The sequence below is a fragment of the Malaclemys terrapin genome, chromosome 9 (assembly GCF_027887155.1).
Source record: "Malaclemys terrapin pileata isolate rMalTer1 chromosome 9, rMalTer1.hap1, whole genome shotgun sequence".
Classification (NCBI taxonomy): Eukaryota; Metazoa; Chordata; order Testudines; family Emydidae; genus Malaclemys; species Malaclemys terrapin.
This window is the reverse complement of record NC_071513.1, coordinates 23,129,396-23,417,753: the sequence shown is the minus strand read 5'-3', so window position 1 is coordinate 23,417,753 and position 288,358 is coordinate 23,129,396. Positions and strand designations below refer to the sequence as shown.

Sequence of the window (288,358 nt, the reverse complement as noted above, 5' to 3'; positions counted from 1 at the left end):
GGACACCAGTCAAATCAAAACAACCCAACAAAGGTGTGGAAAAAGAATGTCATCACCTCAGACCAATGATAAGCTTGAATGGATGCGCTGCTGGAAGGTGCTCGGATATTACACTGATGAGCAGGGCAAAAAAACAATGAGAAAGAAATTCCCCACAAAGGAAGTGTTTCCGTCCTCAAAGGAAGTTTAGTGCTAGGCAGTTTAAGTGGGTAATTGTCATTTATTCTATCTTTCTACCTACCTACCTAAAGTATTTCTAAAATATCCATATTATCACTGTGAAATCTAAAAGCTGAAGAAAATTACAAAGCAGAAGAATCCAGATCAGAAGTTGTTTTCTCTCCCTTTTCCCCTGTGTTATAGGGGTGAGTGAAGTTAGATAACAAAGGAATTATTTTTCACTGGCATTACTGTTGGCCCTGTGCCATTATTTATATGCAACACCTGCCAGGAGTACCATCACTTAAATATGATCCATTTGCTCTCAGGTACTCACTATAAAAATGATTTTAGAGGTCAGAATCTAATCCATGGAAAAACAGCCATTTCTTCACCATCCACCAAAATCAAGAGTGAAAAGGATGTGGATTACTGAGATAGGTGGATTACTTTTGACTGAGTCAAAAGACAAATGATTCTAATCTATTTGCATGCACATTTCATTCACTGAAAGGCACAGTGCAAAGGCTCTGGACAAACTGAGTGGCAGACTGGACCTCACACTGTACATAAAATCCTGAGAGTGGTTGGGTGAAGTTGGGGATGGATCATACATCCACAGGGAGGTGGTTTTCCTGCTGACTAAAATAAAATGGTGTCTGTCTTGCTGGGATGTTTCATTCTGAAGTTGCTAGGTGCTGATGTGATCTGATAACACACAGACACTATCTGTTATCTAACTTAAATAAGCTATCTCAGTAGCAGAAGTAACATTGTTATGGGGGGAGGAGAAACCTGTGTTTAAAGATGGTTTAAAGATCCTTACTGGCGTAAATCACCATAACTCGATTGATATCAATGGAGCTATGCCTGCTGAGGAGCTGGCCCAGAATGTGAACCAGTAAAAGAGTCTCGTTTTAACTGATATTTTTTTCTTATGTTTCTAAAGGTCTCAATCCCGAGTTCACTGACACTGGTGTAAAACAGGAATAAGTCCACGGAATCAATGGAAATATACCAGTGTGAAATCACAATCAGGCCCCATGTTAGTAATGAGCCTTCTGGGAGAGAGAGATGGCAGCAGCTTTTCTGTAGGTGTCTTCTTCAAGCAGAACTATTCATTCACTCAATGGTTTCTGATAGCTTGATGGTAGATACCTGTCCTCTGGCCACACTGGTTTCCCTGCCTCTTCTCAATTCCCTTAGGAAGAAACAACTGCAAAGTACCTATTATCAGAGGGGTAGCCGTGTTAGTCTGAATCTGTAAAAAGCAATAGAGGGTCCTGTGGCACCTTTGAGTCTAACAGAAGTATTGGGAGCATAAGCTTTCGTGGGTAAGAACCTCACTTCTTCCGATGCAAGTAATGGAAATCTCCAGAGGCAGGTATAAATCAGTGTGGAGATAACGAGATTAGTTCAATCAGGGAGGGTGAGGTGCTCTGCTAGCAGTTGAGGTGTGAACACCAAGGGAGGAGAAACTGCTTCTGTAGTTGGATAGCCATTCACAGTCTTTGTTTAATCCTGATCTGATGGTGTCAAATTTGTAAATGAACTGGAGCTCAGCAGTTTCTCTTTGGAGTCTGGTCCTGAAGTTTTTTTGCTGTAAGATGGCTACCTTTACATCTGCTATTGTGTGGCCAGGGAGGTTGAAGTGTTCTCCTACAGGTTTTTGTATATTGCCATTCCTGATATCTGACTTGTGTCCATTTATCCTCTTGCGTAGTGACTGTCCAGTTTGGCCAATGTACATAGCAGAGGGGCATTGCTGGCATATGATGGCGTATATAACATTGGTGGACGTGCAGGTGAATGAGCCGGTGATGTTGTAGCTGATCTGGTTAGATCCTGTGATGGTGTTGCTGGTGTAGATATGTGGGCAGAGTTGGCATCGAGGTTTGTTGCATGGGTTGGTTCCTGAGTTAGAGTTGTTATGGTGCGGTGCGTGGTTGCTGATGAGAATATGCTTAAGGTTGGCAGGTTGTCTGTGGGCGAGGACTGGCCTGCCTCCCCACTGATGATGCATTGGAGAGGTTTAAGCTGAGGACTGTAGATGATGGCCAGTGGAGTTCTGTTGGTTTCTCTTCTGGGCCTGTCTTGTAGCAGGAGGCTTCTGGGTACACGTCTGGCTCTGTTGATTTGTTTCTTTATTTCCTTGTGTGGATATCATAGTTTTGAGAATGCTTGGTGGAGATCTTGTAGGTGTTGGTCTCTGTCTGAGGGGTTGGAGCAGATGCGATTGTACCTCAGTGCTTGGCTGTAGACGATGGATCGTGTGGTGTGACCGGGGTGGAAGCTGGAGGCATGAAGGTAGGCGTAGCGGTCGGTGGATTTTCAGTATAGGGTGGTGTTAATGTGGCCATCGCTTATTTGTATGGTGGTGTCTAGGAAGTGGACCTCCCGTGTAGATTGGTCCAGGCTGAGGTTGATGGTGGGGTGGAAGCTGTTGAAATCATGGTGGAATTCTTCCAGGGTCTCCTTCCCATGGGTCCAGATGATGAAGATGTCATCAGTTTAGCGTAGGTAGAGAAGGGGCATGAGTGGACGAGAGCTGAGGAAGCGTTGTTCTAGGTCAGCCATAAAAATGTTGGCATATTGTGGGGCCATGCGGGTGCCCATAGCGGTGCCACTGGTCTGGAGGTATATATTGTCACCAAATTTGAAATAATTGTGCGTGAGGATAAAGTCACAGAGTTCAGCAATAAGTTGTGCTGTGTCATCATCAGGGATACTGTTCCTGACAGCTTGTATTCCATCTGTATGTGGGATGTTTGTGTACAGAGCCTCTACATCCATGGTGGCTAGGATGGTGTTTTCTGGGAGGTCACCAATGCATTGTAGTTTTCTCAGGAAATCTGTGGTGTCACGGAGATAGCTGGGAGTGCTGGTGGCGTAGGGTCTGAGTAGGGAGTCCACATATCCAGACAGTCCTTCAGTGAGAGTGCCAATGCCCGAGATGATGGGGCGTCCAGGATTTCCAGATTTGTGGATCTTAGGTAGTAGATGGAATAACCCCGGTCGGGGCTCTAAGGGTATGTTGATTTGTTCCTGTGTTAGTGTAGGGAGTACACAAAAGTACCTATTGTTTCTTTGCATAAAGGTATGTAAACTTGAGCTACTTCTCATTACTGCAGCTGTTAAACACTAAATGACTGATCTTTTTAGGTTCTCCAAGAAGGGAAGAATAATTTAGAAAATAACAAGTTGCTGTATATGAGACTCCCATTCCCAGTGGGTATCATCTGATTTTAGAAATCTTTTTACAGTGGAGTGGAAGGCTCTGAGGATTGGTACAATATGACATGGAGATCTTTATATCTGAGTCATTCATTTCACATGTGATCCGGGGTCGGTAGTGGCCAAAAGTCTGCTACTTGGTGCCCTGTTTAGAAGCTAAAATCTAGGTCTCTTAAACCGTAAGGTCGTTGGGATTTAGACCATCTTTTCATTATATGTATGTACAACACATGGGGCCCGGATCCCTGATTTGGGCCCTCTAGGCCAGGGGTAGGCAACCTATGGCACCCGTGCCGAAGGCGGCACGCAAGCTGATTTTCAGTGGCACTCACACTGCCCAGGTCCTGGCCACCAATCCAGGGGGGCTCTACATTTTAATTTAATTTTAAATGAAGCTTCTTAAACATTTTAAAAACCTTATTTACTTTACATACAACAATAGTTTAGTTATATATTATAGACTTCTAGAAAGAGACCTTTTAAAAACATTAAAATGTATTACTGGCACGCCAAACCTTAAAATAGAGGGAATAAATGAAGACTCGGCACATCACTTCTGAAAGGTTGCTGACCCCTGCTCTAGGCACTTCCACGGTATAAACAGAAAATAATAGTATTGGTAATAGGAAGATGTTTACATTACAAACTACATCACAAAGATAATTGGCTACCCTAGAGCCTGGCAGCCTCAGAACTCAGCCACAGCCAAGGGCTTCACGGCCAGTGGGGATTCCAGTCTTATCACAATAAGACTCTCCAGGTCAGAGGTGAGGTGAATGTTACTGAAGTGCCATAGGGAAGTTTGCACTGCCCTTGCTCATACTGTGGACCTGCTCTATGGAAAGATACTGGGCTTCAGTCTTTAGTTCCTTCAAGGGATTTTTGTCATACATGTGCATTTACCTATATTTTCTATCAAGCATAGTTCATTATTGGGAAAATTTAGCAAAATAGAACTTAAGCATGAATGCACAACACAGACCGTTTTGATAAGTGCTTTATAACAAAGATGTGTACGGTGGTCAGCATGCTGTGCAGTTCCGAATTGCTCTGTCAAAGGACCAAGCACATTAGCAGCAAACTGTTGTTCTGCAACAATCATCCAATTATAAAAATTCCAAATGACTCACTAATGGTCTCTCAATTTACATCAAGTATCATAACCGAACAGTGGTGCTGCCTGTTTCCTATACACAGCAGAGCAGAGCAAGCATAAGTACATTTGTTGGTACTGCACACAGGCATGAAAGTCCCCATATATATTGTTCAATATCACCAAGATTTACTTACCATTATAATTGCAATCTGAGAGAATGGGGGAAAGTTTTATTTCAATTGAAAATGTCAACGTGTTTCATTTTGACATTTCTGATTTTAAATTTTTTTGGCACTTTTCATTGCATGAAAATGTTCAATATTTTTGTCCTGTTTCTGGACAAAAACAAATGCCAAAATATTGGAATTTCCCAGGCAATGGATATTCCTCTTTCTGAACAGCTTAGCTAAAGACTAGTGAAGGATGAATCCCAAAGCGTTCTTCAGAGCAGCCCTGCAAAAGTTCTGATACTACTTGGGGTCAACAGAGAGTCCAAAGTAAAGAATAGGCCTTTGTTTTAAAATGACAAGATACCATTTGTTTGAAGTTTGACAGAAAGTGCAGATCTGTTCTTATTTCATCGGCTAAGTCCTCATTTTCCATTGCAGTGCACAGGGAAGTAGTCATATGATTCCCTTTTATATTAGCAGAGGTTACATGACAGTGTCTGTCATTAGCTTTGAAAATCTACCTTGGAATGCAAAAGGGTATGCTTTAAAATATAAACTCACTTTTGACTGGACAGGTCAAAGTATTTGTTATGAATGTAGCCGTTTCTTGGCTAGCAAATTGTTCATGATCTCAACTTGCCGTTCTTCAAATGTCTGTGTTATTTGTAGATATTTACTAAAGCTCGTTGAAATGTTCGGACTTTTCCATTTTCAGTGAATTTCTTTTTTGTCAAAAATGAAATTTTGGATGAACCCCTTGTCGTCAGATGTTTCGGCTGCGTGTGTGTGTTCTTTGTGTGCTGTCCCAGCTCTGCGCAGATGGTTGGCATAGGAGACCTCAATCGAACTGCCCAGTGACCACAAGACTTGGTTTAGTAGCAAAGGCGCCCGGCCAGGTTTATTGTCGACGAAGCACAGTAGTAGCACTTGGCAGACTCTACAAGGATACTAAGACATATATGCCCGTGACAATGGACGCATCTCAGCCAGTGGCAGGGCTTTCCTCTGCCCCTAGGCTGCACGAAGGGTTAAGGCGAGGTATTCCAACATTTATAGACTGGGACAAACAATCTAGGATAAACAGCTTACGTATCACCTTACGCGTTTCATGATATGCTTGTTACTTCCCCTGATACTTTCCTCCTGATGTTTCAGACAAAACATTCCTATTCACCCCATCTTTGTACTTTCACTCCTGATGTTTCAGACAGAATATTACTATTCATCACTTTTATCAAACCATTTTATTGTGTGCTAAGCTGGGGTGTTCTTGTGCTGGCCTGCTGGAATGTGTTTACATATTCAGTGTGTTTTAGCAATGCTAGCAATACTGGTGCTGAGTTCATGTACCGGACACTGACTGGCAGGCAAGCATCTGCTTTTGACATGCTGTGAGCAACAGTCAGGTCCTCACTTTCACTGACTTTGGTTCAGACCTCAGACCTTGCACCAGGGCCATGCTTCAGGCTCTTTCTTTCTACTCCATTCCCCAACTTTTTGTCCTTTTATGGGGAGGATGTTTATCTATCATCCCAGAAAAGCACAATGCATGGACTGAAGTTGACCCAGTGGGCTAAACACTGTTATCTGGTCACCTTACTTTACCATCCATACATTCATACCACATAGGCTGTACGTTTCCTCGTATGACTGACGGACAGATTTTATTTTCCAAAGCTTTGGGGGCACTCCCAAATAATTAACGTATATGGATAATATGGATATGGTATTTGTATTTGTAGTATATACAGGTATATAAGGAATATATGTATAGTATGTACATGTACATATGACACCACCTCATAGCCAAGCATAACAATCCTTTTCCAATCTGGTGTTGTAGTCTGGCCCTTTTACTTTGGTACTGCAGATAGCAACACGCTCCTATTAGGGCAGTTACAATTATCACCTATATCATCATTTGTAGTAGGCTGAGTCTTTTGAAATACTGGGATAGGTATTATTAACAGTGTATCCCACAGTGCTATGTATATCAGAAGTAAAATAGAAATTTGAAGTAGTGACATTACAAATGAGGCCTTTATATATAATTTCTTGTCATTAGTTACAGTACTGTTCATCCATGTTATAGGTTACCCTTACTGCTTGCTGTCACACTCTGGGATAAGTTTTGCTGGGCAAGAAATAGGAATGCCTAGCTTCTCTGTTCCAGTGGTTGCATTGCTTTGTGATACACCAGTAGCTGACATAGATCCAGATGTTTCTTATAGCTGCTGTCTGTCAGATAACCTAGGGAATGGACAGTAACCAATTTATCAAATATTGCTGTGTCAGGATTTAGTATTGGCACCCAGACACTGAACAAGATTGTTTTGAATAACAAGTACCTCAGTTAATATGCAGTGTCACTGACCCCAAATTGTGACTAGTACTAACAGGGAATTTGTTTACCCAATTTGCAGTTACTGTGTAACTTAATTTCTTTACCAATTTGTTTTTTCCTTGCCTTCATTTGTTTGCTGCCATTCGTTTATATTCAGTATGTTGTAGCAATGCTAGCAATACTGGTGTCGAGTTCGTGTACCGGACACTGGCTTGCAGGCAAGCATCTGTTTCTTGCAATTTTCTAAATCAAACTAATTGGATTTTTATTTTTACCAAGTTGGGTGTTTAGAGAGAACCAGATTGTTTGTCCTGCTTTGTATAGCTGCAAGAGGCAGTGTGTGTGTGTGGTGGGGGGGGGGGTACTTCATGTCCCTTCCACCAGCTGCTCAGGTCATGGAGAAGAGAGCAGCTTTCATGGGGTTGTGGCATCCCCCCTGCCCTGCACAAGTGGATGGGACTGGGTAGGATGGGGTGGCAAGTAGGCAGAGCCTTGGCTCCACCCTCTATAATACTCCATCTAGTAGACCTCTGCCAGTGCACAGGGGGAGTCCAGCGTACCAGATCTGTTCCCATCTGGACAGGAAGCTTCCCCCTTAAGAAAAAGGAAGAATTCAGAGGGGTTGTGACTCAGAGGCTATGTCTACACTTGTGAGCTGGGGCGTGCTTCCCAGCTTGTGTAGACATATTCACCCTAGCTTTTATCAAGCTAGCTCACTAAAAATAGTAGTGTGGCCAGGATAGCATGGGTTGTGGCAAGCAGTGGCACAGGCTAGCTATGCTGGCTACATATCCATGGGGTTCAGGTGCAATTGTACTCATCATGGGTAGCCCATGCTGCCACTGTCTGTGCTACCCCAGCTACCCTACAATGTTCAGCCCATTCGTTCGATTAGAACTAGTGTATGTTTATGTGAGCTGGAAATCACACCCCCAGATCCAAGTGTAGAAATACCCTTAGTCACACTCTGCCTTCTGGCCTACTCCAGGCCAGCACAACATGCTGCATCTGGCTTAGCGCCTGAGGCAAAGCCACGGTTAAGCCCTAAATAATTTGGATGAGAAGTTTTCAGCCCATGGATTACACAGGAACTTGTTCACTTCATTCATCCACTATCTATGTTGTATGGCTGTTCATCTAAGTCACGTGTCATTTTTTCTGCTCCCTGACTGGATGTCTGAGTCATTTTAAACAAAAGACTAAAGAGACAGGTAAATAATAAATAATGTACTTTCCAGTATGATTTTTATGATAATTAATCTTGCAAATTCATTAACTTTTCATGAATCAATATTTCCCCCAAAACCCAGCACTTGTTCAAATAGTTGCAAATAACAAATCCTATAGCTTCAGAAATCACAGCGACTTGAAATCAGTTCTTTCATTCATGAATATATTCACAAACTGATGCTGCTGGCATTTTAAAAATAGTAATGGGCCAGCTCTTCCCCCATCCCTCTCAGTATTTGATTAGCAAACTGGAGCAGCACACTCTTTTGGACAGACTCTAGATTGGTCTGAACCGTTTTCACACTGAGAGAAGATGTGTGTGTTCTATGCTGACTGAGTCATTGGACATCTTCCTTTCATGAAGAAGAATGCCTCTTGCGTACTTTAACACTGAGGGTGTTTTGCTGCTTTTCAAAGACAAGTCAGATACCTCAGCCATTGATTTTGCTATACATGGGGTGTTATTTAATGGCATCTGTGTTGAAGGCTGCCTGCTCCTGTGCTTTAATTTAAATTGACTTGAAGTGAATAATTTCTAAAGATGTGATTCATCTTCATTACGTGATAGTGTTTAAGCACAAGCCAAATCACTATGATTAAGCAGTCCATCATCTGTGGTTGTGTAACCACAGTCCGGGCATGTATACATTTTGAAAGTAGCGGTAACATCTTTTAACTGTTTACTAACTTCAGGAATTAAAGAGATGGTGTCAAGATGATTTTAGTGATTTGTTTAATGTTAATCTGTTTATGTTTTGAAACCTGAGCTTGAAATATGAATCTGTTTCTTAACTGAATTTTGCACCTCTTCTCTTCTTTCTTACGGTGGTATAAATCAGGAATAACTCTCCTGAAGTCAGTGGATTAACACTGGTGTAAAAGAGATCAGTATCAGACTCACAGCATTGCTTCGTTGTGTATCCACTCTGTTTTTTTATTCTAGGGTTGATCTTGAGGGCTGAGCGGTGTGCTTTTTTTTTTTTTCTTTTTGCTATTATGTTGCTCATGAGTGATGGGTTCCTCGAACTTTTCCCCTCCTCATTCTCCCTGCCCCCTAAGCAGCCACACAATAGGGAGGTAGGGGCGATATCTTTTTTCCCCACTCACATGTTTCTGTGGGATCAGTCAGCAGTCCTGTCTATATGGTGAATTGGATACGGATGAAAGGCCAATGGCTGAGTCTTTTCTTAGAATGAACTAGCATAGGGTACCACTAACCTTCACTCTACTAGCAGAGCACGAATCAGTGCCATGGTCCAATGTTAATAATGAAGAATGATAATAATGTAGCTCTTACACAGAGCTTTTCATCTGTAACTCTCAAGGTACTTCACAAAGGAAGTATCATTATCCTCCATTCTGCAGGTGGGGGAAACTGAAGTACAGAGAGGTAAAGTAACTTGCTCCGGGTCACCCAGGAGTGGAGTGGCAGAGTCAGAAATAAAATCCAGGTTTCCGGAGTCACCATCTAGAGCCCTATCCATGAACCACACTGCCTTTCTAATTAAGAACAGTCCTGCAAATGGGACTCTAATCAGCCAGGGGTTCCAAATCAGGCTCTGCATTCTGGTATGCTATTCTTGGGCTGACCATGTGTGCGGTGTCATTTTTTCTCCCTCTGTAACTAAGGGGGGAAAAGACAACAAGAGGGATCTTTTTGGATACAATACACTCTGATTGTCTCTGCTAAACTGAGACCTGGAACAGGTTCAGCAGGGATGTCAGAACTGAGAAGCGTTTAGACAGTTGTGAGGAGCTAGTATTGGCATTGCAAGGGTTGCTGTAGGCCATACGTGGTAGAGTTGTGTGCAGACCATAGACTGGAATAGCAGTAGTACTGCAAATTAGGACTGACAGTTTTGTATAGAAGAGCAGATAGCATTGAACTATACCTCTTCCTGGCTAAAGCCAATGATAATAGTCACTTCACTCCATCACTTTGATGGAGACAGCACCAATTCTGGGCCCTGGGAGGATACAGGATGGCGTAAGGGGGACTATAAGGGAAAATAGGAATGGACAAGGGGTGGAACTAGAGGGAACAGGGGATAGATTAGTAGATCGCACTGTCACCAGGCAAAGGCAGGTTTACGTGATTGGGGACTCCTTACTGAGGAGGTTGGACAGGCCTGTGACCAGGGCAGACCCAGAGAACAGAAGGGTGTGCTGTCTACCGGGCGCTAAGATACGGGATGTGGACCTGCGGCTGAAAAGGATCCTAAAAGGAGCAGGTAAGAACCCCTTGATCATCCTTCACATAGGAACGAATGACACAGCTAGGTTCTCGCTAGAGAGAATCAAGGGAGATTATGCCAGGCTGGGGAAGTCACTTAAGGAATTCGAGGCTCAGATCATCTTCAGTGGGATTCTGCCTGTTCCTAGAGAAGGGCAGCAAAGGGGTGACAGGATTGTGATGATAAATAGTTGGCTAAGGGAGTGGTGCTATAAAGAGGGCTTTGGGATGTATGGCCACTGGGAGGCTTTCGGGGACAGAAAACTGTTCTCACGGGACGGACTTCACCTGAGTAGGGAAGGAAATAGACTTCTGGGAGGGAGGCTGGCTCATCTCATCAAAAGAGCTTTAAACTAGGAATTTGGGGGAGACTGTTGGGAGATGTCCAGTTAATCTCCACACCAGATTATAACATTGAGAGGGAGGACAATGAGATAAGGACTGATACAGCCGGGGGGAAGAGATTGGACATAAAGAGGAGGGGGGAGATGGATACCAGACTAATAGGTCATACCAGCAGTACAGTGTCCACATCAAATGGGAGAATGAATGTGAGAGAGGCCAAAAGGCATAAATTAAGATGTTTATACACCAATGTGAGAAGCCTAGGTAACAAAATGGAGGAATTGGAGCTCCTGATCTGAGAAATGAAACCGGATATCGTAGGAATAACTGAAACGTGGTGGAACGGTAGTCATGACTGGAGTACAGGTATGGAAGGGTATGTGCTGTTTAGGAAAGACCGGATCAAAGGTAAAGGTGGGGGAGTAGCATTGTATGTCAATAATGAGGTAAACTGTAAAGAATTAATAAGTGATGGAATGGATAAGACGGAGTCTGTCTGGGCAATACTCACACTGGGTAAAAGAACTACTAGAGCCTCCTCTGGGATAGTGCTTTGGATGTGCTATAGACCGCCGTAATCTAGCCTGGATATGGACAGAGAACTCTTTAACATTTTTAGGGAAGTAAATACTAATAGAAACTGTGTAATCATGGGAGACTTTAACTTCCTGGATATAGATTGGGGAACAAATGCTAGTAACAATAATAGGGCTCAGATTTTCCTAGACGTGATAGCTGATGAATTCCTTCATCAAGTAGTTGCTGAACCAACGAGGGGGGATGCCATTTTAGATTTGGTGCTGGTGAGTAGTGAGGACCTAGTTGAGGAAATGGTTATAGGGGACAACCTTGGCTTGAGTGATCATGAGCTAATTCAGTTTAAACTAAATGGAAAGATTAACAGAATTAAATCAGAGACTAAGGTTTACGATTTCAAAAGAGCTAATTTTAATAAATTAAGGGGACTGGTTAGGGAAGTGGATTGGACTAACATGTTTAGGGATCTAAAGGCGGAAGGCGCCTGGGATTATTTCAAGTTGAAGTTGCAGGAGCTGTCGGAGGCGTGTATCCCGAGAAAGGGAAAACGGTTCGTAGGCAGGAGATTTAGACCTAGCTGGATGAACAAGCATCTCAGGGGGTCATTAAAAAAAAAACAGAAAGCGTACAGGGAGTGGAAGAGGGGAGGGATCAGCAAAGAAACCTACCTTATTGAGGTCAGAGCATGTAGAGATGGAGTGAGAAAAGCCAAAAGCTGAGTAGAGTTGGACCTTGCGAGGGGAATTAAAACTAATAGTAAGAGCTTTTATAGCCATATAAATAGGAAGAAAACAAAGAAAGAAGAAGTGGGACTGCTTAAGACTGTAGATGGAGTGGAGATTAAGGATAACCTAGGCATGGCACAATATCTAAATGAATATTTTGCATCGGTATTTAATGAGGCTAATGAAAGGCCGAGGAATAGTAGAAGCGAGACAGATGGGAATAAAGGAGTGGGGATTGACATTACCGTATCCGAGGTAGAAGCCAAACTTAAACAGCTTAACGGGACTAAATCAGGCGGACCGGATGATCTTCATCTGAGAATATTAAAAGAGCTGGCGCGGGAAATTGCAAGCCCGTTAGCGATAATTTTTAATGAATCCATAAACTCGGGGGTGGTACCGTTTGACTGGAGAATAGCTAATGTGGTTCCTATTTTCAAGAAGGGGAATAAAAGTGACCCGGGTAACTACAGGCCTGTTAGTCTAACATCTGTAATCTGCAAGGTCTTGGAAAAAATTTTGAAGGAGAAAGTAGTTAAGGACCTTGAGGTCAACGCCAGTTGGGACAAATTACAACACGGTTTTACGAAAGGTAGATCGTGCCAAACCAACCTGATCTCCTTCTTTGAGAAAGTAACAGATTTCTTAGATAAAGGAAATGCGGTGGATCTAATATACCTCAATTTCAGTAAAGCGTTTGATACAGTACCGCATGAGAAATTATTGGTTAAATTGGAAAAGATGGGGATCGATATGAAAATCCAGAGGTGGATAAGGAACTGGTTAAAGGGGAGACTGCAGCGGGTCGTACTAAAAGGTGAACTGTAAGGCTGGAGGGAGGTTACCAGTGGAGTTCCTCAAGGTTCGCTTTTGGGTCCGATTTTATTTAATCTATTCATTACTGACCTCGGAACCAAATGTAGGAGTGGGCTGATAAAGTTTGCGGATGACACAAAGTTGGGAGGTATTGCTAATTCGGAGAAGGATCGGGATATCCTGCAGGGAGATTTAGATGGCCTTGTAAACTGGAGTAATAGTAATAAGATGAAATTTAATAGTGAGAAGTGTAAGGTTATGCATTTAGGGATAACTAACAAGAATTTTAATTATAAGCTGGGGACGCATCGGTTGGAAGTAACGGAAGAGGAGAAGGACCTCGGAGTCCTGGTTGATCGCAGGATGACTGTGAGTTGGCAATGTGACGTGACCGCGAAAAAAGCTAATGCGGTCTTGGGATGCATTAGGCGAGGTATTTCTAGTAGGGATAGGGAGGTGCTGGTTCCGTTATACAAGGCACTGGTGAGACCTCATTTGGAGTACTGTGTGCAGTTCTGGTCTCCCATGTTTAAAAAGGATGAAATCAAACTGGAACAGGTACAAAGAAGGGCCACTAGGATGATCCGAGGAATGGAAAATCTGTCATATGAAAGGAGACTCGAGGAGCTCGGTTTGTTTACCTTAACCAAAAGAAGGCTGAGGGGGGATATGATTGCTCTTTATAAATATATCAGAGGGATAAATATCAGGGAGGGAGAGGAACTATTTCAGCTCAGTTCTAATGTGGACACTAGAACGAATGGATATAAACTGGCTGTCGGGAAGTTTAGGCTAGAAATTAGATGAAGGTTTCTAACCATCAGAGGGGTGAAGTTTTGGAACAGCCTTCCGAGGGAAACAGTGGGGGGCGAAAGACCTCTCTGGCTTTAAGATCAAGCTTGATAAGTTTATGGAGGGGATGGTTTGATGGGATACAGTGATTTTAGTCAATAGGTCGATAACAATGGTCAATGATGGGATATTAAAAGTTACTACAGAGAACTTTTCCAGAAGGTCTGGCTAGAGAATCTTGCCCGCATGCTCGGGGTTCAGCTGATCGCCATATTTGGGGTCGGGAAGGAATTTTCCTCCAGGGTAGATTGGCAGAGGCCCTGGAGGTTTTTTGCTTTCCTCCGCAGCATGGGGCAGGGGTCGCTTGCTGGAGGATTCTGAGCGACTAGAAGTCTTTAAATAATGATTTGGGGAGTTCAACAGCTGAGTCAAGGGAGAGAATTCTTCCAGGAGTGGGTGGGTCAGGTTTTGTGGCCCGCATCATGCGGGAGGTCAGACTAGATGATCATAATGGTCCCTTCTGACCTCAGAGTCTGAGTCTATGAGCATGAGAGACGCTTTCACAATGTAAAAGATGTGCAGCATAAGTAACAAAAGTGCTGATATTTCAGTCCATTATTCAACAACGAGCAAGAATATTTTAGGATATAATGCACCAGTAATTTTTTACCAGACAGTGCGAGTCAGTTCAGCCGATGAGCACTGTAAATTAAAGAGAGATGCTAAAAATCAAAATCACTTTGTAAGATCATTACAGTTAGCATTTTCCTTATCAGAAAGTCCTTAGCACATTTAAAAGACTTATTTTTCTCACACACAGCTCTTCTTTTTCTCTTCAATTCTCTTTTTTTCCTCCTTTGTGCTCTGTCTGTGGTGCTGAAAGCTGATCAACGGGACTCGGCTTGTAGCAGTCTCTTTTCAAATAATTTCTTTGAGGAAAAAGCACGTATTTTGGAGATGTCCACATTAGCCCAAGCAGGATGTTTGAGCCATTTATCTGTCTGATGCAGAACACGTTGTGCAAAACAACAAAGCATCCTAGAATGCTATTGCCTTCTATCTGAAATTCCCTTTAGAGAATGCATCATAGAAAAGGAGTGGCAACTGCAGCTGTCAGAAAGGCCAAACTTCTGGATGTGAGCACAAGGTACAATAGCAGGTCAAAGCAGGATCTCCTGGCAATACAGTGAGAGGTCTGATTTAAAAGTGATAACGTCCTAACTATGTCAGTTAACAGGACAGATGGGAGGGGTGGAGAGGCAATATTTTCCCACTGTTTGAGTAGAGCCACTATAAAGGAAATCCACAGTCTAGAAGTGTTGAGTCTAATGGAGAAATGTCCCTCAAGCCTCCCAGCTTATCAGCCAGCTCCATGAAATATTTCTGATCCCCAGAGATTAGTGATGATCAAACAAGAACTTTGCTGTATTGTTGTTGGTTTAAATTCTTCTTTGTTGTGTTTATTTTTCACTGTTTTTGTTCGACATTTTTCATGTCTAAATTGATAAATAACAGAAGCAAGAAAAGCATATGTCAAATTGCTCCTTTTACAAAAGTTTGGAATGTCCTTTAAATTCAAGATCTGAGAAATGTTCATTTGCCTCTGTTGTATCTTATACACTGAGGGAACCATCCTGCACTCCACTCCACTTGTAGATAGCAGTGCTACCTGTGTGATTCAGAACACAGGGGTGAATTGAGGCAGAAATCCTACAGGGCCCTTGATAAAATTCACATTCAGATGGAACAAATCCACCAGATTTACTGAGATCCCTAATGCCATGGGGATTAATTATGGAAAATGTCTCTAAAATACCAAAAGATGCTTTTATTTCAGAATCACAAATTTTTATCTATCTATCTATCTATCTATCTATCTGTTAATCTATCTATCTATCTAGATTTTGCTATAATATGTAGGTCAGGTTGATCTCATTTAAAAAGCCAGCCTAACCCAGATTGTGTTTTAAAAGGGTCCCACACAGAAAGTAGGAAAACCGAGAAAAGGCTTCATGGTTATTTGCCAAGTGACTATAATTGGGACATGATCATTTCCAGATGAGCAGTGGGGCTGCTGGCTCTCAGTTGGCCGAGTGTGTGGATTCCTGCTGCACTACTAATTACCTATGGGAAGGTTGAGATAAGGCCCTTAAAGTGCTAGGGACCAAACTCATCTCACCTGTACCAATACAAATCCAGAGTAACTCCATTGACATTACTGCAGTTACTCCAGATTTACATGGGTACAGAATGTGCCGCAAAGTGCATGGATTACAAGAAGTGTTGAGGACACACAGCATGGTACAGTATCACAAGATTAGTGCTGGAAAATAATGATGTGTTTCTGTGCATTGCATTCAGCCAAGCCCTTTGGGGCATAATTTGTTCTTGGTTGTACCAGTATGAAACTGGAGTCACTGCAGTGACTTCAGTGGGATTACTCTGGGTTTATGCTGGTATAAGTGAGAGGAGAGTTTGGCACCATAAGGGTGTTATCCCAATTTTTGCACAGGTAATTAGCAGTGCAGCAGGAATCCAACACTCTCAGCCAGCTGGGAGTAAGCAGCCCCTGTGGTCATCTGTAAATGCTCAGATCCCCCCTAAAGTCATTCCGCAAATCACCACAGGCCTTGTCTCACTTGTCCCACTTCCTATGTGGGACCCTCTTAGACACAAGCTAGTTTTCATTTTTTTTATTTTATTGTTTGAGAGCAGCTTGGCCTATATTTTAACGCAACATCACACCAAAAAAAAAAAAAGGTTTGCCCTTCTGAAAGAGTAGCACGTGTTGGCATTTAAATCGGACACTTTCCCGTAAGTAATCCCTTTGGTAGTTATTATCATACCAATAAACATGGGAGGTTTGTTCAGTCCAAATATGAATTTCATAAAGAACTCTGTAAAGCTTCTGCTCCCGTTCAGCTTTCACAGTCTGAACCCTTAAATGAATTACAAAAGCCTGGAAATAGAAGCCTTTACTTGGGGAGGAATAGCTCAATGGTTTGAGCATTGACTTGCTAAACCCAGGGTTGTGAGTTCAATCCTTGAGGGGGCCATTTAGGGATCTAGAGCAAAAATGTGTCTGGGGATTGGTCCTGCTTTGAGTAGGGGGTTGGACTAGATGACCTCCTTAAGGGTCCCTTCCAACCCTGTGACATTCTGTGATTTGTAAGTAGCAATGTGATATAACTCTGACAAAGTGCTTCAATTCAGCCCTAGGCAGGACCATGCTAGTGTAGTCACCATGACTGATTAGATCTCTCTGAGGCTGTCATCAAAGGGGCCAAAGAATGTTACATTTGATGCTGTGTTTTGGTTTTATGCTTTGTGATGTTGACACTGAGCTAAGACCCACCAACTCGTTTTAGATAGGACACTGGACAGCTGGTATTGTGTGTGTCTTCCATGACTCACCAGGGCCAGATTTGACCTAACAAGCTAGAAGTGGAGGGCTGCATTCCAGACCCTTGCACCATCTGGCCTTACTCTCCAGAAATGTATACTGTTTGCACTGTAATTCAAGAAGAACCACCTGGCAAGCAATGTCAGAAAAATCTATTGGGCAGGTGCTCTCTGAAAGAATAATGGAGTTGAACACAGAAAAGTGGAAGACTCAACAATATTTAACTCAAGTTCCTGCAGTAACATCCCATTATCTCAACACCGATGTTGACACAGAGAATCTTGACCTCTATATCCAGCTGTGTGCAGGATCTACTGAGATTCAAATATGTGTCACAGCACAAGTCCAACCTGTTTTCAGGATCCCAGATATCTATAGTGCAATATTCTCTGTGGAATTCAGTGCATTTAGTTTGCAAAGGGGGTTGTCCAGTTTTATACTGGGTTCATGTGGACTCTCAGTCCCTGAATTTTGATGCACAATGTCAGCTGAAACAAACCCAAAATCTCAAAATGAAATAAATTTTAATCATTATTTTTATCCTTTATTATTTCGTTCAATTACTTTAAAGACAAAAAGTAAAGTTCTATCGGCCTGGTTCTCCTTTCACATGGGAACTCCACAAATTTCAGTGTGAAACTGGAATTCAATGAGTGAAGATTTGCTCACAAGGTTGAAAGGTGGTGGTTGTAAAATAGAGAGGCTATTTAAGGAAAGTGACTAGGACCATGAAGTCCCTTGGCCAGATACCTTGAAGGAGTCAGTAAGTGTTAAGGGCTGAATTCCCTTATAGTCATCTGCTTTTCATATAACTAGTTACTTAAACTTTTGAAATCAAATCATACCTCAGCTGTATGTGCCCTGAGCAAGTCTCTTCTTGCAGTCTTCATGTACCTCCCACTCCTGCTGGAAAATCCTCTGGGCAAGGACTCATTAGCCTTTGAGCTTAGGAGTTGTTAAAGAACATTGCTATCAAATGGCTTGGATGTAGTCAAGGCAAAGCCAGTTGTCTGCCTGGCAGAGCTGATGCTGGAGCAGCATATACATACCAAAAAGAGCCAGCAAGTACAGTGGATATGCAACTCACAGTGAAAACAAATTAATAAGGTGCTGTTAAAGTATGTGGATAATTTATTTGGTTTCTCTTATTACTAACTCATTTTTATAATTTTGCTAGGAAAAATAATTCATTATTCGAAAATAAATTCGAACAACATTCAGAAAAGGAACGAGTGTTGCCGCCAATGACCTGTGAATAATGGCTTAGTTATTACATATCTCATACACACTCAGACGATCTGCTGCAGTATATTGGGTAGTTCATCTTCTGAAAACAAGAAGCAAAATTCAGCCCTGGTGTAAGACCACTGTCTCCAGTAACTTAAATGGAGTCACACCAGGGCTGAATTTGGCCCCATGTCTAGTACTTTCAGAAGAGTGAGCAGCACCATAATTTTCATAAGTACGTGCTAAAATTGTTAGAATTATACTTACACCAACACCTGCCTGTTTCCATTCTGGGAGCCTCTGATCTCCGAATCTTTATTCAGACGTGAGCTGTGAAGCACCTTCTAATGATTCAGATCAATGCACTTAGGATTCCAGATGAAGTGTCTTGAGCAAGATGACCAAGAGACGCACTTGTCTTTCCCCTGCCATGAAATACATTAAATGGCAGCATTCATTTTAAAATAAAAGAATGAAATTAATAGGAAACGGCACCATACAATTGCTTTGTTCCCCTGTCATTGGAACTGGTGATGGGTGAAGCTTCAAAAGTTTGGGAGTTATTTCTTGTCACAGGGTGGCTGGTCCCTTGTCACTGAAATAGGTCCAGCTGCCCTGTGCCAGAGCAAGTGGTCCCATCTGAGCCAGTTAAGGGGGAGGGGAGCTGCAACTGAGCTATAAAGGGTCAGTGGGAACTCAGTGGGGACAGAGAAGGACTGCTACAATGATCCCTGAGGAAGGGCCCGTACTTGAGGGAGGAGGAACTATACCCAGCTTAAGCCTGGATATCAGATTTCTTTTGTGGAACGTTGTTAATTGAATTAAGAACCCAGACCCCCAAGAAGGGCTGTGATTGAAAGAGAGACTGGGTGGAGTTTGTTTAAGGAGTCCTGAAGAAGGGGTCACTGGAGGTAGACCAGTGCATTGGCACCTCTGGTCCCAGGGGGCCCCTCAGGCAGAGGCTACTGTATTACATGCCTGTGACGGTGCACTCCATAAGGCTTCATGGAAATATGCTTATTAATGTATATATATGACCTAACTGAAATATATTTTATGCTACATATGCCATGTAACAGATCTCTGTAAAGGTTATGATCTACTGAATCTATTCAGCCCTTGTATGCATGTGTCATTGTTGTATTTGAAGTTATGAATATTGGCTGTGTACTTGCTTGATTTCTAAGTAGCCTTAGTAAAGCATTGGGTCAGCTTCTTGAGAAAGGAATGTGCAAATTAAGTGCCTAGTCAAGAAACACTTAAAGGACAATGAATCTTGGAAGGCGCCAATCCACATAAGAAGTCTATCTGAGGACGTTCAGGGTAGCATGTAAACAATGGCTGCTGCCTGTAAAAACTGAATCATGCATGGACATGTGACTTGCCCGTTTGACACCAAAACTCCATCTTGAAGCTGGACTTTGCATAGGAGGGAGAAGGGGGTCTCCACCCACAAGAGAAAGTCTATTTAAACCCCTGGGAGACCCCTCCATTTTGTCTTCAGCTGGCTCAAGAGAGAATCTCTCCACCCCCAGGGATACCTGAAAGAAACTGGAACAAAGGACAGTAACTACTGGGGATTTGAGTGATTGCTGGACCCAGACTAGAAGGAGACAAGTCTGTAAAAGGAAGCTTACTGGAACACCTCTGAGGGTGAGGTTTTATCTGTATTCAGTTTTATTACTGTATTAGACATAGACTTGCGTGGGCTTGGTAATTCATCTTGTTCTGTCTGTTACTACTTGGAACCACTTAAATCCTACTTTCTGTATTTAATAAAATCACTTTTTACTTATTAACCCAGAGTACGTATTAATACCTGGGGGGGGGGGGTGGAACAGCTGTGCATACCTCTCTATCAGTGTTATAGAGCGCAAACAATTTATGAGTTTACCCGGTATAAGTTTTATACAGGGTAAAACGGATTTATTTGGGGTTTGGACCCCATTGGGAGTTGGGCATCTGAGTGTTAAAGACAGGAACACTTCTTAAGCTGCTTTCAGTTTAAGCCTGCAGCTGTTAGGGGACGTGGTTCAGACCTGGGTCTGGGTTTGCAGCAGGCTAGTGGGTCTGGCTCAAACCAGGCAGGGCACTGAAGTCCCAAGCTGGGAGGGCAGGGAAAGCAGGGGCAGAAGTAGTCTTGGCACATCAATTGGCAGCCCCAAGGGGGTTTCTGTGATCTAACCCATCACAATGCCCAAAGTTGAATTTCAGGCTGGGAATTGCCTGTTCTTTGGTGAAACTGTTGTGCTCCCTAGCTTTGGCTGGAATGGAAGTGCTATGAGAATAGTCCACTTTGCAGACAGAAAGGCTGGTCCAGAGGTTAGGGTGCCAGCCTGGGACTGGGTGGAGCTGAGTACAGTGTTCTGTTCGGCCACAGACTACTGTGTGAGTTTGGGAGAGTTATTTAGTCTCCCTGTGCCTAAGTTCCCCACTTGTAAAATGGTGATAACAGCACTTCCTTACCTCCTGCAGGTGCTGTGAGGATAAATGCATTTAAAACGGTGAGATGCTCAGATACAATAATAGAGGTCATATAATTACCTAAGATAGATAGTACTTTTGGGCCTGCTTGACACACAGAGCTTCTCCTGGCTGTGGTGAGGAGTTTCTAGTTTCTATGGTTTACTCATCTGTGCATAGCCAGATGGTTTGAGTAATAAATCACAAGAAGTGCCTGAATTGGTCAGATGCCTATATCATACTTTTCAGATGCCTAAATTCTACCCTCCCATTTGCATGTGCATCTGTTGCACACACAGATCATGCATTTGCCACCAATTAATATTTGTGCATCCAGGTACCTGATTTGCATGCGCACACGCATGAATTGTGGCCATATTTTATAGGCCCTACTAAAGTGCCCAAATTTGAGTTTATACATAATAGTATCTGTTTGAACTCAGAGCATTTAATTTGACTGTTATGTTTTATTTTCATTTGCTGTAGGTTCTATAGCAACACTTCATGAATAAATTCTAAAGGGGCACGGGCTCATGTTTATCAGCGGATGAACTCCGACTTAGAAATAGGAGGTTGGCAACCCCAATAACTGGGAACTGGGTTCTAATGCTATACATAGTCTAGTAAACCTGAAATCCTCCTTATATGAGGAAGATGGACTCTTCTAGGCTGAATTACTCGGTGATAGTGACACTTGCTGTATAGTAATTGTACATGTCGGCATCACTGGCAATGGAAGGAAGGAATCTGAGGGTCAGTTTGATTTTTGTTGTTGTTGAACCTCACTAGTTTTCACATTTGCTCAGAATACATGCAGTTTGCTCAGTCCATCAACTTCTGTTCACGCGTGTAAATGCAGCCTTTCTGTTTCCTTGCACTGTATGTCTCAAGTGGGTAACTAGAAACAGAAACATATTATTTTAAAAAAATTGAATACCTAAGCAAATCAGAAAAGAAGAGGAAATGAGAGGAGAGTCACACGAGTAGGGAGACTGCTATTATCACCAGGGACATAGAACTAAATGAGTCACGTTCCACTTGTACCTGTTCCCCTGACCTCTCAATAAAGGTGATGTGAGTTACCCAGTGAAAGGACATTAATCTGGGAGCTGGGTCAAGAGGGCAGTGATCACATGGTAGACACACTTACTGGCAATTATTACTAGTAGAATGATCAAGATGAACTGTGACAGAAGACAAAGAGGGTCGGTTAGCATTGCTTTGGATGGTGACAATACTGCCTGCTGGTAAGTGTATTACCATTTAGGAAGGTGATTATCAAGCAAGGGAAGCAAAACCACTCAAATGATCATGTGTAGTCAGGACAAAGGGAACATGTAGGAAGCTGTCATTACTGGAATGAGATGTCAGCAAAAGGAACACACTTTAGAAATTGTTTTTATATACAATATTATACCTTGTGTTTCTATAATCCTTGCATCTCGCAATCTCAGAGCACTGTTTTTACAAATACATCTAGAAGGCACACTTTTATGCAGAAAATCAGTACCCAAAAAAGTAGCAATTTATCTGTTTATTTCTTTTTAAAAAGTGGAGTAAGAAAACAAAGGAGTGAATCACACAACTGGAAAATGTTCAGCAATACAGGGAGTGGGTGAAACACAGTGAGCTTGTTGTGTAAGAGAGCAAGAGAGTAAGAGAGCTTTGCTCTCAGAAACAAATGCTACAAATCTCAGATCTCCAAGATTCTCCTCTTAGGGCTTGTCTACACTACCCACCAGATTGGCGGGCAGCGATCGATCCAGCGGGGGTCGATTTATCGTGTCTCTAGTATAGTCGTGATAAATCGACCGCTGAGTGCTCTCCCGTCAACTCCAGTACTCCACCGGAACAAGAAGCGTAAGCGGAGTCGACGGGAGAGCATCAGCTGTTGATTTACCACAGTGAAGACACCGCGGTAAGTAGATCTAAGTAAAAGTTGACTTCGGCTACACTATTCATGTAGCTGAATTGCGTATCTTAGATCGACCCCACGCGGTAGTGTAGACAAGCCCTTAGTGCTTGTGCTTTGCTTTCTGTTGTAGCGTGATGTCTTAGGTGAACTGTAGGTTATGGATACAGTGTAGCCTTATTGGGAGAAAGAGCCAAAAGCACAATGGTAATGCTTTGTCCTCTCTTAAAATCCCCCAAGCTCCCCTTGGGGAAGATAATGCTGTATCATGGATGTCACTGTTCAGGGCTGCCTGCACCCTTTCCTCTCTCAATTTTAAGTGCCCCTTCTCCAGGTGACAGGCCTCTTGCCTTCACCTTTTGGGTGGAATCCCATGATTCTTCCACTCTTTAGACTGGATTCTCAGGATGCAGCAGTGTTTACTAACCGTGACTGAACAGCAGCCCTGACTGGACTTGACTGACCTGCAAGTAAAAGACTTGGCCTTCACGAGCTGTGACCAGTGCATGAATACAGTGAGCCAAAACAAACTTTTCAAAACAAGGTATTGTTTAATCTCAACCACAGGAGCAAAGCATAACAAGAAAAGGGTTTCCAACACAACAGTCTACATGTATCTGCCTTACCAAAAGCTTAGGTAGGCCTACCTTCTCCCAGGAACCCTCATCTCTGGGCGTGGGGGAACAGTTTGATTTCCTTCAATCTCTGCTTCTCTCTCTCTCTCTCTCTCTCCTGAGCTTTAGAGATTCCAGTTTTTATCCACTCCAAAGTTCTATGTTTCAGCTTCCTCCTCTGTGCCAAGCTGGGGTGTTGAAGACAGCATGGTAACCTTCACAGGGAGTGACCCCTGCTTTGTCCTTTTAATGGCTGGCTAACAGAAGAACTTGTCAGTTTTCCTAACATGCAGCCTAAGCCATGCCTACATTAACCCTCAGTAATCCAATAGCAAACAAGACAATAATAATGAAACCCACAAATGTACATATAATATTCATAAAATATTTCAGACATCTTTCACATCCTTCACAATGGTCATCATTAAAAAGTTCACAGCGGTGCTTTAGATACAACAGTTTCCACCTATACTTACAATAAGAAATAACTAGAGCTGGTCAAAAAATGGGATGAACTTTTTGCTATATTTTTTGTGAAATTACCATCCCTTTTCCTCCAAATTTCTATGAAAAAAATGGTAGAAATTTTTAAACAGCTCTTAAATAAAGGGGGTATCTCAGATACCCTTTGGCAGAGTTGTTGATTTTCTTAGGTCTTAGGTCATGGGCCAGATTTTTCCAAAGTAACTCAGAGGAGCCATGAGATAGGATCTAGAGATTTCCAACAATGAGGCAGAACTGAAGCAGAATGTTTAAACTGCTCACTAGCTTCTTAGGAATTTTCAGGCTGAATATGAAACACCTGAAGTTCCCAGATCCAGTGCTTGGGACCAGCCAAAATTCCTTCTATAATATGGCTTGAGAATTATTGTAATTTGTTTGTTGCTGGCTCACAAAAGTGTCACTCCTGTTCATCTCAACCTTTTGTCATTTAAAAAGGAGCAAAATACCAAGTTTGTTTATTCAGCTAGTGCCAATTTCTTTTTAGGCACAAAAATAGCAACTTGGGAGAAACACAAAGAAACATCAACAGGAAACAGAGAAATGAGGAGAGGCAGCGCGGGAGAGATCATATTAGTATGGGCATAGCTCCAAGAAATGATTAAAGGAAGAAAATAACAAAACATAAAAGGGAAGAGAGAAAGTAGTGAATTGTCTCATATTTAATGAGTGTGTGGGACTATATAAATAAAGACTTTATTCATAGGCCCATTCCACTCCTCGATAATATTTTAATATTATAATATTTAATATTTAAATCTTTGCTATTTAATTCCTTCCTAAATAAAGTTTGTGTAATAGTCATTGACTGGTTGAGCCGTCAACACATTATTTCTTACTTCAAATTATTTGATGAATAGGTATATGAGCTGGCTTAACAATGTTCATCAAATTGTTTATCCAGTGATTTGTCTGTGTATGTATCAATTGTCAAATAAATTATTTACAACTTATTATTATTTGCATTGTTGGATAGCAAGCAGTTGCCTCATCAGTATTGGAGCTTAGCCTCGGGTTAGATGCTTAACCAAAGCTTTTCTGTAATATCCTGGACAAACCTTACTGAATGAAGTTTAATATCTTTGGAGTCCATTGTATTAAAAATGCAATTGTTTATGTGTTATTGTGAGATTGTATGTAACAGCTCTAAGAGGAGAGGGTATGCTAATATACTTCCTCCAGTTATCAGCCCTTTGAAGCTTCATCCTGGGGAGGGGACCCATTGTCTGGTTGATTACCTGTTCACACTCTCTTCAAATGCTCAGACTGGATTGTCTGGAGACCAGCAGACAAAGAAAGGATGGTGGGATAAATAATCTGGTGGTTAACTGACTCAGGGCCAGTCTACACTAGAAGCACTACAGCGGCACAGCTCTCCCGTTGGCATAATAAAACCACCTCCCCAGGAGGCCATAGCTCTGTTGGCGGGAGTCCCACCAGCATAGCGCTGTCCATGCCGGTGCTTAGGTCAGTATAATTTACATTGCTCAGGGGCGTGGCTTATTAACACCCTTGAGCGACAGACATGATATAATCTGTAGTGTAGACAAGCCCTCACGGTTTTGGGTTTTGACCCAGCAAATCGACCACCCCAATCCTTAGTGAAGGGTTGGAAGGACTGATGCTGAACAGAGCCCTCGTAGAGATGGGGAGGGGGGAGATGAGCTCTAGTAAGATTGTAGTACGCGTGTAGGTCCTTTTTATTGCTTTTAATATGATTTCTCAGTAATTTTTTACCCTAAGAGTAAATACGCTTGTAGGAAGAGAGCTGTGTGGGAGCTTAACTGTGGGAAGTTACACTGTTATTAGTCTCTGAAGAGAAAGCAAGCAGATCTGCTTAGGCTATTTGATGTTTGCTGGGAATAACACAGTGAAGGCGGGGAATGCTTCAACCTGGAAATACCCTGGTCAGATGGGGGTCTCCACCCCAGAAAGGCAACAACTATGGCTGGAAGCCTGGGATGGGTGCCTTTGCCGAGCCACTAAGAGGATATACAGGTGCAGTTGCCCTGAACTGTGACACTCCATATTATTGATCTTCATAACCAAAGAGAAATCCCCCCCATTGACAGATTTCCAGTACTTCTTGTGTGAGGTCAGGCAGACAGTACATAGGAGCAGCCCCTTTTGTGTTAGTTTGGTACCTTGTGCCAGCATAAGAACAAAAAAAATTGCCAGACAATATGAACCACGTTATTTAGACTAATGATGACACATGTTGCGTGAAGGATTCTGGTTCTCCCATTCTTGTAATCAGAGGTTCTGATTGTCAGGACAGAACCTGAGTGTGTGTTGAGGGCAGGCCACTTCAGCCCCGTGGGCAGATAACAGCAGTATTAGTGTTGCTCTAAATTCTGCTTGGAAGCTCACAGGACCAAGAATAGCACCAAGTGACAACCAAGAAGAGCTGGCCATGCCCGGAGCTTTCCCCTGGCCATGCCCTGAGCTGGGGGCTGGAAGTAAGGGGTAGCATAGAGCTATTATGCCATCTCTCTGCCACCCAACGACTCCACATTGCACAAGACATAATCTGTGAGGGCCAAATTTGGCCAGGTTATGACCCCTTTACTCTCCCAGAGCAGCATAAGGGGAATGTGTCAGACCCAGGAACTGCCCCCAAGTTTTTGGCACATGCACCATTGCAACCACCTAGCTCTCTTATTTAGTCTCAACAAGAAGGCTAAGACTAGAAGGAAAAGCTTGGCAGTTGAATGTCTTCATAGAGATCCCTGAGTTGGCTTGAACCAGCCCTGTTACTTTGGGATCTTTGGAGAATATGAGCAGTTATTACATTTATGGTTGAATTAACAAACACTTTTGATCTCAGTACCTGACACCATTCCTGCAATGGCACTTGGTTTCAAGGGCCTTGTAGAAGTCCATGCTGGTTGAGCTCATTTCCCTTTAAGCCAATACCCATAACAGTGCAGTGATTCCCATATGGTTGCTCCTGTACCTTTCCGATGGAAGGAAGATTTAACCTGACTTGTATCACTAGCCTTGAGGAGAGGAAAAAGATTTTCCCAAACCTTGGCTGTAGAACTGGGCAATAGAGATTGGAAGCCAGCTATCATCATCCCCATTTGTGAGATGGAAACTCCTGGCAGCGTTATGATGGCTATTCAGATGTATTTGCAATGATTTCTAATGCAGTGTGCCAGACACTGCAAGGAGAAAGTGTGATGTGTAGAGATCAGCCACACCAATTGTTAAGCAGATGACAGACACAAATTGTTCCTAGTGGTATAGAAAGAGAATAAGATTCTAAAATCTCAAATGCATTTCATATTCCTCATAACTGCCAATGGGCTTTTCAGTAATAATGAAATGAGGCGTGTTCTATTAGGTATATACTATCATTTTGAGAAAATTAAACTTGCCATGTGCTAATACTTGAGATCAGCTGTGAATAAAGGAGGCTTAACAGATCAATTTGACTTATACTTCAATTTATCATCCAATATGCTAGCTACTGATCAGATGGAAGTGACCTCAGCTGCACTGACAGGCTCATAATAGTCTGGTGGTTTTTTTTCTCTTAAGAGAATTCAGTATTAGGCTTTGTCTCCACTGACAAGTGAAAGGTGTTAAAAAACACCCCCCACCCCCACCCCCGAAAGACAAAAGTTTTGTTGGTAGGAGTGCTCTCAGCTGTGTCGCTAAAAGCTGTGTCGTGTAGACATAGCCTTAGTTAAAGTTTCCAGCTTGATGCCCTGGAGACAGAAGCCCTGTCTCCCATGCACAGAGCTGGTCAAGTAGCAGAGGAGACTTTCGACATGCTGATCCTAGCAGAGTTTACCTCTAGAAGGGAGTGGAACTCGATCAGCAAAGCCCATGAAATCCTGGGCCTCTCTGTTAAGGCTACACGTGAGCATGCTATTTGAGACATGGATGTCGGTTTGCTAGGACTCAGTTGACACTTGACAGTTCACTTGACAGAAACCACTGTACAGGTCCTTGCTGGTAATGGTAACAATTTTCTTTCTATACTGACCTGGGGGCATAATGGTGAAAGGTTCCATAGCCTATTCCCATTCCTCTGAGTTATCCAGTCTTCTGGTATGTTATTTCAAGTGATGTTTTTTTCTTGCTTGGTGTTTGACTCTGTCTTCATGTTCACTTCCTTTTTGATATGTAGCTGCTTTCAATTCTGCTACCCTAAATTATTCTGGGTTGTCACTGAACTGTGCAGTAGTGAGGGGACTAAACCTTCACATTGGGAAAATATTTTGCTCTATTTTCTTTAGTGGTTTGCTCCATTTTCTTCTGTGGAAAGAAAGCAGACATAGGGACCCTGAGTAATGTGTGTTTCTGCATAGTTTCCTAGATTAGCTCATTTTAGTACAGCACACAAGTTATTATCCAATCCCATTTCATGTCGAAGGTGGAGCCACATTTGTAGATGTGAAGTGGTCTGAGCTTCAGCAGCAGCAAACATAGAGCTATGCTCCTCTGGCACACTAACAGGAGGTGTGCACATCTTGCTCACATGTCAAATTCACCATCTGTGTAAGCAGATGCAATTCCACTGAGTTGTATCTGCTTCTGCCTGTTGTGAATTTGGCTACAGGTCTTGATTTTATGCTTGCTACAAAGGAAAGGTATTTTTCAGGTGTAGGGAGGGGAAGTCAGGGCCTCTTTTCTCTCCTATCTCCTCCCCCAGGCTCTCTGTCTTTCATTGATCATATTTTCAACATTTTATAACTAAGATCTAAAGAGGTGTGACAATTTGGGGTATCTGTCTATGTACAATGTATGAATTCCAGTTTGATTCTGTGAACTGTCAGAATCATAAGACTTTAAGTCTTATGTCATTTACTGTATGGGGGTGGTGCTGGGCACCTGTCTATGAATAGGAAAGACTATCAGCATCTGAATAGATCTTGCCCAGGCAGAGGAAAGGAGTAACTGCATCCTAGAGAAAACCACTGTTCTCCAGCTTCCCTGACGAGAGCAATGGCAAGGGTTTGAAGAAATGGAATTTCCCCAGGAGAAGGAACAAAGAGGTGAGGTGTTGTACAGCCTTTTAATGACAAACACTGAGTGGGTCAGCAAAAACCAGGAGGAGTCCTTGTGGCACCTTAGAGACTAACACATTTATTCGGGCATAAGCTTTTGTGGGCTATAACCCACTACATCAGATGCATGGAGTGAAAAATACAGTAAGCAGGTATAAATATACAGCACATGAACTCCCATCTTTTCATGTGCTGTATATTTATACCTAGGGTTACCATATTTCAGCAAGCAAAAAAGAGGACGGGAGGAGCCCCGCCCTAGCCCCGCCCCTGCCCCTCCCACTTCCCGCCCCCCCAGAACCCCCAACCCTCCCCCCGTTCCTTGTCCCCTGACTGCCCCCTCCTGGGACCCCTGCCCCTAACTGCCCCCCAGGACTCCACTCCCTATCTAAGCCTCCCTGCCTCTTGTCCCCTGACTGCCCCAACCCTTATCCACACCCCCACCCCCAGACAGACCCCTGGGACTCCCACTCCCCACCCCCTAACAGCCCCCCCCCCAGAACTCCCAACCCATCTAAACCCCTCTGCTCCCTGTCCCCTGACTGCTCCGATCCCTCTCCCCACTCCTGCCCCCTGACAGCCCCCCCGAGAACTCCCAACCCATCTAAACCCCTCTGCTCCCTGTCCCCTGACTGCTCCGATCCCTCTCCGCACTCCTGCCCCCTGACAGCCCCCCCGAGAACTCCCAACCCATCTAAACCCCTCTGCTCCCTGTCCCCTGACTGCTCCGATCCCTCTCCCCACTCCTGCCCCCTGACAGCCACCCCCAGAACTCCCAGCTCCCCACCCCCCCGCTCCTTGTCCCCTGACTGCCCCCTCCTGGGACCCCTGCTCCTAACTGCCCTCCAGAACCCCACCCCCTACCTAAGACTCCCTGTTCCTTGTCCCCTAACTGCCCCCTCCTAAGACCCCCCCAACTGCCCCCCAGGACCCTACCCCCTACCTGTACCCTGACTGCCCAAAACTTTCTCCACTCTCCCCAAAAAGCCCCCCCCCGTTTCTTGACTGCCCCCTCCAGAACCTCCCTGGCCCCCTTACCCTGCTGCTCAGAACAGGGTGTTGGGCTCTGTGCGAGCCGAGCCGGACACATGGCTGCGCTCCCCAGCACAACAAAACCCGGTCCCTGGCCCTGCACAGTGCTGCCGGACTGGGCTGCAAGGGAGCTGCCGGCTCAGAATGCAGGGCGGATCCAGCTCCTCTACAGCTGCTCCAGAGTCCAGCCCGGGACTTTCCTGCAGCCCTCCCAGCTGCTCGCTCTGCTCTGCCGGGGGAGGGGGGGAATCCCGGACATTTTGAGTGTTTTACAAATTCCCCCCGGACGCTATTTTTAGAACAAAAAGGAGGACATGTCCGGGTAAATCCGGATGAATGGTAACCTTATTATACCTGCCTATTTTTTTTCACTCCAGGCATCTAATGAAGTGGGTTATAGCCCACGAAAGCTTATGCCCAAATACATTTGTTAGTCTCTAAGGTGCCACAAAGACTCCTCATTGTTTTTGCTGATACAGACTAACACGACTACCCCTCTGAAACCTGAGTGGGTCAGAGAGACAAAAGAAACAGGGGACAGCAGAGGGGAACAACGGGGCAGGCTTTTGGAAAGTGAGGGGACTTTTTGACTGTGGGACCAGCCAGTGCTGGAGGAAGTTGGCTGCAGAAGAGAGAGACTCCATACGTTTGAGGAGAAGCCATGAACTGCAGGAGGGGAATTCTGGGTACCTAGAAGACTCTGATCAAATCCCAAAGAATGCTCAAGAGTGGTGAGGATACTGAGGCTGGGAATGGCATAGAGGCATTTTATTGTTTTTATCTAGATTTGCACAGCTCATATGTGCTCTCCAAAGCAAAGAGTCGTTTTTAGAAATCCTATTTTGCAAAGCATGTGTCTGTTTGCTTCAACTATCCCGGGTCTGAAAAGGTAAACTGCAAACCAGAGTGCCCACAAGCTTGGAGCTCTTGGAAAGGGTGTGATTAAGCACCTGGGGATCCAGCCCTGGTCTCAGGGTCCAGGCAGTGGGACTGCAACTTCTCTGTGCTTGGAAGGGGGTGCTAGAAAGAAACTCTGCACACACCCCAAGAGTGTGCCTAGAGACCCAGAGCATGGACTCAGACTCAGCAAGGCTGAAAGGCGCCTGGGTCCAGCATTGAGCTCCAGCACAGCAGTTTGCTGAGTGTCCAGCAAGGAGAGCTTGACAAGGACTGTGACAAGGGGTTTTCCTGCTCCTCCTGACTCAGTTTTCAGTGGTCAATGTTGTTTGCCAGAGTATGAGAAAGACAAGGTGGGTCAGATAATGTCTTTTACTGGATCAAGTTCTGCTCATGAAAGCCACAAACTTTTGAGCTACGCTGAGCTTTTCTGGTGGCCAGCGTGGCAGAAATAGTCAGATGAAAAGGTGCGTGGTGACAGTGCAATTCACAGACCCACATTCACATAAAGCTGTGCTTCTGTCTGTGCAGCTATTGGAGATACCAACTCAAAACCAAGCTGAATTTGCAGACAATATTTGCTGTTAATTAAACTGAAGGAGTTTGGGAGTGTTTCCCTAATGCCCTTTTCAAATGTGTACATTGATCTGTGGAGTACGTGAATTAGAGCAGGCACTCTGTGTGCTCTGTTTAATCTATGCAGAATAATGAATTAGCTTTGCTCTAGATAAACAGAGCCTTCCAAGACCTTGAGATTGCATTGCTCAAATTACTTGTTAAACTGTCTTTTAAACTGTGGTTAGTCAATGTCATGCACACAGGGTTCCTTTTATATTAGGAATGTTTGGGACTTTAGGACTTCAAGTGGGTTCAAAGTAAAGCAAAACAAAGTAACTATAAAGGTTTGATGGATTGACTTGAATTTGAATGTTATTAGGTTCATATTCTGGTTGGGCAAGACTGGGGGAAATGTCACAGATGTAGGAAGAATGAAAAAAATCCAGTGAAGAAGTGAGAAGGAAAATGGAACAGAGATAGGGCAGGGGGAAAACAAGAGGAGAGAGAAGAATAGACAAAAAATTCCAGTAAAAATATAGAATAAATGAAATATATATATAGGGCACCCCCTTTGCACCACTCCAGGTTTTGGGGTGTTTGTTCATCCCTATCAGAGAGAACATGGTGCCCTGTAGCTATAAAAACATTTACTGTTTACATTGAATTGGCTTTGAAAAAAATGTGTTTAGTTACAGGAAAAAAGGTTCTCAAGCTTAAAAACTAGTTTTGAAAAGAACTTTATAGATTCACGAATCTTCAGACTCCATGAGATTTCCTCATTCCTGTTAACAAACTTTCCTGTTCTGAGAACAAGTCAGTTATATGCTGACGGAGAGTTACTTTTCAGCTCTAGGCCACTTCCTGTTGAAGCTTCCATTAAGTGCAGAAGGGAAAAAAATGCTTCCCACCCTAGTATTTAGCAATGTGCAAAGTTTGCTGACAATAATCATGACTAATGTAATGGTGTAACAGAAATTTAAAAGGGCTTTCATTGCCCCCAACAGGTCTTTGTAGCTGTTGTGTTAAAGAAATGGAGAGGGGACTCTGCCAAGATGACAATCTTGGATTGCATCATGGCAACTTGCTCTTGTGTTTCGTTTAATTAAAATGTTAGTTTACCATTTGGCTGTCAGAACAATGTCCAACAACATGCAGCTGAGAGTAAACAGTCCATACTAATAGAGGCAATGCATGCCAAAGGCCTACAAGGCACCAGGTCTTTCAGCTACCTCAGTGCTAGCCGAAAGAGGCCTGACATTTGAAAGATTTAGTCCAGGGGTTCTCAAACTTCATTGCACTGCAACCCCCTTCTGACAACAAAAATTACTACACGACCCCAGGAGGGGGGACCAAAGCCTGAGCCTGCCCGAGTCCCACTGCCCCAGGTGAGGTGGCCAAAGCCAAAGACTGATCCCCACCGCCTTGGTGGGGAAGGGGTCAAACGCAAAGCTCAATGGCTTCAGACCCAGCCAGGGAGCCTGTAAAGGTGAGCCCCGCCGCCCAGGGCTGAATCCCTCGGGCTTTGGCTTGGGTTCTGAGCCCCAGCAAGTCTAAGTCACCCCTGGGACCCCATTAAAATGGGCTCCGGACTCACTTTAGGGTCCCGACCCACAGTTTGAGAACTGCTGATCCAATCAACAGAAAGTGGCATGACAGGGGCCAGCATGTAGGGGTTTGGGGGAATGTGATTGAGATGTAGCAGATATTTATGTTGTGAATGATAACCACAGTGTAACTCAGCTGGGGACTATACATCAGATGTGGAGCCTTTTGGCTGTGAGGCATCAGTTTGAATTCCAGCCCAGCTCGGTAGGGACAGAAAGTTGTTGTCATGCAACAGCTTTATTACCTGGTCTCCTTGAAATGAGTTCTGGGGTCTCAGTCCCTTTCCTGGTGGATACAAGCACCCGAATCACAAAAGCAGCATCAAACTGGAACTGATCAGCCCCCTTGTTGGCAAAGACTAAATGGGAAATGGAGACTTAATCGCCCTCCCACCCTTATAAAGCTCTTTGATGGGGCACTGTATGTGCAGAGTTTGCACTTGTGCTGTATTTCTTCTGTGGCTCACTAAAGACCTCACCCTCACTGGACTGTAGTTTAATTTTGGGGGGCAGTGGGAGGGGACGGCAGAAGTGTTCATAGATGGGATGGAATCTTAGGATGTTTCCATTTTCTTACACAGACTTTGTAAGAAATACATTAACAATGTCTAGATGCTTTTATCTGCAGGGAATTATTACGGGAATTTCAATATTCTGGGAGAGAAAGAATAAATGATATGTTCTTTGTGAAGCCTGTTGCTTTGCAAATCAGCCTGCGAGCCAGTGGGTTGTCATGCCAGCATAAGACACTGTTAAACACTGACAGGCAGCATAATACAGAAGCTCTCCTGCGGGGGGGATCAGAATTGTATAGATACCCACTTGGGGAATAAAAGGTGGCAGGGAATTTAGACTTCTCTTCAGGAAGAGGGTCGCGATTACTCTAGGGGTCTGGTTTCTTCCAACCCATGGAGTCATTGACTCCTGTGCGCAGTGCGTGTAAAACATTTCTGCAGGTGTGAATGGAGAATTCTGATTTGATCATATTTTGCACACCCTTTGCACAGGTGTAAACGACAACCCAAGGTGCCTAAATGGTGGCCCTGAGGCTCAATGCTTGTTATTTGCTCACCTATTATACAGAGGCATATATGCTTACTGAGCCGATGGAAAGGCCTCCCTCTTTCCTCATGATTTGATAAATAGCTTCCCAATAGAGGTGCTCTAGGTTGATTATCTATATAGGAACTCAGGGTATGTCTACACTGCATTGTAAACCTGCGTCTGTAGGATCCAGGCTTGTGGACTTGGTGTTTCCAAGTCCAGGCTTTGAGCAGCCACATTGCATTGCAAATTGGAATTACAATTGCTTGACCCAGGTCTCTCAGCCATGCTAACATGTCGTGCTGCACTATGAAGACCTTCTGACTTGTGTCTGTGGCTTGAGCTGCTTCCACACTATACAATGACAGGGCTTGGATCTGAGTCACAGCAGGACTCAGGCTTTGATTCTTCTCCCCAGCAGAGGCCTAAGATCCGGGTCCTGAGTGCTTGCTGAACCAAGTCAGGCTGATTTGTGAGTGGACAGAAGAGGGGCTCAAACCTGAGTCAGAACCTGAGCTTAGCGTGCAGTTTAGACATATCCTGAGGGCAGGGCCGGCTCCAGGCACCAGCCCAGCAAGCAGGTGCTTGGGGTGGGCAACGGAGAGGGGGCGGCATGTCCGGCTCTTCAGCGGCAATTCGGCGGCGGATCCCTCACTTCGGAGCAAAGGACCAGCCACTGAATTGCCACCAAAGACTGAAGTGGCGGCGTTAGAGCTGATCGCGATCGTGGCTTTTTTTTTTGCTCTGCTTGGGGCGGCAAAAACCCTGGAGCCAGCCCTGCCTGAGGGAACTCTGCTTTCAGGAAATGTTTGCGAGAGAGAATATGTGGAGGGAAGGAATGAAGCCTATATGTTGTTTTGTCTTAACTCTCTCTATGCTGGAAAACTGAGCCCATATCACCGCTCTTCTAGTAGCAGCCTTTTCTTTTCATAAATCTCTTTATGGCCTGTTATGTATCGTGGTGGTAATTCATGAGCCAAATACTCTGCTGCTGTTGTCAATGGAGTATCATGTCAGCAGAGAATTTGGTCTCATATAGTCAGTACCAAAGATTCCGACCAGAAAACAATAGGACTTCCACTAAGTGGCCCAATTAAAAAGAAAGAAAGGGGGCGGAAAGACAAATGAGTCAGATGTCATCTTTGTCTTGAGCTATCCAGAATTCTGTGGGGAAGCAGCCTTGGTTATCCATTAGCCACAATTTCCATGGAATGATTCTCCTGTATTGCCTATCCATTTTTCCCCATTGTCTTTCTTGCTCCACACACCCTGTTCTGTTATCCTTCATTCTAGATGATTGCAAATTTCTTCATACATGTCCAGATTAAAACATCCACTCTAATAAAGGCTAATTTACACAAACGCAATTTATTCAACTAAGTAAGAATAGTGGGTTTCACATTATACTGGCACTAGAAAAGGTTCAGAAAAGGGCAACTAAAATGATTAGGGGTTTGGAACGGGTCCCATATGAGGCGAGATTAAAGAGGCTAGGACTCTTCAGCTTGGAAAAGAGTAGACTGGGGGGGGGGGGATATGATAGAGGTATATAAAATCATGAGTGATGTGGAGAAAGTGGATACGGAAAAGTTATTTACTTATTCCCATAATACAAGAACTAGGGGTCACCAAATGAAATTAAGAAGCAGCAGGTTTAAAACAAATACAAGGAAGTTCTTCTTCATGCAGCGCACAGTCAACTTGTGGAACTCCTTTCCTGAGGAGGTTGTGAAGGCTAGGACTATAACAGAGTTTAAAAGAGAACTGGATAAATTCACGGTGGTTAAGTCCATTAATGGCTATTAGCCAGGATGGGTAAGGAATGGTGTGCCTAGCCTCTGTTTGTCAGAGGATGAAGATGGATGGCAGGAGAGAGATCACTTGATCATTGCCTGCTAGGTTCACTCCCTCTGGGGCACCTGGCATTGGCCACTGTTGGTAGACAGGATGGGCTAGATGGACCTTTGGTCTGACCGGTATAGCCGTTCTTATGTAACATTGTAGATCGGGGTGGGCAAACTTTTTGGCCTGAGGGCCGCATCAGGTTTTGGAAATTATATGGAGGGCTGGTTAGGGGAGGGGGGCAAGATGTGGCCCGCAGTCCATAGTTTGCCCATCTCTGTTGTAGATCCTTTCCCCCACATCTAATTTAGTATGCTGTGGTCAGCTGTAACCAACATCTTATCCTCTAGAAGCAAATCCATCTCCCAGGATGAATCTAGATGTAAATTGGTAGGATGGTGTCAGGAATTACTAATCCCTACAGGTGATCAATTTTATACTCCATAGCACAAGATTAAATTTACCTTTATTAGGATTTCAGTCTCATGTTGTTTGTGACTATGACATTATCCTATCACAGTATTTAAAATGCATGATGTCATTTGGCAGTGAGTTCCACAGGTTAGTCATATTCTGTGCAGCACATCAGCAAGAGTGCAGAAATGGAATAGACAAACCTATTAGGTTTTCTTATACTGTAGGATTTTTTTCCAAGTCCCACATTGACCTTAGTCTCGTTCTGAATGTGCTATGTATAGAGACACAAGATGGGTGAGATAATAGCTTTTATTGGACCAACTTCTGTTGGTGAGAGAGACCAAAAGAAGTTGGTTCAAAAAAAGATATTACCTCACCCACCTTGTCTCTGTAATATCCTAAAACAAACACGGCTACAACACTGCCTACAACTGTATAGAGAAGTATTTTATTGGTTCTAAATTTGTGCACCATTAGTTTCAGTGAACACTTCTTTGTTCACATGTCGTGGAAGATAATAAAGAGGAGGGCTGATCAGCTCAGGTTGCACCCTTCATAATTTTGGGTTAATCAGGAACCCTCTAATTTCCTCTTCCCAGTCTAAATAATGGAGAGGTCCAAAACCCCATCGTTCCAGAAACAAAAAGGTACTCGTGCTGTTCTGAAAAACACCAGCCCTTTTTGTTACCAATAAGCTTTTGAATTTACTGTCAGATGAAAACTTGGCTAGGGAGACTACTAATAAGTGAAACCCCAGAAGAGAAGGGGATTGTGAGACAGTAGGAAATCTGTGTTATGTCCCCCACTTCCGATAGTGTTCTGCAGCAAGGAACCTCTGCAAGGCAGCCAAGAGCTTCTTCTCCATCTGTTCTTCCAAGCTGCTCTCCATAAACCCTTTGAAGATTCATCTTTACATATATACAAGTTCCTAAGTATGTATTTGGTTGTTGGCCTGGAATATGCCAGCTGTACATTCAAGAGCAGCTCGTAGGTGAAACAGATGCAGCTGCCATTTTTAAAAGTGTTTTCTGCCTGTATTTTAACATTCTAGAATTAAAGACTGTATTATGCAGATTAAGGCAGGCAAGTGGAAGCTACACCCCTCTCCACCAGAGGATCTGATCCAAGTCCTGTAGAAGTCAATGCATAGCCTCCCATTGGCTTCAGTGAGAGCTGGTTAAAGTCTAGAGTGTCACTCCCGTAAAAGTGCTGACAGCAAAGGAAGAAGATGGCCAGCTGCCAGGGAATCTTCCCTTTAAAAATGTAAGTTGAGATTTACAGTCACAAAAGGAACTTGAGAATTCTAGGGCAGAAACAGCTGTCTTATTGAAAGAACTCAACCCACAGGTTGGAGTGATGAAAACCCACATAGAGCACTTGAATTCTACAGTAGAAAGGATGGTTTGGCTCAAGCAGATGACAGGCCTGTGTTACAGGCACATTATTACATGTGCGTGAGGCTGCATGTGGTATCCTACAATCTCTCCTCTGCCTGGGCCAGACCACATAAGAGACCCACTTCCTGGACACTACTGTGCAAATAAGCGATGGTCACATAAACACCACCCTATACCAGAAACCTACTAATTGCTATACTTACCTACATGCCTCCAGCTTTCATCCAGACCACATCACACGATCCATTGTCTAAAGCCAAGCCCTACAATACAACCGCATTTGCTCCAATCCCTCAGACAGAGACAAACACCTACAAGATCTCTATCAAGCATTCTTAAAACTACAATACCCACCTGGGGAAGTGAAGAAACAGATTGACAGAGCCAGAAGGGTACCCAGAAGTCACCTACTACAGGACAGGCCCAAAAAAGAAAGTAACAGAATGCCACTAGCCGTCACGTTCAGCCCTCAACTAAAACCTCTCCAGCACATCATCAAGGATCTATAACCTATCCTGAAGGACAATCCCTCACTCTTACAGACCTTGGGAGACAGACCAGTCCTCACTTACATGCAGCCCCCCAACCTGAAGCAAATACTCACCAGCAATTACACACCACACAACAGAAACACTAACCCAGGAACCAATCCCTGCAACAAACTGCATTGCCAACTCTGTCCGCATATCTATTCATGGGACACCATCATAGGACCTAACCACATCAGCCACACCATCAGGGACTCGTTCACCTGCACAGCTACCAATGTGATATATGCCATCATGGGCCAGCAATGCCTCTCTGCCATGTACATTGGCCAAACCGGACAGTCTCTACGCAAACGAATAAATGGACACAAATCAGACATCAAGAACTGTAACATTCAAAAACCAGTAGGAGAGCACTTTAATCTCCCTGGACACTCAATAACAGACTTAAAAGTGGCAATTCTTCAACAAAAACACTTCAAAAACAGACTTCAATAAGAAACTGCAGAACTGGAATTAATTTGCAAACTTGACACCATCAAATTAGGCCTGGAATAAAGATTTGGGAGTGGCAGGGTCATTACAAAAAGTAATTTTCCCTCTGTTGATATTCACCCCTACTTGTCAACTGTTGGGAATGGGCCATATCCATCCTAATTGAATTGGCCTTGTTAGCACTGACCCCCCATTCGTAAGGCAACTCCCATCTTTTCATGTGCTGTGTATTTATATCTGCCTACTGTATTTGCACTCCATGCATGTGATGAAGTGGGTTATAGCCCACGAAAGCTTATGCCCAAATAAATTTGATAGTCTCTAAGGTGCCACAACGACTCCTCATTGTTTTTTCTTCTAAATGTGACTGCTATTTTCAGACAAGTTTCAGATGACTTTTTGCTTGCAATGTTATTTTCTGATTTCTTAATATTATACAAACAGGAATGTAACCACTACACCCACTCCCTCTCAAACACACCTAAGGTGAAATCCTGCACCCATTGTCATCAGTGGCAAAACTCTTGGGAACAGGTTGTCTCTTTAGATTTCCAGTACTTATTACTTCTGGATGCAGAAGGAATTCAGTACTAGGAGAACAGCTTTTCTTATAGGATTTTGATGGTGCTAGTACCAGCTACGATCAGGGAGGACAGAAGCAGCGTGAGAATGAAATATACATTGTGAGCATGCACATGCATACATACATATAAATTATAAAGTTAACCAAACTTTTAATATTCTAAAGTTCATAAATTCATGTTTGAATCAAATCTTGTGTGAAGGTTTTTGAGATTAGACCAGGATCTATATCTGGGTTTCAGTGCTCCCAAATGTGGGGGTGTTGAATCAGGGGTTTGTTTTGGGTGTTATATGGGGAAGGAACAGTTGCAAAATTCTGATCTGGATTAAGTTTCAAATTATGAATTTCCCCTAAACTTGGAACTGTTCAAACCTGAGGTGTGTACATATCTCCAATTTATCTGAACCATTTGTCCATTTAATATCTATAGCAAGTCGAGTACAGCTAACAGCCAGTCCCTAATTATGCTCTGTCTTGCATAGTGGGTTTGTCTAGCCCTAGTTAGACACTTTTCTTTGCCAGTAGTGAAGATGACATCTTAATCCCTGTTACTTGTGTCTGTGATGTTCTATAGTGTGACAAGATTCTTGCACCTTTGGGCATTATGCTCTCATTAATTGGAAATAACTCTGATTTTTCCACAAATGGCCTGCACTTTATGACTACATTAACAAGGCCAACCGACAATCCTCTGACACCATCTTCTATAAAGAACTCAGAGAAGACTCCACCACACCACAGTTTACCAAGGAATTTAAGAATATCATTAAATCTTTCCCCAAACAACTCCAAGAGAAACTCTATATCCTCATTCCCCACAAACCCACCTGAGGGACCTTTACATGCATCACAAGATACACAAACAAGGGAACCCAGGCAGACCCATTATATCTAGCTTGGCTCTCTTACTGCTGGAATATAGGGACTCATAGAAACCACCCTCAACTACTCAACACAAAGGGCCAGTTTTCTCCAGAACATAATCGACTTCCTTCAAAAACTCTTCAACATTAACAACCTCCCTCAGAACACCATGCTTGCCACCATGGATGTCATCTCCCTATACACCAACATCCCTCACAGTGATGGCATAACTGTCTGCCTCAAATATCTACAAGACAATGAACGACACTCAGGAATCCACCCTAAGCACATTGCCAAACTCATCCATTTCATCCTCACCCATAACTGTTTTAGGACTGTCATAACTATAAAGGGAAGGGTAATAGCTGTCCTGTGTACAGTACTATAAATCCCTCCTGGCCAGAGACTCCAAAATCCTTTTCCCTGTAAAGGGTTAAGAAGCTCAGGTAACCTGGCTGGCATCTGACCTAAAGGACCAATAAGGGGACAAGATACTTTCAAATCTTGGGGGGGGAAGGCTTTTGTTTGTGTTCTTTGTTTGGGAGTGTGTTCCTTCTCCGGGAATGAGAGGGACCAGACATCAATCCAGGTTCTCCACATCTTTCTAAACAAGCCTCTCCTATTTCAAACTTGTAAGTAAATAGCCAGGCAAGGCGTGTTAGTTTTCCTTTGTTTTTCTCAACTTGTAAATGTACCTTTTACTAGAGTGTTTATCTTTGTTTGCTGTACTTTGAACCTGAGACTAGAGGGGAGTCCTCTGAGCTCTTTAAGTTTGATTACCCTGTAAGGTTAATTTCCATACTGATTTTACAGAGATGATTTTTACCCTTTTCTTTAATTAAAAACCTTCTTTTTAAGAACCTGATTGATTTTTCCTTGTTTTAGATCCAAAGGGGTTTTGGATCTTGATTCACCAGGAGTTGGTGGGAGGAAGGAGGGGGGATGGTTAATTTCTCCCTGTTGTAGATCCCAGGGGGGGGTTGGAACTGATTCACCAGGAGTTGGTGGGAGGAAGGAGGGGAATGGTTAATTTCTCCTTGTTTTAAGATCCAAGGGGTTTTGGATTTGTTTTCACCAGGGATTTGGTGAGGGTTTTTCAAGGCTTCCCAGGGAGGGAATCCATTGATGGTGGCAGCCGAACCAGAGCTAAGCTGGTAGTTAAGCTTAGAAGTTTTTCACGCAGGCCCCTACATTTGTACCTAAAGTTCAAAGTGGGGATCTCAGTCCTGACAAGGACGGAAGAATCCCATGCACTGCTACGGACTAGGGACCGAATGGCTAGGTAGCAGTTCTGCAGAAAAGGACCTAGGGGTCACAGTGGATGAGAAGCTGGATATGGGTCAACAGTGTGCTCTTGTTGCCAAGAAGGCTAACGGCATTTTGGGCTGTATAAGTAGGGGCACTGCCAGCAGATCGAGGAACGTGATCGTTCCCCTTTATTCGACATTGGTGAGGCCTCATCTGGAATACTGTGTCCAGTTTTGGGCCCCACACTACAAGAAGGATGTGGAAAAATTGGAAAGAGTCCAACGGAGGGCAACAAAAATGATTAGGGGTCTGGATCACATGACTTATGAGGAGAGGCTGAGGGAACTGGGATTGTTTAGTTTTTAGAAGAGAAGAATGAGGGGGAATTTGATAGCAGCCTTCAACTACCTGAAGGGGGGTTCCAAAGAGGATGGAGCTCGGCTGTTCTCAGTGGTGGCAGATGACAGAACAAGGAGCAATGGTCTCAGGTTGCAGTGGGGGAGGTCTAGGTTGTTGGATATTAGGAAACACTATTTCACTAGGAGGGTGGTGAAGCACTGGAATGCGTTACATAGGGAGGTGGTGGAGTCTCCTTCCTTGGAGATTTTTAAGGCCCGACTTGACAAAGCCCTGGCTGGGATGATTTAGTTGGGAATTGGTCCTGCTTTGATCAGGGGGTTGGACTAGATGACCTCTTGAGGTCCCTTCCAACCCTGATATTCTATGATTCTGTGATTCTATGATTCAATAACAAACACTTTGTCCAAACCATGGGAACAGCCATGGGTACTAGGATGGCTTCCCAATTCGCCAACTTTTCATTTGCCACCTTAAGGAAAAATTTCTGGACAAATGCACCACAAAACCAATGATCTACTTGAGATACGTGGATGATATTTTCATCCCCTGGAGAGCTGACTTAAACTTCCTCAGATTTCCACCACAACTTCAACAACCATCACCCATCCAGTAAACTTTCTCTGGAACACTCCCAGACAGGCATTGACTTCCTGGACACCACAATCAGCTTCAGCAATGGAACTCCACAGACAACTATATACAAGTGTAAGCAGAGTCAGGATGAGCTCTACCCTGACATCTGGTGGTGAATTATGGCGAGTGTGGAAAAGAACTCCAGGGGCTGATCTTGTTTGCATAGGCACACCCACTCGCCTGGCAGGAAACAACAGCAACTCAAAGTGGTTACTTTGGCTGGTGTGGGATCCCCAGTTTCTCTGTTATTGGGGCAGGAAGAATAAAGTTTTGTTACCCTGATTCTGTGAATCAAGGCCAGTGGAACTGGTGTATGACAGAAGGACTGAGTGAGTCATTCACCATTACCTAAGTAGCATTTGCTTGTCAAGGGGCATGGGTTACAAAACCCAGTGAATTGAGAGAGGATGGGGACAGGTATTTGTACCTGATGGTGTGGCCCCCTCCCTGAGGGGGTTAAAACACCAATTGCACTACCTCCTCTCTCCACTGTTGAATGTCAGAGCTAACTTTGATTCCATTAGGAGTCTAGTTACAGACTGCTGAGCTGAGTTCACTTTGGGCCAATAGTGCACCCAGCACTGGGGCTCCCCTACAACTAGCTGAAATCACTAAGAGCTGAAATCACAAAAGAGCTAAAGCTATTTAAGAGCTGAGATCACTGAGGCTGTGTTAACTAGTGGGGGAGCCTGAAGCTATATTGCTAAGCTAGCTTAGCGGGGGTGAGCGGAGCGGAGCAGCTCACAGGTCGGTGAGTGGAGCAGCTGGAGGAGCAGCTAGCAGAGCAGAGCCTTGTGGGAGCGGCCCAAGGGACGGCTGGAGTGGAGCGAAGCGGAGCGGCTCACAGGTCGGTGAGCGGAGCGGCGCAGCTCACAGGTCGGTGAGCGGAGCGGCGCAGCTCACAGGTCGGTGAGCGGAGCGGCGCAGCTCACAGGTCGGTGAGCGGAGCGGAGCAGCTCACAGGTCGGTGAGCGGAGCGGCGCGGCTCACAGGTCGGTGAGCGGAGCGGAGTGGAGCGGCTCACAGGTCGGTGAGCGGAGCAGAGCAGCTGCCAGAGCAGTTTGTGGGACTGCGGGTGGAGTGGGGCAGTTCGTGGTGAAGGCTGCAGTGGAACCCCACGGAGAAGCAGCCGGTTGGCCTCGGATCACGTAAGGTGCCCCTTAACACCCTGATCACCCCCCCCTTTGAACTCTGGGGCTGCACTGATCATGGACAGAGACTTTGGGGGGTTGTCGGACTTTTGGGACTTTTGTGATTCTTGGGTTGCTGGACCCAAGAGACTTTGGGATTGGTGGACTTTTGGGACTTTGGTGATTCTTGGGTCGCTGCTTTCAAGAACCAACGGGAGAGGACACGGCCCAATTTGCTGGGGAGGGTCTTCGCTCATGGTTTGGTCTAAAAACTCTAGTTGTGGTGTTTTTCCATTTAATGCTGATGTTGTTTACCTCATGTTATTAAACACTTTCTGTTACACTCAGACTCCGTGCTTGCGAGAGGGGAAGTATTGCCTCTTAGAGGTGCCCAGGGGGTGGTATGTAATTGTCCCAGGTCACTGTGTGGGGGCTCGAGCCGGTTTTGCATTGCGTTATTGAAACGGAACCCCTAGATACAGAACCCGGCCCTTGTTGCTGCGGCCCTTGTTGCTGCCAACTTAGATGGGCAGAAGGGTTACACAAGAAAACCACAGAGCACCACACCTATCTTCATAGATCCAGTAACCACCCCAAACACACCAAGAAATCTGTTATCTACAGCCAGGCATTCAGATACCACAGAATATGCTCCAAGTAGAAAGTCCGGGATATACACCTTAACACACTTAAAACTACCTTCACCAAACAAGGACACTCCACCAGAGAAGTAAATCACATCATGGAACAGGCCACACAAATATCCCAATACAACCTGCTTTAGTATGGGAATAAAACCCCCTCCAACCACACACCCTATTTGTCACCTACCACGTCACACGAGAACTCATATGGGGTATCATTAAACAATTACAACGCATATTCAGTGGAGACCCCCTCCTGAAAGAAATCTTTCCCAGATCCCTTCTGCTGGCACCTCTCTGGTATAGATCTCTGCACTGAGCTAGCCAAGCTCATAGGTAACCTGTGAGGAGTTGGTGGAGACAGCCAAGCTGATGCTGGCACCTCCTTGTGGCAGATGCAGGAATGCACTGATTTAGGCTCCAGATCTAAAAAGGTAACACAGTGGGCATCCTGAGGGCATCTCCTTTCGAGATGAAGACATTGTGTCTAACCACCTGGGGCCAAATGCAAATCAGGGGCTGTGGCACTACCTGGGGGCCCGCCCTGCCAATGCTGTGTAGGGGGTGAGGTTCCCTTTTGAATCAACCCCCCAAAGAGGGAGGGATGATAGCAGGTGCGTATAGCTGCCCAGAGACCCTCCTAGTGTAATGATTGGCTCCCCTGAGGTGGGAGCCTTCAAGAACTGGCAAAGGATCAATGGGGTGTGGGTAGTGTGACCAGACAGCAAATGTGAAAAATCGGGACAGAGGGTGGGGGGTAATAGGAGCCTATATAAGAAGAAGACCCAAAAATCGGGACTGTCCCTATAAAATCGGGACATCTGGTCACTCTAGGTGTGGGTGATTGCACTGGGCTGTCCCCTGACCGGAACCTTGGATGTAATTTGACTGATAAAGTTTCATCTTGATTAAAACTCATATCACAAGTCCTTGCCTTCTTCCGTGCCATGAGCTCACCAAAGACTGCCAGTGGGATCCTGGGATTTGCTGATGCACATCTATGTCTGCTCTGGTTTTAATTTCTTCCCGTTTCCACACCTTGGAACATAGGGCTTGCATCATTTAAAAGCTGCATTCTTTTATCTTCCTTCATCTTGCTACTTACTGACCTACAACAGAAACTGTATCTCCACTCATTGACGTACTGTTTTCTATAGTATCTTCCTGCCGAAGGGCAGGGAGGGATTCTTCTAGCCCAGCAGTGACTCAGTCAGTGCACAGAAGGAGGTAATTCACAGAGTCAGGATGTGCTGCTGCCAGGATACATGAGGCTACAGAATACTACTTTTTCAACTACAGCATTGTTATACTTCACCATAGGTACCTAAAAAACCACTAATATTGCATGATTATTTAGTTTATTATTCAGTGGAGCTGATCAAGAATTCTTGGGCAAAATGGTTTTTTTTATAGGAAAATGCTGATTCATTGAAACCGATTTTTGTGTGTGCGCGTGTGGGAAAAGAGCTGGTTTGCTGAATTTCTTGACTTGAAAATGTTTTGAAAACAAACATTTCAGAATTGTTTCACTGTTTCATTTTGACATTTTCCAAAAGAGAAATTCCGGTTTTCCAGTTTGAAGGGACGTTTTGTTTAGAAATTTAAGCTAATTATCCATAAAATAAACAAACAAATAAATAAATTATGGTGAAAAACAATAAATGTTTTCAATTGATGCAAACCACAAGTGCCCTCTGTTTTTTGGCTGAAAATTTATATTGCAGGTATGCCTGCAACCCATATCTACAAACCGAGCCTTCATTCTAGGTTTATAATGAAACCCGATGTTTGCGTGGCTTGGACAACACGCAGACACCGGAGTGACTCTCAAAGGATTGGGAGAGGGCTCCCTGGGGTCTCACAACTCTGCCTTGCTGAAGACAAAATCCTCAGACAGTGACTGGGTGGCTTTCTTGCCAACCAAGTTGAAAAGCACAGAGTAAGTACCCTTCTCAGACTGCTGGTGGGGAGCTCTTCCACTGCAAGAAGTTTCCTTTCTAAAAAATAATTACTGTAGTGTCTGGGAAAAAGGTTAAGCTGGATCTGCTGTGCTGTGACCGATGTAAAAGTGTGGACCAATGAAACTTTGAGTCAAGAAATGGTCCAATCATAGTTTACTTCGGTGGGGTCATACTGCAGCCGATATTGGCTTAATTTCCTGAATCCTATTTTACTGTCTTCTCATTCAAACCCAGAGTAATCACATGAGTATTTTAAAAGAAGCTACCAATTATAATCACGTGCTGTTGAGCTTTCCCATATCCTGTCATATAGAGGGGGTTGCTTTTATATCTAACCATCACTTATCAAAGAGAATCCTAACTGGAGTGCGGGAACCTTGGATGCATTGAAGAATCACAAATCTCCCACATGGTTTTCTTTGACAAAACAGTTTACTTTTATTAAACATAGAAAATAGATTCCAAAGAGTGAGAAATCCAGATAGCAATCTAACCAGTTTATAAGCTACATTTATCAGTAGTGACTCTCCTATTGCTTGTTCTGTGAAAACAGTATCAACTAATTAATTGAACACAGTTGAATATTAGAACATTAGTTGCAACACATTTGTTCCAAGCCAATAGTGATGCGGGAGGGATGTGCAATAGACAGACACAATTAGGGCTTTAACAACTGAAACAAAAGATAACCATGTTCAGAGCATATATATATAAAATAGTTAAGACCTTGGTTTTTCATCACATATGATAGCTGATATCTGTAGTAGCACAATGTTCCTTAGTACCATACTGCAGCCTTGGTTGAGTATTGACTCACAGACGCACTCCTTCCACCCGGGTGTTCCTTACAATTCTCCCAGGCAAGTCCTGTTCAGGACAGACCCTGCATGGCTGATATGATGAAATCACAGCCCAAGGCTCTGACTGTCTTTTCAAGAAAACACTTATGAGCCTACACATCAGGATGAGAAGACTGCAGGCAATTCAGAACATGTGTTTTAGCCATCTGTAAACTTACTTGATAAGAAACAGAATGTGGGTAAGTTACGGTTTAAGTGGTTTTGTAAATGATAGACAGGAATGAGGCATTGTTAAAGAGCTAACCATTCAAGTTCACGTTGGGAAGCTGATTTCCGCGACAGACTGAGTGCCAAATGAAACCTGCATAAACGTGCGTTGAACTCCTGCCTTAGAACACACGTGAAAATGAACTCAGTGGCCTCAGTCTCCTCATCGCTGGCACACATTGAAAGAAAAATGCAAATCCACATAACAGTTATCATCAATCTCAGTTTCCACTCAAGGACTAGAATGGTGGGTTAGGACTGAAATGCCTTGACACAGCTATATGGGAGTATAGCTCAAGGGTTGCTTTAGCTCAGGAAAGAGGAGCGCCGGCAGAGCCATATGTGAGAGAAGCTTGGACAGTGCTTGCCGTCAGCCAGAGCTGCTGAACTCACCCACAAACACTTTAAAACAGTCACTCACACTTGATTTCCGTCAAACAGTTTGCAATGTCTCTTTATAATGTGCAAATAGAGAGAGGCTCAGATAGAAACGTCACTGATAAATCCATCGTCTGTTCTAAAATTGGTTGGATTAAATGTGGCAGCTTTTTAAATAATGCTGTCCTTGTGTCTGTTGACATGGAGACATCTACTAATATTGAGTCCTTCCTTTTCCAATAGCTTTCAGCATCCAGCATATTGTAAACAACAAGACTGCATATTCCACATGGTAATTGGAAGCACTGTATGCCTTAGTCGAGTGACAGTTTATCTGATTTGCTAGGATATCTATTTACTGGATAGTACTTGATAGCGTAATAGAAAAACAACAAAGTCTTTTCTCTCATCAGTTTCCCTGAAGAGTCTTGTGTTTGTTTTGTTATGTCTTTCTATCTCTGTCCTCAAGTTGCATATTGTTCATAACTTCAAGGGTCAGTTCCTTCTGTGTTGTGATCTTTGCCTTTGTATCTAAGGGCATGTCTATGCTGGCAGAGTTACATCGCCGGCAGTTACAGTGTCGCACAGAGAGCACTAAAGGGAAACTGCTGTTGTGTGTTCACACTGTCAGTTGCCTGTGCAATAGGGTGTTCACACTTGCAGCATTTGCAACGGTATTTGGAGCATTGCACTCTGGGCAGCTATCCCACAGAGCATCTCTTCCTCTTCTGCCGCTAAGAGTTGTGGGAAGACGGAGAAGGTCGCAGGGCATCCTGGGTCCTGCCCCAATGCCCTGTGATGCATTGCTTCGCATCCCAGCAATCCCTGTACTTCCGTCTGCCTTTGGCGCCATCTTTCAATGGTTTGTGTACTGTGTGCTCTGCCTCTTCGGTCTGCAGGAATGGATCCTGAACAGTTGACCAGTATGCTGCTCGCTCTGACCAACACATCACGAGTGGCAGCGGAGTTATTCCTTAAACTACAAAGACAAGAGGAGTGCGACATTGATCTCGCCACACATAGTAGCTATGACACAAGATTGCTTGTGGCATTCACAAAGGTGCTGAACACAGTGGAACGCCGCTTTTGGGCTCGAGAAACAAGCACTGAGTGGTGGGATCACATTGTGATGCATGTCTGGGATGGCGAGCAGTGGCTGCAGAAATTTTGGATGAGGAAAGCCACATTCATGAGCTCGCCCCAGCCCTGTGGCGCAAGGACATGAGAATGAGAGCAGCCCTGTTGCTGGCGAAGCATATGGCAATTGCACTGTGGAAGCTGGCTACTCCAGACTGCTACTGATCGGTCGCTAACCAGTTCGGAGTGGGAAAGTTGACGGTTGGACTCGTGTTGACGGAAGTGTGCAGGGCCATTAATCGCATCCTGCGCCGAAAGACCGTGACTCTGGGCAACGTGCGTAACATTGTGGATGGCTTTGCACAAATGGGCTTCCCTAACTGCAGTGGGGCACTAGATGGCACGCACATTCCAATTCTGGCACCAGACCACCTAGCCACTGAGTACATTAATCGCAAGGGGTATGTCTCAATGGTTCTCCAGGTGCTTGTGGATCGCCGTGGGCATTTCCCAGACATTAACGCAGGCTGATCCAGAAAGGTGCATGACACACGCATCTGTCAGAACACTGGTCTGTTAAGGAAGCTGCAAGCAGGGACTTCCTTCCTGGACCAGAAGATCACCGTAGGGGAAGTCGAAATGCCCATTGTGATCCTGGGAGACCCTGCCTACTCCTTAATGCCATGGCTTATGAAACCATACACAGGGAAACTTGAGAGCAGCAAGGAGAGGTTCAACAAAAGACTGAGCAAGTGCAGAATGACTGTTGAGTGTGCTTTTGGCCGTTTAAAGCCCATTGGCATTGCCTCTATGGGAAGTTGGACCTGGCCGATGACAATATTCCTATGCTTACAGCCGCGTGCTGTATGCTCCATAATATTTGTGAAGGGAAGAGTGATAGCTTCACTCATGGCTTGACTGGAGAGGCTCAGCGCCTGGAGTCTGAGTTTGAACAGCCAGATTCCAGGGCTATTAGAGGGGCACAGCGCGGGGCCATAAGGATCAGGGATGCCTTGAGGCAGGAATTTGAAGCTTAGAGCCACTTTTATTTGTTGCTATGCTCAGGATTGCAGTGCTTGTAATGCCTGGAGGTGATTGTGATTGGTGCAGACGATGCAATATGAAGGTTTAACATAATTGTCTGTTGCTTTGCAGGGCTCTGTTTGCTTTCAATTAATAGAATAAAGATTTTAAACCAACACAATTCTTTTATTAAAAAACAACAACCAGAGGAGAGAGTCAAACCAAAAACACCATCAGCAGTGAGGGGGGTGGGGGAAGGGAAGGTCCCAGGAGGACGTGGGGTCCTGGGATGGCTAAAGATTTGTGTATGTCCAGGGATCATATCCAACCTTCTCCTTTGGAGTACAATGCAGCGGGTACTGTACTTCAACAGGACCAAACTGCAGAGGGATAGGTGTTGAGTGCAGTGGGTAGTGGGAGTCTGCAGTGGTGGACTGTGAGGGAGGGGAGTGGAATAGACTGGAGCCAGGAGGTTAATAAGAGTGTGTTGACAGTGTCTGGGGGGAGCATGGAAAAGAGTTTTGCGACAGCAGCTGAAACGGAGGGTGGGTGCGAAGCTGCTCGGTTTGTAGTGCTAGTATCGCCTGGAGCGTGTCCGCTTGGCACTCCATAACGTTTAAGAGCTGCTCCAGGGCTTCATTCTGGCGTACCACGTTCTCCTTTTGGTCCCTCTTCTCACTGTCCTGCCACTCCTTCAATTCCTGTTTCTCGGCCACTGAGTGCATCATAACATCACACAGAAAGTCCTCCTTAGTTCTTCTTGGCCACTTTCTAATTCTGTGCAGCCGTTCAGCCGCCGATAACAAAGAGGGAGGCTGGGCTCTCAAAGTCATCTCTGTGAAGTTTAAACGCAACATTTTACAGAAGCAGTATTGTGTGCAACACACAGACCACTAAAAGAAGAACAGGAGTACTTGTGGCACCTTAGAGACTAACAAATTTATTAGAGCATAAGCTTTCGTGGACTACAGCCCACTTCTTCGGATGCATATAGAATGGAACATATATTGAGGAGATATATATACACACATACAGAGAGCATAAACAGGTGGGAGTTGTCTTACCAACTCTGAGAGGCCAATTAATTAAGAGAAAAAAAACTTTTGAAGTGATAATCAAGTTAGCCCAGTACAGACAGTTTGATAATAGGTGTGAGAGTACTTACAAGGGGAGATAGAGTCAATGTTTGTAATGGCTCAGCCATTCCCAGTCCTTATTCAAACCGGAGTTGATTGTGTCTAGTTTGCATATCAATTCTAGTTCAGCAGTCTCTCTTTGGAGTCTGTTTTTGAAGTTTTTCTGTTGTAATATAGCCACCCGCAGGTCTGTCACTGAATGACCAGACAGGTTAAAGTGTTCTCCCACTGGTTTTTGAGTATTTTGATTCCTGATGTCAGATTTGTGTCCATTAATTCTTTTGCGTAGAGACTGTCCGGTTTGGCCAATGTACATGGCAGAGGGGCCACTGATTCAGTGATTTAAAACACAGCCACTATTCACATACCTGTCACTAACTGGCTGACCCCAGGCAAGCACACACGAGCCACAAGATCTCCAAAATGGTGAGTAGCCGCAGGGGCAGGGTAAATCACTCTTCCCGGACCCGGTTGTACACCGAGCACGGGGTTCTTGGGGACAGCCAGCACTGTGTGTGTGTGGGGGGGCAGATAATCATTCCTGTCCCCACACTTTCCACACGATGTGATCATTATGGAAAATATTCTCACTGCTGAGGGTGAACAGGAAATCAAGGGAGGGTCTTCTCCAAGTCTGTGGCTTCTGCCCTGGCCCTCATGTGTGCAGCAATGGTTTCCCCGCCCGCGATGATAAGAGTGGTGCGGGAAAGTTACCGTTAATGGGGCAAGAAACAAAGCAGCTCTGCCAAAGAACCTGTGGCAGCGGATTGCCCAGTATCTCCATGAGAGTTTCCTTGAGATCTCTGAGGCAGATTCCCGTAAAGTGAGGGAGTCAATCAACAATCAATCAATCCGCCGCTCAGCCTAGGTGGTACGTGCATCATACAGACACAAGCCTGCTTTCTGCAGCCCTCCTGCCCCCAACAACGTGCTTCAGCGATTCCCAAAATCAAATCCACTTACCAGGGGCCTCCTCTTCTGTTTGCGCTTCACCAAGATCCAACAGCTGTGACTGGCTAGGCTCCTCCGGGGTAGAAAAGAGCTCCTGGCTGCATGCAACTCTGACCTCTGAGTCATCCTCTGCCTCTGGATCCCCCTCCACATCCTTGTCCAATATTTCCTCCTCCTGACTCGGTCCACTCTCGACTGACATGCAAGCCACCAAAGTATCCACAGTGGTCTTCACAGTGGAGGTGGGGTCGCCGCCGAGTATTGCGTCCTGCTCTTTGTAGAACCAGCAGCTCATGGGCACAGCACCGGAGCGGCAGTTGCCTCCCGTGCCTTGTGGTAGGCATTCCACAGTTCCTTCACTTTGACCCTGCACTGCAGTGTGTCCCGGTCATGGCCCCTTTCTGTCATGCATCATGAAAGCTGTCTGTAGGAATCATAATTCCTACGACTGGAGCGCAGCTGGGACTCTCGCCAAATGCTGATGAGGACCAGCAGCTCAGCATTGCTCCAAGCGGGGAATTGCCTGGTGCGTGGAGCAGGCATTAGGGTGACCAGACGTCCCGATTTTATCGGGACTGTCCCAATATTTGCTTGTTTATCAGTCGGGACACTGGACAAACAAGCAATTTTGCCCTGCACTCCGGCGCACAGGCGGAGCCCGGAGGGGCTCTCGCCCCCCCCCCAACTCCGCCCCCTCCTTCCCCCATTGGATCCCTCCCCAAATCCCTGCCCTGGCCCCACCCCCAGCCCCGCCCCCTCACTGCCCCATTGGATCCCTCCCCAAATCCCCGCCCTGGCCCTGCCTCTTCCCCAAGCACACGGCATTCCTCCTCCCTCCCAGGTTTGCACACGGGCCATGGCCGGGGCAGGGAGCGCCGCGCGGAGGCTGCTCCTGCCCTGCAGCCCCCGGGGCAGCACGGTGGGTCTGGGGGCAGCACGGAGTGGGCAGGGCCCGGGTGGGCGGAGACCCGCATGGGGCGGACACGCTCCTGCTGGGAGGGGCCGGGCCTAGCTGCCTGGTTCACCCCCTGCCCGGGTGGGTCCCCGAGCTCCCCGCAGCCGGAGAGGGGCTGCCCGGGGCTGCGGGGGTGAGTGTCCCAGGTGGGGCGGAGCGGAGCAGCCTCTGCTCCGGGGCCGAGGCGATGGAGCCCAGGAGCAGCTGAACCAGGAGCTGCAGGAGGGGCCTGGAGCACGGCTCGGCTGCACAGCTCAGAGCCCAGGCTGGGCCCGGGAGCGAGGGGGTGGGGGAGCTGGGGGTGTATTGGGGGTCTGAGCCGAGAGTTGGGTGGAGACGGGGCTGTGCCACTGCTGCCTGGTGGCGGGGAGAGGCGCTCCGGCTTTTTTTTTTTTGCTCCCGCCCTGCATCCCGATATTTCATCTTTGTCATCTGGTCATCCTAGCAGGCATGATCACCTGGAAAGATGCACTGAGACCACTGCACAAGTCACCGAGCAAACAGGCAGGGGACTTTCAAAATTCCAAAGGAATTTACAGGTTGGGGCTGATAGTTGGTCACCCGAGGGCAGGGCAGTAGAGTTGAAACTGATGACCAGAGAGGTGAGAACAGGCATTGTGAGACACCTCCCAGATGCTAATCGCAGCGCTGTAATCGACCAGGGTATCTACACTGGCACCGCAGCGCCATAGCCCCACCGCAGAAAGCTCTATGCCTCTTGTTGGGGTGGTTTTTTTACAGTGCTGCAACTGTGCAGTTTCTGCACACTAAGTGGCTTGGCAGTGTGTGCACCTCGGGAGTTACAACGCAGAAAGCTGCTTTGCTGCGCAGAAACTTGCCAGTATAGACAGGGCCTATTATTCTTTACATCCAGAAAATAACTAAATCGTTTTGTAGGCAAGTCACTGAAATGTTCCACAACTTGAGCATGCTGACTGTAATGTTATGATGGTACCTACCAACTTTTGAAGTCTATATTCTCTCTTTGTATGTAAGTGCTTTGAGTGATATTTTCAAATTACAGTAGAACCTCAGAGTTACGAACAGCTATGTTACAAACTGACCAATCAACCACACTCCTCATTTGGAACCAGAAGTATGCAATCCGGCAACAGCAAAGACAAAAAAAAAAAAAGCAAATACAGTACAGTACTGTGTTAAACATAAACTACTAAAAAAAGGGAAAGCAGCATTTTTCTTCTGCATAGTAAAGTTTCAAAGCTGTATTAAGTCAGTAGACAGCTGTAAACTTTTGAAAGAACAACCATAAAGTTTTGTTCAGAGTTACAAACGTTTCACAGTTAGAAACAACCTCTACTTCCGAGGTGTTCGTAACTCTGAGGTTCTACTGTAAAAGATAATTAGCATCCGTTAGCTAGTTCTACTAAAACAATCAATAGAAATGCGTCCGGAAAAGACATGGTTTACATGAGTTTATGCTGCATAGCACACTCAAGCATTTTGTGGTCATTGGAGGGCTACTCATATGAAAGAGCAACATAAAAGGCTAAGGGTTTACAGAATCAGGATGCTACTTTGTTCGCCTATCATTGGTTAGCAGGAGCCGTAGAAAGTGAGTTGGAGAACAAAATGCTGGAGAATAAACTCTAGGGAAAAATTGTGCCTTAATAGGAAGTGCTTTTGGGAGGTAATGACTAGAAATGACCAAAAGGATCTTTTCCATCTCTGTTTTTTCATGGTCCCATAGAAATTAATCTGTATCTAATGCGTACTCCCCAAATGTGCTTCTTTATTCTGGTACATTGAGTAAGCACTTTTAGGGTATGTCTACACTATGGGATTAATCTGAATTTATATAATTCGAATTTTGGAAACAGATTGTATAAAGTCGAATGTATGCGGCCACACTAAACACATTAATTCGGCGGTGTGCGTCCATGTACCGGGGCTAGCGTCGATTTCTGGAGCACTGCACTGTGGGTAGCTATCCCATAGCTATCCCATAGTTCCCACAGTCTCCTCCACCCATTGGACTTCTGGGTTGAGATCCCAATGACTGATAGGGCCAAAAACATTGTCGCGGGTGGTTCTGGGTATATCCTCCTCCCTCTCCAGGGAAGCAACGGCAGACAACCGTTTCACGCCTTTTTCCTGGGTGAACAGTGCAGACGCCATACCACGGCAAGCATGGAGCCCGCTCAGCTCAAGACAGCAGTCATGAATATTGTAAACACCTCGCGCGTTATCGTGCAGTTTATGCTGAACCAGAACCTGCAAAACCAGGCGGCGAGGAGTAGGCTACGGCAGCGAGAGTGATGAGGATATGGACATGGAATTCTATCAAACCGCAGGACCCGGTGCTTTGGAGATCATGCTGTTAATGGAGTAGGTTATAGCCGTGGAATGCTGATTCTGGGCCCGGGAAACAAGCACAGACTGGTGGGACCGCATAGTGTTGCAGGTGTGGGACGATTCCCAGTGGCTGCGAAACTTTCGCATGCGTAAGGGCACTTTCTTGGAACTTTGTGACTTGCTTTCCCCTGCCCTGAAGCGCCAGAATACCAAGATGAGAGCAGCCCTCACAGTTGAGAAGCGAGTGGCGATAGCCCTGTGGAAGCTTGCAACGCCAGACAGCTACCAGTCAGTCGGGAATCAATTTGGAGTGGGCAAATCTACTGTGGGGGCTGTTGTGATGCAAGTAGCCAAAGCAATCACTGAGGTGCTGCTACGAAAGGTAGTGACTCTGGGAAATGTGCAGGTCATAGTGGATGGCTTTGCTGCAATGGGATTCCCTAACTGTGGCAATAGATGGAACCCATATCCCTATCTTGGCACCGGAGCACCAGGGTACCCAGTAAACCCATAAACCGCAAGGGGTACTTTTCAATGGTGCTGCAAGCACTTGTGGATCACAAGGGACGTTTCACCAACATCAACATGGGCTGGCCGGGAAGGGTTCATGACGCTCGCGTCTTCAGGAACACTAATCTGTTTAAACGGCTGCAGCAAGGGACTTACTTCCCGGACCAGAAAAGAACCGTTGGGGATGTTGAAATGCCAATAGTTATTCTTGGGGACCCAGCCTACCCCTTAATGCCATGGCTCATGAAGCCATACACAGGCAGCCTGGACAGGACTACAGGCTGAGCAAGTGCAGAATGGTGGTAGAATGTGCATTTGGCAGTTTAAAAAGTTGCTGACCATCGTTACTGACTCGCTCAGACCTCAGCCAAACTAATATCCCCATTGTTATTGCTGTTTGCTGTGTGCTCCACAATCTCTGTGAAAGTAAGGGGGAGACCTTTATGGCGGGGTGGGAGGCTGAGGCAAATCGGCTGGCTGCTGATTACGCGCAGCCAGACACCAGGGCGATTAGAAGAGCACACCAGGAAGCGCTGTGCATCAGAGAAGCTTTGAAAACCAGTTTCATGACTGGCCAGGCTACAGTGTGAAATTTCTGTTTGTTTCTCCTTCATGAAAACCCGCCCCCTTTATTGACTCATTCTCTGTAAGGAACCCACCCTCCCCCTTCCCCCAGCTTGCTTTCAAAGAAAATAAAGTCACTATCATTTAAAACTCATGTATTCTTTATTAATTGATTATAAACATAGGGAGAGAACCAACAAGGTAATCTGGGTGAGGTTTGGGAGGAGGATAGGAGGGAAGTAAAAGGCCACTGAAAAAATTCAATATAATGACAGCCTTTTGGTTGGGCTGTCCACTGGGGTGGAGTGGGAGGGTGCACGGAGCCTCCCTCCGCGCGTTCTTACACGTCTGGGTGAGGAGGGCGGGAGGTTATACAGCGGCTACAGTGGCACTCTGTTATCCTGCTGCCATTCCTGAAGCTCCACCAGATGCCGGAGCATGTCCATTTGATCACGCAGCAGCCCCAGCATTGCAGCCTGCCACCTCTCATCTTGAGCGTCCCTCATGACCTCACGTTCACTGGCATCTTTCCTAAATTTAGATACTGTGTCCTTCCACTCATTCAAATGAGCTCTTTCATTGCAGGTGCATTCCATTATTTCCGTGAACATCTCGTCTCGCGTCCTCTTTCTCCATCGCCTTATCTGAGATAGCCTTTGGGACGGAGGAGGGAGGCTTGAAAAATTTGCAGCTGCTGGAGGGAGGATTGAAAAAAAGGAGAGAAGTTTTTAAAATGATACATTTTACAGAACAATGCTTATACTCTTTCATGGTGAACAACACTATTCACATTACATAGCACATGTGATTTCAGTACAAGGTCGCATTTTCCATCTTAATATTGAGTGCCTGTGGCTTTGGTGTTAGAGATCACAGACGCAGATCCGGGCAACAGAATTCAGCTTGCATGCGGCCATGGTAAGCCATTGTCTTTCGGCTTCTGCGCCCTCCTTTCCCACATACCAAGCAAAGCCCGTTGAGTGCTGCGGTTTTCCTGTTAACATTCAGCAGCAGAAAACAAACTAACCACCCCCCCACATCCAATTCTCTGGATGATCGCTTTATCCCTCCCCCCACCACGTGGCTGGTATCAGGGAAGATCCCGGCAAAAACCTAACTAACCCCCCTGCCCTCCCCTACCGCCATGAATTATCTGGGATGATCGCTGTACCCCTCCCCGCACTGCGTGGCTGGTAACAGGGAAGATCCCTGCTAGCCAAACGCGAAAAGCTCAGGGGCAATTCCCCCCTCCACCCCCCCGCGCTTGGCTAACTGCAGGGAAGGATTTATTTTCAGCCACAGGCAAACAGCCCAGTAAGAATGGCCACCTCTGTCCCCTTAATTAAATTCCTGTATTTCAACCAGGTTACCATGAGCAATATCACTCTCCTGAGGATTACACAGCGAGATAAAGAACGGATGTTGCTTGAATGCCAGCAAACACCGGGACCATACACTGCCAGGCTTTGTCATGCAATGGTACCAGATTACTTGCTGCAAGCATCGCATGGTCAAGTGTCCTACCATGGAGGACGGAATAAGGCTGCACTGCCCAGAAACCTTGTGGCAAGGCTTTTGGAGTACCTCCAGGAGAGCTTCATGGAGATGTCCCTGGAGGATTTCCGCTCCATCCCCAGACGCGTTAACAGACTTTTCCAGTAGCTGTACTGGCCGCGAATGCATCCCAAGTCCTCAGGGCAAAGTAATCATTAAAAAACGCTTGCTTTTAAAACAAGTTTTATATTTTCAAAGGTAAACTCACCTGAGGTCCCTTCCATGGGGTCATGGTCTTGGATACTGGCTTGGGAGGGTACTTCAGTCAGGCTGAGAAAAAGATCCTGGCTGTTGGGGAGAACGGAGTGCTGGGTGCTCTCCGCAACCTCCTCCTCCTCCTCCTCGTCCCCGTCCGCAGAATCCTCAGGTGTAGCTGATGAGATTATCCCCGCCTCGGAATCCACGGTCTGAGGTGGGGTAGTGGTGGCGGCCCCCCCTAGAACTGCATGCAGCTTGGCGTAGAAGCGGCATGTCCGCGACTCTGACTTGGAGCGACTGTTTGCCTCCTTTGTTTTTTGATAGGCTTGTCTGAGCTCCTTGACTTTCATGCGGCACTGATCTGAGTCCCTATTGTGGCCTCTCTCCATCATGTCCTTGGAGATTTTTTCAAAAGTTTTGGCATTTCGTCTTTTTGAACGAAGTTCTGCTAGCACTGAATCCTCTCCCCATATAGCGATCAGATCCAGTACCTCCCATACGGTCCATGCTGGTGCTCTTTTTCGATTATCGGCCTGCATGGTTACCTGTGCTGATGAGCTATCTGTGGTCACCTGTGCTCTCCACGCTGGGCAAACAGGAAATGAAATTCAAATGTTCGCGGGGCTTTTCCTGTCTACCTGGCCAGTGCATCCGAGTTCAGATTGCTGTCCAGAGCGGCCACAATGGTGCACTGTGGGACAGCTCCCGGAGGCCAACACCATCGAATTGCGGCCACACTAACCCTAATTCGAAATGACAATATCGATTTTGGCGCTACTCCGCTCGTCGGGGTGGAGTACAGAAATCGATTTTAAGAGCCCTTTATTTCGAAATAAATGGCTTTGTTTTGTGGACGGGTGCAGGGTTAATTCAATTTAATGCTGCTAAATCCGAATTAAAGTCATAGTGTAGATCAGGCCTTAGACTTACCTCCATGGTCAGTCATTTAGTCCCCTGTCTTGTGAATCAGTTAGCACAGCTAATGAAATGAATGTTCACTGGTCACGAGAACTGTAGGTGAATGATGGAAATTTATTTCCCCCTAATTGATTTAATCAGTCTGTTGCTCATGACGCAATGCCATGGTCTTCAAAACCCACAAACATCCTTAATTATTGACTGTGTTAGAATAAAAGGAGGCAGATATTTTCAACCAGAAAATAGAAACAGGGCTGTGACTTTACCGCTGGTTACAAGGGTTCAAACTGGAATCTGAAGAGCATGTTAATAAGGAACAGTTGCTTCCATGTCTGACACAAAAGAGTTGAAAAGTGCTTCGGGGGGAAAAATATCCACAAGTACATCTTTTGCAGGAGGAGATATTCTGAGTCATGAAATCACATTGTTGCAAAAGGAGCCTCTCTATTACCCAGATCTGGTTGGAAAATAGGAATTTTTCTTCTGGAAATTTTGACTTTTTATCAAAAGTCGGAAAGCCCCCAAGCTGAAATGCTTTCAATCAAAAACTATCGGTTTTTGGCCAAAAATTTTCAGGTTTTTGACAAGATGAAATTTTCTTCAGAAAGGAAGCACATGCCACAGAAAATTGCATTTAGTCAAAATCCCAATTTTTCCATCAAAAAGCAGTTTCTACAGAAATTTTTTGACCATTCCTACTCTTACCATCTGATGGTTGCAGCCTCTGAGAAGTAATCTGAGGGTCTCAGTCCAATTCCCTGGGAATAGGTTCCTGTGTTACAAAAATCTCCCTCCCGCCGCAGCAGTAGCTGAGCCTCTTGGTAACAATCTCCACAGAGAGGCCCAGAGCTGAGGCTAGGACTACGCTATAAACTCGCATTGGTATAACTTACAGTGAAAAAATCCACATCCCTGAGAGACGCATTTATACCAACTTAACCCCTGCTGAAGACAGCGCTATGTTGACGGGAGGGCTTCTCTTGTCAACATAGCTTCCGCCTCTCGCGAAGATGGATTAACTGTGCCGATGGAGAAGCTGCACTGGACTCTTTCGGGAGCTGTGAGCCTAGTACTTTCCAGAAACACTAAACTTCACTTCAGTAATGTGCCCTGAGATCTCATAACGTGTTTGTTCGGGCTCTTAACAACTCGTCCTGCATCTATGTCTTGGGTTCTCTATTCCTGTTGCAGGGCATGTTGACTGCTGTCACACAGCCAGGGCCTATACCCAGGGGTGCTGGAATAATTTGTATAGTGGGGATGCTGAGAGACATTGTAGACTCATAGACTTTAAGGTCAGAAGGGACCATTATGATCATCTGGTCTGACCCCCTGCATGCTGCAGGCCACAAGACCCTTCCCTGGACTCTGCCGTTGACGTCCCCAATCCTGTGTTTTAGTGACTTCAATCGGCAGAGACCCTCCTGCTAGTGATCCCTGCCCCATGCTGCGGAGGAAGGCGAAAAACCTCCAGAGGCTCAGCCAATCTACCCTGGAGGAAAATTCCTTCCCGACCCCAAATATGGCGATCAGTAATACCCCGAGCATGTAGGCAAGAGTCTCTAGCCTGACCCTTGTTGGCCATTATGCTATTTACGTACCATTGCTTGGTTTTCCTTGGCTACTATGTTTTACCATTAAACCATTCCCTCCATAAACTTATCTAACTTAATCTTAAAACCAGACAGGTCCGTCGCCTGTAACTGGAAACCCTGTATATGATGGAAACCACTTCAAGCTGTGGGATGCAGCAGCACCCCAGCACCCCTAGTTCCAGCACCTATGCCTATAAAGTCAAAATAGGTTTCAATCTGTTACTTGAATGATCTTTGTAGTATCACAGAACAGTCTGAACTATTCAGTCTTCAGAAGCGTGAACAAGTGAATAGGCTGCAATCAGACACCATAGAAACTTACCTGTTCAGAGAGAGTGAATCAGGAGGCTGAAATGTCTATTGCATAATGTAGTTTACACATGCTATGGCTCACCATGTATTTTTGTTAATATAACTGTGGTTGTAGTGTCCAGATTGTGTCAGGATTGGGGCCCTCTTGTACTATGTCCTGTATAAAGATATAGGTAGGCACAATGCCGTCTCTGAAGAGAAATTAAGGCAAGAGATCTCCAAAGGTAGGCAAGAAAAATTTGATCAAATAGACGCCACTTTAATATACATGTCTGCATGTATTGTTTTTCTTTAGTTTTATAATTACATCAATGAATAAATGTCAGGCTGAGGGGCAGTTGCAAAAAACTTATCTGTTAAGTCTTGCCATTAGTGATGGCCAAAGCTCAAAACACTCTGGAGTTTTGATTCCATGATTATCTTGAATTGCTGTGGTTTTGAAATCCAGTTCAGAAATCTCACAGGGACAGATTTTCTCATCTTTCCTGAGACAAAAAGGTCACATTGTGGTATTTCATTATCAGAGCTTCTGCTAAAACCAGGAAGTGCAAAGGGGCCTGGATTTTCTTTAGGAAGTGAATCAAAACCTTTCAACTCTTTGAGCAAAGGGATTAGCTCGCTCTGACATTTATCCAAGCCACTTCCCTCCACCCATAACACATATTATACAAACAAAGCAGAAGCAGTATGAGCTCAGGACTCTTGGTATCCAAAACACAGGTTTCTAGCTAAGCAGTTTCACAAGCTCTGTAGAAAAAAACTATTATCCATGAGCAGATCCATCTTATTCCAGTAGAGCTCCCACACAGACAAGTTCAGTTTTGCACAATAGGCTTCACGCAAGTCTCCTTATCTAGGCTGTTTTGACAGGACTAAGCTTTAACTAATTTATCTGCCAGTAACCCATGATGTTGCTGTCATAGAGCTAGTATCTGAAGCAGAAAATATCCATGGACAAGAGACATTTCAGTCACAGGGCCAAATTCAGACCTAATGTAAGCAGGCGCAATTCCGAGAGAACCAGTGGAGCTATAACTGCTTATATCAGGACAGAATTTGACCTAGGGAGGTGCAGGGTGTCATATTGGGTGCTGTGGTTAGGTATGACGGTTACTGAAAGGGCTGTGCAGGGAATAGACTACTCTGGTGGACCATTGCTTACCTCCATCAAAGCAGTTTTGAGCTGCAATCCAACATCCTTTTCACATCTGCAACAGCATAGATCTCTTCAGTCAGGGGGATTTTGTTCTCACTATATAGGTCTCTTGCTGTGTATGCAATTCTGTTTTATTCTCCTGGGGGAATATTTTTGAAGTTCTTCAACTATTTCAGTGCTCCTGTAGGTTCAAAACCCCACTGCTAATTTTAAAATATTGCATATTCCAATTTGGATTACTTTGCACCCATATTTTTTAAGTATGTCTGCCATGTCACACGCCTTCATTCCTTGCACTAGCACCTGATCCATATGTTCTCCAATAATATGAAAAGCAATGTGAAAATAGTGGTGTGTGCCTAATTTCCTCCCCTGCCCTCCACCCCACTGACAAATATGCAAGGTTTTCAAAACAAGTGAAAAGAATACAATCTTCTGTGTACAATCTTCTCTCTTGCATCTCAAGGGATCAGGTGCCTTATTCATATTTCTCAAAGAAAAACATCTCCCAGTCATCTTGTCTAGGCAAAAAAGTATGAGGGGCAGAGCCGCACACTCCGGAAAGCAACGAGTCTCTTTTCTGTGGACTGATGTCTCATGAGAGGCATATAATTAACAGAAACTTAATCTGAGATGATTTTATGCTAGACGATATGATTATTATAAACTGTGTGGCAAACTACCCTTCTTACATCAGGGAAGTTGATTTTAGTGCTCAAAAAGGGAGGGGCTAACAGCAGTAGCTAAGAACCAGGCATAACATCTGTGTAACCCTCCCCCACCATATATACTCCACATCAGCTGGAGAATTTCTCACTCCCAGCTCAGACAGAGTCCTGAGTGTGATATCATTCCTGCTTCTCTGAACATGGTGTCACTCTGTCAGTTGCCCGGAAAGGCTGAGCTGGGTGTGATACCAAGGCTGGATATCTTGCAATATTTGATGTATTTCTTAAGGCTCCAGCTGCTGGAATCAAGAGATTGCATGAAAACCTCAGCTTTCTTTTATTTAAATTCTAGCTCTCATGATTGGGGAGAAAAGCTTGAAAACCCGATTCAAGTGCACTGTAAACTGGAAAACAACCCTCCCCTTTTTAAAATCTAATTATTTTAAAGCAATCTCAGGACTTTGGGGGGCCTGACTCATGATTTTTGAACACTTGGGGTTGTCAATATTGGGAATGTGACCAGGAATGTGATACCATGTTCAGGGAGGCAGGAATGATGTCCTACTGAAGACTCCTCTGTCTGAGATGGTGGTGAGAAATTCCCCAGGTGACATGTATACGTATGATAAGGGGATGGAGTTTACACGGACCCTATGCCTGGTTCTTTCTACTACTCTTAGCCCCTCACTTTTTGAGCACTACAATGGATTTCCCTGACGTAACAGCGCAGTGTGCCATACGGCTCATATGAATCATATAGTAGAGCATCATAATAGTGAATATAGCAATGAAACATATTTCAGGACCAAAGGTCAGGACTAGAGCTGAGCGAATTTTTTTCCCCAGCAATAGTATATATGCTGAAAAAAATGCAGCCTCAAGTCAAATTCAGCAAATTGTTTTGGCCAAAGGCAAAATTTAGAAACTGTCAAAACAAAACATTTTAATATTTTTGAAATGACATGTTTTGCCTTCTTGTTTTGAAACTTTCTTTTTGAAATTTAGCTAAATTTAGCTAAAAAAAAAAGAAGGAAAAATAACCAAAAATGTTTAGTTTCAAGTCAAATGTTTAGTTCAGCCCAAAACAAACTTTTTTTTTAGTTCTTTGTTTTGGAAAGAAACAAAAATTGTTCCTTTGGGTTGACCTGAAATAAATTCTGGGGGGGATTTTTGTGGTTCAGCCACCAACCCCCAAAATTAATTATTGATAACAAAAAAAAACATTGATTGACCCCGATGAGCTCCAGGCAGGCTCAAAGAGGAGGACAGTGAAGCAAAACAAAGATTGCAGCCCTTAAAGCTAGAACAGGCCTCATGTGGCCAATCCAGAAGCAAGGTCTGAAGGTTAACAGGCTTTCAAACAATCAGTTGTTTGAAATAAAAGGATGTTTAAAGCGGGAGTATTTGCAAAGCTTATTGATTGACTAAAAGCAATGAAGTACCCTGCCTAGTAATCCAGTGCTCTGACTCACTAAACTAAATTGGTTTCAGACCAGCAAGCAGCACTGCCTCGCTGATCGCTCTTGGTCCAGAGAGTGTGTGTGTTGCAATCTCCACTTTTTAACAGACTCCCAAACCATGTACTTTAGCCAGCTGCTGCTCTCCCATTCCTACCCAGCTCAATCCAAAATCCTGCTAGGGTCAACGTGAGTGAGCAAAGGGAGTAAGGGCAAGGCCAGCTCTAGGTTTTTTGCCGCCCCAAGCAAAAAAAATTTTGGCTGCCCCCCGTCCCAGCCCTGGGCTCCTCACTGGACCCCTCTGCTGCCCCAGCCCTAGGCTCTTCCCCCACACCCACACCTCCTGCTGCCCCAGCTCTGGGCTCCCTCATTCCCCCCCCCCCCCCCACCATTGCCCCCCACACACACCTCCTGCCTCCCCAGCCCTGGGTCACTGGTAACTCACTCCCATGGCAGGTCATTCAGCAGGAATTTTAGATGTGCACAGAACACAGACAGGACTGGTTCCCATATTGTTACAGAACTGCAGTAAAGTGGAACAATTTTCAGCTTGTGTGATTGGAGGGTATCTGGATGCCTATTATAAGACTGTCCTACACAAATGAAGAAAAGTTGAGGTGCCTTTATTATTCTTTTGTTCCTCTCTTTCTTTCTATGGGGAATTTGCCAATGCAATATCACTGTCTTCCTTTTATACAATCAAACAAACAAAAAAGGCAATGGCTGTTGAAAATAGCAATTCCAGTCCTAATAACCACTGGGAAGCATTTCTTGCTCAATTTTATCCTACTTTTTCTACAGCAAGTTACAGTGGATCGGTATATTTGATTTGGGAGAAATGAAGTAACAGCTGCCCAAACTGAGCTTGAGCACTCCTGAATTTTGAGGTGTTCAAATCTGGAAGGCAGGTGCTGGGGGGAGGAGGGGGCGGCTGTGGCTCTGCGGGGGAGCATGGCAGCATGTATGCAGCAGTGTGTCTGAATGGCACGGTAAGGGGGCAGGAGGGTTGGATGGGGCGGAGGTTCAGGGGGACAGTCAGGGACAGGGAGAAGGGGGGTTAGATGGGTCAGGGATTGGGGGGGCAGTCAGGGGACAGGCAGCAGTTAGATAGGCATGGGAGTCCCGGGAGTTTGTCAGGGGACAGGTAGGAGGTGGGATCCTGGGAGGAAGTTGGGGACAAGGAGAAGGGAAGCTTAGATAGGGGGTGGAGTTCTGGGGGGCAGTTAGGGGCAGGGGTCCCAGGTGGGGGTGATCAGGGGACAGGGAGCAGGAGGGGTTGGATGGGTTGGGTTTTCTGTGGGGGGCAGTCAGAGGAAGTGGGTGGGGGCAGGGTGGGGCTACCCTCCCTCCCCATAGAGTGTCCTATTTTTTGAATGTTAAAATATGGTATCCCTACTCACAGGGCAGCTCTTCATTCACTGCAGCATGAGGTCTCAGCTACCTCACTCCCTCCCCCTCTTTCCTGTTGGTAGTGGCCAAGGGAATGCTGGGAAATATAGTTCTTTCCCTTCTCCAGGGCTGGCTGTATAGGCAGGGAGCTAACCAAGGAACTACAGCTCCCAGGGCCCCGTGTTGGTTCTCAGCTCGCAGGCTGGATCCCTGCTGCCCCTGCAAATGGGCTGCCCCAAGCACGTGCTTGCTTTGCTGGTGCCTAGAGCCGCCCCTGAGTAAGGGAATTGGCTGCAGGAGACTGAAGCCTGGAGCAGGCTTGCTAAAATGAGCAAACCACAAACACCTGGTATGGGGAGGGAACCTCAAGTAGGGAGCTGAAGTAGTTCTTGAGTAGAGCTGACTCTGGGAAGTCAGTAAGGGAATCAGTTCTGAGCAGGTTAGCTGTCAGATGAGTCCCAGAGTGGCTCATCTCCTAAGACTGATAAAAGGACTGTGATGGAACCCTCTTGCTTGTCCAGGCTCAGAGATAAGAGCCATGCCCTAGGACACACTTCTGGGCCTTTGAGTTTTACTTTTGAGTTTGTTTTGTCTGAATAAACCCTGATCCAATAAGAGTGGGGATAGGATGAGCAAGCATGGAGTCTGTGTAAAAGGGCCTGGAAGAGGAAGGATAAAGAGCAGGCCCTTATTGAATTCTGGGAGGTGGGCTGGCATAAGCCCCAGTGCCTCTAAAGGCCCCTCTCCTAACCTTAGGGGAGGACCTACTGAACCTGGGGTTCAAATGAGCATGGGGGCAACTAAGGAATAACAGGGTAAGGAGTGGGGGTCATTGGTTGAAAATTAGGGATCCAGAGGGATAAAGAGCAGCGCACTGCAGAGACACTTTGGCCATAAGCAGGTGCTGGGGGTGGCCAAATCACTTACAGTGGGGAACAGAGGTCTCCGTGTTAGGGGGCTATAGGGGCACCTTAGGGCATATGTGCTGGCTTCCTCTGGGCCCAGGGTGCTCTCAACCCCAGGCCCTGCCTCCACCTCATCCCATCTACCAAGCCCCTGCCCTGCCTCTCCCTGCCCCCAGTTCCACCCCCTCCCCCCAGCATGCCCCACCCCCAGTCTTCCCTCTCCCTCCCAGAGCCTCCTGCATGCTGTGAAACAGCTGATTCTGGCAGGCAGTAGGGGCTGGGAGCGGGAGGGGCTGATCAGCAGGTGGGCAAGAGGCAGGGAGCTGGCTGCTAGTGGGTGCTAAGCACCCATTAATTTTTTTCCATGGGTGTTCCAGGGCTGGAGTACCCATGGAGTCGGCACTTATGTCTTAGTGTCAGAGAGGGATTCTGCAGAGGGAGAGGTGAAGTTAAAAAAACAAAGCACTGACTCTCCCTCTCACCTCTCTCCCTGCTGTTTCCTCAGGCTCATCCACCAGCCATAGCCTGGCCCTTCTCTTGTTTAAACAAAAAAACACAAAGTTGAATTAGCTGGGCTGTGTTGATTTCATTATGTTCTTTAATAAACTCAATTAAATGTTAAATGGAACTTTATTGACTAAATAGTCAAATCACTTTCTGTGCATTTAATGTTGATTACTTAGTTTGATTAGATGAAATCTGGATGCTAAAAATATAAACATACGGGTCTGATGCTGCCCCCATTGAAGTCAATGGAAGTTTTGCCATTGAACTCAGTGGGAATAGGAGGAGGCGAAGAGCTTAATGTGAAGTGCCTCATTAGTGAGGGGCTGTGAGTCTGCCTAGCATTATTAACGATGAGAAGGATGAACATTACATGAACACCCTGTAACTTACTACCATGTATTCCCCATTATCTGAATAGCCTGGGGGTCATGGAATTTATTTGGATGGTCGGGAGTTTGAATAATCGAGAAGGAAGGAGCCATGTGGTAGTGTGGTGGCCATCCCTGTGGCTAGAGTCTCCTCCTCTCAGTCCTAGCCGGGGATCTCTGCTCTGTCACTCACTCCCGTTTTGCAGGTCTGCAGAGAGCTCCCTGTACTGCTGCAGGGTTGGTGACAACCAATCCCTACAGGTGCAAGGGGTGCTCTGGTCCTGCTCTGGACACTGCTCTGCCCCCAGCAGGCCTGTATCCTTCCTCGCACCCGCAGGGATCTACTGTCACCGGCCCAGTGACAGCACAGGGAGCCCTCTGCTTCCCCATTGGCAAGGCCCTGCTCGCTCACTCCTATGATGGTGGAGCTGCAAAGGGCTCCCTGCACTGCTGCAGCTACCATTCATCATCAGAGTGGCCTCTCCTGTTGCCAGGGTCGTCTCCTCCTCCTCCTCCTCGCAGTCCTGGCTGAGTGTTATTGCTCTATTATCCAAACCTCACCATTATCCAAATGCGGAAGAGGGTGCACATCTCATGCTGGGGGACAAGGAAAGGACTTGGATAATGCAGAGATTTAGATAAGAGGGCTCTGGAGGAATGAGAGTAAATGTACTGTAAATGTTCCACTGGTGTGGGAAAATATGTCACTCATTCCAATACATTACACAAATCAGACAGAAATATGCAGTTCTAAAAGCCAGATACATCACAGGTATTGCGTATCTAATGTACCTTCGGGGCCAAGGGATAATCCTATTTAGCTAGTTAATTCTCCCTCTGCAGTGATGCAGCACTCATTTAGGACATAGAGTAATATCTGAAACATCATGTACAGGTAGGGATGGGACCAAGCTGCAAACTTCATGTACTGACCTGTGGCTGCTGAACTACGGGTGGTAGAATCAAACCTGTGACTGTCAATACCAAAAGTGCACCTCCCTACTACTTGAGCTAAAGGAGAAGCTATTATCTGTGAGTAAGTAGCATCTGTAACTTTCACTCTATGCATCCGAAGAAGTGAGGTTTTTACTCACGAAAGCTTATGCCCAAATAAATCTGTTAGTCTTTAAGGTGCCACCAGACTCCTTGTTGTTTTAGCAGGTCATTAGTCACTGCGACTAGCAACAAGAGGCTGGCATGATTACAAGTACTGAGTCCTAATGTATTACATATTTCTTCTGTTCGAGTTAGTGCAGAGTGATGTCTGCAGGTGTTCAAGTCTCATCTAATGTAGCATTTTGTACCAAACTGGGGCTGTGCATACAGACAGGCATCCTGGTTCTCAACAGCAATCAAACACTGGAGCATCGGCACGGACACATTACTACTGTACTGAAGCCCACAGGCTTGATTCCTGCTGATGACTGGGGTATCTGTACAAGCAGCCACAGTTCATTATACTGGGAGCCAGAACTGGATCTGAAGTTGGACTGCCTCAAACTTGGGGGAAGTCTGAAGACGGGGTTCAGGTTTGTCTCATTTTAAAGAGCGGCCCAAGTTGGAGAGATCAGAACTCAAGTGCAGAGGGATTCAGATCCATGGTACCACTCTGGACCCATCTCAGTTTAGAAGTGGCTAATTGAAACCCCCGACTCCCAGTGATGTGCATTTACTCACATGAGTAGACTCAATGACTTCATTGGCACTACTTATGTGAGTAACCGGGAGTGAGGGATTCCCAAACTGACCCAAGACATAGACAAAACAGATATGAGTTACATGTCACAGCATGCTCTGAAGGAAACTAATCTCCAGTGAAGACAAACCCTAAGAGTAAATCATAGGGTTTTGCAGAGATTAGCTAAATAAAGGGGAGAAAGATTCTAAATTTGCCACCAAAGTTTACTGCCCCCATTATCTACTTCACAACCGAGCAAATTCTTTTTTAAAAATTACTTGTTGAGGAATATTTAAAAAATCTTGGGCCTGATCCTCCTCTCACTTGTGCCAGTTTTGCACTGGTGTAATTCCATTAACCTCCCTGGAATTACTCTTGATCTGAGTGGAGTTCCAGTGCTTGGGCCTCCTCCCCAAGCCCCTAACTTTGGAAAATTGCCCCCTTATAGTGAGAGATGGGGAGCCGTTTTCATCCAGTTTATCAGCTGGAGTGTTACAGTTAATTTAACTAATTGATGCTGTTGGGAAAATAAATTCTTTCCTTTGTGTTTGTACGTAATTTGGTTGCAGGTGAGTTTATTATTCCAGATAGAGCTGTACTATATTTAGTAACAAAGACTGAGTACATAAGTATTTACATTTTATTTCTGATTTATCAGGCCCAGCATCTACCAAGTGCCTGGAAAGCCAAGAAGGGATTTGGAGACTAGGGAACGTGCATTGTGATGAATATACTTAGAGGGTAGCATAGACTACTGCCAAGCTAATCTCTAGCTATAGACCGGGGTGGCCAAACTGGCTCGCGAGCTACATGTGGCTCTTTTACCATTAAAGTGTGGCTTGCTGCTCCCCATCCTTCTCCATTTACCAGACTTGGGGGGGGGGAGAGAGGGAGAGCTCAGGTCCTCTGACTTGCAGCGGGGTGGTGGGGCTTCTGTGCAGCAGGGGGGGGAGGTCTCAGGGCTTCAGCCCCGTAGGGTGCACCTGCTGGGGCTCGAGCCTTCTGCAAGAACAGGGCTGAAGCCCGAGCCCCATCACGTGCCTCCGATGGGGCTGAAGCTCCAAGCCCCGGCAGGTGTGCCCCTACTCTTGAACTTCTGAAGATTGTCGTATGTGGCTTGGAGGGTCAGTAAGTTTGGCACCCCTGCTATAGACCGTGATACAGCACTCCCTCGCCCCCCCCCCCCCCTCTGCTGGCTTCCTAGGTATCTCTCAGCCATACCCCTGCTTTTCAAAGCATGCTGCGGACTGGCCCCACTCCACCCATTAACTTACCCACACATACACAGTAGCACCTTGCATGCAACACCTCTCCCTCTAGCTGCTTATTTCAGGTATTTACATGGCTCTCATCAATATAGTATCTGAGCAATTCAGTCTTTAAAGTATTTATCCTCACAACACCCCTGTGAGGTAGGAAAATGCTATTATCCCCATTTTACAGAGAGGGATGGGGACTTGGACAGTAGGAAACTTAGTGATTTACCCAAGGTCACAGAGAAAGCAGAGCAGGGAACAGAAAGTTGGTCTCATGAGCCCAAGTATACCACTGTGACCCAGACCCCTTGGCAAGGGGTCTCCAGTTCTTTGCAAACAGCTCTCACATTCAGACCTGATATAAACTCACTCTACCAAACACATGTCTTATTCTGTATGGATAAATATCCAGTAACGTGTAAGGGATCTACAGAAAGCTCGTCACTTGTCAAGTCCCATAATCCTTGTGAGATGTCTGTACGGGTAACATTTAAGGAATAATGTTTTTATATTGAAAGCATGCTTTATGGACTTGAAGTAGAATTAGTCAATTAGAGGCAACGTGTCTCAAATTAGATGACCCATTCAAGCAAGAAGGAATTGTCACCCCTACCTGGTCAGCCAGCAAGATAACGCACAGTTCTGTAGTCTATCATGGCCACATCCCAGAATGGTCAATGGAAAACTGTCGGAGACAAGGACGAACAATCAAAACCACTTAAAGGTAGAAAAGCAACTCTACAAGGTGGGATTCATCCTGCCTATGAATAGAAACAAAAGACTTTTCCATATAACTGAGTGTAGGGAAAGGCACTCTGGAACCAGTCACTGAAGAAAACCCTTGTTGGCGGGGAAAGAGGGATGCTTGGATGGATGTTTGGATCCTGGTTCCTGAGAAACTAGCCAGCTGTGCAACAGACTGAACGTTGAGAGTAGGGGGAAATCCGTTACTAGGGAAGCTAACTATTGATAAGTTGAGACCCAGGTTTGTGTTTTATGATTTTGTATTCTACACTAACTGCTTGTTTTTACCGCTCCCTCTTGTTTCTAATTAATCTTTATTCTTTCTTAAATCTCATTCTGTTGTATTAGAAGTTCTCACAAATGCTATGTTGTTTACGGGAGCAGTGGTTTAAAACTGGACCTTTCTGCGAGTCGTCAGTTTCAAGGGCTGGATATCACAGGGGAACAATTCAAAGGGGCTTGGTGTGCACCGGTTGTTAACTTGTGAAGGGGAAGTAAAGGCTGACAGAGCCTAGGGCCGCCCCTAGTGGGGTGCTGGGCCTAGGGCAGAAGTGACAAATCCGTCATTTCCAGGACCAACTTGTCACTTCCGGGACCGACTGCGTCCGCCACTGGCCAATCACACCAGCGGCCCGCAGGGCCCAGAGCAGTCGCCCTGATTCGCTGTACCCAAGGGATGGCTCTGCAGAGCCCAGAGGAGAGTATTTGAGTGGCTGAAGGGCTGGTGGTGCCAAGGAGCTGACACCCAGCTACCACAAGCACAACTCCCTCTTGCTGGAGGGAGGGGATAATAAGGCAACTCACGGTTCTGGGTACCCTGAGAACCATCCCATCTACCCTATCCAATGGACTGTGTCCATGTTGCCTGCTACTACCAGGATGGCTCTTGTATCACGCATGTCTCTGGCACTATTCTGCTCCTACCTAGCCTTCAAGTGTAATCCATGCTACCACAATGTGGCACTTTATCCATTCGAACAGCGCCTCCATTTCTCTGTCTTAGCGTCCATCTATCTTGAAATCCTCCCCAGTAAATCACTTTCCATCTCAAACCCCCTTGTTCTTTTTCCTTTTCTTCTTCTTGTTAGTTTTTGAGTAACTCATGCTGTTAAGTCCTTGGTAATACTTTGTGTGAGAGAGACGTTGCAGAACTGAAGTTGTTTGGTCTTCTCTTTTCTAGTCTGTATCCGCAAAAAGAACAGGAGTACTTGTGGCACCTTAGAGACTAACAAATTTATTAGAGCATAAGCTTTCGTGGACTACAGCCCACTTCATCGGATGCATATATAGAAGTGGGCTGTAGTCCACGAAAGCTTATGCTCTAATAAATTTGTTAGTCTCTAAGGTGCCACAAGTACTCCTGTTCTTTTTCCAAACAATTAAGCATGTTAAATCCATGTTCTAAGGATGGTTGTTAGGAATTGAGTGACAAAGCACCAGTTAAGAAACTCTGCTTACTGATTTCTCTGCACAACTACCTACAGGAGCTCAAGTGCATAAAAATCTGGACCTGTCTTCAAATCAAATCCATCCAGAATAGGCCGGTGACTATAAATCGTTTCTGTGCAATGCTCCCTGTGCATCACCAGGAAAATGGCTCTGAAGTAATAAATAAATACATGGACCTGGCTGCAGTTAATATAGTGATAAAGGGGAAAATAGTGTGTAAGTTAACTACAGTCATTTATTTCCTTTGTTGTGCTCTTTGGGATGTTCTGAGGGGCCAAAGGCTGAGTCAATGGAATCATTAACTCACCAACGCAGAGAAATGTGTATTGGCTACTGTGGGATCCCATGGCGGCCCATACTGAGGTTACTCAGTTAGGGCAAACCCCAAAGAATGGGGTAAACAATCCCCAAAGCCGGTGGATAGTCCAATACTTGGATTTATCAAGCCAGCATAAAATAGCTTCTACAATACCTTAATGGTGACACAGAAGTCAAAACACAATTCCCTTATAGCAACCCAGCCTTGGGCTTCCACCCAGACACCCAAGTCAAATATGAAGAGGATTACTGAAAATCTTATTAATCATATAAGAAAATTCTACTGAATCGGACACATTACCTCCCAGGTTAATGAATGTTTCAGATCGTACCCAAAAACACGCTACAGCCAATTCTTATTGACTAAACTAAAATTTATTTAGAAAGGAAAGAGAGAGAGAGTATGGGTTAAAAGATCAGTATACATACAGACATGAGTACAGTTATAAGATCAGTTTCATCATAGAGATGGTGAACTTTGGAGTTGAAAAGAGTTCTTAAAATTAGTCCATGGATTCAGTCCAATGTTCATATCCAGGGTGATCCAGGTGAGACCGGAGATCTCAGTCTTACAACTTAAGCTTCCCCTGCATAAATGTTAAGCAGATTTGAGATTAAAAGGATCAGGACCCAAGGGCTTTTTATATGGTTCCAGGCCTTCTCTTGACAGCTGCAAGTTGTTAGGCGAACAGTAGGCAATCACTGAGACTTTGAAGTAGACCTATTTCCTAAGCATCACTGGGAATTAGCTACACAGATTAACATAAGGCAATTGCCTGTTTTCCACCATTTGCGGGTGATTTGCTATATACTTCACTGTGTTAATCTTTTTTTGATATCACTACATTTACAGTTCATTTAAATGTTAAGATCTCCTTTTGATCTCTGAATTAACAGAATACAGCCTAGACAGGAACTGTTTGATTACATATATATATATATTGTTAGAGGCTGACGACAATGTAGACACACACAAACATCATCTACCAATATGTCCCTAATGGTTGAACTTGGGTCTGTGATGGGATAGACTAGGCTCAAAGGCCCCCTGCTGGAGGCCTCAGGGTTCTGCCACATCCATCCCAGGGAAGGAACAGTGGAGAGGTCCTCCAAGCAGGCTAGAGTGGCTGCAGGGGAAGCAGCCAATCAGGGCCCAGGAGGGCCATATAAAAGGAGCTGCAGAGCAGTAGTCAGTTGCTGCTAGGAGCAGGAGCAGAAAGGACTGCAGGCCTGGCTGCCTGGGGGAGCATTGAGGGAACTCCTGGCTGGTTGCTAGGACTGAGTAGGGACTGAGCCTGGGAAGGCTGATTAACAGGCAGACAGTGTGACTCAGCTGGAGTGCTGTGTCACTGACAAACCGACTTGAGAACCACCAAAAGGGGTCACCAGAACTAAAGAACACAGACCTGCCCAACCAGAAGGGGGCACTCATGAGAGGTGGGTGCCAACCCAGTTACAAGGTCATTTATCCTGCAGGATGCTTAACCCTTTCTGGCCATGTGTCACTGCTACTAAGGATGCAAATAAGGTTGCATGCCTATCACAACATCCATTGCACTAAATGCCCCAGTAACAACTATGTGGGTGAAATGAGACAATAGCTATGCTCTTGAATGAACTTTCAGAAAAATAAGACAAAAACACCATATTACCCATGGGCGAACACTTTTCACAAAACAATCACTCCACAACTGGATTTATGGCTCATTACAACAATTTATAACCTATGAACCCTCTTTTGTCCTATGATTGCAGAAGTGTTAGCTGCCTGCTTCATCTTAAAGGGTCTCTTGAAATGTGTTAACTCTTTATGCTTAACAATCTGTTCCACCTTTGTATTTAGCTGTGACACTCTGAGGGTATGTCTACACTACAGCAGCTGCATACCAGTGCAGCTGAGCCACTGACGTGCTTCTGGTGAAGATGCTCTAAGTTGACAGGAGAAAGCTCTCCTGTTGGCTAACTCCTGCCTCCGTGAGAGGCAGTAGCTATATTAGCAGGAGAAGCTCTCCTGCCGATATAGTGCTCTCTACTCCAGTGCTTAGGTTGGTATAACTTACGTCGCTCGTGGGTGTGAGTTACTCACACCCCTGAGCAACTTACGTGATACAGAAGTAATATGTAGTGTAGTCAAAGCCTCAATTCCGTTCCCAGATCTGAAGAAGAGTTCTGTGTAAGCTCAAAAGCTTTCTCTTTCACCAACAGAAGTTTGTCCAATAAAAGATATTACCTCACCCATGATCAGGCTCCAAGTAAATAATGAGGGATTTTTTTCTTTTTACTGTTCTATGTTTCATTCGTTTAATAGCAGATCATACAACAGTTACAGCTATTGCTGGGAAATGGTCAAAACCCTTTTGGTATTCAATCTTTTTCCTTGTAACTGTTCTTATTAGTTTTCTTTTACTGAAATAATGGTGCTTTGCATTTCCATGACAACTTCCACGGAAGACCTCAGAGAACTATAGACATTAATGGACTAAGCCACTTGACATGGCTGAGGCAGGCAGAATATTAACCAATCTATCTGTAAAAAGGAAATAAGAGACACACAGATTACCAGGCCTAGATACGTCTATGGCCACTCTCACCACAATAGCTGAGCACCTCACAATCTTTAATGTATTTATCATCACAACATCCCTGTGAGGAAGGGAAGTGCTATTATCCCCATTCATAGGCGCCGACTTCCCCTCTGCCCCATGGGTGCTCGGACCCGCCCTGCCCCAATTCCACCCCCTTCCCCCAAGTCCCTGCCTCTTTATCACCTCCTCCCCTCCCTCTTTGAAAATCCTAAATGCTGCCAAACAGCTGTTAGGCAGTGGGCGGGAAGAGCTAGGAGTGGGGACATGGCACACTTGGGGAAGGAGGAGGCAAGGATGGGGAGCTTGGCTGCTGGTGGATGGAGAGCACCTGCTAATTTTTCCCTGTGGGTGCTCCAGCCCCGCAGCACCCACGGAGTCTGCGCCTATGTCTCCATTTTACAGATGGAGAACTGAGGCTCAGAGAGACTAAGTGACTTGCCTAAATCACACAGAAGTCTGTGGCAGAGCAGGGAATTTAACTTATGTCTCCCAAGTCCTAGGCTAGTGCCCAGCCACAAGACAATCCTTCCTATTACCTTGCCATCTTTCTCACCATTTGGAGATGAAAGGTAACCACATAGCAAGTTAGTGAGAGAACTGAGATTAGAACACAGAGATCTGTATGTTGAATCTTCTGTTCTAATCAGCAGTGAACACCGCCTCTCATTGTACCCGTTACAGGCACATAAAGCAACAGAACAAAAGATATTTGTGTCATAAGAAAAGATTAATAGATTTAAGGCTAAAGGGGATCACTATGATCATCTTGTCTCATCTCCTGCATAACACAGCCATAATATTTCACTCAGTAATTCCTGCATCAGGCTTATAAGAAAAGGTCATCTAGCCCAACACATTGCCCCATCTTGTCTGATTTCTGTGAGTAGAGAACAGACAAAGGAGATGACTATGCTCTCAGGGGAGTCTACATGAGATTTCCTGGATGAGGGAATTAAGAACTAGGGACGAGGGCTTTTCCCTTGTATTTTAGCCCATGTATGGAGCTCCTGTTCCCCTCCCCAGGGACCAGTGCCCTGGACGTGGGTGGACAGAGGCTCCTTCCTAGCAGGATTTAGGATACCTTAGGAAACCCCCACAGACAGCAGAACTGATGGGAGGTGGAATGAGACACTTTTAAATTGTCTTTCCTTAGGGAAAAATGTCAAGTTCACGAGGAAAAACTGGGAACTGAGAGATATTGTTGGAGGAAATCACTTCTCCATTGTCTCCTAGCAGGAAAAGACTTTTTCTGTCTTGGGTAGTCCATATCACCTGGAGAAGCTCTGAAACGCTAGCAGGGGTCTTGCAATAAGGTGGTCTCTGGTTGACTCACTCCTCCATTTTCAGATTTCTCTTCCAGAGCTTCCCTTAGAAGCTAGCTGGCTTTAAAAGCCTGCTTCCAAAGGTAAGCAGCAGGAGCACGCTTGCTGGGCGGAGGGGAGGGGAGTCGGTAACTCAACCATAGTACCACCAATTTGTTTGTTTTTACTGTTTCTCTTTACAAATTGTCTCTGTTGATGTGGAGGGAAAGCTGAAAATGTGGAGAGTTAAGGGGCAAATCCCTAATTTAGAGGGTGCGCCCCACACTCACACAGCTGCAAAGCATTATAGGACTGGGAGGGGTATAAAGCCTGGCTCCAAGAGGAGCCAAAGAGGTTGTTGCTCTCATATATAAGGGGGGGGGGGTTCTACTTTGAGTTGTTCTCTTGCTTAGATGCCTTTGTTTTTTAGGCTTGTAATTGTAAACAAGTTATTCAGCCAGAGCTCAGGCTTCCAGGGTTTTCTTCTGCAAAGCTCTAACTCCACCCTTAGTCTTTTTTCAAAAACACATTTTGTTCCCTTCTTGAAGAAGCCCAGGTGTCTCTTGAGCTTATTTCTATATTTTTATTTCCTCCATGGACCTGGGAATGGGGAGGGGCATCTTTCCTACCCTGCCCAACCCCAAATCCTAGGGCTGGCCAGGAGCCAACTTGGCATCAGATGCAAGTTAAAACAACGTCATAATCCCCTCTGTCTCTAGCATGCCCCTCATGATCAGGAGCAGGTGGCATAGAGCCAGATATGATGGTACTATGCCAATGATGATTTCTCTATCCAAATGGACATTCCTAGACAGCCTGTTAGGGTAGCTAGCAGCTGCCACAGATCTGGCCCTCTAAGGGTATGTCTACACTACGAAATTAGTTCGAATTTATAGAAGCCGGTTTTATTGAAATCGGTTGTATACAGCCGATTGTGTGTGTCCACACAATAAAATGCTCTAGGTGCTCTAGTCAGCGGACCGCGTCCACAGTACGAGGCTAGCGTCGACTTCCGGAGCATTGCACTATGGGTAGCTATCCCACAGCTATCCCACAGTTCCCGCAGTCTCTGCCGCCCCTTGGAATTCTGGGTTGAGATCCCAATGCCCGGATGATGCAAAACAGTGTCGCGGGCGGTTCTGGGTACATGTCGTCAGGCCCCTCCCTCCCCCGTCACAGCAACGGCAGACAATAGATTCGTGCCTTTTTACCTGGGTTACCTGGGTTACCTGTGCAGACAACATGGAGCCCGCTCAGCTGAGCTCACCGTCACCATATGTCCTCTGGGTGCTGGCAGACGTGGGACTGCATTGCTACACAGCAGCAGCTGCTAACTGCCTTTTGGCGGTAGACGGTGCAGTAGACTGGTAGCCTTCATCGGCGATCTGGGTGCTGGCAGCCGTGGGGCTTGCCTTTTGGCAGTAAATGGTGTATTACGACTGTTAGCCATCCTATTACAAGTCGGGTCATCGTACGTTAGCAGAGTCTTCCCTGAGCAGCCGATTGTGCAATAGGCCTGAAGACCATCGTCATACACCGCCCCGTATTTGCTGCCAAGCACCCAGAAAGATGCCGAGGGCTATCAGTCACGCTGCACCGTCGTCTTAAGATGTAAAAAAATAGATTTGCTCTGTATTCATTTGCTTCCCCCTCCCTCCGTCAAATCAACGGCCTGCTAAACCCAGGGTTTTCAGTTTAATCTTTGGGGGGGGACCAGTCTGTGACAGTTGTTTGTGTCTCTCCCTGATGCACAGCCACCGTTCTTTATTTTAATTCCCTGTGCCTGTACGCCATGTCGTCACTCGGCCCCCCTCCCTCCTTCCGCTAGGCCGTCAGATACTACGTTTGCGCCACAGCTCAGAGAGCCGAGAAGCGGTTCGCGCCTTTTCTTTGAATTCTGGGTTGAGATCCCAATGCCCGGATGATGCAAAACAGTGTCGCGGGCGGTTCTGGGTACATGTCGTCAGGCCCCTCCCCCCTCGTCACAGCAACGGCAGACAATAGATTCGCGCCTTTTTACCTGGGTTACCTGTGCAGACAACATACCACGGCAAGCATGGAGCCCGCTCAGCTCAGCTGAGCTCACCGTCACCATATGTCCTCTGGGTGCCGGCAGACGTGGGACTGCATTGCTACACAGCAGCAGCTGCTAACTGCCTTTTGGCGGTAGACGGTGTAGCATGAGTGATAGCCGTGGGGCTGGCAGCCGTAGGGCTGCATTGCACCAGCCCCTTGCAGGCGATGGTATATTATGACTGGTACCCGTCGTCGTCATACTGGTATGGCTGTCAATCATGGCCACCTGGGCAGACATGCTACTGTTTTGATGATGACGGTTACCAGTCGTAATATACTATTTTCTGCCAATTGCCTAATATTGTCTGCTAAGCACCCAGAAGAGGGCGATGCTGGGTGCTGGCGGACGTGGGGCTGGCAGACGTGGGGCTGCATTGTTACGCGGCAGACGTGGGGCTGCATTGCTACGCAGCAGCCCCTTGCCTTTTGGCAGATGATGGTATATTATGATTGGTACCCATCGTCGTCATACTGGTATGGCTGTCACTCATGCTGCACCGTCGGCTGCCACCTTAAGATGTAAAAAAATAGATTTGTTCTGTGTTCATTTGCTTCCCCTTCCTCCGTGAAACCAACGGCCTGCTAAGCCCAGGGTTTCCAGTTTAATCTTTGGGGGGACCATTCTGTGTGACAGTTGTTTGTGTTTCTCCCTGTTCCTGTACCTGTACGCCATGTCGTCACTCGGCCCTCCCTCCCTCCCTCCGTCCCGCCCTCCTTCTCCTGGTCCATCAGATACTACTTTCGCGCCTTTTTTCTGACCAGGCGCCATAGCTAGCACTGGGATCATGGAGCCCGCTCAGATCACCGCGGCAATTATGAGCACTATGAACACCACGCGCATTGTCCTGGAGTATATGCAGAGCCAGAACATGCCAAGGCGAAACCCGGACCAGCCGAGGAGGCGATTGCAGCGCGGCGACGAGAGTGATGAGGAAATTGACATGGACATAGACCTCTCACAAGGCACAGGCCCCAGCAATGTGGAAATCATGGTGTCACTGGGGCAGGTTGATGCCGTGGAACGCCGATTCTGGGCCCGGGAAACAAGCACAGACTGGTGGGATCGCATCGTGCTGCAGGTATGGGACGATTCCCAGTGGCTGCGAAACTTTCGCATGTGTAAGGCCACTTTCATGGAACTTTGTGACTTGCTTTCCCCTGCCCTGAAACGCCAGGATACCAAGATGAGAGCAGCCCTCACAGTTGAGAAGCGAGTGGCGATAGCCCTGTGGAAGCTTGCAACGCCAGACAGCTACCGGTCAGTCGGGAATCAATTTGGAGTGGGCAAATCTACGGTGGGGGCTGCTGTGATCCAATTTGCCAGGGCAATGAAAGACCTGGTGATAGCAAGGCTAGTGACTCTGGGCAACGTGCAGTCAATAGTGGATGGTTTTGCTGAAATGGGATTCCCAAACTGTGGCGGGGCCATAGACAGAACCCATATCCCTATCTTGTCACCGGAGCACCAAGCCACCGACTACGTAAACCGCAAGGGGTACTTTTCAATGCTGCTGCAAGCCCTGGTGGATCACAAGGGACGTTTCACCAACATCAACGTGGGATGGCCGGGAAAGGTACATGATGCTCGCGTCTTCAGGAACTCTGCTCTGCTCTGTTTCGAAAGCTGGAGGAAGGGACTTTCTTCCCGGACCAGAAAGTGACCATTGGGGATGTTGAAATGCCTATCGTGATCCTTGGGGACCCAGCCTACCCCTTAATGCCATGGCTCATGAAGCCGTACACAGGCAGCCTGGACAGGAGTCAGGACCTGTTTAACTATAGGCTAAGCAAGTGCCGAATGGTGGTGGAATGTGCATTTGGACGTTTAAAAGCGCGCTGGCGCAGCTTACTGACTTGCTCAGACCTCAGCGAAAAGAATATCCCCATTGTTATTGCTGCTTGCTGTGCGCTCCACAATATCTGTGAGAGTAAGGGGGAGACATTTATGGCGGGGTGGGAGGTTGAGGCAACTCGCCTGGCCGCTGATTACGCGCAGCCAGACACCAGGGCGGTTAGAGGAGCACAGCAGGGCGCGGTGCGCATCAGAGAAGCTTTGAAAACGAGTTTTGTGACTGGCCAGGCTACTGTGTGAAACTTCTGTTTGTTTCTCCTTGATGAACCCTCCAACCCCCCCACCCGACCCGGTTCACTCTACTTCCCTGTAAACCAACCACCCCACCCCACCCTCCCCTCCCCTCCCGCTTGCAGAGGCAATAAAGTCAGTTTTTTCACATTCATGCATTCTTTATTAGTTCCTTACAGAGGTAGGGGGATAATTGCCAAGGTAGCCTGGGATGGGTGGGGGAGGAGGGATGGAAAAGGACACACTGCATTTTAAAACTTTAACTCTTATTGAAGGCCAGCCTTCTGATGCTTGGGCGATCATCTGGGGTGGAGTGACTGGGTGGACGGAGGCCCCCCCACCGTGTTCTTGGGCGTCTTGGTGAGGAGGCTATGGAACTTGGGGAGGAGGGCTGTTGGTTACACAGGGGCTGTAGCGGCGGTCTCTGCTCCTGCTGCCTTTCCTGCAACTCAACCATACGCTCGAGCATATCACTTTGATGCTCCAGCAGACGGAGCATTGCCTCTTGCCGTCTGTCTGCAAGCTGACGCCACCTATCGTCTTCAGCCCGCCACTTGCTCTGTTCTTCCCGCGATTCAGCCCGCCACCTCTCCTCTCGTTCATATTGGGCTTTTCTCATCTCCGACATTGACTGCCTCCACGCATTCTGCTGTGCTCTATCAGCCTGGGCGGACATCTGCAGCTCCGTGAACATCTCGTCCCTCGTCTTACGTTTTCTCTTTCTAATGTTCACGAGCCTCTGCGAAGGAGAAACATTTGCAGCTGGCGGAGGAGAAGGGAGAGGTGGTTAAAAAAGACACATTTTAGGGAACAATGGGTACACTCTTTCATTACAAGGTCGCATATTTCGGCTTGCAGGCAGCCATCGTAGGCCACTTTGTTTTGGCTTTTTTAACCTTCTTAACATGCGGGAAAGGTTGCAAACAGCAGCGCATTTCCCATATCAAGGATGAATTGGGTTGTCCATTTAAAATGGGGTTTCAATGTAAAAGGAGGGGGCTGCGGTTTCCCGGTTAACATGCGGCACAAACACAAGTAAACCACCACCCCCCCCCCACACACACACACACGATTCTCTGGGATGATCACTTCACCCCTCCCCCCACCGCGTGGTTAACAGCGGGGAACATTTCTGGTCAGAAGAGCAGGAACGGGAGCCTCTGAATGTCCCCCTTAATAAAATCACCCCATTTCAACCAGGAGAGCTTTCTGGAGATGTCCCTGGAGGATTTCCGCTCCATCCCCATACACGTTAACAGACTTGCTTGCTTTTTTTTTGTAATGTTTACAAATATTTACAAAGTTACACTCACCAGAGGTCTCCTGTGTGCCCTGAGGGTCTTGGGTGAGTTCGGGGGTTACTGGTTCCAGGTCCAGGGTCACAAACATATCCTGGCTGTTGGGGAAACCGGTTTCTTCGCTTCCTTGCTGCTGTGAGCTACCTACAGTACCTCCATCGTCATCTTCCTCGTTCCCCGAACCGTCTTCCCTGTGTGTTTCTCCAGTGAGAGAGTCATAGCACACGGTTGGGGTAGTGGTGGCTGCACCGCCTAGGATCGCATGCAGCTCCGCGTAGTAGCGGCAAGTTTGCGGCTCTGCCCCGGACCTTCTGTTTGCTTCTCTGGCTTTGTGGTAGGCTTGCCGTAGCTCCTTAATTTTCACGCGGCACTGCTGTGTGTCCCTGTTATGGCCTCGGTCCTTCATGGCCTTGGAGATCTTTTCTAATACTTTTCCATTTCTTTTACTGCTACGGAGTTCAGCTATCACTGCTTCATCTCCCCATATGGCGAGCAGATCTCGTACCTCCCGTTCGGTCCATGCTGGAGCTCTTTTGCGATCCTGGGAGGACTCCATCACGGTTACCTGTGCTGATGAGCTCTGCGTGGTCACCTGTGCTCTCCACGCTGGGCAAACAGGAAATGAAATTCAAACCTTCGCGGGTCTTTTCCTGTCTACCTGGTCAGTGCATCTGAGTTGAGAGCGCTGTCCAGAGCGGTCACAATGAAGCACTGTGGGATAGCTCCCGGAGGCCAATAACATCGAATTCCGTCCACACTACCCCAATTCCGACCCGCAAAGGCCGGTTTTATCGCTAATCCCCTCGTCGGAGGTGGTGTAAAGAAACCGGTTTAAAGGGCCCTTTAAGTCGAAAGAAAGGGCCTCGTTGTGTGGACGTGTCCAGGCTTAATTCGGTTTAACGCTGCTAAAGTCGACCTAAACCCGTAGTGTAGACCAGGCCTAAGTTTATTCCTCTTCACATGATGGTGTTTTGCCAGGGTCCCAATTTCTTCCTACTTTCCTAATATTTAAATTACACTGCAATTTGGTTTGAATCTTCAGCTGCTGGGAACATTTTATCTCCATGTTTATTCATCTAGCTTCTAGGTCTTAGAGACACAATTACTTTTCATATTTTAACCCCTTCCATAGCACTAACTTGCCAATGGCGGAATAGTGTGGCCTGCCCGTTGCTAGTCAGTAATTGTCTGTGTTATGCATTCAAGGATGAGTACTTCAAACAAACTGCGCCGTAGAAATCAACAAGCCCAGTTTAATCCTTTAGAAACTATTCAGATTCCTTGCAGTATTACACAACAGACATCAGTTGTATTTACCACCCTTCAGACTTAACATTGCCCAGCCTTGGTAGGCCTTGGCTACACTCAGGACTTCCCAGCGGTGCTGCGGCAGCGCTGTGAAGCACGAGTGTAGTCGCGCTGCCAGTGCTGCGAGAGCTCTCTCGCAGCGCTGCAAGTACTCCACCCCTCCGAGGGGAATAGCTCGCAGTGCTGCAAGTACTCCACCCCTCCGAGGGGAATAGCGTGCAGCGCTGCAGGCTCTGATTACACTGGCGCTGTACTTGCTGCGCTCACCCCTGAGCGCAGCAAGTTGCAGTGCTGTACAGCGCCAGTGTAGCCAAGGCCTTAGAGTGGGGGGAATTTATTTTAGTGCAGATAGTGGCTGTGTAGGGCCTTCATAATAACTCCCACACACTCTAGAGCAGGGGTCGGCAACCTTTCAGAAGTGGTGTGCCGAGTCTTCATTTATTCACTCTAATTTAAGGTTTCGCATGCCAGTAATACATTTTAACGTTTTTAGAAAGTCTCTTTCTATAAGTCTATAATATATAACTAAACTATTGTTGTATGTAAAGTAAATAATGTTTTTAAAATGTTTAAGAAGCTTCATTTAAATTAAAATGCAGAGCCACCTGGACCGGTGGCCAGGACCCGGGCAGTGTGAGTGCCACTGAAAATCAGCTCGTGTACCGCCTTTGGAACACATGCCATAGGTTGCCTACCCCTGCTCTAGACTATTCAGACTGGCTTCGCTGAGAGAGGGACTCTTGATCATATAGTGGGGTAGCTTTTATAAAAGCACCAGAGGATCATTAAGTCCCATCAGACCTGAGCAGCTGGGCTATTGCTACGGTAACAGCAGTGTAGCTTAGGGTTGCCAACTTTTTAATTGCACCAAAGCAAACACCCTAGCCCCGCCCCTTCCATGAGGCCCTGTCCCCTGCTCACTACATTGCCCCTCCCTTGGCGGCTTGCTTTCCTCCACCCTCACTCACTTTCACTGGGCTGGAGCAGGGGGTTGGGGTGTGGGAGGGGGTCAGGGCTCTAACTTGGGGTGTGGACTCTGGGGTGGGACCAGAAAGGAGGGGTTTAGGGTGTGCGAGGGGGCTCTGGGCTGGTGCAGGGGGTTGGGGTGCAGGGGGGTGAGGGCTCCATCTGGGGGTACAGGCTCTGGGGTGGGGCCAGGGATGAGAGGTTTGGGGTGCAGGAGGGGACTTTGGGTTTTGGGGGGGCTCAGGGCTGGGGCAGGGGCTTACCTCAGGTGGCTCCCAGTCAGTGGCACAGTGGGTGGGCTAAGGCAGGCTTCCTGACTCCACGCTGCACCCCAGAAGCGGCCAGCAGGTCTAGGTCCTAGGCGGAGGCGCAGCAGATGGCTCTGCGTGCTGCTCTCGCCCGCAGCCATTGCCCCCAAAGCTCCCATTGGCCGGGAACCGCAGTGCTTAGGGTGGGGGCAGCGAGCAGAGACCTTGTCCCTTTGTTCTTATAGCAAATCCTGAATATCTGAAACTGCTGCAATAGAAGGAAATGATAGTATGCTAAACAGACAGAGAAATGTCTGGAGGACTTAGAAAAAGATTTGTGTGGGTGAAAAGCTTTCTGAATAATGAGGGATTTTTAAAATTTGATTTTTGTTGTGAAAGTTGGATCACATTTCAAAAAAAATTGGTAGGAGCATATTTCTAGTTCCTGGCCTGGTTTAGCTGTTGTTAACCATTTCAAACTCTTTGTCTGCTACCTGTGCTATCAGTTTGTCAAGCTGTGCAGAAATACAGAAAAGCTAGTAAGTATCCTCCTCTCCCTCTTCCCCTTGCCCTGCCACCCCAAAAGCAGTAACAGAATGAAAAATGTCACTCTGGGATTGTTACGTCATTGGCTGAGAAAATAACCAGGACCTCCTGTTAAGATCTGGCACCGTTCTGCAGTGTTCTGCTAAGTGAAAACTTTGCATTACAATATCGCAAATTCACAACTTGTGCTCATCCATTGGGACTCACTACCACAGGAGATCATAGGATCTAATACAATGGCTGGATTTTTAAAGGGGCTGAATGATTTCATGCCCAGTAACAGCATTTATAGGTATCTATACTTTGTCGAGTTATTTACAAGAAAATATCCACTGTGAAGTCTCTGGCAAGGTATACACATTTATTAACCCAGTATAGAGGCTCTCATTATTTATTTCTCAGTTATCTCTGCCCGCAGAACTGCTTGGCTTTGCCCCTTGTCTTTGGAATTCTTTACCACTCACACAGAGGAGAGGATGCTTAGTAATTGCTTTTAAATGGATGGTACCTCTACTTTCTGCAAATTGCTTTGAGATGAGTTCAGATATAATCTCTTTCAAAGAGTTCCAGTGCCTTGGGATGTTTCTGATATGGTACAATGCTTTCTAAGTATCTGTTGTAATGCAAGTGTTCCCTAGAACTGAACCCCAAACTACTGAGTTTGACTAACTGATTTGTTTCTTTTTATGGTTGTCAATTTCTCAGTCAAAACTGAAGCAGAAATTCTGTACAAGAGGCAGTTGTTATTCTAAGGCAATGTTATTATTTCCAAGCAGGTTGGAACCAGACAGGCAGCAGATATCTCTTGAGAGTATGTGACCTCAAGAGACTTTCAGCAGTAGATCAGAAATGGATGGGCAATGAAGGTCCAGGACTGGAATAGCAGTTAGAGCTGTAGATCAAGAATGAGATGTACTTGCAAAAGTAGGTGATGGGACACAAGACTAACAGCAGGGAGGCTGCAGGTCAAGACTAAGGCCCATTTGGCCAAGGAGTGTGGGGTGCAGAGCCTGTAATAATGGGGGATGCTGCAAGTCAGGCATGTGGTGCATTGTCAGAGCTGTGTGGTCCGGCCAGAGTACCTGATTTTTCTATTTCAATCTTGTTTGGATGAAATTCCATAAATCTTGTCTTGGGGCTTCTAATACTTTTAAAAGTCACATTTCCTTGCTCTGCAACTGTGATGAGATCAATCTTTTTTTCCCCTGTTGGCATATCTGTGATATTAATCTTAATACATATTACACACACAAAACCTTAGATAAGGTTGCCAACATTGCCTGTGCAACCTCAATTTGGCCTCCTGGTGTGTATGTAGTAAGATGAAGTCTTTGATTACATGATCACATATTGTTTTTGCCACAGTGACCCACCATGTCAGGTCTGTCTCCCTTCTGCCCCCTCCCCTTTTGCCCCTCCTACTTACTAAAACCTAGCCCCTGTGTCCTTCTCCAGACAGTATCAGTCTTCCCTGATCCCAGCACCTCCTCATTGATCTCCGTGTTCCCCCTAGCCAACTGGCACCAAGTTCCCTTCCATTCCCCTCATCAGCTCCCAGTCCTAATCTTTCCCCCTGCTTCGGTTCCCAGGCCCCCTACCCAACTAATCCCAGATTCCCTTCCCCACAGACTCCCAGTCCCAGCCTCCTTACCAAGCCAGCCCCAATCTCCATGCCCAATTAGTCCAAGTCCCAGTTTCTCTTCCACTCCAGTCCCAATCTCATCACACTCCTTGTCCCAATCTACTCCTTTCCCTCCCCCGGTCTAGTGTATGTCCCCTCTGCACTGAAATCAGATGGCTTCCTCCTCCATACTACCCGGATGCCAGCACAGGGGTCATGGAAAGCACAGGAAAGACAGGCTGCCTTTTCTCAGGTGTAATGCCCAACCCTTCCCTGGCCCAGAGCAGACCTTACAGAGAATGTCTGGCTTTGCTTCTGCAGCCCAGGGCTGGGGCATGCTCAGTCGCTCTGTGGGGATGGGTGATGCACAGTCTGGCTGGCATTAGGAGCTGTGAGAGGCTCGAGGGTGCTCCGTGAGGGCCGCATCTTCTGAGATTTTACCTACGAAAATTGTGGATGTTTCTACAGAGCACATACAGACTGAAATTTTTCAGTTTGTAACTTGGACAGATTTAGGTGGATTTTCACAGAGATGGCAAACTGTCTATCCCTGTCACAAAAGCCAACCCCTGCCAATTTTTAAGTCCTTGAGCTTTTCAAAGAAAAAGACCCTAGAATTTTTTAATATGGACAATATTATGCACATTTCTTAGTCTTTTTCTTGGAAATAGCTCAACGATTTTCAATGATTTTTTTTCCAACAATTTCAGCCTAAAACAGGCACCTCACATGGAAAGTTTCAGCCCAAATGGTTAAAGTTTGGCAAAGTTCTAAGCAACTGAAAACAAATTCTTCTAATGGCAAGTATTAGGCCACCTGAATAATAGGCAGTACTATCAGCTCCATCTATAATGTATTTGGCAGGGGCAAGAAGAATCTCCAAACGCTACCTAGCTATTAACATTATTTCAAATGTCCATGAGTGCCTATGAACTGAATGACATCTCCTAACATGAATGACATGCATCCGACGAAGTGGACATTCACCCACGAAAGCTTATGCTCCAATACATCTGTTAGTCTTAAAGGTGCCACAGGACTCTCTGTTGCTTATCATCTCCTAAGACTCATTATAAGATATGTCCTTGCTTCTAGCGGCGGCTCCAGGCACCAGCACTCCAAGCGCGTGCCTGGGGTGGCAAGCCACGGGGGGCGCCCTGCCTGTCCCTGCGAGGGCAGCAGTCAGGCAGCCTTCGGCGGCTTGCCTGCAGGAGGTCTGCCGGTCCTGTGGATTCAGTGGCAATTCGGCGGTGGGTACGCTGAAGCCGGCAGACTGGCGGACCTCCTGCAGGCATGCCACCAAATCCGCAGGACTGGGGACCTCCCGCAGGCATGCCGCCGAAGGCAGGCTGCCTGCCTGCCGTACTTGGGACAGCAAAAACGCTAGAGCCGCTCCTGCTTGCTTCTTTATGTCATCAGAGCCCTTGAGTGAATTAGTCTTTACTACTTTTTGTGAGACCATCTGTTATCCTATATTTATATCCTATGCTTGATAAACATCCATATCAGGGAGGTACTTGCAGTTTATTAATTCAGGATGAATTGGATATGGGCCTCCCCTCTCCATACAGCTCACTTGATCTTTGCCTGTTTTGCCTTTTAATAAAACGTCAAACAAGGAGGAAATATGGGGGCTGCCTATTTGAAGAGGAAGCCTGCAAGGCAATGTGACATCACAAGGAACCTGTGGGAGAAATCAGTAGCCATGTTCTCATCCCCTTACTCACTCTGAGTTGTACCTTACTCTATGAATATTCCTACTTTGAGTCATGTAGAGTAGCATTGACTTAATTATCAGCATCTGGCCCTCAATCTGACTACATCATAACCAAAGGAATGAGAGGTAGAAATTTCTAATCTCATATTTTATATCTACTCTACCACCACCTTCCAGCCCAGATGAGCCAGTGAAGGTTATAATAATAATAATAATAATGGAGATATTCCATCTCCTAGAACTGGAAGGGACCTTGAAAGGTCATCGAGTCCAGCCCCCTGCCTTCACTAGCAGGACCAAGTACTGATTTTGTCCCAGATTCCCAAGTGGCCCCCTCAAGGATTGAACTCACAACCCTGGGTTTAGCAGGCCAATGTTCAAACCACTGAGCTATCCCTCCCCCCTATATATAGGCTCCATATAGTATACTGAATATTTCTGCTGGTGTGATATATTTTTAAATGATGCTGAATTTCATCCTGTGCCTTCTGGTTATACCTGTCCTCCGACTAATCTAAACGAGTGTTTCTCAACGACTGGTCCATGGACCAGTGCCGGTCCCTGAAATCTCCCTGACATAGTTTAGGAAGGCAGCAAGCCGGTCCCTGGTATAAAAAAGGTTGAGAAACACTGCCCTAAATGATCCCTGACTGTAAACTGGTGGATTGATTCAATGGGAAAAGATACTCGCTGTCAGCAAGTTCTTTGCCTCAAGGGATCATCTTAATAAACCAGAAGAAATGGAAATTCACATAAGAATGGGGCGGGTGGGAAACAGAAAGCTCTTCAGCTTGGTTTCAACCCAGACCTATGACCTTCAGTGTGGAGCCTGACCTTACCAAAGGCTTTCATTCCCCAGACTCCTAAGCAGTCACTCTTAGAGCTCTGTGCCTGTATAAGAGGAGGCTGCTTGGCTCTGTCCATTCTTGGATTTTACATGCTTCAAATACTTTATAGATGGTTGGCTACTAGATCTCAACAAGGATTGTATGTTGTTAGAAAAGCATCAGGGGCAGGGGATGCGGTTAAATCATCTGTTGCAAGATGTTTACTGGAAGACTCTTGGCTGAGCTGTAAAATCAAGCCCCTGACAACTTTCATGAGCCGGTCAGTGGTGGTGGTTCTCTTCCCCCCACCCCGCTGTGATTGAGGGTGTGAATTCCAAAGTCTTTACAACATTAAAATTCCACTTCTGGTAATTGCATTCTGCCTCCCTAAATCTTGCCCTGCAGGTTTAGTTGGACGTGGTATTCTTCATGTTTTGTCATGACCTGCTTTGAAGTGTTGCTGTGCACTGTTAAAGGATTGTGTTTCACCCTGGAGGTGGCTGCATTTCAACAGTGGGTAAAGCAAATGATTTCTGTGTTTGTAAATCACATTGGGAATGTTTGGGGGAAGGATTTTTTTTTTTTTTTTTTTTAAGACAAGAAATGTTAAATACAACTGATGGCTGAGCTATTGAAAATGTTCTTTCCAGTGACGCAACAGATGAGTCATATTGATACCTAACGCATTTCTGAATCTTATGCAGGTATTCTCCTCTAATATCCTATGGCAGTGAATTCCACCTGTTAATTACACATCTGAAATGTGTTGCATTTAAACTTCACCAAGATCTGCCCTATTGTTCTAGTGTTAGGGGATGGCATAGAGAGAGATGTCACATGACTCTTTTCCATACAGATCAATAGTTTATGTACCTCTCTCAGGTGGAGAAGTCGGCAGCCTCTTCCATTCTGTGCTCCAGGAATAGTGCATGAGGGGCTCATGGGGTGACCAGATGTCCTGATAGGGACAGTCCCAATATTTGGGGCTTTTTCTTATATAGGCTTCTATTACCCCCCCACCCTCTGTCCCAGTTTTTCACACTTGCTGTCTGGTTAGCCTAGGTGCTGATCAATCTCTCTTGAAATCTTCGGGTTGGATTCAGCAAACTTGAATGTGACTGCTTCACTTTCCCATCTGAACCACTCACTCAGGGCAGGTCTGTGCTACAAATTTACATGGGTGTTGGTGCAGCTGCAGCCATCTGGTGAAGACATTCTAAGCTGATAGGAGAGAGCTCTCCCATGGGTTTAATAACTCCACCTCCATGAGAGGATCTCCTGATGACATAGCACTGTCTACACAGAGGGTGAAGGTCGGTATAGCTACGTCGCTCAGGGGTATGGATTTTTCACGTAGTTATACCAAAGTAAGTATGTAGTGTAGAGCAAGCCATAGCCTTACTTTAAAATACGACCTGCCAAGTGGAGTCTTCAGCTAAATTCAGTGGGCCGTAAAATGCTTCAGATGTGCATATGTCGCTCTCATTTATTTCAGTGGGAGTTGGATGCTTGCATGCACAGCTAGAGTATATCCCAACAGATGTTAACGGTTGGGTTGTTTTTAGTGCGATGAAATGAGAAATTATAACTCTGTGGTTACTGTCTTGGTAATAACAAAAATATTGTACAGTTCCAACTGTGTTAACAAGCACCCTGAAATCTTAACAAACTTCCAGCACCAGAAGTCTAAGTAATACTTCTTATGACACGTCCTTTGCTATTACAGTTCAATTATGGAGTAACACTATCAGAACTCCTAGGGACAACTGGATATGAGTGGATAGGACAGGAGCTCAGAAACAGTTGCCATATGTCTGCGCTATTAAAATGACAGAAAATGCAGAACTCGGGGGGGCTTGTCACATAATTCTTGGCAGGAAATCATTTGTGACATGATCATTTGCAGAGTCACATTTGGGCTGAAATATCTGAAAAGAAACTGCAGGTCTCTATGGATATATGCAAATCACACTGGTTTCTATGTAAGATGAAATTCATATAAAAGCTAATGCCAGAATAAATGTGCCAGATTTCAAGGCAAGGATGGTGGCCTGTTGTTATGTTTGGAAAGCAAGAAGAACACTGTGGGCACTATCCAAGAAAAACAAATGTATTATTATTACTAGGCGAAAGCCCATGCTGTCACACTGGTGTCATTCGAAAAGCTGTGTGTATTAAAAAAAGCAAAAAAAGTCCGAGAACTTAAAAAGTGGATTGTAACAGACCACAGATCCAGGGATTCTTGAACCTGGTGATATTCTAAACAAAAGGAGTGCTCAACCATGCTTGTAGCTGTTTCCATCATTTCACATTGACTCAACAGACATTCTAGGCGTCAGAGAGTCCTGGAAATGTATTCTATAGATTGCCGGCCTTGTAGGGGGGACGGGGCTAAGTGATCGAGTGGGTGAGTGCATTAGCCTCTTGCCTCTTGGGAGCTTTCAATTTAGACTAAACCCACGTCTCCAGTTTAGATAGTAAGTTCTTCTAGGCAAGGACCATGGACTCAGTCCTCAAGTGATCTGAGCTTACACTCTGCGCAGCTGAGGAATAGGACATGCTTCTGCTCCCTCCAATCCTGCTTAGATTCCCAGTTTAAATCCACTTTTCCATGTCCCCCCTCCCAGGCTGTTGGGGAGGCAAAATAGCTCCTGGTGTAACTTACAGCAGCCAAAGGACCATTTTTAAATTATACCAGCTCTAGTGGTCCCATAGACCATGACCCGTATATCCAGGGCTGTCCTTAAGGGGGTGCAGGGCCTGGGACATAGGCGCTGAGTTTCTAATCTGCTGGAGGGTGCTTCCCCCCAGCTCTGCCCAGGCCCTGCCCCACTCCACTCTTTCCCCCAAGGGCCCACCCTCCCGCCTCTTCCCATCCCCATCCCACCTCTTCCCTGCTCAGTTCCATCCCCTCCCCCGAGCGCGCTGCGTCCTCTCACTCCTCTCCCTCCCCCCCAGCGCCTCTTGGTGCCGCAAAACATCTGATCCGCAGCAGGTGGTGGGCGCTGAGCAGGACAGGGAGGCGCTGATCTGCAAGGCCCGCTGGTAGACAGGAGACGCTGAGGGGAGGGGGAGATTCTGGTAGGGCGGCTCCTCCTTGCCACCTGCCTGCCACTTGCCTCTTCACCCTGCTCACCCTCCCCTTCCTGCCCGCCTCCTCACGATTTTATCGAAGTGGGGGCCTGGGGCAGTCACCCCGATTCGCTGTACCCGAGGGACGGCTCTACCTATACCCTCCCACCCCTGACCTGCCACCAACACATGCCCTATGTAAATCAGAAGACTCCCCTGTATCAGAGGAAGTCTTTGGCTGCCCCTTTATGGCTCATAATTTGGCATTATGCCATCACTTTTTCTGTAAAGAACTACACTTGCTTATGTTACTATATACAAAAGTTTATTAGTAATAACAAATCCCAGATTATGTCAGAAATTAACTTGCTGGTTGTAGTCAGATCCCCTGTGTGCATATTACAAAACTACCACAGAGCCCCCGGTATGATTAGCAGTCTCCCTGTTCTTAGGTGGCTTAGGGCTTGTTGCAGGTTAGGAATGAAGTATGTTGACAGGACTACATGGTAGAAGCTGGCCCTGCTCCTGTTTCTACCCAGAGCTATTGGTTCCTCCCCACTATATGGACAGCTGGCATAGCAGGACTTGATAGCTGAGTCACAGTTTAATCACACAACACTCTGGGCATTTGCAATCTCCTCTCATCCATCAGCTTCTCTGATCCAGACCTCTCCATTGTTCTCTCTTTCTGACCATATCAGACATCATTCCTCTATTCACCCTCTCCATCTGAAATCTCTCCCTACCAACCCAAGCAGTTTTCACTGTCTTCACCTAAAATACCAAGCTTGGCCAAATATTTCTCAGGTAGAGGCCAAAATTTATTGACTTGTTTCATCTGTAGAGTGTCTGACACTATTGCTGCCCTCATTTTAGAGGAAGGTTGAGAGATTGTTTTCAGTCCCATGAGCCAGTTGGAAATGGAGACATGTTCTAAAAATACAAACGTGCATTTTTAGGTCAGTTACAATTTGAACCTATCCCTTGTGATGGTACCTCTTTAAAACATCAAAGAGAACTTTGCCTGTAGCAACTTGTTTTGATTTTCAGGGTTTAGCATTTAACGGTGAGCTAAGTCTTGTCCAGGTTTTCATCTTGATTAGTGCAACATCCTTTTCTCTGACCTGGACAAATGCTTGCTGTCTTTACTGACATCCATTCAGAGTGCTGCTGCAAAGCATAGGTGCTGACTCCCTGGGTTCTCTGGGGCTGGAGCACCCACGAGGAAAAATTATCGGGTGCTCTGCACCCACTGACAGCCAAGCGCCCCTCTCCTCACCTTCTTCTCTTCCCCCTCCCCCCCAGTGTGACACGTCCCTGCTCCTCCCCCTCTCTTCCAGTGCTTCCTGCCCCCCTGCCGCCTAACAGCTGTTTGGCAGCGCTTAGGACTTTCTGAGAGGGAGCGGGGATGCGGCGTGCTCAGGGGAGGAGGCGGAGAAGAGGTAGGGCAGGGGCAGGGACTTGGGGGAAGGGGGTGGAATGTAAAGGTCGACTCCCACCTCAGATCAATCCGTGATGCCATCGCCCACATGTTAAATTTTCAAACGAGCACCTCTGCGCTTTCTCTCATGCCCCTTACTTGAGAAGAGCTCCCCATAAACATCTGCAAAACTAACTCACCTTCAAATCCCTCCTTAAAATTTCTCTTTTTAAAAAACAACAACTTAGCAATAGTTAAGCTGCTGGTGTGCAGAGACCACTGCCTATCATGCTGACCAATATTGTGTCATTGTTTCCATGTACTCCCTCATCATTCTGTCAGTGTCCATCTGTTGTCTCTTGTCTTACAATCTAAGTGTAAATTCTTTGGGTCAGGGACCGACTTTTCGTTCTGTGGTTTTACAGCACCTAGCACAGTGGGGTCTAGGTCCATGACTAGGCATTATGAAAATACAAATTAATAATAAATTCACAGAAATAATCACATCTGCATTCAGAGGAGGGACAGATGCCTCAGATTCCATATTAATAGACTTCAAGACAAGGTGAGTGAGGTAATATCATTTATTGGACCAGCTTCTGTTGGTGAGAGACAAACTTTTGAGCTTACGCAGAGCTGCTGCTTGTTTTGATCAGCTACTGTACTGTGGATGAACATGTTATATTTGCATCCCAAGGTACTCTGAAAGGTTCAGAATAACTGTCATTTAATCTCACCACAGAGATCAGAGGAGGTAAACACCACACTCATTCACTTGAATGAAGTGTTCCGAGACTGAAAAACACAATTATAACCTGCTCAAGCATTGGGTTTGCGTTTCTACAATTCAGAAGAGGCAGTAAACAAATCAAAAGGATTGTACTGTTTGTGAATAAGGCTCTGTCCTGAGAGCATAAAGGGAAATGGCTTGGATTTGTTCCTGAAGTAGTTTGCCCATCTTCACTGGCATTGTGTGCTGTTGCTGAGTCTATGCTCCTGTGGGGAAAAGACAACTAGGACAGTCATGTTCCTCTATGATTGACCAATATCCTCCTTGCCATGGCCTGGGGGACATTGTTCCTTCCCTTTCTATTTATATATTCACTGATAAGACTGCAAGGAAGCATACCTGTAACTTAACCCTTCCTATTCATGGTGCTGTTGCCCTTAGCTATTTTGAATATCCATTTCTTCATTAATTCCTGCTGCGCTCTTTGATTATTAGCTAAAAGGGCAATTATTTTTCTTCAGTACTTGATTTTGTGGGGTCATTACTTTAGCACTCGGGAACCTGATGGTATAATAGAATGTGGACTGGTGCTGGTAGGGTGACCAGATGTCCCGATTTTATAGGGACAGTCCCAATTTTTGGGTCTTTTTCTTATTAGGCTCCTATTACTCCCCACCCCTGTCCCAATTTTTCACATATGTTGTCTGGTCACCCTAGGTGCTGGGCAGACGTCTTGTGTTTCAGGATAAGAGGCCCTGGGACTTTTAACGAAGATAAAAACATTCTTCTTTTTGATGGAAACATTTGGGGTATGAAATAGCAGGGCAGCCAGGAGCTACTGTTACACTTGATAAATGTAAATGCTAATGCAAAGTGAACAGGGAGAAACACAACACTGCCGCCTAGCAACTCCACCCTACATCAAAAGGGTTCAAAGAAAAAAGCCCCTTGACTCTGTTTTCTTTCCTCATGTAATTAACCTTCAGTGTTTGTGCTTGGTTGAGCATAGTAGCTAACAGGAAGCTTGTTTGTGGACTGCTCCTTGTAAATCTAGAGTTTGCAACCTGCAAAACCATTAATCCTGATGCAAGCTTTAATTCCTCTTACACTAGCTCCTGCTCTTTTCCACTCACTCCTTGCTCCATAGCCCTGAACAGCATCCGCTCATGTTAGTGGGCCCTGGTGGACAAGGATTCCCTAGGATTGACCCCAGCGGCTTCATTGTTAGATGGCATGTCATAGCTCTGGTTCATTCATTTCTGCTGCTGGCATCATTTAGGCCCCAGTCCTGCAAACACTCATGCACATGCTTATCTTTACTACTGTGAATGTCTTACTGCCAGAGAGGGTTTCTTGCAGTCCCCACCCCCCTTTTGCTACCTTTTTCTCTCTTAGCCTCACTCAACCATTCCATATAAGATTTTTCAAAAACACTCACCCTTAGCCTTAGGGTTGCCAGGCATCCGGTTTTCGACTAGAACACCTGGTTGAAAAGGGACCCTGGAGGCTCCGGTCGGCACTGCCAACCAGGCCATTAAAAGTCCGGTCGGCGGCGCAGTGGGGGCCCAGGGCTAAGGCAGGCTCCCTGCATGCCATAGCTCCGCATGGATCCCAGAAGTGGCCTCCAGATCCTTGCAGCCCCATGGCACATGGGTGTCCAGGGAGGCTCCACACTCTGCCCCTGCCCCAGTGTTGGCTCTGCAGCTCCCGTTGGCCAGGAACTGCAGTCAATGGGAGTTGCAGGGGCAGCACCTGCGGGCGGGAGGGCAGCGCACGGAGCCTCCCTGGCCACCCATGCGCCTAAGGGCTGTAAGGCCCTGATGGCCACTTCCTGGGAGCTGCGATAAGCACGTCCGGGACCCCGCACTCCAACCCCCTGCCCCAGCCCGGAGTCCCCTCCCACACCCAAACTTCCTCCTGGAGCCTGAGCCCCCTCCTGCATCCCAAACCCCTCATCCCCGACCCCACCTCAGAGCTTGCACCCTGAGCCCGCTCCTGCACGCCAAACCCCTCAGCCCCTGACCGGACCTCCCCCTGCATCCCCACTCCCAGCCCAGAGCCCAATCCCCTACCCCAGCCTGGAGCCCTCTCCCGCACTCCAACCCCTTCATCCCCGGTGCCACCCCAGAGCCCACACCCCCAGTCGGATCCCTCACCCCATTCATGCACCCCAAACCCCCTGCCCCAGCCTGGTGAAAGTGAGTTAGGGTGGGAGAGAGCGAGGGAGGGTGGATGGAGTGAACAGGGGCAGGGCTGCAGGGTGTTCAGTTTTGTGCCATTAGAAAGTTGGCAACCCTACTTGGCCTATTCTGCCATGAAGTCCATTTCTAAAAGCGCACAGAACTGTCCTGACTCTGCTCCCATTGGAGTTAACAGGAGTTTTATCCTTGTTTGCAATGGAAGTAGAGTCAGACCAATACTGAATGTTTTGAAAATCCTATCCTTTAAGAACTTTAAGGTTCTTTGCAAAATTATCCATTAAAATATTATAAATATAATAGTACTCGTACACAAAAATTCAGTTATGGGTCTGCATGAACATCATTAACGGATAGTTTATTTTATAATTTAATACTTAAAAAACTAACTCTTAAAAACTGAACTTTGGCTCATCAAACCTGTCTATCTACGACACTTGCCACAACGATGAGATCGTTGATGATGAGATCACGTAGCCAAGGCCAGCTCTGCGTTTGGAATGCTGTGTCACTGCCTATGGAACGATAGACATTTAGCTTAGTGCTTATTTTGATAGCCTATCGGGCAGGCTTCTATATATTTGTGAGACATGGACCATGTATCACTGCCACATTAGGACAGTTGATCAGTTCCATATGCTCTCTTTGGTTTGTTTGCAGGGTCATATGGTGGGACAAGATTTCCACTGTCAAAATCCTTCATTGTTGTTGGCTTTCTGACATTCAAAGCATGCTCATAAAATCTCAGCTGCATTGGTCTGGGCATCATATTTGTGTGTTCAACTTAAAAATACCCAGTGCCATATTTTATGATCAGGCACCTGTTCTCATGGTGACCAGTACAAATGATACAAAGACCACAAGTCAGACTTGAAGGCATGTCAGCTTGACACCAGCAACTGGGAAGCAATAGCTCTTGACAGAGCAAGGTGGCAGCAGATTTGTCATGTAGCCGTTAACCGCTTTGAAACACGGCACATTAACACCTTATGTGAAAGATGAAACAGTGCAAAGTAAGGATACAACAACCTGCAATGCCATGGGCAATCTTATCTGTCCCACATGTAATCGTGTTTGCAGTTCTTGCTTTGGTCTGACCTCACATACATGTTCACCTGTAGTGTTTGCTGTATCCTCATATGTTAACATCAACAAAAGAGTGCGTCTATCATCGTTTATGACGTTTATAACCAACATATCACTGTAATAGCTCTGGCCCCAATCCATCAAAGCACTTAAGCATGTGAGTAGTCCCACTGACTAAAACTCCTTTTCCCGCTTTGAACTGGGTCTCTGCAGAGGAGAATTGATATAAATATAGGTAGGGGGATTGGCTGTCCCTTTAGTGGGACTCCTCATATACTGAAAATTAAGCGCATGCTGAAGTGCTTTGCTGGATCAGTTCCTGTGTGTATGAATGCAGAACTAGTAGTTCTCTTGCTGTGGAGGTATGCTTGGATGTAGTCATATTTATGTGCTATTTAGTAATTAAATACAAAACAATAAAGGGGTGATAATCAGAGGGTTTTTTTTTTTTTTTTTTTTTTTTTTTTTTTTGAGATTTTGATTTGGTGAATTTGTACAGAGGATTGCTCTGAATGGCCCCAATGTTGCAGTGTTTCATCCAGCAATGCTCATCTTGCCTTTACTAGAAATTTTGCCTTGGCAAGGTTGCAGAACTGGGTTTGTGGTTTAGAAATGAACGAATTAGTTTGCAGGAGACAATGTTACTGAATATTTTCAAAAAAACCTCAATCATCTGCCGTCAAGCAACACATAATATAGAAGTGTCAATGATACATCTGGGGAAAGGGTGAATACCACATGGCAGAGAGAAACTAGGGACAATTTGTTTTCCAAACAGCAGAGATTAAGAGATGGATGTAAGGTTAATGGTGGGAAGCAAAGCTGATATGAGTTCACAGGGTAATTCTGTAGCCAAACCAATTCACTTCTGGGATTGTCTATATAGAGCTGTCTCTCTTGCAGGTTAACAGAGGTTTTATTGCCAGTTTAGATTGCTTTGGAGACACCACACCTGGAACGCTAGTTTTAGTTTTAATAATACAAATATGAAAAGACAGAAATAGCTTAAGAAATAGTCACTAAAGTGATGTAAGCAAACTCTGGGTATATACTTTACGAGGAGAGACTTAATTATTATAGCCTAGAAAAACTACAAGTACAAGGTTAGGATGTAATACTGGTCCCTGGGTCCAGTTCTCCTCACACTAGCCTTAAGTGGTGTAACTTCATTGATTACTCACATCTGATTTTACACCAGTGTAACTGTGAGAAGATAATCCAGCCCTGTCATTACTTTAGAACAATTGTTCTCAACCAGGGGGCCGCGAGCAGGTTTCAAGGGGGCTGCCAAGCAAGGCCAGCATTAGACTTGCTGGGGCCAAGGGCAGAAAGCCAAAGCCCCATCACATGGGGCTGACGCCCAGGGCCCTGAGCCCCACCACCCAGGTCTGAAGTTGAAGCCTTCACAGGAACCCCTGTCTAAGCTCCCTCGACGCTGCACGGCCGCGCAGCCACAGGGGCCTGGACTGGAGAGGAGAGAGGTAGTGGGGATGCAGGGCTGCGGTGGGGAGAGGGGCCTCTCCCCCGGTCCCAGCCCCAGAGCTGCTGTGGTAGGGAGAGGGCTGGGGAGAGTCCTCTCTCTCCCTGCCACAGCTCCGGGATAGCCTGCACCCCAAACCGCTCATTCCCAGCCCCACGTAGGATTCCAGGCATCTGATTTTTAACCGGAATGGCAAGTCGAAAAGGGACCCTGGTGGCTCCGGTCAGCACCAGGCTGTTAAAAGTCTGGTCTGCGGTGCAGAAGGGGCCCAGGGCTAAGGCAGGTTCCCTGCCTGTCCTGGCTCCGCATGGCTCCCGGAAGCGGCCGTCAGGTCCCTGCAGCCCCAAGGCACATGGGCGGCCAGGGAGGCTGCGTGCGCTGCCCCCGTCTCGAGTGCTGGCTCTGCTGCTCTCATTGGCCAAGAAATGCAACCAATAGGAGTGGTGGGGGCAGTGTCTGCAGGCACGAGGACAGCACGCAGAGCCTCCCTGGCCGCCCATGCACCTAGGGGCCACAGGGATCTGGGGGCCGCTTCCTGCGAGCTGCGGTAAGCGCTGCTGGGACCCCACGCCCCCTCCCGCACTCCAGCCCCCTGCTCCAGCCCAGAGTCCCCCTCCTATATCCAAACTCCCTCCTAGAGCCCCCCCCACACACACACACCACAGCCTCCTGCCCCGGCCCCACTCCAGAGCCCATACCCCCATCCGGAGCCCTCACTCCCCGCACCCCAACCCTCCTGCCCCAGCCCTGAGCCCCCTCCTGCACCCCAAACTCCTCATCCCAGAGCCCACACCCCCCAGCTGGAGCCTTCACCCTCTCCCACACTCCGAACCAATGGGCCCCGGCCTGGAGCCCCCTCCTGCACCCCAAACCTCTCATCCTCGAGCCCACACCCCCAGCTGGAGCCCTCACACCCTGAACCCATCGCCCACAACTCCAGCCCAGAGCCTATTACCCGCCCCTGCACCCAACCCCCTGCCCCAGCCTGGCCCTCACTCCCCCCCTTGCACACCCCAACTCCCTGGCCCAGCCCGGTGAAAGTGAGTGAGGGTGGGGGAGAGCAAGCAATGAAGGGAGGGGAGAATGGAGCGAGCGGGGGGCATGGCCTTGAAGAAGGGGTGGGGCAGGGGTGTTCAATTGTGTGCGATTAGGAAGTTGGCAACCCCGCGCCCCCAACCACAGCCCTCACTCCCTTGCACCTCAACCCTCTGCCCCAGCCTTGAGCCCCCTCCCACACTCCCAACCCCTCAGCTCCACCCCCGCCACACACAACCTCCATATTGGTGCACATAGCAAAATTCATTCCACACATGGATGTAAAAAACTAGAGGGAACACTGCCCCCTGTGGCAAGGGGCCTGGGCGATTGCCCTGCTTGCTACCCCCTAACGCTGGGGTTATATGCAGATAAACAGTTGTGGCACAGGTGGGTCGTGGAGTTTTTATAGCATGTTGGAAAGGCCTTGAGATCCCCTGCCCTAGAGTACTTAGAAGAGTTGGCCTTTATCCAGAAAGTGCTGCTCTCCTTTAAATATAGCCGTTTAATACAGGTGCGTACACGGAGCCAGATGTGTTGTGAGTCTGAATTAATGAATGTTGGTAAAATGTTTGTTTGCAAATCCTCAGATGGAAGTTAAATAATTAAAGATTATTATTATAAAAATTGCCACACCTGCTGCCACAGTTATCTCCTGAAATTGGAAGATTGAAGTAAAGTTTAATATTAGGTGAAGGTTCCATGTGACAGCCCTGGAGCCTGACATCCTCCTCTTCTTCACAGGCAAGGGTCACCTTCCTCAATCAGAAAAAGGGCAGTTCAATGTCCATGCAGATTATTCAGCTTCTGCTGGATCTGCTAACGAGGGCCAGTTGGGGGCGAACATAATTGTGCCTTTCACTAAGAGGGCAACAGAATGGAGCTGTGGCCATCAAATCATTTCCCATCCTCCAGACAAATGTGTTGTTTTCAATTATATTCGTAAATTTGGGCTACAACATAAAAAAGAGGGTCCATCAGGTCTGGAGCACAGTGAGGGTAATTGTGTGTGTGTGCATACAGGCTTCCTTTGCACAGGGAATGTGGCCTGAACACACCCTACTCCTTTGGAGAGCTGGCCACACAAGCTGGCAAATACTTTCAGCTAGTGATTTGGGCAGCTTCTTCATTTCTGGCCACTCCACTCCCAGCACACCAGCCACAGTGAAGAATCTGGCTCTTAATGTGCAGTTAAATGCATTTAGAAATTAGACCAAGGAATCTTGCATTATAGTGCAGCCATGCACTCTAGGGTTTCTGCTCCATAATGGTGTGCATGCAAGGTGGTATGCCATAATAAATCAGCTGTTTTTAACCACTCAAGTGTCAGGTATATTTTTATTCATCACCATAAGTATGCATGGTACCATAGAGAACAAATAAAATGTGGACTAGCGTATCTAATCTAATCATTTCAAACAAGAATAGGAAGCAGATTAGGATTTAGTGTTTCATTTGTCGTAGATTGCTTGGCAGCTATTGTGGGGAATTGTTTGATTTTTTTTTTTTTTTTTTTAAAAATATTCATTCCGAAAGTACTCCAAGTGGTGATCAAGCTGCTTTCAGTGCTGTGTTTCCAATGCACTCCATTTATCACTCAAGAAACGCTCTATAATAGACCCAGGAGGACTGAAAATTAAATAACCTGTTGTCTCCAAGATGAGTAGTAGTAATTTCTCTCTTGACATATTGTCATCTGAAGATGAGATGATGACAAAGCCATTTTGAGCTGCTGTCCATTTCTTATGGCAGAGATTAGTAAAACACAGCAGCTGTGTTGGACCTAGTCTCACTTGGCCGAATCTAACAGGAAAATTAAGTTCTTCTAAATTTCTCAGATAAGTGTCTCGGATGATCCACACCTGTTCTGTACCAATTTCATTATTATTTTGCACCTGAAGAGACGTTCCCATCATCTAAGGGTACGTCTATACTTACTTCCAGGTTCGGCGGTAAGCAATCGATCTTCTGGGATCGATTTATCACGTCTTGTCTAGACACAATAAATGGATCCCGGAAGTGCTCGCCGTCGATGCCAGTACTCCTGCTCTGTGAGAGGAGTACACACAGTTGATGGGGGAGCCTGCCTGCCGCGTGTGGACCCGCGGTAAGTACCTTGTATTTCGAACTAAGGTACTTCGTTATTCACGTAGCTGAAGTTGCGTATCTTAGTTCGAACTGGGGGGTTAGTGTGGACCAGCCCTCAGATTCTTGCTATCTGTCTCTGGTAAATATCCCCAGAACTCTCAGCAAAAACAGACTTTAGGATAATAGCTGGTGTCCTGGTCCAACATTCTTCTCCCTCAATAATGTTGTTTCTAAAGCCCAAGGTTCTGTGTGAGCCATTGTTGATAACAAAATAGCTCTGCCATTTGTCTATCCAAGCAATGCGTTTCAGGACTGTAACTCATTGCTTTATGAAGGGCACTGGCATCCCTAAAATATGCAAGGTCCTATAGGAAACCCACTTCTCTTCGATACCAGTAGAGCGTGACAAAGGATTTACTTTGAGAAGGCAGGTTATATTAAAAAATAACCTCAGGACATTTTTGACATAAATAGTTTTGCAAGATTCATAAAAAGCAATTATAGGAATCTGGATAGCATCTGCTGTGACTGGACTCACACTAGGTTTTGGGGGACCTCATGTGAAATAGCATGTGTGGGCCCCCAACCAATTCCCACCTCATATCCATATACCCCACTCTCCTCCTGCCTTTGACACATCCCTAGGCCATGACAGAACCGGATATACCTATTTGTGCAGCTCCTCGGCCACTGATGACCTTTCTTCACAGACTGGCAAATCAGGGAGTGGGGGTACGGCCCAACTTTCTGAGGCAGTAGATAGAGGGGAAGGCTAGTTAAGAAACATAATTTCTATTGGTTTTACAGTTATATGGGGTTGTGGATGGGATGGAGCTTTGGCTGCGTGTGTGTAACTTGAGAACATTGGAAAAGCATCACCCTATGCGCTCATGTAGCGATAAGTCTGCAGAAGCTTTTGAGGTCGGAAGATCTTATTGTATGATAAAAGCCCAGAAACTGAGGGAGAATGTCTGTTATAATCAACATGTATGTTGGCTTTATACTTCATAGTTTGTTACATGTGCCAATACAACGTAATTGTGTGCCTCAGTACATACCAACTAAATTTTTCTATGCCACCGGGCTGGTTACATTAGGCCTGTGTAATGATGACTTAGCTGGCCCAAGAATATAAACAATGTATTTCAACATGCCACACTCCCAAATGAAGAATTTAAATCAAAACAAAACATGGAGGTCTGTCCATCTTGGTGCAATTCCCTTGTTTGTAGTTGAAATTGTCTACAAGCACCATTCAGATAACTTGTGAATTGAGCCCTTGGCAGTTACTTTCTGCACTGAGTTTAAAGTCAGGTTGATCTATGCTCACAGCAGGAAGTATGTTCACCTGATCGATTAATGTGCTTCTACTTTATAGACTATGGACTAGATTCTGCTCTCAGTTACACCATTAAAATCCAGAGCAATTCTCCTGAATTCACTGGAGTTACCCCAGATTTATATTGGTGTGTGAGAACAGCATATGGTCCATTTATTGTTGAACAATAATTGCTCCATTTCTTTGAGCTACTCAGAATGAGAGGGGCTGCAATCAAACGGATAAGCTGCATCACTAAGAGTATTTATCATGTAAAGAAAAATAATGCTGATAATCAGTTACATATCTGCCTTAAAAGAAAATTTCCCTATTTTGCATTTTTGGAGTATATTTTAACTTATGACTGTGTGAGCTTTTTACCACCTTCAAACTGGATAAACAAAAATGTTAATTGGTTGCACCAGGACCTTAAAATTACATAAATGTAGAACGCGTTAGACCAGTACAATTAGAATAACTGGCCCCTGTGGTTTGGGTACAGCTTCAGGTGGCTTGTCTATCTCACTTCAGCAGTACAAGAAACTGACTAGAATGGAATGGAAAAATCCTTTCAGGCCAGAAGTCTTAATTAATCATTCAGCTGACATAAAAGCAAATAAGTTTGAACATGCGGCTTTAATGAATCCTTCTGGTGTGCTCTGAAATATCCATAAACAATTGTGCAAATTGTTTGTTTTATACATTTAACTTATAAATGTATCGTAATGAGCTATAAACTTTGACCCCAATTCTAACCTCCCTTACACCTTTGTAATCCATTTACTTCATTGGGGTCGCATGGGTGTCAGAGCAGAATTTGGCCCTTTAAATCTAGGAAAAATCATTACCAAATCATCAGAAAACTAATTAACCTGCCTAACTCCCTTAGGCTCTTTTGAAAATCTTAGACCACAGCTCTAGATTAGAGTGGAAAAAGTGGCGTATGAGAGAAAGAAAGAAAGAGAGCCAGAAATCTCTGAGTTTTAATCCTGTCTCTGGAACTGATTTGCTCCTGTAGCCTTGAGTCAGTTAACCTCTGTGCCTCAATTTCCACTCCTTCTATAAATCAAGGTAATTACATTTATTTCCCTGCCTCCCAACCTAGTGCTAAATCCACTTGCCTACAGCTGCTCCGTTGGTTGACAGGTGTGTGTTTCTGGGATATGGGAGGAAACAATACGGAGTATGACAGGAATTTTATATTCTATTTTGTTTCTTTTGCCCAGACACAGCAGACCTGGAGAAAGTGTCTGAGTGCGGAAAATATATGTCAAGAATAAAAACACAATCTGTTTTACAAACCCCATCTACAATGCACCTAGAGCTCTGAAAAGATGATGGGGGGGGGGGGGGGGAGGAAATTAAATAGGGATTTGATGATCGAGGAAAAGAGTTTGTCAGCAACATCCCCCTGAGCAGCTTTTATTTCAGCACCGAGAAGTAGATCAAATGATTGATAAATGGTGGGTGGCTGCAGGTGTTGCAAAGCAAATGATGCTGAGGTGTGAAAAGTCAATGTCCATCTGTGGTAAGCACATTGCGGCTGCCCCTTGAAGCCCAAAACCAAATCAAACACCCAGCTGAGGAGGCTGGAGAGAGAAGCAAGTTTATGAGAGGATTATTTGTTTTGACACTCAGAGCAATTAAGACAGTTCTGGACAGTAGCTTCAAGAGATGCCAGTTTGTGACCTAAAAGCTGCATGAGTGTGCCCAAATGATGGGCCGGATGACTGAGTGCTGTGCAATTATTCACATCCCTTTCAGTCCTTCATAGAGTTCAGTTTATCATCATTCAAGGCATCAAATGCATGGCACACCTCTGCTTTCTTGGAATGTGCGTATGTTGACAGTTTATCAGGCAGGACATTCGACATTATGGGAAGATGTGAATTCTGAGGGGTTCATCACCTGATTCTGATGACTCTAAACCGTTTCTATTGGATGAGGAAGGCCAGTTATGATTATTCACTTCATAAGTAACTGGGGCAAGCCTCGTTTTCTTCTGAGACCAATATTCCAAGATTCACTGAATCTTTGAAAGACCCAAATGTGCTGTTGTCAAGGCAACTCACTTTTAAAACAAATATGCTGTAATTTTACATGGCTCACAACTTAGTAAAACCAGGCAATAAAGTTTGAGATCATAGATCATTTTAAGACAAATGGGATCAGGTCACATAAGGCAGCAGGGTTCATGGCAGATGCATTCTGTCTGACAAATTTTGGTGGGGGTACAGGGATTGAGGCAATAACATAGCAGTGAGGGTGACTCAGTGCCAACATATAGGCATTTCAGAAAAGCATTCAAATACTGCAATGCAGAGTACTCTAACACATAGACGCTAACAAGAATGTCTCATAAGGCACTATCCTTTAATAAACAAGGAGCTGGCTAGGAGATGAAGGACCAATTGCAATGGTAAAATGGGTCAGGGAGGAAGAAGGTGATGGATGTCGTACCAAACCCTGCAGTGCTGAGTAAAGAGAGGCAAATTAGGGAAGGCTTTTGGCTTGATCAGGTTTGGTTTGGCCAAACCAAAACCAAGAGAGGTTTCGATCTGGGTTCCTTTTCATCTGAACATGCAAAGTTCAGGGATTTCAGATAATGATTTGGTACCATCTAGATTAATGGGAAGAGCATCCGCATCACTTAAATCATAAGGTTACGAGAACTGGGTTAGAAATAGTCTGAGGGAAGAGAGCTTAAACATGCGCAATGAGGCCCTAGAAGTGAGGCAAGACAAAGACATCATGTTTAAGGCTAAGATTTAGTTATGGGCATTTTTAGTAAAAGTCATGGACAGGTCACAGGCAATAAAAAAAAAAAAAAATCACAGCCCTGTGGCCGGTCCATGACTTGTACTATATACAGGCAAGTCTCCTCTTATGCTGGGGTTACGTTCCACTGTCAGCGCATAAAGCGAAAATCGCGTATAGTCAAAATTACGTTGAGTGTAATGGCGGGCAGAATCGCCCACACTACAGGTACAGTATTTAAATTGTTGTTGTTGTTCTCTGTTTTTGTTTTTTGTTTTGTTTTTGCCGACCGCGCAAAGCTGAATTCGTGCATGTTAAATGTGCGTAAGATGAGACTCGCCTGTACCTCTGACTAAATTTTTGGTGTTCTGGGGGACTCCGGGGGCGTAGCTGCTGCTCTGGAGAAGGGCGTCTGGGGTACCCGCTAGTGCTGGAGAGGAGCCTCTGGGGCACCCGCTAGTGCTGGTGGGGGATAGCCCGGGACCGCCGCTGCTGGTGGTGGGGGGGACTGTGGCTTGGGACTGCCATTGTTCTGGGGAGTCCCAAGACTCTGGGAGTCCCCACATCTGGCTGATGCGGTTGGACCCAGGGCCACCTGAGCAGCTCGGGCGGCCCTAGGATCTGTCGCACCTGCTGGCTGCAGAAGTCACAGAGGCCCCAGAAAGTCACGGAATCTGTGACAGACTCGCAGCCTTAATCATGTTTAATGACTTGCATGAAGAACAAGAACAGGGATGAGATGCTCTTTGTAAAGTTCCTTGGATGAGAACAGGCCCCAAGTGGGCTGTGTTTGCTGATCTCTCAACATCATGGGGTTTCAATGATAAAAATGGGGTTCTTCAGGAGAGGACAAACAGCTCTCTCCCCATTCCAAGGAAAATTATTCTCAGCCCTCAGAGGATAAAGGTGGACGAGTTGCATTCCAAGCATGTTCATTTCATGAGCTTGCGGCACTGGTATGGCCTAACACCTGTTAGAACTGGCACTCTGCATCTGTCTCTCACTGAAAGATGGCTTTTCAAGGGACACACCCTGAAGGGAAGGAACAGATTTTTTTTGAGGGGGTGTCTCTATGTTTGCATTTTAAAGGTTGATCAGAAGTGATTCTGCAGAAATCGATACCAAGATCTGACAATGTCTCCAAACACTTGCTGCTCAAGATCAGCTGAGTCAGAGAGAACAACCTCTGTGAAATCAGCCTGTGCACTGCATTCATCACCACGGAGTGATTCAGACAAGTGAGGAAGGATCAATATGCAGACCTAACAGGAAGGATTGCTTCAATTTTACTTTGCAGAATACTTAATTTTTCCTTTGACTAGAATAGTCACAGAGTTCTTTTAATGTGCCTGTGCCCCCAGCTCCCTGGGAGGCGGGGTGCCCCCAGGTGGCCAGTGCATGTGACCCGTCAAGATGCCTCATTAACATCTCTTCATACTTAGGCATCAGCAATTTTATCTAAACTGGTTCACCCAGGCATTTCTGGCTATTACCTTGTCTCACTCAAGGTGCCTTTCCCCATTGGCTTGCTCCAGTCCCCATCAAAACCTTGTATCCTACCTCTGTGGATTGAGTTCTGCTAGGACCACTTGTTACATATTCAGAGTGATTTATTCAGGTCTTGAGGAGGGGGAAGACGTTATTCTTGTCACATGATGGCCATCATTATTGACTATCGTTGCATCGATGCTGTGACAGACGATGAGCCCTCTAGGGTATGCTGACTAATGAAGCATTGCAATCAGTTTTACCGGAGCTCTTTCATATGGCACAGCACGGGGGAAATCAGCCACCTCATCTCTGGCACCAGCAGCAGATTTCCCAGAAGGCTCCTTACTAAACAATGACAAAATTTAGACTTTTTTTTCCCCGTGTTCTTTAAAATTCCAATGACTCTGGTTTTGGTTTGAGAGAAAAATAAACTTTTGTTACCTACAAAGAAGGCATTTCCTAGTGTACTGAAATGGGATATCGTTAAAAGAATAAACAGCATGCAAATGAGTGCCGCAGATGGTACGGTTTACATAGCAATTCCTGCAGTGGGGACTTTATCTTGGCAGGGAGATCCTGCTCTCTCTCCCAGCATTGCTTCATGGAAACTAGAGTTGGAAAATACCTCTAAGCCAAGGATGGCTTGACCTCTAGGTTGTAAATCCAACTCCAGCAATATTATTCCTTCCGTTACGTTCTGCAGTGCTTTGTCCACTTTAGTTGTAACTGACTTGGGACATAGTGTTTCCACTACTTCCTACGAGAGCTTTCCACAGTCTAGTAGACCACTGGAAAGTTTTTCTTGTGTAAAATTTCCTTTGCTGAATTTCAGGCCATTCATTTCTCCTAATTATACCCCCTTGGAACTAAACAATTCCTTCTCCTTCAACTATCTAGACTGAGATGGTTCAGCTAACCCTAGTTGTTTACCCAAATTCTACATATTAAGCCAGTTTGATCTTTTTCCATAAGCCAGTCCCTCTGGCTCTTCATCATTTGTACAGCTCTTCTCTGAATTCCTTTCATTTTGTTTTTCCAGTTGGTGTGTTGGACTTATTCTGCCTTGCACTTCAACACAAGAAAATGAGGAAGATTAGAAGGGGGGGAGGAGGAGGAAGGACATTTAAAATTCAAGTGTATAACGAGAGAGAGAGAGATTGAACTGCATGTTTGTGACTCGCTGGGGGAGGGGGGCACACTGAGATTGCTCAATCAGGGCAAACTGCAGAGAATGGGGCAGACAAGCCCCCAAACTGATGATTATTCTAATGATTAGATTCACCAAGCCAGCAACAAAACAGCTTCTACAATAGCTTACTGGTTACCCAGAAGCCAAAATCACTGCTTCCTTAAAGCAATCCAGCCCACCCAGACAGCCACATCAAATATGGTGAGGGAAAGGAATGGTTCCAGACACTTTTTAGCTCCCTAAAGACCAGCATATTTCTGAACTAACAGAGGAGCAAAAAGAAGCCATCAGATAATAGCTCCAGCAAGGGAGCCCAGACAGTAGGTGGTGGGTAGCCTGCATTCTCTCCCACTCATTCCGTCCGTGCAAGAGTTGTTAAAGTGTTGTTTACAGACTACCGAAAAATGTGCTCTCAGTGCTGCGGAGAGCAAATGAAGACCTGGCGTGGTCCCTCTTCCAAAGAGTTTGCAACCCCATTTTAGATTAAATGTAGCTTGTGAAGATAAGTCAGTAGAAGGTAGGGTGGAGGTTGGATGGGGGTTATAGTGCTAAAGTTGCAGTGTTACTTAGGTCTGACATGGGCACATGTAGATGGCTCAGAAATCCATCAGCTCTTTTTGGAAAAATAGGGTAACTCACTTCTTAGTGGAGGCCTGACATGTGAGGTTGTAGGAGGGATTGGAATGAGGAGAAGGTGGCAACTTGGTGAGCTGTGATCAGGAAGCCCTTCTACCCCTAGCAAGGCAGTATGGAAAGAGGCACCAGGATAGAATTGTTTCCAGGGAGATTTTGATACATATGGATAATGCCCTATCACCTGTTACTGGCGATGACAGTTAATAGGAAGAATATGCTTCTCTTTACAGTACAACCTGCATGTATCTGATGGTCAGAAGAAAGATATTGAAGCCAGCGACTGAATTGGGCTGTGTAGATTTCTCTCTGCGTTGCTGGGAGGAGGACTGCAAGAGAAAAACTAGGAGAGTCCATGATTTTACTGAGGAAAGTACTTTGGCCTTCTCTGTTGTACCTTTTATCTGAGGACCTCAGTTGATTAGTAGTGTAACAACATTTCCAGCATTGCAACCGTTGACTGGGGGTTTCATCTGGGATATAGTAGGCTACTCTGAGGTTTAACTGCCCCTTTTAATGCTTTGAGTCATTATTTGTTTCGTTACTAGCTGGAGAGTAATGTACTAGGAGCAAAGAGGAGTTTCTGGTTGAACAGCAGAGCTCAAAGTGAAAGTGCTCACTGTTAAAATAATCTAGTTAGGGCTACATCCTGTACCTTCCTGTTAGGGTTGCCAGGCGTCCATTTTTCAGCCAGAACGCACGGTTGAAAAGGGGCCCTGGTGGCTCCGGTTGGCACTGCCAGCTGGGCCGTTAAAAGTCTGGTCAGCGGCGCAGCAGGGGCCCAGGGCTAAGGCAGGCTCCCTGTATGCCCTAGCTCTGTGCGGCTCCCGGAAGCAGCCCTAGGCTCATACGCAGCCAGGGAAGCTCTGCATGCTGTCCCTGCCCTGAGTACCAGCTCTGCTGCTTTCTTTGGCCGGGAACCATGACCAATGGGAGCTGTGGAGATGGCGCCTCCCTGGCTGTCCATGCACTTAGGGGCTGCACTGCAGGGACCTGTTGGTCGCTTCCTGGGAACCACGGTAAGCGCCGCCGGGACCCCACACCCCAACACCCTGCCCGGAGCCTGCAACCCCCCTGCCCCAGCCCTAGCCCCCTCCTGCATCCCAAACCCTTCATCCCCAGCCCCACACCAGAGCCCAAACCCCCAGCCAGAGCCCGCACCCCCTCTTGGAAAGAGAGGAAGGATGGTATAGTGGTTAAGGCAGTGGAACCTAGGAGATCTAGGTTCAATTTCTGGTTTTACCAGTTTCCCTTTGTGATATGGGGCAAGTCATGTGATCGCTGTGCCTCCGTTCCCCCTTTATAACATGTCTGTTGTCTGTTTAGACTGTGAGCACTTCAGGGCCAGGACTACTCTTACTATTTGTACAGCTCACTATCGGGTTGATCTCGGCTCTGTAACACAAATAATAGTCATCGTGACAGCATGGCAGGGTTGAATTTAGGAACCTCTTGCAGGGAGTCGGAACTGCCTTCATGCCTCAAAGCGCTGCATGGGAGTGGATTCCTCCAACCCCACCTCCAGGAGGGTTAGGGGCAGCACAGCGAGAGGAAGTGGGAGGCCCTGTGACTGTTCTGACCAGATATTATGCACGTGTGAATGCACTTTTCCAGGGACGGTGCAACCCATTAGGTGACCTAGGAGGTCGCCTACGGTGCTAGCATTTGGGGGGCGGCATTTCGGGTCCTTCGGCGGTGACCACGGCGGCTGGATCTTCGGCCGCCCCGGTCGTCATTGGCATTTAGGTGGAGGGAGCTGGGGCAGGGGGGCGCGGGGATGGGCCACCTGCAACAAGTAAGGGGGGGCGGCACGCAGGGGAACTGCTCCCCACGCCAGCTCACCTCTGCTCCGCCTCCTCCCCGAGCACGCCGCCCCACTCTGCTTCTCTCCCTCTCAGGCTTGCGGCGCCAAACAGCTGATTGGAGCCGCAAGCCTGGGGGGGTGGGAGAAGTGGAGCGGCGACGGCGTGCTTGGGAGGAGGCGGAGCAGAGGTGAGCTGGGGCGGGGAGCTGGTGCACGGCTCTCCGGGCCAGGGGGGAGCTGCCGCGGGGGGGGGACACCTCAGGGCGGAGGGGGGGCGGAGAGCTGCCAGAGGGGGCGTAAGGTGGAAGTTTCGCCTAGGGCATGAAACATCCTTGCCACCCGCCCTGCACTTTTCTGTGCATACTGTTGAACATTTGGGCCAAACTGAAGAGCAAGTGACAATAAAAGAAGCTAAATCTTGGCTCCGTGCAAAGGATAAGCAAACAGAAGGAAATGTTTCCTGCACAGCATGCTCATTCTAGTCTCTTTATTGTGACTAGTCAGCTAAGTATTGAAGACAGAAGGTAGAGAACATGAGGAGTTCAATAGGCCACTAATGAGGTCCTCTAAACATTGCACTGGTTCCAATTAAACATAATCCAATTAGCAATTCAGCTGCTTTGAAAGTCATATTCTCATTATAAACATATTTTATTTACTTTTTAAACAAATCTAGAGACCATAATTTGGATGGGTCACAGTTCTTACTTTTAGCCACATTCTATGCCATTTCTTTGAAAGAAAAGAAAAACAATACAATTTAAATCTGCGTCATTTATTCAATTATCTCCCCGTACTTGGCAAAGGAAGAGTTCCCAAAAATATCCTCCTTTTAAGCAGCAGGGTTTGGTTTCAGCCATGACTCAGTAGTACATGTTACCAGTGGACTTATCGGGTGGTTTGTTTCCATTATGACTATTATGAAATGTTTTTGGTATATTGCACCTCTAAGTAGAGAGGAGACTCTCCTCCCTTTTGCACTTTGTGCTCAGTGGCAGCCTGTTATGCACAGGAAACGCACACTGTGCTCTGTCTTGTGGAGTATTTTTTTCGTCTGTTTTGTTGTTTAATATAAATCCGAGGTGAGCCTGACTGAAAGTCTGTGGCTGCTCTTTGTGCACAGGAAGACCGTGTCAGTGCCTGCAGAATTTAAGCTTTCGCAAAGAAAATTAAATTTGAAATTGTACACAAAGGTTTTAGATGGAAAGTGCCTAGGGGCAGGCACCAGGTTTGAGTTCTGGACAGGGGTGAGCAGACTGATCTCAAGGCCTCATGTTGCAGTCGCCAGGGCTGCCCAGAGGATTCAGGGGGCCTGGGGCAAAGCGGGGGAGCTGCGGCACTTGTACTCACCAGGTCTTCGGCGGCGGGGGGCCCTTCAGTCACTCCACATCTTTGGCAGCACTGAAGGGCCCCCCGCCGCCGAAATGCCGCCGAAGACCTGGACTGCTGCCGGGCCAGGGCTCGTGGGGCCCCTGTGGGGCCCAGGGCCTGGCGCAAATTGCCCCACTCTGGGCGGCCCTGGCAATCGCTATCTTTCCTCAGCAGGGAAAGGCTGGATGGGGTTCTCTCACAGACCACCGTTGCTGATCTTTTCACTGCTACTGAGAGCAGCACAGGGCATGGAAATGAGCCTCCCAGCCTGGGTAGACAGACTCTCACTAGCGGGGCTTGAGTTAGCGTGCTAAAAAATAGCAAGTATGGACGTTGTGGTTCAGGCCTACCTGACCCCACCCCGGGCCTGGGCTCGAGTGGCTAGCCTGAGTCTCCATTGGAGAGGCAATGTCCACACTCCTCTTTTTAGCACACTAGCTTGAGCCCTGCTAGGGTGAGTCTGTCTACCTGGGCTGGGAAGCCCCCTCCTGGCTGCAGTGGAGACATCATTTCCCTCCATCGTACCCCCAGCTCTGGCGCTGAGCATGCGGAGTCCACCATGCTTGCCACTGTAGTTCCATTTAACTATTGATTACACACAGTGCTCCCTATGCTAGTATCAATGCTGATAATCTACCTTCTTCCCTTACTCAGCATCTAGGGCTCCTGGCGTATATTTGCTCTTTCTTTCTGGTGCAAACGAAAACAGAATCTGGCCTTCTCTGACTTAGCAAGTAAAGTGGAGGGTGGGAGGTGTTTAGAGGATACATGCTGGGGAATAGATTTGCTTGTCCGAAAAAAGAAAAACAGCAGACAAATTGTTCTGAGACATTCTGCAATTGTGAGTAACTGAACCTGAACACCATAAACCCTAATTTCCAATAGAGGCTGCTCGGTCGATCCGCTGTGCCGTCTTGCTGTTCTTGCATCACCCCAATAGTCTGTGGCTTTGTTAATCAATGATTGTTGAGTTGTTTATGGAGGGTTGATGTATTATTTCTATATATTCCTCCTGCTCTGCCCCCGCCCTGTAGCTTGTAATTGTATAGCAACAACATTGCCCAGATGCGTCTGTGGCCAGTGAGCAACAACACAAACTGGGCAACAGCGCTGCTCTATGCAATTTATTTCTATATTTGAGCCTCCACTGAGTTCCTTCAAATGTAGTTTCTTTGTTAGTGCTGAGAGTTGAATGAAAAGCTAAAAGGATTTATTCAGATTAAGAATAATTTAACAATAATAATCTAGGACAAAGCAGATCAGGTAGACTAAAGAAAAGGGCTAATTTATGAATTTACTGTCACTGATCCAGAGGGCGTGCTATGATAACCTTTATACAGGTTTTCTGGAGTGTATTCATCTTCGTGACAAGGCCTGGGCCTCCAGATAGCTCATGAGAGGTGGAGGGGGGAGCTGTGACTCTGTCCCTGAGACTCGGTCCCTGGCATCAGCACCTGTTTCTCTCTCTGGGGCTCCTTTAGTAGGTCCAAATGAGCTGGACCCAGCTTGAGAGTTACTTTGCTGGTTACAGGGTTTCCAAGAGATGTTTGCAGCAACACTGGATGGGCCTTTCTATTTAATAGTCACCTGGAATCAGAGGTTGCTCAAGACGCTCTGCCTAAGGCAGCAGACTGTCATCAGGCCAGCCCCCTTCTGCTACATGGCATGCACCCTGAGCGCATTAACAGTTCCTTAACATAGGCTCTGGGTTTGTAAAACGTTTGTTGTGGCTTGGGTTTGGGGGGAAGCCCAGTGGAGTGCAAGGAAGAGCCCCCTATACTGATAGGTCGGAGGGGGGGAAGTGAAGTCCCCCAGGTAGGAGAAAAAATTGAAAGTAGGGGTGCAAGGGGAAGTCTGGTACACACAGACTGAATAGAAGTGTGGTGCTAACCTAGCTATTGCCCTGGCCTGGGTGGGTAAATGACCCCACCCCACCCCGACCAAGTTCTGGTATAAAATGTATATGGGACCTAAGTGACTCCTTTAAAACAGCACCCACATTTCAAAGGGGTGCCCCATGCAGACAAGATTGACCCTCTGCAGCTCCCTGACCAAGTTAAGTTCAGCTTCCCTATCAGAGTGGCAAATATAACAGTATACCCCTCCTATAAACAGTCTTCCCTGGAAGCACCCTACTTGGGTCCCTTACCCCGAGCAGCCCTGCCCAGCCCTGCATTAGGGATCTATACCTAAGAGCACCATGTGTTGGGACTCATGGCATGGAGCTCCATCTCCTGTGAGTCCCGCATCTAGCCCTGGCCACCCATCCTGAGCAATCTGAGTGTCAATGTGAAGGCATTGTAAGGTGTGGGGGAAGCTGCAGCAGGCGGGGGGAGGGGGGGGTTCCCGATAGGCTGCGGGAAGGATGGGGACCAAGCAATATATGTGGGGAACAAAGGGGGAGATAATACAGGGGGGCTGAGACTGAACATGGGGGGCCATATAGGGTGGGTTTGGGATGCTTTGGGGGACAAATGGGGGTGGTGGGGACAAGGATATGGGGGGCAGATGGGTGGGGTAGTTGGGAAAACAGAGGGTAGATGAGGTAGGGGAATACACAGGGGACATATCCGGCAGGATGCTAGAGAAGGGGGACAGGAGATGGTGGGGCAGGAGAACTGAGGAAGGGGACAGATCCCGGGTGGTCTGGGGTGGATAAGATGGTGAGAGATAGATGGAGGGTAGGAGCCAGGGTGGGAGATGGGCTAGGACATGGGAGGGGGATTTGGGGCAGGAAGGCTAGGCCAGAGGAAATGGGGAGCAGGGACAGATGGACAGGGTAGGACACAGGGGTAGAGGGGGTAGGAGGTCTAGAGCAGTGGGCCAGCGGGGTCAGGAAGTGCTACTTACCTGGTCACTGCCCATTCCCAGATGCCTTTGTCCTCGGGCTCATCCAGGGAGAAGTCACCAGGGGCTGGGCTGTGGGCTCACCCAGGCTGCCCTCATCAGGTGAGGCCCTCCAGTGACATGGTCTGTGCCAAGGCCTCTGCGTGTGTTGGGCACCCTCCTGATGCGCAGGAACAGTCTGTTAACAGGGCCAGTGTTGGGGTAGCAAGCAGGGGGCCTCATGAAGCTAAGTTACAGAGGGCAGGGCTCGGGCCCGAGTGGCAGGGTTGGGGCTCACTCCTTAGTTTCTGCCTTGGCCCACAGTGAGTCTAACGCTAGCCCTGTCTGTTAATGTGCTTTGATCTAGTCCTGTTTCAAAGAAGACTAAATCAAAGCAGGTTAAGGAATGACTAATGTGCAGCAGGGTGCAGACAGTCTGCAATGCAGCAGGTATCACACCCCAGGCTGCTGTGTTCCTTCTGCCCTAGGCAGCTGCCCAGCTCGACTATGCCTAGAGTGGCCTTTGCCAGGAATACAGTATTTAGGGACAGTAGGTTAAAATGATAAAGCAAAGCCTAAATGCACATCTCTCACCTAACTTGTCAGCTTCTTGCCCAGTGAGGTGAGCCTCTCTGCGTCCTGGCCTGGTGGGAAGGCAGCAAACCGCCCTGGTCTTGCTGAACTAACCTGGATTCAAGTACCCCTCAGCTGGGACAGCAGGATTCTGATCCCACTCCCCTAACACTTTAGTGACTTAGTCCTTTGTTTCAAGTTCTACTCTCTTTGTCTGCATGTGTCCTGCCCCCTGCCCACCCACTCCCCCCACCATGTTCAGGTAGAGGAGGGGTTGTGGTCAGACTTGTAGTTGCCCATCTGGTCTCCTTGGCCAGCAGTAATTAAAAATTAATAGCCTAGTTGCTGGTTTCCATTTTATCTCCAAGATATCGTCATTCACATGCTGATAGTCTTGATAGTCCGTTCACACGTGTGTGTGTGTGTGTGAGAGAGAGAGACCTACACCCAGTCTATCCCACTTATTCCCCTGTCTCTGAAAATAAATTAACCCCTTAATATGGGGTGGTTAGCAAAACAAAAGTGAGTGGGGAAACTGAGTCACACATACATTCCCTACTTTTAGAAAAGAGGATATGTCTCCGGCTGAATTATTAGATTTGGAGGTCTCCGCTTCAACTCCCAGTAGACTGTGATCCCTCCCATCCTCTTGGTTTTGCTATCCATTGTGCTAAAAGTCCTTTCCCCATGCAAATTACAAATACCAATGTACTTCTGGAGTTACTGTCAGCAGCTATTCTGATGTGCCTGAGCCGCTCCAACCACTGCACACAGTACCAAAGAGCTAATTACTCATCAAACATGCAACACAAATTCCCTTCACTGGCAGAAGAGGCCATTACCTTGATATTTTTATTCCATGCTTTAGGTTATTTGGCACTAGTGTTTGTGATTTTTAAAAAAAGGCGAAGTATAATGCACATCGCTGTTAAATAGCACAAAAACAAAACAGGTATTTTGGCTGACTACATGTCAAAGCCATTAAGAACAATATAAAAGAACTCCATTATTAGGAGCATAGACCATGGTTAATAAGGTGGAAAGTAGATGTCAGCCTACTTGGAGAAATGTGTTGTTTGATTATGGACATTAGGAAGTAATTTGACAGAGCACTAATAAAGTAAAAAGAGAGCTTTTCATTTCAGACCCGCAGTAAATGTTAGGTGGTGCTGCTTAGACAGAATAGTTTAGTTTTCTTTACAGATTATGGCCTTGTTCCAGGAAAGCACTTGCAGAACTTCCCACAAATCAGTGGGACTACTCACAATTACACCTGTGCTTTGCTGATTCAGGGCAACATCGAAACTGCAAGCACAACGCAGTATCCTAAGTAAGAGGAACCTCTGCTACTAGTTTTGTTTTATGTTTTGTGCCTAAGATGGTGGTATATGCCAAAAGAAATGTAATGAGCCAAGGCAAATTCTCTTCTCATTGGCACTGAAGTCAATAGAGTTACTCAGGGTTTATACTGATGTAAACGAAAGGAGAATGTGGCAAATATCTCTACCTACTTTTTGCAAGTTTCTCATTGCAGTAAGTCAACTACTAGGATTCCTCTGAGGTATGAACACCGTTATCTAGGCATCACAGTACTGCTCTGAGTGCCAATGCACCCTCCACACTCACTGCCATCATAGAAAGCACTCATATAGCCATTTCTATTTTTCGAGTGCAGTACGAACATTAAGGATTAGGTTGAGTCTGAGCCATGTAGGTGTGCAGAGAGGTGAGGGAAGGCAATTAAGAAGTTTTCCCTCCCCATATCCCCCTGTGCAGGAGCTGGGTACCATTGTAGTCCCTATCCCCCTAAACAAATTGCCCCCACAAATACCTTTAGAAAATGTATCCCTTAACGCTCATGTGTGTAGTGGGGACACAAAGGTACCTACCTGCCTAAATCCTTAATGTTTGTAGAGTGCTTTAAAATCGTCAGATATAAGACCATCACCAAAGCATTAGAGAAAAGCAGGATTCCACATGAGCTGAACGTGATTGTGTTATAATTATTGCTCTGAATAAAACAGAACTGATGTGCTTACATAACATAAATAACCTTGCATTAGGTCCATTTAGCTGTTTCTGCCTCTGACAGCCACTCATTAGAAAGGATTCCCCTCCCCTCCCCATTCCCCACCCTTTAAACATGTGTTGTCAATGAGATCTTCTCTGGATGCAGTTTCCCTGCCAGATCTGTGTGTGATATAACAAGAGACACTTGGAGTCTGAGTGCTCAGAGCATTGGGAATGGAAGAGAGATTAGTAGATTCATAGATTCTAGGACTGGAAGGGACCTCGAGAGGTCATAGAGTCCAGTCCCCTGCCCTCATGGCAGGACCAAATACTGTCTAGACCATCCCTGATAGACATTTATCTAACCTACTCTTAAATATCTCCAGAGATGGAGATTCCACAACCTTCCTAGGCAGTTTATTCCAGTGTTTAACCACCCTGACAGGAACTTTTTCCTAATGTCCAACCTAAACCTCCCTTGCTGCAGTTTAAGCCCATTGCTTCTTGTTCTATCCTTAAAGGCTAAGGTGAACGAGTTTTCTCTCCTCCTTATGACACCCTTTTAGATACCTGAAAACTGCTATCATGTCCCCTCTCAGTCTTCTCTTTTCCAAACTAAACAAACCCACTTCTTTCAGCCTTCCTTCATAGGTCATGTTCTCAAGACCTTTAATCATTCTTGTAGCTCTTCTCTGGACCCTCTCCAATTTCTCCACATCTTTCTTGAAATGCCGTGCCCAGAACTGGACACAATACTTCAGTTGAGGCCTAACCAGCGCAGAGTAGAGTGGAAGAATGACTTCTCGTGTCTTGCTCACAACACACCTGTTAATACATCCCAGAATCATGTTTGCTTTTTTTACAACAGCATCACACTGTTGACTCATATTTAGCTTGTGGTCAACTATAACTCCTAGATCCCTTTCTGCCGTACTCCTTCCTAGACAGTCTCTTCCCATTCTGTATGTGTGAAACTGATTTTTGTCTTCCTAAGTGGAGCACTTTGCATTTGTCTTTGTTAAACTTCATCCTGTTTACCTCAGACCATTTCTCCAATTTGTCCAGATCATTTTGAATTATGACCCTGTACTCCAAAGCAGTTGCAATCCCTCCCAGTTTAGTATCATCCACAAACTTAATAAGCGTACTTTCTATGCCAATATCTAAGTCGTTAATGAAGATATTGAACAGAGCCGGTCCCAAAACAGACCCCTGCTGAACCCCACTTGTTATGCCTTTCCAGCAAGATTGGGAACCATTAATAACAACTCTCTGAGTACGGATATCCAGCCAGTTATGCACCCACCTTATAGTAGCCCCATCTAAATTGTATTTGCCTAGTTTATCGATAAGAAGATCATGCGAGACTGTATCAAATGCCTTACTAAAGTCTAGGTATATCACATCCACAGCTTCTCCCTTATCCACAAGGCTCGTTATCCTATCAAAGAAAGCTATCAGATTGGTTTGACATGATATGTTCTTTACAAATCCATGCTGGCTATTCCCCATCACTTACCACCTTCCAAGTGTTTGCAGATGATTTCCTTAATTACTTGCTCCATTATCTTCCCTGGCACAGAAGTTAAAAACAACTCAGGAAACTACAGACCAGTTAGTTTATTTCCCTTTTTATAGATGGGCACTATATTTGCCCTTTTCCAGTCTTCTGGAATCTCTCCCATCTCCCATGATTTTCCAAAGATAATAGCTAGAGTCTCAGATGCCTCCTCTATTAGCTCCTTGAGTATTCTAGGATGCATTTCATCAGGCCCTGGTGACTTGCAGGCATCTAACTTTTCTAAGTGATTTTTAACTTGTTCTTTTTTATTTTATCTGCTAAACCTACCCCCTTCCCATTAGCATTCACTAGGTTAGGCATTCCTTCAGACTTCTCGGTGAAGACCGAAACAAAGAAGTCATTAAGCATCTCTGCCATTTCCAAGTTTCCTGTTACTGTTTCTCCCTCTTCACTGAGCAATGGGCCTACCCTGTGTAAAAACAAACAAAAAAAAACTAACAAAAAAGAACTGCAATGCATAACAGTTCGTTAGCAAAAGTCAAGCTAACTGTAACCCTACTAACGCAAAATTTGTAAAAGCAAAAATTATGTAAAACAAGTAAAAAAGAACTGTGTACAAAGTTGTTGCGACCTTGTATAAATAAAGTGTAAAAAATATTGTATATAAACTAAAGTCAAAACAAGTAAAAAAAATAATATATCAAAATAGCCTATGTATAAACAAAATGCAGCTATTGCTTGTTATTGTCTATAATAAAAAGTATAAAAGTTTGCTGTAATTGTTTACCTGTAAAAAAACCTGCTTAGCTCTCTCCCTCTGCGCAATTGTAAAAGTTAATAAAGCATCTGACTTGCTGTACCTAAACAAAAAATGAGAACTCTGTTTTTCTCCGACAATTTGGGGGCTCGTCCAGGATGGCAATGCCCACAAAAGCACCGGCAGCTGCTACAGATCGTTCCCCTTCAAACCCCATGGCGCCACAATAGAGGTAAGAGACCTTTTGAAATCTCTATTAAGGTGTCTGAGAAGGACTGTCCGTGGGGCCGTCCGTCCTTGTTGGGCTCACGCCATCCGAACTTATTGACTGTGCAGCAAAGTCAGATGCTGAGCGGCGTAAAAAAATTGTTTGCCGCCTCCTGAATGCATATGCAAGGTGCATATGTATGCACTAGTGTTGAAAGGTTGTTACCGCCTCAGGAGGGGTTGTTACCACCTCAAGTAATGCATCAAAGTACTTAAAAATAGTACCTAAAATAAGACGTGTGTGTGTGTGTACACCAGTGTGAATTAAGTGTTACCAAAAGATGCCCAGAGTACTCTGCGAAGTCTTTTGGCTCGTGACCAGAACTACTCTAACGCAAGCCCAGTAACTAGAGGATCTTTTAAGAGATCCGACCCATGATGGGCTAACTCGGCCTGGCATCGTCTGGCAAGGAGGCTACCTGAGTCTAAAAGCGTGTGAACCCATCTTCCCTCCCCTTTTCCCTCTCCGTGTGAGCCACTGACAGTCTGATCATCTCACTAAATGCAACAGAGTAAGCGGCGCCGTCTCTCTGAGACTAGCCGATGCTCTTTGCTGAAAGAAAGTGTAAGAGGTCGTGGCCATCCTCGTTAGTCTCTCCTGTAAAAAAAAGATCCTTAGTTTATAAGCCGCTAGCGCAGACAGGGCATCCTCCTCCCTGTGTGTGTGATTAAAAAATGAGTGAGGGACAGTCTAAGCATTCCCTTTCACCCCCTAAAAGTACCCCAGCATATTTCATGTACGTACATTATAGTCCGACAACCTGCAAGTATTTAGATAGTTAAGATCTTTACACGCGTGCAAATCCATCTAAACAATGCTCACTAAAAAGTATCTTTATTTAAATCAAACTTATATATCTCAGAGAAACCCTGGCTTCGCCAAAAGCCTCTAATACGCAGTAAAAGCAATTTGTCTGTTAGTAAAAAAAAAAAAAAAAAAAAAAAAGCAACAAAGAGACTCCATGAGTCTCGAGTGCAGAGTCTAAGGGACTCCGCAAAAAAATTAAAAGCCCAAATACACCATTTACAACTTAAATGTAAGGCATCCAGCTGTCTTCCTGCTCAAGCAATTCCTTCTGCTCCTCTTTATCCCCAATTAGCTAGGGCTAAAAGTAAAAAAAAACCTGCTAAAAACATTGTACATTTTTTCAGCAACATTCAGCAGCAGCAGCCCGTGCCACCTCCTCCCACTCCGCTGCCTGAGTCTGCTAACGAACCTCACCCAGCAGTGCCAGCTTCACCACCGCATGTATCGGCTGCACAAATTGTTCTTTCTTCTCCTATAAAAAAACCCTCCTCTTCACCACAAAGAGATGATTCTGATCTTCCCAGTAGCTCTCCCGACTCTAGTCCATCTAAGAAGGGTACCCGTTATTTTACTAAAAGCGTAACACAGACACTCCAGGCTCCTTTAAGAGAACTGCCTAAAACTGCAAGACAGTTAGTTACAGTGCATGCCCCTTAGTGACCAAATACTCTAAAAAACTTAGTAAAAAAATTTCCTAATGTTAAAAAAAAGCCAAAAAAATTTAAAGACGAGCTCCGAACAGTAGTTCAGTGTTATAATCCATCTTAGGCAGACATTAATCAACTCTTACAAATAATTATGCCAGCCAAAGTTCGACAACGGCTTACCAGACAGGCAGCTTAGCCAGGGGCCGACCCTAAAATTAACCGTGATTTAAGAGAGGCTAGGGACCGTCTCTTAAATTCTATTACAAAAGTCTGCCCTAAAAAGACAAATTAAACAAAAATTACCTACTGTAAACAGAATAAAGAAAAGTCCCCTGCTAATTATCTAAATAAACTAACTAAAGTTTTTGAGGTCTTGAATCTCCCCTGCTTCAACCTAGTACCTTATTACCCATCCCTCAACCCACAGAAACCACTGAGTTGTGATAACAGCAGAATGTCCAGTACAGGATAAGTCTCCATGTGCATGGGAAGGGATTCACTGACCTAGAGAGCCCTTTCCATCTCTAATACCTTTGACTCCGTGTAGTTTATGAGTGAGATGTACAGGAGGGAAGGTAAACCCAGCCCACTTTACTTACAATTGCCACTTTCTTTGCTTCAGGAGTTCCCTTAATCTCAAGGCTCAGGCAGTCTCATTAACCGTAGGGAGCATGAAGGATAAACTTGCATTGATGTTCTCAACAAACTCTGCTACTGGCACTTTAGCATGTGAAAACCTGTTTCTCCCTTCATGGTGTTTAGGCTTCACTTGTGCTTCAAAACAACTTCAGGGCACAGGATGAGATCCCTGATCCGTGTCTTTGTTTGACAACCCCAATTGAGCTAAAACGTAAACCCCACTTCAAGCATGCTCCTGCAGCTTCTCCTCAGAGCTGGGAGCATATTGGCCTTTCCCACGCCTGGCTCACAGCGATAACTCTGAAACAGTCAAAAATGCTAGGGTAGCTTAAATAAAACCATGTGTATTTTGATATGAAGAGTGGAAAGAGAGAGCATCAATGGACACGAAAATAAATCACAAAGCTTCGTAGCATATCAGCTCCCCACTCTACTAGGAACTGTACAAACACTTAAATATTGCACCTTAATTTACACTTACAGATTAACAGAGTTTTAATGTCGGGAACTGTCAAGGCATTTTGCAGCATGTATAAAAGCTCCACCCCCAACCATTTATAGCAAACCCTTAAAAGCCTGATACTCAAATGTGTTCATAGTGCATATGCATGCTACAGAGATGTGTCAGCAGTGCCAAAGGCTGAAGCACAGCTCCTGTTATGTTCTTGATGGATCTCCTTAGACACTGGGACACAGTGCATTGTATGTGTTCTTCCAACTTCTCATAAAAAGCAGAGAAATCAGATATTTATATCTGTGCTTTCTCCTGTGTATTCTCATCTTTCTTTATTCACAAACACCAACGATTATCTTTTTCCTCAGATTACTTGGGTTCAGTGTAAGATCATGATTCATGGTCATTTGGGGAGACAATGTCCAGCCCAACTCTGGCAGCTGGGCAAAGATGGAACTCAGCCTGAGAGCTCTTGTCTCCTCATTCTCTCCTTCATTAGAAAGAGAAGACCCGACCAAGTGAGGCTGCTTCAGTGGAGAGAGAATTTGCTGTGAGAAAACAGTCTCCATAATTGCTTCTCTCCCTTTGGGAAAAGGAAGGCACTTGGAGATCCTTTTCACTCCCACAGCTTCTCTTCAGCTAGCTGAAAGGACCCTGAGGAACGCTCGTGGGAGGAATTTTTGTTGACAAAGTGCTGAGGGCTCCTTGCTTGGCTTTATGAAGTGGCTTGTGCTTTGTGCTTGTGGGTAAAAGGCCTTACACAGCTCCTAAATTACTTGATTGTTTTTAGACATGAGTTTGAATCCGTCATCCAGTATGGACCTCCTGTTGCGTCTTAACCTCCTTTGCCTCTCGAGGTGGATGATCATACCCAGCAGGAAGCCGGCAACGAGGAACAGCACAATCCCTACAACAGCCAGAACGATGACCATGACCTCCACTTGCTCCTGAGACATCTTGGCTCCAAACATAACGACCTTATGGGATTCATCCTCAGGAGAGGGCTCTGAGAGCAAATGAAAGGAGAAGGTGACCGTTGAGGGGTGGGAATGAGATGATTTAAGGCATCTGAGAAACATGGAGATGGGAGTAGAGGGGAAGGAGAGATTCAATATATGGGAGGGGCCTATCAATTGTTGCTCAATCCCACAGGTCCCTCATCCTTCAGGCTGTGAAGGAATTTGCGAGTGAGCAACAATTTCCCCTTCTGTAAACCCTTCCATCCAAAGATCTCAATGTATTTCACAAACATTCACGCATTAAAACTCACACATCCCTATTAGCAAGTATCATTATCCCCCTTTTTACAAATAAAGAAACTGAGGCACTGAGGCAAAGTGATTTGCCCAAGGTGTTACAGCAAGTCAGTAGCAGAGATGGGAATAAAACCCAGGTGTTCTGTCCCTTGGTCACTATGCAGTAAGCATTAGAAAACACTTCACAGCTATTGCTGCTGCCAGCTCGCTAATCCCACCTCTAGTGCTGATATCATTGGGGTACACGAGATTCATCCTGCATCATTTTTGCTGCTGTTCCAAGGCACTGGCCCTGGCAGCTAAATGACCCTGGTGAGCCATTAAAAATCTTACGCTTTCCAATATTTTTTGGGGGGGTGGGGGGGTCAGTAACCAACTCGGAGTGGGGTTCCAGCTCCTCTAGCTGCACTAGGGGATCGGGGATATAACAGCATGGGGGGTGCAGTGAAACAGGGGCAAACTCAAACAGGGGAGGGGCACAAGCGCATGGGAGGGGGCATGGGTGCACAACGGGAAGGACTTATCAGAGTGAGCGGGGGCTGCAGGGGGAGGGGAACAACAAGGTTGGGAGTGGGGCAGAGGAACCAAGGACTAGCTTCAGGGCTGGGGCGGGACAAACAAAGCTGCAGAGGGAAATGGGCGGGGCAGACAAACAAGCCAAAGCTAGCGAGGGGGCTGGGGCAAAGGGGAGGGGCAAAAGGCTGCACGGGGCAAAGCTGGGGGCTTACTGCAGGGGGGAGGGGGGCCAAAGGATGTGAAAAGCTTTTGAGAAGCAAGACTTGCTTGGCTAAGTGCGTGAAGAACTGTACACCAGGGCGTTTGATTAACATGTAGCTGCTTGAGACTGGTATAAAATTAACTGCTTACTCCTATAACTCCTGACAGGTTTTCTATTTCTCCTCCTCTTAGTACTCATTTTGAGCAAGGAAAATATTCTTTGTAAATTGATAGCTCTGAAATGATGGCGGGGACAGGAGGGAGAAATTGGAAATATAGGGCCAGATCCTCAGCTGGTCTAAATTGCCTCTGAAGACAATGGAGCTCCTCTGTCCATTCATTCCAGCTATAGATCTGGCCCATATATTTTGGGTGTAGTAATTCTGATGCAGTATGAAAAGGGACGAGGGAGAGCAGCCCAGAGTCATTTTTCAATGAACTCCCTGTGGCAGGCAATTTTAAAAGACGCTCATACATGAGATGATTCTGAACCTTTAAATACTTCTTTCTGCTATTCGTTCTATTGAATCACTTCAGAAAACATTGGTTCAAGCAATTAATTTCCCTGAGATAATGTTAGAAATTGTGATGGTGGATGTTTAGGCTCCTTTTTGGAAGAAAGGAAAATACATACTGTACATTTAACGGGGAAATAAAGCTAATGTTTGACACTGACAGTGTCCCTCAGTTAGAGGGCTCTTGTGGTCATTTATAAGAGTGAGACTTTTACAAACAAAAGCTGTTGGGTTTGGTTGGCGGAACAAGGGAAGTTCTCCTCACCCCAACTTCCTATTTTTACTCTATACTAGTTCGAAGCTTGAAATCCCTGTGCAGATGAATAAGTACGTGATAAATGCAATATAGTGGGAGATCCTTCTGTTCTCTGTTCAGTGGGTTAGCCTCAGAGGAAAATTTATCTGAGGTGCAACCTCATTGAAGACAACCCTATGCTAGGCATGAATTTGACCTTTGTTTAGCCTAACCAAAGGAAGGTTGAGGGGAGATGATTGTGCTCCATAAAAACATCAAAGGAATAAACACCAGGAAGGGAGAGGAGTTATTTAAGTTAAGCACCAGTGTGGATCCAAGAATAAATGAATATAAACTGGCCATCAACAAGTTTAGGCTTGAAATTAGATGACAATTTCTAACTATCAGAAGAGTGAATTTTGGAACAGCCTTCCAAGGGGAGCAGTGGGGGTAAAAAACCTAACTGGCTTCAAGACTGAGCTTGATAAGTTTATGGAGGGGATGATATGATGGGACTGCCTAGAATGGTGTGTAAACCGATTTGCAACTGCTAGCAGCAAACATCCCCCAAGGCTGGTGATGGGACACTAGATGGGGCGGGATCTGAGTTACTACAGATAATTCTTTCCCAGGTGTCTTGCTAGTGGGTCTTGCCCACATGTTCAGGTCTAACTGATCACCACATTTGGGGTTGGGAAGGAATTTTCCCCCAAGTCAGATTGGGAGAGACCCTGGGAGTTTTTCACCTTCTTCTGCAGCATGGGGCACAGGTCAATTGCAGGATGTAAACCGTGTAAACAGTGGATTCTCTGTAACTTGAAGTCTTCCATAACTCAGCCACAGGTTATAGGTCTATTACATGAGTCGGTGGGCAAGATTTTGTGATCTGTGATGTGCAGGAAATCAGACAAGATGATCATGATGGTCCCTTCTGGCCTTAAAGTATATGAGACCTGAGGGCTTGAAATGCCCTTTCCAACTCTGTGATTGATCTGTAATTCTGTAAAGCAAGTGGGTTCATTGGTGGGGGAGGAGCACACACGGTGAGATTCTGAAAAAGCCACTTTTACTAGTCCTGATGTACAGAAAATGCAAAGCAAAAATGAAAACAGGTGCTAAAGCACCTCTGATATTTTTTAAAAAAAGAAGAACAGGAGTACTTGTGGCACCTTAGAGACTAACAAATTTATTAGAGCATAAGCTTTCGTGGACTACAGCCCACTTCTTCGGATGCATCCGAAGAAGTGGGCTGTAGTCCACGAAAGCTTATGCTCTAATAAATTTGTTAGTCTCTAAGGTGCCACAAGTACTCCTGTTCTTCTTTTTGCGGATACAGACTAACACGGCTGTTACTCTGAAATCTGATATTTTTTAAATCATCTCACTCTGCTCCTTTGTCGTTTCAAGCACTGGGCAGCACAGCCAAGATAATTCACACCTTCCTAGTGCAAGAGCATCTTACACAATGCAAGAACTGCAAAACAGTAACTTCCAGCTGGAAGTTATTATATGCCTGTGGTGCAGAGGCCTGTGAAACCACAGGAAAGAGTACGCAAGAAGAGGAGCTGACCCTTTCTGAAGTGAAAGGCAATTCACTCTAATAACTGCATAGAGCAGATATATTTGGAGCTATTATAAACCAATACCTCCCCAAACACAAGCGAGAAACTCAGACACTCCAGCAAGATGATTCAGGTGAGTCAAAAATTTCCATTTAGAATATACTCAAAACACCTCATAATCAAAGGTGGCCTGCAGAGCATTGGGCTTCTGCCCTCCTTGTTTTTTTATGATACCTGAAGGGATATTTAAGTGTTTTTCTGTTTTGGGTTTTACTTGTGAAATATCGAGTCTCTTATCCCCTGGGTTGTTGGAAAAGCGGTTTTAGGAGCGTGTGTGTTGTGAGTTTTCACACCTTGACTGAGGGTGCTGAATTTTCAACAAGGGCTATTTTTCTCCAAGCTGTTTATTTGTCATTTGAGTTAATTAGGTGTTACTGAAAACAAACAAAAGAAACCCAAGGAGGTTTAGACAATCAGACTGAACTCTTCTTCCCCCTTGTTATTTGGTCTCTTCGCTCTTGTGAGTGTACAATTTCACTAGCTCTCAAGTTGCTACACAGTCTACCAGGTAGATAAAGTAAGAAGTTCTAACGTATAACAGAACAGGAAAAACACCCTTTTAAAAAACAAAGAAATCTTTCAAGCCTTCTTTTTAAGTGGTCATAAAGAAGCAAAAAGGGTACAAGCCCTTTTTTTTGCAGGTCACTTTTACCTGTTGGATTGTCTTAACTAAGCACAGACATGCTGAGGATAGAGAGGTTATGGAGGAGGGGCAATTCTACTGATGAAACACACAAGCAGGCAGAGCCCACCCACCACCATTCACGTTGCTTATAGTCATACCCCACACTAGGGTGACCAGATGTCCCGATTTCATAGGGACAGTCCCAATTTTTGGGTCTTTTTCTTATATAGGCTCCTATTACCCCTCACCCCCGTCCCGATTTTTCACACTTGCTGTCTGGTCACCCTACCTCACACTAACACAACTCCTCCCATATTTATACTTGGGGAACACAGAGACTGGGATGTGGATACACCCCAGCCCAGAGGCACATGGAAATGGGATAAGATATTGTTTCTTGTGCCTTCCCCCACCCCACCCTGCCCCACACACAGATCCAACCACAACCTGATCCAAATCTTCTGTCTGTAGGGTAAGTTCAACCAGCACCATCCCCTACACACAATGCAAGAGGCTTTTTCAGCAATGTAATGCAAATCATACCTCCTTTTGTCTTTAAGATCATGGGCACTGTTTCTGAAAGAGAATGACAAAGTAGTGATAAATTGTTATGCTGCATAGGAAAAAAGCAATCAGTGTAGACTTTATGGGAAGGCTATTGTTATCTATTCTGGGTACAATTTTCAAAAACACCTAGTGACTAAGTCTCAATGATTTTCAATGACAGTTTCCGAAGTCAATTAGGTGCTTTTGAAGACGTTAGCCTCTCTATATACTCTGTTGTAAATGCCTGTAGAAGGCCATGCACGCTAATAGGTGATGCCATTTCCAACCCCTACAGCACAAGGCTAGTAGAAGGGAGTGGAAACCAGCTTCAGCACCAGTTGGACAGTTAGAGCAAGAACCTAGATAGCAAGAACAAATATTAATTATAAGAACATAAGAATGGCCATACTGAGTCAGACCAATGGTCCATCTAGCCCAGTATCCCTGTCTTCCAACAGTGGTCAATGCCAGATGCTTCAGAATGAATAAACAGAACAGGGCAACTATCGAGTGATCCATCCCCTGTTGTCCAGTCCCAATATCTGGCAGTCAGAGACTTAGGGACAGTCAAAGCAAGGGCTTATATCCCTGGCCATCTTGCCTAAGAGCACTGATGGATCTATTCTTCATAAACCTATCTAATTCTTTTCTGAACCCAGTTATACTTTGGGCATTCACAACATCCCCTAGCAACGAGTTCCACAGGTTGACTGTGCGGTGTGTGAAGAAATACTTCCTTTTGTTTGTTTTAAACCTGCTGTCTGTTACCTTCATTGGGTGACCTCTGATTCTTGTGTTATGTGAAGGGATTATTATAACACTTAACAATGGCTTCCATTTTTACAGATGTAATTGTATGTCCACAGTTCAGGGCGGGCATAAAATTGTTCCTCCAAAAGAAAAGAGGCCAAGCAGAATGTCCTTGCAAAATCTGCCTCTAAAGATCTGTTTCCTAATCCTTTTTTGTATTATGTCTCTGTGATGAATGTCACGTACTATGTCAGACTGTTTCCTGGGTTCCAGCTCAGACACTGACTTTATTAAAATATGTATTTTTCAGCACTTGCTAGATTTTCTTTCTTTCTTTTTCTTCTTCTGACTTTCCTTCCATTCAGGAGAGCACCTTTGCACTCCCAAGTCTCAGTTAATTTCAGGCACCAGGCTAGCCAACTAGGGCTCCTGAGACGCCAATGAGGTACACGATCCTTCGATAACTTGTGGAAGGGAAGGGCATGACAAGATGTCCTTAAACTGTTCATCACAAAATAGCTTCTAATGTTTTGTGATTAGATCAGAACACTTTCAGTGCGCATCTGTAATGTAGCTAGCACTTTTACTAATAACAATAGCTGGAGGATCACTGGGCAGTGCTTCCAGAGTAGACAACAACATAAACCTAATAATAATATCTAGGGCTATGTAAACTCTGGATCTGAAGTGTTTATTAGCCCCAAATACTGTTTAAATGGTGTTAACAAGGAGCAGCTTAAGTTAATAACACTTTAGTTAGTTAGTGAATTACTGTGTGTGTAGAGCACTTTGATGCACTATAAGTACTAAGTATTATCATTAGCTAGAAGTACACTTAAGTTAATTAGGAAGATGACTGCATAGAGATGGCTGCTGCTCTCTCCATACCTTGTCTGGGTAAGACTCTGTAGAGTGCCTCCATGCCACCATGAATATGATCTGATACATGGCAATGAAGCAACCACGTCCCAGGGTTCCCAACCATCATCTCCACCATTTCGAAGGTCCCAGGGAACAGATCCACAACATCTGCCCTGTAGCTCTTGCCGTTCTGTCAAAAGGGGAAGGGGGATGTTAGCATGCAATGGTTCATGTATCTTTAGAGAACTCTGGTCTAGCGTAACAAGGATCTGGGGGGCAGGATCCTTCGGCCTGGAAACCTTGTTGATGCTACAGTAGTTCATAAGAGTTGTAACAAAAAGTTACCAAAAGCAACTCCAGGGTCCTAAGTGGAAAAGGAGTGTAACCTGCTAAAGCCTAAACTTGAGATTGGTTAGTTAGAGAGATCAACGCAATACTGGGATCCCCTGGGTCTGCTTTGGGCATGTAAAATCATCTCCTCTTGCTGGTTACATGACAATGCCGCAAACACATCCAACTGCCTGAAGTTAGTTAAGGGGTCAAATTAATGTAATGGTATCCCAGCCCCAATCTTCCCTTGCTGCTGGGCTCCACAATCAGCAGGAGATTCTCACCCTGTATGTGAAGGTCTCGGCATGAAAATGGACTGTATGCACATCGATCTCCTGGCCCATTCCCAGCAGGTACCAGTTCACCCAGTCTCCTTGGTGCATGGTCAGTCCAGGCAAGTTTGCGTAGAGCTTCCCATTGATGGCTGTGGGGTAGACAACACATTGAGAAAGCAGAATGATGTGGATTATAAGGACCTCACATCATGTCAGTGCAAAAACAGTTTCCCTCAAGGCAGGTTAAACCTTTCAAAGCTCAACTAGGGTCAAGTAAATCAGACATTTGTCTCTTCAGTTGTGAGATTCCCACACAGCATGATTTCCTGATGTTTTGTCAGTCACCTCCCAACTCAGCTACTGCACCTGCTTTTCAGCTGGGTTGACTGAGTCATAAAAAGGTCAAGTGACTTGTCCCAAGCGGCCACTATGTCAGTGACGTAGCTTGGCTAAATCTCAGAACTCTCCTCCTTCCTGCTCTTTTGTGTTTACTACTGAAGAACATTCCATCTCCAAGAGCTGAAGGCAGCAGGAGCAGCTGGGTGCTTTTGAAGATCAGGGCATGTAAATATGCTCTTCGTAGCCTAACTGCAGTTACACATGTTTAAAGTCCACTGCCCATGCACTTATGTAGCAGTGGAAACATTACAGGTCCCCGTCAACAGGCAAATTCCAGCATACTACACCTCTACCCCGATATAATGCGACCCGATATAACACAAATTCGGATATAACGCGGTAAAGCAGTTCCCCAGGGGGTGGGGCTGCGCACTCCGGCGGATCAAAGCAAGTTCACTTTAACGCGGTTTCACCTATAACACGGTAAGGTGTTTTGGCTCCCGAGGACAGCGTTCTATCGGGGTAGAGGTGTATATGTCGTCGTACATTACTCTGAGGTGCTGGTCATTTGTAAATTGCTATTCGGTAGGATTTCATTTCACAATTAGCACAGCAACAATGAGAGCTGCACCTTGTCTGCAAATGAAATAAGGATCGAAAACAATGAAAGAGCAGCATAATAAAGCGGCACATAGGGAAATCTCCACTGAGGGCAATGGGAGAGGGTATGTGCTGGAGAGACATGTTGTGAGGCCAGGAACTTCTGGCACCTGTACTTTTCTGTTCCATCGCTGTTGCTTGGATAATAGTAATGACTAGTTGTCACCTATATACATCTGTGATTGGGGCCTTATAAATGCCACAGTAATAACAGCACCACAGGCCCTGATTCTGTGTGGTGCTGAGCACTACTAAAGCCAAAGGAAGCACTCAGCAGGAATCAGGCCCTTGTGTATTAGACATCTGTCAGCCAATGCACAATGTACCTTACACAATTAGCAATCTAAATAACACCTACAAATCCAAAAGGAGATGGCTCCTGGGTGGACTTCTAATTCTGGGGCCAGAAGGAGATGCAGGTTGAGAACTGACTTTCCCTATCTCTGCACCTTTGTCGATTAGGCCCATGCAAATGGCGCAGGCAGCTCTGAATGGGGCCCAGTAAAAGAAGTGAAGTGAAGGCCACGCACCATGCATTTTGTTGCTTTCCACAAATTCTTCATCCTGCAGGTTGATTTTGCTCTGATTCCCATGTGCATACGTTTTCACATTTTCCTCCAGGTACCATGACTGATTTTCATCAAAAACCAGAAAGAGGAGTGCAAACTCCCTGTTGATGCCCTTCCTCTTCCCATCAGAGCCCAGCACCCCTTTACGGCAGACCTTTAGGGGGCCTATCAGGCCACTGTACATATCCTAATAGGAAAGAGAAGAAAGTCTGAGGTGTTCAGAGATGGGGATTTTCCTCCCATCCCTCCTGCACACAGCTCCGCTACCATTCAGCACCCTGGCTTGCTGCTCCCTGCAGTACTCTCCATAAAATACATTGCAAACCACTGAATAATCAATCGTGTGTGTGAAATACGGTCTATTGGAAATAGTTAACAGAAACTACAAGTGCAGGGCCAGATGTTAGCAGTTAATTACTGCTGTGCATTGGGTGCAACATGGAGCTGTGACTCTCCTACTGACGGTACATGGGGACATTAAGCCACCCCATAAAAGGTACATGCATCTGCTCCATAGCTGGCCAGCATTATATGGCAGTGCAGAATCGCCTTACCTCCTCCCTGCCCTGTTATTTGTCCTGGGGAGGGAAAATAGCAAAATGTGAAACTGCAGCTGATCCCTGTGCAGATGATGCCAGGTATTGGGGGAGGGCTTCTTGAACCCCCAAACAGAGCCAAGGATAGGTGCTTTAAGGTATGCAAATCAATAGACATAATATTAATAAATAAATATTAAAATATTTTCCATTTAATGCACTGACTGCACAAATACCTGGGTTTGGGGATAAAACACAAATGGTTTCTGTGGCTAAATGAGACACTCTACAGGCAGGATTCTCAGTTAATTAAAGTATTTTGAAGTTTAGGGGGGCTTTGCTTTTTTTTGGTTAAATAAATCCATATACTGTAAAATGCTATAAATGTTCAAAGCTCCCTGAATTATCTAGGTTGACTAATTCTGGATGATTTCTGCCTTTCCAAATTTAGCTCTGAGCTGTCTAGCTAGGCAAAGCCATAACTAAGTGGGGGGTGGGGGAGGGGCAGATGTGATAACACCGTATAAATATTTGAAGGGTGTTAACGCCAAGGAGCAGGAGGAATTATTTTATGAGGGACTATATTAAGAAAGGGAGAATTTAGGCTTAATGTCAAGATCAACAATGAGATCTATTCACCTGTCAAATTGTCTCCCTAAGGGAAATGGTGAAAGCTCCATCACATGGGACACTGCATTCTAAACTGGACCAAACTAAAATATATCCTACAGGGAACAACCCCAGATTGTTTCCTAGGAGACTGTCTAGATGATTGCTAAGGCTTTTCCATCTCTAACTTGTTTTATTCTAAGATTCCAACCCCATTTTACCTTTACAGGATCCACCATAGAGTAGTAAACCCAAGAAACACAGACAGAATCATTTGGTCCTGGACCGGATCTTTCAGGAACATCCCAGCGGTAAGTTACAATGTCACCTGAGAGACAAAAAGGAGTGACAGTAGTAGTAGTTGCTATTTGTACTACAGCAGCAACTAGCAGCCCCAGCCCAGCCCAGGGCCAGGATCCCTATATGCTATACAGACACAGAACAAAAACATGGTGCCTGCCCCAAAGAGCAACATTATGGCAGTCTTGTGGATATTACGGATTCTTTCCCTGGTTGTGAACAATAGACTAGAGACTCTTTCCTCCCCTTACAAACAAAGGAGGTGGCATGATGGAGATGGGGAGTGGAAAAGGATCTGAACCTCAACTTATGGAAAATCACCTCAACCTTTAACTGAATCACCCAGGACTAGCGCTCTCCAGGGAAATTCTGGCTCACTTCCTGAAAGACTTGCGGTGTCCTTTGGAAGCTTTGAAGTATATTCACAGAGGTGCCTGCCACTCTCATTCAGATTCAACTTTTTGTTATATATTATACAGTTTTAAAAATAGAAGCTGATTGAGAGTCTGGATGGCTTGGAGGGGCTGCGTAGTCCAGATACAGAGCCTATGAGATGTCAGCTCCAGTCAAGCCATTGGTGGCAGTGACCAAAAGTTGTTCCCTGGAGTGAGGGCTGTAAGGGAAGTGAGTTGGTCTCAGCAGTTCGTAGCAGACTGTTGTCCACATCATAAAAGAACACTATCACAGCCCAGTGTCACTTGTTGGTCCCCTCATTGGCACTCTCATGGCCAAGCACTAACTAGGCTCTGGACACTACACATCCCTGTGACAGAGTGCTGAGGGATGGAGAGCCAGCACTCCAGTCACTATTAGCACCAATTAGGTTCCCGGCAAAGGCCTGATTAGTCAGGGGTGTGCCTGATTATTAGGCTGCACTGGGGTTAGGAAGCTAATGAGCTAACTAGCCCATTAATAGACAAGTGATTTAAAAAGAGTTTAGGAAGGCAGAAAGAAAGGAAGAGAAAAAGAAGGCAAGGTAAGACTGACAAAGAGCATTTGCAGAGCCGAGTTGCCTTACTTTCCCTCTCCCCACCACTCCTATTTTGGAGAAGGGATTAGAAGGTTGGATACAGTTCAAAAGAGTGGGGATATGCTATGTACTGGTGGTGGGATTAAAACACTGTAAACTACCTGGTGGTGTTGACAAGCAAGAGGGTCTCAGAGCGGTCTGTGTTTGTGGACAAGGAGGGAATGTAGCATGCTGCCCAGTTACAACTGGGGACTTGTCTGGGATTTGCCTGCATCCATTTCGAATGGATGGTGTAGGGATTTGGCAGTCTGGGTAATGGAGGGAACCCTGCAATGGCGAAGAGAGCTCCTGAAGACCTTCCAGTGATTTCCCCGTCCCCCTTGCTTGCCTATTGATGGGCTAATTAGCTCATTAGCTTTCTAGTCCTAGTGGGACCTAATAATCAGGCACACCCCAGATCACTCAGGCCTTCTCCAGAGGATCCTAACTGATGCTAATAGTGGCCAGATTGCTGGCTCAAGCTCCATCTCTCGGCACTCTGTCACAGTCCCTCACATTTCTAGAGATGAACCCTCCAGGGTAGGGGTGCACTCGTGTTGAGTAACCTGGGGGAAGGAATTTGCACTACCTCTACCCAGGTTGTGTGCCTTCTGTGACTAAAGAGAGGATGTTACTGTATAGGGCTGCCAAGCCAGCGCATTAGATGAACAATAAAAATACATTGCACATGAAAGGCTGGTTTCTATTCAGCTCCAATTACTTATCACATTAAAACAAACACACCAGAATAACTTCTATCCTCCTAGCTGGGTCTTTTTAATGGGTTGAGTCGTCATTGCCGTATAAACAGAAGTTAGCCCAACTAATAGCTGACTACTGACTCACCAGGCTTTGCAGCTTCCACCTGTCCATCATTCCTTTCCAATACCCCATGCGCATGAATGGAGTAGGCTTGTGTAGCATTGTTCTTAAACACAATGTTGAGGACATCTCCAACTTCTGCCCAGATAAAAGGACCTTGAGACAGGAAGATCATACTGTGAGTGCGGCTCCCATCAATGGCCAAAAGAGAGTATTTCTCTCTATCATTTATTGAAATCACTTTAACGTAGGGGTGGGAGGTGAATTCTTCATCACTGTATCCCTCCCCCCTTCCCCAAAGTAAAGAATCATAGTTAAACCCACATTCAAGATGATCCTGAAAACTCTGATTGTGAACTCTTCAGGGCAGGGAACGTGTCTCGTTATGAGCACAGCACCCAGCACAGTGGGACCCAGTTCTGATCTCTGAGTGCTACCATAATGCAAATGATTCATCATCATCCTCCCACTACAGTCCCCAATGGTCTGATTTAACCAGACCTGACAGTGTAAAATGGCCTGAAACTGTGACGGCTCATAGCCATAGCCTGTTCTTTTAGATTGGATATGCTGCCTCACGTTGCTTGTGCTGTACTGAAATATCCTGGAGTGAGGCAGTGGAGCTGTTGCCTCCTTAGACTCTCATAAGAATCCACAGCATGCTCCTCTGCTTCACAGTGCCTGGTTCTTTCTTTAATGATGCCACACAGAGGGGTTTCTTTCACACTTGGAGATTTCCATCCATAGCTCTCAAAGTGCTTTACGACGGTAGGGTTTATCCCTATTGTACAGATGAGGGGGAACAGATGTGAGAACTGACTTGGCCACAGTCACACAGCCAGGCAGAGGCAGAGGCAAACCCAGCTCTCCCAAGTCCCAGTTCCTTGGCTCATTCTTCAGGACTAAGTCTCAGCCCTGTCTGAGTAAAAGCTGCACCACTCAAATAATTGCTTACCCAATATCCCTAAATGCTCCTCATCGATGGTCCTGTTCTTGGGTATTCTGAATGTCCCATCAGTGTATTCCCTGTAAATTGCCTTCTTGTACTTGGAGCCCAGGAGTCCGTTCTCATTGCTCAGAAATTGGTTGCCATAGCTGAGAAATGCAGAGTACTGTGTTACGTTAACACTGCTCTGTTTGCATTAAAGAAACAGCACTTCTCTGTGGGCAGAGAGTTCATTCACTGAACCAGTTTCCTCCCCGAAGAGTCCCCAGTTTCATATGATATCAGCTGAGGGAGCTGAATGGCTCTGGGAGTTGGTAAGAGGATACAGAGCCAGTGAGCCACACACTTCCAAGCCACCCATTGGAATCTGTCTAGGGATGATAGTAATCAAAGTTACCGCACTCCCATATGAGGGGTGGCTGCTCACTGGCTTACGTGAACAGTGTTAGGGGAAGATCAGTCTATTTGGTGGTGGACAGATGTCTGCATCAAAAAACCACCACCTCAGCTGGCACCAGTGAGCGGACGCAGAGACGGAATTTCTCCCTCACATACAGATATGCAAGGAGCTGCAGAATACAGGGAGGAAAAACACTGCCAACATTTGGATTAAAGGGGATAACTGGCCCCCGACCCCCTGATGAGGGCTGTCTGCAGTACCATGGCATGGTCAGCCAGTATCCATCCAATCAGCAGAGGTTTGACTCTCTCCAGTAAAAAGCCACTTCCTCTGTTTTAATGGGTTCTACAAAGTTTTGCCTGATGGTGCCACAGGTTTCCCCAAGGTGCCCTCTTTACCTTTCCTGCCCAGAGATGTTGTGGTGTTCCAGCTCCCAGCTGCGATCTGGTGAGTAGTCCCACTCCACCTCTTGTGCCATGATGTAGTGTGTCCGCACCCCCTCATATTGGGGATCAGGAGCAGGTGCCCCTTTGCCACACTTTGAAACAGAGTAACGCGCCTTCATCCCAGACTGGTAATGGTTGTTAGTCTGACAGTAGATCTCAAAAGTGCCTAGGGGCAGCACAAACAAAAAGATCATCTCTAAAGATCTAAGCAAGTCCTTTCCTTACCACATGAGATGAACCGGGAAATAGCTGTATTATTTCGTATGAATATGGTGCATACGTCTGTGTGTCTCTTGCTGTGGGGTGAGATCAAGAGTTGTTGTTAGAGGAGCCAAGCAGGAAGGCAAAACAATGGCCTAGGTAAGGAACATCCCAGCAAGCACACACACACCAGCCAAGTTGTTGGCTGTAAAGAAGCTACCTGCTTGGTGCCAAGAAAGTTACACAGCTGTTTTGCCAAGCGTGAAAAGAGAGAGAGCAAAAGACACCGGCCAGTTAAAGGATTCATCCTGCAGAAAGGGAGGAGAAGGAAGGATTGACACAGTGAGAGGTTCTGCAGGGATGAAAACAAACCCTCAGATTCAGAAAGGGGGTCTAGGATAAACTGGACCTACCTGAGCTATAGCTGGAGATGCTAAGCTTAGGTATGATAAGATGCATATGTGACCTTTTGTTTTTAAGTCATTTTCCTACATGCAGTGTTCCCTTTGGCAAATCAGTACTTTGTTTTGAAGAAGTTCTTTCTGTGTCACTGCAAATTTATCCTGTCACAGGCTGCTGGAGTGAAAGGACCGACCGGTGTCAAAACCAGTTGGGCCTGTCAGATTAAGACAGTTGGGAAATGAGTGCTACAGCCCAAAGATCTAGTTTATGAATGGTATGGCTGGGTGGTTCCACCCAGAGTGAGGGGCAGGAAGCCAGTGCTGTCCCTGCAGGGGTGCACCCAAGAGGAAGTGAATGGGGTCTAAAGTGCAGCTCGCCCTGTAACTCTGACACCGCTTGTAGACAAATCAGCACAAGAGAACAAATATTAACATTTGAGAAAGCTGATTGGGCATCAGAGAAGTTGTGCAGGCATCTACCTTCATGATCAGGCTGCATGACGGCGGTAGCAAACGTGTGAGGGAACAGATTGGTTGCATATCTCCTCATCCCATTCATCTGAATAGTGTTTCCCTGAAATGCAGCTCCATGCACATCTGTGTCAGTGCCCAGACCCAGAAAGTGCCAAGACACAGTGTCCCCTTTACACACTTCCAGCTTGGGCAAGTTATAGAACATAAATCCATTAATTGCTGCAACAGAAAAGAATTAAAACCACATAGTTACACACTAGCTAGGAGGTGACCTCTGTACACACATACCTACAATGTAGAGCAACCTATGGGAATTGCATATTGCTGTGTATTCCTCAGTACAGTTCACCAGCAATTCACCCCTGGTATTTGCTTGAGTCATGCTTTTGGGCACAGCAGGACCTCATGTCCCATGACCCATTCTCCAAGACATTGTTATGTAGAGAATTGTCAAAAGAGGTGCCTTTGATGCAAATCAGAAATTTAATTCCCAAGTCCACCTGATCTCTCTCTCTCTCTCTCTCTCCCCCTCTCCCCCCCTCCCACCCCCAGGGCACGTCCAAGGTACCTGTATTGGGATCCTTAGGTGCCATGGCAGTAGTTAGCTATTCCAGAGTTTTTAGGACCAGTTAAAGATGGACCCACACCTCATAGTTCTGGACCCAAACCTCATAATTCTGTCCTCACTGCCTACGTAAGAGAGAGCACAGGGCCATACCGTGCATCCTGTTGGACTCCTTGAAGCTTTCATCCTTTGTCACAAAAGCCTCTTCCTTTCTCAAATAGTATTTTATATTTGCAGACAAATACCAGCTGAGGTTCTCATCAAATACACTGAACAGGAGGTAAAATTCCTTGTCGATCCCTTTCTACAATAATAATCACAATAATGGTCATTCATTTTAAAAACACAGAGATCACCCACACCTGTTAACTGTTAAAGTACAGGCTGCTTTGCATGATGGCAATTTCTAATTTTTTGTTTCGTAAGTTATCCACTTCTACCTCTTAGGGGGCCAAATGCTGATCTCTTTACTCATGCTGAGTAGCACTTACTTTACAAGTGGTCCTAGAGCAGCACTGGGACCATATGTGCAGAAAGGTGCTCCTCAGCATGAGTAAAGGGATCAGAATTTTGCCCAGACTGAAAAGTCATTCTCTCCTTCCCGCACAATCCATAGGTTCAGGTGCTGGACACTCCCCACCAGTTTCCAATAGGGTCAAATTCAGAACACGCCCCACTATGCAGGGTCTGGAGCTGGGCCCACCTCACTCCTCCCTAATACAAGATCAGAATCCAGATTTGTTTCCTACCATCAAGCCCTGAAAACTTTGTCGAGTCCAGTTTGAACCGACAGAAGCAATGAGACTTTCTCAACTTCTATTGAGGAACCTATTCCACACACTAATATGTTTCCCTGTTAGGAGATCTTTGCTGATATTTAGCCAAAATTTCCATTTGCTCAGTTTCCTCTCCTTATTCTTAGTAATACCCCCTTGGACCACTCGTAATTATTTGACACTAGGATTTATTTACACCCTCAATACCTGTAAATCGTTTATCATTATAACCTCCCCTCCACCTGCCAAGTTATACATAGTTTAATCTTTCCTCAAAATCAAACACTCCTGCCTCTGAACCAGGTTTATTGCTCTCTTCTGAACTCTATCTAGTTTAGCCACATCATTCTGATCCAGAAAGCAAGATCTTCAAGGGAGGCTTTTAAAGCAGCTGCTTTGCAGAGTCACCAGCAATTCCTCAATCCACATTATAATGTATTCACAGTCATGCAGCTGGTTTTGTCTTCTACTGCCCCCTGTTTGTCACACGTGGGTCTGTTACTTCAATGCTTCCTGTTCCCTTGTGTACTCATTGTGCTACCTTGGCAACACCTGTGCAAAAGTGATGAACATTTCTTCATTAAATTCCAAGGGAAAGTGTTAATCAGTCCTAGGATTTCACTTATCTCCACATCACAAAAGCCTGCAGAACACCATCCACTGTATGTGCTTTTGTTGTAAAATCACTGTTTCATTTGAGTTCTTCTCAAAATGGGCTGAGTTTAGAGTAGAACTTAGCGCCATTTGAAACTCAAAATGTTCCATCTTTCAAGCAAAAATTGCACAAACCTTTAGCAAAAATGGGACTGTTTTCAACTTAGTATGAAAATGATTTTCAATATTTTCAATTTTGTGGTGAATTTTTCACACACCTCTCAATAATAATAGGAAGAAGAGGAAGAAAAAGAATAGGGCATTCTGCCCTACATATATTAGGACAAATGTATTCCTGTGTAATCCCATAACTGTCAGTATAGGGTCAGACCAAGGATTTTGACAAAATCCACCTAAATGCAAAAGGTTTCCCTTTCTCTTAAATTAAACCCCAAGATTAGATTAGTCAAATACCTCAGGAATCCAATGTGTTAGGCTTCTCTCATAAGACACTTTGATGCATGAAGTTGGCATGGTTGAGGCAGCGCACGTATTCTGCCTAGATGCATTTATTCTAATCTGTGGGCCTCCCCCCCGCCATGTATTTTTAATTATATTTCAGTTACCAAGGTTTTATTGGGGTCTCCTTTCTCCAGTTATTTCTTCACCACAGGACGAAGAGCCTGAATCATTGCAGTGGGAGAGCTGACTGTACCTGCTTGTTGCTGGTGTTGAGAGTCCCAGGTCTGCAGATCACCAGAGGGCCCACTAAGCCAGAACTGGTATCTCGGATGGGATTTATCGCAGAGGAGTACATCCAGGTCAGGCAAGGAGGGTCATTGGCAGTGGGTCCAACGTGCTGTGGTACAGTCCAGTGGTATGTGAAGTTATGGAGAGGCTCAACTGAAGCCCCATTCCACGACAGACCTTTAAAACACAAGATGCTGATATGTATTCATGTATACAGCCCCTTTGGCAAGCTCTGCAGCACTTCAGTGTCATCTGCTACTGTGATTCATTTCACTCACCACCAAAGGACAGCCACCTCCGGGGTAGAATGGGGCAGCCATTATATATCTCAGAAATATAGTAGGGTCATATTTACATATTACTGGACATACATGTGTGGGCAAATTTATTGTAGGTGTCATGACAGAGGTAGGCCTGATGGCATGAAATAAAGAAATATATCCAATTAAATCCTCAGGAGAATTTTGGTAGGTGGAATATAGCTACCCAAATTACAGTGTGACCAGGGATATATACCTCTGCTCTTGAAAGAAGTGTCACAGGATCTTTAGGGGCCAGAAATGGTCAGCACCATGATTTCATCTCTCCTCCAAGAGATAGTATCTCCAGCACCACCTCCTCTCTGGTGCCACGGTGGGCAGTGATTCAGTGATAGGTCAAAGGGAAGAACATCCCCTACTGCATCACCAACCCCACTTCTCATGGTACACTAGCTGAGCAGGCCTCACTTTGCTCAGCTAGTGAGGTCGGAGAGGACCACCACCCAATGGGGTGTGGCTGCAGACTGTGGAACCACACCACAGGGGTTGTCACTACCTCCGTTTAGAAAGAGGGGGTGGGATGAAGTAACAAACCATCATGGTACAACGTTCCTTCCCACTTCTTTCCATAAAGCACACCATGGGGCTGGATACTGAAGGGCCAAGAGGCTTTGTTAGCAAATGTCACCAAGACGGTGTCTCCCACTTCAGCTTTTATCACTGGACCTGCGCACAGAGAGAGAGCGAGAGAGAGAGGACAATGGAGTGATTTCCAAGATAGCCTGCTTTGTCCAGTTATCAATTACGATTTTCTACCCGGAGTTCACAGCCACAGATGACTAACAACAATGGGCATAGCAGAAGTGCCAGCTGTCTGGTTTTGGCCATGCTAAGTAGGACTGCTGGCCCTTCAGGCAGACTGGCATTCAGGGCAGGGAGGGGGGAACTATTTAAAGGTAAAATAGCTTGAAGTTTGAGAGAATTCAGTGAAGCGGTTACGCCAGGCCCAAAAGGCTGGGATTAAATGTGAGGGAGAGCTACCCCCTACTCCTTAGCTGGTGCAGTGAGAATTCCCGCTCATGATTTATGTCCTGTTCCTACTCACAACTCCCTGATCCTACTTTAAATCAGTGACCAAAGCTCCACTGACTTCAGTGGGACCGGATCAGGCCTTTCGTCTCCCTAATGGCCTCTGTGAGAACTAACCCCAACCAGCCAGACAAATCAATCTATTAATACGGGCTAATCTAATCTACTCTACTCTGATCTATCACATTCCTGTTGTGTCTCACACTAGAATATTATCTCGGCATCAAATGCTCAAATTATAGACCGTACTAAAATTTATTCAAAGGAATTAATGTTGTGCCCCTCCATGCATGATTCATTCGCTCTCCAAGTCCCACTCCTTTTGTCTCGGCATTATCTGATCACAAAGAGCACTGCCAGCTTCTCCCGGGAAGAAGTTTCTAAGCAGAAAGTGGGGTTTGCATTGTGTCCCGAAGACACAGTCAGAAACACATAATCAGAAGGTCAGCCAGACCAGCTCTTTGCTATGATTTGTTTAGTTAGAGATAGGGGTATAATATGTTCCTTGCCCCTTCCTGGTAGCTTCCAAAGGTTGCTGTGGCAGAACAATACAGGGTCCCCCCCAATCACAAGACCACCCCACCGCCCCCCAGTATAGGTTTTCCTTGCTCTAAAGAGCTGCAGTGTAATGTCATGCAGGAAACACGTCCACCACAGAAGTTATTACTCCTAGGAATTATGGGACAGTGCCAGCCAATCAGAATTTTTGGTGCTGATAGATCATTCTAGAAGGTGCTGTGAGAGGGTTTATGTTGCCGGACAATCCCTACCAAGTATCCCAAGATGCGTCTCTTCCTCTGACCGTTGTTTTTCTACCCGGAACGTTGAATCAGTATATTCCACATACTTGGCCTTCCAGTAGGTTCCCCCAATCCGCCTGGCGCTATGCTTGAAGAACTGCTCAGAAGAGCTAAACACAGAGAACAAATTTCATGTCCTTTTACAAAAAGGCAAACTCCCCTGCCCCCATCAGAGCAGTGACAGCAGCAGCTCTCAGCTCTGCAGCCCTTCAAATTGAGTCAAAACCTCTGATTTTGAAAACCCAGCAGTGCCAAGTATAATAATGCCGTTTGGTAGCACTTTTCATCCGGGAGTGTGACAAAGCCCTTTACAAACTGATAGACAGACTTCATGTAGGGATCAGCTCACTCTTCCCAGGAACACGGCCAACTCTCTGGTGGAACATGGCCGCTGTTTAATAGTTACACAGCAATTCTGTACAACAGTTTGGGGTCAGGATGCTTCTCGGCGCTCTATGAGCTAAGATCAAGTGTAGTATATCAAATGAAACTGCAGTACTGACTCAGAGGGAACGATGCCCTCTATTGAATCAACACCACTTCAACAACACTTTCCATGGAGGTCTTAGGAAAGCACTATGAGAATTGGGATGTTTTAGGTAGTGTCAATCCTAACTCTAAAAGAAACACACATGAAATGAAAAGAAAATGAAATGAAATGGAAAATTCCAAAATGTGCCCTCCAGGAGAAGCCACGGAGTCTAGTGGAGAGAGCACAGAGCCTGGGACTCTTGAGGTCCAACCATGGCTCTGCTACTGGTTCACTGTGTGGTGTGTTAGGCAAGTCACTTAACCACTGTGCATTTCAAGTTTTCCCATGTGTAAAAAATGGGCATGACATTTACCACCTCCCAGGGATGGGTGTGAGAATTCATTAGTTTCTATTTGCAACATGTTCTGAAAATATTAAACACCCTTATATATGCTAAATATTATTTCAGCTGTTCGGAATGAAAGGATGTAAAACTCTCAAGAGAGCTATTCATTTCAATCGCTCTGCATTTGCTGCTAGATTTCACACAGAAGGCTAGATGGAAGCTGAATGTAAATCTGTAGTCCACCTATGCCATCCTGTGTCTGCCACTGGACTTGCTTTTTTAATCATACCTACATTCTTTTATCAAACTTGCAGGCTTCTTGCTAAATCAAGTACAGTGAGTGAAGATGGAACTTGGAGGCAACTGTGATGTGTCCCTCAACCATACAGCATGCTGGAACACCTGGAAGCTTTGTGAATGTATTTACGTGACTTGCATGTTAAACCATTCCGTTGAAAAAGGCGTTCCAAATTTCCTTGAGAGTGTTTCTGTCAAGCTCATATTCCAGACAATGGCTACAGATTTAGTACAGTGCCTTGCATGCAAAAACCCTCTTACCTGCCTGGCTCCTGCAGACTTTTCCCTGTGCTCTGGTCAAGCCCTGAGGGTCCATAATTCCACTGTACTTCCTTTGCAGCTATATAGTATTTCCGAACTGTCCCGTTCATGGAGGACTCCGGAGTTTTCTGAGAACACTGTCTGACTTCATAGACTGCTTCCATTCCAGCTGCACATGGGAGAAGCAAATGCACACTTAACTCCTGTCTGCCACTCTGAATGGAAGGTGGACAGGGGTCCTATTTCTACAGTGCACCACCCATTCCCTTTGCCCAAGTCACTGAGCCCAGTTGTCCCAAATTGTGCATGGCTGAGAGTGAGTGTTTAGGCAATTGCTTCACAGGGGAGAGTTTTCTTTTCCAGCAGGCATGGGTTCCTACCATAAATACAGGGCATTGCATTAGGGTGGTCGGTGGACAAAAATAGTCCTCAGCCACCCCCATGTGTACCATATAGGTACAGCCTGGAGAGACTACAGGTCCCAGCATGCAGTGCTCCACTTTGATGTAAAGCACCTTCTGCAGCACCACCAGCTGCTCCAGTCCTGTGATATTCAGTGCTGAACAAGAGATGTCACATCTGGCATCTGTAATCCCTGTAGGCTACACCTGCACATTAAAGACCAGGGTGGCTATAACTCACAAGTTCTATGCAATATAGGGGGAGCCATCAGATCAAACCATTGATTACCCAGCAGGGGAAGTCCTTTTACCATGGGACATTGCCCACAAGAGTGTTCTGCTTCATCCCGTAGTGTCAAGGGGCCACAGTGGGGAAGTGAATGGAGGCCACAGGGTGCAGGACAGATTCCAGACTGTGCCTTACCTTGCAGGTGATTGTTGACCTGACAGCTCAGAAGCCATCTCCCAGTGCTACTGGGGATCATGTCAGCTGTAACAAAAGTGGCTGGAAAGAGGCTGGCCACGTCGGACCTGTGGCCTCTGATGGTGAGTGTCTGTCCATGGAAGAAGGCTGTGTGAACGTCAGTCTCACTCCCCATCCCAAAGAGGTGCCATGCCACGTGATCCCCAGCACACATTGTCATCTCAGGCAGGTTCCCATACACATAACCATTAATAGCTGTAAAACCAAGTGAATCAGAAGCAGAGATCAGGAAGGGGGTGGAGGTAGGGTTCACAGCTCCATCCTGCAGGTCCCATTACAGAAACACGGGACATTCAGAAAAAAGGTCTCAATAGAACACCTTTCCCTTCTCCTGCCCAATCCCGGTGAGCCTGCTTCCATAAATCATTTTCTAACATGGATCTTATTCTGGACATAAGATTAATGGCCACACATTCACTGAAGGTAAAAGCCAAAACCCTGACAAAAATTATGATTGTTTTGATGGTGCTGATATGGCTGCCCCTACGATGGGGCATCTTTCAGCACAAGGTCTCACTGGCTTCTCAAACCATCCCTGCACACATCAGATGAGACTGCACTTCACGGTATCAGGGAAGCAGCTCCTCAGGCATAGATTGACTGGGCAAAGCCAGTGTGAAAGGTGGCACCCACCATGCATTCTGTTGCTCACTTGGAACTCCTCATCTTCCTTATCAACAGATTCTGGGTCTGTGCAGAATAATGCAATATTCTCATCCAGATGCCAGCTCAGATTCTCATCAATCACGCTGAACATGAGAAAGAAATCAAGGTCCACATCATGCCGTCTTTGAGATGTGCCAGTCAGAGCTCCTAGGGCAAGAGAGAGGATGAGTGATTTTCCAGCCCAGACTATCACTGAGGTCTGCCAATGCACCTCACCCTAGACCTGCAGTACTCCCTGCTATTCCATTCCTAAATTCCAATGTGTCTCACTTCTGATTTACAACACCTCCTGCACTCCCAGATCTTTCAATAGTGTTGTCACTCTTGCTGAAATCCTGTAAGGTTTGGAGGAGGTTTGGGGGGTTTGTTTTTCGTTCTTTCTTTCTTTTTTAATATGTACAAATGGGGTCTTGAATAAGATCCCTGCACTAATTTCCAATTGTGCATTTGAACTGATCCACAGAGCTTAAAGTTAATGTACTAACTCTCTAAGCAACAAAGAAATAACAATCAATCTAGAAATTGAGAACTATCTCAGATTACATATAAGTTCCACGTGAACTAGAGAACTGTCTAACAAAGCATCACTGCTTGCCTTATCATAACTGAGATCATTGCAAAGTCTTCAGTATGTGTGAAGCTGTAACTCTGAGCTGTCTTTCCCCTGAGGTTTTACCTTCTTTGCATGTCAGTAATGGCCCAATCAACCCAGAAGCAATGTCCTTCGGTGCATCAGTGTGAGAGTGGTAGACCCAGGTCAAGCAGGTTGGGTCATCAGCCACCGGGCTGTGATCTTCAGGGACAGTCCAAGTATATGTGTGATTCCCTCCTGGTGGAACAGCATCATCCTTCTTATGATCCTGTGAGGACACATCGGGGTACAGGGACCCTGGAATAATTGAGCAATCACAGCATCCATTCAAGTTTGGCAGAGAGTATATAACATATAAACATGTACTGCATTTCTCACACTAGATACAGCACAGATAGCTGCAAGTTACTTTTACCATTTCTGTAGCACCTTTCAAATTAAGATTCACACCACATAAGTAATGTAATCATCATTTTTCCAATGGGCAAATTGAGGCACAGAGAAGTGGTTAAGTGACTTTGCCCAGTATGCTGGTGGCTGAGCCAGAAAGGTGACTTGTGGTCCCATGTTCTAAAAATTGCTTCTTTATATTCTCGTTGGAAAACAGAGAACTGTGCTAAGTTTTCAGTTCAAATCTGCAGTACCCCAGAAATAGTTGCTTTCTAAATTCTCTGGGGCTATTTCAAACAGTGACTCTGTTCTGATATTCTATCTTTCCTGTGGCACCTACAAGATTCATCACATTAAAAACATCTAAATATGCGTAGCACTATATTATAAACATTTATTAGCTACTAGCTTGCTGTTCCTCAGCTCCTGTATTCAGGCAACGAGACTGTTACTAAGATTGTGTTCTTTAGGAAGGAATTTGGACATACTGTTAAGGAGTTCATGTTTGGAAAAAGTGCGTCCATCTCAGATGGTACCGTATTGCTTAGGAACCCGATAGTCCTGCATCCGGTGGCATTGCTTAAAGCCTACCTAACTATACCAATTTTCCAGGAGATATTGCTTTGAGCCAACCCAAACAAGACCCTTCTCAGCTGGCTTTGCTTTCCTATATACTCCTAAATTCACAGTGGGGAAACTGAATCTGAACTCAGCAGGGGCTCATTTACCTTCTGAGTCCTTCTTGTAGAAGACGCCATGAGGATGGACCGTGTGTGGCCGGTTGGCAAAGTTTTTTAGGTGCACGGTAATGGTGTCACCCACTTCTGCTCGTATGATGGGCCCAAGAAATCCCAGCCAGGCAGGTTTGGGGATCTCTCTTGTATACGTGGAGTCTGAGTATTGCTTATACACAGATTTTTTGTAAGTGCTTCCCACCCTGTCCTTGCCAGACTGGAGGAATGTAGAGGCTTCTCTGTTAAATTCAAAACAGGATAACAGATCGTGAATAATATGCCATCCACTTCAGCTGCATAACATGGGGAGTAGTGATAACAGGGACACCTATTGTAGCTCTCTCAGCTGACTCCTAGAGTCTCTGCCATGCCAGCGCTCTATCCCTACTCCTAGTCCAGCATCGTGCTTCCTCTTCCAGCACCCTATGGCAGCGCTGGGAATGCAATCCGACTGGACAATAACACTGGCCTCGCTCCTCTTGTCTGGTTTTTGAGTGTTGTAAAATATGAGAGGAACTGACACAATGTAATAGATCAGCACATCAGACCATCTAGTTTGAGACTCGGTCTCTGGCTACGGTCAGTGCTGAATGCTTCAGGGGAAGACCAGACACAGTCCCCCTAAATGTATTTAACTGTGGATGCTATACAATGGTGGGAAATTTCTTTCTTATCTTGTGATCATTTTATGCACTAAAGAATGAAAGTTGAGAGCCCTAGTGATTGCCATCCTACCTATTGTTCTAATCCTTTAAATCTATTTCAGTGCTTAATTCTAGTGCAGACTGGAGCTATGCTCCCTGAGTTGCAAGGGGGAAAAAAATCTCTTGAGCTCTCACAAGGACTGACACAAGAAAAGAGGGTGAGTTTCTAGTCAAAAGCCGATGTGAAATATTAGTGGAAAGAGTAGTCAGATCAGGCTGATGTGTCCCCGCACATATCTAACCTTCAGAGTTTAAACCTCTTACAAGTGTCCAACGGTCAATACACCAGTGGATTGCTTTTTTTTTTATCATTTCCTACTAGATGATAGGTGAATCTTGGCTCAAGTATTAGTGTGTCAGGTCAAGGACGGTGAAGATATTTTTTCCTAGGAGTCATCATTGCTGCAGCAATAAAAATAGTCCTGGCACATGGGCAAATAGACAAACTGTTCTGCATGGGCTCAGTGCTGTACCTCTGAAGTCAACCCCAAGCTTTGTCATTCACTTAATAGAGCAGGGTGCAGCTGTAGGTATGCAGCTCAGAGCTGCACCACATCCACAGAGTCACTCCTGCAGCCAGCTCTTCTATGTAGCAGGGCTAGAGCAGATGTTTTAAAAAGGGATAAGAGTGACTTAAATTTTATGCAATCTTATAAAAATTATACAATGTAGTGTAATAAATGGTAGCTCTTATTTAGCACTTTTCATCTCAAAGTGCTTTGTGAAGGAGATCAGTATCATTATCCCTGTTTTAGAGGCCCAGGGAGGGAAAGGGACATGCCTAAGGTCACCTGCCCCCCCCCCCCCACACACACACACACACTCTCTCTCTCTCTCTCTCTCTCTTTCTCTCTCTCTCAAAAGGTTGAAGCTGTTTCCATTTCAAAAGGAAAAGCCCTGATGCTCTTTCAATAGTTTTTGTGATTTATTCTACCCCCCCCCAAATTCAAAATGTGTCTGAAAAATACTGACATTTTGCCAGCCTGATGCACGTGTGATCTAAATAGTTATAGAAAAAAATCTGTTTACTGCAAATCTAGTTTCATTTTCAAACTTAGGCCATATTTTCAACTAAAAACTTTTCCTTCTAAAATTTTTAACTAGTTTTATTATTTATTTCCCTGTGGAAATGAGTTCCACAGACTAATTCTATGTTTAATCTCAGTGACTGTCTCTTTGTTCTTGTATTATTATGAGAGAAAGTGAATAGAAACAAGATTTTACCCTCTCTAAAATATTCATTATTTTATATATTTTTTTTATTATGTCCCCACTTATTTGTCTTCTTTATAAACTAAATAGTCCCAACCTATTAAATATCTCCGTATTTGAAAATCTTTCCAGGCCTCTGATCATTTTTGTTGCCTTTCTCTGAACCATTTCTATTTCTGCTATATGCTTTTTGAAATAAGTGATCCAATTGTACAAAAAATTCATGGTGACAGTGTAGCACTGAGAAAGCTTGGTCAGGAAATAGATTTTATTTACCATGAAAAATTTCAACAGGAAATGCACAATTTTCATTTTCAGAGAATGTTTTTTCAGAATTTTTCTTAAGTTGTGATTTAAAAGACTTGGTTTAGTTTTATTTTTTTGTTTTTGAAAACCAGAAACCAAATATGTTTTTTTTTATTACTGAAAGCCAATTTTTTTTCAGTTTTCAGACTTTTGGGTTTTCAATAAAACACTGTACATTTTTGATGAAAACGTAAGCTTTCTTGCAAAAATGTCCACTTAGTCAAAAAGGTATTTTTTTGTCAAAATACATTTTTGACGAGCTCTAACCGCCTGTGTACATAAGGGCATAAAATTCTCAGGCTTCAAGGCACATAAACAGATCACCAGCTAGGGTGAATAAGAAATAAACCCTATGATACAGCATCGTGCAATGGGGTGCATTCTAAAGGGTTTGCACTTTCCTCAGAAGTATCTGGAATTGGTCAATGTATATTGGACTAGATTGATGATTGGCCTTTCCCAACTTGATAATTTCTATGTTCCTATGATAAAAACAGGTTAACCATTAAGCCAATAAAGATCAGATAGGTGACAACGTCAACTGCCTGCTAAATAAAACTTCTTGCATAAACCTCCGGAGCCATTTGCTTTTTTAGACTCAAATACTTATAGTTGTTAAACATACGGGTCATCTTTAATGCTTCGGCCTGTGATTATGTTCTTCCCTGTTGGAGCATAATTCCATTCCACCTCACAGATACCCAGGTAATAGACTCTGGTGGCACCTTCAGCAAAGATGGGCAACAGCAGCAAATGAAGGAAAAACAGAGACTGAGGCAGCAGTTGCCAACAAGATTCCATCCCAGCTCGAGGTGAAGGCTCTTCAGGAGCAGGCAACTGCTTTTTTGGAAAAGAAACAAACAAAAAAAAGAGTCTGGAGTAATGGGACAACAAGCAGGCTTTGACTCTCATAACTTAGTCCTAGGCAGTGTGGTTTGAAGGTACAGGATGTTCTGAGAACATGGGGAGGAATCAACATGTAAAAAGTTCTGGGGTCACCATTTAATTATACCAGAATGAATGGAGAAATTACAAGGATTCTCAGCTCCCATGCTTCAAGCATAAGGTAGTCACCGGCTCCAGGATGAGAAAAAAAATCCTCCATCCCCCCCATCCCCCCCACACACACACCCTGGTCTATTAACATACAGCAAAGTGTACTGAAGGAGTTATACCTTCCTCAACAGCATCTGACACTGGCCACTGAAGGAGACAGGGCAATGGACTACGGACAATTGGCTTGGCCTACTGGGGTAATTCCTATAAAGTGGAGAGAGGCTTGGCATGCCTAAAAAACCCTATCTCTCATGCTGACCTAGCCAACTTTCTCAAGTGTTTCATTGGATCGTATTCTTCTAAACTGCTTGTTCTGTAGTTTTGGGTCATGTTGCTGTACACTGTAAAACAACTACTGTGCTCTGCTGTGGGTGTTTGAACTGCTATGGTGGGTTAAGTGGTCCTTCTAAATCTGTTTCTAATATGCTTTGGGGTCCTTCTGAATAAAAAGCACTATAGGTTAACATTGCCTTTACTAGCTCTCCAACTATCTCTTGTGCTAACATCGAGAGCTAATGGATAGAATCCTGAACCAATTCATCTGTCCCCAGAAATTAATGGTAACTGGCAGAAGTGATTGTTAATCAATCCCAGATAGTCATTCAATTTACAAGACTGAGCTTTTCACTGCTGGAAAACCCCTCTTTGTGGTATACCCAAATGTGTGACCTGTTCCCACACATTCCTCTGCTCCAACTGAGAGCAGTCTCTGAACTTGTGAGAAATTTCTACTCTACAATCCAACAATATGTAAGTCTTATAATGTTTTTCATCAGTAGCTTTCAAAGCGCTTTGCAAAGGAGATAAGTATCATACCCATTTTATAGATGGGGAAACAAAGGCAAAGAGAAGTGAAATATCTTGCCCAAGGCCTCCCAGCATGCTACTAGCAGAGCTAAGACTAGAACAAAGGTCTCACGCTACTGCTCCATCCACTAAGCCACACGTAAGGTAATTATTAGCTACTTGGAAATTAAAGGACTGTGTTTACATACACTCATGTTGTTCTTTAAAATAGATTTCAAACCAATTTGTTAACTAAACTGTACATGTGCTATTCAACACACACACAAATGTCATGTTGAATAGAGAGAGGCAGCGGTGACCAGCCAAGAGGAGGAATAGATGGTGTAAGAAGCTGGATTAGCCTGAAACCTCTTACCCTATTAACATTGATCACGGAGAAAGGGTAATCTGTTGACTCATCTAAGAAGTGGCTCATTAGCCACCTGGATATAAATGAGGTGGCAGTGGCTATCTAGGGGAGAGGATGTCTGGGATGTGATTCAGTAGCCCTAAAGGGATATCTGAGAGAAGGTTTGGGCTAATCTTTATATTTTGTTCACACAACCAGATTTCAGGAAGAGGGTGAGTTTGGATTTTATATCCAGTATGGATAGTGGTATTAAAGCAGATTGGGAAAGGAGCCACTTATAGGTGGGGTCACTTGTTCTAGAAACCCAATATGACAGCATTAGTTGGTTTACTGAATACATTTTACTTGCATGGATGTCCACCTAAAACTAAACTTCCAGTGAATTGTCCAGCCCTAAGGCAAAAACCTGAAATGGAATCTTTGAGATTGCCTCTCTCTTTGGGATCTTTGTTTCAAAGACCAGGTCAGGAGCAAAGTAGGGGTTTGATTTTAGGATACTACACGTTCCTGTGCTCCATTTCTATGAAATGGTGAAACAGCTTATCTCAACTCAGATTCATGGGGCCTGATTCTGCTATCACTCACACCTATTTTACCATGGTGTAACCCCATTGGCTTCTAAGGAGTTATTCCTGATTTTACACTTGTGGTTTAAAAAAAAAAAAATTGGGTCCATGAACTAAAGGAGAGAAAACAGATGTTTCAACTCCCTTATTCTAATCACCTCTGAAATAAATAAATCTGTTTAGACACTAAAACATACATTAAACATCTTAAAGCCAAACATTGTTCTCTGATACTATAAGAAAGGCATATAAAGGAAGAAAACTACTATTCTTTACTTCTCTCCTTGTGGCATGCGAAACTCCATATTATCAAGTTAAACCAGTCGCTGTCTTGACTGTCACACTTCCACCACTAAGAAACCTCTACCCAAGAAAAAGAAGATATCTGCTGTTTTACTTACTCTGTTGAGCTGGGTTAGAAACAGGCAATGTTGAACGGGTTAGTCATTCCTGAGACTCTCTTCTTTAAATGCCTAGAGCACTGTAGAAATAATGAACCTGGAAATATCCATATATGCAGAGGGGGCAAAGTCCAGGTTATAAAGAAGGGAGATGCCTAGCTGTTAATTGATAGGTCTGGGCTGTGGGTTGTCTCAGGAATGTACTAGACACTGAATAGTCATGATGTGAGCAGCCTGACTGGCTATATTCCGGTCACAAATACTATAGAAATGCCCCACATAGGCATCACCCATAATTAGGGCCCTCCCAAATTTGCAGTTCACTTTAGTAAATTTCATAGTCATAGGATTTTAAAAATTTGAAATTTCATGGTGGTGTAACCGTGGGGATCCTGATCCAAAAGGCGATATGGGGGTCCCAAGGCTATTGTAAGGGGGCTGTGGTATTGCCACTCTTATTTCTGCACCGCTGTTGTCGGCAGCACTGCCATCAGAGCTGGGAGGTCAGAGAGCGGTGGCTGCTGGCTGAGCACCCAGCTCAGCAGCAGCAAGGAAGTGAGGGTGGCATGGTATGGTACTGCCACCCTTACTTCTGTGCTGCTGCTGGAGATAGGTCTGACCTGGCCCTGGGAGCGGCTCATGCAGGACTTCCTCTTCTCCTGCCCCTCTGCAGCCCAGCTGGGACTAGCAGCTGGAGCCTGGTGCATGGTAGGAGCCCCTGGCTAGGGTGCTCCCCCCCCCCGGAGTTCGGCGGGGAAGGGGGATGTTAAAGAGGCCTTGAACTGGCTGTATGTATGGGGTGGGGATGGTGTGACCACTAGGTGGTTGCCTACACTGCCCACACATAAGGCTGGCTCTGCCTTCCCACCCCCCAAATGATGCCTTCAGAGCTGGGTTCCAGGACAGTAGCCACCACTCTCTGGCTGCCCAGCTCTGAAGGGAGCTCAGAAGTAAGGGTGGCAATACTACAACCCACTTACAATAGCCAGATTTCACAGGGGAGACCATATATCACGGTCTGTGACACTTTTTTCATGGCTGGGAATTTGGTAGGGCCCTACCCATCATTTAGAAATAATATCTGCACATCCATGTTTGTTTTGCTTTCAGCTTTTAAAAGCTACCGCAACCTCTCCATATAGCACCATATCTGAGGATTAATTATGAAACAGGAAACCAGATATGTATTTTTTTTATGGCAGGGAGGAAACAAATTGTATTAATATAGTTAATTACATGATAGGAGAAAGGCAGTGCAGATAACAGATACCACACAGTAGACGCTCCCTGTTCTTTCTTTTTCTTTCTCTTTCTCATGCTTTCATTCAGATGCCAACTGGGTACTGGGGCCTCTTCCACTTTGCCCCTTGTTCATCTTTCCTGCTTTGCCGTACTTGTTAAAATGCCTCAGTGGGTCCCAGTGTGCTAAATTAATTTGCTGCAAGCAACAGAAACAATTATATTATTAATGCACATAAGCCTGGGCAGCTGGGATTACGTAACCTGGTACTTTAGCTGCAAAAACACAGGCTTCTACCACTTGAGCTGTCAGAACTCCTTTACCTAATGCTAGTAATAGGTCCCAGCGCCTTGTTTTTAAATTAGTTCCCTAGCACAGCCTTGGCTGCAGAACATGAGGAAAACCGTATAGCTTAATAGAGAAACTACAGATGTAGAGAATTCAAATGCTGCTAAGGCTGGAAGTTTTTATAACACTTGTCTACCGTTGCAACTGCAGATTAGCTGACTCCTGTCCTAATTATGTCTATAAAAACAGACCAATTAGAAAAGAGCTGGTAGGGTTGTTTCACTGGTGAAGCTCAACAAGTTCTCTTGCTTAATCTCTGCATTGCAGTTAGACTCAGCCCACAAAGAACGTACCTGTGAGATGTGCAGTATTGCTAACTGTGAGTGCTGAAGAGTCATAAGTCAGTCCTCCAAAAATAATAAGACTTGGAAAAAATAATGGAGAATTTAAAAAAAAAAAAAAAAAATTCTGTGCCTTGTGAGTACATTCTGGTTCTCCACAGTGAGGACTAGAAACTTTGGCCTTGATCCACAAAGATATAAAGGTGCCTAAATCCCACCATGGCAACCCCCAAAACTCCTGCTGAACCCTCGAGGCATTGAGTGAGTTTAGGCATTAAGTTTTCAAAGTTCCCTAGGCAGCTATGTTTCTGTGTCTGGGCATGCACACTGCTGCCTCACTCAAGCCAACAAGCAAGTCACGAACCAGGGAAGATAGGCATTTGGCTACCTAAGCTGCAGGTGGGGCATGATGTGGTAGCTATGCTCAGAGGTAGAGTTGCTAGCCCTCCAAGATTGACCTGGAGTCTCCAGGAATTAGAGATTAATCTTTAATTCCTGAAGATTGTCATGTGATGAAATCTCCAAGAATACATCCAACCAAACTTGGCAACCATAGAGGCTATCTAGTAGATCGAGTCCCATTCAAAATCTAGCTGGAGGAAAAAGTTGTGCCCACCTTATAATGTTTAGTCCACTGGTTAGAGTACTTACCTGGGAAGTGGGAGACCCAGGATCATACCCCTCACAGCAACAGGCAGGGGGGATTTGATCAGGGGTCTGTCTCCCACTTCTCAGGGGAGGTCCTCTAACCCTAGGCTAAAGCCTATAAGGAGCGCAGCACCACTGCCACTACCTCCTCCCGCTGTTTTGCATGGAGTGAGACAGCTGCCCCTGAAAAAGTACCTAATGCACCTAAGCTGCCTGACTCCAGGTGCTGGGTTCTTCTGTGTGAAAGGCTAAGCGGAGATAGGCTTAGCACACACCCCGCTCCTTGGCATTGCCCTTTGATGAGGTTAGGCGGCTTGCCAGGTAGCTAAGATATGCTGGCTTTGTGGATCACATTCCTAGGGGCCTGTCTCTCCCCCTTCAATGTAAAGGGAGCCTGGGCGTCTAACTAGGGTGACCAGACAGCAAGTGTGAAAAATTGGGACAGGGTGGGGGGTAATAAGCTTCTATATCAGAAAAAGCCTCAAATATCAGGACTGTCCCTATAAAATCTGGACATCTGGTCACCCTACACCTCACTCAGGCTTTGTGTGTCGCTCTCAAGGTAGCTGCCATGCTGCTCAGAGGTGCCCCACCTCCATCCCTGTGTGGCTCCCATCCTTAGGACATGACTGCAGGAGCCGAAGCTTCCAGAAAAAACATCCAGTAAAAGCCTCACCCTTGGCAATACTGCACCAGTCCCCTCCCCCATGCTGGGTCATGTGCCGTTACAGCTGTGCACGAGGGGGGCTGGTACCCGAAGTGTGTGTCAGCGGCGGGAGGCTCAGGAGCTGAGCGCCCCTCTCCCCCCCTTGTCAGTGTCGCCGCCTAAACCTGCCCCTCCCCCCACGCTCTCCTCACGTGCGGCCCCTCCCTGTCCCGGGGCTAGGGTGACCAGATGTCCCGATTTTATAGGGACAGTCCCAATATTTGGGGCTTGTTCTTATATAGGCTTCTATTACCCCCCACCCCTGTCCCGATTTTTCACACTTGCTGTCTGGTCACCCTACCCGGGGCCAGGTTTAAACACTGGCTGCGAGGCCATTTGCAAACCAAACTGCGCAACGCAGCGTCTTATGTCGTTTGGCCCTTTACGGGCATTCCATTGACGTCATGGAGGACCTGAAGGCCCCGCCCTGCCCCAACAACCGCCACGCTCGCGGTGGGGGCGCCCAGAAGGGGGCGTGGCCAGACCCGGCATAGCCCAGCCAATGAAGAGGCTCGCGAAGGGAGGTCCCGCCTCTCACGTAGCGTCGAGGGCTTCGGTGCTGCCCTTTGCGTGTGGCTGTCCGTTGCGTGTTGCGTCGTCTCTGATCTGTGCGCGAGGATGAAGGAAGCGGCGGTGGCGGCCGGCGGTCCCGGCGCCGCCCCCGTGCCTGGCTTCCTGGCCAAGCTCTGGGCCCTGGTGGAGGACCCGGGCACCGATGATGTGATCGCCTGGGGCCGGGTAAGGTTTCTCCACCCCCCATAGGAGCAAGGCGCATGCGCGGCAGCACTACTAGTTTAAGCATCCTGGGGCGTGGCGAGAGCTCCTGGGCTGGGCACGCCGGGGCGGTGCGGGGCGTGCGGGGGCACAGGAGGAGATTATGCCCGGGTATGTACTACATCGTGCATTAGTAGTGTAGCAGCACATAGGGGCAGCGTTTGCAGGGGTTAGAGCTAGTGCACGAGTAGCCCTTGTGTATGCACATGTACTGTACAGGTTATGCTCACTCATTGAGAAGGTGTGTGTGTGTGTGTGTGTGTGTAAAGCAGGGTGGTCAGTAAGTGGACTGTGGGCCAAATCTGGGCCACCAGACGTTTTTCACTGGATCCTGAAATTTTATTCTTTGGTCTGGAGGCTGTACGTTGACAAAAAAAATAATTAACTACCCTTGGTATAAAGAGTGTCTGGGTATATGTTGCATGCACACATAGTTGTCGATAGATATGCCAGGAACACAGCTGTATTTGTAAAAAGAACAGGAGTACTTGTGGCACCTTAGAGACTAACAAATTTATTAGAGCATAAGCTTTCGTGGACTACAGCCCACTTCTTTGGATGCATATATATATATATATCTCCTCAATATTTATTCCACTCTTTATGCATCCGAAGAAGTGGGCTGTAGTCCACGAAAGCTTATGCTCTAATAAATTTGTTAGTCTCTAAGGTGCCACAAGTACTCCTGTTCTTTTTGCGGATACAGACTAACACGGGTGCTATTCTGAAAGCTGTATTTGTGTTGATTTTCTGCAGCTATTTTCCCACCTCTTCTTTAACTAGATACATCATATACCAGTGGTTCTCAAGCAGGGGTACACAGAGGTCTTCCAGGGAGTACATCAACTCATCTAGATCAGTGTTTCTCAACTTGGGGGTTGTGAACACCAGGGGGGTCACAGGACAGATTTAGGTGGGTTGCAAGTGCAGGACCAGTGTTAGGGGTGCCAAGCAGGGGAATTGCTTGGGACACCATGCCACAAGGGAGCCCGCAAAGCTAAGTTACGTGCTTCCGCCTTGGGTGGTGGGGCTTGGGTTTCAGACCCCTGAAAGGGATACAGTAGTCTGGAAAGATTGAGAACCACTGTCATATATTGTGTGACTGCCTTTGTGTTGCTAGTATTAGCACAGTGCGCCTAAATGTGTTGATCAGTCAGATGCAGAATTACAAACAATTTAATTAAAAGCAACTCTCACCTTGTAATTAGTGCCTTAGAACATCAAAATCGAAAGGATCTAATTTAACTTTCTCACTATTTACTTCTAGAACCTAATCTTGAACAGTGAATGTGCACTAATGGGTTTCACTTACTTGCATGCAACAGTATGATGCTGTAGTGTGTGAGCTCCAGACACAGTAGGAAAATTTTTGAAAGCTAAACCCTTTTAAAAAACTATGCGAAAACTTAATTAGTTTTGGTTTTGTACAACTTTTTTTAAGTGAAATGTAATATTGTGCCTCATGGGTAGATGATAGTAGGGAGGTAGGACTGGCTTATGATTCTGTCAGGCTCTGGATATTGTATACAAATGTAGACCCATGAAACTGAGGTTAACACAAATGGGGAGGAGCTGTATCATTCTATAAACACAAACAGCAAGAGGATGGTGAAAGACCAGACCAGCTCCAGCAAGTCTAAACTTGGAAATAGAATGAACCTAAAACTAGTTCAGCTACCATAAAATGGCTGTTTTTATTGCTGGGTTACACACTCTGTACTTTCAGTATCTCTTTGAGCTTATATATGTATTTATATGTGATGACAATTGTGAGCAAAGCAATGGCATGCAGAGGAACCTCCTCTGAAGAAGGAAGTCAGAAGGCTTGGCTTTGGGGCAGGTGGGAGAGCCCTCTAGTGGCTGAATTTTAACACGCACAAGCGATGTTTATATTTTGTGGGAGGACCTGAGACTTGCTTTTAGAAAGACTGTGCCATACTTATCACAGCTTATTCAGGAGGCATGCTTTCAAATGGTTTAGGCTCAACTTTTAATTGAAAGGGGTTTATAACACCCCATTGTCGATAGAAATGCTGCTGCAGATATCTTTTGACTATAAACTTTTCCGTGTATTACTAGGAACTCAAGGGGATCCTATCAACTTAAAAATCTATCTGAATTTATTTTACTCATTCCTTAAAGAAGCCATTTCAGGTAGTTACCAGCCTAGAAGGCATTTGCATGTAAGCAGTTTGGAAATGTATTTGTTCTTTAATGTGTACCCTTACTTTGCTTCTAGGGTGGCCAGAGTTTTTGCATTCTGAATGAGCAGAGGTTTGCTAAAGAACTACTTCCCAAATACTTCAAACACAACAATATCTGCAGCTTCATACGTCAGCTCAATATGTGTAAGTAATGGCTGTTCTCGTGTGTCAATGCTGCTAAGTTTGCTACCCCGCGATATGGAATTTCTTTAAACAAAGGAAAGGAGTGGGCTGGGGATTGAGTGCTCTGACATTTTTACCCCTGAAGACTTGGGGTCTAATCTAGAACCCCGTGCGGGACTAGTGTAGAGGCCTGCAGGAGGACCAGGATCCCGTGGGTTTCGCAAGACCGAATGCCATAATAGTGGGAGTGGGATTAAAAATAGTCCCATAGAAGGCTCTAGTCTAGTCTTGAGCTTGGCTCACAACAGAAGAGGTGTATGGTGGTGGAGTTCATCCCAGTCTTGGCTTGTATGCCCCACAAAACTGCTGCTCACTTGGGTGCTATAGTTGGTCTAAGCTCAAGAGGTTCCAGAGCTAAAATAGCAGAGAATGTTGTTTGGGATGATGTGTATTGGCAGAGTTGTGCCTGGGATGCTTGCATTCTATATTTGGCTCCAGCTAGTGCTATTAATACCTCATTTTCTTATTTACTACATTTATAAATGTTTAAAAGGAAGCAAGGCCATATGTACACACGTGCATTCATCTTTTGGAGGACAAAATGTTCTAGTCTGTGCTGCATGGTTATGTTGAAACAAGATTAGTCACGTTGATCAGCTGGATTAAGTTCCTCATTCATAAAAAAACTTTTTTTTTAACGTCCTCCTTGAAAATATGGTGCATTGTTATTTTTATAACACCATAAATGTATGCCCTATACAGTTTGTCAGCCAAGGCTGAATGAGATTCTACTCCAAAGACACAATACAATGCTATGCTGCAGAACAAACTGGTTGTTGTCTGCAGGGCTTTGGAGCGGAATCCGGAGCTGGAGCGTGGACCAGTAGGTTTTTGCCCAGAGCTGCAGCGGAGCAATTGAAAAATTTGATTGCTCCAAATCCCTGGTTGTCTGGTAGTTGGAATACTTCATGGGACAGCTGGAGATGGAAACTATATAGAAAAACTACCCTTAGTGAAACTTCCGATGTTTATCTAAAATTTTCGATCAGAATATGTTGTGTATGTGTGACCCCAGGGAAAAAAGAGTAGGGTACCATGGGGAAGTCCCAGACTTATCAGAAGAGCTGAATGAAATTGTTTTTGACAACAAATGCAAGTTTGGGTCAACAGAAACCACGAGTTCATGTTGAATTCACTATTCTGTTTTGATTGGAAAGAACAAAATCCAAAAATCAGAATGTTTTGTTTCAGTGCTTTCAGAATGTTTTGATTTCTCTCAATCCGAAACAACTTTTTCATTTAGAATTTTGCTTCAATTTCATTAAATGTTTACCCCCCGAGCCCTCCCCAAAACACTATTTTTGTTGTTTGCTTGTGTTCTCTTCCCCTCCCCCCCCGGGTCCAGTTCAGCCAATGAGCCAAAAAATCAGTTACTCACATAGCTCTGCTTACCTGTGACCCTTCCCTGGGGTATAATTCTTTAGGAACTATGTCCATGAACTGGAGGAGTCAGTTCCTGAATGTTCCTGATCACTGCAAACAAAAGCACTCCTTCATTTTGGAGATCCTCCCTTGTCACTAACCAGAGGAAGCTATCTCATTATTTCAGATCCCTTTTTGAAAGGGAAGGAGGATTAAAAAGTAGGTTCCACATATAGACTTGCAGAAGAAACAGATTTGCAGTGGCTTGACAGAGTGATACTGGGACTTAGTCATTTCACAACATTCCCTTGTGGTTATGTTGTGAGGTGACTAAGGAACTCTGTCCTTGGCTTAGTAGATTTGTACAGACTTGTCCACATCTCTGATTGTTAGATTCTGTATTGGATGTAGGAGATGAGGGGATCTGTTAATCTCTTGGAATTTAGGGTGAAGTGGATGACCTCTGAGCATCAAAGGATTAAATGAACAGTTACTAGTTATCTTGTGGCAAGACTGGACTTAAACATGTAAAACTCCCCTGTCCCACAAAGAAACGCAGATGTATGGGGCTTGATATTCCTGCTGGGCCCAGCCAGGCTTTGAGTGCAGTTTTCAGACTTGTTGCACAGAGAGCTGCATCATGGTAACCAGACGTTATTTACATTGAAAACTTTGGTTGGGAGTAGTAAGAACCCATATTACCCCTCAAGAGTGTGCTCTGCATCCTCTTCATAGTATTTATGGCACTAATGGAAATAGAACACAATGTCACCATGCTGTTTTTAGAGCAGACATGCTATTTAATGCTGCTTTCATGCTGAGTGATGTGGGGAGAGCAGCACTTGTGTTAGTGAATACATAAACTGAACCGTAGTCTCCCCTCCCGCTCTGTGGCCTTCTCTCCTCTCTCTTCCCTACATTATTTTATTAATTGAAGGTAGTACATGGAGATGCAGTTTCTGATGCATTCAGTTGCCGTGTGAGGGTAAGAGCGAGAGATGAACAATGGGTAAAATCATGGCTCCATTGAAGTCATATGGGAGTTTTACCATTACTTCAGTTGGGCCAGGTATTCACCCAGATATCCTAACAGGGCATGTCTCTCTTTAACTTCCATGATTCCTTGGAAATCACTGTTCAACTCTTTCCTCCCAGTCCTGTACCATGCCTGCTTTCCAAACAACATCCCCTTTCTTTCCCTGGGAATGGAATCTGTTAGTCCATGTCGGTTACATTCAGTAGTACTGCAGGTGCATTCTCTGGCTGTGAAGTTCAGCATTGGTCAAGTGGCTGAGGGCTGGGGAAAGGTTATTTGGTCTCACTTTCAGGTCCTGCTTTCATTCACTTTATTCTTATGTGCTACAGATATCATCTTACTTGGATTTGGTTTTCATTGTTTAACTGCATGTTTTGAACTTCCTTTTGGCTGCTGGGACAAATGAGTACTCTAATCTTTCCTCAACAGATGGGTTCAGGAAAGTGATTGCCTTGGAAAATGGTATGATTACAGCAGAGAAGAGTGCAGCCATTGAATTCCAGCACCCTTTCTTTAAACAAGGGAAAGCAAACCTACTGGAAAACATCAAACGAAAGGTATAGTGCACTGAGCGTATTCATTCTTTTATCAAAGGCAGTTTATGTGGAATAAGTTGTTGGGTCTTAGTCCACTTCCTAGTTGACAAATTCTACATGACCGAAAAAGCACTATCTCAACTGTGCAGAGATTGTTTTTTCTGCTGCCCTGTTCAATACAGAAGCTGAGGACTGGGTGTTGTCATATAGACTGAATTCCACATGCAGTCATCCTGGTGTAATGTAGAGGATGCATGTCCCATTTATATAAAACCTCTCCTGAGGAAAAACAGATGACCTCCGTCTCCAGGGCCATCAATCTAGTGCACCTTTCCACATAGTAAACTCACACACTGAGTCTGTCTTGTAACAGCCGCTTTGTAAAAACAGTATTTGATCATTAGATGCCAAAACCTCCTTACCAAGCAGTACGCACCAGAACGTTATTGTGCTGAGTGTAGTGTGGACATTTGGCAGTGTGCAAACATGCATTGAGCTCTGTGGAAGATCCTTTTGGCTGTTGTGTTGCCTGAGTTGTTAAAGACCAGAATGTAGATGTGGGGGCTAGTTAGGAAACTACAATTTTATTTTGCTCGATGCCCTATTTTGTGATTTCGAGTTCATGCAGCTCAAGTGGACCAAATTTATCTGCTGTTCTGATTCTGCCATCTCCTCCCTTTCTCCGCACACATGCCCGCATGCCTGCCCTCCCTATTTCCTACAATTGTTAGCTTGGTTTGGCTCAAAACCTATTTTCTGGTTCTACCAAGCGAGTATGTTGGAATAGCTGGTTCATGTCGTTTCCTAAGACTATTACGTTAGGTGGAGTCAACCTGGAGACAAAAGATTTTAATTAATGCCAAGAAAACTCCGATTGAGCCATGGAATAGGCTGGCAAGCAAGTCTTCATTGTGCTGCAAACATGACTGGTTCTTACAGCAGATAAAATGGCTGCCAGCCTTTCCTGTTGTTTTATGAACTGGAAGAGAGTCGTAATTGCAATGTTTGCTCTAAACTCTGTTTCAGGCTTCCAGCGGCAAAGCAGGCTGGAGTGAAGAGTATCTCCTAGCCGAGGCTTTTGAGGGGTCTTTGCACCCTCTCCTATAAGGTGTCTGTGGTCAGTCTTATGGCCCTGCCACTTAAATACAGACTAAAGGGGGTAAATCCCATTTCATCCAGATGGATGCCTAACAGTTTTTAGTGACAGACTGACTGGTAGTTGAATTTACCTTCTAGCTGTCTGTGCTCTCTGGGAACTGGTGCTGTGCTGATAATGAAGCAGGCAGCAATGCATTTTGATCAGGATACCAAGTAGGCATCAATCTCTAGTGTATTATTGATTATTAACATCTGCAGCCACAGTAGCATAGAATCCGAGGGATGGAAAAGAATTAAGTCTCTAGTCCACACCTGGTAATTCTGGATTATCTAGTTGCTACTCTAAATACAACTATCTAGATCCCAGTAAACTTCTACCTTGCTTCCTTGTTGTTTTGATATGGGCTGGTTTCAGAGTCTGTAGTGTCACTGTTGTGCAATAAGCAGGGCTTTTTCTAGCTTTCTGGTTACAGTAGGTTTGTACTCTTAGCAGTATTGGCATATCTTCATGTCAGTAATACAGAGAGTCCTTGAGGGGAGAAGATTGAATGTGCTAAACTTTCAGCATGATGCATGGTGTTAAATACCCACCCTACCATGATAGCCACACTCCTTTTGGCTTCCTGTTTTTGTACACATTTCAGGCTAAAAAGGATCTAACGATTGTGGAACGTTTTCTTTAGGGAACAAGCATGAATGATCAGTAGTAAATTGTATCTGCATGAGAGGTCACATCACTGCATCAAAGTATGAGTTTATTTTTTCAATCTTATCTAATCTATTGAGGCAATCCAGACACTGTTCTTCTGCAGAATCCATAATCAAATTGTGCTGTTCCTTATAAAAATGAAATGCACGAAGTATAGACCTTAATAAAGCACCTGCAACCCAATTCCATTTTAGGTGTCTGCAGTGAGAGCGGAGGATCTCAGAGTCTGTTCGGAAGATTTACACAAAGTGCTTTCTGAAGTCCAGGAAATGAGGGAGCAACAGAACAACATGGATGTCAGACTGGCTAGTATGAGGAGGTAGATGGTGTCTATATTTCAAATTAATTTATATTTTGGACATTGATTGTATCTAATTAATGGAATCAAACTTTAGTTTCATATTAATCAAAAGCATATAGCTTCATTATTGTCCCTTACTTTCCTTTGAATAATCCATTTTCCAGTCTCCGGGTTTCGTTTACCTACATGGCTCAGCAACTCCAGTATGCAGAGCCTGGGTAATACTCATGCGATTTCAGTTTGATTACCAGCATCAGAATCCATGCCAGTATTTGTGGTGTTGTCAATGAGTGCAGCAGGAAGTGACTTAGCCTTCCTAAATACAAAACAGGGTCAGTTGTGATTAGGTGAGAGAAGGTCAGCTGTAAATTGAATTTGCATGTCCTAGTCTCTCTGTTCCTGCAGATCCATTCCTATGGACACTGGGTTATCCCGTTCTGACCTCTGACAAGCAAGCAGCACCAACCAAAGCTCAGTAAGTATTTTCATCCCCTGCTAGACATTCTTTTGTATTTCTTTGAAATAGCTATTCAGGTTGTTCTGAGATGGTCCTTGGTACACTGAGCCTCTCTTTCTCTGAGCATCACATGATGATGACCAGTTAAAAGAAAACTATGGGATTAGGTACCTCAGGAGGCTTTGAATGGACATCTCAGACCAAAATGAGTGGCTGAGCAGCAGAGGATGTGAAAATCCCCAGTACCAATTGGTTGGTCCAGCCTGATGGAGGATGGAGCGAGTTTAACCCAGAGTCTGGATTGGTGGGTCTGAATCACTGATTCCCAGTTACCCAGGGAAGGAATGTTGTCTTCAGTCCCTCAGGCTAGTATAAATGTTTGAAAACTGAACTAGAGCATAGGAAGTAAACTCTCTGTTCATCCCTACTTCCTGATTTATTCTGTGTTGCAGGGAAAATAAAGCCCTGTGGAAAGAAGTGGCTGTTCTAAGGCAGAAGCACAGCCAACAACAGAAGCTACTGTCTAAGGTACCATTGCAGCCTCTTCAGTACTACTATCCTTACTTCTTCCTGTCAGTGACATTCCATGGCATTCTTTCATTATGTAGAATGACAAATGATGCTGGTTTATGTGCAGTGTTGTAGTAGCTGTGTTGGTCCCAGGATATTCGAGAAACAAGGTGGGTGAGGTAATATCTTTTATTGGACCACCTTCTGTTGATGAGAGAGACAAGTTTTTGAGTGTACACAGAGCTCTTCTTCAGACCTGTGTATGCTTGAAAGCTTGTTTCTCTCACCAACAGAAGGTGGTCCAACAAAGATATTAACTCACCCCACCCCCAGTATCTCTCTGCAAGAGAGAAAGCAGTCACAGTTACTATACGTCCAGCAGGAAGTGGGGCAGAGAATTTCAAGAGGAGTGTTAAGGGCAGGTTTCAGGGGAAATGATTGAGCATGTGGGAAAATTAGGAAGCTGAATGAAGGTGGATTGTTTAGGTCATAAACCAGGGATTTGACATGTATGTGGTGCATAAAGGTGTACTGGGCCTGTTCCATACAGGGCCTGGGAGAAGATCTTGCTGTTCACAGAAGAAAGGGGAAGAACAGAGGGTTTTTCTATACCAGAAAGGGTTTGCTGGTGTAGTTCTACCAGCGCACCCTCGGCTTATGCCAGCAGAAGGACAGCATCTACCTTAAGGCTTTTGCTGGCATAGCTATGTTGATTGGTGATGTGTGTGGTTTTGTTTTTGTTCTTTCCCACACTCCTAACTGGCATAGCTATGCCAGCAAAGCTTTTAAATGTAGATCAGGCCAGAGTGTGGGATTTGGGAACTGCAGGGACCTCGGTGGAGAATAGAAAATCATGAAATTGTGAACGAGTAGAGTTAAATCTATGGGGGATCTTGACGACAAGGGGAGAGAGACTGCTGAATTCTGACAGTGAAGATTTTTGAAACTGAAAATGTAGGAATTGTCCTGCTGGAGGAACTTCCAGGTCTATCTGGTCTGTATCCTGTCTGTGATGATGGTTAATGCTGCATGTGTCAAAGAAAGATTTTTTTAACTGTTCATAATTCACCTACTTGGGATGATCTAATTTGGGCGGCCCTCTTATTTTTTTTTTTTTTTTTTTTTTTTTTTTTCTTAATCTAAAGACAGTCGTGCCAATTGGTGGTATTTATATGTAACACATCTACTCTCACTCTGCTGATGATTTTGTAGCAAAACCTATACATTGATGCTGAGTCATTTCTTCCATTTGATCACATTTTTTTTTGTTTCCTCAGATCCTTCAATTTATACTAAGTTTGATGAGTGGAAACTATATTGTGGGAGTCAAGAGAAAAAGGTAACTAATTTGACTATTTGGTGGCCAAAGAGCTCTTGTTAAGGTCCATAAAACACTTCCTTTTATTATTTTTCCCTCCTTTCCTAGCTCATTCTTTTTTTAACCAAGTCATCAAACTTCCTAAGTGGAGACTTTTGAAATATTTTAATTTTTTGGACCATAACACCACTGCTCTCTCACAGAAAGACATGTGGTGCATGTCTGTCTATATGCATATGAGAAAAAAACAGAGATGGGACTTGTGGCTTCCTAACTGTGCAGGCTTCTTCTGAATTTTGTATGTGCCTTTTTTGGTTACTGTTAAAACTGTAGCTCTGCTAATTGAAATGTGGCTTTGTGATTCTGTAGTTTTTATGGTGTGGGGCTACTAAGAACTTGTCCTAAAAGTTGCTGTCCAAGTTTTGCTGTCCAGACTTTTTTCAAAGCAAATATGAGCAAATGTCCTTCTCGTTATTTATTTATTTTTTTATCATTTGTATTGCTTTAATGCCCAGTTGACCCAACCAGTGTCATAGCCCTGTTTGTGCTGGGCAAAGCATGTGAAAAAAGTATCCCTGCCCCCAAGACTCTTCCCTCTTATTCAATAAAGTGTGTGTGTGTGTGTGTGTGTGTGTGTGAGACACAAAAATAGGCGGGATGAGGATAACCGTAATGAAAGCATGCATTTTACACCAACTGTTTGACGGCTTTGAATCACTTAAATAGTAGTCCCTTCCTAGGTGCCCTTAGCAACTGCTGCTGCTGTTCTACATAAGCAAGTGTGTGAAATCGAGCATTACTATGACTTGTACTCCTACTTTTAACTCTGCATTACAGCTGTATTTTTTTTTTTTTTTCTCAGATCTCTACCAGATGCCTCAGGTGCCTCACCTTCCAAATTCAGCCGGCAGTATATTCACCTACCTGTGGAGCATGGCAATGCGGTAAATTTTGAGGGGCCATTTAGAATAATGGATGTGTTTGTCATTGTATGGTCTGAGCAATCTTACAACCATAACATCCTCAACTTTGGGTGAAACATTTCTGATTCTGATATAGAAAATGTTAAACTACTGCTATGCCCCAAAACAATGGAAATACACCGAGCTTGATGTAAAACAAGTCTAAATGTGGAACACCAATTGCAACAAGAATTAGAGACTGTGACCTTAATATGCCAGATGATTGATTTCTTTATATTGTTTCCTGTGGCACGCAGGTGGCTATTTCTGAACATGATCCAAACAGTGAAAATGATACAGGCATCATTATTCAAGATATCACCAACACTGTGGATGATGCCACTGATGGGCTGCTCGCTCTAGTGAATACAAGTGGAAGTGATGGGTATGAATGAGATGTGAAAGTATTTGTACTTTAGACATATTTAATACTTGTCATGATAACCTAAGTGGCACTACTTGTATCTAAAAATTTAACAGCCTATACAAATCTTTAAATATATTCAATGCATTACAGATTGTTGGGGTTTTTTTGTTAGAAAATATGCAGGTCATTTGGGCACTAAGTCAGCAAAGCACTTAAGTGGGTTCTTCCCTTTAAACATGTAAATGATCCAATTTGAATCAAAGTAAATACCTTGAATTGAATTCTGTGGGACTGTTTACCTGCTTAAAATTAAGCACATGCTCAAGTCCTTACATGCTGAGGCCCTGGTGCCAGGCAAGTTTTGCGATAATATTCAAAGCAAGCCTTAGAGTTGTTATCCAAGTCTGGGCAGTTACCTTGATTCTATTCTACAGAACATAACAGTTAAATAAGTGGGGTGGGGGGAAACCCCCAGCCTGCAACCTCAGACTCTTGTAGAATGTCTGGGAGGAACAATATAAAACAGCCTAAACGGGGCCAAGATGATCTGAAGATGGGACTCAGTTACTGTATTGGCTGAAGACTCCAATGTAGTCGCCTAACAAATGTTTGTAAATTTGGCAAATCTCAGTCTTTAGAAATGATGCCAAAAGTAAAAAGATCAGTGTTTTTTGTCTGTTTCAGTTAGCCCAGAGAAAAGAGATCTTTGTTCCCAAAGAAAATCACCTGTCCCTGCATACTGAATGAGGAACCATGTAAAGCATGGAGTCTTTGAAACAGATGGTTTCTCTTTCTTTCAATCTGCATGTCTTACAAAGTCCTAAGTCACGCCGTTGTCAGCAACCAATCCCAAATGCAGCCTCACTTCAAAGTGCTGTAGTTCAAGTCTAGCATGATCTCCCATTTTTAGGGAGGAGGATTTTTTCAGCTCTCGTGTTTCAGACACTACTCCAGTTCTTCAGAATAGAATGTTCTATTATAGTGCATTATCTAAGCTATAATAAGTGATTCTCCATCTCTCCTTTTTATAAAGGTATTTTCACTAATTTTACAAGGGACTGGAATGATGAATTGAGCACTCAAAGGATTTAATCTGTCAGACTTTAAAAGGCATTGAGAACTGAGATGTTAAAGCTTGTAATGGGAAATCTGACCGCCTCTGTGCTGTTGAAGGGTGAAAATCTCAGGGAAGGAGGCCATCAAGCTGGAGTGGAGGGAAATGATCCCATAGTTAGAACCCTTCTTCCAGGTGATGTCATGGTATCCTTTCACACTGTGGATACCCCCCGGGCAAGGGAACCCCAGTTATTAGGAAGAGACAGGTAATGGTAGTGGTCTGATTTGATTAGTAGAAATATTGGTAATTGGGAAAGGTAGGGGAGAGGTCCTGGAGGCCGGATTTAGGCTGCTAGGTAAGAGATTGAAGTCCAGGACCTCCATGGTAACATTCTCTGAAATGCTTCAAGGGCCAACCTGCAGGGCCATTTAGACTCACAGAACTGCAGGTTCTCATTGTGTGGATGAGATGATGGTGTTGGGAGGAGGGATTTAGGTTTATTAGGAATGGGGGAACTTTTCAGGGAATGTAGGAACCTATACAGGATGGATGGGTTCCTTCTAAACCAAAACAAAACCAGGTTGCTGGCATGTAAAATTAAAAAGGTGGTAGAGAAGTTTTCAAAACAAAAGGCTGGGGAAAGTCAACATGTGCAGAGGAGCACATGGTTCAGACAGAGACTTCCGTTAGGGGAGGATTTATTTAAGGAGATACTCTTTCCTAGTAAGGAGAGGAAAGTAGTTGATAACGTACAGGTAGGAACTGAAGAGAAGAAACAGTCAAATGGCAGAGTCCCATTCTATTACGTTACATCGGGGTGGGCAAACTTTTTGGGTCGAGGGCTACATCTGGGTGGGGAAATTGTATGCAAGGCAGGGGGGTTGGTTGCGGGAGGGAGTGCGGTGTGCAGGAAGGGGCTCAGGGCAAGGGATTGGGGCAGAGGAGGGGTGGGTGTATGAGGGGGCTTAGGGAAGGAGGTTGGGGTGCAAAGTGCAGGCAGGGGGCTTAGGGCAGAGAGTTGGGGGGGCAGGAAGGGTTCAGGCTCCGGCGTGGCTGCCTGCCCCGCGCCGCTCCAGGAAGCGCTGTGGCCCCTAGGGGAAGGGGGGTGGAGGGCTTCACGTGTGCTGCCCTTGCCGCGCCTCCAGGTACCTCCTCCAAAGCTCCCATTGGCCACGGTTCCCCATTCCAGGGCAATGGGAGCTGCGGGGGGCGGTGCCTGGAGGCAAGGGCAATGCACGGAGACCTCTGCCCCCTTTCCCCCTCCCCGCGCCGCCACCCCCCCCCCCCCCCCCGGATGTGGTGCTGGCCGCTTCTGATGTGGTGCTGGCCACGGGGGGCAATCCTGCGGGCCGGATCCAAAGCCCTGAGGAATCGGATCCGTCCTGCAGGCCATAGTTTGCCTACCACTGCGTTACATGAAGCGGACCACTTAATATTGACAAATGTTATAAATGCTTGTATACAAATGCTAGAAATCTAAATACTATGATGGATGATCTAGAGTGCCTGGTATTAAATGAAAATATTGACGTAATAGGCATCACAGAAACCTGATGGAATGATGATGATCAATGGGACATGATAATAGCAGTATAAAACATATAGGAATGACAGAGTAGGTCATGCTGGTGAGGGAGTTTCAATAGATGTGAAAGAAAGCATAGAGTCAAATATAGTAAAATCACGAATGACTTAGTGTACCATAATAACAAGAGTGTAGCAGTAGGCATATACTACTAGCCACCTGACAAGGGAGCATAACTGTGATTGTGAAATGCTCAGGGAGATTAGCGAGGCTGCAAAGTCAGAAAACACAATAATGGGGATTTTGACTGGCCCCATATTGACTGGGTACATGTCACTTCCAGATGGGATGCAGAGAGAAAATTTCAAGACACCATTAATGACTGCTGCTTGGAGCAGCTAGTCCTAGAACCAGCAGGGGGAGAAGCAATTCTTGATTTAGTCCTAAGTGGAGAATAGGATTTGGTCTAACAGGTAAACCACTGTTAGACTCTAATAGCTGAACCACTGAGTAATGATGACCAGGATGCAATTAAATTTTAAAGGGTGGAAAATATGAAAGAAACCCACCACAGTAGTATTTCACTTCAAAAGCGAAACTATACAAAAATGACGAGGTTGGTTAAATGTAAATTAAAGGGAACGGTCATAAGAGTGAAATCCCTGCTAGCTGCATAGAAACATTTAAAAAAACCTTATGATAGAGGCTCAAACTAAATGCCAATTTAAGAATTCCCCCCCCTCCCACCCCCGTCCCCACCAGTAATAGGACTAAGAAATGCAACCCTGGCTACATAACAGAGTAAAAAAAAAAATCCTTTTTAAAATTAGAAGTCAAATTCTACTGAGGAAAATAGAATGGGGCATAAACTCTGGCAAGTCAAGTGTAAAAGTATAATTAGGCAGGCCAAACAAGAATTTGAAAAGCAACTTACAAAAGATACAAACTAACAGCACATAAAAAAAATTTTGTTAGAAGCAGGAAGCCTGCTGGACAATTGAGGTGCTAAAGGAGCACTCAAGGAAGACAACCCATTTATGGAAAAGCTAAATGAATTCTTGGTATTAGTCTTCACTGCAGAGGATGTGAGGGAGATTCCCACATCTGAGCCATTCTTTTTAGATGACAAATCTGAGGAACTGTCCCAGATTGAGATGTCAGTAGAGGAGGTTTCAGAAAAAATTGATTTAATGTAACAGTAAGTCAAAAGGGCCAGATGATATTCACTAAGAGTTCTGAAGGAACTCAGATATGAAATTGCAGAACTACTGATTGTGGTATGTAACCTCTTGCCTAAATCAGCCACTGTGCCAGATGGAAAGGTAGCAAATGTAACACTAATTTTTAAAAAAGCGATCACTGTAATTACAGGCCTGTAAGCCTAACTTCAGTATCAGACAAATTTATTGAAACAATAGTAAAGAACAGAATTATCATATCATGAACATGATACGTTGAAGAGTCAAAGTGGCTTTTGTAAAGCAAAAGCATGCCTCACCAATCCATTAGAATTCTTTGAGGATGTCAAGAAGCACGTGGACAAGGGTGATCTAGTGGATATAGTGTACTTGGACTTTCAGAAAGCCTTTGACAAGGTCCCACACCAAAGACTCTCAAGGAAACTAAGCAGTCATAGGATAAGAGGGAAGGTCCTTTTGTGGATCAGTAACTGGTTAAAAGTTAGGAGAAAAAGGATAGGAATAAATGGTCGGTGTTCAGAGTGGAGACAGGTAATGGCAGCTCCCTCCCAACAATGTGTACCGGGACCAGTACGATTCAACATGTTCATTAATGATCTGGAAAAAGGAGTAGACAGTAAGGTGGTAAAGTTTGCAGACAATACAAAATTACTGAAGATGGTTAAGTTCAAAGCAGACTATGAAGAGTTCCAGAGGGATCTGCCAAAACTGGGTATCTGGGCAAGAAAATAGCAGATGACGTTGAATGTCGATTAATGCAAACTGGAAAACAATCCTAACTATACATATAAAATGATAGGGTCTAAATTACCTGTTACCACTCAAGAAAGCGATCTTGGACTCGTGGGTAGTTTCAACATCTGCTCATTGTGCAGTGGCAGCCTAAAATGTTAACAGTGTTAGAAACCATTAGGAATGGGATGGGTAATAAGACAGAAAATATCATAATGCCACTATATAAATCCATGGCACACCCACATCTTGAATACTGGGTGCAGTTCTGGTCGCCCCATCTCAAGAGGCTTATTAGAACTGGAAAAAGTACAGAGAAGGGCAACAAGAAAGATTAGGAATATGGAACAATTTCCCTACAAGGAGAGCTTGAAAAGACTGGGACTGTTTAGCTTAGGAAAGAGACATATAAGAGGGAATATGATAGAGGTCTATAAAATATTGAATGGTGTGGAGGAAGTGAATAAGGAAGTGTTATTTACCCCATCACATAACACAAGAACCGAGGTCATCTAATGAAATGAATACACAGCAGGTTTAAAACAAACAAAAGGAAGTACCTTGTCTCACAACACACAGCCAACCTGTGGAACTTGTTGCCAGGGGATGCTGTGAAGGCCAGCAGTGTAACTAGGTTCGAAAAAGCATTAGATAAGTTTATGGAAGATAAGTCCATCAGTGGCTGTTAGCCAAGATGGTGAGGGATACATCCCCTTGCTCCAGGTGTCCCTAAACCTCTGATTGCCATAAACTGAGACTGGATAACGGGATCAGTCACTCATTAATTGCCCTGTTCTTTTCATTCCCTCTGAAGCATCTGAAGGCAGGATACTAGGCTAGATGGACCATTGATCTGACCCATTATGGCTGTTCTTATGTTTTTATGAAGTATTGTAGTAGCTGAGCTCTCCTGAGACTTTTCATTACGTGTCTTGTATTTCTTAGAGAGCCCCAGACCGGTCAAGAACAGGATCTGCCTGTCTGCGAAGCATCACAGTCCATTGAATTAAGTCATACAGAACCAGACTGTCCAGCCCAAGTTGCTGACAATCCCCTCGAGTCCAGTGCAGTAGGAAATGATGCTGTAGAGCTGCATTCTGCACAAATTAATGCTCCCGAAGATCCTGCATCAGTGATTGATTCCATCTTGAATGAGAGCAACTCCACTACTCAAAGCGATGCTTTTCTGGAGAGGTACAGAGTATCTTTATACTAATATAATTCTGGTGACTAGTGTATATACTAGTATTCTTGTGACATTACATTGTGCTAATTTTATAAAATGCTTCTAATGACAGATGTGTGTACATATTGGAACACAGCAAATACTTTTGAAAAACGTAGACCTCCCTCTCTTCCCTCCATTAATCATAATTCCCCACTCCTCATTCAGAAGCTTTGGAAAAGAGATGGGTCTTGTACCAGGTGTTGAAGGTCAGCACAATCTGTACTAGGTCAGGGGGAGTGAATTCCAGAGCTGTGGGTCATTCATGAAGAATGCATGCCCTGCAGATACTAAAAAAAAATCTCAGGATTGTCCCCTCAAATGGCCCAGCTGTCATCAACTACCATGGCAGTTTGTGGAGAGAGAGGCAGACTTTCTGCTAGTCAGGAGTCATGCTGTATATGGTAGGACTTTAAAAATCAGAGTCAGCAACTTGAAATGCACCAAGAAGAAATCAGGAAGCCAGTGGAGTTGTTTAAGTTTTTGTGTAATAGTTCCATGCAGCTGGTGCTAAGGGACATTGTAAGGTGGCTCCCTGTGGAGCATTTGCAGTTACCCAGTCTATAAGTCACAACGGTATGCACAGCATTAGTGAAGTCCAGATCAAAGACATGGTCCTGAATACTTGAAAGTGAACTCAGGTGTTGTCATCTATCACTGCTACCAATAGTAATTGGTGGTATGCAAGTACTCTCCAGCTGCAAACCCCTTGAGCAAAGTAGTTATGATAGGAACCATACAGTTCTGTTCTCTGCCTGCCACCCCCTATCATATGCTGCATCTTGTCCAGAGTGAGTTTTTTAGCCAATTTGTTCCCCTCCAATGCCATTCTCAGTCAAGCACTAGGTAAGCAAAAAATGCCAAACCCTCTGGATCTGATGGAAATATTAGACACAGATCTATGTCTCTTGTATCCTGATGGCATCCCAGCCCAAATCAATCTCGCTATCTCTTCCGCTTGCTCCTCATACACACTGAACAGGACTGAATGGAATCCTGCATGAAAGAGCCCTCTGGGAGAAGGAGTACTGTCCAAAACATTCTGAGACAACAGCCTAGGCAAAAAAAAGCATGTGACAGCTCTGAGGAGAATGCTGCAGTAGGCTGTGTTCAGTAAACCCTGCAAGACAGGATAGCAGTATTGAGTCTCTTGATAAATTAAAAGAAACAAAAAACACTTTTCCTCAACACAATAGTTTGTAACCTACTCACTCCAATTTTTCTGTCTTCAAATTGAGAAGTGATTTGGGTTATTGTTTCACAAACTATTCAAGGTTTCATAGGAAAAAATAAGCAGATCCTCTTAAATTTTTGTTCTGCTGTTCATACAGAAAGCTGTTGGGCATGTGTGGCTAATTGAAAGCAGGTATCATCTGTTCTCCATCTGTACCAGCATTCTCAAAATAAGCCCTAGATGAGGGTGATGCTTAATACTACTTGGCATTCCTGCGGGAATAGGTCTCATTTCCTGAAATTGAGCATTGTATATTCTGGGTAGAAATCTCTACCTTAATTGGATCTGTCAATATAATAACATGGAAAATACCTATTCTAAAAGTGAATGATAGCATAGATGAGGGGAGCAATAAACATGTAGATGGACTTCTCTCAGCCACCGCAAAAAATCCTTTGCCTCTGGCAGGGGTTTGAGGCTGTCAGCAGTGAATTTATATGCTGCTGGGAAAGGAGGTTAGGCTGACCAGCCCCACAAACTGAAGTTCTTTCTTATCCTACAAAACTGGTATCTCAGTGACAATGACCATGAAGGTTTACACATCCAAGTTCTCGAGCAGATGGGGAATTAATTCCCTCTAGAACAGGTGGGGAATTAATTCTCAATGGTCCATTCAACCTTTAGCTGGGATTGCTAATAAGGGGCTGAATAGTGCCATTTTTGTGGGTTCTATTGGATGGGCGTGCACATTAGATAAAAAGAGAAGCTGGACTGAGACAAACTCCACATAAGCCACATGGAAAACCATTAGTGAGTGTTAGTCACTACCGAAGCAGGCTAGGTTTGGATCAGTGACTTAGAGGTGATAGTCTCTCTGCCATCCAGTCCTCTAGCAGCACATTCTCTTATAATTAACTCGTGCTTTAGGTTGAATGCTCCTTTATTCTGTTACATGAGAACAGACAGCCATATTGACAAGATTGGTTACTGAAAAAATGACACCTAATAACTCTTTTTCATAGTGACCCTGGTGCTATCCTTCAGGGATGAATAGCTGCAATAATTCACAGTTGTTGGAGAGGTGGGTGCAAATCCCCAATATCCAGTGGTAAATCCTCACTGAGAACTCAATACCTGGAGTATTGCATTGCAGTTGTACAGTTTTGTTTAGCTGTATATATATCTTTCCACTGTAGAAAGTAGTTCAACATACAGTGAGGGGTTGCAGTCTCTCTCCTTCCTGGCTCGTGTGCCAGTCGGCATTCTTTTCACATTTCCTTTCCATTTGAGGCCAGGCCCTTTATGTTCTGCCAGCCACCATAGGAAGCAGGTACAGCTTGGCAAGAATCTGGCTGCTCGTGTTACAACATAAGCAGTGTCCGTACAGACCGGCTTTCCTGAAAACAGGTTTTTCCCGTGCTGCATTCAGTTCTGCTGTCTATAAGGCAAGACCTGTTCATCCTGAACCTGAGCTAAAATAGAGAAACTTCTTGTATTTCAGACCACAGCAGGATCCTGAGTGTTTGGAAGAAATTTAAAATGAGAGGGAAATATATGCAGAAAGGCGAGAATCCAAGATGGTTTTCCTGCTTCTTTTTGATATAATAGGTTTTGGTATATTGGTAGGAGAAGGAAGACTATCTGACAAGTAAACAGTGCTGTATGTGTCAACACTGCAGTGTAATAGTGTCTGTGGCATAGGACTGAGACATACCTTGTACTTGCAGTGGCCCACTATGAGTCCTGACCATGTCATGTTGTTCTCCTGCTATCACTCGGCCACTAGATTATCCCCGGGGCTGTTCGCAGCCTGCAGTACAGTCCACATGTCTGGTTTTCTGATGCATCTTGCTTTACATCGTCATTTTATTTCTTTTAGGGAAGAGATTCAGGATTTTCTGAATTGTATTGATGCCAGTCTTGAGGAGCTCCAGGCAATGCTGTCTGGGAAGAAATTTAACTTTGGCTCTGAATCCTTTAGTGATGTGAGTGTCTCCTTATTTGCACACTTTGATTTCTCAGATGTAATAATTGATGCATTTACATTATTTCTCTTCATGTTGGCTTTTATTCCATAGGAGTGTGTAGAGAAGAAGATCCTCATAAATGCAGATGTCAGTGAATGAAATAGTACAAAGTTATAAATAGTCACTGTAGGGACTCCTGTTATGGTTTGTTACCCTTATGTACGCTTTCCTGTGTTACATGGAACAAGAAATATAACATGCTCTGCAGTCAGCATCACAGATTGATAACCAAGCACGTTCTCCCTTCGTGCCATGCCTTAGTTGCCTGTGTACCCACTAGATATTTGTGTTTGCTGCCTAACTCGTGAGGAATTCGGGATGATGCAGCATTAAATTTTTTTTGGTTGGTGTTCACTGCCTTTAGAGTCGTCATATGAAGGGTTTATAAGGTTAGATGTATAATGTTAAACTATGATGGGGCTTTCCATTGCATCATTATGATCTGTTTCTTGTATCTATTGACTGGAAAGTCCTGAGGGACTACAGTGAACATAAGATGCAAGAAACTATAACAGCCTGATTTTTAGTACATTGTAATCAGTGAGAACTAAGGATGCTCAGCTCCTCTGGGGGAAAAAAAAAGACCACAAGTATTTTGGGCCTTGTTGCTTTTAAACTCAGCCAAATCAGTTTATAAGGTGTGTCTTATCTAGCAACAGTGCAGTTCTGAGGCATAGGAGATCAGAATTCTTTTCAGTTCTTACTGTCATGCTCTGTGATACTGGACAAGACGCTTTACCTATGTGCCTCTGTTTCTGTTCCTGTAAAATATGGAGAATACTAATCTACCTCATCTTCTGAAGCTTGTGAAGTGCTCTTAGATTCTCAAATGGAAGGCCCTACATATTGTTGAATGTAAAACATCCTCTATTAAAGGTGGTGTCCTTCCATTGCAGAGGGGAGGAATGGACTCCACAATCTGCCTGGCCTCCTTTTCCCTCCTTCCTTTGTGAACCTGCATGTACTATGTGTGTCACTGATTTTCCATAAAATATATATTACATAGTATGTTCTTTCCCTCTACCTTTAGACTTTCAATCCTGAGCTCCCAGCCCTGGACACGAACTTGACAGATGCTTCATCCAATATGGAAAATGTAAGTGTTGGGGAATTTTTCTGATGGAAAGGATTGACAAGGTATTGAAGGAGCTGAATTTTGTTTGACCCTAGTCAACAAGTTGTCTGTGTGACAAGTGAAATTGATTGGAGATACAACATGAAAACTGCCATTCTAGTTTGTTTCATAGTCCAAAGTGAGTGAAGAGCAGAAATGGGGAAAAGCTTGAACTTTAGATTTGTTTGAATTATCTCAGGTGTTACTATGTGCAGCAAGTAAGAGAAAGTTGTCTTGAGTGTCCCCTTAAAGTTTGTAATATTCCTACCTATTTTGGAAAACGTTTATTTCACCAATTCTCATTTTGCCTTTGGTATCGTATTCTTTGATTTGTCAATAGAGGTGGGGAATAATGGGGAGGGAGAAACCTAGTCAGAAATACTTTCAGTTTATATATTCATGAATTATTCACTCAACTCTGTAAACGGGGCATTGATGAATACACCTCTACCCTGATATAATGCGACCCGATATAACACAAATTCAGATATATCGCGGAAAAACAGTGCTCCGGGAGGAGCTGTGCACTCCGGCGGATCAAAGCAAGTTTGCTATAATGCGGTTTCACCTATAACGCGGTAAGATTTTTTTGGCTCCCGAGGGCAGCGTTATATCGGGGTAGAGGTGTATTTGTCATCTTGAAGAACTGGTATCAATTCTTAATCTTGACGTAAAAACTTGAATAAAATACACTTACCCCAAACACACCTCCATAGCAGCTTCCTACAGAGAGACATGAGACATCAGAATTCATAGCCGTTGTTTAATCCAGGTCGTAAATTCCTCTCTTGAAACAGAAAACTTGTGCAAATATGGCATCTGATTTTACAAATCTTGAAACAATGTATCTTAGTTAAATAAGCTTCTCTGTCAGCCTGCTTTGGATCACGTTAATCGGAATAAAATGCTGGCAGCTTTCATTAGGTGTGATTTTAATTTGTAAGCATTACTTGAAACAGCTTTTCATGCTGTGCCCTGCTGGAATAAAAGAGCTAGTAAAGCTTTTGGTTTTAGGGTGAGATCAATATTTACTGGGAAACATCTGCCAAAAACCAACTGCAGCAAACCTGTACAGGAAGTGTTAGTTACCTGAATTACAAGAACCATATCTGAAAGCTCCTAATTGAGCACTGCCAGCTTTCACCCTCATGAGCAGCAACAGTCCTTAAGATCATGGCTGTGCCGATTAATAATAGAAATAGGGGAGGGTGAGTGTGCATGCATGCCATTTTGGCCTTTTTTGGTGGAGGTTTTGGTTAATGACTACCCCCACCCTCAGTCTCTGTTACTTAACAGAAAGCTGGAAGTCCTAGTAATATTTCTGATTCTAAAAATTCTCTATTGCTAAATGTGCTGCCTTTATTTGTGTTCACTTCCCCTCTAGATTGAGGACTTGACGGACAGCGTTGAAGAGCTAGGAACAAGTGAGCAGGAAACAGGCAACAAAGGTGGGCAGCAGGGAAAACTGGGAATTGTGACCACCCTAAAAATACATCCCTGGGGTTTGAGTGTAGCTTTCCCAGCCTGTGTTGGTATGACCTCACTTCCATAGTTGAGAGCCCAGTCCAATTCCTGTTTAAGACCCTGACTTTCCATTGGCTTTAACGGGAGCTGAGTCACGCCCTTAAGGATTTAATATAGCACCATCAGCATAGCTGCTGGATTTAATATTTCATGTGTTAATGTCACCAAGGAGACTTTGCATTTTTTAATAATTCTATTTGGGGTGGTGGGAGCAAGTGCAATTCAGAGAGCTTCAAAGTGGGGTCCACAGCTGCACCCCCTTTACTGTGGCAGTGTGGCCCACATAGACTGCAGCCCCCAGAACGTAATGCTCTGTCTGCTTTATTTATGGAGCGTGGTAAGTATACATACAGCTTCATGTGATGTCTGAGGTCCCAGCTCCAATGAGTTTGCACTCTACTTCAGACGTGAATATGAAATGCAAGGGAGCCTCAAACACAAGATGTTTGAGGCGACAGCATGGGAAGGCTTCGTGAAAGGAGGCATATTGAGAAGTGAGAGGTTGCTCCAAACAGAGGATGCAGCATGGCAAAAGCTGCAAGCTGGGGAGCGGCCGATGGGTGAGATTGGAGCAGTTGTAAAGACAAGGCAGCGTGTACGGCTCTAGAAGCAGAGTAGGAGGAAGTAGAGGAAAGATTCAGTAATGCCTTCAGGGCACTATGTGATAAGGAAAGGCTGAACCTTAAATCCGAAGTGTAAAGACAGGAAGCCACTGAAGGGATTTGAGGGAGAGGGAATGATGTTTGGAGTGACAAGAGGGGAACTTCTAGCAGCAGCAGAGTGAGGAGAGGGAAGTTGTTGAGAGGCTGGTGCATGCCATTTGTATAGCATTACAGCGGTCAGGGCAGGCCATTTCGGAAGAAGTTAATTGCATGCATTTGTGATGCGATTTGTAGCATCCACAAATTGTCTCTTCGGCCTAAACATGAAGGCAACCAAGTCTGCTCCATTTCACACAAGCTTTAAGTGCAGTCCTCAGGATCCTCTTGTTTCTGGCCCACAGCTGGCCAAAGGTGGTTTGCCCCTGTGATATCTGAAGTGAAGGAATTTTTGAAGCAATTCCCGCCCCATTTCCCTTTTTGAATAAGACCTCCTTGCTCTTGCACCTGTCATGAATCTGAGTTTAAATGTTTGTTTCCTTACAGACATGCAGTTGATACAATACAGGGGCAACCCTCTGCTTTCGTTATTCGAAGAACTGCCTTCTGTTGAAGGTGCAGGGAAGATGGAGGATCCTAAAGATCTTCTCCTGTCCTCACTGGAGGAGAAACCCGCTATCTCTCTTCCCTCAAGTAGCGAAGCAGCTTCACCACTGGCAGCTCCAGCAAACCAGGCTGAATCCCTCGATACCTTGGAACTGTATGATCAGCCTCTGCTTTCAGAAGACGGAAATGGAGAGTATAAATTATTTCCCCTCCTGCTTCTCAGTCCTGTTGCTAACTTTATAGACGAGGCCTCTGAGATAGAAACTGCTTGAGAACTTGCACAAAATCTTTGTACTGTCAGCTTCCTGGTGTAAAATATAGAGATGGTACAAGGGTCAGTGAGAAGAAGCTTCTCTTCCCTTCCCCTCACCTCCCCCCCGAGCCTAATATGCAAAGATAATGGAAGGTCTCTTAAAAATGCAAAAGCAGTTCATGCGAGAAGCTGAAAGCAATGTCAAAACAAGAACTGCACAGCACTGAAGGCATTTGGAAGAGGAGCAAATGTCACCAATATATTGCACTGTAATATGTAAAAAAATTTATATTGTTGCAAAAGGAAATCTGTATCCTATTGTAAAGTTGGGCTGTATTTTTTTATTTTAAGCTGTCCTGTCACATCCTATTGACTATTGCAACGTGGGACTTACCTGTTCTGAGTCTCTTTCATTAGGTGGCTTGTCTCTTGTTAGAACTAGATTTTTTTAACATTTTGAAAAGATGGAATATATTTTATTTGTCTGCTGTTAAGATTGTTTGCATCTGCCTATGTCACTTTTTTCTAATCTTAGATTTGCCCCTAGGTATTAATATAGGCAAAATTATTTTCTTATGGAAAAGTGTTTTTAACATGGAGTATTACTTTTTAATAAGCTAACAACCATCCCTTGACCAGAGTTCTTAAGTGTTCTGTTAGTTGACTGGTTTCGTGTGCACAATGAATGGCAGCTCCTCTGGCGTAACTTGGACATAGCGTACACATGGATCACTTGTCCTCAGTAGTTGGGGATCTGAGAAGTCCAGAAGGTAACAGAAGTCCAGAAACTGACCTTGCCTGACCAAAGAGCACAGTTTGACATTTTCCTGCACCTGTTTGTTACAAAACTTGAGCTCTGCCTTGGCTCACTTGGGGCAAAACGGAAAGAGCCACATGGTGATTTTTCATTAATTTAAAACAATTCCTGTACACTGCTCTCTTCCACCCATGACATCTCCCTATTCGTGCAGCTGCACTCATACACTGGACCTGATTCTGCCCTCACCTATATCTGAGGCTTGGTGTACTGGGAAATCTGCACATCTTTGGCAGAATTTTGTCCTTAGCCGATGTCCTCTATTCCCAAATCTCTTACTAAGGGTGCTAATTACAAGACTATATTTTTCTCCTGTAAAAATAACGTGTCCAGCACCTTTAAACCCGTTCCCATGTTGGATATTAAAAAACAAGGGTGGTATCAAAAATATTTTTCCCCTGAGCACTGAAACAACCCTCCTGTACTCTCCTCCTGGCCACTGCTTGTGATCAGCTGTGATGTAGAGAGCCACATTTAGCCGCTGGTATAACCAATGCTTCTCCATTGATATCCAACTTCTAACCTGCTTGTGCTCAGGCTGGATGTGGCTCATAGTCTTTAAATGGACAATATCCTGAACAGGCAAAATAGCTGGGAGCTAGCTGGAGACAACTAATTCGATAATATGATGTAATTCCATTGAAAAGAATGGCAATTACTGTGAAATAACTTTACTTTGTGTTAAGTTTGTAATTAACTTGCATTCCCAACACTCTAAAATATTCTAAATCATAAAAGTGCCTGCTCAAGAACCCGAGCTGTTCGAATGATAGGCCTAAACACAACTGTTCCACATTTATTTGGACAGTGACTAATGACGCCAGATACATTATTTTCAGATAGTTAATTTGCAGCTCTAGCCTGTCGGAACCTGGTTTGTAGCTCCTTCTGTTCTCAGAGTCTTGAGTTAAATGAGGAAGCGGCTGTTTCTAAAGTTGTGTAACTTACAAAAGGACTGGCCTAAACCAACGTTTTGAACTGTCCTCTACCTAGGTGATATTTCATGTTCGTATCTCTTTAACTGCTGGTTAAGTGTGCAGGATCCCAAGCTCTTGTTAGAAAGAGCTGAATGGGCCAAAAGCTTGGTTGGTTTTTGGTTTTTGTTCTGTTTTCACAGTTTTTTGCAATCCTTATCTTTGGCCAAAATAGCAAAATAGTACAGACCAGACCGTTCTACTGCAATTTCAAACCCCACAGTTCAGGAAATGTGGATGTTCTTGTATCATTTTGATTTGAACATCTGTACTTCCTGCTACTGATCTCTCTTGAGATCACCCATCGTGAATGTACCTTGCATTAGCAGCGCCAAGCATTTATTCAATCTGAGGGTTTAGATCAAGTTCATTTCTTGTTTATTTTTTTTCTCCACATTTTTTTTCCTTAAGACTGTGCTTAGAAAGCTTGAGCCAAAAAACCTAGGTTTAAAAATGGAAACAGAAAACATGGACAGCTTTTTTTTGTTGTTGTTGGTGATGAGGTCTTGGAAATGTGTGAACTTGTGCAAGCTTCCTGGCACCAGCATATGCCGGATGTGAGAAGGGTGGGTAGCAAGGGAGGACTATGAGTTGAAGTAATTAAATTCTGGGATTGTAAATCAGTACAAAGTTTGTCATGCCTTTTGTTACTCTGCATGTAAAAGTGTGTTCTTGGGGGGGTGGGGGGAGAAGAACTGCAATAGAGTTGGTCTGGTGTGGGAGCAGATTGGGAGTAGAGCTTGTGTGTTGAGATGCTTTGCATGTGATAAGGGAAAATGGATCTTATTATGGAAACTAAAGAAATGAAGCAAGTCCTATCCACTTCCAGCAGATGCAGGACATTAGCTTTCTGATTTTAAGTAATGAGGGTTAATGTTGAATATTTGTTTCTGTATGTGGTGGTGTAAGGGACAAAATAGCACATTGTAATGATAATGCAAAGCAACTATACTGGAGGGTTGTCCAGAGGGCAGTCTGAGCAATGCATTGTCAAGTGATAATTCTGAAGTGTTGAAAGCTTGCAGGGGGCTGTTGCATCCTGTATTTGCAGTTCCACTCGAGGTCTCCGTTTCTGGAGTCCCTTTGGGGTAAGATCCTGATCTTTTATTTAACCCACTTCCCTTCCCCTATCCCCCCTCCCTCCCCAAAAAAGAGTATGTTAAGAAGGAAGCCTGTCCATTTGACCTCTGAAAGAGCTCCATCACAGAAAGATCAATGGCCTCCACTACAGGAATGCGAAGGGGCCACAAAGACATGGAGATGAAGTATGTGGGACAAATGAAGATGGGAAGTGAGCTCAATGGTACAATGAAAGAGAAGGAGAGGGGGACAGTGAGCAGACGATTGCACACCTTTTTAGAGCACTTGTGTGGGAAGGAGCTAGCCTGTTTAAGGACTGTTTAAGTGGAGCAAAGGATCAGGTCCAAGAGGTTCTTATAGCTGGACTGTTTGGTAAGAGGGACCATAATATAATTGAACTTAACATCCCTGTGGTGGGGAAAACTCCACAGCGGCTCAACACTAGCATTTAATTTCAGAAAGGGGAACTCTTTAAAGACACCATAATAGAGGCTCAACTTATATGTATACTCCAAATTAAAAAAACAGAACTGAAAAAGAGCCACTGTGGCTAAACAACAAAGTAAAAAAAGCAGCGGGACACAAAATGACATCCTTTAAAAAGTGGAAGTTAAATCCTAGTGAGGAGAATGGAAACGAGCATAAACTCTGGCAAATGAAGTGTAAAAATATAATTAGGAGAGCCAAAAAAGAATTTTCAGAACTGCTAGCTCAAGTCAAAAAAGAATAGCAAATTCCTTTTTATTTAAAGGCGCACTCAAGGATGATAAGGCCATTGCGGAGAAACTAAATGAATTCGTTGCATTGCTCTTCGTGGTTGAGGATGTGAGGGAGATTCCCAAACCCGAGCCATTCTTTTTAGGTGACAAATCTGAGGAACTATCCCAGATTGAGGTATCATTAGAGGAGGTTTTGGAACAAATTGATAAACTAAACAGTATTAAGTCTCCAGGACCTGATGGTATTAACCAAAGAGTTCTGAAGGAACTCAAATGTAAAATTGCAGAACTACTAACTGTAGTCTGCAAAAACAGTGAGTCCTTGTGGCACCTTAGAGACTAACAAATTTATTTGGACATAAGCTTTCATGGGCTATAACCCACTTCATCAGATGCATGGAGTGGAAAATACAGTAGCAGGTATATTTATGCATAGTACATGAAAAGATGGGAGGTGCCTTACCAGGTGGGGAGGGGGCAGGCTAACGAAACAATTCAATTAACAGTAGAATACCAAAGGAGGAAAAATCACTTTTGTAGTGGTAATGATGGTGGCCCATTTCAAACAGTTGACAAGAAAGTGTGAGTAACAGTAGAGGGAACTAAGTATGGTAAAATTAGGTTTTGTAATGACTCATCCACTCCCAGTCTTTATTCAGGCCTACTTTGATTGTGTCCAATTTGCAAATTAATTCCAGTTCTGCAGTTTCACGTTGGAGTCTGTTTTTGAAGTTTTTTTTGTTGAAGAATTGCCACTTAAGTCTGTTGTTGAGTGTCCGGGAGGTTGAAGTATTCTTCTGGGTTTTGAATGTTGTAATTCCTGATGTCAGATTTATGTCCATTAATTCTTTTGCGTAGAGACTATCCAGTTTGGCCAATGTACGTGGCAGAGCGGCATTGCTGGCAAATGATGTAGTCTGTAACCCATCATTTAAATCAGCTTCTGTACCAAATGACTGGACGATAGCTAATGTGACACCAATTTTTTAAAAGGGCTCCAGAGGTGATCCCGGCAATTACAGGCCAGTAAGTTTGACTTCAGTACCAGGCAAACAGGTTGAAACTATAGTAAAGAACGAAAGTGTCAGACGCATAGTTGAACATAACTTATTGGGGAAGAGTTAACATGGTTTTTGTAAAGGGAATTCATGCCTCACCAATCTACTAGAATTCTTTGAGGGGGTCAACAAGCATGTAGACAAGGGGGATCCAGTGGATATAGTGTACTTAGATGTTCAGAAAGCCTTTGACAAGGTCCCTCACCAAAGGCTCTTAAGCATAGTAAGCTGTCAAGGGATAAGAGGGAAGGTCCTCTCATGGGTTGGTAACTGGGTAAAAGATAGGAAATACAGGGTCAGAAAACATAATCCCAACTATACATATAAAATGATGGGGTCTAAATTAGCTTTTAGCACTCGGAGATTTTGGAGTCATTCTCTGAAAACATCCATTCAATGTGCAGCGGCAGTCAAAAAAGCAAACAATGTTGGGAATAATTAAGAAAGGGACAGATAAGACAGAAAATGTCATCTTGCCTCTTTTAAAATCAATCGTATACCCACATCTTGAATACTGTGTGCAGATGTGGTTGCTCCATCTCAAAAAAGATATATTGGAAAAGATTCAGAAAAGGGCAACACAGATTATTAGGGGTATGGAATGGCTTCTGTATGAGGAGAGATTAATAAGACTGGGACTTTTCAGCTTGGAAAAGAGATGACGAAGGGGATATGAGAGAGGTCTATAAAATCATAACTGGTGTGGAGAAAGTATATAAGGAAGTGTTGTTTACATCTCATAACACAAGAACTAGGGGTCACCCAATGAAATTAATAGGCAGCAGGTTTAAAACAAATAAAAGGAAGTTCTTCTTCACGCAGCGCACAGTCAACTTGTGGAACTCCTTACCTGAGGAGGTTGTGAAGGCCAAGACTATAACAGCGTTTAAAAGAGAACTGGATAAATTCATGGTGGTTAAGTCCATCGATGGCTATTAGCTAGGATGGGTAAGAATGGTGTCCCTAGCGTCTGTTTGTCAGAGGATGGAGATGGATAGCAGGAGAGAGATCACTTGATCATTGCCTGTTAGGTTCACTCCCTCTGGGGCACCTGGCATTGGCCACTGTCGGTAGACAGGATACTGGGCTAGATGGACCTTTGGTCTGACCCAGTACGGCCGTTCTTATGTTCTTATTAAGAACATAAGAATGGCCATACTGGGTCAGACCAAAGGTCCATCTATCCTGGTATCCTGTCTTCCAACAGTGGCCAATGCCAGGTGCCCCAGAGGGAATGAACAGAACAGGTAATCATCAAGTGATCCATTTCCTGTCACCCATTTCCAGCTTCTGGCAAACAGAGGCTAGGGATGCCATCCCTACCCATCCTGGCTAATAGCCATTGATGGACCTATCGTCCGTGAATTTATCTAGTTTTTTTTTTTTTTTTAATCCTGTTATAGTCTTGGCCTTCACAACATCCTCTGGCAAGGAGTTCCACAAGTTGATTGTGCGCTGCGTGAAGAAGAACTTCCTTTTATTTGTTTTAAACCTGCTGCCTATTAATTTCATTGGGTGACCCCTAGTTCTTGTATTATGGGAATAAGTAAATAACTTTTCCTTATTCACTTTCTCCACATCACTCATGATTTTATATACCTCTATCATATCCCCCCTTAGTCTCCTCTTTTCCAACCTGAAGAGTCCTAGCCTCTTTAATCTCTCCTCATAGGGGACCTGTTCCAAACCTCTAATCATTTTAGTTGCCCTTTTCTGAACCTTTTCTAGTGCCAGTATATCTTTTTTGAGATGAGGAGACCACATCTGTACGCAGTATTCGAGATGTGGGCGTACCATCGATTTATATAAGGGCAATAATATATTCTTAGTCTTATTCTCTATCTCCTTTTTAATGATTCCTAACATCCTGTTTGCTTTTTTGACCGCCTCTGCACACTGCGTGGACATCTTCAGAGAACTATCCACGATGACTCCAAGATCTTTTTCCTGATTAGTTGTAGCTAAATTAGCCCCCATTATATTGTATGTATAGTTGGGGTTATTTTTTCCAATGTGCATTACTTTACATTTATCCACATTAAATTTCATTTGCCATTTTGTTGCCCAATCACTTCGTTTTGTGAGATCTTTTCGAAGTTCTTCACAGTCTGCTTTGGTCTTAACTATCTTGAGCAGTTTAGTATCATCTGCAAACTTTGCCACCTCACTGTTTACCCCTTTCTCCAGATCATTTATGAATAAGTTGAATAGGATTGGTCCGAGGACTGACCCTTGGGGAACACCACTAGTTACCCCTCTCCATTCTGAGAATTTACCATTTATTCCTACCCTTTGTTCCCTGTCTTTTAACCAGTTCTCAATCCATGAAAGGACCTTCCCTTTTATCCCATGACAGCTTAATTTACGTAAGAGCCTTTGGTGAAGGACCTTGTCAAAGGCTTTCTAGAAATCTAAGTACACTATGTCCACTGGATCCCCCTTGTCCACATGTTTGTTTGACCCCTTCAAAGAACTCTAATAGATTAGTAAGACACAATTTCCCTTTACAGAAACCATGTTGACTATTGCTCAACAGTTTGTTTTTCTGTGTGTCTGACAATTTTATTCTTAACTATTGTTTCGACTAATTTGCCCAGTACTGACGTTAGACTTACCTGTCTGTAGTTGCCAGGATCACCTCTAGAGCCCTTTTTAAATATTGGTGTTACATTAGTGTGGGGAAATAGAGCAGGGGGGCCTTCTTTTTAATAGCCAGAGCTGTGAATCTAAAGGCCCCACAATAAACCCTCCAACAGCGATCTGTTATGCTAACTACCCTTACACAAAGCAGTACAGGCCAGGGCCTGAACTAGACTAGACTGCACAATTCCCTGCCAAATTCGGTCAAGGGTCATGAGCGTGTGGGGGGGGGGGGGGGAGCAAGGAGGGAAAGAATAGGAAAAAAAGCCCTAGCAGCAGCACTAATGAAATATGTTCATGACTAATGAAATACAATAACCACTTGTGTGAAGCAATAGGTAACTTTAGCAAAATGCAATTTCTTGACTCATGCAGCTTCTCCTTTGGGTGATCTGTGACCCACTCCGTGATTCCAGCTATCTGCAAAAATAGCCAATCATAGATCCTCTTTAGGCATCCCATGGAAACCCCCCCTCCCCAATCTTTAACCAAAAGACCCTGGAAAATAACATGTCTTGAGAAATGTACCCAAACTGGTGCCAAGTACCACCCCTGGGGAAAACCACCAAGCACCCCTCTACCCAAATAAACACCCACTTCTCGGAAAAATTAGGAGGGTACCTAGGGGGGAGGGGGGAGAAACTGACCCCAACCCTAATTTCTTAACTCTCGGTTTAAGGGAGGAACTGACCCTGACCCTAATTTTTTAACTTGTGGTTTGGGGGAGTGGCTGACCCCAACCCCAGTTTCTTAACTCATGACATATTGTTTGTACTTTGCTTGTGGTTTAATGAAATAAAAACCCGCCTGCGAGCGGCCCTCGGGGTGTCAGTTTTCAGCTGCACCCCAGTGCACTGGTATGTATGTCAATAAACTGGCCTCAGGCTTGAATCTTTGAACTAAAATCATTGCGTGGGTGTCTTTGACCACAACATTAGCTAACTTCCAGTCATTGGGTACAGAAGCCGATTTAAAGGACAGGTTACAAACCTTAGTTAATAGTTCCGCAACTTCACATTTGAGTTCTTTCGGAACTCTTGGGTGAATGCCATCTGGTCCCGGTGACTTGTTAATGTTAAGTTTATCAATTAATTCCAAAACCACCTCTAGTGACACCTCAATCTGTGACAGTTCCTCAGCTTTGTCACCTACAAAAGCCAGCTCAGGTTTGGGAATCTCCCTAACATCCTCAGCCGTGAAGAATGAAGCAAAGAATCCATTTAGTTTCTCCGTAATGACTTTATCGTCTTTAAGCGCTCCTTTTGTATCTCAATAATCAAGGGGCCCAACTGGTTGTTTAGCAGGCTTCCTGCTTCTGATGTACTTAAAAAACATTTTGTTATTACCTTTGGAGTTTCTGGCTAGCCGTTCTTCAAACTCCTTTTTGGCTTTTTTTTATTACATTCTTGCACTTAATTTGGCAGCGTTTATGCTCCTTTCTATTTGCCTCACTAGGATTTGACTTCCATTTTTTAAAGGAAGTCTTTTTATCTCTCTCTGCTTCTTTTACATGGTGGTTAAGCCACGGTGGCTCTTTCTTAGGACTGGGATTGGTGGGCAGAGAGCATCGGAACAGAAGGCCCTCCTGTGCAAGGGACGGTGGGGCCTAGTGTGGCAGCCCTGGAGAATAGGCAGAAGTGAAGCCATACAGTTAGTGGTACAGCAAGCTTCCCCAGATTTCAGTTCCCATTTTTCCTGGAATGACTGCGACCCAAAGGTAAAAGACTCCATCTGGTAGCTTATGAGAGACTGTTGCCTTACCCCCTCCTTTAAGCAGCACTCTCCTTGTTTACAGTTTCCTTAACCATCCAGGTCCCTTCCCTTCTTTTTCTTTGGATTTTCTTAAAAGTCAAGATCTCTGTACTAAATTGAGGGACACTGCAGGAGAAAGAGGAGAAATGAAATGCTGGCACAGCTAGTTACATGGGTGTTTCCTTCTATTTCAACACCTATCTTATTAATGTGGTTTATTTCCTAGTAACCAGGAGTGACAACATTGACACACTTTGGTACAATGTGATGACAGACTAAACAATTGCCATCTTGTTAATGTAACTGCCCCTCCACCCAGCACAGATGGTATTAGAGCTGTTGGGTAACTGGCATTTCTGTTCAATTAAAAATGTTCAGATTTGAAAGTTTTATTTTTGTTCTAAATCTGAATGGGGGGGCTGAAATTGTCTGAAGTGGAATTTTGGGTTGATCAGAACATTCTGTTGAGAGAAAATCAAAACATCTTTATTAAAAAAATAAAATTTCAAAATGAAAAGTTGTTTTGAAAAGATCAATAGAAATGTTCTGTTCCAATAATAGACTTTTCATTCAGAAGCTCTAGCAAGATGTTCCTTTTCAATTTGGGTGTATCTTCCCCTCCCCCCTCCCATCCCCATTAGTGATTGTAATCTTGATGAGAAAGCTTCTGTGGGAGACATGCCCCAACCCCTTTCACTGTCATCACATTATGTGGATTCCTCTTTGTTCACATCACAGCATGCCAGGATGGGAGAGTTGAGCACCAGTTCTTTGTGTGTGATGGCTGCATCATTTTAAGGTAACCAGGTCCATATTGAATCTTTGTCCAATACTTACCTCTGTCATTTCAGATCTTGGGTGGTCAGTCAGTGTCCCCTGTATCATCCTGCAGTCAATCACAATTACAGCTTGTTTTTAATTCACTTTCAGATTTACTTCCTTGTCTCTTTTTAGCAGAGAGATGAGGTTGAGGTCCTTATCGGCCATAGTTTCTGCAATGCTGTGTCTGCATCCACGTGCTAGAATGTCATCAGCTGTGAGTGACACTTATCCCTGCAAGCCCTGTTAATATGGCTTGCTGGCGGCATTGATAGTCTTTCACTATAGGTTTGATCCCAAACAGCATTCTCAGCCCTCTGTATCTACCCACTGATGTCCAAAATGTGGTGAGGTAGCTGCTTTCCTTACCTAGTAACACTTGCCAATATCAGTCTTTGGCAAATACTGAGGTTATTTTGAGCTTTACAATGTCAAGTAGCACTTCTTCTGTTGTAAGCATTTTGTACAGAGCTGCTTTTAGTCCTTTGTTTAAACTATTTGAATCTGTTTATCCAACTTGGGGGCTTTATGACTTTAACAGTGTTGCCTGCCTTTTAAGTTTTGTTTTATTGCTCCTATTCTTTTTTCTTTTTATGTTAATCTGTACTCCGGGAGGCAGATAGTGGCTGAATTGTTTTATTTGTTTCTGGGTCTGACGTGCCTTGATGACATCCCAGACCCAGTCCTTCAAAACCAGCTTGATAATCTTTTGACAGCTTTGTGGCAGGGTTGCCGTGGTTCTCTGTCTGCTCTGGGTATGTTTTTGCTTGTGTCTGTTGTATGAATCTTTTGTCCCAGGTTTCAGCCTTCAATTGTTTTTGCTCAAAGCAGTAGTTTCTGTGTTTGTGCTACCAGAAATTTCTGCCTGATAGGGTGACCAGACATCAAGTGTGAAAAATTGGGACGGAGGTGGGCGGTAATAGGTGTTGATATAAGACAAATCCCAGAATATCAGGTTGGAAGGGACCTCAGGAGATCATCTAGTCCAACCCCCTGCTCAAAGCAGGACCAATCCCCAGATCCCTAAATGGCCCCCTTAAGGATTGACCTCACAACCCTGGGTTTAGCAGGCCAATACTCAAACCACTGAGCTATCCCTCTCCCCCAAATATTGGGACTGTCCCTATAAAATCGGGATATCTGGTCACTCTACTGCCTAGGGTTACCATATTTCAACACTGAAAAAAGAGGACACTCCGTGGGGGTCCCAGCTCTGCCCCAACTCCGCCCCGTCCCCATTCCAAGCCCTTCCCAAAAGTCCCTGCCCCAACTCTGGCCCCTCCTCCGAGCACCCTGCTTTCCCCCTCTTCCCTCCGTGCTGATCTTGGTTGGGGGTTGCTAAGTGCTTCCCTGCTCTCCACTTGCTCTGCAGCCCCTTCACCCCCCCCACCCCTGCAGCCTCTGTGACCCCTGCTCCCCACTCACCCTGCAGCCTCTGTGACCCCTGCTCCCCACTCGCCCTGAAGCCCCTGCACCCCCCCCGCCCCTGCAGCCTCTGTGATCTCTGCTCCCCACTCACCAAACTGTTGCCGGCCCAGATGGGCCCCGAGGGGGCCACAGGGTTCGTTGTCCGGTGTGCGCCGCACCAATAGACGCACCAGGGGTGGAGAAGCAAACAAAGTTTGAGATCTCAAAGTGGTGCAGGAAGACAGGCACGTCTCAAATCAAGCACAGCACATACAAGCAAGTGTTCCCTTTTATATTCCAAGCTGTTTGTGTGTAAGCTTTGTTCTGTTTTCTCCCTCAGACCCCTCCCCACCCAATAGCAGTTAAAGCCGGTACACATTGTGCATGTTAGAAACTTTCCCGTTCACATGCTTATCTTTGACCTTGCAAGCTCTACACAGGAGGCCTTTCCCTCCCCCTTTTCCCCTGCATTATCACTACCGTTTCTGTTAGTGCGAGCAAAACTGCAACTGTCTGCTAGAAAAGCTGACCATTACATATTCTGCTTCAGCATAGGCTGTTAGCATGGAAGTAGGTGAAAGTTCACAAGATGGAGTTCTGTGGTTCACTTAGACCCAGAGCAGGGAGGTTTCATCGGCACTAATGGCCTTCCACCCCCCACCCCACCCCGAGTTACCTGGTAGCTATGCCTAGTGACACCAACACCCCCACCGCCCCTGCAGCCTCTGTGCCCCTGCCTGCCCAGCCCCTGCACCCCCGCTCACCCGGCAGTCTCTGCCTGGCGGGGGCTTCGGAGGCTCAGCAGCGACCGGGGTGGCGTGGGTCCCTGCAGCCCTGGCACACGCCGCACTCCCCGCCGCCTCGCACGTTCCCCGGCCTGTCCCCGCTGGAACAGCTCCCGTGGCGCCAGGACCACAGGAAGGGTCCCCCAGTGGCCGGGGGGTTCCTCCCCCCACAAGGGAAGCCTGAGCCGCTGGCTGGGCCCGGCCTCCCCGTGGTCCTGTGGGCTCGGCTGGGGTGGGTGGTCCGCCCGGCCTGCGAGGGCAGCAGTGGCCCCTCTGCCGCTTTGTGCGGCTGCGCCCCGCCGCCCGAGCTCACTACAATGTAGCCGGGGCGACTGGGCTGCGTTGCGGACCCCGCGGATCGTGCTGGGGCCGGGCGGACCCTGGCTTATGTCTCCCTATTTCCCCGGACATGTCCGGCTTTTTGAAAATTCCCCCCGGACAGGGATTTGAGCACCAAAAAGCCGGACATGTCCGGGGAAATCCGGACGTATGGTAACCCTACTACTGCCTGATCACTTTTCCTGGGTATTCTGCTAGTAATGTACACTGTCCTAGTGTGTTATGATCACGCCTTGCCTAATTTTAATTTGGCTTCACTTGGTTGCAATTTCACTTTCTTTTCTTACATAATACCAATCTTTTGAGCCTAGCACATTCATCGATGCCTCCCCATCTATTTGGCATTCAGTTTCCTGCATGTGTGCCGCTGCCTTGTCTTTGCATCTGCTGCTAGTCTGAGCTTCACAAACCATTTAATTTTGCTGTTTTGCACTGCATTACTGTCATGTGCAGAATCTCCTCCTCTGAGTTGCTGCTTGCTTCCTTGACATAGTACACTCTTTTTGTTTTTTTCTGCAAGCCTTTTTTTTTTTCCGTCTGCTCCACTTTATGCTCTGCATTTGGAAATGAGCTTTAACACTACCTTTGCACGTGTCCCTCACTCTTGGTAGAGTTAGTGTGGGCTCTCTGAGCATTCTTTTTCAAGCTCCTTTTGTGCCATTACTAATCTATTAGTTATGTATGAGTCAGTCATTTTCACAACTTGGTAATATATTGATCTGTTTTTTTAGATTCTTGATTACACTTGTTGAAGAGAGATCTTTCATATCGTTTGGAACACTTCTAGTATTTTACATGGGTCTGCAGCTGACATGTCCAGAAGCATTTGGAGCATGTGGTGGCCTTTGCCTCCCATCGTTAATAGTGAGGCTGCTCTTATTTTGTTTTCCTTTTTATCCAGTTTGTTGCAATTTTGTAGTTTTCCCTTGTGATCTAAAGAATGTCCAATTGCAAAACACATTGTCTGTCTTCTCTATCTGCTCCGAGACAGGAATCTGGTTTGCTGCCATGATTATCCTTTTCTCTTTGAGTTGTTCTTTCTGATATACTTAGTTTCTGAATGCATTAACCTGGAGGGCCAATTCTCTTCTGACACCATGTTCAGTGTTCATATGTAAAAAGAGAGCAAGCCAAGACAGTGCAACATTCAGGCTATGTTCCTTCCTCCACATGTACAGTCTTCTCTCATTAAGACTCCTTAAAGTAGTTCTATAGGTTCCCAGACATTGCCATATAGATAAGCTTAGCTATCTTACTAGGTGGCTTCCCAACAGGGCCGGCTCCAGGCACCAGCTTAACAAGCAGGTGCTTGGGGCGGCCAAGGGAGAGGGGCAGCACGTGTGGCAATTTGGGGGCGGCAGGTCCCTCACTTCCTCTAGGAGCGAAGGACCTGCCGCCGCCGATCGTGGCTTTTTTTTTCCCCCCCAATTGCCGCTGCCAGTCTCAATTGCGATCACAGCTTTTTTTTTTTTTTTTTTTTTGCTGGAGCCGGCCCTGCTTCCCAATAGGGAGCGATCTCTCATAACAGGCTACTATGAGATTAAAATAATTAAGGGGAGATGATTTCTCTTCACCTTTTCTTCCTTCCTTTTGAACATTTCATGCTAGTGTCCCTTCTGCCCAGCTCTAGATTCAGATTGAAAGTAGAGATGCCAGAACACTTGTCAAAATGTCAGAGATGCCCAGACATGGGAAACCATTCCCTATCAGAATCACTGCTTCTCAGGATCTAGCCCTCCATCCCATAAGCCTGGCCACCATCTTTGTTCCTAGATGTATGCATTTAGGTTTAGTCCCATTAAAACCTGTATTGTTTGCTTGCTTGCCCCCAGTTTACTAAACAATCCTGTTGGCTGTGCATTAGTGACCTGTCTTCTTACTTATTTACCTCTCCCCCAATTTTTCTATCATGTGCAAATTTTATCAGTGATTTTGTTTCCTGACAGGTCATTGATTAAAAAGCTAAATAGTACAGAGCCAAGAACCGATCTCTGGAAAACCACTTGGGAAGCCAACCTGATTGATTGAGTCCCTGTTTACAGTTACATTTTGAGACCTATCTGTTAGCCAGTTTTTAACCCATTTAATGTGTGCCGTGTTAACTTTATATTGTTCTAGGTTTTGTTTAACAAAATGCCATGTGGTACCAAGTCAAATGCCTTGAAGATGTCTAATATATTAAGCCAACATTATTACATTTAAGAACCAAACTTGTAATCTCATTAAAAAAAGCTATCAAGTTAGTTTGGCAGAACCTATTTCCCATAAACCCATGTTGATTTGCATTAATTTGCATTAATTAACAGAGTCCCATATCAGTTGCTCCATTATCTTGGCCGGGATTGATGTCAGGCCGAGAGGCCTATGATTACCCAGGTTTACCCTTTATAAAAATTGGCACAACACTTGCTTTCTCCTGGTCTTCTGGAACTTCCCCAGTGCCCCAAAACTTATTGAAAATCAATATTAATAATCCATCAAGCTCCTCAACCAGCCAAAGTCCACACATTGAACAATGAGGAGAAAACAAAATCAAACAGCTGTTCATTCACCAGCCATTTTGTGCACTGAATGAGACAGGGGTCCTGTGGAAAAAATGTGATCATATAATTCAATACTGTACCTTCATGCATATACACAAGGGCCCTGAATGGATTTGGCACAGTCTATCTTAATTCTGGCACTTCCTAACTATTGAGTGCTTCTCTTTTCAACCATAATGTGCTTTTAACAGAACTCGCGTGTGTGGTAGAGAATATAAATATATGGCCTTTGAGAGAAGAATGGAAAACATGAAGAGAAGGCAAAAATGTCCAATTAAAAAGATAATCAAAGGAAGCAATTACTTGGACAATCAAATGAATGGCAAGCAAGGCAGACTCAAAGTAAGGGCAATATATAATGGTAAAAGAGAAGAAAAAACGGAGTCCTTTTTCTTAACTCCATCCTTCATTAGGATCTGTCCTATCTGTACAACCGTCACTCAGCCACCAGTAAGACATACTTGTGGGTTTTGTGAAAAAAGGAAGGAAAAGAGCAGCAGCAACAACTCTGTATGCTAGCCAAGTGAGTGAGTGAGTGAGTGCTGAACGGAAGTATGGCTGCCTTGGCATCTGCTGATAAGAGAGGAGGTCCAGGGCAAGAGAAGTAGCTGCGGTTCTGTGAAGAATGGAAAAGTTAGAGTGGTTAGTGGTGTTCGTGAATTCCTTCACCTTCTGCAATGGTGAGTAAATGAAGACGTTTTCCATATTCAGAGACGGTTAATCTAAGTTCACGTAGGTATGGACTTGATAAAAGATTTAAAACGTTAAAAGGCTGTGAAAACCAGTATCTCTTCTGTTCTACCAGCTTGGTTTTCAGTCACTTCAAATTCAAACCATGTAGCAAGTAGCAGCATATTATCACTGGAGTGAAAATGCAGCTTGTATATTTCCAGTTCAGTCATTTTTCAACACCTACAACAAGGAGAATGTAAGAAACAGCCCAGTATTGAGCAATTTGTCAGATTTAATGTACTCAGAGTAAGAATAAAATAAGACTGTCCAGGGTACTGGGAGAGTTTATTCTCTGGCATTTTAGCATCTTCAAAATTCATGTTGTGGTTGGAATAAGTTCATTCTTTTTGAACTTAGCTTTTCAGAATTGTACTAGTGTAGGGGTGGGCAAACTTTTTGGCCCAAGGGCCACCTCAGGGAATAGAAATTGTATGGCGGGCCATGAATGCTCATAAAATTGGTGTTGGGGTGTGGGTGTGGGCTCTGGGATGAAGCTGGGGATGAGGAGTTTGGGATTGGGACCGAGGGGTTTGGAGGACGGGACGGGAATCGGGGATCCAGGAAGGGGTGCGGGTTCTGGCTGGGAGTGTGGGCTATGGGGTGTGCTGGGGATGAGAGGTTTGGAGTGCAGGAGGGTGCTCCGGGCTGGGATCGAGGGGTTTGGAGAGTGGGAGGGGGATCAGGGTTGGGGCGCAGGGAGAGGCTCAGGGGTGCAGGCTCCTAGCAGCACTTACCTCAAGCGTGGTGCGGCCCCCGACCCAGCACCCCAGCTGGAGCGACAGAGCCGGGCTGAGCCCCATGGTCCGGCCCCCAACTCAGGGCCCTGTCCAGAGTGGGGCTGAGCCATGTGGGTGCAGCCCCTGCCGTAGCACCGGAGCAGGGCCCAGCCACGTGGTGTGGCTCACGGGTCAGCTTAAAACGGCTCGTGGGCCAGATCCGGCACACAGGCCGTAATTTGCCCATCCCTCTACTAGTGGGTGTCATTGTAATTACAGTGCTAGCTATGGCTCTACATACAACTCTCCTCCAGACAGACTCTGATCTCCATAACTGTAAGATATTCTAGTCACACTGGTGTAATTGAGATCAGAATCTGAGCTGTCATTTTACATCGTGCTGCAGTTTCAAATGAAATGCACTTGCACTTCATCAGTAAATCTGCACTGAATGACAACGCACTTGGAAAACAGGATAAGGGGGAAATGTTGATACTGATTTGAAAGATGTGTGTGTGGAAGCCCTGAGTTACTCCCATGTTTTAGTAAAGGATGTGGAGGAAGGCACCAGTCCTGGTTTGTGATGCAAAAGTAGAAATTTAGATGTATGTCCTATTTCAGTTCCTTACTTGGAGTTCTGTTTTAAACTGAGTTAAAAGTAACAGGAGGCTTTCAGAAAAGGGGACCAGGGGGCTAATCTTTGAGGAAAATTCTGAAGTCACTTGCTAATGAGATGCAGCAGTTCTCAGACTATTTATGAGGCTGAAATTTGGACAGGCATCTGATAAACTGGAAGAGTGAGCCTAGATTCATAGAACTTGGAGATGAGATAAGAATTGTGGCTCCAAATGCAAACCTGCCCATAGTTCTGATCCAGTGTTCTGGTTGGGATTCGTCTTATAAAGATGGCCATGAACCAAGAAGACCAGATGCAGATCTGGACCTCCCCAAAGTTCAAGGAACTTCAGATCCATTGTTCCAGTTCACAGACCAAAGGCTAGTGACATTGCAAGAGAACTCATGACTTGTGTTCGAACTAATTAGGACAACATGTCTTGTATGCATCAGCCTCTGAACATCTCTTTCTGCTCTATGGGGCACTTGAAGGAAGAGGGGGGAAAACTTTCTAACCAGCCGCATTAAGTTATGACAGGATCTGAGAGGCAATAACCATAATTCCTTTTCATGAGTAGAGCTCAAAGCACTTCACAATCTTTTCGTGTATGTATCCTCACCACACCCTGTGAGACAGTGGTGTTATCTGCATCTTACAGAGAGGGAACTGAGTCAGAGAAATAGTAAGTGGCTTGCCCAAGGTCACACATGAATTCCACGGTGGAGCAGGGAACTGAAGCCAGGTCTCCCACATCCTAAGCCAGTGCCCTATCCACTAGGTGTGACTAGGGAAACCAAGCAGTAGTGTTTGTCAAGAATAACTGTCTGTGCTTGCAGCTTAGTGGACTCCACCTGGATGTGCCTCTAGCACTGTTTGGTCTTACTGACATTCTCTCCTCTGTTCTTTTATTTCTTCCCCTCATCTCCTGCTCCCCCTCTACAGCCATCCTGGAACTGACTGGCACCCACAACATTGAAGGGATATGGAAGAGTTCCATCACCTTGCCATGTGTCTACAGGCCTTCCCAGGACTTTGTGCAGCAAACAGTCATTTGGACCTTGGACCGAGATCAAAGCCCTGCTACCGTCTTTCGAAGGGATAGTTCTGGCAATCACATCCTGTTGTCACAATACAGAGGTAGGGTCAGCATGCCAAATAGCACGTCAGGGGATGTCTCTCTTGAAATTGAGAAGCTTGAAGTCACAGACCGTGGACACTACACTTGCAAAGTCACCTGGAGAACCCAGAACAAGAGCCTGCTAACAAGGGAGAGAACCACTACAGTTAATGTTGTTAAAGGTAAATCCAATAATAAAATTTGCATTTACTTGGCATTTCTCACTCATAAAGTGCTTGACTGAGCTGGCTTTAGATCTGGTGGGGATGGGGTTATGCAGAGGGACTTCCACTCTACACTGACTCCCCACATCTGCAGGGTTGGGGCTAGTATTTCCCATGGATTCTCGAGCGCCATGCGTCATCTTCACTGCACTGGCACTAGCCCCACTCTAATGAGGGGGAAATGAGCCAAAGGATGGGATTCATGCCTGCAACATTGATTTGGAGATGTGGCTTGTACCTAGTTTGGCCATTAGTGCTAATTAAGATTAGCCTTCCTAACTGCCTTAAGGTGCCTCACTGTTTAACATCTCTATGGGGCTTGCAGCAGTTATAGAAGAGTTGGGGTACAGGATTGCCCCAGCTACACACTCCAGAACATCCCCAACACACCCAGAACTCTCCGTGCATTGGTGTGGAAAGCTTATGGAGGGGCAGAAAGACAGTGTGCGGGTATTCCCACTGCCTTTGACAGTGAAAGACTGAAGTGTGGGGGTATTCCCTGCAGTGGCAACGTTGTGCTAGCATAGCTGGTGCAAAGCAGTCACAAGGAAACCATGAATGGAGCTCAGAACTCTGTATAGAAGGGGGTTATATGAGCAGGTAATGAATTAATCCCTTCTGGAGAAGGGTGAACAGCCATGGAATGCACATTTCTATAATATCCAAATTCCCAGATCAAATACCCTGAAAGGGACCATTCAGACCCAGATCCCTTTCCTTCTTCTTTCAGTTGCAGTGACTAAACCCATCATCAGACCAGGCCCTCTGGGATTCACTGTACCAAAAGGGGCTAGGACAAGCCTGACCTGCTCTACCAATGGATCCCCACCCATCACCTACCGATGGTTCAAGGGAGAGCCAGGAGGAAATGCAGTGCATGTGAGCAGTCACGCTGTACTCATGTTTGATTCTCTGCGAATGTCTGACATGGGGAAATATTACTGTGAAGCAGAAAACAGAGCAAGCTCACAAGTCATACAGCAGAGTGATGCAGTGCAGCTGACTGTGAGAGGTAAGTGCCCCAAACTAGTGCTTGATGGTCTCTGAGACACTGGATGATAATGAGGCAAATGGCTTAGAGGGTTTAAGAAAGGTTTAGACATTTAGACTGAATGCAAACAACATCTGTAGTGACACTTCCTAGCTCTCACTCTCAGCCTTCATAGTTAGGACACAGCTGATCACTGGCTAGGGTCATAAAAATGTTCTCAATCCTCCAGCTCTGCCACTTGCCAGCTTGCTGATGTTAGGCAAGTCCCCTTCCTGTGCCTCAGTTTACCCCGGCAATAACAGGCATTTCCTTTGTAATGCCCTTTGAGATCTACGGATGGGAAGTGCTCTAAAAGACTTGGGAGGTTTACAACTTCCCCCCCTGAAGACTTTGCATTTATCCAATTTATAAATTCGCAATTGAAGGGATGGAAGAGTCTGACACATTCGTCACTTCTCTCTTAGCCCTTACAAAACCAGCAACCATGGTACCCTGCTCTGAGACCAAGGCGCACACCATCGTCTCAGAAAGAGGTGAGGCCTGCTCAGTGCTGAATTGGAAGCAATTTGGAGACGGGAAGGGAAGTGGTGTTTTCATTGCGGTTCTGTGTGAATGATGGAGAAGGGTGGGCTGAATGTGACACGTCCACTTGCTGCCATTTTAGAAGTTAGTCCTCAGGTTGATAGAGCTTGCTGGAAATGACCTCTGCTGCCCTATGTGGTTCTAGCTGCTACACCCCTTTCCTCTGCTGTTCAGTGAAGCATGACCTCGTGCTGTTGGGCTACTTGGTTACAGGCTCCATGGGATGGCAGCTGTTCTAACACTTGGAAGGACATGCCTAGAGGAGTCATGGATTTCCTTAGCTCCATGTGGTACGGCATGAAGTGATCAAGAGCAAAATTCCTGCCTCCATAACTCCAGTGGTTTGGGAGGATTCAGTATGTTGGGGAGCCCAGCAGAGCACATTTGCTTCTTTACTTGAAACCTCACCATGTGCTGTTTTGATTTAGGTTACCAGAGGACCAGCCTGCCCCTCTATCTCATCATCCTGATCGTTGTGCTCTGTGTGGCTATGGTGTTTGTTGTCATTGTGGTCGTCTTGTGTAGGAGAAAGACCGAGAAGGGTGAGTGGTGTGTGCTGGGGATGCTCCGGGCGAACAGGCTGACTTTGTTTCTGAAGATTTCTGGAGAGGGGCCAAATAAAAACATTGCTACAGTGCAATGAAAGAAAATGAGTCAATCAAGATCACTTCTTGAAATGGAACACTACGGGGTAGGCATATCGTTTCAAGACCAGGAACTATCAGGGTAATCATAATCCACTGTGCTAGTCTCATTTTCTTTGAGCACTGAACCTGTAGTACTTTATCTATCCATTCCAATAGTGTGAATGCACGTCTTGCAGCTGTGTGCCCCAGAGATGTTTGATAGGAAGTCTACATGGTTTCATTCTGTAAAAGTTGCTTCCAATTGACATCTCAACACAGTTCCTATTGACTGTAGGAAGAGTAGATTACTGAAGGGACCACTGTAATCATCTAGCCTTGGCCCTCCTGCAGAACACAGGCCATAGAACTTCCCTGAATTAATTCCTGCTTCAAGTCATCCCCCCGTTCCACATGTGGTTTCCTGGTTTCTGTGCAACCTGCTCTGTACATAATTCCTGGACATTTTCCTCTGCCTCATGCTTCGCTGCTGCTACTGGCCATGCCACCACTGCTTCCAAAGAAGGGCCAGATAACTTCCTTGGTCCGTTCTTTCAATAGAAATCTGCCCTCTCCTCCTACCTGGCCTGTGGAAGATGAAGTGTGGTGGGGAGGTGGTTAATGGGAATGGGTAGTTCCCTGCTTGGCAGATTCATCACAACTCCATCCATGAGTGGTGAGCAAATATGAAAGGGCAGAGAGATGGCTCAGCATCTGCCAAAGAAAGCCTTCTGTGCTGGGGTATTCCTGGCAGTCATACTGCACTAGCATAGCTGGTGTAAAGCAGTCACCAGGCAACCAAGAACTGAGCAGGACGTGAGCAGGCAATGAATTATGTCAGTCTGGAGAAAGGCCCAAACCCTGCATCTGAACAGACATGAAATTCAGATCTGGCCCTATATTGTCCCCTAAATGTATAATAAACAAACACCCAGATCAAATACTGCCCCAGTATTGGGATAATTCAGATCTACATAGTTAAGCAGTCTATAGCATTTGTCACCACAGAACTCTGACCCAGTTTCCATGCCCCTGTTTTGGTTTATGTTCTGCCCCAGTCTCCTGTTGGGATATGTCTGCTTTTGGTGCAGCTGGCCATTTGAATTTTTTTTTTCATTGGAAACTTTAGCGCTGTTTGTGTGAGTTTTACATGAACATAGGTATTTTCCGCACTTTTAAAGAAAAATACTTTTATAGGCATTTTTAGATAATTTACAAAATAACGTGGATTATGACAAAGTGATAAAGAAAAAATGTCAGAAAAGAGGGTTTTAAAACTACAAAAAAGATCAGTCCCTTACATATGCTGAGGTCTTTTCAGAGAGAAAATGTTTTATCCCTTTTTTTAAGTAAAAGTATTAAATATTAGTTTTTAGAAAATATTGCTTATACATTTAGGTTACTTTGAAAAAAGTGTGAAAAATAATTGTATGTCTTTTGAAATAAGGAATAGAGCATGTATATTAGAGAAGATAAACAAGACACGAAGTGAGAGAGTACAGCCGAGAAAAGCAAGTCTCTTAGCCTGTTACAGAAAGAGTAAAAATAAAGGAGGAGAGAGAGAAAGTTATAAAGCAGCAAGAAAGCCTGTGGCACTGAGCACATAGCAGAGAGAAGAGAAAACCACCTAACCCCTACAGCTGCTTCTAGTCAAATGCCAACAATTCTGGGGGACAAGCTGGTACATTATCTTTTAATGGATCAACTTCTGTTACTAGACAAGCTTTCGAGCTACACAGATCTGGTCCCTTGAAATGTGTTAACTACTCATGCTACACAATCTGTTCTACCTTGTATTTAACTGTGACACTCTAATGTTGCAACATTTTCAGGTGTGGGAAATTAACTCTGAGTGTCACAACTAAATACAAGGTGGAACAGATTGTTTAGCACAAGTAGTTTATTATGCTATTTAGTTATTATTGGACACTATTCCTTTTTTCCCCTGCATTATTATTGACCATACTACCATTTTCATCTAATAATGGACCAATACTATTGTCTGGATTCCTTTTTGTTCCTTGTTTGTAATTAAAAACTCGTTATTGTTCTTAACTCTGCTGGTCATAGATTTTTTTTGCTTCCTTAATCAATTTTCTACAATTCTTAGCTGTTTGTTTTTATTCATGACTATCTGCTTCCCCCAGTGTTAAATGGTGCAATTGTGACTTAATGGGCATCTTAAATCGTTCCCAATTATCATTCACATTTTTTCTGTTTACTTCCACCCAGCTGATTTGGCTTGTGATTGCTTTCAATTTTGTAAAACTGCCTTTTTTTTTTTTTTTTTTTTCAAAGCACCAAGTACCTATATATTACTAGTTTGGATGTCATGTCATGGATATATTTTGTTATTGCAGGATGTTCACAGATAAATGTAATCGAATCACTTTGTAAACTTGACACTAATTTTGCAATTTTAATTTTTAGTTCTGGTCAAATCAACTTTAGTGTCTACTTACTAGCCTGGCAAGCCTAATACATCCAGTCATAATAGGAAGAGATTTTCAGTGTTCATTGCAGCAAAGGGCACTTCAGTGACAGATGCCTTTTGGAAAGTATCACTGTCACAGGGCTCAAAAAAAGAATTAGATCACTCGATGATTGCTTCTTCTGTTCATTCCTCTGAAGCACCTGGCATTGGCCATTGTTGGAAGACAGGATGTTGGGCTAGAGTGGACCATTGGTCTGACCCTTCATGGCCGTTTTTATGTAGAACCATCATCCAGGGAGGGGCAGCAAGATGTAATGGACTGAACACAAAGCTGTTTCTAGTCCCAGTTTTGTCAAGTCTCTTAACCACTCTATGCCTTGGCTTTACCATGGGTAAAATGGAAATAACAATACTTACCTAACAGGGTCCTGGAATGGATGCACTAATTTATGATTGTACTGTGTTATGAAAACATACTGTGCTATGTAAGTGCCAATTATCATTACATCTTTAAATGATAAGACTTTAAAAATAAAAATCTGATTTCCACTAGGAAGAATGAAACTACAAAATATTCACATTTCTTTTTCTTTTTTTCAGATAATCCAAATGAAGTAACAGAGTGAGTAAGATTCTTCATCTGTCATGCTGAAAGAACTTCTGGGGTTATAATATTGATTTCTGTGGCAGGAAAGCTATTTGCCAAGTGAAGAATGAATGTCCTCTTTGGTTATACAGGAGGAGGGGTTTGAATAGCTTAATGATATTTGTGATTGACAGCATTAGATATTCACACAGGGGACAGCTATAGAAATATTGTTTGTGAATATCTTAGAATCACCAAAATTAGAGTCGGAAAAGACCTATTGGATCCTCTGTTCCTTAACCAAAGAGACCAGTGCACAATTGTCTTCTGCAGTGAATTCCCAGTGTTTTGTCCAGAATCTAAAGAACGGGAATTTCTAGCTCTTCTAGGGTGACCAGATGTCCCGATTTTATAGGGACAGTCCCAATATTTGGAGCTTTTTCTGATATAGGCACCTATTACCCCCATCCCCTGTCCTGATTTTTCACACTTGCTATCTGGTCACCCTAAGCTCTTCCCTTGGGATAGTATCCAAGTTGAATGGGTCTCCCACTTGAGAACCATTTCCTGATGTTCATCCAAAACTGTCCTTTGCTGAACCTCCTTCCATTACTCCCTGGTATTTCTTCCTGGACTATCCTAATCCTAAATTTGCATCCCTGTGTCCTACTCTTCCATTCACTAACACAAGACAAGCTGCCAATTTAAATGTCCTAACAATATTACAATACGTAATGTAGGAGCTATTTATCCAAATGCCAATGAAAGTGATCATAAGAGTGTGTGTTGTAGTGTGGTATTCTGCCAATGAAATTTGTCCAAGTGAGGTTTGTACAGCAGTATGTTAAAATAAGGTCTAACTCTGATCAATATTGTTCGCTGCATGCTGGGACTTCTCTTCATTGGCTGCACCTGCATTGTAAAAAATGTGGCCAGCCACATGCCACCTTGCAGAACTTTATCAGTGGTACTTGGCCCATAGGTTGCAATTTGTCCACTATTTATTCTGTCCTTTATTTTCCAAGGGCCAAATCCCCAGCTGGCATAGCCCCATTGAGGTCAGTGTTATAATGCCGGCAGAGAATTTGGTCCCAAAGTTAGCAGATTGTTTCTCTCTCTTTCTCTTATCATTGTTGCCTTCAGGGCTGGCTCTAGGTACCAGCAAAACAAGCTGGTGCTTGGGGCGGCACATTTTTAGGGGCGGTATGGCCGGCGCCAGAATGCCGCCCCTAAAAATGTGCCCGGGCCGCCCTAGTTCACCTCCGCTGCTGCTGCCACGGCGCGCGAAACAGCTGATTCGTGCACCGCTACTCGCCCTCCCTCCCAGGCTCTCAAGCCTGGGAGGGAGAAGGAGCAGCGGCACGTGAATCAGCTGTTTCGCGCACCGTGGCAGCTCGGGGTCTCCCCCTCCCTCCCAGGCTCTCAAACCTGGGAGGGGGGGAGATCCTGAGCGGCCGTTTCGCGCGCCGCTGCTCCCCCTCCCTCCCAGGCTTGGGAGCCTGGGAGGGAGGGGGAGAAGCGGCGCCCGCGCCACGGCCACTCGGAGTCTCCCTCTCCCTCCCAGGCTCTCAAACCTGGGGAAGGGGCGGAGTTGAGGCGGGGCCGGGGGTGGGGTAATTAAAGAACGGGGGGGAGGGGCGGCCAAAATTGTTTTTGCTTTGGGTGGCAAAAATCCTAGAGCCGGCCCTGGTTGCCTTCTCTTTTAATACAACTTTTTCAGCCTTCCATAATGTCCTTGGGTTAGTATCCAGAGTCTTGTTATTCCATAACTAATATTCCACTGTCATTTAAAAGCAGAGGACCAAAGCCTGATCTCTGCCACCCTGCTGTAAATCCAGTATCACTCCATTGAAGTTAGTGGAATGACTCCAGGTTTATGCTGGTGTAATGCAGACTAAAATCTGGCCCAGGATCTAAATTCCCTCTAAGGTACGCAGCCGCACAGAAGGCCACCAAGGGCTGCGCACTTAACTCCCCCAGCCCCGGGGCTGCGGCGAGGAGACATGCCTCTCCCTCCCAGCTCTGGGGCTGTAATGGGGAGAGGCGCCTTTCCCCCAGTCCCAGCCTCGCAGCTGCTGTGGCGGGGAGAGACGCTTTCCCCCAGCCCAGGTGCTGCTGCAGGGAGAGAGGGCTGGGGGGAGTCCTCATCCCTGGTCCCACCCCAGAGCCTGCACCCCCAGGCCTGAGCCCCCTCTCGCACCCTGAACCCCTCATCCCTGGCCCCACCCCAGAGCCTGCGCTCCCAGCCGGAGCCCTCACCCCCTGAACCCCTATCCTCTGCCCCAGCCCTGAGCCCCCTCCCACACTCCAAACCCCTCAGCCCCACCCCCACAACACATCACCTCCATATTGGTGCACATAACAAAATTCATTCCGTACATGGATGGGAAAAAATTAGAGGGAACACTACCCAGGATCTTGAAGCTGGGTGATGTTGAGTCTCCCCTGGTTCTTTCCTCCCATTAATATTAGACTTTTGTTTCAGTCATAACTCCATGAACCTCACAAGAGGAGATACTTGTTCAGGTGTCAATGTCAAGTGCATGTATGAGGAAGCAAAATCTAGAGGTGAAAACAACTATACATCACAGCCTGTGAAAGAGAATGAATATGAGACAATTGGCACAGTGAAAAACGACTATGCGACTCTTGTGAAAGCAACAGCATCTGAATATGAACTGGGGGATGTTCCATAGAAAACCAGCGTTTACACACCAGCAGCAGTGCAGAAGATAGGGCTGTAGAGCTTGAATGGTGACCATTCATTAAGGGAAGCCTTTCATCCTGAAAGCAAGGTAAAAATAAGAACCACACAGCACTGGAGGTACCAGCGGAAAGGAACAAACTCTACATCTGTATCTTGCTCTGTAATAGTTTTTATACCATACCTCTAGTGTGAGAGGAAGTCTGTATGTATTCTGTAGTAAAGTTTGGCTGCTAGTTAGCTAGCCAATCATATGGTGTCTCAAATTGCAACTTGGGACCTATTCTTTCAGAGAGTCCCTTTCTTTTGTCTCCTGCTAGAATTACATTTTTAACATTTTGGAAAAGATGGCAGTCCATGTGTTCCCTCCTTTTGCCACTTCATATCGCGGGATCTGGGCAGGGTTTACAATGGTGACAATTGTGATTAGCAACAAGGATTGTTCCATTCCAGGCCACGGAATCCTTGGGTTCCCCTTCGTAGGACCATCTGTAAAATGCATGTAACAATTTATAGTATGTCCTTCTTAACCGCCATTTTGTGCCTTTTTATTTGCACTTGATTTTCTCAGTTTGGGTAGACCGTGCTTCCTAGGCAGGTGTCACCATGCATTGACCTTTACTGCTGTATGTGTTAGCCCTCCTTGTACAATATCCACCAAAATAACGGTAAGAAGACAAACAAAACAAACACACAACACAATCTTTGTCATGACAGTAGACCCACGGTGCTCTGGGTTATTCTTCCGCTGGCACCAGCTTACTTGTAGAGTGTCTGAAAAACAGAAGGAACATTTCCCAGCCCTCTGGGTAGGACAGATTATTGCCTAAAAATAACCCTTCAAAATCTTGCTGACTGCAGGGAAAATAGAAGCATTACCGCCATTCTTTCCTTGTTTTGTTCTATAAAATTATAAAAAAAATAAAAAATTAATGGAGATCGCCCATCTCCTAGAACTGGAAGGGACCTTGAAAGGTCATTGAGTCCAGCCCCCTGCCTTCACTAGCAGGACCAAGTACTGATTTTGCCCTAGATCCCTAAGTGGCCCCCTCAAGGATTGAACTCACAACCCAGGTTTAGAAGGCCAGTGTTCAAACCACTGAGCTATATCCCCCCTCCTTCTATAGGCAGGCTAGTGAATTATCCCACTGTTCATTCATGAAATTCATGAGGTGGTGTACCTCAGTTTCCCTTCTTGTACAACAGACCACGGTTGTAATGGTTTTTCTGCTGTGCCTAGCTTTAAGTTTATTCACAGGTAGCAGGTGAGAAGCATTATTGCCATATGAACTAACAATAACATTAGCATCAAATCTATTGCCAACAGGTGTTTATAAGTATCTTGTTATACCATGCCTTTTATTTAGACAAATTGTCTTTGAGGCCAGTGTGTTCATTACCCTCTTGAAATCTTTGCATAGGCTTTGGGTTTTGGTGAATTACAAGGTCAAGGTGTTGTGTATGTAAGCAGACTCCTTTTGTATCTGTCTTCAGATTTTAGCACTGTGCAGACACACACACAAAGGAATACTTAGGGTTAACCTGTCCCCTCTTATTTTCAGGCTTGACTTGTTTTCCCACCTCCCTTTCCTGGAGGGTCATTGTCTTCTTGCTTACAAGTAGTTTATTTGCTGACCAGGTATATTTATTATTTGCCGCTCCTTTGTGCCGCCATTTATGGGCAGTTCTCTCCTTCCCCTATCAGCTAGGTAATTTGCATCCACACAGAGGCTTTCTGGCTTGCTTTTGGATCCAAAGCTTTTAGCAGCTCAGAGACTCTGTCTTAAAAGGCACACAATTAGCTTCCACCAGAATTCTGATTACTTTTCATTTTAACTCCTGCTTCTAAAACACACAGCCACCTGGAAAAGAAAACACAACCTATTGTGGCTCCTTTTGGAGCCCTAATAGGATTTTAATTAAGTAGCATGTTTTGTTTTGCATTTCTTTTACCCCTTCTACAATATACACTGCACCTGTTCTGGGAAAATGCACACCCCCTCCACAGTTCAACTCTACAACATTATATTAGCCACATCAACTTTCACACAAGATGTAACTGCCTCCCCCATGCCCACAGAGTTCTCATGCACCCCCACCAAAGTGACCATCCGATCACCCAGAGCCACCCCAAGGCTCAGTTTTCCCAACATTGCTCCCCTTTTCCTTCTCTTTTTTCCTGTGCACACATACACAAAAAATCCAGAATGTTTCTCTCATTCCATGGCCCTGGCCGTCTCCCACAACAGCCACAACTTTGGTCTTTATTTAAAAACATATTAAACATTGAGGTACCTTAAGGGCTGAATGCTAAATACCAAAGCCAAACAACACTAGTTACCTGGGTCTGGCAAAAACTGTCAGTTTTGCAACTTTGAATGAAAGATTCAAATGGATTTAATGCCATTCTTTTTTCTTTGTTTAAAAACAAAACAAAACCAATTTATCTTAAACCTACAAACAGGATTTTACAAACCATGAGTGTTGTTTAGGTCCTTAAAACCTCACATAATTACACAAAAAGATTCACACACAAAAATTCTCTTTTACCCCTTGCACTGCTTTTATTATTTTTACACAAGATTACATTCCCATCTTGTACAATCAGAGACAGTCAAGTTTTAATGGAAACCCCTTACATTTCTTTAGTGATTTTGATTAACTCGTCCAATAGTCAAATAATATAGATCAGAGTATCTGGCTGCCTGCTGCCTGCAGCAGTCCTTTACAGACCATTTCTGTGGGAAAAGGGCCCATTTCCCCACACAATCGCTATAAAGGCTCCTGGGGACAAAAACATATTGGTAGTCAGGGCCGTCCTTAGGATCTTTGGAGCCCCACGCAGTATTATTAAACTGGTGCCCCTATGCCCGACGGCAGCCTGGGCTTGCAGCCTAGGGGGGAGGGGGGCGGCACTAAGGATACTGAGCCACCCGGCCCGCCTCACAGCGGTGGAGAGTCACAGTTCCCCGCAGAGAGCCCCAAACCCTCTCCCTCACGCAGAATGCACAGTGACGGCGCATTCGGCTCTGTGAATATGGCCCCTGCCTAAGGACACTGCAGTGCGCAGTGGGTGTGCGGGAGCCGAACCGCTCTTACCTGCGGTCATGGGCGGTGAAGCGGACGCTTGGGGAGGCTAGCCCCCCAGCCCACCTCTTCTGCCTGTGGCCCTGCCCATACTCCACTCCTGCTCCACCCCAAGTCCCAGGCCCCACCCTCTCCCCACTGTCTCCCTCCTCTCTTCCCTCCCAGCTCCCTGCTCACCCCCTTCCAGACAAATCCCTGAACCCAAATGAAGCAAATGACATTAAAGAAATTGCAGAAGAGCATGTTTTCCACTGCATGACAGCTGGTGAAGATTGGACATGCAGAAGATACCTACTTAAAAGCACTAAATTTGGGAATAAAGAATGTTAGTCACAGGTTTTTTGATATGCCCTGAAGTTTGTCAGAGATTTATTTGCAAAAACTTTGTGGTAAGGGTGAGTCAGCTGTCTTTCTGAATACAAAATTAAATATTATGGAATACATGATGCAGCTCTTCTCTGATTTACATGTTCTTAATCACTATTTCTAAGCTGATTTTATATTTTAAATGTACGCTTAAGCCGTCATAAAGTAATCATTCCAGATAACTACTACATACTTAACTCACTGAAACAAAGACATTATTTTAAATTAAGTTTCAGAGTAAATTAATTTTAAATTAATCCGTCACAGAGGTTTAGTGTCTTCATAACAATGTTCATTGCTTTTAGAAAAAGGGAACACTAATTTACATTGTGTGATCTCCATAACAATAGACATTGTGTGATCTCCATAACAATAGACATGTTTATGAAATTTCACCAACTTTAAAAAATATGTTTCCAAAGATTTTATGCATAACAAAGGATTTTATTTCTTACTAAGGTACTCTTTTTGCTGGAGGGTTCCCTTAAAACTAGTTCATCAAATAGTCAGAAGTAAAGAAAGGGAAACTCGTTTGTTCAGTTTCAGAGTAACAGCCGTGTTAGTCTGTATCCGCAAAAAGAAGAACAGGAGTACTTGTGGCACCTTAGAGACTAACAAATTTATTAGAGCATAAGCTTTCGTGGACTACAGCCCACTTCATGCATCCGAAGAAGTGGGCTGTAGTCCACGAAAGCTTATGCTCTAATAAATTTGTTAGTCTCTAAGGTGCCACAAGTACTCCTGTTCTTCTTTTTTCGTTTGTTCAGCTATCTGGAAGGAAAGGGGTAATGTCTCTTTAAGGGCTCTCTTCAAGGGGGGGGGTGGCAGGTGAAGGGGAAAAGGGATGGACAGAAAGGACAGAAAGACTTTGGACGCAAGCTTTTTGTATTATAGTAATTAAAATTAAAATGTGTATTTTAGATAAGGCTGGTCTTTTGAAGGATTTATTAAAAAAACTATATGTCTGAAAATCCAATCATTTAAGGCTAAAGATGAATATTCAGATTATGCATCTACAAATCTATGCAAGGATTTTTTAGAGATGTGATTTTATAATCTTCAGCAATCTTCTAATGAAATATTTTTAAAGCAAATTTTAAACTAAGGTCCTGTAGATGAACATGTTCTGAGTAAATATTAGTCATGCACAACTGTTTTCGTCAGTAAATTCAGAAACTGACAGTAGATACCCGGGGGTTGGCAAATGCCCGTTCAATGGCTTCATTACCACTTGAATGGCTCTTTAACAGTTTCAATGTTGTGCTAATAGGCCTGGCAGGCTGGAGACTTTTTCACTTTTAAGTTACTAGATCCCCTCCGGAGGAAGACTCACCAGGCTGCAGCAGCCAGCTGTGGGAGCCTGGAGGAAGGGTCAGAACAGGGATAGGAAGAGGTGGGAGGCTGGACACTAAGACCTAGAGGTGCCCCAAATATTTGGGTGCCCTACGCAGCTGCGTATGGTGTGTACGCCTAGGGACGGCCCTGGTGGTTGTAGTAGCCACCTGACCCCCTTGTATAATTTAACTACCGTGGTTCAACCCAATGTGACGGTACCGAGTTGCACAAATAATTACATTTACATAACTGGGTTTTATCATCAAACCAAAAGCTTCCTTCTTATAACACCACAACTGTTACTCTGTAACATCTTCACAACCGTTACCTTTTAACATTTCCACAACTCCCAACCATTTACTTCCCTTTAAGTTCCCCCCACATTCTGTAGTATTAATTTCTGCAAACAACTGCCTTTTTTACCCTGTGCTGTCTTTACCTCGGGATTGTTCAAAAAGGCAGTACAAAACTTTTATCTCCATGATCACCCCTGGATCTTTTACTCTAAAAATGTTAGCGGAATCCAGCAGACTTCCAAAAACAAACATTGTCCCAAAACAAACAAACATTTCATATGAATATCTAAAGTACTTTCCATTAAAACTTCGGAAAAACCAGAAGTATGAGAGAGGGGAGTGGGGTGGAAAGCAACCAATTAACCCTGTGAAGTTATTTTAAAGTACAGGCTAACAGCAGCAAATTAAGCAAACAGAGGAGAAGAAAAAGAAGAAGAAAAGGATATAGTTAGCTCTGAGCACAGGGTAGGGCTCCCTAAGTTTAAACAGTTGGGAACCCTTACCCCCAGGTTTTTATCCTGGCTCTGGGAGAAGAGTGTTACCCGCTCCTGCAAACGCTGCTGTTTTTCACTTTGAAACTTTTTTTTCTGCACTCCCCTAGGACCAAGTCCCAGCTCCTGTCTCTTAAGGTGGTCTGTTAACTCCGTTTTTGACTCCAAACCCGGTTGTGCCAAATCATCTTTAACCACCCCTAATGATAATTTACAGTAGCCTTCACTGGAGTAGCACCAAACTTGAAAGATTACTGGCAGCTTCCCATAATGCTGCCTTAAGTGCCTCCTTTCCCTGGAAGGCATCCTGTCCCCATGGGCACGGACCTCCTTCCACTACCCATTTATCCAGGAGGGTGGGCTCCTCAGCCAGCCCCCATCCCTCTGGGTCCCCTAACACTGCTTCCATTTCCTTCTTAATCTCATCCCAGGTTGACCCCCATGCCTGGAATGGGCCCTGATTCTTCCATATCCACTTATCCAAAAAGACCATTACCTCAGTTTGCAAGGACCCGCAACTACCATCATGAGAGCCTGCCATAACCCGCTCCAAGCAGCTGCGGGGACTGTTGGGGAGGGAGACTTACCTGGCTGCCACTCACCTGTCTGAAGTGATGTATCCGAGTCACAGCACCAAGATGTTAGAGCAGAGGTGGGCAAACTTTTTGGCCCAAGGTCCACATCTGGGTATGAAAATTGCATGGCGGGCCATGAAAGCTCACAAAATTGGGGGTTGGGACATGGGCGGGGGGTGAGGGCTCTGGCTGGGGGTGTGGGCTCAGGGGTGGGGACAGAAATGGAGAGTTCAGGGTGCGGGAAGGAGCTCCAGGCTGGGGCAGAGGGTTGGAGTCTGGGGGGGAGAGGGCTCCAGCTGGGGGTGCAAGCTCTGGGGTGGGGCTGGGGATGAGAGGCCGGGGATGCAGGAGGGTGCTCTGGGCTGGGACTGAGGGCAGGAGGGGGATCAGGGTATGGGCAGGGGGTTGGAGCATGGGAGGGGGTTAGGAGTGCAGGCTCCGGGTGGCAGTTACCTAAAGAAGTTCCCCCTCTAGCTCCTATGTGGAGGCACGGCCAGGCAGCTCGGCGTGCTGCCCCGGCCACAGGTGCTGCCCCTGCAGCTCCCATTGGCCCAAGTTCCTAGCCAATTGGAGCTGCGGGGGTGGGGCTTGAGGTGGGGGTAGCATGTGGAGCCCCCTGGCTGCCCCAACACATAGGAGCTGTAGGGGAACTTCTTGAGGTAACCGCCACCCAAAGCCTGAACCCCTAACCTCCTCCCATGCTCCAAGCTCCTGCCCCAGCCTGGATCCACCTCCTGCCCTATGGAGTGGGGACATGCTTCTGTTTCTGGGAGCTGTGCAGAGCCACGGCACATGTGGAGCGGGGCAAGCCCCCGGCCCCTCTCCCCAGCTGGAGCAGGGCAAGACCCAGATCCCGCTCCCCGATGGGAGCTTGACGGCCGGATTAAAACATCTGAAGGGCCAAATGTGGCCCCCAGGCCATAGTTTGCCAATCCTGTGTTAGAGGGCTTTCCCTCAACCCTCTCACTTCCCTGGTTCTTCTCACGCAGACAGCAAGCAGCAAAAGACCAGAAGTCCGAAGTGCAAACAATGCGATGTTTATTGGGGTTAGTATCCAAGCAAGCATATTCTGAAGCCCTTCACACCAGTCGGGCTTATCGCTATACGCCGATAGAGTCTGTTCCCCAGTGTTCCGTTCCCAGCTCTGACGCCACAGAGCGTTTACCCTGTGTCCCCCTACCCAGCTCTGACGCCGCAGAGCGTTTACCCTGTGTCCCCCTACCCAGCTCTGACGCCGCAGAGCGTTTACCCCGTGTCCCCCTACCCAGCTCTGACGCCGCAGAGCGTTTACCCCGTGTCCCCCTACCCAGCTCTGACGCTGCAGAGCCTTGCCTGTGTCTGTTTCCCATTCCCTATTCCCACCCTCCCACCCCACTTAGCAAGCATGATTCCAATTTCCCCTTCCACTTCCTGTTTGACCCCAGTTTATATAGTAATATTCTCAGCTATACCTTAACCAATCGTTTTACTGAAATTTAACTAACCAATCCTAACATACTGTAACATAATTCTCTAACCAATTATATCCCACTACCCTAATTAACTTACACCTAGCAAAATTAATTATACAGCAGACAGAAACAATTAGAGAACCAGACAGATTCACAATAGAAAAGTGGGGGCCATAAAGATAAAACAATACAGAAATGAGGGTTTCACAACCACAACCACTGATAAGGGCATCCTGTCTGGCAAGAAATCAATCTTAAGATCTGTTTCTCTATCTGGTGGTGATGGGCATTATCAGGACAGGATCGTCTTCCTAACAGCCCAATACCACCTTATTTCAATTAATTGGTTTGGAATTTGAGGATGTGAACGCTGCCCCTGCTGCTTAGCCAAAGGCCTTAGCCTAAGGACAAGGCTTCAGACTATCCTAGTGAGAGAAGGCCCAGACATAGGCGGACGGTGATTTTGATTCTTTGTTTTATACCTCTATAAGTAGCTAAGTGATAAAAATACACCTACGTTCTTAAAGTATAGGCCTTTACAAGCAGGCCTGAATATCTGTATTCTAACAGGTGAGTACCTACGAAATGCTAATTATTCCAGTACTTTTGTAACTGTCCTTTACCTGTGAGATCTTTTACATTTGTATCTCTTGTTGGATATGCAGTGCCCTTGGCTGATTTTTAGGAGTCGCTGAATGGGGCCAATTTCTTGGTTTTGAACAAATGTGGGTTTGTTTGTTTCAGTTTGGTTTGTAATTTTTCACATACCTTTGCTATGTCTGGATTTTGCTGGGAGCAGCAATAAGTGCAGACCCAGCTGTTCTAATACAATTTCAAACCAATCACATATGTCAGAACGTGGTTGTTCTTATATCATTTCCAGTCTGAAGAGGTTTGATTTCAATATCTGCACTTCCAGCTACTGATCTCTTTTGAAGCATGAATGTATCTGGCTGCAGCAGCAGGGTTAAGCATTGTTCACCATCATATTTTAGATCCAGTTCCTTCACTTTTTCCCCCTCCAAGTTTCATTTCTTTTCTTGAGAACGGTTTTAAAAATCTAGAGCTACGAAACCTAAGTTTTAAAATGGAAACAGAAAATGCTGACAGTGTTTTTATTGGTGATGAGGTCTTGGAAATGTGCAGGCTTGCTGGCACCAGTGTGCTCCGGATGTGGGGAGGTTGGGTAGCAAAGGAGGAACATGAGATGAAGTAATTAAATTCTAGGACTGTAAAATCAGCACATTTGTCATGCCTTTCATCATTCTGCGTGTAAGAAGGTGCGTGAGCAAATAGCTCAGCTTGAGGGAATGTACCAAACATCTAAGAGTAAAGAAGGCTAAATTCCCTTGCAGAGTATTATCATGCATGTACTGGATGTTTAGGTATATAACCCAAGTGCTGAGGGTCATCTTTCACACAGGGATATCCTGACACCTGATATTTTGAAAGTGATCAGGCACCACCCAGGGAAAAGGCGATGCTAGATCTGCTCTTACTGATGGAACACAGCAGAGCATCAAAAACCTGTTGCAACAGATTTAGCTGGTGTGCTGGGACCAGTGTATGATGGGAGCTAGTGTACTGACAAGACATTTTACACCTGATAGGAGAGAGGATCGTTTTGTGGAGACTGATAGGACCCACTTCATTTTTGCAACTTCCAGCAGATGCCAAACATTAGCTATCTGATTTTAAAGCAATAAGGAAGGTCAACAATATAAATATATAATTAATACTAGTCAGCATAGTTTCATGCAAGGTGGGTCTTGTCAAACAGGATAGGATTACAGGTCTGGTTGATAAAGGCAACTGTGTGAGATAGTATAGTTGGATTTTTCCCAGGCATTTAACATAGTATCACAAGACTTCTTGATTGAAAAACGTACATTACTATACATGGAATTGAGAGGTCACACATTGGATGGATGAAAATCTGAGTCGCTGACAGATCTTAAAGTGTAGTTGTTAATTGGGAGCTATCAATGAGTGGAATGTTACTATCCCCTGGGGATTGGTTCTTGGTCAAATGCTATTTAATATTTGTTTCCATGATTTAGATTATGATGTAAAAATCTTTTCTGGTAACATTTGCAGAGGACACAAAGGTTGGTGAGGTAGTGAATAACAAGGAGGATGGATTCAGAAGGATCTGAATCACCTGATTAATTGATCACAATCCAACAAAATGTGTTTTAATACAGCTACATGCTAGGTAATACAGCTGGGTTCCAAGGATGCAGGTTATACCTACACAATGAGACTATCTTGGAAAAAAGTGACTCAGAAAAGGACTATATGGTCATTATAGATTATCACCTCACTGTTAACTCTCAGTGCAATGCTGTATCGAAAAGGATAAATATGAGATCCTTGGATATTTAAAAAGGGGAATATCAAGTAGAAGTAGGGATGCGATCTTGCATCTGTAGACAACATTAGTAAGATTGCTACTAAAATACTGTCTCCAGTTCTGGTGTCCACACTTCCGGAAGGCTGAGGAAATACTGGAGAGAGTTCAAAGGAGGACCAAAAAATGATCTCTGGGCTAGAAAACAAGCCTTTGATATGAGGCTGAAGGAGCTTAATCTCTTCAGGTTGCCGAAGAGAAGGTTGAGAGGTGACTTGATCGCTGTGTGTAGGCACTTACACATGGAAGGGACATTTGATTGGGGAGCAGGGGTCATGTTTCCAAGGCATAACAAGTTCCAATGTCTGGAAGATGAAGTTAGATAAATTCAGCCTTAAAATAAGACATAATTTCCCAGTTTTGAGGATAATTAATCATTGGAACAGTTTAGTGTAGCTGAGGCATGGCCTGTCATGAATGAGTAACAGATGGGGGGAGCACTTCTTGGAAGATAGAATTAGGGAGGGAAAGAGATCATTAGGCTGAAAACAGAACATTCATGCAACACAGATAAGTAAATAGGGCAGTAGGCTAAAAGACTGAAAGTCTGAGTCAGCTAAGATAAGAGGGAACCATTTACTACAAACAAGATAACAATGGACAAGATAAGTTAGGAATGAGCGTGGACAATGGGTGGACAGCACATACTGCACAGGGATTGGTTCCTGCAAAGTCACCAATCCAAAAGGTGTGATGCAATGTGTAACCGTATACAAAGGGAGAGGGTTTCTGTGTAACTTTGGATCTGTGATGTTACCTGCATCCACCCTTTGCATTTGAGTCCGACCAATTTAGCATAGTCTTGCGGTATGCCAAATAAAGATACCAGAGTAACAAAGTCTGGAGTTCTTGAGAAGTCCAGTGGAAAAAGGTCTCGGAGGGAATCCCAACACTTACCAGGCGAGGTGGTGGACTTACCTTCTCTCATGTCAAAGACTCCAAGCATTGATATCTTTTAAAAATATATGCCTTAATCCAGTTTCTGGGAGAAATTCGATGGCCTCTGTGTGGTTGGGAAGGAGGGGGTGGTCTGGCAGACTGGATGGTTGTGGCTGTCCTTTCTGGGCTTGGAACCTGTGAATCTGAATCCTCCTGTTCATCCTCTGCCTTCAGGGGCCAAGTGGAGAATGGGACCACTTGTATTGACCTCAGCATACTCATAACACTTGCAGTTATTCATTAAGATAATGTTTATCATCAAATCTAATGCTTCAGGTCTTCAACCAGTCATGAGTAGGTGTCAGGAAGGAATTTTTTTCCCCAATGCTCAGTTGGCTACATGTCTCGGGATTGGTTCATTTCCACCTTCCTCTGAACTATCAGAGATTGGCCACAGCAGGAGACAGAACACCATATAGGGTGGATTAGAGGAGAAGACCCTGGCTTGTGAGTCTTCCTCACACACTCAGGATCATACTGACTCCAGATCTGGGGTCAGGGGATTTTTCTCCCAGATCAGATTTGCAGGGACTCTAGGGTTTATTAGTCTTCCTCTGCAGCATGAGGCATGGTTTGCCTGCTGGTGTCATCTGGGAATGTCTCGTCTAATCAATTCTCTGCCATTGCAGTGGCCGTGGGCATTGGTGGCACCTTGGTTCTCAGTCTGTGGCATGCAACTTCATTTTCTGAGGACTGAAATGCAACTAAAGTATTTGGGTGAAAATTAATGTCCTGTGTGTGACAGAATATACCCTTGTGGATTTTGCCACTAGATATCCTGAATCAATAGCTCTGACTAACACTGAGGCAGAGGGAGAGCCAGTAACTGAATATGTACAAAGGTTCAGAAAAGAAAGAAGAGACAAACTAACCCCAAAGACTGTCATTCCAAAGAAAATGTGTAATATGATCAACATATTTGCAAATGCACTTTTGAAATAAGAGACTTGGTAATGCTATTAAGCTCTGTGGAAAAAAATGCAAAATTCTTGGGAAGGACTTCTTGAGGTGATAGAGGTAGATGAAGATACATAACATATCATTAAAAAGTCTCATGTAATGCTGTCCCACACCCAGTACATGTAAACAGACTTAGAGCGTATCACAGGAGGAATGACAGGGTAAACATCTGCTGCGCAGAAAGGGAAATGGAGGCACGCTGCCTCTTTGATCTGATGGCTGAACACCAGACTGACTCAACTCTGGAAAGCATTGATATCTGCAGTGCCTTAACTCCAGTTGAAAAGGCAGAGCTGTTGTCAGTGCTGTAAGAACACAAAGAGGTGTTTTCTAACAAGACAGGGAAGACACACTTGCTGACTCAAAATCATTACAGAAGGAGCACAGCCACCTGCCAGCAGACCCTACAGGGCCATTGGCAAGGTGCAGGAACAAATTCATATAGAAATATAAAGCATGTTAAAACTGGGAGTAATTTAAAGAGTCTGACAGCTCTTGGGTGTCACCTGTGGTCTTGGTACCTAAGAAAGACAACATGGTAAGGTTTTGTGGAGAGCATAGAAAACTAAATGCTGTCACTGTACCAGATGTGTATCCCATGACTAGAATTGATGATATGCTGGGCATTTTAAGCCAAGCGAAATATCTGAATTCACAATGTTACCATTTGGGTTAATTAATGCAGGAGCTACCTTTCAAAGGCTGGTCTACCAAGTGTTAAATGGTTTGCAGAACTTTCCAAACGCATATGTCAACAACATCGGAGTATTTAGCAACACTTGGACTGATCACAAAAAATACTTTAAAATTGTGTCATCAAAGCTCAAAGAAGCAGGCCTAACTATAAAAGCCTCCAAATGTAAAACTGGATCAGCCAGAGTTCCTTATTTGGGACACTGGGTACGGGAAGGTCAAATATCCCCTGATCCCTGGTAAGTTGCAGCCATTGTAAATTGGCCGATACCCCAACCAAAACAACAGGTCCAATCTTTCATAGATCTGGTAAATTATTACAGACGGTTTGTGTGTCAGTTCAGTGACATTGCATCTGCAAGCACAGATCTATGTGTTTAAAAAAAAAGCCATATGGACAAAGGCATGGCAAGAGGGTTTTGATACGGTAAAAAAAAATCTTGTCTAAAAAGCCTGTTCTAGCTAGTCCAGATTTTGAAAAGGTGTTTGAACTGTGTACAGAGGCATCAGACACTGTTTTAGGGGCTTTGAGGTGTTTAATATGGAAATTGTGTATATAAAGGAGGAAAAAAAACATGGTGGCAAATGCCCTACCCAGGAAAGAGTGTCCTGACCTGCTGCCTCCAGGTCAGCCAGTGGCTAACCCTTCTGCAGCTTTGTAAAGGGGGAGATGTGACAGAATATGCCCCTGTGTTCATACCTTATACTCTATTATAAAATGTTTGTACGAGGTATGCCTTGTGAGGTATCATTTAAATACCTCATAATTTGATGATCAGTAAGAGCACGACAAAATGCACATAGCAGCATTATCTGTGCAGTTATAAAGGAGCTGAGATCGTGACTAAACATATGTTTTCCAGGGGAGTGGTCAAACCAGTTCCTCAGAGACAAAGGGCAAGCTGATGCCTTAGCCAAGTGTAAACAGGGCTGATGGACCATTACCTGCTAAGTGGCCATTCTTTGGCAGGAAAGGGGTCTGGGCAAAAATCTACATCTTAGCAAAGAAACAGCATGAGGTTTCCTTCCACACAGACTGCCTGTTGCCTTGCTCCCAGCTGGAAATACTTCTCAAAGGGCAGACAGGACTCTCTCTCTCCCTCCCTCCCTCTGCCCATCCTATTCTCTGCACCTGAAAAGACAAAGGAAGCAGCTGATGGACTCTGGGGGAGGGGTCCTGACCGATAATTTGGTCAGTAAGACTGCTGAAAGCATGTGGTGAGAGAACTTCTCTTTGAATCTAGTATAGTTTAAGTTAGGCACGAGAAAGAGTTTTATCTTTATTTTTCTTGTAAGCATTTCTGACTTTTATTATTTGGACTTGCTTAAAATCTATCTCTTTGTAGTTGTTTTATCTAATCCTGTGTGTTTAAATTGAAATATCTGGATAACTATTTTAAAATAATAAGCTGATGTATTATTCCCTTAAAGGAATAACACACTTAATATATTTGTACTGTCCAGGAGAAGTACTGGCCAATACAGGACTTACATTTCTGGGGGAAGATCCAGGACTGGGGGGGAGGGGGGAGTGTTGGGGTCACCCTGCAGCATAACCAAGACTGGTAAGAGCCAAGGTATGGCTGGCTGGCTGCAGCACACACAGACGTAGCTGGGAGTGATTTACATGCTGGAGGCTGTTTGTGAGACGTCCAGGCTAGAGGCTACAGCAGCAGGGCATTGTAAAGAGTACCCAGGTTACAGGGCAGGGGTGATGCAGCTACTCCTTAGTCTGGATTGTACCCTGGTATGTCACACTATGATATACAGGAGATCAGACTATATTATCCCTTCTGGCCTTAAAAATCTATGAATCTATTTAATGGTGAATTATTTGCATGGTGGTCATGTAAGGGACAAAATAACACATTACAGTGATATTGCAAAACACAATCGGACTGCAGGGTTTTCCAGAGGGCAGCTGAAAATCATGACTGGGCAATGTATTGCCATGTGATAATTTCTGAAGTGTTGAAAGCTTACAGGAAGGTGTTGCATGCTCATGTTTTTGCAATTCCAGTCAGTGTCCCGGTTTCTGGAGTCACTTTGGGGCAAGGTGCAGACCTATTATTATTTTTTTAAAAGAGCTTTGTGAAGGAGCTCCATCACAGCAGCAGCAATGGCACCCCCTTCAGGAATGGGGCGGAGCCACAAAGACACAGCGATGAACATGAAAATGGAGAGTGAGAACAAAGGTTCAATAAAAGGGAACCAGGGGGATACTGAGCAGAGAATCCCAGACAACACCCTCTGCTCCAAAAAGGTGTGGAAAAGAGCTAGCCTGTTTGATAATTGGGATCAGTGGGCAGAAATCCTCTAAAGCAACAACAGGCTCACCTCCGCATCTGAGGCCTAGTGCGAATCAAATCCTGTTAAGAGACAGACGCAATCCCACCCAGCGAGTGGCACAGCAAGCTTCCCCCAGATAACAGCATTTTGGTTCCCATTGAGTTGGAAATAACTGAAATGCAGATGTTATATGCAATGGTGTTGTAGCGGTGTCAGTCCCAGCATATTAGAGAGACAAAGTAGGTGAGGTAATATCTTTTATTGAACCAACTTTTGTTGGTGAGAGAGACAAGCTTCTGAGCTTACACAAAACTGTTCTTCGGGTCTAGGAAACTTAGAGTCACAGCTAACTACAAGATGGAACAGATTGTTTAGTATAAGTAGTTAACACGTATTTCAAGGGATCATTCAAGGTGCAGTGGCTTGTTAATACCCCTCCAGTCACAGAGAGGAAAGGGAGGGGGAAGCAGCTGGGAGGGATTGTTAGTGGGCTACAGATTGCTGTAATAAGCCATAAATCTAGTGTCTCTCTTCAGTCTATCATTTTTTTGTGTCTAGCAAAGTTATGACTTTATGCTCCCAGGCTCATCTTTTGAATGTGTGTGTGCAGGTTTCCTTTGAAGATGAGGACTGATAACTCAGCTATAGAGTTATTGCTTTGTGACTCTATTTCAAGTGGTCCAGTTGGTAGCAGGCCATTGTCTGTGAGATTAAAAACCACCACTCCAGTTCAGTTCATTCAGCAGAGAGGTTAAGAAGGGAAGGGGTTGTGCAGCTCCCCCTCTAAGTCAGGCTTTAGGCACACTGGCCTGGGTGCAGTGTGAGCAGGGGTGAAAGTAAGATAAAAGACTTACTGGTACGGGGGTCTGGCTCAAGGCCCCCAGAAGAGGCGGGGCCTTAGGTGGAAGGGGCGGGGCTGGGGTCAGCCTCCCCCAGCCAGCCCTTCTGCACTGCCCAGCTTGCACCGGCCGGGGCTCTGGTGACAATTTAAAGGGCCCAGGGCTCCGGCCACTGCTGTGTTAGGGTCCCTACTGGCAGGGCTGCCGACGGGGCTGGGGTGGGTGGTGGCAAAAGGGGCAGTGATGTTAAAGCGCCGTGGCAGTGCTTTAACCTCGGCTGCATACAGGCCGGTACCGGCAGCCACTTCTTACCAGTATGCTGTACTGGCCCACTTTCACCTCTGAGTGTGAGAGAATGCTGCAGTTCAGCTGTCTATGATATTTTCTGTAGGTACACAGAGGATTTCAGTCTCCAGGACCATCAGTCTGGAACCTTGCACAAGCTCACCTACACCATACCACGCAATATACACAGCTCCTCCCTCTGGGTCCCGGGGCATTGAAGGATCAAATTTTAAACTGAACTCCACGTATCATTAAGTTAAACCAAATGCAATGGTCCAAGTGTGGTGCTTCTGAATAAGCACATTCCTCCAGATGATCAAAATGGAAGGAATGGGCCTCAGCTGCTCTCACCAAATGGTTGATTTTCAGAGAAGAAAAATGTCCCATTGGCTCTCACCATCCTGCGCTGAGTTGGACTGATCCATTGTTTGTAGTTTACCATATTTTCAGTGACCAGTCTGAGCTCCGCTTTACTGACCACTTAATAATGATGTCAGGCAGACAGTTTGTGGCAGGGTCTGAATTATGGTACATTACACTTTGGTTAACCCTCTAACCCCAACTGAAAAGAGCCAATTGTACTCCAGCAGCTTCTGGTTTTGTGTACAGCAGGACATTATCCTGAATTCCCTATAGAACCCAAACACCCCTAATGTAATCAGTGAGAGATTGCCTAAGGAATGCAAGGGTTGGATGATAGATGGCTACTGTTCTCTGCTCTCTTTCCATCCAGGCAAGCCAGGAGGGTGCAGATTATTGAGCCCTCTCCCACTAGACAAGAACTGAGGGTACTGACCTTACCCCTACAATTGTCCCAAGTAGTAGGACAGGATGGTGCTGGTCACACTTTATATTAAGGGTGTGATGGGTTTGGTCACAGAGACCCCCTTGGGACTGTCACCTGATGTGCTGAAATTACCTCTGAGCCCGTTTTCCCTGATGGCTTGGGACTCCAGATCCCTGCCTTGTTGAGCCAGACACGCTAGCCTGCTGCAACACAGACCCAGGTCTGAACCATGCCCCCAAAGCTGCAGGCTTTAACTGAAAACCACTCAGCAGGTTACCTATCTCCAGCATCCCAACACCCGGTTCCCAATGGGATCCAAACCCCAAATAAATCCATTTTACTCTGTATAAAGCTTATACAGGGTAAACTCATGAATTGTCCGCCCTCTATAACACTGACAGAGAGATATGCACAGCTGTTTGCTCCTGCAAGTATTAATGACTTACGCTGGGTTAATTAATAAAAGAGAGTGATTTTATTAAGTATAAAAAGTAGGATTTAGTGGTTTCAAGTAATAACAGACAGCACAAAGTCACCAAGCAAAATAAAACAAAACACGCAAATCTAAACCTAATACGTTAAGAAACTGAATACAGGTAAATCTCACCCTCAGAGATGTTCCAACAAGCTTCTTTCACAGACTAGACTCCTTCTTAGTCTAGGCCCAATCCTTTCCCCTTATACAGTCCTCGTTAGTTCCAGCTCAGGAAGTAACTAGGGCAGTGGTTCTCAAACTAGGGCTGCCGCTTGTTCAGGGAAAGCCCCTGGCAGGCCGGGCTGGTTTGTTTACCCGCCGCATCCGCAGGTTTGGCCGATAGCGGCTCCCACTGGCCGCGGTTCGCCACTCCAGGCCAATGGGGGCTGCAGGAAAGGCGGCCAGCACATCCCTTGGCTGTGCCGCTTCCTGCAGCCCCCATTGGTCTGGAGCGGCGAACTGCGGCCAGTGGGAGCCTTGATCGGCCGAACTTGCAGACATGGCAGGTAAACAAACCGGCCCGGCCCGCCAGCAGCTTTCCCTGAACAAGCGACAGCCCTAGTTTGAGAACCACTGAACTAGGGGATTTCTCATGACTGGCAGCCTCCCTTGTTCTGTTCCACCCGCTTTTATAGCTTTAGCACAAGGCGGGAATCTTTTGTCTCTCTGGGTCCCCACCCCTCCTTCTAAATGGAAAGACAACAGGTTTAAGATGGATTCCAGTACCAGGTGATATGGTTACATGGCCTGTGAGACTCCAAGCCTCCATTCTTCCTGGCCTGACTCACACAAATGCAGAAAGGCTTGCAAGTAAACAGAGCCATTTACAACCAATTGTCCTAGTCAATGGGAGCCATCAAGATTCTAAACCACCATTAATGGCCCACACTTTGCATAATTACAATAGGACTTCAGAGTAATACTTCATATTTCTAGTTTTAGATACAAGAATGATATGTACATACAAATAGGATGAACACACTCAGTAGATTATAAGCTTTGTAATGATACCTTACAAGAGACCTTTTGCATAAAGCATATCCCAGTTACATTATATTCACACTCATAAGCATATTTCCATAAACATATGGAGTGCAACGTCACAAAGGGTATATTTATAAATAGCTTATAAAGGCATAATAAATTATTAAAAGATGTTTTAACAAATGGTTCATCGTTTGTTATAGCACCCAACAGGTCAATAGATTGTCCATAGCTATGATTTCTAACCATCTGCAATGCCTTTTACAGCTATGGCACATATTATTCCTGTCTATAACATGGTAAGAGCATCTATTAATCATTTATTATCCTATTTATAAGTGTACCCTCACTATTTATAAGTGACCAAAATACCTATTTAATTGAATGGGGAACCTGTCATAAATCTTCCCAAAGACTATATTTGTATATGTTTATACAGCAACTATCACAATGGAATTACTATCTTGAGTGGGACCATCATCATAAAAATATTAATGTACCAAGATAATCTGAGATGCTGTGTGAATTTGAACATCAGACACTAATGATTGACTTTGCCTGCAAGTAGGGTGACCAGACGTCCCGATATTATCGGGACAGTCCCGATTTTAGGGGACTTGTCCCGCGTCCCGACCTTACATTGGTTGGGACATCTGGTCACCCTATATGAGGGAGACCACAGCAAGCAGTCGCCGCTGGCGCCACTCACCTTCCCTCCCTGGGCCCTGGGGCAGCGCGCAGCTGAGCTCCCGGCGCGGCGGAGCCAGCCCACGGGGCCCCCCGTCAGAGGAGGTCTCGCTCTGCTGTGTGCTGCAGCGGGGCGGGGCCTGTAGACTCCGGCAGCGGTCACCGGGCAGAGAGCCCCCCTGCCCCCTCCCCTCGACCCGACCCTAGGAAAGGGCCAGAGAGACTGGGAGGGACCTGCCTGCTGGCTGCTTCCTGGGAGCCACTCCAGGTAAGCACTGCTGGGCTCACCTGGCCCCCTGGCAGGTCCCTCTGGGGGAGGGCTCCCCTCAGACCCACTGCCCTGAGCCCCCACCCTGACCCTGTTCCCTCTGCCTCCCCCGCAGTGTCCCCTGTGCCCCCACCCTCAATCCACTGCCCTCAGTCCCCCTGACCCTGTTCCAACAGCCTCCCCCACAGTCCCTCCCCTCCCCCCATCATCTCACCCTGCATGGATGTGGAAATCTGTCCCGGATTCCAGGCTGTTGTTAGCCCCTGGGGCAAAAGATCAGCAGAGGTTTCCACAGGGAAGTTTGCAGCCTTTGCTCAGACCCAAACATTTTCACTTAAATAAATAAATAAATAAATACCCAAACCCATCCTGACACCCATCTGCTCTGTCCAGATTTGCTGTTATCCCTGTGGAGGCCAAAGTGGTTTGAAAAATTAAAAATCCTTGACACCATTGTGTTGCTTCCCCCTGTGTTGCTCATTAATCTGATGGACCTGCCGATAATGAATAAAGATGAATGCCCTGGGAGCAATGTGTCAGGCAGACAGTTTGTGAAGTAGGAATGTGAATGCTGAAGCCCTCACAAAATGCAGAGGCTTTTCTTAACCTGAGAACTGAAAAAGAGCCAGATACCCTGCATGGGTTTGAAAGTGACAAGAGCCTAGCGACTGACCAGAGCAGCATCAGGTTTGAAATGACAAGGAGGGTCTGTGTCATGAAGTCTGCCTTTCCACTGAGGATTCTTCCATTGCCAGGGTAGCGCTGGCGCAGGTCTGCCGCCCAGCACAGCAATGCTGAGAGGTGCCAGTGTAGACCCAACCCACTGCCCTCAGCCCCCACCCTGACCCTGTTCCCTCAGCCTTCCCTGCAATCCCCCCCTGTACCTCCCACCCCAAACCCACTGCCCTCAGTCCCTGCCCCATCCCAAATCTCTTCTTCAGCCTCTCCCATCATCCCACCCGATCGCTCCCCCTGCTGTCCCACCCCCTCAACTTCCCCCCATTCTAGTCCTGCTTCCCTCTGTCTCATCCCCTCCAGACCCTGTCCCTCTCCCAAATCCCCCAACCCTTCCCAGCCCAGCCCCATTGTCTCCCCCGCCCCACCCCACTCTACACAGCTCTCTACCCTGTCCCATTCATGCTCCTCTCAGCCACTACCCTGCTCCCCCCATCCCAGTCCTGTCCCATCCCCCTCAGCCCCCCTGATTCCCCCAGTCCCAGTCCTGTCCCCCGTCAGTTCCTCCACCCTGCTTCCCCTGATCCATCCCCACACACTCCCACCGACTTCCTCGACCTCCCTCCCCCCAATCCCACTGCCTGGACTCACCCCCATCCCACTCAGGACATGCAGGAAAAAGAAGCAATGGGCTTAAATTGTAGCAAGGGAGATTTAGGTTAGACATTAGGAAAAACTTCCTAACTGTAAAGGTAGTTAAGCACTGGACAAATTACCTAGAGAGGTTATGGAATAGCAGTCATTGGAGTTTTTTAAGAGGTTAGACAAACACCTGTCAAGGATGGTCTAGTGGTGTTATTACTCACTCCTGCCTCAGTGCAGGAGTTTGACTAGATGATCTGTTGATGTCCCTTCCAGTCCTACATTTCTGTGATTCACACTGGATAGCCTTGTGCCACTGTTTAGTAGTAGTGGCACACAGTTCTCTGACATGCAGGTTTACAAAATTGTAGTTAATATACAGTTTAGAGCATAGCAGTTTTAAAGCTCTGCATGTTCAGACCAACTGAGCTGAAAATTGTGATCTATAGTATTCAAAACTATTAAGATGTGGGCTGAAATAAATAAAATCAGCATGAATTGCTCAACAATATCAATGGAATCAGCATTACGCTGCTATATATTGTAAAACATTACAGTGAAATCTTGCAAGTATTACATAGCACGCCGCCTTGCCCAAGTGGTAACTAAGCATAACATTTTCCTGTTTCAACATTCTTAACTTGTATCCCATAGCTCCTAAAAGTTTTTTTTTTTTTTTTCAAACACTGAATACTGCTGAGTTATGAGTTTTAACAGGTTTTTTTTTCTTTTAAACCACAGCACTGAATGTTATTCTAAAATTGTTTTCCAAATATTCTTAAACTCCCAGTTTACCCCCCGCTGATGTTCATTGTGAAAAGTATTGCAGGTCTAATACTAATATTTGGCACTTTTGTAATTCACTATCCAACATGTGTTTGGTGGATTTTTAGAGGATAACTGTATAGCTACCAGCTAAGGGAGTTATATCTTGAACTCAAGTAGTAGAAGCTCATGCTTCTAAGTCTGGATGGCTCAGGTTCAATCTTTGGTGACTAGCTATGATGGAGGTTGCTACACTTATAATCCCTTTAATCAGAGGTTCTGAATATGCTTTGTTGTAGGCAGCGCTAGCCTATAGTTAAGCAACCGAAAATTTAGAATGGGAAGTGTTGAAATGTTGGGACGCCTTATAATTTTGCCAGTCTGGAACGAACATCCTATCTGAGGGATGGGGGCGGGGAGAGAGGAGAGTGAGACAGGACCAGGAAACTGGGACAAGGAATCCAGAGCGGTAGTGGGGGGCAGTTGAAATCAGATGAGGACGGGTTAGACAGCAATAGGATAGACATAGACTGGAGGGGACGGGGAAGAAGGGTCTTTGACTACTAGAGACCACTCCATTCAGGAGCCTGGAATAGACCCAGGATTCCTGAGTTTCACAGTTCCTCTTCTGTCAGCAGATATCTGTGAAACCCAGTGGCAAAAAAAGTGTCTCATCCCCCTATAGAGCTGATCTATCACATATAGGATGACAACCTACTGCCTCTGCCATCACTTACTCCATTAGCTCAAGTGGCAGAAGTCTGTGCAGTGGATCTAAAGGTTCATCGGCAGGGTTGGAGCCATGCGAGTTTCACGATGATTCCACATGCCAGAATTTCTGGGGCAGTTCAGTTTTGATTTTTACAAAAAAACCTGGGGAAATGCATACAGAAATAGGGTGACCAGATGCCTAAATATCGGAATCTCAAGCAGGAGTAGAGAGGTTATTTTATCTCTGTATTTGGCACTGGTGCAACCACTGCTGGAATACTGTGTCCAGTTCTGGTGTGCACAATTTAAGAAGGATATTGATAAATTGGAGAGTGTTCAGAGAAGAGTCACAAGACTGATTAAAGGATTATAAAACATGCCTTATAGTGATCGACTCAAGGACCTCAATCTATGTAGCTTAACAAAAAAAAGGTTAAGAAGTGACCTGGTTATAGACTGTAAGTATCTACATGGGGAACAAATAGTTAATAATGGGCACTTCAGTCTAGCAGAGAAAGGTAGAGCATGAGCCAACGGTTGGAAGTTGCAGCTAGACAAATTCAGACTAGATATAAGGCATATCTTTTCAATGGTAAGAGTAATTAACAATTAACAATATATTAAGGGTTATGGTGTTTTTCTAAAAGCTTTTTCTAAAAGCTATCCTCTAGGAATTATTTTGGGAAAGTTCTATGTCTGTGCTATACAGGCAGTGAGACCAGGTGATCACCGGATCCCTTCTGGCTTTATAATCTCAGAACTAGGTACATCAATTCACATGCAAAATTCTCATTGAATTCAATAGGTGTCCTTGCCCTGTGGCTTGTGGTGTGGGCTGCAGCAGGGGCCGTACAACCCCTCTCGCAGCTTCCTAGGGCCCCCTCTCATGGCTCTGTGCACCTGTGTCTGTCATTGTCGTCCTCTCCCCTCCCCCCGCCCCGCTCGCCCAATGTGTCCTGATATTTCACTCTTGCAATCTGGTCACCCTACCTGCAAGTATTAAGGAATCTTGTAATGTTAGGTTCAAATGATTGTGTAGTTACTTTGTAATTTGATTTTAGTAAAAACAAAAAATAACTTTGGATGCTGTAGACATCTTTCCCTCTCTGTTATCTCTGCACGTATCTATAACTGTAGTCACAGCAGAGGCATCCGGTTGGGAGGCTGGTGAATTTCAGCTTTCTCTGGGCAATCATTTCTGCTATTTACTAACAATCGAAGGGACAGTTTTCTAAAATTGCCCAGTTCTGTGTGGCGTGGGTCACTAAAACCCACAATTGCCTCACTAAAAGTACAAGTCTCTTTCCTTCCCCAGCAGCAATGATGTGGAGCCAAAAGTCGTCGTCTTCTCTTTTCAGCATAGCCGTGTCACAAGAGAAGAGGAAAGGAAGGGATAGAACTTCCCTCAATCCTAACCCATGATGTACTTACTAAGCAGTGGAGGAACACACCCAAGTATGAGCAAGCCCAGAGCAGAAAGCTAGAAACGCAAATCAAATTTCCTTTTCATCAGCATTTTTCATCCTTTTTTAGAACATGACCCCACATTTCAGTCGTCTGCACCCTAACCACCGCCTCTGCATTCCAGAATGCTTGGTGCCTGTTTAAACAGTGCTCTCCAGAATAGGAGCTAGGCCCCATGGTGCTTCCAAAGAATCGCTGTGACCCCAGCACCTGATGCAATGGCTGATAGGGCACCTGCTGGAATCTGAAAAGTACCACCTGTTTCCAGGGCAGTGCAGACAAATCCGCTTCAACAGGTGACCAGAGACCGGACATGAGGCTGGCTCAAAATGCTCTCCGATAGCTGCCAGCAACTTGCTTTACCCTCCTAGGATGAAATATGCCTCCTCAGCCAGTCCCTAATTAAAAATCTTACCTCCAGCTCTATAAAGCAAGGTTGGTTTGGAAAAGCAGAACTTGTGTGATTAGTTTTCCCATAGAGGAGCAAGGGAAATGAGAGGTTACCCACAACCTTTACCAAGGTGCCTCCCCCACACAAGTATCAACACTTAACCTGCCTTATAAAAAGGACCAGAAGAAAACTTATAGCCACCCTAGGCTGTATTCAGATTGTCCTTCCATGACCGAAACCCCCCACACAATGCTTCCTCCTCTTCTGAATTTTCAGCATAGATAGTCCCCAGGAGGTGTGTGCCAATGTGACTGTGCCACCCATTATGATAGTGGTGGGCTCTCCCATCACCTATCTAGACCAAAGGACGACTTTCCCTTCCTGCTCTGCCAAAGGCTTCCCACAATAAACAGGTTTGCCCAGGTTAATTATAATTTGACCACTTTATTCACCCACTCGCCTGGCCTAAGAACACTGAAATTAACATATGCATCTCCCTCTCATCCTTGACCCTATCCCACATAGTATTCACATTCTAATTAATTAATGCAAAAAAAACCCTCCCTCTACACGGACCACAAATGGCTCCAGGAACATCATACATAAAGGAAGGTACTTCATAGGGGTAAACAGATTAAGACTCAAAGAACCAAAGGCAAACAATAAAACTGGCAAAAAACATAACGTGGTGTTGTAGGGCTGCTATAAAGTTTGCATTAGTATATCCTGGGAAAACATGCTCGTGTTTCTTATGCCCATAAATAATATGGCAATCCTCTGTTCTTGGTAAGAAGGGCTCTAATGGCATCCTATTTGATGATCTGTGTATAGACCAGAAGTGGCTGGGAAATTCTTTTTTTTTTTTTTTCTAAGGAAAATATTCAAATGAATTTTTTTCTTGGAATATATTTGGGTTTTCTGCAACCAAAAACCAATGTGTTTGGTTGCTGAACACAAAAAAATTGGAGGTGGAAATGGATTTTTTTGTGTGTGTGTGTGAAAATTTCCCTTTAGTAGAAATGCCACTTTCTATTAAAAAAAAAAAAGTTTCAACAGATGTTCAGCCTGAAATACATATTTTACTGCTGTTATTCCAGACTTATTGCTATTTAGAATGACCTATAGCAGGGGTTCTCAACCTGGGGGTTGGGACCCCTCAGGGGATCGTGAGGTTATTACATGGGGGGTTGCAAGCTGTCAGCCTCCATCCCAAAGCCTGCTTTGCCGCCATCATTTATAATGATGGAGGCAAATATATATTAAATATATTAAAAAGTGGTTTTAATGTATATGGGGGGCGGTTCACACTCAGAGGCTTGCTATGTGAAAGGAGTCACCAGTACAAAAGTTTGAGAACCACTGACATATAGTGAGTTACAATGAAAAGAATACACATAACGTATTGTGGCTTCTTTTTTTTTTATCAGTTCTGTAACACTGCTTTCTATGAACAGGAAAATGGAATAAGCAGAGGAATGAGGTCAACAAAGCAATAAGTGCTTCCTTTATAAACCATTGCACCTGCACTATGGTTCATGTATTATAGGCTAGGCTGGTAGCACCACCAGTTTTTAAGGTACCTCACTTCCCGTTCTAAAACCTGTTTTCAGCTCCTTATACATTTGCTGTTTGGGCTCAAATTTTCTATGCTGAGCATCTGCAGCAGGTGGAATATTTTGGGGAAATTTTAGCCAAAGCAGTTCAGCCATTTCAGAGAACAAGGCTAGGGGGAAATGCATTGTTTTGCCCATATTAAAATATTCTGTCAATCTCTTCTTTGAACAGCTTTGTCACAGGGACTTGAAAATTGGCAGGGAGGAGGCCTTTGTGTCAGGAATATGCCCTTTACTGTTGCCAGGGCCGGCTTTAGGACCGGTGGGGCCCGATTCGAATACCCGGTGGCGGTCCGGGTCTTCGGTGGCACTTCGGCGGTGGGGGGGGGTCCTTCCCTCGGCTCCAGGTCTTCCGTGGCACTAAAGGAAACCCCGTCGCCGAAATGCTGCCGAAGACCCGGAGCGGACCACCGCTGGGTGAGTAAAAAAAATTTTAAAATTAAAAAGGCGCCTAAGGCGTGGGGCCCTCTTAGGCGCGGGGCCCGCTTAGGCGCAGGGCCCAATTCCGGGGAATCGGCCTAAAGCTGGCCCTGACTGTTGCTGTAAAAATCTGATCAAATTTGGCCAATATATAAACTTTAAAACAACTGTAGTTTGCACATGCTCAATGGAGACTTGTTTTATTTTAGAAGCTAAAATCTCCAAAGAGTCAGCCCTCCCTGAGCATGCTTGAATCTCTCTCAGCTCCCAGGGCTGACCGGACTAGGCATGCTCCATCCCCACACAGCTTCCACCCGTGACCGGACTGTACATGCACCATCCCCACAGAGCAACTGAGCATACTCCAGCCCAGAGCTATGGGGTAAATTACTTTTCCAGTAATCGTAGCTTCCAGGTGGGCTGGGTCAGGATTTGTCCAAGAACTGGAACTGAGAGCAGGGAGCCTGTCTCCCCGTTGGTTTCGATGACCTCCTTGTTGGTGCCAAGGCAGCTTGGAGGAGGAAGCTGTCCGATTTGAATGCAAAGAGAATAAGAACAGCCTATGAGGGGAAGGGAAGGAGTTCGTTGGGACAAGGAGACTGGCACTGGAGGAGGGGAAAGAAACTGTGACTGAGAGTTGGAGGGAGAACTGTGAGATGAGGGGGAAGGTGGTTGATTGGTTGGATGGGGAGACTGGGATAGGGAGACGGGAAGGGGGAAGAGACAGGACTGGGACAGGGATAGATTGGAGGTGATGGGGCAGAAGAGATCAACCTTGAGGGGAATGGACAGGAGAGTCTATGCCCCCTAGACCACACCTTCTTCAGAGCCTGGAATGGACCCCATTCCTCGGCTGTGATACTCTTCCAGTAGGTATGTGTCTCATCCTCTTTTAATTCTGGTGCATGTGAAGGATGACAATATACTACCGCTATCAGTTCCTTCATTAGCTAAAGTGTCAGAGAACTGCGAGGTGGAAGCTGGAAAGTGTGTAGTAAATAAGGCCGGGGATTGCAGGAAGAGAAAGAAGCAGGTCATGGTTAAGATAATTAAATGCTGCCCTGGGGAACAGGATTCTATGCCTGCCTTAGCCACAGCGCTCCTGAGTGATGCTAGGAAAGTAATTTAAACCAGACTTTTCACTGGTGGTTGCCAATTGTGTGTTCCTCATTTTCTGAGTGCCTGACTTGATAACCTGAGGTTCCATTTGCAGAAGTGCTGAGCACTCACCACTGTAAATGAAGTCAATGGCAGCTGTGCCTTGAACATCGAACATACTATGTAATGCCAAGGACTTTGAAAAATCAAGTCCTAGGTGTCTTAAATTGGGCACCCAAAATTAGTGGATTCTTTTGACCTTAATCTCTCTGTTCCTCATCACAGGCATATTAATTAAGCACTCCAAAATGATTGTGATAAGTGCCATAGAAAAGCCCAGGAGAAAATCAATAATTCTGCCTTCAGAGCAGGGTTTGAAAGTGTGCAGTAAATAAGGGATGTGTCCACACATTGAACAGTAAGGCTAAAATACAATTTTCAGTGAGCACCATCCATCCTATGCACTGAATAAGGCTGGGTCTTCTACAGAAAAATAGTATGTGCTCATGTAGTTAAAGATTGTATCATAATAAATATGGTCAAGCAGGCCAAATTCAGGTTGCACAACCTTAATTCAGGTACTTCCTAACTTTGGAGTGTTTGACTGTTCAACCTCAAAAATGTTCTTTTAACATTGTTCTTGTGTGTGTGTTATATATATCCTGAGAAAAGAATGGAAAACATGAAAGAGAAGAAGGCAGAAAAAATAGCAAGTTATAAAGAGACTCAAAGGAAGCAGTTAGTTGAAAAAAAAAACAAGTGAATGGTAAGCAAGGTAGATAGACTCAAGATAAATATGAAATGGAAAAGAAAAGATTATTAGAATCTTCTTATTAATTCCATCCTCCATTAGGATCGCTCCTGTCTGTAGAACAGTCACACAACACCTTCAGCCGCCAGTAAAATGTAACTTGTATTTTTTGTGAAAGAAGGAAGGAAAAGAGAGGAGCAGCAACAGCAGCTCTAGATCCCAGATGATATAAGTGAAGAAAAGGAAGTATTGCTGACTTGGCTTCTGATCCTGGCAGAGCGAGTCTGTCTCACTGAGTTCAGCGTAAGAGAGAAGTAGCTGCAGTCCTGTGAAGAATGGAAAAGTTAATGTGGTTAGTGGCACTTGTGAATTCCTTCATCTTCTGCAATGGTGAGTAAATGCAAATGCTTTTCATATTCAGAGAAAGTTACTCTACAGGTGCAGACATGCCTGTGTGTGTTAGTTGATTGTTTGTATAGATATGTTGTTGATGGAAGAATAAATATTAAAAATGCTGTGAAAACCAGAACCTTAGTTCTGCAGCTAATACACATTTACAGTCACTTTGCATCACATACAACTGGGAGATGTTTTTGAGATTGTAACAAACAGCCCAGTATTAAGCAATTTGTCAGCTGTAATGTGCCCAGAGCAGGGTGACCAGACAGCAAGTGTGAAAAATCGGGACGGGGGTGGGGGGTAATAGGAGCCTATACGAGAAAAAGACCCAAAAATCGGGACATCTGGTCACTCTAGCCCAGAGTTAGAACAAAATAAGATTGTTCAGAATACTGGGAGAGCGTCTTTTCTGGCATTTTAGTTTCTGAAGAGTTCATTGTATGGTTGGAATATGTTCATTCTTTTGGAACGTAACAACTTTTCAGAATTGTACTGGTGGGTATTGTAATTACAATGCTGGCTATAGCTGCACCCATGGCTTACCTCCAGACAGACTCTGATCTCCGTAACTCTGTTATGCTAGCTACACTCATGTAATTGAGATCAGAATCTGAGCTGTCATTTTATATAGTCCTGCAGTTTCAAATGTGCTCACATTTTACCAGTAAATCTGCACTGCATTAGGAAGAACTTGGAAAACAAGATAAGGGGGAAATAGGGTGACCAGATGTCCTGATTTTATAGGGATAGTCCCGAATTGTGGGTCTTTTTCTTATATAGGCTCCTATTACCCCCCACCCATTGTCCCGATTTTTCACACTTGCTGTCTGGTCACCCTAGGGGGAAATGTTGATACTGATTTGAAAGGTGAGTGTGGAAGCCCTGAGTTACTCTCATGTTTTAGGAAAGAATGTGGGGGAAGGCACCAGTCCTGGTTTGTGATGCAAAAGTAGAAGTTTAGATGTATGTCCTATTTCAGTTGCTTACTTGGAGTTCTGTTTTAAACTGAGTTAAAAGTAACAGGAGGTTTTCAGAAAAGGGGACCAGGGGGCTGGACTTTGAGGAAAATTCTGAAGTCACTTGCTAATGAGATGCAGCAGTTCTCAGACTATTTATGAGGCTGAAATTTGGACGGGCATCTGATAAACTGGAAGAGTGAGCCTCGATTCACAGAACTTGGAGATGAGATAAGAATTGTGGCTCCAAATGCAAACCTGCCCATAGTTCTGATCCAGTGCTCTGGTTGGGATTCGTCTTATAAAGATGGCCATGAACCAAGAAAACCAGATGCAGATCTGGACCCCCCAAAGAATTCTTGTCCCAGTTCACTGTATGAGACCGGTGATTCAGGGAGTAATTTTATGCCATTAGGAAGGTGGGGGATCAGGAAAGGAGGAGGGGAGAGGGTCTAAAAGAGATTGTCCCACTCTTATGGAATGGTCCAGAAAATGAAAAGGTTTGAAAATTTGTACTATTCTAGAAGGTTAGTTAGCCCATTCCTTTGACCAATGGAGGAATGTTCTCCGTGGTTTTGGCCAGTTTAGTTTTAAATCCCTCTAGCAATGCGAACCCCATCATTTCCCTTGGGAAGCTACAACCCAGTTAAACAGCTCTCACTGGTAGGAAATATTTCCTGTTCGGAAATGTTTCAGCATCAATTTCTTTTGCTCTGTTTATCTCATCACAGCTAGTAGTCTCTCGTTTGGGATATAGTAATCGTATCACTCTGAAAAATGCAGCAAGCTCTGGGCTGAAACACTGCAGCTGTTTAATAGCACAATGCAACAGTGCACACTCTGGAAATATGGAGTAAAGGTTTCTAAGTTTCCAGTTAACTTTGCCAGAAAGGGGGTAGGGTTGGGGCAAAGCACATAGGTTCCTTAAAATACAGCTAGGTAGGTAGAACAATGCAAGTTTTTTCATATAAAACATGTCCCTTTTTACCAAGAGCAAAAGACCAAGTTACTGTTCTGTAAATCCCCAATATAGTCTCTACTTTTCTTGGAGCTCTCCCAAATCTGACCCTGTTCAACTCACACAAGCTGAGGAGATTACACTGCCAGCTACTACTGAGCATACTGCAGGGCTGTTCCATTCAGCACATACGTTATACTTCAGCTCTTCTGTTCCAACATGGTTATTTTCCTTCTGTCTTCCTTAAATCATATTTGTTTTTTGCTAGCCGCCTCCCCTAAAAGGCCCAGCCCCCTTTGAGCCCAGCTGTGTCATTCTTCATTTCTAAGATAACTTGGACTTTCAAAACATTTGGAATATATTGTATATAGTTCACTCTGCTCCAGTATAAATAAAAGAACAGCCCCCAAAGCTGACTCTTAAGTTAAGCTCTTCCCAGCTGGAAAAGGTTCCATTTAGAGCTACCGTGCTCACCACTTCCTGTTTTCAAGTTTTCTATTTGTATCCAGCTAGCGCCTGTGCTTCGTTTGCTTCTTGTCATTTTTTGGACAAAGTTTAGAGTATTTTCTTGTTGGTTTTTTGTTGGTGTTGCAATGTGTTCTGTTTAGGAGACTTTTCAGAACATTTCTGAAAATCAGTGTCAGAGATCTGGCCTTTGTGTGACCAAATTTGTATTTCCCCCCCTCAGTTCCAAGTCTCATTATTGCATTATTCTAAGCAAATCTTTTCTGAATCTGACACCAGGGCTTTCATTATGATTGAAGTAGACATAGTTCCCAAAGAATGCATCCCAGTCTTTGCATCTGCCCGGGCACGTTATCTCTAATGTCGGTATGTCCGAGGTTTGTTATAACTGGTAACGTCCTGCAGCCCAAACTCCGTGAATAATCCCCGTCATGTCGGTTCGTCTGGGACATCTGTGACTTGTAGGATGAGAGGGGAATCCACTATCTGTGAGTTGTTCAATGTTGGCCTCTCTGGGGAGACTGCCAGCAAGCGGGTAAGAAGTGCTAATTGGCATGGCAATGATGGGGATGTGGTCACCTATGATAAGGAGTTGGCAGAGACCCACCACCAACTTTCACATAATGCAGGCCAAAGAACTGTTTAGTACCCAAAAGCTTGATAATGACTCTCAGTGATATTGCCCTGGTCTAGATTATAACCAAGACTCTCCCTTTTAATCTTGCTTCTGCTAATTGTTCTAGTTTTTCCAATAATTCTCCATAACTGATTCCTAGACATGGGTATTCACAGTCCTCTGCTGCATGTATTAAAATGCCAGATGCTGAGCTGTGGTAAATCAGTGTAGTTCCATTGATCTCAGTAGAGTCATTTGTCTCAATAGGGCTACACAGATTTATACCAGCCGAGGAGCTGGAGCACTGTATTTATTTGGTACTTTGTTTGCACAACACAGATGGCTTCTATGCCTTTAATGCCTTAGACACTGGACATTAGGATTTTAAAAAGCCAATGCTGAGAGAATTCAAAATACATTCATAGCTGTTGATAATAATTTCACAATATTCAAGGAAAACTACTGCAAGACTCTGGTCAATATTTGAGAAACAAATGGAAATGCTCCAATGGAAACTTTAAGAGTTGGGAAACTTTCCATCTCTGTTTTCCAAGTGCCACGTTGAATATTGAGACAAAAGGGCAGGTTCTCATCTCAGGTATACTGGTGTAAATGCAGAGTAAACCTACTACAGTCTGGATTTCCCATGGTGTAACTAAATACAGAATTTGGCCCTAAATACACTAAAGGCATTAGAGCAGTGGGGATGACTTTTTTCCCCTCCTTCCTCCCATATATGATGGACAGGTGTGCGTGAAGGGGTGGGAGGAGCAGTGGCTAGTCATGCTGTGAAAGGAACCTGCATGGTAGCGTATTGGGGCACTATGTCCAAGCAGAAAACTAGGGAACTCCTTGGAGTTGAAAGATCCAAAACAATCAATTGTACTTAGAGGTAATATGAATATGTAACCACAGTCCTGGGAAAAGGAGGTAATGGTGCTCCTTTCTGTGGACCTGTGGTCAGCACAGCTGGGATGATACATTCAGATCTATTACATCTCCTTAGCAGAAAGGTATTGAAAATGGGAGAGAGTTCAGAGAAGAGCAACAAAAATAACCAGGGAGCTGGAAGGATTGTTCAGGCCCCTGGATGCAGTCAATGGTATGACTGACAGTCCTTGATTCAGATGATAATAACAAACAGCACATATAAGATGGTTGTCGGGTGTGACTGTCTGTCTGTGGCTTGGTGAGCTCAACTTGGTGGTGCATCCAGCATGATTTGGTGTTGCTGATATTCTTTCCTCTTTTATTTCCACCCCTCATTTCCTGCTTTCTGCAGCCATCCTGGAACTGACTGGCACCCACGACATTGAAGGGACATGGAAGAGTTCCCTCACCTTGCCATGCGTCTATGTGCCTTCCCAGGACTTTGTGCAGCAAACAGTCATTTGGACCCTGGACCGAGATCAAAACCTTGCCACCGTCTTTCGAAGGGATAGCTCTGGTGATCACATCATGTTGTCATTGTACAGAGGTAGGGTCAGCGTCCCAAAATACAGGCCAGGGGATGTCTCTCTTGAAATTGAGAAGCTTGAAATAACAGACCGTGGACACTACACTTGCAAAGTCACCTGGAGAGCCCAGAACAACAGCCTGCTGACAAAGGAGAGAACCACTACAGTTAAGGTTGTTAAAGGTAAATCCAGTAATAAACCCTTGCACCTATGTAGCATTTGTCAGTCATAAAGCACTTGACTGAGCTGGCTTTAGATCTGGTGGGGATGGGGTTATGCAGATGGGCTTCCACGCCACACTGACTCCTCACATCCGCAGGTTTGGGGCCAGCATTTTCCATGGATTCTCGAGCTCCATGCCTCTTCCTCACTAAACTGGCAGCTAGGGTGACGAGGTGTCCGGTTTTTGACTGGAACACCCGGTCGAAAAGGGATCCTGGCGGGCCATTGACTGTCCCCTGCGCCCCTCCCAGGCCCAAACCCCTGCCCCAGCCCCAGACCTGATCCCCCTCCCACCCTCCAAACCCCTCGATCCCAGCCTGGAGCACCCTCCTGCATCCCAAACCCCTCATCCCCTTCCCCATCCCAGAGCCCACACCTCCAGCCGCAGCCCTCCCACCCTCCCACACCCCAACCCCCTGCCCCAGTCCAGAGCCCCCTCCCACACTCCAAACCCCCCAGCCCGGAGCCCACTCCTGCACCCCAAATCCCTCATCCCCAGCCCCACATCAGAGCCTGCACCCCAAGCCGGAGCCTGCCCCCCATACCCCAACCCTCTGTCCCAGCCCAGAGCCTCCTCCTGCACCCTGAACCATAGGCACCGACTCCATGGGTGCCCCAGGGCTGGAGCACCCACGGGGAAAAATTAGTGGGTGCTCTGCTGTTTGGTAGCGTAGCAAGCTCTGGGAGAGAGGGGGGAGGAGCGGGAATGTGGCGCGCTTAGGGGAGGAGGCGGGGCCAGGGTGGGAATTTGGGGAACGAGTTGGAATAGGGGCAGGGAGGGGACGAAGTTGGGATGGGGACTTTGGGGAAGGGGTTGGGATGGGGGTGGGCAGGGGCAGGAGGAGGCGGGGCATGGGTGGAGTTGGGGCAGGGCCAAGGGCAGAGGGGGGTCAAGCACCCACCGGTGCAAGCAGAAGTCGACGCCTATGCCCTGAACCCCTAATTTCTGGCCACACCCCAGAACCTGCACCCCCAGCCTAGACCCCATACCTCCTCTCACACCCCAACCCCCTGCCTCAGTTGGGAGCCCCCTCCCATACTCCGAACCCCTTGGCTCCACCCCCCAGCCTGGAGCCCCCTCCTGCACCCCAAATCCCTCATCTCTGGCCCCACACTGGAGCCAGCAACCCCAGGTGGAGCCCTCACCCCCTCCCAGACCCCTGAGGCAGCCCGGTGAAAATGAGCGAGTGAGTGAGGGTGGGGAGAGCGAGCAACAGCGGGAGAGGGGATGGAGTGAGCGGGGGCAGGGCTTCAGAGAAGGGGCAGGGCATGGGCGGGGCCTCGGAAGTGGGGCAGGGGCAGGGCAAGGGTGTTTGGTTTTGTGTAAGTAGAAAGTTGGCAACCCTAACTGGCACTAGCCCCACCCTAATGTGGGGAAAACAAGCCAGAGGGTGGAATTCATGCCTATGATGGTGCAGACCCCAGCTATACTCTCTTGGAAAAGTGTCCAAAAAGAGAGAGTTTTAAAATTGCAAAGAAGAGAAAAGTCTCTTAAATATGTTGAAATCTTTTCAGAGAAAAATATTTTATGCATTTTTAGAAATAAAGGTATTAAATATTAGTTTTTAGGAAAAAATATTGCTTATACATTTAGGTTCCTTTGAAAAAAGGTGTGAAAAATAATTGTATGTCTTTTGAAATAAAGAATAGAGCATGTATATTAGAGAAGATAAACAAGACACAAAGTGAGTGAGAACAACACAAAAAAGCAAAAGTATCTTAGCCTCTAAACATCTTCAGGTCTGTGAAATTAACTCAGAATGTCACAACTAAACACAAGGTGGAATAGATTGTGTAGCATGAGTAGTTAACACATATTTCAAGGGACCAGATCTGTGTAGCTCACAAGCTTGTCTCTCTCAGTAACAGCAGTCAATCCATTAAAAGATATTACCTCACCCACCTTGTTCCCCAGAATTGTTGGCATTTGTCTAGAGGTAGCTGCAGGAGTTAGATGGTTTTCTCTTCTCTCTGCCATGTGCTCAGTGACAGAGGCCTTCTTGATGCTTTACATCAGAGGTAGGCAAACTACGACCGGGGGCCGCATCTAGCCCTTGATACATTTTAAATTGGCCCTTGAGCTCCTGACGGGGAGCGAGGTCCGGGGCTTGCCCTGCTCCACACATGCTGTGGCTCCGCACGGCTCCAGGAAGCAGCGGCATGTGCCCCCTCTGGCTCCTATGCATAGGGGGAGCCAAGGGGCTCCACACACTGCCCCTGCCCCAAGCACCGCCCCCACAGCTCTCATTGACCAGGAACTGTGAGTATTCATGGCCTGCCATACAATTTCCATACCCAGATGTGGCCCTCGGGCCAAAAAGTTTGCCCACCCCTGCTTTACATCTTTCTCTCTCCCTTTATTTTTCCTTTTTCTGTAACTGGCTAAGATGCTTTTGCTTTTCTTAGCTGTTCTCTCTCAGTTTGTGTCTTGTTTATTTTCTCTAAAAATGCATGCTCTGTATTTTATTTCAAAAGGCACACAATTATTTTTCAGACTTTATGGCAAAATAATATGAGTGCATAAACAATATTTTCTTTTTAAATTAATATATTTAATACCTTTCTTTCAAAAAAATGCATAATTATTTTCTCTAAAAAGACCTGTTAACATGTCTCTTTTTTGCAGTTTTAAAACTCTCTCTTTTCTAACATTTTTCCTTTCTTTATCACTTGGTGATAATCCACTTAAAAATGCCTATAAAAATATTTTTCTCTAAGAATGTGTAAATAAACCCTATTTTCTTTTAACCTTAACATGTTAAAACACACACACACACACACACCCCTAATGTTCCCCATAAAAAATATATTTTTTCAAAATGGCTGACGGTTCCAAAAACATAGTGGTCAAAATGTGAGACTGGAGGTAGGACATAAACCAGAAAAGGGGGCACGGAACCCTGTCAAAATTGTGTGGTGATGAATGCTATGGAGTTCTTAACTACTGACCCAAATCCCTTTCCTTCTTTCTTTCAGTTGCAGTGACTAAACCCATCATCAGACCAGGCAATCTGGGATTCACTGTACCAAAAGGGGCTAGGACAAGCCTGACCTGCTCTGCCAATGGGTCCCCACCCATTATCTACCGCTGGTTCAAAGGAGAGCCAGGAGGAAACGCAGTGCATGTGAGCAATCACGCCGTACTCATGTTTGATTCTCTGCGAACATCTGACACGGGGAAATATTACTGTGAAGCAGAAAACAAAGCAAGCTCACAAGTCATACAGCAGAGTGATGCAGTGCAGCTGACTGTGAGGGGTAAGTGCGCCAAACTAGTGCGTGGTGGTCTCTGAGACACTCCCAGCTGCAGGATGATAATGAGGCAAATGGCTTAGAGGGTTTTAAAAAGGATTAGACATTTATAGTGACACTCGCTAGGTTAAAACAACAATGGCTGTCAATCCACATGCTTTAGGATCACTCAGCTCACTGGCTGGGGTCAGAGAAATGTCATGCACCCTCCAGTGGTATAGTATTGCGCAATAAAGTGCATTATGGGAGGCTTCCAACTTCCCCCTAAAGATTTTGTATTTATCCAATTTGTAAATTGAAGGAGTAGCAGAATCTGATGTGTGGTCATTTCTCTCACAGACCTCACAAAACCAGCAACCACAGTACCCAGGTCTGAGAACAAGGCGAACACCACGGCCAAGCCTGTCTCAGAAAGAGGTGAGGCCTGCTCAGCACTGAATCGGAAGCAGCTTGGAGACTGGACATGAAGTGATATTTTCATTGTGGTTGTATGTGAATGATATAGAGGAGGAGATGACTATGTGACATGTCCACTCATTTGCAGCCAGTTTTTAGCAGATGGTCTGTAGTCTGCTGAGGCACGTGGCTTGCTGGAAATGACCTCTGCTGCCCTAGGTGACTTCCAGCTCCTCTCTCCCTTGCCCCTTGGGAGACATGTCCTCATGCTGCTAGACTACTTGGTTACAGTCTCCATGGGATGGCAGCCATTCTAACACTTGGGGACATGCCTAGGGGAGTTATGGATTTCCTTAGCTCCATTTGGTACGGCATAAATTAATCAGAGGCATTAATCATGCCCCTATCACCCCAGTGGTTTAGGGGAGCTCAAAGGTATCACAGCAGGGCCTTTCATTTTCTATCCAGAAGGGACTATCCCCCGGCAGGTAAATGGGCAGCACTGGCTCTAAAGGATTTGTTTCACTGGCTTATTAGGCTAAACAGGGAAATGACCTCCAGTCTTGCAGCTGCTTCATAGACCAGAATCAGATTTCTTTCTGATGCTGAATGACTCGTAAACCATTATGATCACCTGAACCTTGCTTGATTTGCAGATCTGATCACGACAGCATTGGCAACTGGGAGTGACGTGCAAGTTCCAGAAACGCATGAAGTGACAACGGGTAAGGGGAGTAGGGTGACCAGACGTCCCGATTTTATCGGTACTGTCCTGATATTTGCTTGTTTGTCCCGCGTCCCGACCGATGTTAGGTCGGGACACTGGACAAACAAGGAAATGCTCTGGAGCCCGGAAGTGCTTGCCCCCCCTCCCCGCCCCGACTCCACCCCCTCCTCCCCCCATTGGCTCCCTCCCCAAATCCCCACCTCTTCCCCAGGCTCACCATTCCTCCTCCCTCCACAAGCGCTGGAGGGAGGCCCAGGAGACGCAGGGGAAGCACGGGGCCGGGGTGAGTGAGAGTCCAGCCTGGCCCCGAGTGCAGGCAGGACTCAGTAGGGAGAGTAGGGGGGCGGCCCACGAGGCCAGGCGGCGGCTGTTCTCCCCCCCACTCCCGGGCAGCGGGACTCGGGAGCAGCCGCTGCTGCAGCTCCCACTGACGCGGGGGGAGGAAGCAGCCGATGACCAAGCTTGGCGGCTGCGGCTCTGGTGCCCGGGCCCAAACCCCCCTGGCCTGTTGTGGGGACCCAGCAGCGCGCACGCTGCGCCCAGCCCCTGGCCAGTCACGTCTGGGCTGCTGCCCAGCTGGTGCTATCCCGCGGTGGCCCCAGGGCGGAGGCATCGGCAGCCCAGCCCCGTTTGTTCCCCTGCGGGACCCGAGCAGGACAGGGCTCCCCCTGCGTCTCCGGGGCCTCCCTCCAGCACTTGTGGAGGAACGGGGGGGGCTGTTTTTTTTTTTTTGCTCTGCCACCTTTTTTTTTTTTGCCATGCCCCCCCACCCTCCATCGCGTCCCGATATTTGACCTGGGTGATCTGGTCACCCTAAAGGCGAGACCTTTCGAGCAGTGGGCAGGGAGGTCAAGGAGTCAAGCTGGAGGTTCTACACTGACACCTGGCAGTAGATTTTGTTGCAGGGAAATTAACTGTTGGTATAAAAAAATCCAGAATTTCACACTGCTTCTCTGTGTGTATAGATAGTCCATTCAATATCTTGTACACAAATGCTAGAAGTCTAAATAATGAGATGGGTGAACTAGAGTGCCTCATGTTAATAGGCATCTCAGAAACCTGGTGGAGTGGGGACAATCAACGGACACAATCATTCCGGGGTACAAAATATATCAGAAGGACAGAACAGAACGGGGGAGGGGTGTGGGGGGGAGAGACACTATATGTGAAAGAAAATGTAGAATCAAATGAAGTAAAAATATTAAATGAATCCACATGTTCCATAGAATCTCTATGGATAGTAATTCCATGCTCTAATAAGAATATGATAGTAGGGATCTATTATCGACCACCTGACCAGGACAGTGATAGTGACGATGAAATGCTAAGGGAGATTAGAGAGGCTATCAAAATAAAGAACTCAATAATAGTGGGTGATTTCAATTATCCCCATATTAACTGGGTACATGCCACCTCAGGACGAAAGGCAGAGACAAAATTTCTCGATACTTTAAATGACTGCTCCTTGGAGCAGCTGGTACAGGAACTCACAAGGGGAGAGGCAATTCTTGATTTAGTCCTGAGTGGAGTGCAGGATCTGGTCCAAGAGGTAACTAGTATAACAGGACCTCTTGGAAATAGTGACCATAATATAATAGCGTTTAACATTCCTGTGGTGGGAAGAACACCTCAGCACCCCAACACTGTGGCATTTAATTTTAGAAAGGGGAACTATGCAAAAATGAGGAGGTTAGTTAAACAGAAATTAAAAGGTACAGTGACTAGAGTGAAATCCCTGCAAGCTGCATGGACACTTTTCGAAGACACCATAATAGAGGCCCAACTTAAATGTATACCCCAAATTAAAAAAACACAGTAAAAGAACTAAAAAAGAGCAACTGTGGCTTAACAACCATGTAAAAGAAGCAGTGAGAGATAAAAAGGCATCTTTTAAAAAGTGGAAGTCAAATCCTAGTGAGATAAATGGAAAGGAGCATAAACACTGCCAAATTAAGTGTAAAAATGTAATAAGAAAAGCCAAAAAGGAGTTTGAAGAACAGCTAGCCAAAAACTCAAAAGGTAATAACAAAATATTTTTTAAGTACATCAGAAGTAGGAAGCCTGCTAAACAACCAGTGGGGCCCCTGGACGATTGAGATACAAAAGGAGCACTTAAAGACGATAAAGTCATTGCAGAGAAACTAAATGAATTCTTTGCTTCAGTCTTCACGGTGGAGGATGTTAGGGAGATTCGCAAATCTGAGCTGTCCTTTGTAGGTGACAAATCTGAGGAATTGTCACAGATTGAAGTGTCACTAGAGGAGCTTTTGGAATTAATTGATAAACTTAGCAGTAACAAGTCACTGGGACCAGATGGCATTTACCCAAGAGTTCTGAAAGAACTCAAATGTGAAATTGTGGAACTATTAACTATGGTTTGTAACCTGTCCTTTAAATCAGCTTCTGTACTCAATGACTGGAAGATAGCTAATGTAACACCAATATTTAAAAAGGGCTCTAGAGGTGATCCCGGCAATTACAGACCGGTAAGTCTAACGTCAGTACTGGGCAAATTAATTGAAACAATAGTAAAGAATAAAATTGTCAGACACATAGAAGAACATAAATTGTAGGCAAAAGTCAACATGGTTTCTGTAAAGGGAAATCATGTCTTACTAATCTATTAGAGTTCTTTAAGGGGTCAACAAACATGTGCACAGGGGGCATCCAGTGGACATAGTGTACTTAGATTTCCAGAAAGCCTTTGACAAGGTCCCTCACCAAAGGCTCTTACATAAATTAAGTTGTCATGGGATAAGAGGGAAGATCCTTTCATGGACTGAGAACTGGTTAAAGGACAGGGAACAAAGGGTAGGAATTAATGGTAAATTTTCAGAATGGAGAAGGGTAACTAGTGGTGTTCCCCAAGGGTCAGTCCTCGGACCAATCCTATTCAACTTATTCATAAATGATCTGGAGAAAGGGGTAAACAGTGAGGTGGCAAAGTTTGCAGATGATACTAAACTGCTCAAGATAGTTAAGACCAAAGCAGACTGTGAAGAACTTCGAAAAGATCTCACAAAACTAAGTGATTGAGCAACAAAATGGCAAATGAAATTTAATGTGGCTAAATGTAAAGTAATGCACATTGGAAAAAATAACCCCAACTATACATACTATATGATGGGGGCTAATTTAGCTACAACTAATCAGGAAGGAAATCTTGGAGTCATTGTGGATACTTCTCTGAAGACGTCCACGCAGTGGGCAGTGGCAGTCAAAAAAGCAAACAGGATGTTAGGAATCATTAAAAAAGGGATAGAGAATAAGACAGAGAATATCTTATTGCCCTTATATAAATCCATGGTACGTCCACATCTTGAATGCATACAGATGTGGTCTCCTCATCTCAAAGAAGATATACTGGCATTAGAAAAGGTTCAGAGAAGGGCAACTAAAATGATTAGGGGTTTGGAACGGGTCCCACATGAGGAGAGATTACAGAGGCTAGGACTTTTCGCTTGGAAAAGAGGAGACTAAGGGGGGATATGATAGAGGTATATAAAATCATGAGTGATGTGGAGAAAGTGAATAAGGAAAAGTTATTTACTTGTTCCCATAATATAAGAACTAGGGGCCACCAAATGAAATTAATGGGCAGCAGGTTTAAAACAAATAAAAGGAAGTTCTTCACACAGCGCACAGTTAACGCGTGGAACTCCTTGCCTGAGGAGGTTGTGAAGGCTAGGACTATAACAGGGTTTAAAAGAGAACTAGATAAATTCATGGTGGTTAAATCCATTAATAAAAAGAAGAACAGGAGTACTTGTGGCACCTTAGAGACTAACAAATTTATTAGAGCATAAGCTTTCGTGGGTTACATCCCACTTCTTCAGATGCATAGAATGGAACATATATTGAGGAGAACATATATTGAACATTAATGGCTATTAGCCAGGATGGGTAAGGAATGGTGTCCCTAGCCTGTTTGTCAGAGGGTAGAGATGGATGGCAGGAGAGAGATCACTTGATCATTACCTGTTAGGTTCACTCCCTCTGGGGCACCTGGCATTGGCCACTGTCGTTAGACAGGATGCTGGGCTGGATGGACCTTTGGTCTGACCCAGTATGGCCATTCTTATGTTCACCTCCTTCCCAGCTTCCAGTCCATGTGGGTTTGTCCAAATCCTGATGTTTGCTTTGAGTTTCAGGATTCAAATGTACTGAAAATCTCAACTGTCATGATTTGCCTAGTTTTTCAGTGAAACAGTAGATATCACGTGATTTTTGAGACAAAACCCAGCATGTCTCAAAATATCTGTGAACCGTGGTGACACTTTGGATGAGATGAGCTGAAACTAGAGTTTTAATGAGGCCCCAAACCAGATGAGTTTCGTATGGTTTCATGTTTGGATGTGAACGTTTTGCACAGCTCTGCTCTGCACAGCTCCTACTTTCTCAGTCAGCAGGGGCTTCCTTTCATCTCTGAGTGGAGATGCTGACCATGAACCACAATATCACAGCAGGAGGCAAGTGCAGGAACTCCAGCTGTGAGACAATAGATTGGACTGAACCACTACCCCTTTGGCCCAGCTGGCTGACTCAGTATGAGGAAGGGACACAAACAAAAACCACATAACCCAGGCCTCAGTCAGTACATTCAGCTCCCAAGGGAAAGGTCCATCATCGTGGTTGTGGCTGTTTTTATTAATTACAAAGCAGAACTGCTTCCTTGCTTGAAACCTCAATTTGTGCTGTTTTGATCCAGCCCTGCGGAAGACCGGCCTGCCCGTCTATCTCCTCATCCTGATCGTTGTGCTCTGTGCGGCTGTGGTTTTTGTTGTCATCGCTGTCGTCTTGTGCAGGAGAAAGAGCAAGGAGGGTGAGTGATTAGGTGTAACTCACTCCAGATAGATGGGGTCTTCCCAGCAGGCCAGTAGTCAGATTGCACTCCCACAGGCTACTCACTGGCCTAGCTTACATACATGGACATTCAGTAAGAAGAAATAATATTCTAAGCAGCTTTCCTCCATCCAGCATATAGACTGGAAGGAATGAGCTGGCCCCAAATTAGAATACTGATGCAATACAACGAAAGGAAAATGAGTCACTTCTCATATTTGAACACAAGGGGGCAGGCATGTTCTATCAAGGAAGGGAATGGACAGGGTAATCATAATCACAGTGCCTGCCTTCCTAGATTTCCTATGAGCACTGAACTGAGGGTACTCTGTCTATCCATTGCAGGACTGTGAATGCACATCTTGCAAGTGTGTACCCCAGAGATGGTTGCTAGGAAATCAGCATGGTTCCATTCTCTAAAAGCAGCCTCCAGTTGACACCAATCCTCAGCATATCTCCTGCTGACTGTAGAACTTGAGTAGGTGATTCCTAGCTGAGACCAGCTCAACATGGATCATACTGGTGAATCAGGGGGTAACCACTTCCTCTTGCCTCACTTGATGGAGCCATTGCCTGCATACAAGAGAGGTCATGTGCAGGAGACAGGGAATCTGGGCCCCAGACAGGGCCGGCGCTTCCACTAGGCGACCCTAGGCGGTCGCCTAGGGCGGCAGGATTTGAGGGGTGGCATTTTGCCACCCTCGGTGGAAATTCGGCGGCAGGGGGTCTTTTCACTCTGGGTCTTCAGCAGAAATTCGGCGGCAGGGGGGTCCTTCCGCTCCGGCACTTCGGCGGAAATTCAGCAGCTGGTCCTTCACTCGCTCCGAGACCCGCCGCCGAAGTGCCCTGAAGATGCGGAGCAGAAGGACCCCCACCGCCGAATGCTCAGAGGAGGAACACTGTTGCCTAGGGCGGCAAAAACCCTGGCGCCACTCCTGGCCCCAGATAACCAGTCACCAGGGGCTAAATCCATTTAGTGTCTGCTCCTTAGCTGGGCGGGCACAATACATTCAGTCCCAATCATAAGAGCTTTCTAGTGTTCATTTCAGAAATGGCAATTTTTTTTCAATAATTGTTGTACAGAAATATCAGTCAGGGAGGGGCAGCGAGATGTAATGGACTGAACACAAGGCTGGGAGGTGAGACCTCCTGGTTTCTAATCCCAGCTCAGCTGTGACTTTCAGCTGGTCATTAACCACTCTGTGCCTCCATTTTCCCATCTGTAAAATGGTAACAAAAAACTTACTTAGCAGGGTGCTTGAGTGGATTTATTAATGTCTGTATAGTACTATGAAATCTTTAAACAGTGCTATGTAAGTGCCATTTATCATTATTAAATCTTCTTTCAATGAGCACATTTTTTAAATAAAACTGATTTTCTCTGTGGGGTAATAAAAATGCAAAATTTTCACATTTGTGTTTTTTTCTTTTTTTCAGATAATCCGTATGAAGTAACATAGTGAGTAAGATTCATCACCTGTCATGCTGAGAGAACTTCTGGGGTTGTAATATTGATTTCTGTGGCAGGAAAACTATTTGCCAAGTGAAGAATGAATGTCCTCTTTGGTTATACAGGAGAAAAGGTTTGAATAGCTTAATGGTGTATGTGATTGACAGCATGAAGGTTTAGTTATTCACACAGGGGACAGCGATAGAAATGTTCTTGAATGATATCTTAGAATCACACCAAAATTAGAGTTGGAAAAGACCTATTGGATTCTCTGTTCCTTCACCAAAGAGACCAGTGCATGATTTTCCTCTGTAGTGAATTCACAGTGTTTTGTCCAGAATCTAAAGAACAGGAATTTCTAGCTCTTCCCTTGGGATAATATCCCAGTTGAATGGGTCTCCCTGTTGAGAACCATTTCCTGATGTTCATCCAAACTGTCCTTTGCTGAACCTCCTTCCGTTACTCCCTGGTATTTCTTCCTGGACCATCCTAATCCTAAATTTGAATCCCTGTGTCCTACTCTTCCATTTACTGACACCCATACACAAGATAAGCTGCCACTTTAAAGGCCCCGACAATAAAAACAATACGTAATGTGGGAACTACTTATCCAGATGCCAATGAAAGTGATCATATGAGTGTATGTTGCAGTGTGATATTCTGCCAATGAAATTTGTCCAGGTGCTATTCTATCAGTGAAGTTTGTACAGCAGTATGTTAAAATAAGGTCTAACTCTGACCAATATTGTGCACTGCATTCTGGGACTGCTCTTCGCTGGTTGCACCTTCACTGTAAAGAGGTGGCCAGAGAACTTTATCAGCTGCATTTGGTCCATGTGTTGCAATTTTTCCACTATTTGTTCTATTGTTTATTCTCTAACAGCCAAATTCCCCATGGGTGTAGCCCCATTGAGGTCAGTATGGTAATGTCAGCTAACCTTGGAGCCAAATTCTCTGCTGATTGTTCTTGGTTGCCACTTTTTTGTATGTGACTCTCTCATCATTGTTGCATGTCTCTTTAAACCAACTTGCACAGCCTCCCATAACGTCCCTGGATTAGTATCAGGAGTCTTGTTATTCCACAGCTAATATTCCTCTGTCATTCAAAAGCAGAGGCCCAGAGCCTGATCTCAAATACCACACTGCAAATCCAGAGTCACTCCAGTGAAGTTAGTGGAATGACTCTGGATTTACCCTGCACTGATTTAAATGAGATTAGAATCTGAAGATGTCGAGTCTCCCCTGGCTCCTTCCTCCCATTAATGTTGGACTTTTGTTTCAGTCAAAACACGAGGAATGACGCGAGAAGACAGACTTGTTCAGGAGTCAATGGCAGGTGCATGTATGAGGAGGGAAAACCCACGGTCAAAAACAACTACACGACACAGCCTGTGAAAGAGAATGAATATGAGACAATAAGCATAAAGGAAAACATTGAATACAAGATCCTTGTGAACGCAATGGAATCTGAATATGAAGTGGGGGATGTTCAGTAGGGAACCGGCATTTTCATGCAAGCAGGAGTGCAGAAGATAGAGCTGGACAGCTTCAACGGTGACCCTTCACCAAGGGAAACCCTCCTTCCCGTCTGTCTTCTCCTCTGATAAATATTCTAAACTCATTCCTTTATTTGTTCAAGGGGAACTGTGTCACCTTCTGCTTCTTTAGCAAATTGAGCTCTGGCCTTTGTTGCAGAAACCCTCAGCAAAGCAGTTATCTAACTGATTTATGCAGTGATTAATTTGTGAGCATCCTGAAGGATGGGGATCAGGGCTAAAGGGGCTCCACAAAAGTCTTGAAGCTGCAGATCAAGGTAAATAGTGGATTGTAACATACCTAACAAATGATATTAAAAACAATAAAAAGATCTATAATGATAGGTGTACATTCCCTGGCTAGAAAGTTACTGAATGCTTAGGGCCAGGGAACTTTGTTAAAAGGAGGAAAGTTCTCTGGCTTCCTCCACTACATTAAACCACTGATTTTACATCTTATTTGCAACTCAGGTCTTCTCCCCAAGATTTGGGGCGGGGTGGTAAAGGGACCATAAGGGTTTGGTTAATGTCCAGGGTGTGTCAGATTGAAGCTGATTGTTTGCTAGAAGAAAGAATGGCATCTTTCTTTCCTGCCTCTCTTCTGGAAAATCAGAGCTGACGTTGGGGAAAATACTACAGCTTGACTTTAGGGTGGGGGGAATAGGAACACAATATAATAGGAATGTTACAGGACTTTGTCATCCTGAGTCAGAGTTTAAAGGGGAAAGAAACGGGTGGTCTAGTGATATGAGCCAAGGGTTTGGGAACCAGAATCTCCTGAGTTTTAATATAGGCTCTGACACCGGCTCACTGTGTGGCCTTAGATTGAGACACATGCCAATCAGCTTCAGTTATTTATCTGTGTAGTGGAGATATTAATACTGACCTATCTCACAGGGATGTTGTGAGGCTTTCATGTTTGTAATGTGCCTTGAACATAGCAAGTGCTTGATAAGTGCTGAGTATTTTAATATTCTCCCATGGTAATTGCAAAGGGGTCTCAAGGAGTCTATTGAATCTTGACTCTGACCACTTTGGTCTTTCATCATTCAATGCACGCTCATTCGGTTTCCTGCAATTTATTCCCCTTGCTCTCTTGTCTGATATAACTCTGCAGAGTGATTTGGGGTACAGCGTGCCCTACTCAAAATAAAGTTAGATTTGTGTTTTCACAGTCACTGGTACAGTCTCTTCACACAAGTTTTCACAGACATGCAGCTTGCCTGCCATTGTAGTGACAGCACAAGAGGATGTGAGAGTTTGGGTCCTAAAGGTTAGCTCACAGCTACTTACTCTAATGACACACATAAGGTTTTACTATTTTGTGTTGCTGTCAGACCTGCTGAGCCAGGGTCAGATCTGCTCTTAATTATACCATTGCAACTCCACTGAGAATGCATTGCAGCTGTGCACACAGAAATGGTACTGTGCAAAGACAGGGCAATGCTGGCTGCCCCACACCACTGCTTCTACCTGCTGACCAGGAGCAGCTGGAGCACAAAAGGGAGGATGATTTTTCTCCTGAGCTGTAAAGCAAAACCAGCCGACCACCAATCCAGTAACCATTGTTTAGTAGCCCCAGTGGAGTAGGTTAAAAAAGACAAGAATAGTTCTTTCACACACACACATACACACACACTCAAATTAAAAGAAATTAATGTTTTGCTTCAGTTGAAATTTGTAGTGGTAATGTATTGTTTTCTTAATGAAAAATGTTGCAAACATTTTCAATTAAAAAAAAAATTAAAAGATTGTTTCATTTTGTGGGGAAAACCTACTTTCTCTCACTTTATTACTTTTTCTACTAATAAAAGAAGGAAAAAATGAATGAAAAGAGGCCACTGGAAAAACTGAGGAAAAAGTAAAATAAAATGGAATTTTTGTTTTAATTTTTAATTTTTTCTCATTCCCCACCCACACTCCTCCTGCTTTCCAATGGAAAAAAGTCAGAAAGTGAGAGAAAATGACTATTTCCCCTCAAAAGAAAAACTTTTTTTTAAAAGAAAAATTTAAAATATTTTCTTTCTAATTTTTTCATTAGAAAACAAACAAAAAATAACCCAACCTGAACGAAAAAATAATGCAAACATTTTTTGTTTCCCCTGAAAAAAACTTTGATGGAGAATTTTCAACTAGCTGAGAAGCCCAAGGCTTATCTCCAGTAACATCCTCCACCTCACCTCCTTTCCCCTTTCCTTTCCAAATCAATTATGTCTCACCCATTCTGAATGGGGTTTCTTCCATAAGACAAATGGAGGGTGTTCTACATGTCAGTAGAGGTCATCACTCTTATTTTAGTAACCCTTGATTTGAATCCTACCTGGTCCTGATTTACACCAGTCAGGTAGATAGAACCTGGGTGGATCTTGAAATCTCAGAGCGTGAGAGGAGAGAGAGGGAGGAAAAGTGGAGGCAGATGGGACTTGGAAGAGACTTTATCTTATTTCTCCCTGCTGTAACCTTTTCTTGTTCAGGCCACTAGGAGTCCCTGTTTAGCCACACAACTACTCTTGACCTGGAAACCTGAACAATTGCCTCCTTCATCACCCTTATAAAAATGACGTTAAAGGGGGATGAGTGATGCAGGGAATTGGCAGTGCAAGTAAAGAACTTTTCACTTCAAGGACACCAGTTCAAATCCAGGGGGACATCACAAAATCCATCAACACAACTGACAATCTCAAGAGCAATGGATGAAGTAGGGAGCAGAGGAAAAATACACTGGGAAGTGTTACATCAACTTAACTAAATTATGTGAATGCTACCCAGATAATACGGTGATCAGTGCCTTAGAAATGAATATGGTAAATAAATGAATTGACAGGGTCAGCAGAAAGGCCAAGGAATGATAGAGCATCATCTATTCATCCCTAAAGAGGGTAAGAGGCTCTGTAGGCGGGAGCTTATAATGACATTACCTGAGCTGTACCCAGTCTTCAGATCAGCAGGGGCCTTCATCAAGCCCAAATGTAGCTGTCTAACTGGGGGCAGTCACACAGTCCTCTGTTTCTCAATCAGAACTCCCAATGGGCATTGCTATCGGCAGACAGAAGTGCGACTACTGCCACAGGAGGCGGCCTGTTCATGTTGCTTTTATTATTCAAAACCTAAGTATGTTACGTAATCACAACAGACCACTACCAAACACATGTCAAAGTGTCCGAGTGAGATATAGAGTCTTTCTCTCCTAGGGAAGTAGCTCAAATATACATTTATGTGGCTCGAATAAAGACTCCACTTTAATTTGATTGACTTCTTTCAACTTCAGTCAATGTACAATGTGCTCCTCATTCAGTCCCAAGGCCTCTTTGCACTCCAAAGACTCTGTGAGTGAGAAGAGCCCTCTAAAAATGTGCTAGGATCCAATTGCCCTGTGTGTGCAATTACTATGCTTGAACCTTAGATGCTGTAACCAAACTGTGCCAGCAGGTGGTGATTCTGCAAAGCTGCTCCTTGCTTATGTTTGATTTGCTGTATCCCACTATATTACCAACCCCAAACATTCAACAATCATGAGTCAGTTCCCAAAAATCAAACCATCTTCAAAACATGAGATTTTTTAAAAATAATATATCTTGAGTTCCTTTTATGTGTCATCTGCCTTTTGAAGCTTTAGGGTTCAAGTGTTCAAGGTTTCTCTGTAACCATGAGGACTAGAAACTTACTCTTTTTAAAAAAATGAAAGCTGAGATTCTCATGCAATCACTTGACTCCAGAAGCTGGAGCTTTAAGAAAGACACCAATGAGAATCATGAGAGTTGGTAACAGTGTATCCCCAAGAGTCTCACCTATTTACTACATCTGCTTCCAGCTCCTCTGGGTCATCCCTATGATGCCTTAGTGCTTCCTGCAACAAACAGGCCCTACTGGTCTGCCTACTTTCATGGGTTGGTCAATTAGCTGCGAGGTCACTTGTGGGGGATACAGAGTGGAGACATTAAGCTATGGATGGCACTGGTGTGTTGCTAGACTGCATCACTACTTAGCAAAGCTTCCTCTGTCCCAAAGCAATGTCTTTCCCTCTTGGGCTGCTGTTCTCCCCCACTACACAACTGCTAGGACCTTTTCCCCACTAGTTCCCCAGCCTGACTATAGAAATGCCCATGGAAGCAATTAGCTCTCAGTACAGCTGAACTAGAACACCAAATCCAACCTGCCCACCCCAACTTTTGTCACAAATTTATGGACAATTCAGATCCTTTGTGTCCCAGGCCCATCCCTGCAGCTGGCCAACTCAGAACCCCAATTCTGCACACCCCAGAGCTCACTGGGGATCTTCCACTTCTGATTGGATTGTGGAGCTGATCTACACAACTTGGCTTATCTGTCATTTGTGGGGTACATACCTGGGAAATGGGCAATTTTCTAAAGGTTCATAAAAAGACCTGGATCATCAGTCGGTCTGCCTCACCTACTCAGACAGGGAAGGGGTTAAAAGCTGCAGGAGGGTTGGGCTGCAATCAACTGCATCTGGGTTTGGTGGGGTGTGGCCATAAAAGATGAGGCAAGGCAGGGAGTAAGTTTTGCAGGACAGATTGAGTAAGAGGAGGTTTTCAGAGAAAAGACTAGAGCCTTTTGCTAGCCTCTGATAGGAAAAGAAGAGGAAGCTCAGAGAGGGAAATGAGGTCCTCTGAAGCAAAAATTCAAACAGATTTCTCTCCACTCATCTTTGAGGTTCTGTCAGGCCCTGAAACCATGGGGGTAGAGTAGACACTGACCCTTGTCATGGAAGTAGTCAGGGCTGTTCATGACAGGCCTATGAGAAAGGAACAGGTTTAGTAAGTTATGAAGGAAGGGTCTTAGGTTATTAGCCTAAAGCCAAGCTACTCTGCTTATTTCTTATGGAGAAGCAAGAACACCCTTCCACCTGCCCATCCTGCCCTGAGAGCTTAGGGGCCTGTTTGTTCTAGTCCTTCCTGATGGGTTTATTGTTTTAAATAAACCTGCTGGATCCTTGAGACTGGAGATGTTTGAGCCACTTTGCCAGCACCTCATATGCTCTAGCAGTACTGCCAGCTTGAAGCATCAAAAAATCACGAGATGGGCTTAAAAAAGGGATTTTTATTTTTATTTTTTACAAATAGTTAATGTTGGGTTCTTTTTATCTGCCTTCTGGTTTCTGAGCATTCAGGGTGCCCTCACTTCATGTTTGCAAGCTTTTCTCCATGACCAGGAGGGCTAAAACTTACTTTTGTTAATGAAAGCAGAATCTCTTGATTCCAGGAGCTGGGGTTCTAAGAAATGGGGTTCAAAAAGTCATGAGCGTTGGCAACATGTGTTGTGTAATGTATAAATGGACTGCCTCCCTTATCTGCAGTTACTCCTTTAATCTGCCCCAGTGAGTTTAAAGATCTCTGGCAAAAAACAAATGGGAGGAACATTCCTTCCTGGAAGGGTGTGTGAAGCCCTGTTCTTAGCTCCCTGTCATAGCTGTATGTGCTGCTTCCTGCATTATGCTCTTGACTCAATCGCTTTGTCTCTGTCTCTTTGTTTCTTACCTACTGCTTGTTTACTCGGGTTTACATGCTGAGCTGCTCACCAGCAATCTGCCTGAGTACATGAAGGTGCTTCAGACTCTGCCCCCTTCCCTCCTGCCTCCCACACTAGCCTGTGGCTTGACATTACTTATGTGCTACTCTTATGTGAAACAAGTGCCTTAGATGCTTTTATAGCTAACAATAGCATCTGCGGTGGTGATAGCAAGTGCAACGTTTCTGGGGCTGTCAGTCCTCATATGACCGGGCATTAATTGATCAACAGGCAGGGACAGGAAGAAATATCTTTTCTCCCACTTTCCCTGGAACAGTACTGTATAATGAGGGGATCTGTGGGGGCTAACACCGCCTTTAAAGTTTCTGGCCACTATTAGAGATAGAGTAACGGACTAAACATCTCACAGTTCTGTTCCAGTAGGGCAGTTTTCATATCCTTTCTGAGGGTTGAAGCAATTGTAAATTGATTCCATTTAAACAGTATTGCTTGCTGTGCTGGGGTGTAGTTCTGTGCCACTCGCTGAGAAATAATGTTTAATAGCTCTCAGGGTCTGTCCATGCTTCCTTGATAACCACTGGAGAAGCTTTGTATCAACAAGTGACACAGAGGAGCTGTGCACCACTGGAAATAAAGAGAAGCGAATGTTCCTGAGAGGCATCTGGAGGAAATTCACCACTGCACCCGTGGCTACTTTGCACCAGCTGGTGCATGGAGGCTGCTAAGGGGCCATGCAGCCCACAATTTTGATTCCCCCCAGGAAAGAGCATCAGCTCTGTGCTGCCCCTGCAGAAGCCATGGTGCAAAGGATGGGGTGGGAGCAGAGTGGAGGAAGAAGCTGAAGAGGGGCTGAGACAGGTCCAGAGCAGGCATGGCTGGAGTGGATCTTTGCTCTGATTGTCCCTGACTGCCACATGTTCCGGCAGCCCCAGGGGTGCCCTTACCTATGCTTTGGTCCCCCAAAGCACAAAGCAGCTTCCTTTCTGGCCCTGCACTGTTGCTTCCCTCTATGCCGTGGGCACGTGATTTCTGGGAGGGAGAAATCAGCCAGAACAGGACATTTTCCCTTGAAAGTCAAAAGGGTTTGCAGGAGTGGCCGGGGGGAGGGTTGTATCTCCAGATAACCGGGGAACTTCTCCTTTCTTTGCACTGGTCACTCACCTGATGATCTGACTAATACAATCAACTCCAGAATCTGAGCCAAAGCAGAGAGAAAAACCGCAGCTTCCTCTGTGAAACTGCTCTGTGTACAAGACGCACAATACTTGGCAGTTAAAGTGTCATGAACCAAATTCTGCCCTTGGTTGCATCTGGGCAACACCATTGACTTGATATCAGTGCCACTGCAAGGGTGGGATTCAGGGCAGATACTATTCATGGGTCTGTCAGAGAACTATGAGGCAAAGTGGGGTTGTGATGCGGACATTTAAGCCAGTATTTTCAGAGGGGGTTTGCTAATTTGGGGTGCATTGTTTTTTTTGTGTCTGTCCTGATCCTGATTTTCAGAGGTGGTGAGAAACCGCAGATCTTGATGGGAATTGAAAGAAAAGATGCCCCAGAAACAGCAGGATTTGTCCCACCAAAATGTCAAAGATGGAGAGATTAACCTTGCTTCCTCCCTGGGCCTGGAAGAAACTGAAGGATCTGCTCCTAGACATTTCAGAAGAGGAGGGGAGAGACAAAGTAGTAAGAATAAAGACTGAGGTAAACTGCTGGAAAAGAAGACGCAAGGGACTTAAAATGGCCCCTGAGATGTGTCTTCAGCTGGTGTCAAAAGGTGTAGCTCCATTGATGTGGTTGGAGCCGGGCCCATTTACAAGCTGAGGATCTGACCCAATGGCTTCTGACCAGAGACAGAAAGGGATTAGGGATAATGTATGCTTCAGTTACACTATGGATTATCAGAGATGGAAAGTCAGACAGAACAATGGACCTTGTACTTTTTAAAAACTGAATGCACAGATAAAAATCATAATAAAGATGAGAGTACTGTCTATGAAACATCTTTAGGGACTCGAAAGAAAACTCAGGAGGGACAGTTTGAGTCAGAATGACTACAGCCATGTTTGCTCATATAGGTGCACACTGCAGTTCTATTATGTGGATGATCAGAAGCATGCTATTCACTTGGAAAGTCAAAACCATTTATTTACAGATAGCATTCTTCATACAAAGCTCAGCATCTCCAAAACATTTTACAATAAGTGGTTGTAATCTAAAGAAAAAAGGAGAGTTAAGGATGAAATACCATATATATATATATATATATATATAAACTTAATTGCACAATTGGCTGCTGATACTGCTCCAGTAACAGTGAGAAGGGTTGTTTTCTGACAAGCCCTTTACCACTAGCAAAGTAACAACGGCCTCAGTTTTTGAGTGTCCAACTTGAGACACCATAAGGGACTTGATTTTCTAAATATGTTGAGCATCCCAACCTCTGAAAATCAGACCTCTTTATGATGTCTCACCCAAAATCACAAGTCACTTTTGAAAATGTAGGCCAATAAATAGGTCTTCTTCATCTGAGCTGGCTTAGTATAGCTTCAATACAATGGCAGAGGTACAGCAAATATAATAGGCAACACTGCTAGGAGATCTTACCGGGAGTAACTGGCTGAAGAGAAGGAGACTTCTCCTAAACATGAGATTTATTTTACTAGGACTTCCAAGCAAAGTGATGAAAGCTCCTTCACATGAGTCATTTAAAATTGGACTAAACAAACCACAGGAGAATTCACTGCAGGGAATAATCTTGTATTGGCTGGTGGAGAAGAGGGAAAATGAAATAACGGCCCTATAAGTCTATTTCCTCTCCATCTTCTATGATTATACAAAAATATTTCAACACATCTGATGAAGAAATTCTCTGTTATTGGCAATGCTGTTGTAAATGAAATCACAACTGCCTTAACCTTTAGCTTAGTTGAATATACTAAACCATTGTCACACAACAACTCAACATCACCTCCTAGTTGCCACCATTACTTCAGTTACTAGCATTGTCCTTGGCTACAGACTGAAGAAATAAGTAATTCTGGGCAAAATTCTCTGCTTGTGTAACTCAATGGAAGTGTGCCAGCAAAAATTTGGCGCTATTTCTGTAGAAATTCACCATTCAAATGTGTGTTCAAACAGATGCTTCTGAATTTGGGGCACTAAGGAAATCTGCTAGCACGGGAAGCAAAGCATAGTATGCAGTTATTAGATAGCTCTTTGTATTTTCAGCGGAGAAAAAATATTAAACAGATGCAATAATCAATCTTCTCTGGTGCTGATGTGTGTTGCTAAGCAAATGCTTCACTTGGGGTATTTGACAAACTGACACTCTGCCACATTGAGTGTCAAACTCAGCTTGTCAAATACACGGAGCGCAGCACTGCGGGACTTGGGCGTACCACCTGGGAAACCTTCAGTGACGTGATGTCCTAGAGGGGAAGAAAAAGAAAGGTTGAGTTTCTGTCAATGACAGGTAAGGAAAATCCCTCCCTTTAATTGGTCAGGAGGGGAGCCAAATAAGCAAGTGTTGACTTCTGCTGAGTTCACATCAGCTATATTGATCTGTGAGCTGAAGCTGGATATGAGGAACTGTGATCAATGCCCAGAGATAGAAGCTAATCTGAGTGCCTTGCTAGCTCACGGGGCTTGAAATATTTACTACGTTGCCCACACAAGGACCATCCACAAACACAGAAGTGGAGTTTGGATGCATTGTCAGGAAGGCTGATCTCTTTCTGGGTACACAAGGGCCTTTTTAAAAAGTACTAGTCTAGACAAAGGCCCGGAGCATATACCCTAGGGAGCATTTCTGCACCAGATGGGGTCACAGGCAAGATGATCTAATAGCGCGTTTGCATTTTTCATTTCTGTAATTATACGTTTAGATAAGCATGCCGGGAGTTTCAAATTTAGGCTCCTTAATTAGAACCTCTGCTGTAATTTTGCATTCCAATGATCACGCAGTCACCTGTGACCCCAAATCTGCAAGGTACTTAGGAACGTGCCCAACTTCAAGCATATAAGTCATCCCATTGTAGCCAATGCTTCACATTCTTAAGTATGTTGCTGAATTGACGTCTCTGGCCCAGATCCATAATGGAAGTTAGGAGCCTAAATTCCTTTGTGCATCTGGGCCTATGTGTCTAAAACAGGTGTTAGGGATGAAATCCTGGCCTCACTGAAGTCAATGGCAAAATTCCCATTGACATCAATGGAACCAGGATTTCACCCTTGCTATTTAAGTGCTGAGATCACTGAACACCCAGATTTGGAATTTTCCACCTGAATTTGAAAAATGGGACCTCCAGGCCTATCTGAGATGAAGGATATGATTCTGGTCCCTTTGAAATCAATGGGGGGGTTGCCACTGACTACACTATTAGCAGGATCAGATCCTAAAACTGGCTCAAAGTCCAGTGTCAAATGTGTTCACTGGCATAAAACAAACAAACAAACAAACAAAAGAACCTCCCCCCACCCCCCCAAAAAAAACCTCCACCAAACTAAAACAATGTGGCAGTTCAGCAGCGTTCTTGCCTTCACTCCATTAATGGTCCCAAGCTCGTCACCTTCCTATATTGGACTGCCCTGTTTGGCAATAATGTTGAAAGGGTTCTAATTCTCTATTGCTGTGCAGCCAGGGGGGCTCAGAAAGAAATAAGGAATTTCTTCAAGAATGACCTTAGGAACATTCTCTTCCATTGTCAAAATTAACCCTTTTGTTTCCTTTCCTGCCTGCTCTATGATGAAGCTCCCCCCGGCCCCATGAACAAACATAGCTTTCTACCCACATATGCCGGCACAACTCACCCCCCATAACCTAATGTAACTCCCCACTAAAACCCGGTCCCCTTTGTTCCCGCCCCCAGCCCCGCTCCTCTGCACACAAACATGCAGATGCAGTGTCCTTGCCTTAATCCTTTTAGAAACAATCTGATCAATAGTTTGCTTTAAAAAATTCAGAGCACTAAGTCTGTAGGAGAAAAGACATTGCTAAACTTCACTAACAGATGCATGTGTGTGTTTAAAGGAAGAGGGAAGCTCAGAATATGGGTTGCTGCTTGAAATTATGATGCAGGGAAAATCTATCACAACTCCTGGAAAAAACCTATCCCGTGTCACACCATTTCAGTGCTGTTCACATGCTCTGTGGTATAGGCCCCGGCACAGCCTATTTTTAAAAATGAAACAGTTAGCTGCTGTCAGAGTTCTCTTCTTTTCATTTCACATGACCAGTGGCACCAAGTTTCTGAGAACGTAAGCAGGCTATTTTTGAGACCACAGTGAGAAACTCAACTGAAAACCTTTAAAGGAGATGAAAACAGGATTAAACTCTTCCACTGGCAGTGAAATGGAGTGGGTGATCGAACAGGTCTAAATTCTAATTTCTAACTTCTGGGATGTGGTGCGATGATGATAGCTTAGTAGCCCAGCTCTTATTATACAAACACACACGCCCCCCAAAGGGGTGTATTTTTTCTACATGGAAAATAAAAAAAAATCTAGTCAATGTTGATCCCCTCCCCCAACCCCACTCCCATGCACAGTAAGCATAAGATCTATGCAACTCTCAAATTCCACTTAAACACTCCAGTTAGGGGTTAAATGGGACTTTACTGATGCATAGTCCTTGTGCTTGTCCTCTGCTTAAGGGAGTATTTCGCCCTAAATACCTGCATGAACAACATTGTTGGCACAGGGTTTTGTCGATATTAGTAAACTGTCACCAGTGTAACTGAACCAATACAAAAACCAATCCAGTCTGTTACGGCCTTAAGCTACATTAGTTTAGGCAGAATTTAGATGAATCGAAGTGGTCCATCCGAGGGGTTTGCCACGTCGTATTATACTGATTTTAAAATGACAGTCACAGCCGTGAAAGTATTCTAGTTTAGCCCAGGTCACAGATTAACTCTTGCAAAGCTGATGTGCCCTAGTGGTTATAGCAGGGGACTGGGCAGCAGGTGCTTGGCTCTTCTTCCCAGATCTGTCATTGGGCTCTACATGCAAATTATTTATGATTACTAATTAGACATTGTGCAGTCCTTGGCACCATTCTCTCTATACAAGTGGGGGAAAGAAGAATGAACTCGTCATTAAACTAACTGGGAAGTGGTCCAAATGCCTCAAGTTTGCGCTAAGAACTCTCTTTCCAGTAAAGTTTGATGCAGAGGTTGCATCAAAAGGGTAAATCGGTAGAGCTCTATTGACTTAAGTGCAGGGATGCTGATTTACGCCAGATGAGGATTTGACACTGAAGTTCAAGAAGGCTCTTTTAAAAAAAAATGAGCACCACTGCTTCTGCTATTCTAGGTTAAGCCGTTGTGGCTTTCAGAGGGGAAAAACAGAGCTGCTCATACTGCTGCTGTCAGCAACAGATAAAGGGGGCGGGGGGGGTCACAAAGTGAAGATCGTTCTTTCGGTACATAGGAGAGGCACTCACTCCGCACCCTGTATTGATGGTATGTTGTTTGGGTGGACCTCGCTATTGACAGGGATTCTGGTTTCCAGTTGGAATGGGTATTTCCAAGGGAAAACCTGGTGTTAAAAAGCAGACTTAACCATCAATATATTACTGTAGGCAGAAAAACAGAAACAGAAGCATTCTCCATGCTGTCCCTTGTGAATGGCACAAAAGGCCAATGCTTTAGAAATCCTGCTGTGAGCATATCAGCCATGTGTGATCTCTCTTGGGAATTTTACAGGACTCTCTTCCTATTCGCTGTGCAATTGGTGATGGAAGGAAAATAACACAGCAGGATGGATTTGACCCCAAACTTACACAAGTACCTGTATTTTGGCTGTGTTTTTCTTTGAATTTTCAGTGGAACTGAGCCCAGACTCTGAAGTTCAGCTCTCAATTTGGATACACACCTTTCTCCGGTTCAATGCACTCAGAACCTGGCTTTGGATGCAGACCCATTTCTAATTGCCATACTCACTCAAACACAAATCTCAAATCAAAATGAAGAGAGCGAGAATCCACATGAACCTGTGTGGAGCTGGGTTTGTAGAACCCCCTACCAGCTGTAACCTCTAGACTCCTCTCACTTACACAGGTGTAAATTAGGCGTAACTCCATTGAAATCAACCGACTTACACTGATTTAAAACCGGAGTGAGGTCAGAATCAGGCTTCCTGAGTGTCCCCCCAAGCTCTAGCTATGCCTAATATCACTGGGCCAAATCCTGAGGCCCTTACTTAATCGAACCGCCTATTGAATCCTATTCTATTCCACTGAAGAACTGCACCCATCACTATGGTTGATGCCAATGGGAAGTTTACCTGAATAAAGAGCAAAGGATTCAATTACAAGTACCAGGCATGCTCCAGAAAAGATCAGAGCTGGAGATAAGAGTTTACACTGAAGCAGCATGCCAGGTTGTACCCAAGTCCATTTTTGCTATAGCACATCTGTGGATTTGGGTTAGACAGTTAATAAGTTTCAGACAGAGCAATCGCCTAAGTATCATGCCCAGTACATTAAAGTGTCATTGCTGCTTGCTTAGATTATGCAGGACAGCAAATGCTCTGCTCCCTGCTAATGAGGGCTGATCAAGAACTGCCTTCCAAGGATGCTGAATCCAACTAGATGAGAGTTCTTTCAGCAGTAAATAAAGCATACGATTCCTTGTAAGCGTTGAGCAACAGCAGCACAGGGCTTGCCAAAAGCCACGATGGCTTTTGTTGTGCACTTGCTCTTGGCGTTTTTACAGCAGTGAGGTTCCTGGTTGCACATGGGACCCTGCTGCAGATGAAATCATCTCCCCCAGCGCCAGAATTAATGGGAACTCTCCTGTTTACTTGCTAAGGGCTGTACAGTGGCTTTAACCCACCATACACTATAGGGGACAGAGTGGAGCTGCAGCAGCGAGTTCCTGGAAGAGCACTGGCGCCAGGAGCACAGCTGAGGCAGCCATCTGGAAGCAGACGCAGGGTACACACTGCAGCTCTGTTGGCTGGTACAGAGGGAGCGGGGGTGAGGTTATGGTCTTGTCTCACCCTCACCCTCTCTGAGGAATCCAGCCCTGCCAACAGCATTAAACCAAAGCAGTTCCTGCATTCAGAGAAAAAGTACCCAATCCAAAGCCCATCCAGCTCAATGGAAATATTCCCATTGACTTCAGGGGACTTCGGATCAGGCACAAAGATTGTGCCCAGCTTCGGCACAGAGGTGCATGTGGAGAGAGGCTTCTCGCACCAATTCCCTCTGTACAGGGGCCAGGCACAACTGAGCTCTACGTGTTCCAGAGATGGGCTCAAGTTGGGACATCCAGCTCCAGAACCAGATTGGCAACACCGCAAAATTCAGGGGTGCTGGGTCCAGGACACTGGCTCAGCTTATTGCCAGGACTGGCAAGCAGCCTCGTATGTGCCCTCTGACCTTCCAGGGAGCTGGGCTCAGGCTGCTCTCTTGATTTTGCGACCGGGCTCAAGCCAAATGTCCCTACAGGGAAACGTATAAAACAGTGAAATGTTTCCCCAAGCATCTTCTCCCCATGTCTTGTCATCCCAATAACCTACCCGCGGGCAGAGTGATTTTGTCCTTACTTATGTCAGCTGGATAGAGTAGAGACATAGGCCCTAGGTCGTTGTCTTAGGCTGGGTCTACACTACCCGCCTGAATTGGCGGGTAGAAATCGACCTCTCGGGGATCGATTTATCGCGTCCCGTCGGGATGCGACAATCGATCCCCGAATCGACGCTCTTACTCCACCAGCGGAGGTGGGAGTAAGCGCCGTCGACGGGAAGCCGCAGAGGTCGATTTTGCCGCCGTCCTCACAGCAGGGTAAGTCGGCTGCGATACGTAGAATTCAGCTACGCTATTCACGTAGCTGAATTTGCGTAACTTAAATCGACCCCCCCCCCCATAGTGTAGATGTAGCCTTATTCTCTGCCAGAAATGCCACTCATCCTTATTCAGCCCAAGCTACTCATCTGAATGTCCCTTCTCTGTCCTTGCCCCACACCTGCCTCTGGCCCTTCTTTTATATGGTTTACTCCCCCTGCAAACCCACCTGGACCCCTTCCTCCACCTTCTTCTCAAACCCCACTTCTCCACAGAGGCTTATAAACCAGAGTCCCATAAACAATAATTCAACCCCCCAAGGTACATGCATTAGTCTCCCCAGCAACTATATAATCGCATGCCCTTCCCTTCCACCTCTCCCTCCCTGCATTGACATCTTCTCCTATTGTTGCACCGTAGCTTAGATGGTAAAGCTCTTTGCAGCAGGGTTTTGTTCATTTGTCTTTGTACAGCCCTGTTTACATCTGTGGTGCCATGTAATAGATGAGTATAATGCACAGTTCACACGTACGCTGCTGTTTTAAATAAAATAATAGGCCCAAATTCTGATCTCTTCTCAACTTGAGGAGCACTTACTCTACAGGTGGTCTCATTAACTTCAGTGGGACTATTCATGGAGCAGTGTGCTAATCTGTGAGAGTAAGGGTATCATGATCTGGCCCAGAGGTTAATGATTTTTATGAAGTACACAGTATTAAAGTTTCTTCTCTCACCCCACAAAGTTATAAAAATAAAAAAATCTTGTAGAGTATTTATTTGGATAATTGAACTGGGAGCCAATTTACAATGCAGCTTCAGGGATGGGCTTGAACCAATAATCCAGGTACAGACACCCCTGAACTTTGGGATATTCAAAAGCTGGATCCAGAGTTTAATGCTGGGCCCCATCTCACTGTGGCTGACATAAAAGCACATGGTGTCCCTAGTGTTCTTATTTGCAACACAATTCAGAGACCCAGAAAGGATAAAGCTATAACCCAAGGAGAACCTTTTGATAGCTGATCAATACATGGATAATCTGAGTCTAACACATCAGGGGATCGATTAGAGCTGCAGAAATGGCTTAGGAGCCTGAAAATCAGAAGAGTGGCAATTTACATATGATAATTTATGCTTCCAGGCAAAGCAATGTAGAAGTGCTTGATACAATACTAATTATTGCTAGCATTGCATATCTCTGAATCTTCCTGCAAATCCCGCCTTGAAACTCACCTTCCAGCACCGGCCTCCACCCCACTTCTTCTGTGCTCCCGCTGGACTCTGCTCTCTCAAACTGTTTGCTTCACTAACTTCTAAGAAAGGAGAAAAGAAAAAGGGAGGGAAAATGCTAATATCTAAAATTCGCATACACAGATCTTGAGAAAAGGACCCAGCCAGTGGGGCATGCGCACTAACTGATTGTATGATCGTTCACTGGCGTAAACCTCCTTCCTCCCGGATCACCTCCCCCTGCTCATTGCTAGTTATAGCCCTGGCTTTTCTATGTTTCATTTGGATTGAAATCTCCCCAAGGCCAACAACATGTTTTTGATTTCTTTGTAAAGCACCAGGCATACATTAGAAACTGTACACATAGTCATTAATAATAAATAATCATCATCATTGTCATAAATTAATTATGGTTCCAAGTGCAGAGCTCCCAGGCAAAATCACCTGCATTTTCTTTCCTGGAAGGATACATGGGGAGAAAAGACAAATGAAGAAGCCAACTCTTCTATCTATATACTTAAAACATACTGTCCAGCTGCATGGTTTTTCTCCTCGCAGGAGAGACCCGGCAAACCCCCTCATTAAAAATATCTGCCCCAGGGAGACTTGAATATTGGATATGATTCTGTATTTTGGGGAGAGGGATTCTGGAAGCTGGGCTAAGAAATGATCTAGACCAAATTGTAAACATAGGGGAAAGACACCAAGGAAGGTGGGGGTGGAGTGTCCAGGCAGAGGGCTGGCAGAAATTGGGGGTGTGCCCTGGGACCTCACCCCAAAGTCTCCCGAAAGAGACCCCCCCAAAACAACTTTAGCCAAGAGAATTGCTAGAAGTGGTTTGTTGCTGCCTGTTCTCCCAAGCTGTACCCACCTCAAAGTAGAGGTAGCAGGCCCTTTGGAGGAGAGAGACAAGTGTCCCATTTGAAACTCCATCCCTTCTCCCCTCTGCCACCCACTTTAACAGCGTACAAGAGAGTAAAGCCAAGCAGAAGTTCCAGCGGGTACAAACCATACCTGTAGCTGCGCTCTCACGGAAGCAAGAAGTTGTGTGGTGCAGGGTCAGGCATGCGGGGCCTGCTGGGGGCACCCAGGGAGCAAAGCAGAAGCAGAGCAGTGGGGCTCAGCCCAGGAAGGCAGCTCGTTTTTGAAGGGGCCTCTCCTTCTTCAAGAGGAAGCTGAAAATGGGGAAGATAAGGCTGAGGTTAGATAACAGGAAATGTCTGGATGTGAGTGACAACATGTCAGAGTTGTGAAATGCAGCAGCAGCAGCTCCTGGCTTTGTCCCTCTCACAGGGTGCAAAGCTCACAAACTGCTGCTAAAGCAAAGCTGGACGGGGTCCGTGCAAACTGTCCAGATGCACTTTCAGACTGAATACCTTGCAGATTAGAATAGGCCCCAAGGCATCAGCAGAACTGGTAACCAGACCACATTTATTGTCTTTGAGCTAATCACACCTTGGGGGAGGCTGTTCACTGCTGGCTTACAAAGGAACTCCAGGGGCTAGCCCAATAGCCTCTTGGTTTTAGAAGGGGAAATTTATGTTAATTGTTTAAATGGCCAGATTGGCTTGGATTGCCTGTAAACCCACTTAGTTAATCATGGTGCTGCCCACGGCTACACTGTGACAAAGCTGGCAATGTGGATTCGTGGTGCAGAAGGTGAGCAGAGCTATGGGGAATGCACTTGGGAAGAGAAAAAGGTGAAAGAGACATAGACTGGCAGTGAGATACAATTCAGCCCAAGAGAGAGGATATCTCACGAGATCAACTGTTCCTGAGAGATTTTTGACACCTTCAGTCGCTTATGGACCCAATTTTAAAAAAGGTCCCACGCCAGAACCAAAAGAGATGGGTCTGGTTTGGGACCAAGGAACTGAATCTCATCCCCAAACCGATCAGATGTCTTTGGATTTGAAATTGTAGTTTGGACCCATCTCTCTTGCGAATGAAATAACCAGCCCCCATCAGATCACCATTGATTTCCACAGGAGATTTATGGGAAGGTAACATTTGTTTCTAAAAGTCACTGCATATACCACGGACTGCACTGCTAGTTCTCTCTGTTCATCTGTCTGCCCATCTGCCTATTCACGCACCATATTTCTAAGACCCCTATCTCCAGAGTATCTAAGCCAGTGGTGCTCAAACTTTTGTACTGGTGACCCCTTTCACATAGCAAGCCTCTGAGTGCGACCCTCCCCCTATAAATTAAAAACATGTTTTTATATATTTAACACCATTATAAATGCTGGAGGCAAAGCGGGTTTTGGGGTGGAGGCTAACAGCTCGTGACCCCCCCATGTAATAGCCTCGTGACCCCTTGAGGGGTCCTGACCCCCAGTTTGAGAACCCCTGATCTAAGCATTCTACACACACCAGCACAGAAAACATCAATGGTTTGTTTACCATTAGCTTGCTCTGCACTGGAGAACTTCCACAAACCATTCTCACCATTGTGAACATCATGCCGGTTCCATGGGTGTTAGCAACAAGCGGAGCCCTCATGGAGCCAGCTTGCCAGCTCCAACTGTCATTCTCATCTAATCCATGCAGTGTTGAACACAACTGCCAGAAAGCCCCCCCATGCTAAGCTCCACAACACAGCTAGGACTATGGAAGCTGAACTTGTGTCACCAACGCCAGGAATTTTTTTGAAAAGTCTTAGTGCGGACAGCATTGTGTGCAGCATCATTTGAAAGATGTCACTGCATGTTTAGTTAGCTTCTGGCTTGTGTCTCATCAATTACCAGGGATCGGTTCTCCCTTCGTTGCCACTCAGAAGCTGCCTTTTCTTCCTGTTTTACCCATCTAGCCTTCCCTTTTCCAACTTTCCACTGCTGTCTCAGTACCTCTAGCCAAACCACATGGACGGGTCTGTAGTCTTTGCCTGCTGGGACCTAAACTAAGCTAGCAGCTTTCAGTTGCTTTATCAACACACAAAAGGAGGCAGCCACTTGCTTCACCATATTGTTACTGTGCTGTCCAAGGCCCTGATTCTGCAAACACTTATGCACATGAGTAGCCATGCACACTTTGAACTCAATGGAGTTGTTCGTGCATGTAAAATCACTCATGTGCTTGCAGGATCCGGGCTCAGGTCCTCAGCTAAGAACAAGCCTTAACCCTTGTGTCTGACAGGGAGTATTAGAGAATGAGGGATATAGCTAGCATGCTGAGTTCCTCTTTCATCCCCGGCATTTTAAAATATATAATAATAAAGAGGAATGGAAAATATGGGTGGTTTAAAAAAAAATGGGAGGGAGTGGAATTGGGGATGTAGTTTGTACAATTTGTTCTGAATCTTTTTTTCTCTCTCTCTTTACCATTTAAACATCAAGAAGCCCTTGGAATCAGTGGAAACTTCCATAAATTCCTTGAACTTCCAGGTCAAATTATTGAATTTTCATAGGCGAGGGAGGACATATTTTATTTGTATCCCTTTCTGGGCATGCAATACAAGGAGCAGTGCAGTATAACAGAGTTTGATCCATACACTAAATCATGTGCTTATTGTGACCACAACCAGTACAGGGTTGAAAAAACCTACGGACAGCCTGAGGCAGAACTCCAAATCTTAACACCCTCAAACTTTGAATGTACTAGAAATCCAGCCCCAATCCATAGTCCAGGAGGTCCTCCTCTAAGAAAGCTCAGAATTAGCGTTTCAATTTGGAGCAATTTCATCATGCTTCTCTCTTCAAGTGAATGCAATGGCAGATTTGATATGTGCTCACTAGTTTCCTATGCTGTTTGTGTCACAAGTTGCAATGTTGTAGATAAAACATGATGGGCCTGAATCCGACCTAATTTACATCGCTTTTTCACCTGTGTAACTCCATTACTTCAGTGCAGTCAGTGCTGATTCTTACTTACGTGGGGGAGAGCAGAATCAGGCTGTTGAATAAACAAAAAAATCAACCCAGAGCTTGATAAAAGATCTGAAAGCTGTTAACATGCTCAAATATTGTCATCAAGAAACCACAATCCCATGTCCATACATTGCTCCACAAATTAAACTGCTATAAATAAATGTATACAGGGTAGTTGTAGTGGGTAACATTCAGAGCAGCATTTGATCTTGCTCACCCAGCAAACACCCTTGGACTGTACCAAAGATGAAGGCCAATGTTCTATGGCTGTGTTATGCAGACCGGCTGATCAAAATGGTCTCTTCTGGACTTTAAATCTAACATGAATCTCTGAACATTTTCAAACCTGGGTGCCTAAAGTTGGGCTCTTAAATCCATAAGTAGGTACCTAAGTAAAGCAAGCCGATGGCTAAGAGTGTAAACATCTACAGCTCCCATTCTCTTTGATGGCAGTTGTGAATACTCAGACCCAGATCCTCAAAGGTATCTAGGCTCCTAACGTCCAATGGAAATTAGAAAATTTCAAAATCAGGACACTTACATTTTTGTGTCTACATATGGGTTTAGCCTTATTATAGGCTTGAAAATTTTGGCCAAAATATCTTTGGTCCTTCAGCCTGCAGTTGTAAGAGAACTTTTTGCCTATGTCATTTTTGAAAATGAGATACTCACTTAGGAGCTTTGGAATATTTGACCCTTTATGCAGAAGCAAACACATTTGAAAACTATTCACCAGTCTTTTATTATGTTTGAAACATGATACAGACAGGACAACTATATTTCATGCTTCCCTTGTGTCACAGCCTACAATACTGACCTTCCCTGCGCTAAAGAACGATAGTAGTTAATACGGATAAAAAGCGTGAAACTACTTGCGTGTGAAACATAAACGGCCAGGCTCTACATTATAATTCAGCCTGTTTTCACCAAGCTGGTGGCACAAAGGGGCTGGAGAGCACCCAGACCTGCCATCGGAGGACTCCTCCCATAGAGGCATTGAAGCTGTCACAGAGCAGACAGAGCCATTCCTACACCACACACCGGCTGTGGCCACCGCTGTCGGGGGCATGGCTGCAGTATGATAGTGCTCTGATAATCCTCAGCTACCACACAGCCCCTTAGAGTTAGGGTTTGTCTTCACTGCAATAAAACACCCGCAGCTGGCCAGTCTCTGCTGATTTGGGCTTACAGGGCTTGGGCTCCAGAACTAGGTTCTGGGACCCTCCCACAGTGCAAGGTCCCAAAGTCTGGGCTCCATCCTGTGCCCGAACACCTACACGGCAATTTTATAGCTCCACAGCCTGAACACCGTGAGCCCGAGTCAGCTGTCACAAGCCAGCCACTGTTTTATTGCAGTGTAGACATACCCTTGGTGGCCTAAACTAGCTAGCAATGGGTCTGAGTCTCCAGACAGTGAGAGATCCTAAATCTCTCTCCAGTCTGGACACCCTGCTCTCAAGCACACCCCACTGCCTGTGAGCCACTAGGCCCAGCTTTAGCAAAAGCGGGTGGGGATTTCACAGTGAAGCTGATTTCCCCTTCAGCTCCTCAGGTGTCATCACCCTACCCCAAGGCATGCAATAGCTTTGAAATTGCACTCCGCATTTCCTAACCAAGTCAGCCTTTCCAGAACATGTTTGCAGCCTCCCCTAGGGGATATTAACGATCTTTAGTCAGGGTAGGTCGGCAACCGAGCTGGAAGGTGCAATTTCCAGCTCAAGGCGACATACTCCGGCTAGCTCTGGTAGAGCTAGCGTGCTAAAAATAGAAGTGTAGCTGGGGCTGCCTCTGCCATGGGAGGGGCTAGCGGCCCCGAGTACAATCCCATCTGAGTCCCTACGCACACACTGGGGCAGCTAGCCCCTCCCACCACTCGCACTGCCACAGCTAAACGTCTACTTTGAGTGCTCAAGTTTGTTCAGGTGCAGGCACGTCTCCTCAAGCTGGAAAGTACAGCTTCAGCGCAGACATAACCTCTCTGAGACGCATAGGGTATCAGCCGGCCAACTACCAGAAGCACAAAACTGTGCAGCAAAGGTGGGTGACAAAGCCCCTTTGAATGAAGTAGCCCACACCACGTCTTCGCTCATTTTACTTTCAAGATCCTGTCAATACGTGTAGGAGTAAGCTGTGAGAAAGCAGCATGTCTGCGTAGGATGCAGGTAAATCTGAGCCTATCATGAGTGATGCCCCTCCCAACTGGGGCTGGGGCCAGGAATCGGTTTGCTTTCATTTAGGGATGAGCTAACTCATGAAATCCATCTGGCCATAGTTTGCTCTCATTGACCCCGCCCTACCCATGGCACCTCCCTGATGTCAGTGGGACTGGACAAGTGTAGGTTAAAGCAGAATTTGGTCCGCTGGGCTAGATCCAGATTCAGTCCAAGGGCAGTGGTGTTGCACTAGGAAGCTCATTGAATATAAAGCGCTGAGAGATGTCTTGGAAGGCAAAACTCCACACATACATAAGTGTTGTGCTGCCAGTTTAGGACCTGATCCAAACCATTAGTGAGAGTGAATGGGCTTTTCCTTGACTTCTGTGGGCTTTGGATCAGGCCCTTACTGCAGTTCCAGCCCAGTCCTGTAACCCAGCTGGAGCACAGATGCTGCCCATTTTTAAGCCCTGTTAATGCAGCATGAAAATCCCAGTGTGGACAGGAATTGTAATTCACCCATCACGCTGCAATACCCCAGTGCTCTCTCTCCGGCTTCTCCTCTCACCTGAAGAATCCTACTTGGTCCTTGCTTGACAAACTGCTATAATTATAATGTTCAAATGTTCTTGCTCTTTTCCTTCCCACTTGTGGAATCTCCCCCCGGATCCCGTTTTTTTCCCCTGGATCCTGGAGAGGTTTCTGATTAAAAGCTCACAAAAGCCAGTTGCTACTGGAACTTCTCCCAAAGTGGCTGCTGCTTCTGACTTCACCACAGGGACAGTCTGGTGTGGTTGGAGCAGGGCCGTCCTTAGGATTTATGGGGCCCTGCGCAGTATTATTAAACTGGTGCCCCTATGCCCAGTGGCAGCCCGGGGGACAGGGAGATGGGGAAGCAAATGAAGCACATGACATTAAAGAAATTGCAGAAGAGCGTTTTTTTCAAAAGAAAATGGAGCATGTTTTCCACTGCATGCCAGAAGGTGAAGACTGGACACGCAGAAGGTACTTAATTAAAAGCACTAAACTTGGGAATAAAAAATGTCAGTCACAGGTTTTTTGATATGACCTAAAGTTTGTCAGAGATTTATTTGCAAAAACTTTGTGGAAAGGGCAAGTCAGCTGTCTTTCTGAATACAACATTAAATATTATGGAATACATGACGCAGCTCTTCTCTGATTTACATGTTCTTAATCACTATTTCTAAGCTGATTTTATATTTTAAATGTACGCTTAAGGCTTCATAACGTAATCATTCCAGATTATTACATATTTAACTCACTGAAACAAAGACATTATTTTAAATTAATCTGTCACAGAGGTTTAGTGTGTTCATAACAATGTTCATTGCTTTTAGAAAAAGGGAGCACTAATTTATTGTGTGTGATCTCCATAACAATACACGTTTATGAAATTTCACCAACTTTAAAAAATATGTTTCCAAAGATTTTAGGCATAACAAAGGATTTTATATCTTACTAAGGTACTGATTTTGCTGGAGGGTTCTCTTAAAACTAGTTCATCAGATAGTCAGAAGTAAAGAAAGGGAAACTCTTTGTCCAGCTATCTGGAAGGAAAGGGGTGTTGTTCCTTTAAGGGGTCTCTTCAACGGGGGGGAGGGGAGGGCGGGAAGCGGGGGAGGGATGGACAGAAAGGTCAGGAAGACTTTGGAAGCAAGTTTTTTTTACTATAGTAATTAAAATTAAAATGTGTATTTTAGATAAGGGTTGTCTTTTGAAGGATTTATTTAAAAAACTATACGTCTGAAGATCCAAGCGTTTAAGGCTAAAGATCATTGTGCATCTAAAAAATCTATGCAAGGATTTTTAGAGATGTGATTTTATCATCTTCACCAACTAACTAATGAAATATTTTTAAAGCAAATTTTAAACTAAGGTCCTGTAGACTGACATGTTCTGAGTAAATATTACAGTAATGCACAACTGTTTTTGTCAGTACATTCAGAAACTGACAGTATATACCTGTTTCAGAGTAGCAGCCGTGTTAGTCTGTATCCGCAAAAAGAACAGGAGTACTTGTGGCACCTTAGAGACTAACAAATTTATTAGAGCATAAGCTTTCGTGGACTACAGCCCACTTCTTCGGATGTATATACCTGGGGGTTGGCAAATGTCTGTTAAATGGCTTCATTACCACTTGAATGGCTCTTTAACAGTTTCAGTTGTGCTAATAGGTCTGGCAGGCTGGAAGGCTTTTTCACTTTTAAGTTACTAGTTCCCCTCCAGAGTAAGAATCCTCAGGCTACAGCAGCCAGCTGTGGGAGCTTGCAGGAAGGGTCAGAACAGGAATAGGAAGAGGTTGAGGGATGGACATTAAGACCCAGGGGTGCCCTAAATTTTCAGGTGCCCTACACAGCCAGGTATGCTATGTATGCCTAAGTACAGCCCTGGGTTGGAGCTCTGTGGAGGACAGCAGGTTCTCAGGTGCAGACACACACAACAGGAGCACATCTCAAAACCAAGGCACTTGATATTTTTGTACAGCAGTCTCCATTAGAACATTGATAGTTCCCACAGTATTACAGGTGGGAACTACCAATACTAGGCCCCATACTAAGGGCAATGTATGCCTGACCCTGGGGTGAGTGCACAAGAGGCAGGGATGGTGCAAGGAGTCCCCTCCCATGTGTCTCTGTGCAGGGGCTGGGCGCAATCAATCTTTGCGCACTTGAATGTGGAGCCACTAGCAGTGCTGGACTCCCAGGAATGGGGAGAGGAGTCAATGGCACAACAGAGCTCTAAGTATTTAGATGATGTAGAAAAATAACAGCGGAGTCTTTATAAGCAGTTAAGTGAACCATGCATGATGGAGAGCCTCTTCTATGAGATGCCACATCACGCTGGTCAATAACCTCAGCAGCAAGACATTGAGTGACAACCCATTCAACCAGTGAGATACTAGATTAGAAGCATTGCATCTTCACCACAAGTCTGATTGGTCAATCGCACCTAAGGGCATGAAGATGTTTCTGGCACCTTCGGCAAAAAGCACTTTCAAAACGAACTCTTTACTGGCTGATATGTACGCAGCTCGCTAACCTGGGGTGGCTGGAGTTTGATCTCATGAGCACCTGGTTGCTGCTCACATGTGCTTATACCTCTCAGAAAAGAAAACCATCACTAGGGCCTCATAATGTTGTTTTAAATAGTGTGTTTGGGCTTTTATAGCTTTTCGGTCCTATTTTCAGCAGCCAGTGTTGGAGGTTGGGCTATAGCAAATGGAGGATGTTGCTGCTCATGGGCGATTATGGGTTTGTCAGATTTATTTTAAACTTCTGTCTTTGAAAAAAAAAAACCAGCACGAAAGAAACTGTGAAGCTCAAGCTGTTTTTCAGATGGCCTGTGTCAGATAAGAAAACCCCACTAACTGTCACCGCCCTTGCACGAAGTTCCAAGTTCAGTCTAAAAGAGCTCTTGAGTGACCCATAAGCATCCTGTACAATATACAGTCTAATTATTATTAATAATATTCATGTACACCTGGTGTTTATGAAAGGAATAGAAAAATAGCACCAGCCAATGAGCAAGAGGTTTGGATCAGCCTGGGTCTGGTCTTCTTTCATCTGATCTGGTTCATTCAGATCTATTTTAAAATGGGGGAAGAAATGGATCTTCCTTCTCTTTCCCCAAACCTGTCAGCCTTGTTACAGCACAGCGTGGTTCTCTGTTCGTGTTCTCTCACTACAGGGCTGTTACTTGCCCTAGAAATTCTGAAAGCAAACTTATGCTGCAACTTTGTACTAAGCCATGTCTGTCTATCTATCTATCTAGTACTGGTATGGCCCTCATCCCTGTAATATTATAGGGTTATATTCTGCCACCCTTACTCATATAAAGAACAGAACTGCTACTCCTTGGTAGTCCCATTCTGTGGCTATGTAAGGAGTAAAATACGCCTCCATATTGGCCAAAATATCTTTGGTCCTTCAGCCTGCAGTTGTAAGAAAATCTGGTCCGGGGAGACTACAAAAACAGCTGTGGGTTGGAACCCATTCTTCAAATGGAGGGAGAGGCATCAGAACATGTTAGAATATATTTTGAATGAGATAAATACTTCTAAAACAATACTGTGCTGATTGCCTACTGATTAGTAAAGCAGAAGTTTATTGTGTATCTGATGCTAATCGGTGTCTTTTTTTGAACACACTAAAGATGCCTTTCTATACCTAATAGCCTTTAATCACCACATATGAACCAAGTTTCACCACTGTGAGTCCCTAGAGATGTTATCAAATTAACATCCTGAGTATGAAGGCTCGCTGATTAGTACTGAGTGTAGCAAGCAAAAAGGTTTAGGCCTAGTGCATACTCCCTTCTGTGTGTATGGCCCGTGAAACACAATGGTTACATTCCCACCATTGTCTCAGTAGGTGTGTTCAGTAGTAGAGCTGGTTTTAGAGCTCAGGGAATCGTGCCCCGTATTTTTGGTGTAGCTTTGTTTGACTTGTTACATGAACTTGCACTGTATGTGGTTAAGCCCTTTTTTCCATTTGCTTTCCATGAACATTCAGGCAATTGAGTTTCAATGGCACGAATGTTTGCAGGAAGTGAATGTCTATGTCCTGTGCAGTGGTGGAAACTGGAGGAAAGTTGCACACTCAAGTATTCACAACAGAAGTGTTTGCATGCTTGTCCAGTCAAGGAATAGAATCAATACTAGATGATGTATCTGACCAACCACCACTAGGTAATACCGCTTGAATTTCATATGTTCTTGATCAGTCCACAGAGGCCAAAACTCAAACAGATTTCAAATGACAAACACCTTTGTGAAAATCACAACCCATTAGTGGAGACTCTATGAACAGAAACACTGGCTAAATTAGCCAGGTAGGTTATTTGTGAATTATTCACTCATCTGACGACTACTGAGTTATTTTTCTTTTTAAAGTTTCTGTATGGATTTTGTGCTGTTGAGAAAGCACTGAATTGACAGCCCCAGAGACAAAAGCCCTCTGTTTTCCCCAGAACAGTTGACCTAGAAGAACATCATCCAGGGTTGAGAGCACAGATCCGTCTTCGTGGCTCATTCAGTCCTGTCTGTGTTTGCCACATTTTGTCACGGGTCAGCCTTCCTTCACTTGCACATTCAAAATACAGAACCTCTAAACCATTTAGGTCCATATTTTGAAAAGCAGCCTGTAATTTTTCGATGCCAAACTTGGGACACATCCAGTACTGAAGACCCCTCACTCCATTTGAAGCCAATGGAAGCTGTAAATGCCCAGCACCTCTGAACATCAGGAGATAGGTGTCTAAAGCTGAAGACCCAAAATGGAGCTAAGCAGGATTCCACCTCCCCTCTGGTGGAAATCACTTCCTAAAGAGATTCCAGGGCGAGACTCGTTTGTATTTTTAAATTTAAGCAGAAGATTGTCTTGCTGCTAACTTCCTGTTGAGTTTGAGTTTGCTTTAGCTTGTGGGGCATCCGGATCCTTGTGAGTGGTGTTATTTACATTAATAAATAATACCAACAGCTAGGGAAAGCAAATCCCAGCAGCAAGCTGATGGCTTTGTAACTCACATGGCTAGGATCCCCAAAGCACTGTCATAGGAACATAGGAGTCATGACTGGTGCGGAGAAAGCAAATAAGGAAGTGTTATTTACTCCTCCTAACACAAGAACTAGGGTTCACCAAATGAAATTAATAGGCAGCATGTTTAAAACAAACAAAAGGAAGTATTTTTTCACACAACACACAGTCGACCTGTGGAACTCCTTGCCAGAGGATGTAGTGAAGGCCAAGACTATAACAGGGTTCAAAAAAGAAAGGATAGGTCCATCAATGGCTATTAGCCAGGATGGACAGGGATGGTGTCCCTAGCCTGTTTGCCAGAAGCTGGGAATGGGCGACGGGATGGATCACTTGATGATTACTTGCTCTGTTTGTTCCTTCTGGGGCACCTGGCATTGGCCACTGTCAGAAGACAGAATACTGGGCAAGATAGACTTTTGGTCTGACCCAGTATGGCTGTTCTTATGTTCTTATAAGTGTCATAGTAGATGAGACCCAATTGTCCCATCTCTGGCTATGGCCACTACCAGATGCTTCAGAAGAAGGTGTAAGAACTCACCAGTAGGCAGATGTGGGACAATCTGCCTCCCAGCCTTTCCTTCCCCCTTAGGTCTCACCCTGATCTCTAAGGTCTCATCTGGATCTTTAATTGCCAAGAACTTCTTGTTTATAATGTAGTACTGTCACCTTCGATTCCTGGCATTATCCAAGTTATATCCTTTCATGAACATCTCACGTCCATTTGTGCTGCTCTCCCAAAATAGACTTTACTGGGCAAGGGTTGGGGGTTTTGTTTACTGGTTTTTTAAGAGGGAGACAAGTGGTCTTTGTAACTTGTGAAAAACACTTTAAAGGAATATATACCAGAGTCCTGATCTTCCAAAGTGCTGTGTATTCACAACTCCAGCTAAAATCAATGGAAACTATGGGTATTCAGCTCAGCACCTCCAAAAGTCAGATGTCATATCCACAACTATGTCAGCCAATTAAAGAGCAGTTTGTTCTCCTTTCATATAGATCCAGGCTTCTCTGTTACTCCAGAGCTTTCAAGTTTGGATCAGTAACTATTTTTGTAACACCAAATGGGGAGCAGTTCTATGGATTTACAAATTAGTGGAAATAGCTGTAGAGATGCTAACTATTAGAGCGCGTACATAATATTGCTGCAACTGAAATGGATTATACTCCATAGTTTACATACATAACACAAGTCTGACACACATTATAGAGGATGCACATCTAATGATCTTTAAAACTTATGTAGGAAAGATCTATTGTTTCAGTCAAAATAGTGCTAGGGTTGTATTGTCATTATAGTGTAGGTCTTGGGCTCACATCTCGGTTAAGATGATGCCTTACAGGGAGGTCCAATAGGTAAGGAATTAGCCTTTCACTTGGGTTCAAATCCTGGGTTCAAATCCTAGCATCAATTATAAATGAAAATCACTTAGGTGGAGGCTATGCTAGTTCCCAAGTTTTGCACATCCAGGCAGCATTTGACATTTAAAAATGCTCTGCTCAGGAGAAGCCCAAAACTGGAAAATCGGGTGCTACCAGTCACCATGCAGGTGACTTGGCTGAGCTCATGGAGAGCGTCAGACTAAGAGAGCGAGATCAGGACTGAGGTGTATCGGCAGAGTTTTGTCAAAGAAGCTTGCACAGCACTAGCCTGCACTTTGATTGGCTCTGACCAGGCCTGTTAACCCCTCAATTTCATCAGCACAGAGTCCTTTCCGTGCATTTTTAGATGGAAAAAAAAGTGCTTTGCAGAATGGTGAGATGCCCAGAATAAAAGCTAGCCACTGATGGCAATGCTCAAGGTTCAATGTCAGCAGAAACAACAGAAGGGCCTGTGATACCAAGAATCCCGTTAGATACAAAATTGTCTGTTTATCAGTCCTGCAGTTCCACAGGCTGGGAAGCAACCACCACAACATAGCCATGATACTGGTGTTTGCTTCTCTTGGCCTGTGCACTGTGGGCTTTTGGGAGGAGGCAGGCATGCTGCTTATCTGGCACCACTCGTCTAGCACAAAGAGGGCATTTCAACACTGTGGCCTCTGCTTGCAGAGTCATTGTCACAGGGAAGTGTGTGACCACCAGGCCCCAGCTCCTGCCCTGAGTTGCTCAAGAGTGACAGTTGGGTTTACATCAGCCATCATCCTCTGTGGCAACGAAGTGCTTCCCCAACAGCACAAGACATCCTTCAGCTGCAACAATAGCACAGAGACAGCGTGGATTTTTATGGTTGTCTCTCAGTCCAGGGTGTGTCACATTTCGAGGCCTCCCAAGGAATTGATTCCATTGCTTCAAATGCGGCTTCTGAATTTTTAGTTTTGAAGAGCCAAATGCAGGGTCCCAAGACTGCACACTAACTATTTCCATGGGGAAGAGGGGGCTCCTTCCTGCTGTGATCCTTCCAGGGCTACTCTATAATTGTTCTTCCCTTATCTGTTCCTTTCCCTTGAAGCATCTGACCCTGACCACTGTCGGAAGACAGGATACTGGGCTAGATGGACCATTGGTCTGACCCAGTACGGCCGTTCTTTTCTGGCAGCTGTAAGGCAGCAGCCCTTGTGGCTGATGTCCCCCCGCCCCCCCAATTCATGGAGGAAGAGTGCCAAGTGGCTCCAAAATTAATTATCCTGTGGCTTGGGCCCTGCCCTACCCCTGACACCTGTGCACATTGCTGCATAGGGAGCCTGCAATGAATGGTGCAGTGCAGACGCCCCTGCAGGTCATCTTCAAATCTTGCTTTTTTGCAGCAGAATCACCACTGTGCCTGCTGGGTCAGGGCCTTCCACAGGTGTGCAGAAGACTTCAGCCCCGAAAAATTGTGCTGGTGAAATTGACAGCAGCTTTCAAAGGCTGAAGTCCCCTCCTTGCCAACGAGATGGGCAGACTGCGCTGACCATTCACCATGCTTCTGCCCTGGAGCACTTCCCAGAGCGTATTCAGTCCTCAGCAGCTCTACTGAGACTGCCCACAAAGGGAGCAGTCTCTGGGTTATTTGTGACATCTCTGCAAGTAGGAACTGAGCTGGGACCCAGCAAACAAACCAACTCATCTCACATCATTGGCCCCTGGATGGTGTGTTCTGAGTTTCCTCCTTTGTATGATGGAGCTTTTAAAATACAACGGGTCAATTTCAGCCCTGGTGACACTCCACTGAAAGGTTGGGAGCAAACTATAATGTTCCTGGCTAATGATCCTTATGAAATTGCCAGTGCTGAGGTACAGGCAGCAAGCCAGTGCTTAGACATGGGGGTATCATTCTTCTGCCCCAGAACAGTGAAGTATTTAAGCCACAAGGCTCATAAGCTCATTTTGCTGTACTGTTATTATTATTATTTGTATTTTGATCTCAACTAAGAGCCCCAGTAACGGACTAGGGCCCCACTGTGCAAGGTGCTGTACAAACCAAACAAAAAGACAGTCCCTGCTCAAAGAGCTTCCAATCTACGTATAAAATAATGTGTATAGTAATGAAAGTTGCTGAGTTGCTAAACCTGAGTTACGCAGCTCAGGGATGGAGCAAAGACTCCTTCAGAAAGGAAGATGGAGTAATACAGGAGGAAGGAGACAGAGTTTCTCCCTTGACAAAGGTAATTGAAACACTGCAAGTTCTGGTAAAAACTGATCAATGCATCCTTTTCACTGTCCTATAATTTGGGAACCAGCAAGCATTTGAAATTCAAGATCAGCGTAGTCACAATATATAAACAAGGTGACACTTCTTCCTACAGCAGACACTACATGAATCCATTGAGCGTAGAATTAAGAACTGGATAACTTTATGAGTAGTTATAATATTTATAGGGTGATAAACTAATACACAACACAGCACACTTTCTGGCTGTGCATAGTATTGCTCATACAGTACTACTGGATAAAGACAGAGATGCTAATGCTACACTGCGGAAACCCAAGCACGGATTTGGGAGCTGAACGCATTGGGGGCCAGGACACATTTGTTAAATACACCTCTACCCTGATATAACACTGTCCTCAGGAGCCAAAAAATCTTACCGCGTTACAGCTGAAACTGTGTTATATTGAACTTGCTTTGATCCACCAGAGCGCACAGCTCCGCCCCCTTGGAGTGCTGCTTTACCACGTTATATCTGAATTCGTGTTATATCGGGTCGCGTTATATCGGGGTAGAGGTGTAGCTTGAACCAGCCTACTGTGTAGTGTAACTTCTGTATTTTATCCCATTTGTTTAGCTTATGGATTTGCAAAATGTCTGTGAAACATAAACTAGATCTCTGGGTTCTGAAATCAGGTGGGTGGGCAGATTGTTTCTGGTGAATGCAAGGAACACAACTGCACATACAAAATATCGACTGGGGAAGCAAAGCCATTGCTCCATGCTAGTGCTGCTGCCTGCACTAGTCCCTCTTTAGCTATGTTTACTCTAATTTTTTCCACCTAAAATTTCTGCAGTCTAGATCAGAGTTTTCAACCTGTGGATTGGAACCCAAAATTGGATCACCAGAATGTTTCAAAGGGTCATGTGGCAGTTCCTGTGGCTCCTCACTCCAGGCACTGCACCCTCTGGGGTCCCAGTGCTACTCGGGTCTGGCCCAGCCGTCGTGATGACAGCAGTCCAGGTAGGCCAAATTTGAGTGAGTGGCACTGCAACCCCATGAGCCAGCTCACAACTCCACTCACACAAATTTGGTCCAGTCAGGGGGGCAGGGCCAAACCTGAGCAGAGCTGCAACCCCAGAGGTTGCAAAGTCTAGAGTGGAGACCCAAGCCCAGCCAGCCCCATAGCACAGGATTTGCCACTGTGGAGTGAATGCTGGGCAGGACCCAACCTCCCCCCCTAGGGGCGGGGGCAGGACCCACATAAAACCACCCCAGGGCCTCCACACCCCGACTATTTACTGGGTTGCGACAGACCATAAACATTTACAAACTGGTCTTGAGCCCAAAGCGACTGAGAACCTCTGGTCTAGATAACACAGTGGGTAAAACGCCAACAGTCACCAATGCCCTGGCTTGTTCTGCTTGATGGAGCCAGCCTAGTGTAAACACCAAGAGGAGATTTTATGGGCTAACATCTTGTTTAGACAAGGTCGGATGGGATGGGGAGCTGGCCTGGCATAGGCAGAACGCATGATGCACCTGCTGGCAGAGATGTCTCTGCGGTGTGTGCTTTCTTTGGAAGCCTGAGGAGGAATCTGAATCAGCATGAATTCTTCCTGGAGCACCTGCTGCCATGTCCAGCCCCAGGCAGGGCTCTGAGTTGAGACAGCCTTGTCCTTGATGTGTGCATGTTATGGTACTAGGCAAGACTAAGTACAGAGTTGTGGGGTGGAGGCTGACCAGCTGGAGTCACATCATTATCAATTTCTTTCCTCTCTTCTACTTCCCACCTCCTTCCCCACCCAAAGATCCCCATTAAATGGTTAAAGCATTTGGTCAAAATTGTCAAACTTGGGGGCCTAACATTACACTACCCAAGTGGCTGGTTTTCAGAGGTGCTGAGTCCCACTGAGACCAGTGACAGCTGTGCATGCTCAGCCCCTGTGAAAACCAGGCGGCCTATTTAGGATTAGGGTTACCTGGCACCTGGTTTTTGACCAGAACACCCGGTCGAAAAGGGACCCTCGTCACTGGTTCCAGTCGGCACTGGATACAGACCGGTCGGCGGCGCAGCGGGGACCTGGGGCTAAGGCAGGCTCCCGGAAGTGACTGCCTCTGCGCCGAGGGCCAGCTCCACAGCTCCTATTGGCCAGGAACCATGACCAATGGGAGCTGCGAGGGTAGCGCCTGCGGGTTCAAGGGCAGCGCACGGAGCCTCCCTGGTAGCCCATGCATCTAGAGCTGCAGGGAGCTGGGGGCCACTTCCTGGGAGCTGCGGTAAGCCCTACCAGGATCTCACATCCCAAGCTCTCTCTTGCACCCCAACCCCCTGCCCCAGCCTGGAGTCCTCTCCCGCATCCAAACTCCCTCCCAGAGGCCACACATCCCCAACACCCCAACCCTCTGCCCCAGCCCATTCCTGCACCCTAAACCCCTCATCCCCAGCCCCACCCCAGAGCCCAGACCCCAGCCGGAGCCCTTACCCCCACACTCACACTCCAACCCCCAGCCCGGAGCCCACTCCTGCACCCCAAACCCCTCATCCCTGGCTCCACCCCAAAGTCCTCAGCCCCAGCCAGTGCCAGCACCCCCTCCTGTACCCCAATCCTCTGCCCCCGCCCAGTGAAAGTGAGTGAGGGTGGAGGAAAGCGAGCAACAGAGGGAGGGGGGATGGAGCCAGCAGGGTGGGGCCTCAGAGAAGGGGTGGGGCCTCGTGGAAGGGGCAGGGCGGCAGGGAAGGGGTGTTCGGTTTTGTACGAGTAGACAGTTGGCAACCCTATTTAGGATCCTCACTTTAGGCACCCAAATTTGAGGATATTGGCCTTAAATCTAAAAGGCGAAGACTCGCACTCACCACCAGCATAAAGCGCTTGATTGCTTTATTCCTATATTCTCCTTCAAAGAAAAACTGGGGTGGGAGGGTGGGGCAGGGACGTTCACTTATTTAGCTAACCCAGGATCCCTTCCTGTGGGCTCCTTCCCATTCTTTACCCCATTCCCCCTTATGACAATGGAAGAATGATCCACTGCTGACAATAAGTGCCAGCCACATGCCGCTGAACTGGTGTCGAATATAGCCAAAGACAAACCGTATTGCTATTTCAGAAGGCAAGGAGACAGGCCCTTGGGCCCTTCAGCAGTTGACTCCGTGTTTTCTCGGCATGTGTGTTTCCATCTGCTCAACACAAGATGGTGCCACAGCTTCCAACAGAAAGAAAAATGGGAAATGGGAGGGAAAGTGGATTCGATGAGGCGGCAAAACCACATCACAAACAGGCACACACAGATCAGTTACGTATCCATACGCACGGCAGTGTAGTCCAGTGTAAACTCAGGTAAACCCACTTCTCATTTGGAGATTATGGAGTTCAATTTAGGTTAGTTTACCCGCTTATTTTATTACCTCTACACCACTACAGACACACACTAATACACAGACATATACATGCCCACATACACTGACATGTATGTGCACCCACAGCCATGCACACACACACACACACACACAGATGTACATGTATTCTCACACACCTATTCGAATGAACTCACACAAGAAAATGATAAAAGACAAAACTCTCTATCACTTGCAAGTGAATACTTTTCACAAAGTGATCACTCTACATCTGGCCTCTCAGTCCTTGTCCTCAAAGGAAACCTGCACAACACTTTCAAAAGACGGGCCTGGGAGCTTAAATTCATTTCGCTGCTAAACAATAAAAATTATGGACTGAATTACGGCTTATTACAACAATCTGTAACCCACTAACCCCCTCTTTTTGTCTTATGACTGACAAAGTGTTAATGGACCGCTCGACCTTGAATGGTCCCTTACAATATGTGTTAACTACTTATGCAAAACAATCTATTGGGTTTAGCTATGATGGTGGGAGTTCCTGTCTCAGACCTGAAGAGGAGCTCTGTATGCCTCGAAAGTTTCTCTCTCACCCACAAAAGTTGGTCCAGTAAAAGATCTTTCCTTGTCTCACACATACACAAATGCACACACAAAGGTATATGTGTACTAACGACATACATACACATTATGCAGACACATGGTGTCAGATCCTGACCTCCATCAAATCTGCTTTATGACATTCTGTGACACAAAGCAGCCTTAAAGCCACCATAACATGCTCCATAGAGATCCTCTGGCAGACGGGCACAGAGCTGGTGTAGCAGGTAGATCTGGTCCAAAACTGGAAAAGGAATGTCATGAAAAAATGTAGAAGTCGTTTCCATTTTGAGGTTTATTTGTTTTTTTCCAGATTTGTTTTTTTTTAATTTCCAATTTTCGCAAATCCAATTTTGCTTTCTTGCCCCTTTTCTTCCTTTTCTCTTATTTTATCTATATTTGTCATGTTTGAGGGGGTTTATTTTGCCCTTTTGCTACTCCATAACTTTTCAAAACTTTCTGAACTCTGGAAAAGTTTTTTTCTTCCTCTCTTTTTTCCTTGATTTATTTTGGTTGCTGAATGCAATAGCATGAGTGATGTCTGGGAATTGGGGTCATTTTTTCTTTTGCCACTTGGTAACTTTTCAAAACTTCCTCAACTTTGGAAAAGTTCCAGAGTGGCTAATTTCAAGTTTAATTTTGTCTCTGCCACTCTGGAACTTTTCCAAAGTTGAGGAAGTTTTGAAAAGTTACCAAGTGGCAAAAGAAAAAAATGACCCCAATTCCCAGACATCACTCATGCTATTGCATTCAGCAACCAAAATAAATCAAGGAAAAAAGAGAGGAGGGGGACCCAAAATTGAAAATTCAATATGTGGAAAACTTAACTTTTGATGAGAAACTGGAAATTTTT

General features: G+C 45.1%; 4 protein-coding genes and 2 long non-coding RNA genes across 10 annotated transcripts; 3 read left to right on the top strand and 3 right to left on the bottom strand.

Moving 5' to 3' along the window:
• Positions 1 to 123,087: 123,087 nt before the first annotated feature.
• Positions 123,088 to 153,599, bottom strand: HEPH (hephaestin). 2 transcript variants are annotated; one of them, XM_054038782.1, is made up of 21 exons: positions 153,536 to 153,599; positions 150,982 to 151,196; positions 148,129 to 148,373; positions 147,095 to 147,307; positions 146,386 to 146,565; positions 145,693 to 145,947; positions 144,868 to 145,036; positions 143,462 to 143,601; positions 142,197 to 142,328; positions 141,308 to 141,519; positions 139,376 to 139,526; positions 138,664 to 138,876; positions 137,534 to 137,747; positions 136,745 to 136,884; positions 135,814 to 135,945; positions 133,880 to 133,986; positions 132,475 to 132,700; positions 130,955 to 131,094; positions 130,368 to 130,530; positions 128,727 to 128,759; positions 123,088 to 124,219 (listed from the first exon to the last, which is right to left on the bottom strand). In XM_054038782.1, exons 2-21 carry the CDS (start codon positions 151,155 to 151,157, stop codon positions 123,981 to 123,983), a joined length of 3,480 nt encoding a protein of 1,159 aa, XP_053894757.1. In that variant the 5' UTR covers positions 151,158 to 151,196; positions 153,536 to 153,599; the 3' UTR covers positions 123,088 to 123,980. The 2 variants fall into 2 exon arrangements, with proteins under 2 accessions (XP_053894757.1, XP_053894756.1); XM_054038781.1 differs by having other exon boundaries at positions 150,982 to 151,193; positions 153,536 to 153,585.
• Positions 153,600 to 157,315: 3,716 nt separating this feature from the next.
• LOC128843429 (heat shock factor protein 3-like) lies at positions 157,316 to 182,111 on the top strand. Its single transcript, XM_054040269.1, has 13 exons — positions 157,316 to 157,496; positions 159,772 to 159,880; positions 162,747 to 162,874; positions 164,855 to 164,979; positions 165,871 to 165,946; positions 167,206 to 167,267; positions 168,109 to 168,190; positions 168,466 to 168,593; positions 174,034 to 174,282; positions 177,367 to 177,472; positions 178,545 to 178,610; positions 180,013 to 180,076; positions 181,298 to 182,111. The coding sequence occupies exons 1-13, from the start codon at positions 157,377 to 157,379 to the stop codon at positions 181,627 to 181,629; spliced, it is 1,647 nt and encodes a 548-aa protein (XP_053896244.1). The 5' UTR covers positions 157,316 to 157,376; the 3' UTR covers positions 181,630 to 182,111.
• Positions 172,544 to 174,021, bottom strand: LOC128843430 (uncharacterized). Its single transcript, XR_008446264.1, has 2 exons — positions 173,168 to 174,021; positions 172,544 to 172,953 (listed from the first exon to the last, which is right to left on the bottom strand). It is a non-coding gene; the product is annotated as an uncharacterized LOC128843430 (long non-coding RNA).
• An 8,491-nt stretch (positions 182,112 to 190,602) lies between the features above and the next one.
• Positions 190,603 to 207,944, top strand: LOC128842698 (V-set and immunoglobulin domain-containing protein 4-like). 3 transcript variants are annotated; one of them, XM_054038825.1, is made up of 8 exons: positions 190,603 to 190,615; positions 191,389 to 191,449; positions 194,732 to 194,864; positions 199,550 to 199,906; positions 200,679 to 200,960; positions 201,950 to 202,063; positions 205,179 to 205,200; positions 207,650 to 207,944. In XM_054038825.1, exons 3-8 carry the CDS (start codon positions 194,813 to 194,815, stop codon positions 207,858 to 207,860), a joined length of 1,038 nt encoding a protein of 345 aa, XP_053894800.1. In that variant the 5' UTR covers positions 190,603 to 190,615; positions 191,389 to 191,449; positions 194,732 to 194,812; the 3' UTR covers positions 207,861 to 207,944. The 3 variants fall into 3 exon arrangements, with proteins under 3 accessions (XP_053894800.1, XP_053894801.1, XP_053894799.1); XM_054038826.1 differs by lacking the exons at positions 190,603 to 190,615; positions 191,389 to 191,449; positions 194,732 to 194,864 and adding exons at positions 196,975 to 197,223; positions 201,404 to 201,472; XM_054038824.1 differs by lacking the exons at positions 190,603 to 190,615; positions 191,389 to 191,449; positions 194,732 to 194,864 and adding an exon at positions 196,975 to 197,223.
• LOC128842699 (uncharacterized) lies at positions 190,668 to 193,470 on the bottom strand. The gene is made up of 3 exons (XR_008446094.1): positions 192,989 to 193,470; positions 191,488 to 191,536; positions 190,668 to 190,776 (listed from the first exon to the last, which is right to left on the bottom strand). It is a non-coding gene; the product is annotated as an uncharacterized LOC128842699 (long non-coding RNA).
• A 7,945-nt stretch (positions 207,945 to 215,889) lies between the features above and the next one.
• On the top strand, positions 215,890 to 254,064 carry LOC128843627 (V-set and immunoglobulin domain-containing protein 4-like). 2 transcript variants are annotated; one of them, XM_054040609.1, is made up of 9 exons: positions 215,890 to 216,039; positions 235,797 to 236,005; positions 240,292 to 240,648; positions 243,665 to 243,946; positions 244,280 to 244,357; positions 244,993 to 245,061; positions 249,772 to 249,885; positions 251,343 to 251,364; positions 252,638 to 254,064. In XM_054040609.1, exons 2-9 carry the CDS (start codon positions 235,951 to 235,953, stop codon positions 252,849 to 252,851), a joined length of 1,191 nt encoding a protein of 396 aa, XP_053896584.1. In that variant the 5' UTR covers positions 215,890 to 216,039; positions 235,797 to 235,950; the 3' UTR covers positions 252,852 to 254,064. The 2 variants fall into 2 exon arrangements, with proteins under 2 accessions (XP_053896584.1, XP_053896583.1); XM_054040608.1 differs by having other exon boundaries at positions 235,794 to 236,005.
• Positions 254,065 to 288,358: the final 34,294 nt, after the last annotated feature.

Coding starts and splice junctions, on each gene's coding strand:
- HEPH (XM_054038782.1), bottom strand. CDS start 151,157: ATGGAATCTTGTTGGCAACTGCTGCCTCAGTCTCTGTTTTTCCTTCAT. Junction 132,701..133,879: donor CTATGGTGGATCCTGTAAAG/GTAAAATGGGGT, acceptor CTTTCCTATTAG/GATATGTACAGTGGCCTGAT. Junction 124,220..128,726: donor GATCTTAAAGACAAAAGGAG/GTATGATTTGCA, acceptor ATTTGCTCTCAG/AGCCCTCTCCTGAGGATGAA.
- LOC128843627 (XM_054040609.1), top strand. CDS start 235,951: ATGGAAAAGTTAATGTGGTTAGTGGCACTTGTGAATTCCTTCATCTTC. Junction 240,649..243,664: donor TACAGTTAAGGTTGTTAAAG/GTAAATCCAGTA, acceptor TCTTTCTTTCAG/TTGCAGTGACTAAACCCATC. Junction 243,947..244,279: donor AGTGCAGCTGACTGTGAGGG/GTAAGTGCGCCA, acceptor TTTCTCTCACAG/ACCTCACAAAACCAGCAACC.
- LOC128843429 (XM_054040269.1), top strand. CDS start 157,377: ATGAAGGAAGCGGCGGTGGCGGCCGGCGGTCCCGGCGCCGCCCCCGTG. Junction 164,980..165,870: donor AGACTGGCTAGTATGAGGAG/GTAGATGGTGTC, acceptor TCTGTGTTGCAG/GGAAAATAAAGCCCTGTGGA. Junction 177,473..178,544: donor GCTCTGAATCCTTTAGTGAT/GTGAGTGTCTCC, acceptor CTCTACCTTTAG/ACTTTCAATCCTGAGCTCCC.
- LOC128842698 (XM_054038826.1), top strand. CDS start 197,169: ATGGAAAAGTTAGAGTGGTTAGTGGTGTTCGTGAATTCCTTCACCTTC. Junction 200,961..201,403: donor AGTGCAGCTGACTGTGAGAG/GTAAGTGCCCCA, acceptor CTTCTCTCTTAG/CCCTTACAAAACCAGCAACC. Junction 205,201..207,649: donor AATCCAAATGAAGTAACAGA/GTGAGTAAGATT, acceptor CTTTTGTTTCAG/TCATAACTCCATGAACCTCA.